Raw genomic sequence first — 288,358 nt, 5'->3', positions numbered from 1 at the left:
GGAGCAGCGCTTTTGCTTTTAAGTCGTTGCCGACTATTGATTGATATTTGTAGGTAGCATTCGATTAAGCTAGGACCTTCAACATTGAATTAGTTAATATATCTGGACACCCAGGGGCATTATACTGTGTGGGGGCAGCTATGGGGGCATTATACTGTGTGGGGGCAGCTATGGGGGGCATTTTACTGTGTGGGGGCAGCTATGGGGGCATTATACTGTGTGGGGGCAGCTATGGGGGCATTATACTGTGTGGGGGCAGCTATGGGGGCATTATACTGTGTGGGGGCAGCTATGGGGGCATTATACTGTGTGGGGGCAGCTATGAGGGGCATTATAATGTGGGGGCAGCTATGAGGGACATTATACTGTGTGGAGGCAGTTATGGGGGCATTATACTGTGTGGGGGCAGCTATGGGGGGCATTTTACTGTGTGGGCGCAGCTATGGGGAGCATTATACTGTGTGGGGGCAGCTGTGCGGGGCATTATACTGTGGGGGGGCAGCTGTGAGGGGCATTATACTGTGGGGGCAGCTATGAGGGACATTATACTGTGGGCGGCAGCTATGAGGGAGCATTATACTGTGTGGGGGCAGCTATGGGGGCATTATACTGTGGGGGGCAGCTATGGGGGCATTATACTGTGGGGGGCAGCTATGAGGGGCATTATACTGTGTGGGGGCAGCTATGAGGGACATTATACTGTGTGGGGGCAGCTATGGGGGGCATTTTACTGTGTGGGGGCAGCTGTGGGGGCAGCTGTGAGGGGCATTATACTGTGTGGGGGCAGCTGTGAGGGGCATTATACTGTGTGGGGGCAGCTGTGAGGGGCATTATACTGTGGGGGGAATTATACTGTGTGGGGGCAGCTATGTGGAGCATTATGCTGTGTGGGGGCAGCTATGGGGGACATTATACTGTGTGGGGGCAGCTATGGGGAGCATTCTACTGTGTGGGGGCAGCTATGGGGAGCATTCTACTGTGTGGGGGCAGCTATGAGGGGCATTATACTGTGTGGGGGCAGCTATGGGGAGCATTCTACTGTGTGGGGGCAGCTATGGGGAGCATTCTACTGTGTGGGGGGCAGCTATGAGGGGCATTATACTGTGTGGGGGCAGCTATGAGGGGCATTATACTGTGTGGGGGCAGCTATGAGGGACATTATACGGTGTGGGGGCAGCTGTGGGGAGCATTATACTGTGTGGGGGCAGCTGTGGGGGGCATTATACTGTGTGGGCAGCTATGGGGGCATTATACTGTGTGGGGGCATTATACTGTGTGGGGGCAGCTATGGGGGGCATTATACTGTGTGGGGGCAGCTATGGGGGGCATTATACTGTGTGGGGGCAGCTATGGGGGCATTATACTGTGTGGGGGCAGCTGTGAGGGGCATTATACTGTGTGGGGGCAGCTATGAGGGGCATTATACTGTATGGGGCAGCTATGAGGGGCATTATACTGTGTGGGGGCAGCTATGGGGGGGCATTATACTGTATGGGGGCAGCTATGAGGGGCATTATACTGTATGGGGCAGCTATGAGGGGCATTATACTGTGTGGGCAGCTATGAGGGGCATTATACTGTGTGGGCAGCTATGAGGGGCATTATACTGTGTGGGGCAGCTATGGGGGGCATTATACTGTGTGGGGCAGCTATGGGGGCATTATACTGTATGGGGCAGCTATGAGGGGCATTATACTGTATGGGGCAACTATGAGGGGCATTATACTGTGTGGGGGCAGCTATGAGGGGCATTATACTGTGTGGGGGCAGCTATGAGGGGCATTATACTGTGGGGGCAGCTATGAGGGGCATTATACTGTGGGGGGCAGCTATGAGGGCAGCTATGAGGGGCATTATACTGTGGGGGGCAGCTATGAGGGACATTATACTGTGGGGGGCAGCTATGAGGGAGCATTATACTGTGTGGGGCAGCTATGGGGGCATTATACTGTGGGGGGCAGCTATGGGGGCATTATACTGTGGGGGGCAGCTATGGGGGCATTATACTGTGGGGGCAGCTATGGGGGCATTATACTGTGGGGGGCATTATACTGTGGGGGGGCAGCTATGAGGGACATTATACTGTGTGGGGGCAGCTATGGGGGGCATTTTACTGTGTGGGGGCAGCTATGGGGAGCATTATACTGTGTGGGGGCAGCTGTGAGGGGCATTATACTGTATGGGGCAGCTATGAGGGGCATTATACTGTGTGGGGGCAGCTGTGAGGGGCATTATACTGTGTGGGGGCAGCTATGAGGGGCATTATACTGTGTGGGGGCAGCTATGAGGGGAATTATACTGTGTGGGGGCAGCTGTGAGGGGCATTATACTGTGGGGGGGCAGCTGTGAGGGGCATTATACTGTGGGGGGAATTATACTGTTTGGGGGCAGCTATGGGGGACATTATACTGTGTGGGGGCAGCTATGGGGGACATTATACTGTGTGGGGGCAGCTATGGGGGACATTATACTGTGTGGGGGCAGCTATGGGGAGCATTATACTGTGTGGGCAGCTATGGGGGCATTATACTGTGTGGGGGCAGCTATGGGGGGCATTATACTGTGTGGGGGCAGCTATGGGGGGCATTATACTGTGTGGGGGCAGCTATGGGGGGCATTATACTGTGTGGGGGCATTATACTGTGTGGGGGCAGCTATGAGGGGCATTATACTGTGTGGGGGCAGCTATGAGGGGCATTATACTGTGTGGGGGCAGCTATGAGGGGCATTATACTGTGTGGGCAGCTATGAGGGGCATTATACTGTGTGGGGCAGCTATGGGGGGCATTATACTGTGTGGGGCAGCTATGGGGGGCATTATACTGTGTGGGGCAGCTATGGGGGGCATTATACTGTGTGGGCAGCTATGGGGGTATTATACTGTGTGGGCAGCTATGAGGGGCATTATACTGTGTGGGCAGCTATGGGGGGCATTATACTGTATGGGGCAGCTATGAGGGGCATTCTACTGTATGGGGCAGCTATGAGGGGCATTATACTGTGTGGGCAGCTATGGGGACATTATACTGTGTGGGGGCAGCTATGGGGGGCATTTTACTGTGTGGGGGCAGCTGTGAGGGGCATTATACTGAGTGGGGGCATTATACTGTATGGGGCAGCTATGAGGGGCATTATACTGTATGGGGCAGCTATGAGGGGCATTATACTGTGTGGGGGCAGCTATGAGGAGCATTCTACTGTGTGGGGGCAGATATGAGGGGCATTATACTGTGTGGGGGCAGCTATGAGGGACATTATACTGTGTGGGGGCAGCTATGGGGGGCATTATACTGTGTGGGGGCAGCTATGGGAGCATTATACTGTGTGGGGGCAGCTATGGGGAGCATTATACTGTGTGGGGGGCAGCTGTGCGGGGCATTATACTGTGTGGGGGCAGCTGTGAGGGGCATTATACTGTGTGGGGGCAGCTATGAGGGGCATTATACTGTGTGGGGGCAGCTATGAGGGGCATTATACTGTGTGGGGGCATTATACTGTGGGGGGGCAGCTGTGAGGGGCTTTATACTGTGGGGGGCAGCTGTGGGGGGAATTATACTGTGTGGGGGCAGCTATGAGGGACATTATACTGTGTGTGGGCAGTTATGGTGGACATTATACTGTGTGGGGGCAGCTATGGGGAGCATTCTACTGTGTGGGGGCAGCTATGGGGAGCATTCTACTGTGTGGGGGCAGCTATGGGGAGCATCCTACTGTGTGGGGGGCAGCTATGAGGGGAATTATACTGTGTGGGGGCAGCTATGAGGGGCATTATACTGTGTGGGAGCAGCTATGGGGGGCATTATACTGTGTGGGCAGCTATGGGGGCATTATACTGTATGGGGCAGCTGTGAGGGGCATTATACTGTGTGGGCAGCTGTGAGGGGCATTATACTGTGTGGGGCAGCTATGGGGGGCATTATACTGTGTGGGGCAGCTATGGGGGGCATTATACTGTGTGGGCAGCTATGGGGGGCATTATACTGTGTGGGCAGCTATGGGGGCATTATACTGTATGGGGCAGCTATGAGGGGCATTATACTGTATGGGGCAGCTATGAGGGGCATTATACTGTATGGGGGCAGCTATGAGGGGCATTATACTGTGTGGGGGCAGCTATGAGGGGCATTATACTGTGGGGGGCAGCTATGAGGGAGCATTATACTGTGTGGGGCAGCTATGAGGGAGCATTATACTGTGTGGGGCAGCTATGGGGGCATTATACTGTGGGGGGCAGCTATGGGGGCATTATACTGTGGGGGGCAGCTATGGGGGCATTATACTGTGGGGGGCAGCTATGGGGGCATTATACTGTGGGGGGCAGCTATGGGGGCATTATACTGTGGGGGGCAGCTATGGGGGCATTATACTGTGGGGGGCAGCTATGGGGGCATTATACTGTGGGGGGGGCAGCTATGAGGGACATTATACTGTGTGGGGGCAGCTATGGGGGGCATTTTACTGTGTGGGGGCAGCTATGGGGAGCATTATACTGTGTGGGGGCAGCTGTGAGGGGCATTATACTGTATGGGGCAGCTATGAGGGGCATTATACTGTGTGGGGGCAGCTGTGAGGGGCATTATACTGTGTGGGGCAGCTATGAGGGGCATTATACTGTGTGGGGGCAGCTATGAGGGGCATTATACTGTGTGGGGGCAGCTATGAGGGGCATTATACTGTGTGGGGGCAGCTGTGAGGGGCATTATACTGTGGGGGGCAGCTGTGAGGGGCATTATACTGTGGAGGGAATTATACTGTTTGGGGGCAGCTATGGGGGACATTATACTGTGTGGGGGCAGCTATGGGGGACATTATACGGTGTGGGGGCAGCTATGGGGAGCATTATACTGTGTGGGGGCAGCTGTGAGGGGCATTATACTGTGTGGGGGCAGCTATGGGGGCATTATACTGTGTGGGGGCAGCTATGGGGGGCATTATACTGTGTGGTGGCAGCTATGAGGGACATTATACTGTGTGGGGGCAGCTATGGGGGGCATTTTACTGTGTGGGGGCAGCTATGGGGAGCATTATACTGTGTGGGGGCAGCTATGAGGGGCATTATACTATGTGGGGGCAGCTGTGAGGGGCATTATACTGTGTGGGGGCAGCTATGAGGGGCATTATACTGTGTGGGGGCAGCTATGAGGGGCATTATACTGTGTGGGGGCAGCTATGAGGGGCATTATACTGTGTGGGGGCAGCTATGAGGGGTATTATACTGTGTGGGGGCAGCTGTGAGGGGCATTATACTGTGGGGGGGCAGCTGTGAGGGGCATTATACTGTGGGGGGAATTATACTGTTTGGGGGCAGCTATGGGGGACATTATACTGTGTGGGGGCAGCTATGGGGAGCATTATACTGTGTGGGGGCAGCTGTGAGGGGCATTATACTGTGTGGGGGCATTATACTGTGTGGGGGCAGCTGTGAGGGGCATTATACTGTGTGGGGCAGCTGTGAGGGGCATTATACTGTGTGGGGGCAGCTATGAGGGGCATTATACTGTGTGGGCAGCTATGAGGGGCATTATACTGTGTGGGGCAGCTATGGGGGGCATTATACTGTGTGGGGCAGCTATGGGGGGCATTATACTGTGTGGGCAGCTATGGGGGTATTATACTGTGTGGGCAGCTATGTGGGGCATTATACTGTGTGGGGGCATTATACTGTGTGGGGGCAGCTGTGAGGGGCATTATACTGTGTGGGGGCATTATACTGTGTGGGGGCAGCTGTGAGGGGCATTATACTGTGTGGGGCAGCTGTGAGGGGCATTATACTGTGTGGGGGCAGCTATGAGGGGCATTATACTGTGTGGGCAGCTATGGGGGGCATTATACTGTATGGGGCAGCTATGAGGGGCATTATACTGTATGGGGCAGCTATGAGGGGCATTATACTGTGTGGGCAGCTATGGGGAGCGTTATACTGTGTGGGGGCAGCTGTGAGGGGCATTATACTGTGTGGGCAGCTATGGGGACATTATACTGTGTGGGGGCAGCTATGGGGGCATTATACTGTGTGGGGGCAGCTATGGGGGGCATTTTACTGTGTGGGGGCAGCTGTGAGGGGCATTATACTGAGTGGGGGCATTATACTGTATGGGGCAGCTATGAGGGGCATTATACTGTGTGGGGGCAGCTATGGGGGGCATTATACTGTATGGGGCAGCTATGAGGGGCATTATACTGTGTGGGGGCAGCTATGAGGGGCATTATACTGTGTGGGGCAGCTATGAGGGGCATTATACTGTGTGGGGCAGCTATGAGGGGCATTATACTGTGTGGGGCAGCTATGAGGGGCATTATACTGTGTGGGGCAGCTATGAGGGGCATTATACTGTATGGGGCAGCTATGAGGGGCATTATACTGTATGGGGCAGCTATGAGGGGCATTATACTGTATGGGGCAGCTATGAGGGGCATTATACTGTGTGGGGCAGCTATGAGGGGCATTATACTGTGTGGGGGCAGCTGTGAGGGGCATTATACTGTGTGGGCAGCTATGGGGACATTATACTGTGTGGGGGCAGCTATGGGGGCATTATACTGTGTGGGGGCAGCTATGGGGGGCATTTTACTGTGTGGGCGCAGCTATGGGGAGCATTATACTGTGTGGGGGCAGCTGTGAGGGGCATTATACTGTGTGGGGGCAGCTGTGAGGGGCATTATACTGAGTGGGGGCATTATACTGTATGGGTCTGCTATGAGGGGCATTATACTGTGTGGGGGCAGCTATGAGGGGCATTATACTGTGTGGGGGCAGCTATGAGGGGCATTATACTGAGTGGGGGCATTATACTGTGGGGGGGCAGCTGTGAGGGGCATTATACTGTGGGGGGGCAGCTATGGGGAGCATTCTACTGTGTGGGGGCAGATATGAGGGGCATTATACTGTGTGGGGGCAGCTATGAGGGACATTATACTGTGTGGGGGCAGCTATGGGGGGCATTATACTGTGTGGGGGCAGCTATGGGGAGCATTATACTGTGTGGGGGGCAGCTGTGCGGGGCATTATACTGTGTGGGGGCAGCTGTGAGGGGCATTATACTGTGTGGGGGCAGCTATGAGGGGCATTATACTGTGGGGGGGCAGCTGTGAGGGGCTTTATACTGTGGGGGGCAGCTGTGGGGGGAATTATACTGTGTGGGGGCAGCTATGAGGGACATTATACTGTGTGTGGGCAGTTATGGGGGACATTATACTGTGTGGGGGCAGCTATGGGGAGCATTCTACTGTGTGGGGGCAGCTATGGGGAGCATTCTACTGTGTGGGGGCAGCTATGGGGAGCATTCTACTGTGTGGGGGGCAGCTATGAGGGGCATTATACTGTGTGGGGGCAGCTATGAGGGGCATTATACTGTGTGGGCAGCTATGGGGGCATTATACTGTATGGGGCAGCTATGAGGGGCATTATACTGTGTGGGCAGCTGTGAGGGGCATTATACTGTGTGGGGCAGCTATGGGGGGCATTATACTGTGTGGGCAGCTATGGGGGGCATTATACTGTGTGGGCAGCTATGGGGGCATTATACTGTATGGGGCAGCTATGAGGGGCATTATACTGTGTGGGCAGCTGTGAGGGCATTATACTGTGTGGGGCAGCTATGGGGGGCATTATACTGTGTGGGCAGCTATGGGGGGCATTATACTGTGTGGGCAGCTATGGGGGCATTATACTGTATGGGGCAGCTATGAGGGGCATTATACTGTATGGGGCAGCTATGAGGGGCATTATACTGTGTGGGGACAGCTATGAGGGGCATTATACTGTGTGGGGGCAGCTATGAGGGGCATTATACTGTGTGGGGGCAGCTATGAGGGGCATTATACTGTGTGGGGGCAGCTATGAGGGGCATTATACTGTGGGGGGCAGCTATGAGGGACATTATACTGTGGGGGGCAGCTATGAGGGAGCATTATACTGTGTGGGGCAGCTATGGGGGCATTATACTGTGGGGGGCAGCTATGGGGGGCATTATACTGTGTGAGGCTGCTATGGGGGGCATTATACTGTGTGGGCAGCTATGGGGGCATTATACTGTATGGGGCAGCTATGAGGGGCATTATACTGTGTAGGCAGCTATGGGGGGCATTATACTGTATGGGGCAGCTATGAGGGGCATTATACTGTATGGGGCAGCTATGGGGGGCATTATACTGTATGGGGCAGCTATGGGGGGCATTATACTGTATGGGGCAGCTATGGGGGGCATTATACTGTATGGGGCAGCTATGGGGGGCATTATACTGTATTGGGCAGCTATGAGGGGCATTATACTGTGTGGGCAGCCATGGGGGACATTATACTGTATGGGGCAGCTATGAGGGGCATTATACTGTGTGGGCAGCTATGAGGGGCATTATACTGTGTGGGCAGCCATGGGGGGCATTATACTGTGTGGGCAGCTATGGGGGGCATTATACTGTATGGGGCAGCTATGAGGGGCATTATACTGTGGGGGGCAGCTATGAGGGGCATTATACTGTATGGGGCAGCTATTGGGGGCATTATACTGTGTGGGGGCAGCTATGAGGGGCATTATACTGTGTGGGCAGCCATGGGGGGCATTATACTGTATGGGGCAGCTATGAGGGGCATTATACTGTATGGGGCAGCTATGAGGGGCATTATACTGTGTGGGCAGCTATGGGGGGCATTATACTGTATGGGGCAGCTATGAGGGGCATTATACTGTGTGGGCAGCTATGACGGGCATTTATATATATATATTATCAGACCTCTGCATTCCTTTTGCTACCCGTGTAACTGGTTTCCTATACTGGTATGTTATATACAAGGTGTTTTCTGGTCTAGTCACGTGATTGTCAGCAGCCCTAGCCGTCCCGATCCTGACCTTTATTACACTCCCTGCAGCGTCTCCGCATATCCCAGTATAAACGCCGCAGGTCACGTGATGATTTCCAATGTTAACACCTCAATGATCTTGTCTGAGGGCCCCACAGATATCAGACCAGACTGAAGCTCTAAAATGTGCACGAATCCAGGCAGGAGCGAAGGAGGCAGAGGAGCGCAGGAGGCAGAGGAGCGCAGGAGGCAGAGGAGCGCAGGAGGCAGAGGAGCGCAGGAGGCAGGACATTCATGGACAGGTTGGTGCAGGGATCGTCACAGACCCGAGAATCTCAGTTATGAGGAAAGATTAAAATAACCTATTTAGCCTTGAGAAAAGACGACTAAGGGGGGACATGATTAACTTATATAAATATATGAATGGCACATACAAAAAATATGGCAAAATCCTGTTCCATGTAAAACCCCTTCAAAAAACAAGGGGGCGCTCCCTCGTTTCTCGCGGTTTCACTGCATATTTTCCGCAGCAAAACACGCGACATGTGCAGGTAGACTAAGGGCTTATTCACACGTCAGTTATTGCCAAAAGAAAAAAACCACATTAGGCCAAAACGGAGCTGCCGGCAGAGATTATAGTTTCTACATTGTAGCAGCCTGTGGCCACGTCTCAGCATTACCCGGTGTCCGGCTCCACACTCCTTGTTATTAGGTGTCGGCTGTCATATTCTTTTAACAGAATTATTGATAAGGCCCCATGCACACGACCGTGCCCGCAATCACAGCCCGCGATTGCGGGCACGGCCGGCCGCCGACTGACAGCCGCATTTTCGGGCCGTGCTCACATACAAGTATGGGAGCACGGCCCGCAAAATGCAAAAGAACGGATAGGTTCCATAATTCCCGGAACACTTCCGCGGCACGGACACCCTTCCGTAGTGCTACGGAAAGGTGTCCACGTTCAATGAAAGTGAATGGGTCCGTTTTCTGAGAGTCTGTAACATTTCTATTCCAAAATAACTGGAGTTTACAGTCTGTGGCCACATACGAGTTATCATTTCTCTGACACCGCACGGATCTACCCAGGGGAGTAATCACTATTTCCTCCACCCAGGGGAGTAATCACTATTTCCTCCTCCCAGGGGAGTAATCACCATTTCCTCCACCCAGGGGAGTAATCACCATTTCCTCCACCCAGGAGAGTAATCACTATTTCCTCCTCCCAGGAGAGTAATCACTATTTCCTCCTCCCAGGAGAGTAATCACTATTTCCTCCTCCCGGGGGAGTAATCACTATTTCCTCCTCCCGGGGGAGTAATCACTATTTCCTCCTCCCAGGAGAGTAATCACTATTTCCTCCACCCAGGGGAGTAATCACTATTTCCTCCACCCAGGGGAGTAATCACTATTTCCTCCACCCAGGGGAGTAATCACTATTTCCTCCACCCGGGGGAGTAATCACTATTTCCTCCACCCGGGGGAGTAATCACTATTTCCTCCACCCGGGGGAGTAATCACTATTTCCTCCACCCGGGGGAGTAATCACTATTTCCTCCACCCGGGGGAGTAATCACTATTTCCTCCTCCCGGGGGAGTAATCACTATTTCCTCCTCCCGGGGGAGTAATCACTATTTCCTCCTCCCGGGGGAGTAATCACTATTTCCTCCACCCGGGGGAGTAATCACTATTTCCTCCACCCGGGGGAGTAATCACTATTTCCTCCACCCGGGGGAGTAATCACTATTTCCTCCACCCGGGGGAGTAATCACTATTTCCTCCACCCGGGGGAGTAATCACTATTTCCTCCACCCGGGGCAGTAATCACTATTTCCTCCACCCGGGGCAGTAATCACTATTTCCTCCACCCGGGGGAGTAATCACTATTTCCTCCTCCCGGGGGAGTAATCACTATTTCCTCCTCCCGGGGGAGTAATCACTATTTCCTCCTCCCGGGGGAGTAATCACTATTTCCTCCTCCCGGGGGAGTAATCACTATTTCCTCCTCCCGGGGGAGTAATCACTATTTCCTCCTCCCGGGGGAGTAATCACTATTTCCTCCTCCCGGGGGAGTAATCACTATTTCCTCCTCCCGGGGGAGTAATCACTATTTCCTCCTCCCGGGGGAGTAATCACTATTTCCTCCACCCGGGGGAGTAATCACTATTTCCTCCACCCGGGGGAGTAATCACTATTTCCTCCACCCGGGGGAGTAATCACTATTTCCTCCACCCGGGGGAGTAATCACTATTTCCTCCACCCGGGGGAGTAATCACTATTTCCTCCACCCGGGGGAGTAATCACTATTTCCTCCACCCGGGGGAGTAATCACTATTTCCTCCACCCGGGGGAGTAATCACTATTTCCTCCACCCGGGGGAGTAATCACTATTTCCTCCACCCGGGGGAGTAATCACTATTTCCTCCACCCGGGGGAGTAATCACTATTTCCTCCACCCGGGGGAGTAATCACTATTTCCTCCACCCGGGGGAGTAATCACTATTTCCTCCACCCGGGGGAGTAATCACTATTTCCTCCACCCGGGGGAGTAATCACTATTTCCTCCACCCGGGGGAGTAATCACTATTTCCTCCACCCGGGGGAGTAATCACTATTTCCTCCACCCGGGGGAGTAATCACTATTTCCTCCACCCGGGGGAGTAATCACTATTTCCTCCACCCGGGGGAGTAATCACTATGTCCGCTGCACCGGTGTTATAGGGACCATTCGAACATTATACCAGGTCTCCTCATAGATCCACTAGTACCATCAACATGTCAGAAGGACCCCCCCCCCCTAAGATGGGACACATGATAGACTCCCTGCCTCACATAGTGGTGGGGGGGGGGGGGGATATAGGTCGTGTGATTTAGCAGCCCCTGACTGAGACTGTTCATGGCAGCGCATTAGGTTAGTGTAATAAGACTTAGAGGGAGTTCACACGGAGTTTGACACGGAAACTGCATCAGAAAACACACCAAAAAACCGCCGAAAACGCCTCCCATCGATTTCAACGGGAGGCGTTTTGTTCCCGCAAGTGGAAAAACCATCTCACTGGAGAAAGGAGACACATGCCCTATCTACGAGCGTTTATGTCTCTGACCTCCCATTGACATCGATGGGAGGCAGAGAAAGCGTATTTCGCTGCGTTTTTTTTACCGCGGTGCTCAATGCTCGCGGGCGAAAAACACAGCGAAAATCGGCGTGCAGGGAGAGGAAAAGCTGCCTCAAAATTCCAAACGGAATTTTGAGGCAGATTTTCCGCCTGCAAAAAACTGTGTGAACCCGGCCTTAAAGGGCCCCCCACCAGCATCCACTTATTAACACCCAACATGGAGCGTCCCATCCAATGTCCCTCTGCGGCTGCGGTCTGCGCTGCACCATCACCGGTTATAGGACCCGCCAAGAACAATAGTCCTAGTCCTGAGGAGCGGATCCTTTCCAATAACATTTCTTGCGATTAACTACTCAACTGTATGACGGAGGCAGAAATGTGCAAACACCATGGGACGGATCTATTCTGCCGGGGGCAAATAATTAAACCGTCAACACAAAATGCCTTCTGTAAGCAAACTTTACTGAATAGATTTACAAAAATTCCAGCAAAAATAGTCCTCCATTTATCTGCGCCCCCTCAGGTTTCCCCAGGACGGGAGGTATTGGTGCTCTCCCGGCCCCCGTGATGTCACTTCCTTCAATAAATCCACCACGATCTGCCGAGAACTTCCTTCAAATTATGTTCTGTAGGGGAGAGGCATCCAGCCCAAAGCAAAGTTCTGGAAGACTGAGGAGCAATAGACTGTAAATTTATATCCAGTTGGAAGCATTTGATTGGCTGGAAGTAGTGCAGTGGTTTGTGCTGAGACATCCCGCTGGGAGAGAGGTAGAAGGGGTTGCTTTAAAGTGCTGATGACATTCTTTTTTTGCAGAAACACCACGTTGTTAAATACTGCATCGGTTGCTTGGCACTGTACAGACGAGTCACCCTGCAGCGATCATATCTGGTCACCGTATGAACTGGTCACCCTGCAGCGATCACACCCGGTCACTGTACGAACTGGTCACCCTGCAGCGATCACACCCGGTCACTGTACGGACAGGTCACCCTGCAGCGATCACACCCGGTCACTGTACGGACAGGTCACCCTGCAGCGATCACACCCGGTCACTGTACGGACAGGTCACCCTGCAGCGATCACACCCGGTCACTGTACGGACAGGTCACCCTGCAGCGATCACACCCGGTCACTGTACGGACAGGTCACCCTGCAGCGATCACACCCGGTCACTGTACGGACAGGTCACCCTGCAGCGATCACACCCGGTCACTGTACGGACAGGTCACCCTGCAGCGATCACACCCGGTCACTGTACGGACAGGTCACCCTGCAGCGATCACACCCGGTCACTGTACGGACAGGTCACCCTGCAGCGATCACACCCGGTCACTGTACGGACAGGTCACCCTGCAGCGATCACACCGGGTCATACTGCAATGATTATGGCGGTCACTATTTACAGTAAAGCAGAGAATACGGAGAGGTGCTTGTCGCATTATCCATCCCCGCGCAGAGACTTCACACATATCCAGCGTCTAGAAGTTGAACAATCTAGAGCCCGATATTTCCCGGAATCAACAAAACTGCAATTCATCTGGGGGGCATCGGACCTACAAGACAGAGAAGACGTGATCATTAGCACAACATATTCCATCACACCGCACCACAGGGGAGACGACAGTCCAGACAGCTGGAAACAAGCGCTATGGTAGCGGCGGCCGGATTACCCCGATATAAACAGAAGTACATTCCTTATAGACATCTCACCCCACAATACACAGCAGCATTATACTATATTGTTACTCACTCTATGGGTCCGGTCCACACTGAACCATCCAGCTGCCTCCACTCCCCGGACCCTGCGTCCTTCCTCAGGCCCACCCAGTAGTCACCGGACAGATCATGGAGCGATTTTAGCTCATTCTGCAACGTGAAGAAAAAGAAGCTTTTTATACAGAGTTGGTGTAACCCTGACGGAGGCCGGATTCACACGAGCGTGTGTGTTTTGTGCACGCAAAAGGTACTTAACAGCTCCGTGTGTCAGCCGCGTATGATGTGTGGCTGCGTGCTTTTCGCGCAGCCGCCATCATTATGACACTGTTTGTAGGTTTGTAGCACGTGGTGTTTTTTATTTTTTAAGGTTTTCATTCATACTTTTTACTGCTGTTGTGCGAATCACGCGCATCACACGGAAGTGCTTCCGTGTGCCATGCGTGGTTTTCACGCACCCATTGACTTCAGTGGGTGCGTGATGCGCGAGAAACGCACAAATATCAGACATGTTGTGAGTTTTACATAGCGAACACAAACTGCGTGAAACTCACGGGACAGTCTGCACGGCCCCATAGACTAATATAGGTCCGTGCGAGGCAACATCTACGGGGAAGGGGGCACAGTGCATGCGTGCGGGGCACATCTACAGAAGGGATTGTGTATTTGTGTTTCCATCGTCGCACGCACCCCCATGTTTTCCGGTTACCTGCGTCTCCTCGTCCACAGTCAGCAGCGTTCCTCCTCCTCCTTCTGTTTGGCAGAATTCCAGGCTGGATTTCCAGTCATTCGTGTCTCTTGATATGAAGAAACATTTATCATCGGACCTCATCCACTTATTGGGGCAGGAGGGGCAGTCACAGGCTAGAATGAGGGAGAAAAATATCAATGTTACTCTCCACCGGCGGCGTCTTCACTGCGGCGCCGCAACCACCTGCTCCAGCGCCGCATCCACCTCCTCCAGCGCCGCAACCACCTGCTCCAGCGCCGCAACCACCTGCTCCAGCGCCGCAACCACCTGCTCCAGCGCCGCAACCACCTGCTCCAGCGCCGCAACCACCTGCTCCAGCGCCGCAACCACCTGCTCCAGCGCCGCTTAATCTGGGCCATATATATATATATAAAAAAAATAAAAAAATTAACCCCTTCTCGCCGCAGCCCTTTCAGATTTTCATTTTTCCTCCCCACCTTCCAAAAGCCATAACGTCTTTCTTTTTCCGTTAATATAGTCCTATAGGGTATTTTTTTTTGCGGGACGAGATGTAGTTTTTCGTAGCGCCATTTATTGTCCCATATAATGTACTAGGAAACGGGGAAAAAATTATTTGTGTGGTAGAAAATGAAAAAAAAAACAGAGATTCCTCCATTGTTTTTTGCGCTTTGCTTTTACGGAATTCACTGCGCAATTAAAACAACATGTTACCTTCATTCTGCGGGTCAATACGATTACGGCGATACCAAATATATGGAGTTTTTTCGATATTTTACTACTTTTACAAGTAAAAACCGAAGTGTTAAATGAAAATTTATTTTGTGTCGCCAAATTGTGATCGCCAGAACTTTATTTTTCCGTAGATGAAGCCGTCATACCGCGTATTTTTAGCGGTATAATCTGTCGTTTTTAATAATACCATTTTGTGGTACATGTGACGGTTCGATCACTTTCTATTTCATTTTTTTGTGGGGGATGAGGCGACCAAAAAATTTATTCTGGCGTTTACAATTTCTATTTTTTTTTCCGGCGTTCACCGTGCGGGTTAATAATGATATATTGTGATAGTTCAGACTTTTACGGACGCGGCGATACCCATTATGTTTATTTATTTACTTTTTTACTATTCTCTAGGGGGAAATGGGAAAAGGTTTGTTTTTTTAATAAATATATAAATAAAAACAACAAAACTTTATATTTTACAAATTAATACTTTTTTTTATTCAAAACTTCGTTCATTCGCTTGCACGATATACTGCAATACTAATGTATGTCAGTATATGGCGATTCTGACAGGCCGGAGGCAGCGCTTAAGAGGTGCACAACGATGGCGGACCAGGGGGCCTTCATTAGGCCCCCACGCAGCCATAGCAATCACCGCCCCCCGCGATTGCGTTAAACTAGAAGTGCGCGTGGCCCCTTAGAAACAAATGCGTCAGGGCGCTATCCGTTCAAAAAAAAAAAAAACGGGTAGCACCCTGACGAAGAGAACTGAAGTGCGCACGCGGCCTAGGGCGGTGTTCACACCACCGTTGTCCTTCCGTTGAGGGGTTCCGTCTGAGCTTTCCGTCGGGTTAACTCTTCATCGCAAAAAAACAAACTGAAACCTCCGCTCCCTCGCATCACCATCGATCTCAATGGTGACGGAAACTTTGCTAATCGCGAGAGATCACAGTCTTATCCGCCAAGAACTGAAGAGTGAGAGCGCGCACGCGCACAGCTCCGATGCCGCTGCTGAATATACTCCCGCCGCCACGGAAGAGGAGAAGAAAAATCACATTCTTCTCTTCTGTTCCGTGGTGGCGGCGGTGGAGCTGCGCGCGCACGCTCTCCTCTCTCGCGGTGTCACTGCCGGTAGCTGACGGTTCAGGGGGTTATTAAAAAAATATACAACATGCACGTCGTCACGTATAGAAAGTCTCTCACCGGGACCACGAAAAGCCACAAATCCAAGGACTCCGCCCAGTATCAGCGTGCCGGTCAGCACCAGGGGTTTTTGTAGTAGACGTCCCACAAGCCGCGACCTCCAACACCGACCCTGAAAGAGACGCAATTATATCCGGCCCCACCTGCCGCCTCACCCGTTCTGTTACCCTTAAGGCCCTGTTCACACTGCGTGTATAAACCTCATTTTATACTCCAAACACACCAAAAAAAAAACCACCATGCTTCCAATTGACTTGAAAGGTAAAGTACGTTATTCGTGCTGCCGTGCACATGACAAAACTTTGTTGAAAAAAACAGTGGAAAAAAATAAGTCCGGTCAATTGTACGGCACGTAAAAAACGTACTACATTCCCTTAGTAAATGGGAGTCACAATCACGGCAAAAACAGCTGCATTTATAAAGTGCTTTACAATAACGCTAGCGTTTTACATTGTTTTTTAGCACCGTGTGAACAGAGCCTTATAATATTATAGACCCGGCACATTCTGCAGTAGTAGGTGACAAGCATGGGAACTACAACCCCCAGCATGCCATGCAGCAGTCCAGCAACAACTCACCTTATTGGAGCGGCTCCGCCCGGTCTCCTCTATGGGGGCCGATGAGCTGTCAGGGGGCGCAGGTGAGGGATCAGCCTCCGTGTCATGTGTCGCCCTCTGCTGGGGGAAGAGGTTGTCCGGTGGCAGTAGCGGGGAGTGTGGGGTGGTCGGCGGCTCATCCGGAAGATCCTCCATTGCTAACACTACAGCCGGCGGTGCGCAATCCCTCCTAGGAGCCATCGCCGTGTGAGCGGAGCCCCGCCCGACTACAACTTATATACTACTAGATCCCTCCGCGGTCATACGTCTTGATATCCCGCCGCGCTGCAGATAGTTCTTGCAGGTAGAACTACGGGGCGTCGCCGGGACATGTGGACGGAGTGACCGGGGGCGGGAGGAGGGAGATGGTGTAATAAATGTACAAAATGCAGGAACCGGATCAGAAATAATATCAGTTCTGTGTCCTGATGTATCCTCCAATAATGATTTACTACGGGACATATCCTTCATGTTATACATTAATAGAGGATATAATCTGTCAGTAAATGAGTAATAGAGGATATAATCTGTCAGTAAAGGGGTAATATAGGATATAATCTGTCAGTAAATAAGTAATAGAGGATATATCCTGTCAGTAAATGAGTAATAGAGGATATATCCTGTCAGTAAAGGGGTAATAGAGGATATATCCTGTCAGTAAAGGGGTAATAGAGGATATATCCTGTCAGTAAAGGGGTAATAGAGGATATAATCTGTCAGTAAAGGAGTAATAGAGGATATATCCTGTCAGTAAAGGGGTAATAGAGGATATAATCTGTCAGTAAAGGGGTAATAGAGGATATATCCTGTCAGTAAAGGGGTAATAGAGGATATAATCTGTCAGTAAAGGAGCAATAGAGGATATATTCTGTCAGTAAAGGAGTAATAGAGGATATATTCTGTCAGTAAAGGAGTAATATAGGATATAATCTGTCAGTAAATGAGTAATAGAGGATATAATCTGTCAGTAAAGGGGTAATAGAGGATATATTCTGTCAGTAAAGGAGTAATAGAGGATATAATCTGTCAGTAAATGAGTAATAGAGGATATAATCTGTCAGTAAAGGGGTAATAGAGGATATAACCTGTCAGTAAATGAGTAATAGAGGATATAATCTGTCAGTAAAGGGGTAATAGAGGATATAATCTGTCAGTAAAGGGGTAATAGAGGATATAATCTGTCAGTAAAGGAGTAATAGAGGATATAATCTGTCAGTAAATGAGTAATAGAGGATATATCCTGTCAGTAAAGGAGTAATAGAGGATATATCCTGTCAGTAAAGGGTAATAGAGGATATAATCTGTCAGTAAATTAGTAATAGAGGATATAATCTGTCAGTAAAGGGGTAATAGAGGATATAATCTGTCAGTAAAGGGGTAATAGAGGATATATTCTGTCAGTAAAGGGGTAATAGAGGATATATCCTGTCAGTAAAGGGTAATAGAGGATATATTCTGTCAGTAAAGGAGTAATAGAGGATATAATCTGTCAGTAAAGGGGTAATAGAGGATATATTCTGTCAGTAAAGGGGTAATAGAGGATATATTCTGTCAGTAAAGGGGTAATAGAGGATATATCCTGTCAGTAAAGGGTAATAGAGGATATATCCTGTCAGTAAAGGAGTAATAGAGGATATAATCTGTCAGTAAAGGGGTAATAGAGGATGTAATCTGTCAGTAAATGAGGAATAGAGGATATATTCTGTCAGTAAAGGAGTAATAGAGGATATAATCTGTCAGTAAAGGAGTAATAGAGGATATAATCTGTCAGTAAAGGAGTAATAGAGGATATAATCTGTCAGTAAAGGAGTAATAGAGGATATAATCTGTCAGTAAAGGAGTAATAGAGGATATATTCTGTCAGTAAATGAGTAATAGAGGATATATTCTGTCAGTAAAGGGGTAATAGAGGATATAATCTGTCAGTAAAGGAGTAATAGAGGATATAATCTGTCAGTAAATTAGTAATAGAGGATATAATCTGTCAGTAAAGGGTAATAGAGGATATAATCTGTCAGTAAAGGGTAATAGAGGATATAATCTGTCAGTAAAGGAGTAATAGAGGATATAATCTGTCAGTAAATGAGTAATAGAGGATATATTCTGTCAGTAAATGAGTAATAGAGGATATAATCTGTCAGTAAAGGGTAATAGAGGATATAATCTGTCAGTAAAGGAGTAATAGAGGATATAATCTGTCAGTAAATTAGTAATAGAGGATATAATCTGTCAGTAAAGGAGTAATAGAGGATATATCCTGTCAGTAAAGGGGTAATAGAGGATATAATATGTCAGTAAAGGAGTAATAGAGGATATAATCTGTCAGTAAAGGAGTAATAGAGGATATAATCTGTCAGTAAAGGGGTAATAGAGGATATATTCTGTCAGTAAATGAGTAATACAGGATATAATCTGTCAGTAAATGAGTAATATAGGATATATCCTGTCAGTAAAGGAGTAATAGAGGATATATTCTGTCAGTAAAGGAGTAATAGAGGATATATTCTGTCAGTAAAGGAGTAATAGAGGATATATTCTGTCAGTAAAGGAGTAATAGAGGATATATCCTGTTAGTAAAGGAGTAATAGAGGATATATCCTGTCAGTAAATGAGTAATAGAGGATATAATCTGTCAGTAAAGGAGTAATAGAGGATATAATCTGTCAGTAAATGAGTAATAGAGGATATAATCTGTCAGTAAATTAGTAATAGAGGATATAATCTGTCAGTAAAGGGGTAATAGAGGATATATCCTGTCAGTAAATGAGTAATAGAGGATATAATCTGTCAGTAAAGGGGTAATAGAGGATATATCCTGTCAGTAAATGAGTAATAGAGGATATAATCTGTCAGTAAAGGGGTAATAGAGGATGTAATCTGTCAGTAAATGAGTAATAGAGGATATAATCTGTCAGTAAAGGGGTAATAGAGGATGTAATCTGTCAGTAAAGGGGTAATAGAGGATATAATCTGTCAGTAAAGGGGTAATAGAGGATGTAATCTGTCAGTAAATGAGTAATAGAGGATATAATCTGTCAGTAAAGGGGTAATAGAGGATGTAATCTGTCAGTAAAGGAGTAATAGAGGATATAATCTGTCAGTAAAGGGGTAATAGAGGATATAATATGTCAGTAAAGAAGTAATAGAGGATATATCCTGTCAGTAAAGGAGTAATAGAGGATATATTCTGTCAGTAAATGAGTAATAGAGGATATAATCTGTCAGTAAAGGAGTAATAGAGGATATATCCTGTCAGTAAATGAGTAATAGAGGATATATCCTGTCAGTAAAGGGGTAATAGAGGATATATCCTGTCAGTAAATGAGTAATAGAGGATATAATCTGTCAGTAAAGGAGTAATAGAGGATATATCCTGTCAGTAAATGAGTAATAGAGGATATAATCTGTCAGTAAAGGAGTAATAGAGGATATATCCTGTCAGTAAAGGAGTAATAGAGGATATATTCTGTCAGTAAATGAGTAATAGAGGATATAATCTGTCAGTAAAGGAGTAATAGAGGATATATCCTGTCAGTAAATGAGTAATAGAGGATATATCCTGTCAGTAAAGGGGTAATAGAGGATATATCCTGTCAGTAAATGAGTAATAGAGGATATATTCTGTCAGTAAATGAGTAATAGAGGATATATCCTGTCAGTAAATGAGTAATAGAGGATATATCCTGTCAGTAAAGGGGTAATAGAGGATATATCCTGTCAGTAAATGAGTAATAGAGGATATATTCTGTCAGTAAATGAGTAATAGAGGATATAATCTGTCAGTAAAGGAGTAATAGAGGATATAATCTGTCAGTAAAGAAGTAATAGAGGATATATTCTGTCAGTAAAGGAGTAATAGAGGATATAATCTGTCAGTAAAGGGGTAATAGAGGATATATCCTGTCAGTAAAGGGGTAATAGAGGATATATCCTGTCAGTAAAGGATTAATAGAGGATATATCCTGTCAGTAAAGGGGTAATAGAGGATATATCCTGTCAGTAAAGGAGTAATATAGGATATATTCTGTCAGTAAAGGAGTAATAGAGAATATAATCTGTCAGTAAATGAGTAATAGAGGATATAACCCGTCAGTAAAGGGGTAATAGAGGATATATCCTGTCAGTAAATGAGGAATAGAGGATATATTCTGTCAGTAAAGGGGTAATAGAGGATATATCCTGTCAGTAAAGGGTAATAGAGGATATATTCTGTCAGTAAAGGGGTAATAGAGGATATAACCTGTCAGTAAAGGGGTAATAGAGGATATATCCTGTCAGTAAAGGGGTAATAGAGGATATATCCTGTCAGTAAATGAGTAATAGAGGATATATCCTGTCAGTAAATGAGTAATAGAGGATATATTCTGTCAGTAAAGGGGTAATAGAGGATATATCCTGTCAGTAAAGGGGTAATAGAGGATATATTCTGTCAGTAAAGGAGTAATAGAGGATATAATCTGTCAGTAAAGGAGTAATAGAGGATATATCCTGTCAGTAAAGGGGTAATAGAGGATATATTCTGTCAGTAAAGGAGTAATAGAGGATATATTCTGTCAGTAAAGGGTAATAGAGGATATATCCTGTCAGTAAAGGGTAATAGAGGATATATTCTGTCAGTAAATGAGTAATAGAGGATATATCCTGTCAGTAAATGAGTAATAGAGGCTATATTCTGTCAGTAAAGGGGTAATAGAGGATATATTCTGTCAGTAAAGAGTAATAGAGGATATATCCTGTCAGTAAAGGGTAATAGAGGATATAATCTGTCAGTAAAGGGGTAAGGGCATGACCACACATGGCGGAATTCCTCCGCAACTGTCCGCATCGATGCCGCACAGAATCTGCGTTGCAGATTCTGCAGCGGATCTGCACAAAATGTGCAGTACATTGATGCGGACTAGCTGCTGCAGACTGCGGGAAAAGTGCTTCCCTTCTCCCTATCAGTGCAGGATAGAGAGAAGGGACAGCACTTTCCCTAGTGAAAGGAAACGATTTTCATACTTACCGGCCCTTGTCTTGGTGACGCGTCCCTCTTTCGGCATCCAGCCCGACCTCCCTGGATGACGCGCCAGTCCATGTGACCGCTGCAGCCTGTGCTTTGCCTGTGATTGGCTGCAGCCGTCACTTACACTGAAACGTCATCCTGGGAGGCCGGACTGGAGACAGACGCAGGGAGTTCTCGGTAAGTATGAACTTATATGTTTTTTTACAGATACATGTATATTGGGATCGGTAGTCACTGTCCCGGGTGCAGAAACAGTTACTGCCGATCGCTTAACTCTTTCAGCACCCTGGACAGTGACTATTTACAGACGTCTCCTAGCAACGCTCCCGTCATTACGGGAGCCCCATTGACTTCCTCAGTCTGGCTGTAGACCTAGAAATACATAGGTCCAGCCAGAATGAAGAAATGTCAAGTTAAAAAAGCAAGACGTATCCGCAGCACACATGACATGTGCATGACAGCTGCGGACTTCATTGCGGAACTTTGAATCTCCATTGAAGTCAATGGAGAAATTCCGCCATGAGTCCGCCACTGCTCCGCAACAGACAGAGCATGCTGCGGACACCAAATTCCGCTCCGCAGCCTATGCTCCGCAGCGGAATTGTACGCATCGTGTAAACGAACACTGCTAATTTAAAGTGAAAGTCAATGGAGAAACGGCTCCGCTGCGGATTAACGCTGCGGAGTGTCCGCAGCGGAATTTAAGTGGAATTCCGCCATGTGTGAACCCGCCCTAATAGAGGATGTAATCTGTCAGTAAATGAGTAATAGAGGATATAATCTGTCAGTAAAGGGGTAATAGAGGATGTAATCTGTCAGTAAAGGAGTAATAGAGGATATAATCTGTCAGTAAATGGGGTAATAGAGGATATAATATGTCAGTAAAGAAGTAATAGAGGATATATCCTGTCAGTAAAGGAGTAATAGAGGATATATTCTGTCAGTAAATGAGTAATAGAGGATATAATCTGTCAGTAAAGGAGTAATAGAGGATATATCCTGTCAGTAAATGAGTAATAGAGGATATATCCTGTCAGTAAAGGGGTAATAGAGGATATATCCTGTCAGTAAATGAGTAATAGAGGATATATTCTGTCAGTAAATGAGTAATAGAGGATATAATCTCTCAGTAAAGGAGTAATAGAGGATATAATCTGTCAGTAAAGAAGTAATAGAGGATATATTCTGTCAGTAAAGGAGTAATAGAGGATATAATCTGTCAGTAAAGGGGTAATAGAGGATATATCCTGTCAGTAAAGGGGTAATAGAGGATATATCCTGTCAGTAAAGGATTAATAGAGGATATATCCTGTCAGTAAAGGGGTAATAGAGGATATATCCTGTCAGTAAAGGAGTAATAGAGGATATATTCTGTCAGTAAAGGAGTAATAGAGAATATAATCTGTCAGTAAATGAGTAATAGAGGATATAACCCGTCAGTAAAGGGGTAATAGAGGATATATCCTGTCAGTAAATGAGGAATAGAGGATATATTCTGTCAGTAAAGGGGTAATAGAGGATATATCCTGTCAGTAAAGGGTAATAGAGGATATATTCTGTCAGTAAAGGGGTAATAGAGGATATAACCTGTCAGTAAAGGGGTAATAGAGGATATATCCTGTCAGTAAAGGGGTAATAGAGGATATATCCTGTCAGTAAATGAGTAATAGAGGATATATCCTGTCAGTAAATGAGTAATAGAGGATATATTCTGTCAGTAAAGGGGTAATAGAGGATATATCCTGTCAGCAAAGGGGTAATAGAGGATATATTCTGTCAGTAAAGGAGTAATAGAGGATATAATCTGTCAGTAAAGGAGTAATAGAGGATATATCCTGTCAGTAAAGGGGTAATAGAGGATATATTCTGTCAGTAAAGGAGTAATAGAGGATATATTCTGTCAGTAAAGGGTAATAGAGGATATATCCTGTCAGTAAAGGGTAATAGAGGATATATTCTGTCAGTAAATGAGTAATAGAGGATATATTCTGTCAGTAAATGAATAATAGAGGATATATCCTGTCAGTAAATGAGTAATAGAGGATATATCCTGTCAGTAAAGGGGTAATAGAGGATATATCCTGTCAGTAAAGGGTAATAGAGGATATAATCTGTCAGTAAATGAGTAATAGAGGATATAATCTGTCAGTAAATGAGTAATAGAGGATATATCCTGTCAGTAAAGGGGTAATAGAGGATATATCCTGTCAGTAAAGGGGTAATAGAGGATATATCCTGTCAGTAAAGGATTAAGGCTGGGTTCACACGTGGCGGAATTTCACTTAAATTCCGCTGCGGACACTCCGCAGCGTTAATCCGCAGCGGAGCCGTTTGTCCATTGACTTACACTTTAATTTAGCAGTGTTCGTTTAGACGAGGCGTAAAATTCCGCTGCGGAGCATAGGCTGCGGAGCGGAATTTGGTGTCCGCAGCATGCTCTGTCTGTTGCGGAGCAGTGGCGGACTCATGGCGGAATTTCTCCATTGACTTCAATGGAGATTCTAAGTTCCGCAATGAAGTCCGCAGCTGTCATGCACATGTCATGTGTGCTGCGGATCCGTCTTGCTTTTTTAACTTGACATTTCTTCATTCTGGCTGGACCTATGTATTTCTAGGTCTACAGCCAGACTGAGGAAGTCAATGGGGCTCCCGTAATGACGGGAGCGTTGCTAGGAGACGTCAGTAAATAGTCACTGTCCAGGGTGCTGAAAGAGTTAAGCGATCGGCAGTAACTGTTTCTGCACCCGGGACAGTGACTACCGATCCCAATATACATGTATCTGTAAAAAAAAATGAAGTTCATACTTACCGAGAACTCCCTGCTTCTGTCTCCAGTCCAGCCTCCCAGGATGACGTTTCAGTCTAAGTGACGGCTGCAGCCAATCACAGGCTAATAACAGGCTGCAGCGGTCACATGGACTGCCGCGTCATCCAGGGAGATCGGGCTGGATGCCGAAGGAGGGACGCGTCACCAAGACAACGAGCGGTAAGTATGAATTTCTTTGACTTTCACTAGGGAAAGTGCTGTCCCTTCTCTCTATCCTGCACTGAATAGGGAGAAGGGAAGCACTTTTCCCGCAGTCCGCAGCAGCCAGTCCGCATCAATTTACTGCACATTTTGTGCAGATCCGCAGCAGAATCTGCAACGCAGATTCTGTGCGGCATTGATGCGGACAGTTGCGGAGGAAATCCGCCACGTGTGGTCATGCCCTAATAGAGGATATATCCTGTCAGTAAAGGGGTAATAGAGGATATATTCTGTCAGTAAATGAGTAATAGAGGATATATTCTGTCAGTAAAGGGGTAATAGAGGATATATTCTGTCAGTAAATGAGTAATAGAGGATATATTCTGTCAGTAAATGAGTAATAGAGGATATAATCTGTCAGTAAAGGAATAATAGAGGATATATCCTGTCAGTAAAGGGGTAATAGAGGATATATCCTGTCAGTAAAGGGGTAATAGAGGATATATCCTGTCAGTAAAGGATTAATAGAGGATATATCCTGTCAGTAAAGGGGTAATAGAGGATATATCCTGTCAGTAAATGAGTTATAGAGGATATAATCTGTCAGTAAATGAGTAATAGAGGATATATCCTGTCAGTAAAGGAGTAATAGAGGATATATTCTGTCAGTAAAGGAGTAATAGAGAATATAATCTGTCAGTAAATGAGTAATAGAGGATATAACCCGTCAGTAAAGGGGTAATAGAGGATATATCCTTCAGTAAATGAGGAATAGAGGATATATTCTGTCAGTAAAGGGGTAATAGAGGATATATCCTGTCAGTAAAGGGTAATAGAGGATATATTCTGTCAGTAAAGGGGTAATAGAGGATATAACCTGTCAGTAAAGGGGTAATAGAGGATATATCCTGTCAGTAAAGGGGTAATAGAGGATATATCCTGTCAGTAAAAGGGTAATAGAGGATATATCCTGTCAGTAAAGGGGTAATAGAGGATATATCCTGTCAGTAAATGAGTTAGGGCATGACCACACATGGCGGAATTCCTCCGCAACTGTCCGCATCAATGCCGCACCTAATCCGGGTTGCGGATTACGGCTGCGGATCTGCACAAAATGTGCAGAAAATTGATGCGGACTAGCTGCTGCGGACTGCGGGAAAAGTGCTTCCCTTCTCCCTATCAGTGCAGGATAGAGAGAAGGGACAGCACTTTCCCTAGTGAAAGTAAAAGAAATTCATACTTACCGCCCGTTGTCTTTATGACGCGTCCCTCCTTCGGCATCCAGCCCGACCTCCCTGGATGACGCGCCAGTCCATGTGACCGCTGCAGCCTGTGCTTGGCCTGTGATTGGCTGCAGCCGTCACTTACACTGAAACGTCATCCTGGGAGGCCGGACTGGAGACAGAAACAGGGAGTTCTCGGTAAGTACGAACTTCATTTTTTTTTACAGATACATGTATATTGGGATCGGTAGTCACTGTCCCGGGTGCAGAAACAGTTACTGCCGATCGCTTAACTCTTTCAGCACCCTGGACAGTGACTATTTACTGACGTCTCCTAGCAACGCTCCCGTCATTACGGGAGCCCCATTGACTTCCTCAGTCTGGCTGTAGACCTAGAAATACATAGGTCCAGCCAGAATGAAGAAATGTCAAGTAAAAAAAGCAAGACGCATCCGCAGCACACATGACATGTGCATGACAGCTGCGGACTTCATTGCGGAACTTTGAATCTCCATTGAAGTCAATGGAGAAATTCCGCCATGAGTCCGCCACTGCTCCGCAACAGACAGAGCATGCTGCGGACACCAAATTCCGCTCCGCAGCCTATGCTCCGCAGCGGAATTGTACGCATCGTGTAAACGAACACTGCTAAATTAAAGTGAAAGTCAATGTAGAAACGGCTCCGCTGCGGATTAACGCTGCGGAGTGTCCGCAGCGGAATTTAAGTGCAATTCCGCCATGTGTGAACCCGCCCTAATAGAGGATATATCCTGTCAGTAAATGAGTAATAGAGGATATATTCTGTCAGTAAAGCGGTAATAGTGGATATATCCTGTCAGTAAAGGGGTAATAGAGGATATATTCTGTCAGTAAAGGAGTAATAGAGGATATATTCTGTCAGTAAAGGGTAATAGAGGATATATCCTGTCAGTAAAGAGTAATAGAGGATATATTCTGTCAGTAAATGAGTAATAGAGGATATATCCTGTCAGTAAATGAGTAATAGAGGCTATATTCTGTCAGTAAAGGGGTAATAGAGGATATATTCTGTCAGTAAAGAGTAATAGAGGATATATCCTGTCAGTAAAGGGTAATAGAGGATATAATCTGTCAGTAAATGAGTAATAGAGGATATATCCTGTCAGTAAATGAGTAATAGAGGATATATTCTGTCAGTAAAGGGGTAATAGAGGATATATTCTGTCAGTAAATGAGTAATAGAGGATATATTCTGTCAGTAAATGAGTAATAGAGGATATAATCTGTCAGTAAAGGGGTAATAGAGGATATATTCTGTCAGTAAATGAGTAATAGAGGATATATTCTGTCAGTAAAGGGGTAATAGAGGATATATCCTGTCGGTAAAGGGGTAATAGAGGATATAATCTGTCAGTAAAGGGGTAATAGAGGATATATCCTGCCAGTAAATGAGTAATAGAGGATATATTCTGTCAGTAAATGAGTAATAGAGGATATAATCTGTCAGTAAAGGAGTAATAGAGGATATATCCTGTCAGTAAAGGAGTAATAGAGGATATATCCTGTCAGTAAAGGGGTAATAGAGGATATATCCTGTCAGTAAAGGGTAATAGAGGATATAATCTGTCAGTAAATGAGCAATAGAGGATATATTCTGTCAGTAAAGGAGTAATAGAGGATATATTCTGTCAGTAAATGAGCAATAGAGGATATATTCTGTCAGTAAAGGAGTAATAGAGGATATATTCTGTCAGTAAAGGAGTAATAGAGGATATATCCTGTCAGTAATTGAGTAATAGAGGATATATCCTGTCAGTAAAGGAGTAATAGAGGATATATCCTGTCAGTAAAGGAGTAATAGAGGATATACAGTGGAGGAAATAAGTATTTGATCCCTTGCTGATTTTGTAAGTTTGCCCACTGTCAAAGTCATGAACAGTCTAGAATTTTTAGGCTAGGTTAATTTTACCAGTGAGAGATAGATTATATAAAAAAAAAAAATCACATTGTCAAAATTATATATATTTATTTGCATTGTGCACAGAGAAATAAGTATTTGATCCCTTTGGCAAACAAGACTTAATACTTGGTGGCAAAACCCTTGTTGGCAAGCACAGCAGTCAGACGTTTTTTGTAGTTGATGATGAGGTTTGCACACATGTTAGATGGAATTTTGTCCCACTCCTCTTTGCAGATCATCTGTAAATCATTAATATTTCGAGGCTGTCGCTTCCCAACTCGGATCTTCAGCTCCCTCCATAAGTTTTCGATGGGATTAAGGTCTGGAGACTGGCTAGGCCACTCCATGACCTTAATGTGCTTCTTTTTGAGCCACTCCTTTGTTGCCTTGGCTGTATGTTTCGGGTCATTGTCGTGCTGGAAGACCCAGCCACGAGCCATTTTTAATGTCCTGGTGGAGGGAAGGAGGTTGTCACTCAGGATTTGACGGTACATGGCTCCATCCATTCTCCCATTGATGCGGTGAAGTAGTCCTGTGCCCTTAGTAGAGAAACACCCCCAAAACATAATGTTTCCACCTCCATGCTTGACAGTGGGGACGGTGTTCTTTGGGTCATAGGCAGCATTTCTCTTCCTCCAAACACGGCGAGTTGAGTTAATGCCAAAGAGCTCAATTTTAGTCTCATCTGACCACAGCACCTTCTCCCAATCACTCTCAGAATCATCCAGATGTTCATTTGCAAACTTCAGACGGGCCTGTACATGTGCCTTCTTGAGCAGGGGGACCTTGCGGGCACTGCAGGATTTTAATCCATTACGGCGTAATTTGTTACCAATGGTTTTCTTGGTGACTGTGGTCCCAGCTGCCTTGAGATCATTAACAAGTTCCCCCCGTGTAGTTTTCGGCTGAGCTCTCACCTTCCTCAGGATCAAGGATACCCCACGAGGTGAGATTTTGCATGGAGCCCCAGATCGATGTCGATTGACAGTCATTTTGTATGTCTTCCATTTTCTTACTATTGCACCAACAGTTGTCTCCTTCTCACCCAGCGTCTTACTTATGGTTTTGTAGCCCATTCCAGCCTTGTGCAGGTCTATGATCTTGTCCCTGACATCCTTAGAAAGCTCTTTGGTCTTGCCCATGTTGTAGAGGTTAGAGTCAGACTGATTCATTGAGTCTGTGGACAGGAGTCTTTTATACAGGTGACCATGTAAGAGCTGTCTATAATGCAGGCACCAAGTTGATTTGGAGCGTGTAACTGGTCTGGAGGAGGCTGAACTCTTAATGGTTGGTAGGGGGTCACATACTTATTTCTCTGTGCACAATGCAAATAAATATATATAATTTTGACTATGTGATTTTCTGTTTTTTTTAAATATAATCTATCTCTCACTGGTAAAATTAACCTAGCCTAAAAATTCTAGACTGTTCATGACTTTGACAGTGGGCAAACTTACAAAATCAGCAAGGGATCAAATACTTATTTCCTCCACTGTACATACCTCCCAACTTTTAAGTATCACAAAGAGGGACAATTTTTTTCTTTTAAGCCACGCCTCTAATCCCACCAAATCCCCGCCCATACATACCGGATTCCACTCACACTGTATCATGCTCCCATAGTGCCTCCCACACAGTATAATACCAAATAGCTGCCCCATACAGTAAAATGCCCATACAGATGCCCCCATAAAGTATAATGCCCCATACAGTATAATGCCCCATAACTGCCCCATACAGCTTAATGCCTCAATAGCCTCCCCATACAGTAAATGCCCCCATAGCTGTTCCATACAGTAAATGCCCCCTAGCTGCCCTTATACAGTATAATACCCCCAAAGCTGCCCCTAGTGCCAGTGCCCATATATAAAGTGCCAGTGCCCTCTCGATAGTGCCACAGTGCCCATGTAGATAGTGCCCCTATATAGTGCCACAGTTTCCCTGTAGATAGTGCTACCCCCACCCTGTAGATAGTGCTACCCCCACACTGTAGATAGTGCTACCCCCACCCTGTAGATAGTGCTACCCCCACCCTGTAGATAGTGCTACCCCCACACTGTAGATAGTGCTACCCCCACCCTGTAGATAGTGTTACCCCCACCCTGTAGATAGTGCTACCCCCACCCTGTAGATAGTGCTACCCCCACCCTGTAGATAGTGCTACCCCCATCCTGTAGATAGTGCTACCCCCACCCTGTAGATAGTGCTACACCCACCCTGTAGATAGTGCTACCCCCACCCTGTAGATAGTGCTACCCCCACCCTGTAGATAGTGCTACCCCCACCCTGTAGATAGTGCCACAGTGCCCATGTAAATAGTGCCACCACCCTGTAGACCGCGCCATTGAGACTCCCACTAGAAGCGGAATCCCCAGCCAGAGCATAGGTCGGGGATTCTGCTCCTAGAGGGAAGCCCTGATGTTACTGTCCATATATGGACAGTGACGTCAGTGGATACTCCTTGAGCGAATCCCTGTTGCCGACTCTGGCCGGGGATTCCGCTCCAGGAGGAGCCACTAACGTCAATGTCCAGATCATCGGCAACGGGGATTCCGCTCAAGGAGTAGCCACTAATTCTGAAACAGGAAACTATCAGCTCCCTGCTTCAGAATTAGTTCTCCTCCGCTCGCCGAAGGCTCCCCGGCATCGTTGCCAACCTCCACTTCAGAAATTTCTGGACAACTGAGCTAAAAATCACGGACATACCAAAAGTTTTACGGGCACATTACAAAATCACGAGTAAGGCCCCGTGCACACGACCGAAAATTTCGTCCGTAATTACGGACCCATTCATTTCTATGGCCGTAGAAACCTTCCGTAAAAAATAGGACATGTCCAATTTTTTTATTTTATGGGCCATGGTCCTATACTTTATAATGGGAACACGGTCCGCAAATGCGGATGACTGTCCGCGGCCGGCCGTGCCCGTGATCACAGATTGTAATTAGGGGCACGGTCGTGTGCACGGGCCCTCAGTGATAATAAAGAGAATAACTAACACCTTTTATAAGTGATCACACGAGAGGGAGAAGAAGAAGACGAGTGCGGGCACAACTGAAGTGAAATTAAAAAACGATTAAAGCAAGGCTTCATTCACACTGGCGTTTCTATACGTTTATCTCCCTCCCGTCAGAGGAAGAGAGGATCGATACGTTACACGGAAAGCAACGGTTCCGTTAGAATTACCATTGACTTCAAAGGTGATTCTTTTGTATCAGTTGCTTTCCGTTTGTCTCCGTTCGCTAAGTTTCCGTTTTTTTTAAAGGAAACAAAAGTGCCATCTGCAGAAGTTTTATTTCCGTTCAAGAGAACAAAAACCTAGCGAACGGAGACAAACGGAAAGCAACTGATACAAAAGAGTTACCATTATATTCAATGGTAATTCTAATGGAACCGTTGCTTTCCGTGTAATGTATCGATCCCCTTTACCCTGATGGAAGAGAGATAAACGTATATTAATGCCAGTGTGAACTTAGACTAATACGACTAAGATATTAATAATATTAAAAAAATTTAAACCGGGTTTTGAACTACCGACCTTTCAGCTGTAAGGCAGACAAGCTGACCACTGCACTATAGAAGCCGTCTTATCCAATAGCTGGGGGTTAATTCAATAACAGCGGGGGGTTAATTCAATAACAGCGGGCACTGTCTCAGTCTTTCCTGCCGGCAACATCTGTCTGCTGCGCGCGGGTGGTGACTGGTCAGAGACTCACAGTCAGACTGGCAGCTGCCACATGCAGTGTGCACTGGGAGTGACTGGGAGACTCAACAGTCACAGCCCCGCTTGTAGCTTTCCCACGATAATTAAGCAGAGGAAAGCTACAAGCGCGGCTGTGACTAGTGAGTCGGACACTCAATCCACCCGCACCCCTCTGCCTGGTCTCTAGACATGAGGTCAGGTCCAAGTGACTCACGTTACTGGTCCCGGCACCGACCCAATGACGGTCCGTGTGTCTCTGACTGAGGTCACCCCAGTCAGAGACAGTTGGCAGCCCTGCTCCCCGGACACAATGCTACTTTAAGCCCTGTGCTCGGGGAAGCCATTGACAGTACTGTCCATATATGGACAGTGACATCAGTGGCTAATCCTTGAATGGAATTCCCGCCGTTGCCGACTCTGGCCGGGGATTCCGCTCATAAATGGACAGTACTGTCAAGGGCTTGCCCGAGCACAGTGCTTACAATAGCACTGTGCCCGGGGAGCCCTCGGCGAGCGGAGGAGCTCCCTCTGCTCGTCCGCTATGAACTAATTCTGAAGCAGGGAGCTGATGGTTCCCTTCTTCAGAATTAGTTTGACAGCGGGACATACCCCCGTCCGCCCGGAATCCGGGACTGTACCATTGAATCTGGGACGGTTGGGAGGTATGTGCATATCCTGTATGGAAATGACCATCCTCGAAGTACCTTGAACCATCCACAAAGAGAATAATGTCAGGGTTATGTAATGGTGAATCCTTGACAGTCTCCTGGGCCATAAGGGCCATGCAATTGTCAAAAATATTTGAATATCTTTATATGTGTGAACCGAAAGGTTCTTAATATTTACTACTATGGACAGGTGTAACTGGAGCTTACAGAACTGCTGAAACAACAGCCTACAGGGGGACGGCTATTCTATTCTAAGGGCATGTTCACACGGCCCGAAAAACTGCAGAAAAATCGGAAGCAGCACGGCTCCAAACATCTGCCCATTGATTTCAATGGGAAAAACGGCGTTCTGTTCCGATGGAGCATTTTTTGCGGCGTTTTTTTACGCGTGCAGGACACTTCTTGGGACGTTTTTGGATAGACTCTATTGAAAAAAGCTCCAAAAACGGCCGAAAAACACACGTTTTTTTCAGGCGCAATTTCTGCCTCAAAATTCCCTTTGGAAGTTTGAGGCAGATTTTCCTCTCCCTATACGCCGATTTTTGCTGTGTTTTTCGCTGAGTTTTTCATGGTGTTTTTCGCCCTTGGCAATTGAGCGCCGCAGACATAAAATGCCGCGAAATACGCTTTCTCTGCCTCCCATTGATGTCAATGGGAGGTCAGAGGCGTAAACGCCCGAAGGTAGGGCATGTCCCTTCTTTCTCCCGCGAGACGGAAATCAATGGGAGACATTTTTGGGCCGTTTTTGATGAGTTTTGCGGCGCGGTTTCCGCGTCAAAAAACTCGTCAAAAAACTCAGTGTGAACCCAGCCGTAGAAAAGTTTTACATTTAGGCTGGATTCACACGAGCGTTGCGCAAACACCATTTGACAGCTGCGTGTGTCATCCGTGTCTGATGCGCGGCTGCGTGATTTTCACGCAGCCGCCATCATAGAGATGAGGCTAGTCGACGCCCGTCACTGTCCAAGGTGCTGAAAGAGCTAACTCTTTCAGCACCCTCGACAGTGAATGCCGTGAAAAAAAGAAAAAGTTCGTACTTACCGAGAACTTCCCGGCCGTTGCCTTGGTGACGCGTCCTTGGTGACGCGCCTCTCGACATCGGGCCCCACCTCCCTGGATGACGCGCCAGTCCATGTGACCGCTGCAGGCTGTGCTTGGCCTGTGATTGGCTGGAGCTGTCACTTGGCCTGAATTGTCATCCCGGGAGGTCAGACTGGAGGAAGACGCCGGGAGTTATCGGTAAGTCAGAACTTCGTTTTTTTTCTACAGGTTTTCATGTATATTGGGATCGGTAGTCACTGTCCATGGTGCTGAAACAGTTTAACTCTTTCTGCACCATGGACAGTGACTATCTCCTGATGTCGCGTACCGATAATTTTTTTGCCGGGTTCGGCCAAATCGAGTTCGGCCGAACCCGGTGAAGTTCGGTTCGCTTGTCCGGCTTCGCTAATCGCAAAGACACTCCGTTTGGATGTTCGGAAACAGAAAAGCACGTGGTGCTTTTCGGTTTACATTCATCCTTTTGACAGCTGTTGCCCAAACACGCAGTTCGCACGGAAGTGCTTCCGTGCGACATGCGTGGTTTTCACGCACCCATTGACTTCAATGGGTGCGTGATGCGTTGAAAACGCTGAATCAACGGACATGTCGTGAGTTTTTTGCAACGGAGCAACGCTGCGCAAAAAACGCTGCCATGTCTGCACGGCCCCATTGACTAATATAGCTACGGGCAACGCACGTGAAAATCACGCGCGTTGCACGCGCGTATTTTACGTTCATCTGAATAAGCCCTTATGATTACTTTATCTAATGAAGACTAAAACTGTGTATCTATAAAGCCTTGACTAACAAAATGTCTAATATGTTTTATTACTAAGATAACTGACATTATATATGAGGAGGGGGTTGCGGAATTCCAGAAAAAACGGAGATTAGAATTTCCAGACAGAGGTTTAACTTCTAATTAGTTGTCAATTGTGATATATGAAGCAAAATGTAACAAGAACTAGTCCAGACATGTTATTCTCAGACTATGTATAAAAACTCTGTCATTCAGGATGGAGGGAGACATTTCGCCATAATGTCTCCTTATCGATAAGAATAAGGGGATGTTCACACGACATATTTTCGGCCGTTGTTCGGGCCGTAAACGCTCGAAAACGGCCGAAAAATCGCAAGCAGAACGCCTCCAAACATCTGACCATTGATTTCAATGGGAAAACGGCGTTCTCTACCCACAAAGCGTTTTTACACATAAAAAAAACGGCCACAAAAAAGAAGTGCAGGACACTTCTTGGGAAGTTTTTGGAGCCGTTTTCCATAGACTCTATTGAGAAAAGGTCCAAAAACAGCCGTAAAAAACGCAGCGAAAATCGCGAGTGGCACAAAAAACTTCTGAAAATCAGGAGCTGTTTTCTGTTGAAAACAGTTCCGTATTTTGAGAAGTTTTTGACTCTGCGTGTGAACATGGCCTAAAGACGCGCATCATCTCTATTCAGATGACTCCTTGAAAATCCAATTGCATCCCCTCCCCCTCGTACTGCAGGAAACTCATCCAATGCTTCCAGTGACCAGGGATAGACCATGCGTCGGGACGGAGATAGACCATGCGAAGGGACGAAGTCAGAAATAGTTGAACTTGATAGACAGAAACGGTGGAACTTGTCAAACCAGGTTAAAGGTAAAGTTACTAACCATAAATTCTTGGGCAAAAAATGAAAGGTGTAGCCGGCGTGTAACTGCTGCCTGAAAATCATAACTGCATGGAACAGTCACACTTGCTAAAGCAAATGAAGGTCGTCCTTCAGAAATGTTAGAAAGATCTTGGAGATGTCTGTCTGTAAGGTCCTGTTCACACCTGCATCAGGGCATTCTGTTGTTCTGCTCTGTCAGAGGAGCAGAAAAAGGGACTGCCGGAGGAGAGGAGCAGAACAAGGGACTTCCGGAGGAGAGGAGCAGAACATGGGACTGCCGGAGGAGAGGAGCAGAACAAGGGACTGCCGGAGGAGAAGAGCAGAACAAGGGACTGCCGGAGGAGAGGAGCAGAACAAGGGACTGCCGGAGGAGAGGAGCAGAACAAGGGACTGCCGAAGGAGAGGAGCAGAACAAGGGACTGCCGGAGGAGAGGAGCAGAACAAGGGACTGCCGAAGGAGAGGAGCAGAACAAGGGACTGCTGGAGGAGAGGAGCAGAACAAGTGACTTCCGGAGGAGAGGAGCAGAACATGGGACTGCCGGAGGAGAGGAGCAGAACAAGGGACTGCCGGAGGAGAGGAGCAGAACAAGGGACTGCCGGAGGAGAGGAGCAGAACAAGGGACTGCCGGAGTCGAGGAGCAGAACAAGGGACTGCCGGAGGAGAGGAGCAGAACAAGGGACTGCCGGAGGAGAGGAGCAGAACAAGGGACTGCCGGAGGAGAGGAGCAGAACAAGGGAGCCGGGCTCCTAGCAACATGGTTATATACGACGCTAGGAGTCTCTGCCTCTCCGTGGAACTACTGTCCCGTACTAAAAACATGATTACAGTTCGGGACAGTTGTCCGGCAGGGACTCCTAGCGTCGTACATAAGTATGATGCTAGGAGCCCGGCTCCCTGCAGTGTGTTCGTTCCGGGACTTGTGGCTAAAACGCCTCCATTACGTCTGAAAAGAGGTTGTGTGCACATACCCTTAGACGCACCCAGGTTTTAGACACCAGGAAATAGCAAAAAATTATTTCATATTTTACTACTTTAAGGCCATGTTCACACGCTAAACCAAAAACGTCTGAAAATACGGAGCAGGTTTCAAGGGAAAACAGCTCCTGATTTTCAGATGTTTTTGAAGCCACTCGCTTTTTTTGCGCCGTTTTTTATGGTCGTTTTGGAGCGGTTTTTCTATAGAGTCTATGAAAAACGGCTCCAAAAACATCTCAAGAAGTGACATGCACTTCTTTTTTGTGGGCGTTTTTTTACACGGTTGTAAAAAAACGGCCCGTCGGAACAGAACGCTGTTTTTCACATTGAACTCAATGGGCAGATGTTTGGAGGCGTTCTGCTTCCGATTTTTCCCCGAAAAATGGCCGAAAATAAGCCGTGTGAACATCCCCTTACAAAGAAAAAACTATTTGTTAAAAAAAACTTGTTCTGCTTGACGACATTTTGAGGGTCATAACTTATGTTTTTTCATCGATTTGAGCGGTGTGATGGATTATTTTTTGCGGGACGAGCTGCAGTTTTTATTGCCACAATTTTTTGGTACAAACGATTTTTTGATCACATTTTATTTCCTTTTTTTTTACGCTATTCACCCTGCAAGTCAGGCCTTATTCACACGAACGTATATATATTACGTCCGTGCTACGCGCGTCGCACGGACCTATGTAAGTGAATGGGGCCGTTCAGACAGTCCGTGATTTTCACGCAGCGTGTGTCCGCTGCGTAAAATTTATGACATGTCCTATACTTGCCCGTTTTTCGCGCATCACGCATGACGCACGGAAGCACTTCCAGGTGCCGTGCGTGATTCGCACTACAGTAGTAAAATAAATGAAAATGAAACAAGAAAAGCAACTCCTGCTTTTATGTTTGTAAACATATGCGCGGAAATCACGCAGGCACGCACCACATACTGATGCCACACAGAACTTTTGCGCGGTGTTTTTTGCGCACGCAAAACGGACACGCTCATGTGAATAAGGCCTTGTGAAGGATGGTTTATTTGCTTATATTCTCTGTATGAAATTACATTGTGAATTATCACGCAGGAGGCCGAATTACTAAGATATGTATTATGTGAAAGTGATTATAATAATGTTTAAATGATTTAGTTTCGTGCAGCAGCCATCTTGTCTGGAGTTCCCATCTTGTCTGGAGTTCCCATCTTGTCTGGAGTTCCCATCTTGTCTGGAGTTCCCATCTTGTCTGGAGTTCCCATCTTGTCTGGAGTTCCCATCTTGGTTCTTTTGTAGTGAATAGGAAAGTCATTGTTCCTTTAATACAAGTAATGTTGATTTTGTATGTTTTATCTTTGACCTTGGTTCCCGTGCGAAGTTGGACAGGGAGTGAGATGGGAGTGAGATGGGAGTGAGAAGGGAGGGTGGCAAGTATGCGTGAGGGAAGGTCTCCCCCATCTCCACGAGGACATTCTGTCCAAGAGAGATAAGGCCACCTGCAAACCTAATGTGTGAAGAATTATAATGATGTATCTGGGATGTATTTTATTGTATGTTTTTTACTGAATAACAAATATTGTTACATTGTCTCTGATTGGTTAACCTCAAGCCGACACCCCTTCTGAATTTCAGTATTACAGTTTGAGTTTGGTAATAAATCCTTCAGAGCAGTATTTTTGAACATATCAGCGTGTCTGTGTGTTTTCTTCTCCTCTCTCGATATATATCGGTGAAATATCCTAATTAGGATACTGAATATTGGGGTCTGGCCTTGAGAGTCTGTTGGGACTCGTATAAATTTTAGTCTAATATATTTTGAGCCATTGATTTCCACGACAGTAATGGTGCCGATAATACCGGGGAGATTGCTTGTCTGATAAGCTGTCACTGGAGAGGTCTGGCTTTGCATCTGTGAATTACAAAAAAACCGCGGTGAGCAGTGGGTTGAAAGATGGATCCAAAAAGGTATGTTGAAGCTTTTTGTGTGATGAAGGATTGCAGGTGTGTACCAGTTGTATGCATTGCCAGACTGGCATAAGGTGGGAATCAGTACAGACTGATTTCTAGCACATGATAATCCGGCATATACACTTTGATGTAAAATAACATCCAAGTAATTAAGTCTGTAGTAGTATAACATCAGACCGCTGGATTGAATACCGTTGTAATATAACATCCTGTATTCAATGAATGACCCTGACACTTATCCCAGGTGCCACCTGTGTCGTAGTAGTAATTACAGTGAAGGACATTGGTATTGGCTCAGACCCTGAGCCCCTAAAGAAATCATCACCAACATACATAACAGCCCCCTAAACTACAACCCACAGAGTGAACGGCTGAGCGGGGAGGATAATATATATGTTACCAAATATAATTTGAATGTGAAACCATTGCAAAGTGCTAGAGGAAAGAGTTTGGGATATATGCTACATCACGGGCTGTATGAACCAAAAGACACACCCCGGCAGCAAGTGTTCTGCATAAGTGAATGTGACCAACTCCTGCTTCAATCAATGGAGGTTCATGAATGTTGATTGTGTTGAAGAATTTGCTCTTGCAATTGTTGATTGGCAGCATTTTGTCTGTTCTTGATGTTCAATACAGTGAGGGATCAGAGGAAAGGGGATCCTACTGCTAGAATGTCTGGAGGAATGACTTTTGATATCGTATTGGTAAGACAGTCTAGGAGATAGACTGGTCTGAGATATCTGTCGGCAAACGTGGCCTGTTTGCCTGGAGGTGGATGATAGAATGGTTTGTGGAAAGTTGAGAAGTTAAAAGGACAAAGCAGGTGATTACAGGTGGTTACAAGTAAGATGATGTGAGAGAACAATTTGAATACAGGTGTAAATTTTCATTGGAAGAGTGAAGAAAACGGAGCAGCCGGGTACATTGCAGTGACTAATGTGTGTCAGAACGGGGGAGTGTAATGTGAACGGGTGCGATGTGACATCTGTGTGATGTGTGTAATGTGATGTGACATCTGTGTGATGTGTGCAATGTAACATGTGTGATGTGATGAGACATCTGTGTGATGTGTGTAATGTAGCATGTGTGATGTGATGAGACATCTGTGTGATGTGTGATACATATGTGATGTGATGAGACATCTGTGTGATGTGTGCAATGTAACATGTGTGATGTGTGATACATATGTGATGTGATGAGACATCTGTGTGATGTGTGTAATGTAACATGTCTGAGGTTTGAAACTAGTGGCCACAATAAAGCAGATCTATATTGTATGTTCTTATCTTTAACAGCAGTAATGTCTAACATTTTTAGTGTTTTGTGTATGGGGTTAAAATCAGTTCCTCTCCGTAATGGAATGTTTCTTATCTTTGCGCACGCGCTGTCGTCTGTAACTACACCAAGCGAGAAAAATATTACAGCCGGCTGGATCTGTCTGTAAAAAGATAAAAGTTACGCTGCATATTTATGTGTTATGATGTGATAAGATTTAATGTTGTAATGTTTTGATGTTGATTCAAGTGAATTAAAATACAGATATTGTGAGACACGGGGTCTTGATGATGTATGTGCCCCCTCTGTTCCCTATTTTTATGTATAGTTTATTGGTTTGCAGTAATTAATATTACCAGATATATTATTTTCCGTTTTATTGAATAACTAATTACATATTTTTTGTTTTCACACATGAGGCACGTGCTATAGTGCTGCCTAAATGTTATTTTTGAAAATGTGAGATGTTAAACTAGTGCCCCCCCCCCCCCCCCCCCGATAGAGTGCCCAATCTCATTATGTTGACCTGTAATTTTGAACCCTGCTACATTACTTTCGCAGAGTCCAAATAAGAGGGAGTAGTGAAGGGACTGATCAGGTAGTTTTTGTTTTGAATTAATGAATTTGGTTCTAGGAGGTCTACAAAATGTGTATGAGACCCCAATGAGTAATCCAGATTAAATGTGTATGAGACCCCAATGAGTAATCCAGATTAAATGTGTATGACAGTAACGTACATTTTGAGGTTTTTCTGTGTAGATGGTTCCAGATCCTTCCAGAACGGTGAATATGGCACTGGGTAAGCTGTGCTGTAGTCTCCACCCAATATGAGGTTTTGTGTAAGAGACCATCCCCCTCCAGCAAATTTACACAGGCGGCCGAGGTGACGTCACTCACAGATGAGTCTTTACAGATTTAGATGGGGAGAAGGCAAAACAAAAAAATTGTCTGAACATTGTTCATTTCATGCCAGATTTCAGTAACATATTTTGTTTGTTTTTGTATTAATCAGGTATTTACAGGACCTGGTGGGTGGGATTTACAAGTGTTCTGGATCATCAGATGAATGTGGAACAATAAAACTCCACCCTTTTGAAATGTTCTATCTATATGTGACATGGGTTTCCAATGTAAATTTGTAATGAAGAGATATTTTATCATACAGTATGTACAAGACAGGATACGAGGCACCAGGTAAATCATCCAGAAACCACTCTCACCTTCTTGTTCATCTCAAGGAGCGGAGCTGAAGGTGTTCGCTGAGGCTGTAACCTGGCAGAAGGTAAGACGGCCGACATTTACACTGACTCTAGGTACGCTTTTGGCATCGCCCACAATTATGGGTCCATTGGTAGTAGGAACTTTATTGGATCATCGGGTAAGCCAATTGAGAGAGCGAGAGAAGACAGACCTGACAACAAGGATATGTGCAGTCAGGTGTCAGTAAATTGGCTTGTCCCTGGATACAATAATGCCACCACTAGGTTTGTAGCAGCCGGCATGATGTGCGCACGGCATGACATAGGTAAAACAGCAAAGGTACCTGTGAAAAGTGCAGCCCGGCCAGATTACCCATCCCAGCGACTGCAGAACATACAACTACCCGAGGTAGAAGTGTATGACAATGTGCTCGTGTGTGTAGACCTGTTCTAAGGGGGGCCTGAAGCCCTGCCAGTATCTTCAGTGGAATAGTTTTTACCCCAAGTATTGACCTGGTGTTTGTACAATGATAAGATGTCAGCAGTTCTCCAGATGTTGTCCTAAAGTTAGTTTGTTTAATAACTGTATTTAAGAAGTGTTGTGGGAATATTAAATACTGAAGTTAAGTTTTATGTAAAGTTCTGGATCAGCCTTAGCATTGGACTATTGGAGGCGTCAGATAAAGGTACAGAAGTGGAATATTCCCATTAGAAAAATTTTTTAGTTATTTGTTTTTTGTTGTTGTTATTGTGAAAGGAAAATTTGGTGCAGTGTACGTGTGTGTGTGTGTGTGTATATATATATATATATATATATATATATATATATATATATAAGAAAAATGAGTTTGCATGTATCATTTCTAGTTATTGCTCAATGTGAACGTTTGATGTAAAGATGTTATTTGTTAATATTTTTTTTCAAAATAATTATTTGATTAAGATCAATTAATGATTATACAATGAAAAAGATTGTTCTCCAAAGGAAGAGTCCAACTGGGAGCGGAAGGCGTGAGAACCAGATTCTAACAGATTGTGGACGGATAAAGGCAGGTAAACAGGTAACACCCAAGGCATTCTTGATGGCACTTGTATTGATGGTGTATGACCTCACATATGCCCCAAGACTGCAAGGATCGACATGGTAAGATCTAATTGGTATGTCCCAGGCTTTACAGCTGTTGCTGCTAAATTCTGTTAGACCTGTTTGATTTGCCTACAGAACAGTCCTGGCAGACCGGTGCCAACCTTATCATACCCGCCTCCCGCGAAGAGAAGAGACCTTGAGAGGCCTTCCCATGCAATACAAATTAGAGTAAGACAACTTGGTTTGCGACATTTGTCAGATAAACATGTGGAATCTGTGTATATTTTTGTGAGTTGGAGATGTTCCAGGTAATCAGCTTTGATCAAGGTACAAATCCTGCTGGAAAGTGTGACAACAAGTGCAAATGAAATGTACCCAGTAACTACACATCTTCTAGGTGCTTTGTCCATTAGAACAGAGAAGTTTTTCTTACATAAAGGTGTTTGTTTGATTTAGTTTAAGGGCCTGACATTGTTATTGTATGTACTTAGAACAACTTTTATAGTACGTAGATGTTATCACCAGATTAGTATTTATTTTAACAATTGACAAGGGTTGGGGGTCCCCGGCAAGTGCCGGTAAATATGATCTAAAAGACTTTTAATACGATGAACTCCATCACTGAGGTGCAGCAGGCGCAGCCGGAGCCAATACAACGCGTTTGTCATGAACTGACGGCAGTGTCACAATTCTAAGCAGCCGCCCAGACAAGTAAATTACCGGAGGAAGAGGAGAGATGTGGAGGGTTTGTGGTAGTCACAATAAAACTCCACTAATCCGTCTACGTGGGATCTCACCCCAGGCTCACAGTATGAGGAGCTATGTACAGCCCGGTGACGTATACTAAAAGAGACGGTGTCTGACAGATGAGAAGGACCAAACCAAGTCCTGATGACATCAGCAAAGTTCAAAGTAAAGACCAAAGACCTGAGTGAATCCATCAGCAGTATCAAGTGTTCTAATCAGAAGACAGGAGAAGAAGAGGACGATGATGTACAGGACTTGTCAATGCACTGGTGGGACCCTATACCAAAACCGGACATTGGTGATGGCATCATATTAGTTGTGGCCCTATTGATATATTGTTTGAGTTTTATAATCATAATATATAATTTCTGTAATTTAATATGAGAAAAAGGGGGGTTTGTGAAGGATGGTTTATTTGCTTATATTCTCTGTATGAAATTACATTATGAATTATCAAGCAGGATGCCGAATTACTAAGATATGTATTATGTGAAAGTGATGATAATGATGTTTAAATGATTTAGCATGATGTAACAAATATTGTTACATTGTCTCTGATTGGTTAACCTCAAGCCGACACCCCTTCTGAATTTCAGTTTAACAGTTTGAGTTTGGTAATAAATCCTTCAGAGGAGCATTTTGAACATATAAGCAGAGTCTGTGTGTTTTCTTCTCCTCTCTCGATATATATCGGTGAAATATCCTAATTAGGATACTGAATATTGGGGTCTGGCCTGAGAGTCTGTTGGGACTCGTATAAATTTCAGTCTAATGTATTTTGAGCCATTGATTTCCACGACAGCCTTAAATAATGGTATATTGTAATAGCTCGGACTTTTACGGACGCAGCGATTCCAATTTTTTACATTATGCTTAGAATAAAACGTTGTTTTTTTAACTATTAATATATTTTTTTTACAGTCCTGAAAATGTATGTAACCTGTTTTTTTTTTTACACATTTGACCGCGGCATTTAACTAGTTAAACGGCCAGGAACAGCACGACCGCTGTTCTTGACCGTTAGACCAGCGTGTCAGCTGTAGAACACAGCTGACACCTGCATCTCCAAACTTCACCCCCCCCCCCGCATCTGTCAGGAAGGTGTTAATTAAGGAAGCGGTCAGGGGGGTCTGCTGACTGATGACTATAAGACGCAGGGACTATTTAGCAGGATTTATTCTTGCTAAAAACGGCGTCTTATAGTCCGAAAAATACGGTAAATAAGCTGCAATACCAGACACAACCATGGACAAGAGTGGCGCTGTTTCTAGGGGAAGAGAATAAACTCTTTTTTCTAATCCCAGAGAACCCCATTAATACCCAAGAGCGCCGCCGCCCTACTGTTACGTGTTAGAGATGTGTTATACAGTGATATTTGCTGATACTCTATTGTAAACATTACTGCATGGCTTAATTTACGATCCGAATCCATGTCACTCTGCTGTTGATTGCTTTAGCCTTGTTTTGTCAGTGACTATTTTCTGCTCCAGTAAATACACAATAATAAACCTTAATAAAAATATTAGTCACCCCAACATATTGTGGGCGGGGGGCTCAAATGTGGCCCTTGACTCCATCAAAGGGCCACACATCACAATATGCCGGAGGATTTATTCACTTGCACCCTAATATATCCCCCCCTAATATATCTCACCCCTGGTCAGACGCCATTGTTACCAGATCATAAATGTTATTCATCTTACCGGTCACTAGTTTTAGGCCTCATGCACACGACCGTAGCCATGTGCACGCGGCCATTATTTTCAATCAGCCCGGAAAGAAAGAACGGACATGCCTTATTACGGCCGTGTTCTGCGGTGCGGGCTCCCGGGCCATGCATGGACCGTAAAAACTACGGTCGTGTGCATGGCCCCATAGAAATGAATGGGGCCGCAATTCTCCCGTGGATTTTCGGGGGAATTGCGGCCGCAAAAGCACGTTCGTGTGCATGGGGCCTAAGGGTATGTTCACACGGCCTATTTACGGACGTAAATCGGGCGTTTTTGCCCCGAATTACGCCCGAAAATAGCGCCTCAATAGCGCTGACAAACATCTGCCCATTGAAAGCAATGGGCAGACGTTTGTCTGTTCACACGAGGCGTATATTTACGCGCCGCTGTCAAAAGACGGCGCGTAAATAGACGCCCGCGTCAAAGAAGTGACCTGTCACTTCTTTGGCCGTAATTGGAGCCGTTATTCATTGACTCCAATGAATAGCAGCGCTAATTACGCCCGTAATTGACGCGGCGTTCAAGCGCCTGCACATGCCGGTACGGCTGAAATTACGGGGATGTTTTCAGGCTGAAACATCCCCGTAATTTCAGCCGTTACGGACCCCCGCCGTGTGAACATACCCTAACTGTTATAGCTGATCAGTATTTATCTAGTAACCTAAGGCCCTGTTCACACAGAGTTTTTTTGTAGGCAGAAAATTCTGCCTCAAAATTCCGTTTGGAATTTTGAGGCAGATTTTGATCTGCCTGCATGCCGTTTGCCGCGAATTTCGCTGCATTTTTGCCCGCTGCGCTCAATGGCCGTGGGTGAAAAACGCCACAGGCAAAAACGCAGCGAAATACACTTTCTCTGCCTCCCATTGATGTCAGTGGGAGGTCAAAGGCGTAAACGCCCGAAGATAGGGCATGTCGCTTCTTTTTTCCTCGAGCGTTTTTACCGCTTGCAGGAAAAAAACGCCTCTGCCTTCTATTGAAATCAATGGGAGGCATTTTCGGACGTTTTTTGGCGCGTTTTCCAACTTTTGAGGCAGATTTTGATCTGCCTGCACGTCGTTTGCCACGAATTTGGCTGCATTTTTGCCCGCTGCGCTCAATGGCCGTGGGTGAAAAACGTCGCAAAAAAACTAAGCGAAATACGATTTCTCTGCCTCCTATTGATGTCAATGGGAGGTCAGAGACGTAAACGGCCCAAGATAGGGCATGTCGCTTCTTTTTCTTTTAAAATCAATGGGAGGTGTTTTCAAACTTTTTTGGCGCGTGTCTTGTATTAGGCTGGATTCACACGAGCATGTTCGGTCCGTAAAGGACGGAACGTATTTCGGCCGCAAGTCCCGGACCGAACACAGTGCAGGGAGCCGGGCTCCTATGATCATAGTTATGTACGACGCTAGGAGTCCCTGCCTCGCTGCGGGACAACTGTCTCGTACTGTAATCATGATTACAGTACGGGACAGTTGTCCCGCAGCGAGGCAGGGACTCCTAGCGTCGTACATAACTATGATGCTAGGATCCCGGCTCCCTGCACTGTGTTCGGTCCGGGACTTGCGGCCGAAATACGTTACGTCCTTTATGGACCGAACATGCTGGTGTGAACCCAGCCTTACTAGGATAAAACTGGAAAAATAAAAAAGGGGTTTTCTGTAAATGAAGCGAAATCAGTGTATAAATAATTAGTTCTACAACTTTCTAATAGACTTTGGGGGGGAAATTATTAAACAATCCACCAATTTTCTGGTGTAGAAAAGTCACAATTAGATTTTTACAACGCCTCTCGCACGTTTAAAAAAAGTGGGCGGAGCTCAGTGAGAGGGGCAGGGCCACCCGCAACCTGTCAAATTTAGGCCTCATTTACACGAGCGTATTATACGCGCGTGCGACGCGCGTGCTTTTCACGCGTGTCGTACGCACCTATAATAGTCTATGGGGCTGTTTAGACGATGCGTGAATTTTGCGCTGCGTGAGTGCGTTGCGTAAAACTCACGACATGTTCTATATTCTTGCGTTTTTCATGCAACACGCACCCATTGACTTCAATGGGTGCGTGAAAACAACGCATGCCACACGGACGTTCCTGCGTTGCATGCGCGAAAATCACGCAAGAGCTGTCAAACTCCTGAATGTAAACAGAAAAGCACCACGTGCTTTTCTGTTTACAAACATCCAAACGGAGTGTCAAATTCGAGATGAGCGCACCGAACTTCACCGGGTTCGGCCAAACTCGTTTTGACCGAAACCGGTAAAAAATGTTCGGGTACGCGACGTCAGGAGACAGTCACTGTCCACGGTGCTGAAAGCGTTAAACTGGTTCAGCACCATGGACAGTGACTTCCGCTCCGAAAATCCATGAACCTGTAAAAAAAAAAAGACGTTCTGACTTACCGATAACTCCGGTCCGACCTCCCGGGATGACAGTTAAGTCCAAGTGACAGCTGCAGCCAATCACAGGCCAAGCACAGGCTGCAGCCAATCACAGGCCAAGCACAGGCTGCAGCCAATCACAGGCTGCAGCGGTCTCATGGACTGCGGCGTCATCCTGGGAGGTGGGGCCGGATGACAAGAGAGGGACGCGTCACCAAGGCAACGGCCGGGAGCCCGGACTGGGGGAAGCAGGAAGTTCTTGGTAAGTATGAAATTTTTTTTTTATTCACAGGTTGGTGTATATTGTGATCGGCATTCACTGTCGAGGGTGCTGAAAGAGTTACTGCCGATCAGTTAGCTCTTTCAGCACCTTGGACAGTGACGGGCGTCGACTAGCCTCATCTCTATGATGGCGGCTGCGTGAAAATCACGCAGCCGCGCATCATACACGGATGACACACGGAGCTGTCAAGTGCCTTTTGCGCGCGCAAAACGCAGCGTTTTTTGCGCGCGCAAAACGCACACGCTCGTGTAAATGAGGCCTTACTATCATTTATGCCAGAAAGTGCGTAAAGTACAGCACAATTCTCACCATCTCAGCGCTGACATCGAATTTTACTTTCTGGCGCCTGCACAAAGAAACGGCTAATTTATAAAGAAGCGTGCGCCTTTTAATAAATCAGGTGGATCTTATTCCAGATGAAGTATCAAAGGAAGAACCCGCTCTCCAGACTACCCTACAATACACCCTAAAGTATATGTTATATACAAGATGTCAGTATTACACGCCGTAAAAAATAGATGACACTAAAATGTTTGTATCAATTGTTTAAATCACATTAAAATATGAGATACATTTTGCCAAGAAAATGAATGAAGGGAATGTAAAAAATAAATGTAATAAAAATAAATGTAATAAAAATAAATGTAATAAAAAAAAATAAAAAATGTAATAAATAAAGAAATAAAAATAAATGTAATAAATAAATAAAAATAAATGTAATAAATAAAATAAATAAATGTAATAAATAAATAAAAATAAATGTAATAAATAAAAAAAAATGTAATAAAAAAAATGATCATGAAAATAAAATACAAGTCAATACACATGTGGTCACAGCAGAATAATATAAAATATAAAAATGCAAGTATGTTTTACTTTCAAACTCATTTCCACGACTAAATGTAGCTATAGTGCGTATTCTATGATATTCCGTCTAGTTGTGACTTATAATCGATGTGTGCCAGGTCATCAACACAAAATCACATGTCAAGCGGAATGGCGGCTACCACACAAAAAAGACACAAATGATACATGTAAAAAAATATAAAATGAGTCCGCGCAGTGTTATCTAATGTCCGAGAAACCGCCAATACTATGTAGTGAATGGCGCTGTATCTTTTGTAGATGTATAGGACCATAAACACAACTTAGTCTCTTTTGATTGGTTAATTATATATCGTTTAACCCCTTAACGACCGGCGTATAGTGTTTTAACGTCGGCCGTTTGGGGTAGTTGTTCTGAAGCGCCGCCTTTTCACGTCGGCACTTCAGAAGAACTTTCCCCACATCGTGCGGGGATCTCCTGAAGCCCGGGCTGTTAGTAACAGCCTCGGGCTTCAGGGCAACGATCGGAGGCCACTAGCAGTTGTCTCCGATCATATTTAACCCCTCAGATGTAGCGCTCAATTGCGAGCGCCCCCGCGTGCATTGCGGGGTGCCGATGGTTTCTATGGCAGCCTGGGGGCCTAACAAAAGCACCCAGGTCTGCCTTTAGTAATTGCGTGTTAGGCCGTGCCAGAGGCATGACCAAACAGGTGCCTGTCAGTTTTTCACTGACCGGCAATAATACACTGCAATACCGAAGTATTGCAGTGTATTATAATAGCGATCAAATGATCACACAGTAAAGTCCCCCAGTGGGACTAAAAATAAAGTTAAAAAAATGTTAAATAAAGTTTGAAATAAATAAATGTCCCAACTAAAAAAAAAATAAAAACCCACTTTTTCCCCTTAAATTATACTTTATTATGAAAAAAAGTCCAAACTTACTCATATGTGGTATCGCCGCGTCCGGAACGACCCCAACTATAAAACTATTACATTATCTAATCCGCACGGTGTACGCCGTAAAAAATAGAATAGAGAACAACGCCGGAATTGCTGTTTTCGGTTCATTTTACCTTAAAAAAAATGCGATCAAACCGTGATCAAAAAGTTGCATCTACTCCAAAATGGTACCTATAAAACCTAGAAGTCATCCCGCAAAAAAAGCCCTCACACAGCTGCATTGGTGGAAAAATAAAAAAGTTATAGCTCTTTGAATGCGACGATGGAAAAACCTAAAAAATTGCTCGGTCATTAAGGTTTAAAATACCTTCGGTATTAAGGGGTTAAACCCTGCGTGGGCCTCGCAGTTGTAATCATTTTAGATATTATCTCACCCGGTTTTCTTCGCACAGACGCAGCACTGCCACACAGGATGAGACGTTCACCGTGGTTTTAATTGGATCGAAGAAACCGCTCCCCGAAAATTAATTAATTAAAAAAATCCTGTAATAAATAGTTTGTATTCCCAGCTCGTGGTCACAGACCCATTTTTGCAACATACACCACTAGTGTTCACCCCCTGGCGAGGCCCGCCACGAACAGCGCCGATAAAGGATCACTTTTTTTGCCTCGAATTCTATTCATTTTGCCAAAACGGAACAGATTTGCTGCCAGCACGACACCCTCAGGTGATTCGATCTCTCCTGCTGCATCACTTCCAGACCCTCTAGGCGGATGCACCAGGTGCGCCGTGTACTTTTTATCTTTTCCTAAACAGAATGCATTTATTAAACACACAGAAGCGCGCTCGCAAGTGATATCAGCGGTCCGCTTCACTGAGGACTCGTAGTATATATAACTTAAACCCCGCCCCCCTCGATGAGACCGAGCCTCCCTGCCGGCCAATCAGTGCCGCGAATATCATTGATGACGTGCGGTCAGTTATGGCTGGGCGTGTCATGTGACACACAGCCGCCGCTCAATCAGTGCGCATACGCCGAGAGGACGAGGGTTACACCTACTACAGACTGCAACCCTTCCTTAACCAGGGGGAGGAGTATCCCGTCGCTATGGAAAGACAAGACTCTGCGTCCCGGCAACCTAAATATTACATGATAAATATCGCACTGATTGAGTACTAATACGGGTGGAATAATAAAATCAGTTCATGTAAAAGTTCTAGCGGGGGAATACCCAGGGTAGATATTCTGCATACCCCATTATTCTCCATACAGTAGCTACATGTTCTTACCACAAGAAAAATAATAATAATAAAAAGGTCATTGTTTATAGATGACGTCCTATAGCATCTCCCTGAGCTCGGATGGCTGCACGATACAGGTACGGGAGTCCCAGGGGACATTGGGGCAAGATCTCAAAAGAATGTAGATATAGAGAGCTTAACCTCAAAAGTAGGGCACGTATAAGGGCCTGTTCACATCACCGTTCGCTTTCCGTTCCGTCTGAGATATGGAAGGATAAGTGGAAAAAGGAGGATCCTGTAAGGCGCTGCTGCGTGGCTGTTTGAAAGATATTGACAGTGGTAGATGGAGTGATATGAAAAAATATCTGTTTATTGTAAAACAATGGTGGCTACGCGTTTCAACGCTGTACCAGCGTCTTCCTCAGGCCGTTAAAATTACATCCAAAAAAAGGTTCTTATATATCATCGGGAATTTGAGTTCACAGGAAGAAGAAAAGCCGTCTGAGGATTCCGTCGGGTGAACCCCGGCAGGTTTCCGTTTTTACGGAATCAATAGCGCAGTCGACTCCGCTATTGATTCCGGTGATAAAACGGAAACCTGCCGGAATGGTGACGAACGGAAACCATTAGCAATGTTTCCGTCACCATTGATATCGATGGTGACGGAAACGGAAGCTGTGGTTTCAGTTTCACTTTCCGTTGCGGGGTTCACCCGACGGAAACCTCCGGCGGAACCCCGGAACGGAAAGCGAACGATGATGTGAACAGGCCCTAAGCTATATCATGCATAGATTTAGATAAAGCATGTGTAGTTCAGTTGTTCATTTAATCCATCCTATAGATCCACTCGATCTCTTTTCTCAAGATCAAATGATCCCAGTCTCCGCCCCTTTTTGGTGGGCGTACTCATTCAATCGCCTGAAACCGTAAACCTTCTGCTGATGCTTCTCATGTACATGTTTCGAAATGGGGGTGTCCCTTTCATTCACCACATCTGGCATGATTTCTAATATGGCGACAAAATTGCTGAATAGTCTTACCCACATAATTCAGTGGGCATGGGCAGGTGATTAAATAATCGACACCCATAGTTGTGCAATTCACAAAATCCTGAATGTCATATTCAATCTGGGTGGTGACGCTTCGAATCTTCTGCCCAGTCCGGCTAAAGTTACAGGCTCTGCAACTTCCACATCTGTATGTGCCCGGGATCTTTCGATCTAGCCATGTTCCCTTCCGCGGTATGGGGACGAAACAGCTACAAATCACTCTGTCCCTGATATTCCTTCCTCTTCAGAATGTCACAGAAGGTTTACTAGTAATTATGTCTGCTATGTCCCTATCCGAGCTAAGGATACTCCACTCTCACAATCACAGGGTATGTGGACCCACTAGGCCGCTCCGCCGTAGCGGAAAGGCAGCTGGCCTAGTCACAGTCTATACAAAAGTCTATAGAGTTCGTAACACTCGGGTACCTGAACTAGTCCAGACAGTGGCTGAGGCTTCAGCATGGATGGAGGTGGGTGCAGCAGGTTGCGCCAGACGAAGCGGACATTACAAGACGGGGCAGAAGACACTGGACGTGGCAAACGACAGCAGGTGCAGTAGGACACGACTCCAACACTAAGAAGCTAAGATACGAGAACACAGCACGGGATATAGGAACAGGTAACAGGGCACGGATAACAACTGGAACGGGAAAACACTAAGGGACCATTTGCAAGACAGACTTGGGATACACTAACAACGCTAATGCGGACTTCCGGTTCCGGCGCTGGCGATGCAGGACGCGTGTGACTGAGCTCCCGCTCCCGACTAGCCTGCTCACCTGCAAAAGTCACTTTGGTGGCGAAAAACAGCTCAGTGACACCGGCCCTGCACACAGGAACGTACCCGGGGGTATATGGAACGATACCTCCTCAGGAGCGCACACAAGCCAGCCATGGAGGATCGAGCCGCGGGCGTGGACAGGGGAGGTAAGATGGCGGCGTTTCCCGCCACTGCTCCCCCGCTGTATTCACAGGATGAGGAACTGCTGCAGCCCCAGCTCCTGTCCCCGATTTCAAGCCAGGCAGAGCCCATAGCCTCTTTGCAACCAGTACCTGTGGATTATATAGCACTGGCCCATGAAGTGGCTAAGCGGATAGCTCCTGACCTGCAAAAAGCGCTGGAAAAAACGGTGCAAGCGTCTCTTACCCGCATGCATGCGGATCTGGCACAAGTAACGTCCAGGACTAATGAATTAGAGCAACGGGTAACGCTGCTAGAGGATGAAAATGAGCGCCTGCAATCCAAACTTAAAGCGGTGTTGTCTAATACCACGCAGTTGGGAGACAAAGTGGAGGATCTGGAGAATCGCTCCAGGAGGAGCAACCTGCGAATTGTGGGTCTGAAAGAAGCGGCGGTCCCTTCTGAGTTGCAGCGTCTATGTGAGAGATCATTGCCAGCAGCATTGGGCCTCCAGCGTCCATGTCGGGTGGAAAGGGCGCACAGGGTGGGGCCAGACCCTAGAAATCTTCCAGCAGCGGACACCAGCAGCAGCTCGTATCGCCCCAGACAAGTCATCTTTAAACTGTTGGATTACAATGACAAGGTGGCACTGATGAAGGCATATCGCAGCAGATCTCGACCCTTGGAGATAATGGGCATGAAAGTGCTACTTTTCGAGGACTATTCTACGGATGTCGCGAAGCGCTTGCGTTCCTTCAGCAAGATTTGTACCGAGCTGTTCCAAGCGAAAGTACGTTTTAACCTGCAATATCCAGCCATTTTGCGGGTGTTTCAAGCGAACGGCCGGACCACGACATTCACCACAGCGAAAGAGGCGGAGGACGCGCGGGCAGAGCTATGTGGAAGCCGCTCCCCGCACGAGGAGCAACGCAATCCAGAACACAGCCCACGTCGCAAGCCAAGAGAAGTCGGAAGGAGTCGCTTGGATATGGAGCGAACTTGGGCAGAAGCTTTACTACCCACGCCCGGAAGAGAACGCGGAGGAAGATCCAGGAGGGGATTCTCCGAAGCCGCAGAGACGGCCACGGGACCGCACCAGGTTCACGTCTCCTGATTGAAGAGCGAAGTTTTCAGGACCTTTATGTCTTAGAGAGAGGGTTCTGAGGACGCTGTAGACCACTTGCAGGTTCCGATCCGATCTTGAGCAGATAAGTTGCCAGTTATTGCAGATAATGCTTGATGATTGCATATGTCTGTCTTTTACTACAGCATTTTAGTCTGTCGTCAAATGTCCTCAGGTCAAAATGTATGCATTCTGATATAATGCTGTATTCACATTGCAGGGGGTTGGAATCAGAGTTAGGGCCTGTTCTAAGTTCTAAGTACGCTCACTTGTGGGCTACTCTGAGAGTTTCACAAGGCCGGTTTTCTCCTGAAGGGGTTTATTTGGGTAGCTGTTTGGGGCAACGTTGAAGTGAAGCAGTGTTCAGGTCGATATGGCGCGTGGTAATCTGAGTGGCAGCTGAAGGGTTTGACCCTTTGATAGAAGACCAGGTATCGGCTGCAAGAGATGGTTGGTCGGTGAAGGGCTGGTGCAGCTTTGTCACGATAAGTGATTTGTAATCTCGGCTACGCAGGTCTGGGAGGGAGGGGGAGGGAGGGACGTGTTAGTGCACAACAGAAAAAAGTGAAGTCTCCTATGCCAATGTGTACTAGGGGGGTGACTGCCCTTGGCACAGGCGTTTTTTATATTCCTTTTCAACAAGGTCTGATTGGCTTTGAGTTGGAGTTTAGCTTTGTTTGCTAGTCCGGGTTTTGGCAATGTTTTCAATGTCTATACATGGCGATTAGGGAAAGATGGATCCGACTCCCCGAACCGATCACGGCTTTTCGACACCTTAGCTCATCTTAGACATAGTCCAATAACATGAAAATAGTCTCATGGAATGTTAAGGGGCTCAGATCCCCACAGAAACGGACCAAACTCTTGCGACATATGAAGAGATTGCATCCAGATGTAGCCCTGTTACATGACCTGCCTAAGTAGAGTCGTGTGTTAGTGCACCTTCCCTTATCCCTACCAATCCCTTCACCCCCACCTTTAGGAAAAAGACACGTGACACCGAGGTTGGATGTGAAATGGCCACAGCAGCCGTTTTATTAATTTCACAGTTTAAAACAAATTAAATCCGAAACATTCGGATAACTAATTAGGAATCCACCAGAGAATTCCTCCTAATAATTCACATGACCCAACATGGGTCAGAATCATAAATAACAATTTAACGTTAACATTAGACCGAGCAGGGGCAGTCCTTGAAGCCATTTTAGATATTCCTTTTTTACACACCTCGAGTTAGCCATCTGCAAACCACTAATTACCTCCAGCCGTAAACCAGCTCGGAGGCACCGCTCACCTCTGCAGATGGCTCCAACCACCAGAAGTCCACTTCAAGGGGATAACACCCGATGAAGCCTTCAAGTGCTATACCGACCACTAGAAGTCCACTTCAAAGGGATAACACCCGATGAAGCCTTCGAGTGATATACCTTCCACCAGAAGACCACTTCAAAGGGATAACACCCGATGAAGTCTTCAACCATGTACCTTTTTTGGGGGACGCATACCCCCGATGCGACCCCCCCACCAACTTTGTACTGACTGGCCTCAAGGACTCCCCCCGCCACAGCGAAACAGGCCTTGACCACCTTAAGCCTGTGAGTTCCGCCACACCACCACCGCCCTTTCAATTCCTTCTGCTATTGCCAAGCTCCACAGATCAATCCCAACCTCGGTCAAATGAACCCCATCGCTCCTCCAGTAGTTCCCCACTCCTGACTCCAAGTCCCTGTGCCGAACGCAAATGCCCCCGTTTTTGGCTACAAATCGGGACACCGCGCGATTAACCTTAATGCGAGCCTTATTGACTCTTTCCACTGACCTAGCCAGCCGCCAATGTTTTCTTGGGACAATGTCCGACCACACAATTACCAACCTGGGATAAGAAACCCACAAACACAACATATCGTGTTTAATATCCCGCACCAACTCACGAAAAGGGCGGACACCCAAATCGTTCCCACCCACGTGCAAGACCAAGATCTCCGGGACCCTATCAAGCCGGGCATATGTCTGGAATTCTGCTAACACCCTACTCCACGACATACCTCTAAATCCCAGCCAATGCAAAACCGCATCCTGTCGCGGAATGCGCAACTGGCGACCGTCCGGGCGGACGTCCGCCCTCAAAGCCCCCCAATGCACGTAAGAGTGGCCCAGCAACCACACCAAACACGGAGGCGGATCTGAAACGGAAAAGCAAGTTAAATACCACCACACAAAACATTCTTATAAGTGCAAACAGCAAAACTCATAACAGATGGGGGCGGACATAAGACCTAAATCTGTTGGACTCCCAACGACCGATGCGCCGCACCCCCTCATCATCCAACCCCCAGCGCCCTGCTTCCGTTGCTGCGCCGATCCTGAAGGAATGAGATGAGTACGCGTCCGCCGCGACACCGACCGCCGCCAAACATTTTTTGAATACAGCTCTAAATTGAAATCTAGACAAAAATAACCCGTCCTCGTGACATAGCAATGGCAACTCCGGAGACCCCACCTGTGGCTTAAAACCCTGCCTGCACGCCACCGGGCACATAGCCGAACCCGGGAGAGCGAACAACACTATCAGCTTCCCCTTTCCTAATTGGTCAGTTTTTGACCGACGCAACCATACCTCCAGCCGATCTGTATATATGCTCACGTCTCTCAGTCTCAACCCCCCAGCTTGCTTGGTACTCGGCGAAACCAACTCGCCGATTCTAAATGCCCCAAAGAACGCCAAAGAAAAAGCTAACCGAAACAACCTCATCTCGGCCGAAGAACGACAGACCGATGCTAATGATCCGCCCAAAGAGCTCAACAGAGAAAACGACACAGGCCTTCTACGATCCGCCTCGACCCTACCTCGGCGCAAACCCTTCAAAGCCTGCCCCACTAAGAATTCCTTAGACACATCCCTAAAGCCCCGTAACTTGAAACCAAACGCCACCGCCGACATGAAACGGTTAACCTTTGCCAATGAAAACCCCGCCTCCCAGGCGTCCCCTAACCAGTACAAAAGTGGCACCAACCTGTCTCTATCCGTGTTGACGTCACCCAACTCTCTTACCCACTCCTCCCACTGCCTCCAACAAGCAGAATAAGCACTCCACGTTGAGCGCGCCAACGACCTTTCCACCAATCGTTCTACGGGACCGAGACCAGATCCCAAAGATGTTCCGGGCAGACCACGCCGAGACGTTCCGCTCCCGGTGCCAATTGCCGAAACCGGTCCCACTGCGAGCGAGAAAGAGCATCAGCGATACAATTCCGTACCCCCGGCACGTGCACCGCCACCACCCACGCGTTCAATGACAAGCACACCAACACTAAATGTCGCAACAACTGAATTACCGGAGGAGAGGACGCCGTGATGTTGTTAATGGCCAGCACCACCCCCATGTTGTCGCAGTAAAAACGAACCTTCTTATCCCTGAGCCTGTCCCCCCAGATGGTCGCCGCAACCACGATGGGGAACAGCTCGAGCAGGGCCAGATTCCGCGTGAGTCCACTGGACACCCAGCTAGCCGGCCATTGACCCGCGCACCACGGACCCCCCCCATAAGCTCCAAAACCGCCCGCTCCAGCTGCATCCGTAAAAATATTCAAATCACTCGTATCCTGCGCTGGAGCCATCCATAGCGACCGACCGTTATACTGGCCCAAGAAGTCATCCCATACCTGCAAATCAGCCCGATGCTCCTCCTTGAGCCGTACAAAGTGATGTGCCGCACGCACTCCCGCCGTAGCCGCCGCCAACCGTCTACCAAACACCCTCCCCATTGGCATAATCCGGCAGGCGAAATTCAACTTCCCCAGCAACGACTGAATCTCCCGCAGCGTAATTTTCTTTAACTTGCAAGCCCGACGTACCTCCTGACTCAAAGCCCCCAACTTATCCATCGGAAGACGACACTCCATAGCCACCGAATCTATCTCAATTCCCAAAAAACAAATCGTCGTTACCGGGCCCTCAGTCTTTTCTGGCGCCAAAGGGATCCCAAAATCCCTCGCAACCTTCTGCAGTGCATGAAGCAAATTACCGCAAACCGGCAAACCCCCCGGGCCGACGCACAAGAAATCGTCTAAGTAATGTATTAACGAATCGACCCCGGCTACACCCTTCGTCACCCACTCCACGAAGCTACTAAAAGCCTCGAAGTACGCGCAAGAAAGGGAACACCCCATCGGAAGGCACCGATCCACGTAAAAAGCCCCATTCCAAAAACAACCCAACAGCCGTTGGCTTTCTGGATGAACTGGCAACAACCTGAACGCCGCCTCGATGTCGGTTTTTGCGAGCAGCGCGCCTGGACCCGCAGCACGAACTAACCCAACCGCTTTATCGAATGAGGTATACACTACGGAGCACAACTCATGATCAATCCCGTCATTTACCGACGAACCCTTGGGAAACGATAAGTGCTGAATCAACCGGAATTTTTGGGGCTCGCGCTTTGGAACAATACCCAATGGGGACACAACTAAATCCTTTATTGGCGGATCAATAAAAGGCCCCGCCATACGGCCTAACGAAACTTCTTTAAACAACTTTTCCGACACGACCTCAGCATGCAAGTAGGCCGATTTAAGGTTCCTCCGCGTAACCGGGACCTCATAAGGAGGTGGAGGAATAATAAAACCAACACTAAACCCTTCGTAAAGCAACTTCGCCGCAGCCCTATCCGGATACTCATTTAGATAGGGGGCCATCCTTTCCACCCTCACCGGTGACAACCCCTTGACCAGCCGAGGAGGACTGGTTCCCTGACCTCTTTTTCCGCATACATTTTGCCGCCCCATGGGATGCACCATTACACTCCGAACACACGTGCTTGAACTTGCACGTGGCCCCGAACTTACACTGGCCATCGTTGAATTGCCAGCAGAATCCCAACTTCGCCCCACCGCCCTGTCCGACCTGACTGGACTGGCCCCCTTGGCCAACGCTCCCGGGAAAGGGCTGCCTAACCGGAGCCGTGACCCTTAACCAGAGAGCAATATCCTTCTGGTCCCATTGAATCGCCGGCCGAACCGCTTTACGCTGACGGAATTGCTCATCGTATCTGAGCCAAGCCTGCCCCCCGTACACCCGATGAGCCTCCCCAATGGCGTCAAAATAACAAAACAACGCCGAACAATTTTCCGGCGCCTTTTCCCCTATTACACTGGCTAAGATGGCGAACGCCTGCGACCAATTTACGAACGTCTGCGGGATAAGCCTATACCGCCGACGCTCCTCCTCGTCCTTCTTGCTCTCATCCCGCTTGCTCCTATCCAAGTTGAATTTAGCAAGCGGCAGAAGAGAAAAAATCTCAACGTATTCGTCCTTCCAAATACGCTCACGCACCTCCTGCTTTAAGTGCGCCCCCAACGGACCTTCAAAGCAAACATATACCTCCCCGCGAGCACGATCATCAATACGCACCCGATCGCCGTCTTTTTGGGCCTCGGTCTGTACCGACACCGCGACCGCCTCCGTAGCCGCCATTACGGGGCGCGCCTGTAACAATCCCACTTCCCTGGGGCCCTCCCAAACTACCGCCGGGGACACCTCCGTAACTACTGGCGCCGCCGCCCTATCGAGACGCCCGACCAGCTCCCGCAAGCAACCCACCAAGTCCGCTAGACCCGCGCCGTCGCGCCCGCCCACGCCACTACCGGCCACCGATCCGACGCTAGCAGCCCCCCTGCCGACACCCGACATAAAAATCGCTGGATACGACAAAGATGGAGTTATGCACTCACCGGGCTGCACAGGCGCTGTGTTCCCGTCAGCCGGACCATCCTGCCCTCGCCGATACACGTCCAGTTCACCGTCTTCCAGCTCCTCTCTCGCCGACGACTGGCCATCCCACCGACATCTCCGAACCGGGGATGATGACGCGCTGGCAGATGGGCCGGCAACCTGCCGCCCGACCGCTGGGATCCAAACTTCCGACCGGACCTGTTGCCTCGACGTCGCTGCAGGTCTAGGCGTCCGTCTCGACGATCCTGATGAAGCCTGCCCCCTGGCCGGAGCATCACCAGGCGGGGCGGCCGTAGCTAGTCTTCCCGATCTTGCATCTGATGGGGGGGGGGGTGACAGGGAGCCCGGCCTGCGACTCCCTGAGAACCGCCGGACCCCGTCGCGGCCTGGGATTCCTGCCAGGACGCAGGGCCTGGGAAGGGGCGGTCCCCCCAGCTGCCTGGCCTGCAGCGTCCATATTAGGGCTCCCCCTGCGACGCCGTGTCCGCGGGACCACCTCAGGGCTGAGGCGTTCTGGAGGTCGGGACCGCCGGGAGCGACGGGCAGACCCGGCCTGAGTCACCGTCACCCCCGGCGACGCTCTCTGCCTCCTCTGAGCAGGAGCGGGTGTTGTAAACTCCCCCCCCGCCGCCATATTACTGCCAGGAAGGGGGCCGGGGGAGGGGAGCCTGTCCCCCACTTCAACAGACCTCATATGCCGTGCCTGACGTGGCGAATCGGCGTCGGGGATCATTGTAAGTGCAGCCACGGTCTCCTCCAACCAACCGGGACCGTGGTGCACAGCAGCGGCACGCAGCCGCGCAAGCATATCAGCCTCAGACATGACGGAACAGAGCGGGGCAACGGGAGCTTACTGGGTGAGTGGTTACTTCTCCCGCTGCTTCCGGCTCACTGCCGAAAAACAGCGGGAAGCTCCGTAACGGCCCCCTAACTCCTCCCTGTCCCTCCTCCACCTCTAACTTTCCCTACAAAGTTAACCCTTTCCCTCCTAGGGCTGTCATGGAGGCTTCCCCCCTAAGCCCTGCAGGCTGCGTCCAGCCTCGTCTGGAAACTCACCTTACCGAGTTAGAATTTAAATATCTACAAAAATTCTGGGTGGGCCACGTTTTTGGCTCGCCGGCAAGAGATGGCAAGGCGGGAGTTATAATATTGATACATAAAAATTTTGCTTTCACATTGGTGTCCCAGGAACGTGATGATGAGTGTCATTGGGTCCATCTAGTGGTGGAACATGCAGGGGAAACTATTAGTATCCATAATGTCTATGGGCCAAATGCGGCCAGCACAGGATTTTTTGACCAATTGGAAGCCCAACTCCAGCAGGATCGCACTAAGTTATTGATACTAGGGGGAGACCTTAATACTGTAAGGTCCTCTAGGGAAGATAGAAGTGTAGGGGCCGCTTCGCATAAACAGAGGGATAGGATCTTGCCAGATTTTTTGAGACACACTGCCCTTGCAGATGCTTGGAGGAGTTTACATCCTGATGCTAGGGAGTATGCTCACTTTTCGCACGTGCATCAATCGTGGTCGCGTATTGATTACTTACTGGTGAACTAAGCTTTTTCCCGCAGATTACGCGACGCGACGATAGAAGATCTTGTCATCTCTGACCACTCCCCGATTACCATTACTCTGGCTGACACAGTAGCTAAGGGAATGGATTTTATATGGAAGTTTCCCTCCTTTCTGGCGACGGATGAGGACTTTTTACAAAAACTAAGGGGATGGTGGATGGAATTTGACGGGGATAATGCGTCACATCGTACGGACCCGTTGTTGTATTGGCGTACAGCCAAAGCGGTAATTCGCGGGAAAATTATACAATTTATGGCCAATCTGAAACGTAAGACCACTGAGGGGTACAAGACGGCAAGCGAGCGATTAAGGTGCGCATATACGCCATTTTTACAACATCCGTCGGCGTCTCTGGGGGAGGCATGGAGTGAAGCCAAGCGACAGTTTGATGAGTGGCTAGATAAAAGAGAAAGAATCTATCGGTCTCAATTTGATGCTGGCCTTATGCACTTTGGCAACAAAGCGGGCAAATTATTAGCACGCCTGGCGAAGGGGAGGTATTCACCGTCGCACATTGTATCCCTTAGAGACACCGACGGAATCCCTACAGCGGATCCGAAAAAAATTAACACTATTCTTCGTACGTATTATCAAGCCCTTTATTCAGACACGCACATTGACCCCCAAAAAGGTAGGGAATTCTTGGAGAAGGTAAAGTTACCTGCGCTCACGCAGGAGCAGAACGATCTGCTGAGCGCAGAAATCACGGTGGAGGAACTCACGAGTACAATTAGGACCTTACATAACGGAAAGGCCCCGGGGCCGGATGGGTTTCTCGGGAGAATTTTATAATTCACTAAGAGAGGAAGTCAGCCCCACTTTGGTGGAGTATTATAATATTTTACTAAAGACCGGTACTTTCCCAGCGGAGGCCAAAATAGCGCATATAAAGGTGCTGCCCAAGAAGGGGAAAGATCCTCTTGACCCGGGGTCGTATCGCCCGATCTCATTGATAGATCAAGACCAGAAACTACTCACAAAAATCTTAGCTAACCGCTTGGCCATATATTTGCCAACATTGGTGGGGAAATCTCAAGTGGGGTTTGTAAAGGGTAGGGCGGCAGTGACTAATCTGCGTAAGGTGTTGACGGTCCTAGAAACAGTCAGGCACGATCCCCAGCCAGGGGCCCGACCGGCACTCTTGGCGCTAGACGCAGAGAAAGCTTTTGATAACATACAGTGGGAATGGCTGGGGATGGTGCTGGATAAGATGAATGTCCAGGGAGCCTTTCGGATCTTTTTGAAAGGGGTCTATAATAATCCCCAAGCCCGCGTCTACTCCTCAGGGTTTTTATCGGCTCCCTTCCAATTGCATAAAGGGACCCGGCAGGGATGCCCACTGTCGCCACTTTTATTTAATCTAGCACTGGAACCTATGGCTAGATTTCTGGAATAGTCCGCAGTATTCAAAGGTATCCAGGTGGGGTCTCGGGCAGTTAAGTTAGCCTTCTTTGCTGACGATGTTATACTGTTTATGTCAAATCCCCAAGAACACTTAATGCCGGTCTTTCATTTTTTGCAGGACTTTGGGCAATGCTCGGGATACAAAGTCAATATGGCTAAAAGCGAACTGCTGGAGTTGGGCAAACCGTTACCCGGGGCCTTTTGGCAGTCCTTGGGATGCGGGATATCCCCGGTGAAACAATGCATAACTTATCTAGGCATTAAGATAGGGAAGGGGCCTGAAACCCTGTATGGCCTGAATTATCCACCGCTGTTTAAAAAAATACAGGCAGAACTCACCAGATGGTGCCAGTTACCTCTATCCCTTCTGGGGAGATGTCACCTAATTAAGATGGTCAGTTTCCCCAGACTGTTATATCCCTTTCAAACACTCCCGCTCTTGCTGAAACATGGGGATGTCTCCAAACTGAACTCCGCATTCACAAAATTTGTATGGGCAGGAAAGAGGCCTCGTATTGCACTTACTAATATTAGGGGATACAATATTAGGGGATACAATGTGGTATGCCTCTTTCGTCATGCAGTGGATTGGCTTCATGAAACGAGCCATTATTCCAACTTAGAGCTGGAAGGGGAGTACGCCTCACCCTGGAACTTAAAAGCGTTATTGCATTGTAGAGTGGCCTCCCTTCCGTGCCGTCTCAAAACCTCCATTGTCCTGAGAGATACAGTCCTAGCCTGGAAAGCGGTTCGTAAATGTTTTGACTTGCCTCACCTGCTCTCCAAGCACATGCCGATGTGGGGACACCCGGAATTCCTGCCGGGAGTAGACAGTAGGAGTAGATTTGCCTCTTGGGGGGAAGCAGGTATTAGTAACGCAGGGGATCTTATGCATAAAGAGGAAAGGAGATGGTTAACAGGGTCAGAAATCAGAGCTAAACTCAATCCCTTGGAGGGCAATGTTAATGTTGATTTTCTACAAGTTTTCTAGGTGCGGTCATTCTGTACTTCTAGGCTCAGAGATTTGAATAAGGAAGCCACCACTCATACTCTGGATGAGGTCATAGGCCCAACGGTTCTTAGGGCGACTATCTCAAGGTTGTATAGTGCACTCGGGGATTATTTTGTCCGCCCGCACCCACGGGCTATGTTCAAAATATGGGAACGATGGACGCAAGATCCGGCGATAGGAGAGACCATATTGGAGGGTTGGGAGACGGTACGGAAGGTGATAGTGAACGAGAGCTGGAGGGAAACCTATTTTAAACTAATACATTCGGCCATATATGGCTTTAATATTTTACCTTCGCAGTCCTTCCCCGATCGCATTACGAGCTGTCCCAAATGCAACACCCCCCTGACAAATTTGTGGCACGGAGTATGGGGCTGTGCTCATATTGAACGATACTGGGAGATGGTACGCAGATATATTGTGGATCATTGGAAGGCGAAACTTCCGATGACGCCTCAAGCGCTGCTGTTCCATCAGGCGCGACCACCAGAGGAAGAGGGGGCTCGAGGGACGAGATCTCCTCCCCCCTTGGTGCACACAATTTTGCTGGTGGCCTTGAGGTGCCTTCTATGTAAATGGCTGGAAGCTGATACACCGGGTCTCGACATGATCGTGTCTCGCTTGACACAATTACTGGCTCTCGAACGGGTGGAGGTAGAAAGAAGGAAAGAAACGGGAACCAAGAAGTTATTTGCTAAATGGCAAATATTTATAGAAACGCAATGCACAGCGGCTTAGGTGGTGGAAATTGTTACGCCCTTTAGACACACAGCATGGTATCATACGCAATTTCTGGCGGGCACATTAGGAGGCTTACAACTGGAGTCTAGATAATAGAAGGGGAATGGATGGGACGGAGATATTATCTGATGGCCTAAGTCATGTTCAGGGATAGGGGAAGTCATGTTTTTAGCTTTTTAGTTGCTAAGCAGATGCAAAGAAATATGCCATGAGTATATGTTATGTAATTCTATTTTGTTTTAGTTATATTCGCAAGTACACGATATTCAAATTGTGACGCAATTTTTCTGTGAAATGTTTGTAAAAAATGTGAAAAATGTTAATAAAAAATGATGTTTTAAAAAAAAAACAACGCTAATGCAAGGATCAGAAGGGCAGGGCCCTTCTTATAGTCCAGGAAATCATGTGTAATTGAGGATGATGATTGTTCACATGTGCGCGCGCTGGCCCTTTCAGACCGGGCACGAGCATGCGTTCGCACCCTACGGGACACAGCGGACCGGAGCGGAAGTGAGCTCTGGCATCTCCTAGGAAGGAGATGCGAGCCAGCACTCACTGATCCATGGCTGCGGGCATCGGGAGGTGAGTAAACCCGACGGCCCGCACCCATGGACGCTACAGCCAATACCTCGTAAGAATTTCCATGACCTCTGATTGTTTTGAGTCAAAAGTGCCTATTAACCTAGTGATGTTGGCTTCTGTTCTCTCCCTTTTAACCAGAAGATTAGAGCTCTCTGAATATCTCGCCGCCTCGTAGGCCCTCTTCACCTTCTTGGAGAAACCTCTCTCCCGTAATCTATTTCCCCAGATCATGAGATTGTACTTCAAAGTCTTCTAGGGAACTACAATTGTGACGAACCCTAAGGAACTGACCCTGAGGGATTACTCGTTTGAGAGGATAAAGGTGACAACTGTCCCACTGGAGGAAGCTATGAGTAGCCGTGTCTTTTCGATGAAGTTTAGTCCGAATACTACCGTTCCTTGTTTTCATGATCTTCAGATCTAGAAATAATAGTGAATGTTCAGTGATTTCACTCGTGAACCTCAGTCCCAGGTCATTTTTATTTAAGGCTAATACAAAGGCATGATTGGATTGACAAATTCCAAATCAACAGCACATCATCAATATATTTATAGAAAAAAGATGTGGTTATTCAAAACCATACCTTAACATACCCAAAATTGCAATATAATATAGCACGGTGCCATTCCTGATAAAGAATATTGAAAAAGAAAAAGAGAAAATTTTTTCCAGGGATATAGCTAGGCACTCTTGGGTTGGATAAAATTGAACAAAATATTTTATTTATGAATCCAGATAATACCGGCAATATAAATTTATACAACAACAGTTTAAAATATTTTTCTCCTGGCCAGGAAAAGAGACATATAATAGCACCTCTATGCGTCTATAATATCACCTCATAAGTATGTAAACATCATATATGCATGGAACAAATTTGAGAAGATAACAATTTTCAAAAAAACGCTGGGTTATGTTCACACTTGCGATTTTCAACCATATATGTTGTTTTTATCACAAAGTGGCCAGAGTTCCTATATAGAGTGGTTGGTAATGGTGTTTTAAAGACATTCTTTTTATAAGAAATATAAATCTCAAAATAGGAAGACAGTCCCGTATGTTAAGGGGATATAATTTGCAGCGTATCTTTTTCCCTCATAAGCGGATCCTTGATTTTTATGTAAATCTTATGGTGATAGAGAGTCCTTTCACAGACCTGTTAAGGTCAATATGTAACATATAAATCTTATGGTGATAGGTAGTCTTTTCACCGACCTTTAGGGTCAATATGTAGCCCTCAATCTTGAGCTTTAGAGGTTTTTACCTTGAACAGCCAGCGAAATAATAAGGTTTAAATAATAGCAATTTTGGCTAATTATATTCTTGGATAAATTAATATTGATAATTAAACATAGGTAATATTAATATTCTTATGGAGGATTCATACTCAATTTGTATTATTGTTAAAACAAATGGATGCTTTAAGGTGTTGTCCCGGATTATAAAAAAAACATGGCTACTTTCTTCCAGAAACAGCGCCACAGCTGTCCAAACATCGTGTCTGGTTTTGCAGCTCAGCCCTATTCACTTCAATGGAGTCGAGCTGCAATACCAGACACAACCCAAGGACAGGTGTGGCGCTGTTTCCTTCCTAGCTTCTCTGCACATATGTTAGTCGGGGGTTCCCTATAAAATGATTCTGAGGGTCCACCCTTCATCTATACAGAACATCTGCACATCCACTTTTCGTTGTATCATACACTTTGTTGCTATAATTGTACACACGGGACAGATCTAATACAGATCTGAACTCTTCCATAGAAAATAGGCCCTAGTGGCAAATGACTGACCCCAAAGTCACCTCTAAATGAGTTTTTCGATTGTTAAAACTTTTAGGCCTTTATTGTTTTAGAGCTTGTTCTGATGCTTAGGAATAAAGACGATTGTGACATCATCAAAATAGAACACAGCCTATAAATACAGGCAGAGGCGGACAGAAGGTCAGGGGCCGCTGTCACCTCCTTTAGTCTGTTAGTTTGCATGTAAATGCCTGAGATGATGAATTTTATGGTTAACAATTACTGATGGATTATTAGAGAGACGTAAGAGGACGATCTGTGATGAGATATTGGGGAGCAACGGGCCGATATGCGGTTCTTGCACAGGGGCCCTCCGCTGCTGAATACAGGTATGTTCAGTGTGCGAGGTTGCTATCTCTAGAGCTTGCACACATCTCGCAGTAGCAAACAACTTTTCTACTGCGATCCCTGGAAAAAGTTTTGAAATCAGTCATAAGATGAACTTTCTCACGTCACACATCGATATTGTTTACACCTCAAAACTGAAGTCATCTATTGTTATTCAAACATCCTGTGACAATTGACATTCAACATAGAACGCAGCATAAAAATAAACAGAACTGAGAAATAAAGACACAACTATTGTGATGTCATCAATATAACACAACCTAGGAACAAGGACAAACACTGTCATGACATCATCACCACAGAACACAGTCTAGGAAAAAAAAGACATAAACTATTGAGACATCATCACAATATGACACAACTTAGGGAAAAAGAAAGAAGCTTTTGTGTCATCATCACGATAAAACAGAGCCTAGGAACAAGGACATCTGCTATCATGACATCATCACAACAAAATAAAGCCGAAGTACAAAAAACAATCATTATTGAAATATACTGTTGGCTGATCTGTGTATCTAATCCTCCCATGTGTGATACTGTCTGTTGAGCCGTGTATCTAATCCTATCATGTGTGATACTGCCTGTTGAGCCGTGTATCTAATCCTATCATGTGTGATACTGTTGGCTGATCTGTGTATCTAATCCTCCCATGTGTGATACTGTCTGTTGAGCCATGTATCTAATCCTATCATGTGTGATACTGTCTGTTGAGCCGTGTATCTAATCCTATCATGTGTGATACTGTTGGCTGATCTGTGTATCTAATCCTCCCATGTGTGATACTGTCTGTTGAGCCGTGTATCTAATCCTATCATGTGTGATACTGTCTGTTGAGCCGTGTATCTAATCCTATCATGTGTGATACTGTTGGCTGATCTGTGTATCTAATCCTCCCATGTGTGATACTGTCTGTTGAGCCGTGTATCTAATCCTATCATGTGTGATACTGTCTGTTGAGCCGTGTATCTAATCCTATCATGTGTGATACTGTCTGCTGAGCTGTGTATCTAATCCTATCATGTGTGATACTGCCTGCTGAGCTGTGTATCTAATCTTATCATGGGTGATACCGTCTGCTGATCCTCTGTATCTAATCCTATCATGTGTGATACTGTCTACTGAGCTGCTGTATCTAATCCTATCATATGTGATACTGTCTGCTGAGTGGTGTATCTAATCCCATCATGTATGATACTCTCTGCTGAGCTGTGTATCTAATTCTATCATGTGTGATACTGTCTGCTGAGCTGTGTATCTAATCCTATCATGTGTGATACTGTCTGCTGAGCTGTGTATCTAATCCTATCATGTGTGATACTGTCTGCTGAGCTGTGTATCTAATCCTATCATGTGTGATACTGTCTACTGAGCTGCTGTATCTAATCCTATCATATGTGATACTGTCTGCTGAGTGGTGTATCTAATCCCATCATGTATGATACTGTCTGCTGAGCTGTGTATCTAATCCTATCATGTGTGATACTGTCTGCTGAACTGTGTATCTAATTCTATAATGTGTAATACTGTCTGCTGAGCTGTGTATCTAATCCTATCATGTGTGATACTGTCTGCTGAGCTGCTGTATCTAATCCTATCATGTGTGATACTGTCTGCTGAGCTGTGTATCTAATCCTATCATGTGTGATACTGTCTGCTGAGCTGTGTATCTAATCCTATCATGTGTGATACTGTCTGCTGAGCCGTGTATCTAATCCTATCATGTGTGATACTGTCTGCTGAGCTGCTGTATCTAGTCCTATCATGTGTGATACTGTCTGCTGAGCTGTATCTAATCCTATCATGTGTGATACTGTCTGCTGAGCTGTGTATCTAATCCCATCATGTGTGATACTGCCTGCTGAGCTGTGTATCTAATCCTATCATGTGTGATACTGTCTGCTGAGCTGCTGTATCTAATCCTATCATGTGTGATACTGTCTGCTGAGCTGCTGTATCTAATCCTATCATGTGTGATACTGTCTGCTGAGCTGTGTATCTAATCCTATCATGTGAGATACTGTCTGCTGAGCTGTGTATCTAATCCTATCATGTGTGATACTGTCTGCTGAGCCCCTGTATCTAATCCTATCATGTGTGATACTGTCTACTGAGCTGCTGTATCTAATCCTATCATATGTGATACTGTCTGCTGAGTGGTGTATCTAATCCCATCATGTATGATACTGTCTGCTGAGCTGTGTATCTAATCCTATCATGTGTGATACTGTCTGCTGAACTGTGTATCTAATTCTATAATGTGTGATACTGTCTGCTGAGCTGTGTATCTAATCCTATCATGTGTGATACTGTCTGCTGACCTGCTGTATCTAATCCTATCATGTGTGATACTGTCTGTTGAGCCGTGTATCTAATCCTATCATGTGTGATACTGTCTGCTGAGCCGTGTATCTAATCCTATCATGTGTGATACTGTCTGCTGAGCTGTGTATCTAATCCTATCATGTGTGATACTGTCTGCTGAGCCCTGTATCTAATCCTGTCGTGTGGTACTGTCTGCTGAGCTGTGTATCTAATCCTATCATATGTGATACTGTCTGCTGAGCCACTGTATCTAATCCTAGTATGTGTGATACTGTCTGCTGAGCCACTGTATCTAATCCTATCATGTGTGATACTGTCTGCTGAGCCACTGTATCTAATCCTATCATGTGTGATACTGTCTGCTGAGCCACTGTATCTAATCCTATCATGTGTGATACTGTCTGCTGAGCTGTGTATCTAATCCTATCATATGTGATACTGTCTGCTGAGCCACTGTATCTAATCCTAGTATGTGTGATACTGTCTGCTGAGCTGTGTATCTAATCCTATCATGTGTGATACTGTCTGCTGAGCTGTGTATCTAATCCTATCATGTGTGATACTGTCTACTGAGCTGCTGTATCTAATCCTATCATATGTGATACTGTCTGCTGAGTGGTGTATCTAATCCCATCATGTATGATACTGTCTGCTGAGCTGTGTATCTAATCCTATCATGTGTGATACTGTCTGCTGAACTGTGTATCTAATTCTATAATGTGTGATACTGTCTGCTGAGCTGTGTATCTAATCCTATCATGTGTGATACTGTCTGCTGAGCTGCTGTATCTAATCCTATCATGTGTGATACTGTCTGCTGAGCTGTGTATCTAATCCTATCATGTGAGATACTGTCTGCTGAGCTGTGTATCTAATCCTATCATGTGTGATACTGTCTGCTGAGCTGTGTATCTAATCCTATCATGTGTGATAGTCTGCTGAGCTGTGTATCTAATCCTATCATGTGTGATACTGTCTACTGAGCTGCTGTATCTAATCCTATCATATGTGATACTGTCTGCTGAGTGGTGTATCTAATCCCATCATGTATGATACTGTCTGCTGAGCTGTGTATCTAATCCTATCATGTGTGATACTGTCTGCTGAACTGTGTATCTAATTCTATAATGTGTAATACTGTCTGCTGAGCTGTGTATCTAATCCTATCATGTGTGATACTGTCTGCTGAGCTGCTGTATCTAATCCTATCATGTGTGATACTGTCTGCTGAGCTGTGTATCTAATCCTATCATGTGTGATACTGTCTGCTGAGCTGTGTATCTAATCCTATCATGTGTGATACTGTCTGCTGAGCCGTGTATCTAATCCTATCATGTGTGATACTGTCTGCTGAGCTGCTGTATCTAGTCCTATCATGTGTGATACTGTCTGCTGAGCTGTATCTAATCCTATCATGTGTGATACTGTCTGCTGAGCTGTGTATCTAATCCCATCATGTGTGATACTGCCTGCTGAGCTGTGTATCTAATCCTATCATGTGTGATACTGTCTGCTGAGCTGCTGTATCTAATCCTATCATGTGTGATACTGTCTGCTGAGCTGCTGTATCTAATCCTATCATGTGTGATACTGTCTGCTGAGCTGTGTATCTAATCCTATCATGTGAGATACTGTCTGCTGAGCTGTGTATCTAATCCTATCATGTGTGATACTGTCTGCTGAGCCCCTGTATCTAATCCTATCATGTGTGATACTGTCTACTGAGCTGCTGTATCTAATCCTATCATATGTGATACTGTCTGCTGAGTGGTGTATCTAATCCCATCATGTATGATACTGTCTGCTGAGCTGTGTATCTAATCCTATCATGTGTGATACTGTCTGCTGAACTGTGTATCTAATTCTATAATGTGTGATACTGTCTGCTGAGCTGTGTATCTAATCCTATCATGTGTGATACTGTCTGCTGAGCTGCTGTATCTAATCCTATCATGTGTGATACTGTCTGTTGAGCCGTGTATCTAATCCTATCATGTGTGATACTGTCTGCTGAGCCGTGTATCTAATCCTATCATGTGTGATACTGTCTGCTGAGCTGTGTATCTAATCCTATCATGTGTGATACTGTCTGCTGAGCCCTGTATCTAATCCTGTCGTGTGGTACTGTCTGCTGAGCTGTGTATCTAATCCTATCATATGTGATACTGTCTGCTGAGCCACTGTATCTAATCCTAGTATGTGTGATACTGTCTGCTGAGCCACTGTATCTAATCCTATCATGTGTGATACTGTCTGCTGAGCCACTGTATCTAATCCTATCATGTGTGATACTGTCTGCTGAGCTGTGTATCTAATCCTATCATATGTGATACTGTCTGCTGAGCCACTGTATCTAATCCTAGTATGTGTGATACTGTCTGCTGAGCTGTGTATCTAATCCTATCATGTGTGATACTGTCTGCTGAGCTGTGTATCTAATCCTATCATGTGTGATACTGTCTACTGAGCTGCTGTATCTAATCCTATCATATGTGATACTGTCTGCTGAGTGGTGTATCTAATCCCATCATGTATGATACTGTCTGCTGAGCTGTGTATCTAATCCTATCATGTGTGATACTGTCTGCTGAACTGTGTATCTAATTCTATAATGTGTGATACTGTCTGCTGAGCTGTGTATCTAATCCTATCATGTGTGATACTGTCTGCTGAGCTGCTGTATCTAATCCTATCATGTGTGATACTGTCTGCTGAGCTGTGTATCTAATCCTATCATGTGAGATACTGTCTGCTGAGCTGTGTATCTAATCCTATCATGTGTGATACTGTCTGCTGAGCTGTGTATCTAATCCTATCATGTGTGATAGTCTGCTGAGCTGTGTATCTAATCCTATCATGTGTGATACTGTCTACTGAGCTGCTGTATCTAATCCTATCATATGTGATACTGTCTGCTGAGTGGTGTATCTAATCCCATCATGTATGATACTGTCTGCTGAGCTGTGTATCTAATCCTATCATGTGTGATACTGTCTGCTGAACTGTGTATCTAATTCTATAATGTGTGATACTGTCTGCTGAGCTGTGTATCTAATCCTATCATGTGTGATACTGTCTGCTGAGCTGCTGTATCTAATCCTATCATGTGTGATACTGTCTGTTGAGCCGTGTATCTAATCCTATCATGTGTGATACTGTCTGCTGAGCCGTGTATCTAATCCTATCATGTGTGATACTGTCTGCTGAGCTGTGTATCTAATCCTATCATGTGTGATACTGTCTGCTGAGCCCTGTATCTAATCCTGTCGTGTGGTACTGTCTGCTGAGCTGTGTATCTAATCCTATCATATGTGATACTGTCTGCTGAGCCACTGTATCTAATCCTAGTATGTGTGATACTGTCTGCTGAGCCACTGTATCTAATCCTATCATGTGTGATACTGTCTGCTGAGCCACTGTATCTAATCCTATCATGTGTGATACTGTCTGCTGAGCTGTGTATCTAATCCTATCATATGTGATACTGTCTGCTGAGCCACTGTATCTAATCCTAGTATGTGTGATACTGTCTGCTGAGCTGTGTATCTAATCCTATCATGTGTGATACTGTCTGCTGAGCTGTGTATCTAATCCTATCATGTGTGATACTGTCTACTGAGCTGCTGTATCTAATCCTATCATATGTGATACTGTCTGCTGAGTGGTGTATCTAATCCCATCATGTATGATACTGTCTGCTGAGCTGTGTATCTAATCCTATCATGTGTGATACTGTCTGCTGAACTGTGTATCTAATTCTATAATGTGTGATACTGTCTGCTGAGCTGTGTATCTAATCCTATCATGTGTGATACTGTCTGCTGAGCTGCTGTATCTAATCCTATCATGTGTGATACTGTCTGTTGAGCCGTGTATCTAATCCTATCATGTGTGATACTGTCTGCTGAGCTGTGTATCTAATCCTATCATGTGTGATAATGTCTGCTGAGCTGTGTATCTAATCCTATCATGTGTGATACTGCCTGCTGAGCTGTGTATCTAATCCTATCATGTGTGATACTGTCTCCTGAGCCGTGTATCTAATCTTATCATGGGTGATACTGTCTGCTGAGCCACTGTATCTAATTCTATAATGTGTGATACTGTCTGCTGAGCTGTGTATCTAGTCCTATAATGTGTGATACTGTCTGCTGAGCTGTGTATCTAATCCTATCTTGTGTGATACTGTCTGCTGAGCTGTGTATCTAATCCCATCATGTGTGATACTGCCTGCTGAGCTGTGTATCTAATCCTATCATGTATGATATGGTCTGCTGAGCTGTGTATCTAATCCTATCATGTGTGATACTGTCTGCTGAGCTGCTGTATCTAATCCTATCATGTGTGATACTGTCTGCTGAGCTGCTGTATCTAATCCTATCATGTGTGATACTGTCTACTGAGCTGCTGTATCTAATCCTATCATATGTGATACTGTCTGCTGAGTGGTGTATCTAATCCTATCATGTGTGATACTGTCTGCTGAAGTGTGTATCTAATTCTATAATGTGTGATACTGTCTGCTGAGCTGTGTATCTAATCCTATCATGTGTGATACTGCCTGCTGAGCTGCTGTATCTAATCCTATCATGTGTGATACTGTCTGCTGAGCTGTGTATCTAATCCTATCATGTGTGATACTGTCTGCTGAGCTGTGTATCTAATCCTATCATGTGTGATACTGTCTGCTGAGCTGCTGTATCTAATCCTATCATATGTGATACTGTCTGCTGAGTGGTGTATCTAATCCCATCATGTATGATACTGTCTGCTGAGCCGTGTATCTAATCCTATCATGTGTGATACTGTCTGCTGAACTCTGTATCTAATTCTATAATGTGTGATACTGTCTGCTGAGCTGTGTATCTAATCCTATCATGTGTGATACTGTCTGCTGAACTCTGTATCTAATTCTATAATGTGTGATACTGTCTGCTGAGCTGTGTATCTAATCCTATCATGTGTGATACTGTCTGCTGAGCTGCTGTATCTAATCCTATCATATGTGATAGTCTCTGCTGAGCTGTGTATCTAATCCTATCATGTGTGATACTGTCTGCTGAGCTGCTGTATCTAATCTTATCATGTGTGATACTGTCTGTTGAGCTGTGTATCTAATCCTATCATGTGTGATACTGTCTGCTGAGCTGTATCTAATCCTATCATATGTGATACTGTCTGCTGAGCTGTGTATCTAATCCTATCATGTGTGATACTGTCTGCTGAGCTGTGTATCTAATCCTATCATGTGTGATACTGTCTGCTGAGCTGTGTATCTAATCCTATCATGTGTGATACTGTCTGCTGAGCTGTGTATCTAATCCTATCATGTGTGATACTGTATGCTGAGCTGTGTATCTAATCCTATCATGTGTGATACTGTCTGCTGAGCTGTATCTAATCCTATCATGTGTGATACTGACTGCTGAGCTGTGTATCTAATCCTATCATGTGTGATACTGTCTGCTGAGCTGTGTATCTAATCCTATCATGTGTGATACTGTCTGCTGAGCCGTTGTTTCTAATCCTATCATGTGTGATACTGTCTGCTGAGCTGTGTATCTAATCCTATCATGTGTGATACTGTCTGCTGATCTGTGTATCTAATCCTATCATGTGTGATACTGCCTGCTGAGCTGTGTATCTAATCCTCCCATGTGTGATACTGTCTGCTGAGCTGTGTATCTAATCCCATCATGTGTGATACTGCCTGCTGAGCTGTGTATCTAATCCTATCATGTGTGATACTGTCTGCTGAGCTGTGTATCTAATCCTATCATGTGTGATACTGTCTTCTGAGCTGTGTATCTAATCCTATCATGTGTGATACTGTCTGCTGAGCTGTATCTAATCCTATCATGTGTGATACTGTCTGCTGAGCTGTATCTAATCCTATCATGTGTGATACTGTCTGCTGAGCTGTATCTAATCCTATCATCTGTGATACTGTCTGCTGAGCTGTGTATCTAATCCCATCATGTGTGATACTGCCTGCTGAGCTGTGTATCTAATCCTATCATGTGAGATACTGTCTGCTGAGCTGTGTATCTAATCCTATCATGTGTGATAGTCTGCTGAGCTGTGTATCTAATCCTATCATGTGTGATACTGTCTGCTGAGCTGTGTATCTAATCCTATCATGTGTGATACTGTCTGCTGAGCTGTGTATCTAATCCTATCATGTGTGATACTGTCTGCTGAGCCGTGTATCTAATCCTATCATGTGTGATACTGTCTGCTGATCCACTGTATCTAATCCTATCATGTGTGATACTGTCTGCTGAGCTGTGTATCTAATCCTATCATGTGTGATACTGTCTGCTGAGCCAATGTATCTAATCCTATCATGTGTGATACTCTCTGCTGAGCTGTGTATCTAATCCTATCATGTGTGATACTGTCTGCTGAGCTGTGTATCTAATCCTATCATGTGTGATACTGTCTGCTTAGCTGTGTATCTAATCCTATCATGTGTGATACTGTCTGCTGAGCTGTGTATCTAATCCTATCATGTGTGATACTGTCTGCTGATCCACTGTATCTAATCCTATCATGTGTGATACTGTCTGCTGAGCTGTGTATCTAATCCTATCATGTGTGATACTGTCTGCTGAGCCAATGTATCTAATCCTATCATGTGTGATACTCTCTGCTGAGCTGTGTATCTAATCCTATCATGTGTGATACTGTCTGCTGAGCTGTGTATCTAATCCTATCATGTGTGATACTGTCTGCTGAGCTGTGTATCTAATCCTATCATGTGTGATACTGTCTGCTGAGCTGTGTATCTAATCCTATCATGTGTGATACTGTCTGCTGAGCTGTGTATCTAATCCTATCATGTGTGATACTGTCTGCTGAGCCGTGTATCTAATCCTATCATGTGTGATACTGTCTGCTGATCCACTGTATCTAATCCTATCATGTGTGATACTGTCTGCTGAGCTGTGTATCTAATCCTATCATGTGTGATACTGTCTGCTGAGCCAATGTATCTAATCCTATCATGTGTGATACTGTCTGCTGAGCTGTGTATCTAATCCTATCATGTGTGATACTGTCTGCTGATCCACTGTATCTAATCCTATCATGTGTGATACTGTCTGCTGAGCTGTGTATCTAATCCTATCATGTGTGATACTGTCTGCTGAGCCAATGTATCTAATCCTATCATGTGTGATACTCTCTGCTGAGCTGTGTATCTAATCCTATCATGTGTGATACTGTCTGCTGATCCACTGTATCTAATCCTATCATGTGTGATACTGTCTGCTGAGCTGTGTATCTAATCCTATCATGTGTGATACTGTCTGCTGAGCCAATGTATCTAATCCTATCATGTGTGATACTCTCTGCTGAGCTGTGTATCTAATCCTATCATGTGTGATACTGTCTGCTGAGCTGTGTATCTAATCCTATCATGTGTGATACTGTCTGCTGAGCCGTGTATCTAATCCTATCATGTGTGTTACTGTCTGCTAAGCTGTGTATCTAATCCTATCATGTGTGATACTGCCTGCGCTGAGCTGTGTATCTAATCCTATCATGTGTGATTCTGTCTGCTGAGCTGCTGTATCTAATCCTGTCCTGTGTGATACACTTGCAGTAGAATGGGGCCGCTATATAATATAATGTGGATATCGATCGTCTGATATCCGTTATTTACAGTCGCCGCGTTTCTATGACTACCAGGTTGATGGGTCAGAACAATTATTTCCCCTCTGTCAGGTCGATGATTTTCTCGCCTGGTTCATTTCAGAGCGATCGATCCTGCACTTCATTCTCCACACATTCTGCTCTTCCCGGGGGAGTGATGTAGCAGCGCTGTGCGCTGGGGGTCATTCACAATGCGGGCGACACTGCAACCAAAAGACTGGGTGACTGTACCATGATGATAGCTCTAACACAATGAAGCGAAAAAGCTGCTGACACTGAAGAAAATAAATAGCAGCGATTGCAGCTTTATATGTGACTAGAGTATAGCTCAAGAGAAGTAAATCAGAGGATCTGCAAAGCTACTCCACATCATATGTAGGTGCAATCTGTGGAGCTGGAGGCGTTTCCTTTTTTTACCAGGCGGGGAGGGTCTCCCCGTTTTTCAGTGATTTTTGTGACTGTTTAGCCACGCCCCCTTGAAAAACCTTGTCACAATAATAATAATCCGATACATTGACAATTATTTTGATGGTAGAAGCAATATTACTGTGTCTCGAGATCCCGAGGGATGGAAATCTCCCAGCAGATCGGATTGCATGTTTGATAAAATAAGTGTCATTTCCCCTTTAAGAGCGATCTAAGATGAATGATATTTTGCATAATAATAATAATCAGTGATTAGCAGCAGCGGAGGTTTCAGGATCCACACCCCATGTGTGCTCTATAATCCCAGCCCGGGGCGCAGGGTGCGGGCACGTCTCACACATCATTAATCTTCCGGTGTCTGTAAAGAAAGTCCCACATTATACAGGACCCCGGGCACTGCCAGGCACAGGGCACCTGGATCATGTCCCCTACACATAGGACCCACAAGAGGTCGCCAGGCGCATTGATTCATAGAGCAGCGGGTTCTGAAGTTCACCTACACATTCATGGCCTGTGTGAGCTGATTATGTTTAGACCCTCTGACCTCAGCTATATCTGCTTATTTTCCCTGCAGCTCCCCCGCAGGCAGACCAGGGTATTACATCTTGATTCTGGTTAATCAGCAGAAATTGATCATCAATCAGCCATACACATGAGATTACCCCCAACCGCCTTATTATACATGTGTAACGATGGGGTTGTTCAGTTTGGGGTTCCCCCATCGCTAATCGTATTTCTGGGGTCCCAGCTGCAGATTGGTTATTTCCAGGTCAACCCAAGGCTATAGAAGTGACACTGCAGGGGAAATGTAGCATTACTTGCCGTTCAGTGAAGTCCATGTAACCACCAGGTCCATTAAGGTGAAGGTCTCTCTTTGCAATGGTGGATAATGGGGTGGTGGTCCCAATTGCAAAGAGAGACCCATTCCGGAGAATGTCTGGTGATCCCACATTATATAATGGGGAGGGGGACCATTATATAAACACTATATGAGCCGCTCCTCTTGTTTTATCCTAAACTTGCAGATTCTCCAGAAGAAAGTGCTTATTACAGAGCGGCTACACGGAGAGCTGCTGATCCGGCAGCCGAGGGGGGACCGTCAGCACAAATGCCATCATTATCTGGATGTGTACTTTATGGATTGTCATATTGTGTGCTCAGCGCGTGCCGGGGCGACGTCTCCACCCCAGGTAATAACGGAGGAAACGTGACCGCACTCTCCTGACCGCACGCTCATAACCGCACTCTCCTAAACCGCACTCTCATAACCGCACTCTTCTGACCGCACACTCATAACCGCACTCTCCTGACCGCACGCTCATAACCGCACGCTCATAACCGCACTCTCCTAAACCGCACACTCATACCCGCACTCTCCTGACCGCACGCTCATAACCGCACTCTCCTGACCGCACGCTCATAACCGCACTCTCCTAAACCGCACTGTCATAACCGCACTCTCCTATACCGCACACTCCTAACCGCACACTCCTAACCGCACACTCCTAACCGCACACTCCTAACCGCACTCTCCTATACCGCACTCTCCTAACCGCACTCTCCTATACCGCACACTCATAACCGCACTCTCATAACCGCACTCTCCTAACCGCACTCTCCTATACCGCACACTCATAACCGCACTCTCATAAACCGCACTCTCATAAACCGCACTCTCATAAACCGCACTCTCCTAAACCGCACTGTCATAAACCGCACTCTCATAAACCGCACTGTCATAACCGCACTCTCCTAAACCGCACTCTCCTAAACCGCACTCTCATAACCGCACTCTCCTAAACCGCACTCTCATAACCGCACTCTCATAACCGCACTCTCCTAAACCGCACTCTCCTAACCGAGCGCACAAGAGTAGCAGAGCACACGTGCCGCACTATAGAGATACCAAGTGTGATCCCAGGAGGAACAAGGAGCCAATGTATCTAATCCTATCATGTGTGATACTATCTGCTGAGTTGTGTATCTAATCCTATCATGTGTGATACTGTCTGCTGAGCTGTGTATCTAATCCTATCATGTGTGATACTGTCTGCTGAGCTGTGTATCTAATCCTATCATGTGTGATACTGTCTGCTGAGCTGCTGTATCTAATCCTATCATGTGTGATACTGTCTACTGAGCTGTGTATCTAATCCTATCATGTGTGATACTGTCTGCTGAGCTGTATCTAATCCTATCATGTGTGATACTGTCTGCTCAGCCACTGTATCTAATCCTATCAAGTGTGATACTGTCTGCTGAGCTGTGTATCTAATCCTATCATGTGTGATACTGTCTGCTGAGCCGTGTATCTAATCCTATCATGTGTGATACTGTCTGCTGAGCTGTGTATCTAATCCTATCATGTGTGATACTGTCTGCTGAGCCGTGTATCTAATCCTATCATGTGTGATACTGTCTGCTGAGCCACTGTATCTAATCCTATCATGTGTGATACTGTCTGCTGAGCTGCTGTATCTAATCCTATCATGTGTGATACTGCCTGCGCTGAGCTGTGTATCTAATCCTATAATGTGTGATACTGTCTGCTCAGCTGTGTATCTAATCCTATCATGTGTGATACTGTCTGCTAAGCTGTGTATCTAATCCTATCATGTGTGATACTGTCTGCTGAGCTGTGTATCTAATCCTATCATGTGTGATACTGTTGGCTGAGCCACTGTATCTAATCCTATCATGTGTGATACTGTCTGCTGAGCTGTGTATCTAATCCGATCATGTGTGATACTGTCTGCTGAGCTGTGTATCTAATCCTATCATGTGTGATACTGCCTACTGAGCCGTCTATCTAATCCTATCATGTGTGATACTGTCTGCTGAGCTCTGTGTATCTAATCCTATCATGTGTGATACTGTCTTCTGAGCCACTGTATCTAATCCTATCATGTGTGATACTGTCTGCTGAGCCGTGTATCTAATCCTATCATGTGTGATACTGTCTGCTGAGCTGTGTATCTAATCCTATCATGTGTGATACTGTCTGCTGAGCTCTGTGTATCTAATCCTATCATGTGTGATACTGTCTTCTGAGCCACTGTATCTAATCCTATCATGTGTGATACTGTCTGCTGAGCCGTGTATCTAATCCTATCATGTGTGATACTGTCTGCTGAGCTGTGTATATAATCCTATCATGTGTGATACTGTCTGCTGAGCTGTGTATCTAATCCTATCATGTGTGATACTGTCTGCTGAGCTGTATCTAATCCTATCATGTGTGATACTGTCTTCTGAGCTGTGTATCTAATCCAATCATGTGTGATACTGTCTGCTGAGCTGTGTATCTAATCCTATCATGTGTGATACTGTCTGCTGAGCCGTGTATCTAATCCTATCATGTGTGATACTGTCTGCTGAGCCAAAACTCTCATTGTTGCTCTGATTCACTCTCGTCTTGACTACTGTAACTCATTACTAGTCGGTCTTCCCCTCACTAAACTCTCCCCTCTCCAATCTATCCTCAATGCAGCAGCCAGGCTCATCTTTATGACCAACCGCTACACCAACGCCTCTAATCTGTGCCAGTCACTGCACTGGTTGCCCATCCCCTTCCGAATAAAATTCAAACTTCTTCCTCTCCCCCACGACGCTCTCCCCAGTGCTGCACCTCCTTACATCTCCTCCCTCATCTCTGTCTACCACCCTACTCGCGCTCTACGATCTGAAACGACCTTAGATTAAAATCCTCCATAATCCGAACCTCCCACTACCGTCTCCAGGATTTCTCTCGTGCTGCTCCGTCCTCTGGAATGCGCTACCCCAGACAATCAGATTAATTCCCAATATCCACAGTTTTAAACGTGCCCTGAAAACACATCTTTTTAGACCGGCCTATAACATTCCCTAATCTGACTCCTTTCCATGGCCCCCCTTATAGACTAGTCATCAGAATAAGATTCCCTCACACTCCTTCTCTTCATGTCCGTCATACACGGATACCGGCTGGTGACCGGCTCATGCAGCTTTATGTCACCACCGCATGTGTATAAAAATGGCCGGACCATTGTACAGAACAAACACTATTACACTTTGTGTCTCCCTTATGTCCTCATAGATTGTAAGCTCTTGTGATCAGGGTCCTCACTCCTCCTCTCCTCATAGATTGTAAGCTCTTGTGATCAGCGTCCTCACTCCTCTCCTCATAGATTGTAAGCTCTTGTGATCAGGGTCCTCACTCCTCCTCTCCTCATAGATTGTAAGCTCTTGTGATCAGCGTCCTCTCTCCTCATAGATTGTAAGCTCTTGTGATCAGCGTCCTCCTCTCCTCATAGATTGTAAGCTCTTGTGATCAGCGTCCTCACTCCTCTCCTCCTCATAGATTGTAAGCTCTTGTGATCAGCGTCCTCACTCCTCCTCTCCTCATAGATTGTAAGCTCTTGTGATCAGCGTCCTCACTCCTCCTCTCCTCATAGATTGTAAGCTCTTGTGATCAGCGTCCTCACTCCTCTCCTCATAGATTGTAAGCTCTTGTGATCAGCGTCCTCACTCCTCTCCTCCTCATAGATTGTAAGCTCTTGTGATCAGCGTCCTCACTCCTCTCCTCCTCATAGATTGTAAGCTCTTGTGATCAGTGTCCTCACTCCTCCTCTCCTCATAGATTGTAAGCTCTTGTGATCAGCGTCCTCACTCCTCCCCTCCTCATAGATTGTAAGCTCTTGTGATCAGCGTCCTCACTCCTCCTCTCCTCATAGATTGTAAGCTCTTGTGATCAGCGTCCTCCTCTCCTCATAGATTGTAAGCTCTTGTGATCAGTGTCCTCACTCCTCTCCTCCTCATAGATTGTAAGCTCTTGTGATCAGCGTCCTCACTCCTCTCCTTCTCATAGATTGTAAGCTCTTGTGATCAGCGTCCTCACTCCTCTCCTCATAGATTGTAAGCTCTTGTGATCAGCGTCCTCACTCCTCCTCTCCTCATAGATTGTAAGCTCTTGTGATCAGTGTCCTCACTTCTCCTCTCCTCATAGATTGTAAGCTCTTGTGATCAGCGTCCTCACTCCTCCTCTCCTCATAGATTGTAAGCTCTTGTGATCAGCGTCCTCACTCCTCTCCTCCTCATAGATTGTAAGCTCTTGTGATCAGCGTCCTCACTCCTCTCCTCATAGATTGTAAGCTCTTGTGATCAGCGTCCTCCTCTCCTCATAGATTGTAAGCTCTTGTGATCAGCGTCCTCACTCCTCCTCTCCTCATAGATTGTAAGCTCTTGTGATCAGCGTCCTCACTCCTCCTCTCCTCATAGATTGTAAGCTCTTGTGATCAGCGTCCTCCTCTCCTCATAGATTGTAAGCTCTTGTGATCAGTGTCCTCACTCCTCTCCTCCTCATAGATTGTAAGCTCTTGTGATCAGCGTCCTCACTCCTCCTCTCCTCATAGATTGTAAGCTCTTGTGATCAGTGTCCTCACTTCTCCTCTCCTCATAGATTGTAAGCTCTTGTGATCAGCGTCCTCACTCCCCAGGTTTGAATTGTAAATGAACTTTGTCACTATGTAATGTCCGATATTGTTTGTTTCATGTTCCCTCTACATTGTAAAGTGCTGCGTAATATGTTGGCGCTATATAAAGATTATTATTATTATTATTATTTATCTAATCCTATCATGTGTGATACTGTCTGCTGAGCTGTGTATCTAATCCTATCATGTGTGATACTGTCTGCTGAGCTGTGTGTCTAATCCTATCATGTGTGATACTGTCTGCTGAGCTGTGTATCTAATCCTATCATGTGTGATACTGTCTGCTGAGCTGTGTATCTAATCCTATCATGTGTGATACTGTCTGCTGAGCTGTGTGTCTAATCCTATCATGTGTGATACTGTCTGCTGAGCTGTGTATCTAATCCTATCATGTGTGATACTGTCTGCTGAGCTGTGTATCTAATCCTATCATGTGTGATACTGTCTGCTGAGCTGTGTATCTAATCCTATCATGTGTGATACTGTCTGCTGTACTGTGTATCTAATTCTATCATGTGTGATACTGTCTGCTGAGCTGTGTATCTAATCCTATCATGTGTGATACGGTCCGCTGAGCTGTGTATCTAATCCTATCATGTGTGATACTGTCTACTGAGCTGTGTATCTAATCCTATCATGTGTGATACTGTCTGCTGAGCTGTGTATCTAATCCTATCATGTGTGATACTGTCTGCTGAGCTGTGTATCTAATCCTATCATGTGTGATACTGTCTGCTGAGCTGTGTGTCTAATCCTATCATGTGTGATACTGTCTGCTGAGCTGTGTATCTAATCCTATCATGTGTGATACTGTCTGCTGAGCTGTGTATCTAATCCTATCATGTGTGATACTGTCTGCTGAGCTGTGTGTCTAATCCTATCATGTGTGATACTGTCTGCTGAGCTGTGTATCTAATCCTATCATGTGTGATACTGTCTGCTGAGCTGTGTATCTAATCCTATCATGTGTGATACTGTCTGCTGAGCTGTGTATCTAATCCTATCATGTGTGATACTGTCTGCTGTACTGTGTATCTAATTCTATCATGTGTGATACTGTCTGCTGAGCTGTGTATCTAATCCTATCATGTGTGATACGGTCCGCTGAGCTGTGTATCTAATCCTATCATGTGTGATACTGTCTACTGAGCTGTGTATCTAATCCTATCATGTGTGATACTGTCTGCTGAGCTGTGTATCTAATCCTATCATGTGTGATACTGTCTGCTGAGCTGTGTATCTAATCCTATCATGTGTGATACTGTCTGCTGAGCTGTGTATCTAATCCTATCATGTGTGATACTGTCTACTGAGCTGTGTATCTAATCCTATCATGTGTGATACTGTCTGCTGAGAGCTGTATCTAATCCTATCATGTATGATACTGTCTGCTGAGCTGTGTATCTAATCCTATCATGTGTGATATTGTCTGCTGAGCTGTGTATCTAATCCTATCATGTGTGATACTGTCTGCTGAGCTGTGTATCTAATCCTATCATGTGTGATACTGTCTGCTGAGCTGTGTATCTAATCCTATCATGTGTGATACTGTCTGCTGTACTGTGTATCTAATTCTATCATGTGTGATACTGTCTGCTGAGCTGTGTATCTAATCCTATCATGTGTGATACGGTCCGCTGAGCTGTGTATCTAATCCTATCATGTGTGATACTGTCTACTGAGCTGTGTATCTAATCCTATCATGTGTGATACTGTCTGCTGAGCTGTGTATCTAATCCTATCATGTGTGATACTGTCTGCTGTACTGTGTATCTAATTCTATCATGTGTGATACTGTCTGCTGAGCTGTGTATCTAATCCTATCATGTGTGATACGGTCCGCTGAGCTGTGTATCTAATCCTATCATGTGTGATACTGTCTGCTGAGCCATGTATCTAATCCTATCATGTGTGATACTGTCTGCTGAGCTATGTATCTAATCCTATCATGTGTGATACTGTCTGCTGAGCTGTATCTAATCCTATCATGTGTGATACTGTCTTCTGAGCTGTGTATCTAATCCAATCATGTGTGATACTGTCTTCTGAGCTGTGTATCTAATCCAATCATGTGTGATACTGTCTGCTGAGCTGTGTATCTAATCCTATCATGTGTGATACTGTCTGCTGAGCTGTGTATCTAATCCTATCATGTGTGATACTGTCTGCTGAGCTGTGTATCTAATCCTATCATGTGTGATACTGTCTGCTGAGCCGTGTATCTAATCCTATCATGTGTGATACTGTCTGCTGAGCTGTGTATCTAATCCTATCATGTGTGATACTGTCTGCTGAGCTGTGTATCTAATCCTATCATGTGTGATACTGTCTGCTGAGCCGTGTATCTAATCCTATCATGTGTGATACTGTCTGCTGAGCCATGTATCTAATCCTATCATGTGTGATACTGTCTGCTGAGCTATGTATCTAATCCTATCATGTGTGATACTGTCTGCTGAGCTGTATCTAATCCTATCATGTGTGATACTGTCTTCTGAGCTGTGTATCTAATCCAATCATGTGTGATACTGTCTGCTGAGCTGTGTATCTAATCCTATCATGTGTGATACTGTCTGCTGAGCTGTGTATCTAATCCTATCATGTGTGATACTGTCTGCTGAGCCGTGTATCTAATCCTATCATGTGTGATACTGTCTGCTGAGCTGTGTATCTAATCCTATCATGTGTGATACTGTCTTCTGAGCTGTGTATCTAATCCAATCATGTGTGATACTGTCTGCTGAGCTGTGTATCTAATCCTATCATGTGTGATACTGTCTGCTGAGCCATGTATCTAATCCTATCATGTGTGATACTGTCTGCTGAGCTGTGTATCTAATCCTATCATGTGTGATACTGTCTGCTGAGCTGTGTATCTAATCCTATCATGTGTGATACTGTCTGCTGAGCTGTGTATCTAATCCTATCATGTGTGATACTGTCTGCTGAGCTGTGTATCTAATCCTATCATGTGTGATACTGTCTGCTGAGCTATGTATCTAATCCTATCATGTGTGATACTGTCTGCTGAGCTGTGTATCTAATCCTATCTTGTGTGATACTGTCTGCTGAGCTGTGTATCTAATCCCATCATGTGTGATACTGTCTGCTGAGCTGTGTATCTAATCCTATCATGTGTGATACTGTCTGCTGAGCTATGTATCTAATCCTATCATGTGTGATACTGTCTGCTGAGCCGTGTATCTAATCCTATCATGTGTGATACTGTCTGCTGATCCACTGTATCTAATCCTATCATGTGTGATACTGGCTCGGAGAAGTATATATCACTTTATTCCACATCATATAATGTTTCGGCGTTCTATAGAGCGTTTTTCCTCCGTGACCATATAAATGCGTCATGTTTATTCGCTGAATTACAATGAACGTGATCCATGTGCGCATTTCCTGCAGCAGAAATGCGAGTTTCTTGCACGGATTATTTTTATATACACATGTTGGATTTTCTTCTGGTAAATGTGCTGTGTGAACATGACCATAGATTCTCTCCAGCACGGCGGCTCTTCTGTAGGCTCCTCCGGCGTCACAATCTCTGTGATTGTCTCTATTTTGCTGCTGATCATTGTCTTCCCATTCTCTTAGCTTTTCCAGTCACGATGGAATGATCTAAATCTTCTTATAACACGTCCAGAATGGGATTACACCTCAGTCTGATCATCTGGGCTTTATCTGGTAGGTTCAGCTTCACTTGTTTTTCGAGCCAACCACATCTTCTCAAATGTCTTCACCAACAACTAAGTTCTAAGGCTTCGTTCACATCTGCGTCAGGGCTCCTTCCAACGTTCCGATAGAGCTTTCCGTCGGAACGGAGCCCTGACTGACACAAACTGAAACCAAAGGTTTCCTTTTCCATCACCGTTGATTTCAATGGTGACGGATTCGGTGCCAATGGTTTCAGTTTGTCTCCGTTGTGCGATGGATTACGCTATTCATCCTGTCAAAACGACGGAACCCTTCCACAACGGAGACAAACTGAAACCATTGGCACCGAATCCGTCACCATTGAAATCAACGGTGATGGAAAAGGAAACCTTTGGTTTCAGTTTGTGTCAGTCAGGACTCCGTTCCGACGGAAAGCTCTATCGGAACGGAGCCCTGACGCAGATGTGAACGAAGCCTAAGGCATCATTACTTTCTCTGTCCTTTCCCGTTCAGTTTTAACACCCATAGAGTCGGGGACTCGGAAAAAAAACACCACCGGGCGATGCTCAACTTTGTAGTTATACACCAGACATTCTCCAAGATGGCCTCCTATGTTCTTCTGGAGTGTGGTCCAAAACTGGCAAAAGGAGCCGGTGCCTTCCCTCTACTGTATGATGGGGCAGGACCGCTGATGCTCTCCAAGTGTCCGGCTGGACAAGAGAACTGTGTGCTGACCAAATCTTGGCTGCACGTGTCTCACTTTCCCTGCACCAGGGATATAAATAATAATCACTAGACACCAGGGATATAAATAATAATCATCTACTAGACACCAGGGATATAAATAATCATCTACTAGACACCAGGGATATAAATAATCATCACTAGACACCAGGGATATAAATAATAATCATCACTAGACACCAGGGATATAAATAATAATCACTAGACACCAGGGATATAAATAATAATGTACTAGACACCAGGGATATAAATAATAATCACTAGACACCAGGGATATAAATAATAATCACTAGACACCAGGGATATAAATAATAATCACTAGACACCAGGGATATAAATAATAATCACTAGACACCAGGGATATAAATAATAATCACTAGACACCAGGGATATAAATAATAATCACTAGACACCAGGGATATAAATAATAATCACTAGACACCAGGGATATAAATAATAATCACTAGACACCAGGGATATAAATAATAATCACTAGACACCAGGGATATAAATAATAATCACTAGACACCAGGGATATAAATAATAATCACTAGACACCAGGGATATAAATAATAATCACTAGACACCAGGGATATAAGTAATAATCATCTACTAGACACCAGGGATATAAATAATCATCACTAGACACCAGGGATATAAATAATAATCATCTACTAGACACCAGGGATATAAATAATCATCACTAGATACCAGGGATATAAATAATCATCACTAGACACCAGGGATATAAATAATCATCACTAGACACCAGGGATATAAATAATAATCACTAGACACCAGGGATATAAATAATAATAATCTACTAGACACCAGGGATATAAATAATCATCTACTAGACACCAGGGATATAAATAATCATCACTAGACACCAGGGATATAAATAATCATCACTAGACGCCAGGGATATAAATAATAATCACTAGACACCAGGGATATAAATAATCATCTACTAGACATCAGGGATATAAATAATCATCACTAGACACCAGGGATATAAATAATCATCTACTAGACACCAGGGATATAAATAATAATCACTAGAAACCAGGGATATAAATAATAATCACTAGACACCAGGGATATAAATAATCATCTACTAGACACCAGGGATATAAATAATAATCTACTAGACACCAGGGATATAAATAATCATCTACTAGACACCAGGGATATAAATAATAATCACTAGACACCAGGGATATAAATAATAATCACTAGACACCAGGGATATAAATAATCATCTACTAGACACCAGGGATATAAATAATAATCACTTGACACCAGGGATATAAATAATCATCTACTAGACACCGGGGATATAAATAATCATCTACTAGACACCAGGGATATAAATAATAATCACTAGACACCAGGGATATAAATAATCACCTACTAGACACCAGGGATATAAATAATCACCTACTAGACACCAGGAATATAAATAATCATCACTAGACACCAGGGATATAAATAATCATCACTAGACACCAGGGATATAAATAATAATCACTAGACACCAGGGATATAAATAATAATCACTAGACACCAGGGATATAAATAATAATCACTAGACACCAGGGATATAAATAATAATGTACTAGACACCAGGGATATAAATACTAGACACCAGGGATATAAATAATAATCACTAGACACCAGGGATATAAATAATAATCACTAGACACCAGGGATATAAATAATAATCACTAGACACCAGGGATATAAATAATTATCTACTAGACACCAGGGATATAAATAATCATCACTAGACACCAGGGATATAAATAATAATCACTAGACACCAGGGATATAAATAATCATCACTAGACACCAGGGATATAAATAATAATCACTAGACACCAGGGATATAAATAATAATCACTAGACACCAGGGATATAAATAATAATCATCTACTAGACACCAGGGATATAAATAATAATCTACTAGACACCAGGGATATAAATAATCATCTACTAGACACCAGGGATATAAATAATCATCTACTAGACACCAGGGATATAAATAATAATCACTAGACACCAGGGATATAAATAATAATCACTAGACACCAGGGATATAAATAATCATCTACTAGACACCAGGGATATAAATAATAATCACTAGACACCAGGGATATAAATAATAATCACTAGACACCAGGGATATAAATAATAATCACTAGACACCAGGGATATAAATAATAACCTACTAGACATCAGGAATATAAATAATAATCACTAGACACCAGGGATATAAATAATAATCACTAGACGCCAGGGATATAAATAATCATCACTAGACACCAGGGATATAAATAATAATCACTAGACACCAGGGATATAAATAATCATCTACTAGACACCAGTGATATAAATAATCATCTACTAGACACCAGGGATATAAATAATCATCTACTAGACACCAGGGATATAAATAATCATCTACTAGACACCAGGGATATAAATAATAATCTACTAGACACCAGGGATATAAATAATCATCTACTAGACACCAGGTATATAAATAATCATCTACTAGACACCAGGGATATAAATAATCATCACTAGACACCAGGGATATAAATAATAATCACTAGACGCCAGGGATATAAATAATCATCTACTAGACATCAGGGATATAAATAATCATCACTAGACACCAGGGATATAAATAATCATCTACTAGACACCAGGGATATAAATAATAATCACTAGAAACCAGGGATATAAATAATAATCACTAGACACCAGGGATATAAATAATAATCTACTAGACACCAGGGATATAAATAATCATCTACTAGACACCAGGGATATAAATAATCATCACTAGACACCAGGGATATAAATAATAATCACTAGACACCAGGGATATAAATAATCATCTACTAGACACCAGGGATATAAATAATAATCACTTGACACGAGGGATATAAATAATAATCTACTAGACACCGGGGATATAAATAATCATCTACTAGACACCAGGGATATAAATAATAATCACTAGACACCAGGGATATAAATAATCACCTACTAGACACCAGGGATATAAATAATCACCTACTAGACACCAGGGATATAAATAATCACCTACTAGACACCAGGAATATAAATAATCATCACTAGACACCAGGGATATAAATAATCATCACTAGACACCAGGGATATAAATAATAATCACTAGACACCAGGGATATAAATAATAATCACTAGACACCAGGGATATAAATAATAATCACTAGACACCAGGGATATAAATAATAATGTACTAGACACCAGGGATATAAATACTAGACACCAGGGATATAAATAATAATCACTAGACACCAGGGATATAAATAATAATCACTAGACACCAGGGATATAAATAATAATCACTAGACACCAGGGATATAAATAATTATCTACTAGACACCAGGGATATAAATAATCATCACTAGACACCAGGGATATAAATAATAATCACTAGACACCAGGGATATAAATAATCATCACTAGACACCAGGGATATAAATAATAATCACTAGACACCAGGGATATAAATAATAATCACTAGACACCAGGGATATAAATAATAATCATCTACTAGACACCAGGGATATAAATAATAATCTACTAGACACCAGGGATATAAATAATCATCTACTAGACACCAGGGATATAAATAATCATCTACTAGACACCAGGGATATAAATAATAATCACTAGACACCAGGGATATAAATAATAATCACTAGACACCAGGGATATAAATAATCATCTACTAGACACCAGGGATATAAATAATCATCACTAGACACCAGGGATATAAATAATAATCACTAGACACCAGGGATATAAATAATAACCTACTAGACATCAGGAATATAAATAATAATCACTAGACACCAGGGATATAAATAATAATCACTAGACACCAGGGATATAAATAATAATCACTAGACGCCAGGGATATAAATAATCATCACTAGACACCAGGGATATAAATAATAATCACTAGACACCAGGGATATAAATAATCATCTACTAGACACCAGTGATATAAATAATCATCTACTAGACACCAGGGATATAAATAATCATCTACTAGACACCAGGGATATAAATAATCATCTACTAGACACCAGGGATATAAATAATAATCTACTAGACACCAGGGATATAAATAATCATCTACTAGACACCAGGTATATAAATAATCATCTACTAGACACCAGGGATATAAATAATCATCTACTAGACACCAGGGATATAAATAATCATCTACTAGACACCAGGGATATAAATAATCATCTACTAGACACCAGGGATATAAATCATCATCTACTAGACACCAGGGATATAAATAATCATCTACTAGACACCAGGGATATAAATAATAATCACTAGACACCAGGGATATAAATAATAATCACTAGACACCAGGGATATAAGTAATAACCACTAGACACCAGGGATATAAATAATCATCTACTAGACACCGGGGATATAAATAATAATCACTAGACACCAGGGATATAAATAATAATCTACTAGACACCAGGGATATAAAAAATAATCTACTAGACACCAGGGATATAAATAATCATCACTAGACACCAGGGATATAAATAATCATCTACTAGACACCTGGGATATAAATAATCATCTACTAGACACCAGGGATATAAATAATCATCTACTAGACACCAGGGATATAAATAATCATCTACTAGACACCAGGGATATAAATAATAATCACTAGACACCAGGGATATAAATAATCATCTACTAGACACCGGGGATATAAATAATCATCTACTAGACACCAGGGATATAAATAATAATCACTAGACACCAGGGATATAAATAATCACCTACTAGACACCAGGGATATAAATAATCACCTACTAGACACCAGGAATATAAATAATCATCACTAGACACCAGGGATATAAATAATCATCACTAGACACCAGGGATATAAATAATAATCACTAGACACCAGGGATATAAATAATAATCACTAGACACCAGGGATATAAATAATAATGTACTAGACACCAGGGATATAAATACTAGACACCAGGGATATAAATAATAATCACTAGACACCAGGGATATAAATAATAATCACTAGACACCAGGGATATAAATAATAATGTACTAGACACCAGGGATATAAATAATTATCTACTAGACACCAGGGATATAAATAATCATCACTAGACACCAGGGATATAAATAATAATCACTAGACACCAGGGATATAAATAATCATCACTAGACACCAGGGATATAAATAATAATCACTAGACACCAGGGATATAAATAATAATCACTAGACACCAGGGATATAAATAATAATCACTAGACACCAGGGATATAAATAATAATCACTAGACACCAGGGATATAAATAATCATCTACTAGACACCGGGGATATAAATAATCATCACTAGACACCAGGGATATAAATAATAATCACTAGACACCAGGGATATAAATAATAATCACTAGACACCAGGGATATAAATAATCATCACTAGACACCAGGGATATAAATAATCATCACTAGACACCAGGGATATAAATAATAATCACTAGACACCAGGGATATAAATAATAATCACTAGACACCAGGGATATAAATAATAATCACTAGACACCAGGGATATAAATAATCATCTACTAGACACCAGGGATATAAATAATAATCATCACTAGACACCAGGGATATAAATAATCATCTACTAGACACCAGGGATATAAATAATCATCTACTAGACACCAGGGATATAAATAATCATCACAAGACACCAGGGATATAAATAATAATCACTAGACACCAGGGATATAAATAATAACCACTAGACACCAGGGATATAAATAATAATGTACTAGACACCAGGGATATAAATAATCATCACTAGACACCAGGGATATAAATAATCATCTACTAGACACCAGGGATATAAATAATAATCACTAGACACCAGGGATATAAATAATCATTACTAGACACCAGGGATATAAATAATAATCACTAGACACCAGGGATATAAATAATAATCACTAGACACCAGGGATATAAATAATAATCACTAGACACCAGGGATATAAATAATCATCACTAGACACCAGGGATATAAATAATCATCACTAGACACCAGGGATATAAATAATAATCACTAGACACCAGGGATATAAATAATAATCACTAGACACCAGGGATATAAATAATAATCACTAGACACCAGGGATATAAATAATAATCACTAGACACCAGGGATATAAATAATAATCCACTAGACACCAGGGATATAAATAATAATCTACTAGACACCAGGGATATAAATAATCATCTACTAGACACCGGGGATATAAATAATCATCTACTAGACACCAGGGATATAAATAATCATCACTAGACACCAGGGATATAAATAATAATCACTAGACACCAGGGATATAAATAATAATGTACTAGACACCAGGGATATAAATACTAGACACCAGGGATATAAATAATAATCACTAGACACCAGGGATATAAATAATAATGTACTAGACACCAGGGATATAAATAATTATCTACTAGACACCAGGGATATAAATAATCATCACTAGACACCAGGGATATAAATAATAATCACTAGACACCAGGGATATAAATAATCATCACTAGACACCAGGGATATAAATAATCATCACTAGACACCAGGGATATAAATAATAATCACTAGACACCAGGGATATAAATAATAATCACTAGACACCAGGGATATAAATAATAATCACTAGACACCAGGGATATAAATAATCATCACTAGACACCAGGGATATAAATAATAATCACTAGACACCAGGGATATAAATAATAATCACTAGACACCAGGGATATAAATAATAATCACTAGACACCAGGGATATAAATAATAATCACTAGACACCAGGGATATAAATAATCATCTACTAGACACCGGGGATATAAATAATCATCACTAGACACCAGGGATATAAATAATAATCACTAGACACCAGGGATATAAATAATCATCACTAGACACCAGGGATATAAATAATCATCACTAGACACCAGGGATATAAATAATCATCACTAGACACCAGGGATATAAATAATAATCACTAGACACCAGGGATATAAATAATAATCACTAGACACCAGGGATATAAATAATAATCACTAGACACCAGGGATATAAATAATCATCTACTAGACACCAGGGATATAAATAATAATCATCACTAGACACCAGGGATATAAATAATCATCTACTAGACACCAGGGATATAAATAATAATCACTAGACACCAGGGATATAAATAATAATCACTAGACACCAGGGATATAAATAATAACCACTAGACACCAGGGATATAAATAATAATGTACTAGACACCAGGGATATAAATAATCATCACTAGACACCAGGGATACAAATAATCATCTACTAGACACAAGGGATATAAATAATATTCACTAGATGCCAGGGATATAAATAATAATCTACTAGACACCAGGGATATAAATAATAATCACTAGACACCAGGGATATAAATAATCATCTACTAGACACCAGGGATATAAATAATCATCTACTAGACACCAGGGATATAAATAATATTCACTAGACGCCAGGGATATAAATAATAATCTACTAGACACCAGGTATATAAATAATCATCTACTAGACACCAGGGATATAAATAATATTCACTAGACGCCAGGGATATGAATAATAATCTACTAGACACCAGGGATATAAATAATCATCTACTAGACACCAGGGATATAAATAATCATCTACTAAACACCAGGGATATAAATAATAATCACTAGACACCAGGGATATAAATAATCATCTACTAGACACCAGGGATATAAATAATCATCTACTAGACACCAGGGATATAAATAATCACCTACTAGACACCAGGAATATAAATAATCATCACTAGACACCAGGGATATAAATAATCATCACTAGACACCAGGGATATAAATAATAATCACTAGACACCAGGGATATAAATAATCATCACTAGACACCAGGGATATAAATAATAACCACTAGACACCAGGGATATAAATAATCATCACTAGACACCGGGGATATAAATAATAATCACTAGACACCAGGGATATAAATAATCATCTACTAGACACCAGGGATATAAATAATCATCTACTAGATACCAGGGATATAAATAATCATCTACTAGACACCAGGGATATAATTAATAATCACTAGACACCAGGGATATAAATAATCATCTACTAGACACCAGGGATATAAATAATAATCATCACTAGACACCAGGGATAGAAATAATAATCATCACTAGACACCAGGGATATAAATAATAATCACTAGACACCAGGGATATAAATAATCATCTACTAGACACCAGGGATATAAGTAATAATCACTAGACACCAGGGATATAAATAATCATCTACCAGACACCGGGGATATAAATAATAATCACTAGACACCAGGAATATAAATAATAATCACTAGACACCAGGGATATAAATAATAATCACTAGACACCAGGGATATAAATAATCATCTACCAGACACCGGGGATATAAATAATAATCACTAGACACCAGGGATATAAATAATCATCTACTAGACACCAGGGATATAAATAATAATCACTAGACACCAGGGATATAAATAATCATCACTAGACACCAGGGATATAAATAATAACCACTAGACACCAGGGATATAAATAATCATCACTAGACACTGGGGATATAAATAATAATCACTAGACACCAGGGATATAAATAATCATCTACTAGACACCAGGGATATAAATAATCATCTACTAGACACCAGGGATATAAATAATCATCTACTAGACACCAGGGATATAAATAATAATCACTAGACACCAGGGATATAAATAATCATCACTAGACACCAGGGATATAAATAATAATCACTAGACACCAGGGATATAAATAATCATCTAGTAGACACCAGGGATATAAATAATCATCTACTAGACACCAGGGATATAAATAATAATCACTAGACACCAGGGATATAAATAATAATCTACTAGACACCAGGGATATAAATAATCATCTACTAGACACCAGGGATATAAATAATCATCACTAGACACCAGGGATATAAATAATAATCACTAGACACCAGGGATATAAATAATTATCACTAGACACCAGGGATATAAATAATCATCTACTAGACACCAGGGATATAAATAATCATCTACTAGACACCAGGGATATAAATAATAATCTACTAGACACCAGGGATATAAATAATAATCACTAGACACCAGGGATATAAATAATAATCACTAGACACCAGGGATATAAATAATCATCACTAGACACCAGGGATATAAATAATAATCTACTAGACACCAGGGATATAAATAATCATCACTAGACACCAGGGATATAAATAATCATCTACTAGACACCAGGGATATAAATAATAATCACTAGACACCAGGGTTATAAATAATCATCACTAGACACCAGGGATATAAATAATCATCACTAGACACCAGGGATATAAATAATCATCACTAGACGCCAGGGATATAAATAATAATCACTAGACGCCAGGGATATAAATAATCATCACTAGACACCAGGGATATAAATAATCATCTACTAGACACCAGGGATATAAATAATAATCACTAGACACCAGGGATATAAATAATCATCACTAGACGCCAGGGATATAAATAATAATCACTAGACGCCAGGGATATAAATAATCATCACTAGACACCAGGGATATAAATAATCATCTACTAGACACCAGGGATATAAATAATAATCACTAGACACCAGGGATATAAATAATAATCTACTAGACACCAGGGATATAAATAATCATCACTAGACACCAGGGATATAAATAATAATCACTAGACACCAGGGATATAAATAATAATCACTAGACACCAGGGATATAAATAATCATCTACTAGACACCAGGGATAAAAATAATAATCACTAGACACCAGGGATATAAATAATAATCACTAGACACCAGGGATATAAATAATCATCTACTAGACACCAGGGATATAAATAATAATCTACTAGACACCAGGGATATAAATAATAATCACTAGACACCAGGGATATAAATAATCATCACTAGACACCAGGGATATAAATAATAATCACTAGACACCAGGGATATAAATAATCATCACTAGACACCAGGGATATAAATAATTATCACTAGACACCAGGGATATAAATAATAATCACTAGACACCAGGGATATAAATAATAATCCACTAGACACCAGGGATATAAATAATAATCACTAGACACCAGGGATATAAATAATAATCACTAGACACCAGGGATATAAATAATCATCACTAGACACCAGGGATATAAATAATAATCACTAGACACCAGGGATATAAATAATAATCAGTAGGCACCAGGGATATAAATAATAATCAGTAGGCACCAGGGATAGCTGGGGCCGGTAAGAGTTATGCAGCAGAGCCAGGTAGGCAGGACATTAGCAGATGCTTCAGAGGAATAGTCAGAAGACCCAATGTTCAGTACTGGAGATGTAGCAGAGCCGAGTATGCAAGTAAAAGAGGAGTCAGAACAAGTCAAGTCACATAGAGAATCAAATACTTAACACGGCCCCATGCACACGAACGTACAAATGCCCGTTAGCACGGGCCGTAATTACGGGCCCATAGACTTCTATTGGCCACGGGTACCTCCCCGTATGCTTACGGGAATGTGCCCGGGCCGTTAAAAAATAAAGAACATGTCCTATTTTAGGCCGTAATTACGGAACGGGCAGGCCCATAGAAGTCTATGGGGCTCCCGTAATGACGGGAGCGTTGCTAGGAGACGTCAGTAAATAGTCACTGTCCAGGGTGCTGAAAGAGTTAAGCGATCGGCAGTAACTGTTTCTGCACCCTGGACAGTGACTACCGATCACAATATACAGCAACCTGTAAAAAAATAGAATTTCATACTTACCGAGAACTCCCTGCTTCTGTCTCCAGTCCGGCCTCCCAGGATGACGTTTCAGTCTAAGTGACGGCTGCAGCCAATCACAGGCCAATCACAGGCTGCAGCCAATCACAGGCCAATCACAGGCTGCAGCTGTCACATGGACTGCCGCGTCATCCAGGGAGGTCGGGCTGGATGTCAAGAGAGGGACGCGTCACCAAGACAACGGCCGGTAAGTATGAAATTCTTTTACTTTTACTACGGAAAGTGCTGTCCCTTCTCTCTATCCTGCACTGATACAGAGAAGGGGCTGCCGATTAGTGCAGTGCAATTTTGCAGCGAAGACGTGCCCGTAAATACCGGTGGAATACGGGTGACAACGGACCCGTCTTTACGCCAGTATTTACGGGAGGAAAAAAATACATAAAATATAAGCCTATCTAGGATCACCCAATGACTGGCGCTGAAACCAGCGTGTTACCATTTTAAATACGACGCCTAGTTCTCTGGTCGATCGTGCGATCTGCATTATGATATATATACAGTATATATTTGCCTTGAATATATGCTGTCAGCAGTCAGTGGAGAAAAATGCTCCATGGTTGTCGCCCATAGACATAATGACAGTCAAGATAACGCAACACAAGGAGGTACACATTCACCTACAGCAAACAGAGTGCTTGAAATAGTGAAGAATGGAAACACAAAGTCTATTAGACAGTTGTAGAACTTTTACGCCGAGCGCGGTTCATGACACTACAAAGGGGGTGGTGTTAAGTGAGGCGCAAACGCAAACCACCATGTAGATGTAAAACGTAAGTCATGTGACATAAAATAAACGTGACACAAACAGCAGGAAAATAGCTTCATGTGCCACCCTATAATTGGCATGACCAGCGTCACATGTGGCATGGGAGTGAACGTCTACATAAAACCGATATACACTATAAGGTTATATGAAGTACAGAGAAAATAAGCAGGGGCCGGGCTGGGCGTGGTCAGCTTACTCAGGGGCGGAGCTTATGACTAAAACATAGACGTTTCTGTTCTTGAACAGCTGTCCCACTCCCGTGCTGCACATGCGCTGTATGGTATATACTATTACTGGTGTTACAGGCAGGGGCAGCAGTGCGGAGACTGGAGGATCAGCTACATCACAACCTGGCAAAATCCGCCAGTGAAAAAGATGGCGGCGGCCGCCGCGACGCACGCACAGCGTACAGGCGGCGGGGGCGGGGTTTTATGGGCACGCGCATCAAGGACGCGCCTCCGGGGATGTCAGAAGAACGGAGCGCGCTCCCGGCCGGTGCCGAACGGTTGTGAGCGCGCCGCGGTGAACGGGAGCGGACACCGGAGAAAGGTAGAAGCCAGCCCCATGTATATATGTGTGTGTAACTATATACTCCACTACATCCTGTGTGTAACTCCCCCCATCCTGCCCGCTTAATGGTACGTCCCGTTATATGTGTTTATAGACTCCCACATCACTATGTATCCCTGTGTATACACATACAGTATACCCGCGCAACATGATAATGGTACATTCCACGTATACATCACTTACACTGTTTATATCTGCTGTCCATATGTCATATTCTGTATAACCCTGTATATATATGTGACCTCCTGCATATAACACTGTATGTATGTATCCTGTATATATGTGCCCTCCTGTATATAACACTATGTATCCTGTATATATGTGACCTCCTGTATATAACACTGTATGTATGTATCCTGTATATATGTGACCTCCAGTATACAACACCATATGTATGTATCCTGTATATATGTGACCTCCTGTATATAACACTGTATGTATCCTGTATATATGTGCTCTCCTGTATATAACACTGTATGTATCCTGTATATATGTGACCTCCTGTATATAACACTGTATGTATCCTGTATATATGTGACCTCCTGTATATAACACTGTATGTATCCTGTATATATGTGACCTCCTGTATATAACACTGTATGTATCCTGTATATATGTGACCTCCTGTATATAACACTGCATGTATGTATCCTGTATATATGTGACCTCCTGTATACAACACTGTATATATGTGACCACCTGTATATAACACTGTATGTATGTATCCTGTATATATGTGACCTCCTGTATATAACACTGTATGTATCCTGTATATATGTGACCTCCTGTATATAACACTGTATGTATGTGACCTCCTGTATATAACACTGTATGTATCCTGTATATATGTGACCTCCTGTATATAACACTGTATGTATCCTGTATATATGTGACCTCCTGTATATAACACTGTATGTATCCTGTATATATGTGACCTCCTGTATATAACACTGTATGTATCCTGTATATATGTGACCTCCTGTATATAACACTGTATGTATCCTGTATATATGTGACCTCCTGTATATAACACTGTATGTATCCTGTATATACACGTGACCTCCTGCATATAACACTATATGTATGTATCCTGTATATATGTGACCTCCTGTATATAACACTGTATGTATCCTGTATATACGTGACCTCCTGCATATAACACTGTATGTATGTATCCTGTATATATGTGACCTCCTGTATATAACACTGTATGTATCCTGTATATATGTGACCTCCTGTATGTATCCTGTATATATGTGCCCTCCTGTATATAACACTGTATGTATCCTGTATATATGTGACCTCCTGTATATAACACTGTATGTATCCTGTATATATGTGACCTCCAGTATACAACACTATATGTATGTATCCTGTATATATGTAACCTCCTGTATACAAAACTGTATGTATGCATCCTGTCTATATGTGACCTCCAGTATACAACACTATATGTATGTATCCTGTATATATGTAACCTCCTGTATACAAAACTGTATGTATGTATCCTGTATATATGTGACCTCCTGTATATAACACTGTATATATGTGACCTCCTGCATATAACACTGTATGTATGCTGTATATATGTGCCCTGTATATAACACTGTATGTATGCTGTATATATGTGACCTCCTGTATATAACACTGTATGTATCCTGTATATATGTAACCTCCTGTATACAACACTGTATGTATGCATCCTGTATATATGTGCCCTCCTGTATATAACACTGTATCTATCCTGTATATATGTGACCTCCTGTATATAACACTGTATGTATCCTGTATATATGTGACCTGTATATAACACTGTATGTATCCTGTATATATGTGACCTCCTGTATATAACACTGTATGTATGCTGTATATGTGTGACCTGTATATAACACTGTATGTATCCTGTATATATGTAACCTCCTGTATACAACACTGTATGTATGTATGTATCCTGTATATATGTGCCCTCCTGTATATAACACTGTATCTATCCTGTATATATGTGACCTCCTGTATATAACACTGTATGTATGTGACCTCCTGTATATAACACTGTATGTATGCTGTATATATGTGCCCTCCTGTATATAGCACTGTATATATGTGACCTCCTGCATATAACACTGTATGTATGTATCCTGTATATATGTGACCTCCTGCATATAACACTGTATGTATGTATCCTGTATATATGTGACCTCCTGTATACAACACTGTATGTATGTATCCTGTATATAACACTGTATGTATGCTGTATATATGTGACCTCCTGCATATAACACTGTATGTATGTATCCTGTATATATGTGACCTCCTGTATATAACACTGTATGTATCCTGTATATATGTGACCACCTGTATATAACACTGTATGTATCCTGCATATATGTGACCTCCTGTATATAACACTGTATGTATCCTGTATATATGTGACCTCCTGTATATAACACTGTATGTATCCTGTATATATGTGACCTCCTGTATATAACACTGTATGTATCCTGTATATATGTGACCTCCTGTATATAACACTGTATGTATCCTGTATATATGTGACCTCCTGCATATAACACTGTATGTATGTATCCTGCATATATGTGACCTCCTGTATATAACACTGTATGTATCCTGTATATATGTGACCTCCTGTATATAACACTGTATGTATCCTGTATATATGTGACCTCCTGCATATAACACTGTATGTATGTATCCTGTATATATGTGACCTCCTGTATATAACACTATGTATGCTGTATATATGTGACCTCCTGTATATAACACTGTATATATGTGACCTCCTGTATATAACACTGTATGTATCCTGTATATATGTGACCTCCTGTATATAACACTGTATGTATCCTGTATATATGTGACCTCCTGTATATAACACTGTATGTATCCTGTATATATGTGACCTCCTGTATATAACACTGTATGTATCCTGTATATATGTGACCTCCTGCATATAACACTGTATGTATGTATCCTGTATATATGTGACCTCCTGTATATAACACTGTATGTATCCTGTATATATGTGACCTCCTGTATATAACACTGTATGTATCCTGTATATATGTGACCTGTATATAACGCTGTATGTATCCTGTATATATGTGCCCTGTATATAACACGGTATGTATCCTGTATATATGTGACCTGCTGTATATAACACTGTATGTATCCTGTATATATGTGACCTCCTGTATATAACACTGCATGTATGTATCCTGTATATATGTGACCTCCTGTATACAACACTGTACGTATGTATCCTGTATATATGTGACCTGTATATAACACGGTATGTATCCTGTATATATGTGACCTGCTGTATATAACACTGTATGTATCCTGTATATATGTGACCTCCTGTATATAACACTGTATGCATGTATCCTGTATATATGTGACCTCCTGCATATAACACTGTATGTATCCTGTATATATGTGACCTACTGTATATAACACTGTGTATGTATCCTGTATATATGTGACCTCCTGTATACAACACTGTATATATGTGACCTCCTGTATACAACACTGTATGTATCCTGTATATATGTGCCCTCCTGTATATAACACTGTATCTATCCTGTATATATGTGACCTCCTTTATATAACACACTATGTATGTATCCTGTATATATGTGACCTCCTGTATACAACACTGTATGTATGTATGTATGTATGTATGTATCATGTATATAACACTGTATGTATGTATGTATCCTGTATATATGTGACCTCCTGTATATAACACTGTATGTATCCTGTATATATGTGACCTCCTGTATACAACACTGTATGTATGTATCCTGTATATATGTGCCCTCCTGTATATAACACTGTATCTATCCTGTATATATGTGACCTCCTTTATATAACACTGTATGTATGTATCCTGTATATATGTGACCCCCTGTATACAAAACTGTATGTATGTATGTATGTATCCTGTATATAACACTGTATGTATGTATCCTGTATATATGTGACCTCCTGCATATAACACTGTATGTATCCTGTATATATGTGACCTCCTGTATATAACACTGTATGTATGTATCCTGTATATATGTGCCCTCCTGTATACAACACTGTATGTATGTATCCTGTATATAGCACTGTATGTATGTATCCTGTATATATGTGACCTGTATATAACACTGTATGTATCCTGTATATATGTGACCTCCTGTATATAACACTGTATGTATCCTGTATATATGTGACCTTCTGTATATAACACTGTATGTATCCTGTATATACGTGACCTCCTGCATATAACACTGTATGTATGTATCCTGTATATATGTGACCTCCTGTATATAACACTATGTATGCTGTATATATGTGACCTCCTGTATATAACACTGTATATATGTGACCTCCTGTATATAACACTGTAAGTATGTATGTATTCTGTATATATGTGACCTGTATATAACACTGTATGTATCCTGTATATATGTGACCTCCTGTATATAACACTGTATGTATGTATCTATCCTGTATATATGTGATCTCCTGTATATAACACTGTATGTATGTATGTATGTATCCTGTATATAACACTGTATGTATGTATGTATCCTGTATATATGTGACCTGTATGTATCCTGTATATATGTGACCTGTACATAACAATGTATGTATCCTGTATATATGTGACCTGTATATAACAATGTATGTATCCTGTATGCTGTCCCGTACTGAAAACATGATTATGGGACAGTATTCCACGGGGAGGCAGGGACTCCGAGCATCATATATAAGTATAATGCTAGGAGTCCGGCTCCCTGAACTGTGGTCAGTCCTAGAAATGCTGCCGACATACAGTCTGTATATCAGGGACCGAACACGGGCGTCTAAGTGAGGCATTTAGGGCACATTCACATGTGGCGGAATTGCGGTTGCGTATCGCTGCGGATTTCAGCATTTGCAATGCAAAAACTGAAATCCGTGGCAAGTCCGCTGTGTTTTCTGCAACATCTGAATTACCTGTCAAATATGCGAATGTTGCTGCAGATTCATTGCGGAATTGCCCCAAATCTGCATCAACATTTGCAGCGGAAAAATTCCGCCACGTCTGAACACGGCCTTATGGTCATTGGCTTTTTGTCAGGGGGTCGCAGACTGCAGCGATATTATTTATATAAGGAATAACGGACCACAATAAAACCTGACGGACGTATCATCAACCAGTGGGATCTGTCTGTCGCGTGATGCGAGGGTGCAGCGTCTGCGTCTTATGTTCACTCGCGGCGGATACACTGCAGATTGTCCACCATGGATTTCATTTCGGATCATCCGCAGCGTATTACAGCAGCAGCACAATCTATACACCCTGTGTGCACTTGGGATATGTTCACACGACCTTTGCTTCAGCCGTTTTTCGGGCCGTAAACACCCCAAAAAACGGCTAAAAAATGCGGGGGCTGAACGCCTCCAAACATCTGCCCATTGATTTCAATGGGAAAAACGGCGTTCCATTCCCATGGGGCGTTCTTTGCGCAGCTGTTTTTAAAAACGGCCACGTAAAAAAAACGCCTCGTAAAAAGGAGCATGTCACTTCTTGAGCCGTTTTTCATTGACTCAATAGAAAGACCGCTCCAAAAACGGCCGTAAAAAATGCCGCAAAAACGCAAGTTGCTTAAAAAACGGCTGAAAATCAGAGATCGGTATTTTCAGGCGTTTTTTGTTTAGCGTGTGAACAGAGCCTGACCCTAAAGAGTAGGTTCAGGGATCCGGTGAAACCGTGGACGACGTCTCTGGCAGCCATATTGGTTTTCACCCGACTTTTTTTCAAAAACGGATATAACTAACGGAAAGGAGGAGGAGGAGGAGGGGTTGCTCCAGGACAGGGGTGCACATACTTTCCTACTTTGACTGGTGTTATTAGTACAGCCCTGTAATTGGTGACGCTCCACTAATCACACGGTCTGGGGTCTTCATCAGGACTCACAGCGTCTTCCTCTTAGGAATGGGGGGAATATCTCCGCTCACACACCCCTCCCCCCCACTTACGTTATCCTGTGCAGTCCCCCTTTAAGCAGTGACTGGCTGTGTGAGATACCAATGTGCTGGGGGTCAGAGTTCCCCCTTAGTCGGAGGGGGGAGGAGGTTTCCTGTGTGAAGGTAACGGTCTGAGGTTCGCGCTGCGGTTATTACTCTATAACTTCCGCTGTGTCTTCTATCAGAATGTATAAACCTCGTCACCGGTGCAGGAATTATCAGCGAAGAAGTGAATGTGCAGAAGAGGAAGCGTCTCACTCCATAGATCACCCCACCGAGACGTAGCCCACCTCAACATCTACTGCCCGTCACTATACAACAATCACCGGTACTGTGCTCCAGTCACATCCAGAGCTGCACTCACAATTCTTCTAGTTTCTGTTATTCTATCCGGCTTTGTGGTCTCATATCTCCCCTGCTCTGCTGTCCTGCACTGTGGAAAATGTAGTGTTTTATCATCAACAATGGACAAAGTGTAATGTATATTGCGATATTATAGTAGTTATATTCTTGTATATAGGGGGCAGTATTATAGTAGTTATATTCTTGTATATAGGAGCAGTATTATAGTAGTTATATTCTTGTATATAGGAGCAGTATTATAGTAGTTATATTCTTGTATATAGGAGCAGTATTATAGTAGTTATATTCTTGTATACAGGGAGCAGTATTATAGTAGTTATATTCTTGTATATAGGGAGCAGTATTATAGTAGTTATATTCTTGTATATAGGGGCAGTATTATAGTAGTTATATTCTTGTATATAGGAGCAGTATTATAGTAGTTATATTCTTGTATATAGGGGCAGTATTATAGTAGTTATATTCTTGTACATAGGGGCAGTATTATAGTAGTTATATTCTTGTATATAGGGGCAGTATTATAGTAGTTATATTCTTGTATATAGGGAGCAGTATTATAGTAGTTATATTCTTGTATATAGGAGCAGTATTATAGTAGTTATATTCTTGTATATAGGAGCAGTATTATAGTAGTTATATTCTTGTATATAGGGGCAGTATTATAGTAGTTATATTCTTGTACATAGGGGCAGTATTATAGTAGTTATATTCTTGTATATAGGGGCAGTATTATAGTAGTTATATTCTTGTATACAGGGGGCAGTATTATAGTAGTTATATTCTTGTATATAGGAGCAGTATTATAGTAGTTATATTCTTGTATATAGGAGCAGTATTATAGTAGTTATATTCTTGTATATAGGCGCAGTATTATAGTAGTTATATTCTTGTATATAGGGAGCAGTATTATAGTAGTTATATTCTTGTATATAGGGAGCAGTATTATAGTAGTTATATTCTTGTATATAGGAGGCAGTATTATAGTAGTTATATTCTTGTATATAGACGGCAGTATTATAGTAGTTATATTCTTGTATATAGGAGCAGTATTATAGTAGATATATTCTTGTATATAGGGGCAGTATTATAGTAGTTATATTCTTGTATATAGACGGCAGTATTATAGTAGTTATATTCTTGTATATAGGGAGCAGTATTATAGTAGTTATATTCTTGTATATAGGGAGCAGTATTATAGTAGTTATATTCTTGTATATAGGGGCAGTGTTATAGTAGTTATATTCTTGTATATAGGAGGCAGTATTATAGTAGTTATATTCTTGTATATAGACGGCAGTATTATAGTAGTTATATTCTTGTACATAGGGGCAGTATTATAGTAGTTATATTCTTGTATATAGGGAGCAGTATTATAGTAGTTATATTCTTGTATATAGGAGGCAGTATTATAGTAGTTATATTCTTGTATATAGACGGCAGTATTATAGTAGTTATATTCTTGTACATAGGGGCAGTATTATAGTAGTTATATTCTTGTATATAGGGGGCAGTATTATAGTAGTTATATTCTTGTATATAGGAGGCAGTATTATAGTAGTTATATTCTTGTATATAGGAGCAGTATTATAGTAGTTATATTCTTGTACATAGGGGCAGTATTATAGTAGTTATATTCTTGTATATAGGAGCAGTATTATAGTAGTTATATTCTTGTATATAGGGGGCAGTATTATAGTAGTTATATTCTTGTATATAGGAGCAGTATTATAGTAGTTATATTCTTGTATATAGGAGCAGTATTATAGTAGTTATATTCTTGTATATAGAGGCAGTATTATAGTAGTTATATTCTTGTATATAGGGGCAGTATTATAGTAGTTATATTCTTGTATATAGGGGGCAGTATTATAGTAGTTATATTCTTGTATATAGGGCAGTATTATAGTAGTTATATTCCTGTATATAGGGGCAGTATTATAGTAGTTATATTCTTGTATATAGGGGCAGTATTATAGTAGTTATATTCTTGTATATAGGGGCAGTATTATAGTAGTTATATTCCTGTATATAGGGGCAGTATTATAGTAGTTATATTCTTGTATATAGGGGGCAGTATTATAGTAGTTATATTCTTGTATATAGGGGGCAGTATTATAGTAGTTATATTCTTGTATATAGGAGGCAGTATTATAGTAGTTATATTCTTGTATATAGGGGGCAGTATTATAGTAGTTATATTCTTGTATATAGGAGCAGTATTATAGTAGTTATATTCTTGTATATAGGAGCAGTATTATAGTAGTTATATTCTTGTATATAGGGGCAGTATTATAGTAGTTATATTCTTGTATATAGGGGGCAGTATTATAGTAGTTATGTTCTTGTATATAGGAAGCAGTATTATAGTAGTTATATTCTTGTATATAGGGGCAGTATTATAGTAGTTATATTCTTGTATATAGGAGGCAGTATTATAGTAGTTATATTCTTGTATATAGGGGCAGTATTATAATAGTTATATTCTTGTATATAGGAGCAGTATTATAGTAGTTATATTCTTGTATATAGGAGGCAGTATTATAGTAGTTATATTCTTGTATATAGGGGCAGTATTATAGTAGTTATATTCTTGTATATAGGGGGGCAGTATTATAGTAGTTATATTCTTGTATATAGGAGCAGTATTATAGTAGTTATATTCTTGTATATAGGGGCAGTATTATAGTAGTTATATTCTTGTATATAGGGGGGCAGTATTATAGTAGTTATATTCTTGTATATAGGAGCAGTATTATAGTAGTTATATTCTTGTATATAGGAGCAGTATTATAGTAGTTATATTCTTGTATATAGGGGGCAGTATTATAGTAGTTATATTCTTGTATATAGGGGCAGTATTATAGTAGTTATATTCTTGTATATAGGGGGCAGTATTATAGTAGTTATATTCTTGTATATAGGAGGCAGTATTAGAGTAGTTATATTCTTGTATATAGGAGGCAGTATTATAGTAGTTATATTCTTGTATATAGGGGGCAGTATTATAGTAGTTATATTCTTGTACATAGGGGGCAGTATTATAGTAGTTATATTCTTGTATATCGGGGGAAGTATTATAGTAGTTATATTCTTGTATATAGGGGCAGTATTATTGTAGTTATATTCTTGTATATAGGGGCAGTATTATAGTAGTTATATTCTTGTATATAGGGGCAGTATCATAGTAGTTATATTCTTGTATATAGGAGCAGTATTATAGTAGTTATATTCTTGTATATAGGGGGCAGTATTATAGTAGTTATATTCTTCTACATAGGGGGCAGTATTATAGTAGTTATATTCTTGTATATAGGGGCAGTATTATAGTAGTTATATTCTTGTATATAGGAGCAGTATTATAGTAGTTATATTCTTGTATATAGAGGCAGTATTATAGTAGTTATATTCTTGTATATAGGGGCAGTATTATAGTAGTTATATTCTTGTATATAGGGGCAGTATTATAGTAGTTATATTCTTGTATATAGGAGCAGTATTATAGTAGTTATATTCTTGTATATAGGGGCAGTATTATAGTAGTTATATTCTTGTATATAGGAGCAGTATTATAGTAGTTATAGTCTTGTATATAGGGGCAGTATTATAGTATATATTCTTGTATATAGGAGGCAGTATTATAGTAGTTATATTCTTGTATAGGCGGCAGTATTATGGTAGTTATATTCTTGTATATAGGGGGCAGTATTATAGTAGATATATTCTTGTATATAGGAGCAGTATTATAGTAGATATATTCTTGTATATAGGGGGCAGTATTATAGTAGTTATATTCCTGTATATAGGGTGCAGTATTATAGTAGTTATATTCTTGTATATAGGGGCAGTATTATAGTAGTTATATTCTTGTATATAGGGGGCAGTATTATAGCCGTTATATTCTTGTATATAGGGGCAGTATTATAGTAGTTATATTCCTGTATATAGGGGCAGTATTATAGTAGTTATATTCTTGTATATAGGGGCAGTATTATAGTAGTTATATTCTTGTATATAGGAGGCAGTATTATAGTAGTTATATTCTTGTATATAGGAGCAGTATTATAGTAGTTATATTCTTGTATACAGGGGGCAGTATTATAGTAGTTATATTCTTGTATATAGGGGCAGTATTATAGTAGTTATATTCTTGTATATAGGAGCAGTATTATAGTAGTTATATTCTTGTATATAGGAGACAGTATTATAGTAGTTATATTCTTGTATATAGGAGCAGTATTATAGTAGTTATAGTCTTGTATAGGCGGCAGTATTATGGTAGTTATATTCTTGTATATAGGGGGCAGTATTATAGTAGTTATATTCCTGTATAGGCGGCAGTATTATGGTAGTTATATTCTTGTATATAGGGGGCAGTATTATAGTAGTTATATTCCTGTATATAGGAGCAGTATTATAGTAGTTATATTCTTGTATATAGGAGCAGTATTATAGTAGTTATATTCTTGTATATAGGAGCAGTATTATAGTAGTTATATTCTTGTATATAGGGGCAGTATTATAGTAGTTATATTCTTGTATGTAGGGGGCAGTATTATAGTAGTTATATTCTTGTATATAGGGGGCAGTATTATAGTAGTTATATTCTTGTATATAGGAGTAGTATTAGGGCATGACCACACGTGCGTTGCAGATTCTGCTGTGGATCTGCACAAAATGTGCAGTAAATTGATGCGGACTAGCTGCTGCGGACTGCGGTAAAAGTACTTCCCTTCTCCCTATCAGTGCAGGATAGAGAGAAGGGACAGCACTTTCCCTTGTGAAAGTCAAAGAAATTCATACTTACCGCCCGTTGTCTTGGTGACGCGTCCCTCCTTCGGCATCCAGCCCGACCTCCCTGGATGACGCGGCAGTCCATGTGACCGCTGCAGCCTGTTATTAGCCTGTGATTGGCTGCAGCCGTCACTTAGACTGAAACGTCATCCTGGGAGGCCGGACTGGAGACAGAAGCAGGGAGTTCTCAGTAAGTATGAACTTCATTTTTTTTTACAGATAGATGTATATTGGGATCGGTAGTCGCTGTCCCGGGTGCAGAAACAGTTACTGCCGATCGCTTAACTCTTTCAGCACCCTGGACAGTGACTATTTACAGACGTCTCCTAGCAACGCTCCCGTAATTACGGGAGCCCCATTGACTTCCTCAGTCTGGCTGTAGACCTAGAAATACATAGGTCCAGCCAGAATGAAGAAATGTCAAGTTAAAAAAGCAAGACGGATCCGCAGCACACATAACATGTGCATGACAGCTGCGGACTTCATTGCGGAAATTAGAATCTCCATTGAAGTCAATGGAGAAATTCCGCCATGAGTCCGCCACTGCTCCGCAACAGACAGAGCATGCTGCGGACACCAAATTCCGCTCCGCAGCCTATGCTCCGCAGCGGAATTTTACGCATCGTCTAAACTAACACTGCTAAATTAAAGTGTAAGTCAATGGACAAACGGCTCCGCTGCGGATTAACTCTGCGGAGTGGCCGCAGCGGAATTTAAGTGAAATTCCGCCACGTGTGAACCCAGCCTAATAGTAGTTATATTCTTGTATATAGGGGCAGTATTATAGTAGTTATATTCCTGTATATAGTGAGCAGTATTATAGTAGTTATATTCTTGTATATAGGAGCAGTATTATAGTAGTTATATTCTTGTATATAGGGGCAGTATTATAGTAGTTATATTCTTGTATATAGGAGCAGTATTATAGTAGTTATATTCTTGTATATAGGAGCAGTATTATAGTAGTTATATTCTTGCATATAGGAGCAGTATTATAGTAGTTATATTCTTGTATATAGGGGCAGTATTATAGTAGTTATATTCTTGTATATAGGGGGAGTATTATAGTAGTTATATTCTTGTACATAAGGGCAGTATTATAGTAGTTATATTCTTGTATATAGGGGCAGTATTATAGTAGTTATATTCTTGTATAAGGGGCAGTATTATAGTAGTTATATTCTTGTATATAGGGGCAGTATTATAGTAGTTATATTCTTGTATATAGGGGGCAGTATTATAGTAGTTATATTCTTGTATATAGGGAGCAGTATTATAGTAGTTATATTCTTGTATATAGGAGCAGTATTATAGTAGTTATATTCTTGTATATAGGGGGCAGTATTATAGTAGTTATATTCTTGTATATAGGGGGCAGTATTATAGTAGTTATATTCTTGTATATAGGGGGGCAGTATTATAGTAGTTATATTCTTGTATATAGGGGCAGTATTATAGTAGTTATATTCTTGTATATAGGGGCAGTATTATAGTAGTTATATTCTTGTATATAGGGGCAGTATTATAGTAGTTATATTCTTGTATATAGGAGCAGTATTATAGTAGTTATATTCTTGTATATAGGGGCAGTATTATAGTAGTTATATTCTTGTATATAGGGGCAGTATTATAGTAGTTATATTCTTGTATATAGGAAGCAGTATTATAGTAGTTATATTCTTGTATATAGGGGCAGTATTATAGTAGTTATATTCTTGTATATAGGGGGCAGTAGTATAGTAGTTATATTCTTGTGTATAGGGGCAGTATTATAGTAGTTATATACTTGTATATAGGGGCAGTATTATAGTAGTTATATTCTTGTATATAGGGGACAGTATTATAGTAGTTATATTCTTGTATATAGGGGACAGTATTATAGTAGTTATATTCCTGTATATAGGAGCAGTATTATAGTAGTTATATTCTTGTATATAGGGGTAGTATTATGGTAGTTATATTCTTGTATATAGGGGCAGTATTATAGTAGTTATATTCTTGTACATAGGGGGCAGTATTATAGTAGTTATATTCTTGTATATAGGAGCAGTATTATAGTAGTTATATTCTTGTATATAGGGGTAGTATTATGGTAGTTATATTCTTGTGTATATAGGGGCAGTATTATAGTAGTTATATTCTTGTATATAGGGGCAGTATTATAGTAGTTATATTCTTGTATATAGGGGGCAGTATTATAGTAGTTATATTCTTGTATATAGGGGTAGTATTATGGTAGTTATATTCTTGTATATAGGGGCAGTATTATAGTAGTTATATTCTTGTATATAGGGGCAGTATTATAGTTGTTATATTCTTGTATATAGGGGGCAGTATTATAGTAGTTATATTCTTGTATATAGGGGCAGTATTATAGTAGTTATATTCTTGTATATAGGGGGCAGTATTATAGTAGTTATATTCTTGTATATAGGGGACAGTATTATAGTAGTTATATTCTTGTATATAGGGACAGTATTATAGTAGTTATATTCTTGTATATAGGGGCAGTATTATAGTAGTTATATTCTTGTATATAGGAGCAGTATTATAGTAGTTATAGTCTTGTATATAGGGGTAGTATTATGGTAGTTATATTCTTGTATATAGGGGCAGTATTATAGTAGTTATATTCTTGTACATAGGGGGCAGTATTATAGTAGTTATATTCTTGTATATAGGAGCAGTATTATAGTAGTTATATTCTTGTATATAGGAGCAGTATTATAGTAGTTATATTCTTGTATATAGGGAGCAGTATTATAGTAGTTATATTCTTGTATATAGGGGCAGTATTATAGTAGTTATATTCTTGTATATAGGGGCAGTATTATAGTAGTTATATTCTTGTATATAGGGGGCAGTATTATAGTAGTTATATTCTTGTATATAGGGGGCAGTATTATAGTAGTTATATTCTTGTATATAGGGGGCAGTATTATAGTAGTTATATTCTTGTATATAAGGGGCAGTATTATAGTAGTTATATTCTTGTATATAGGGGCAGTATTATAGTAGTTATATTCTTGTATATAGGGAGCAGTATTATAGTAGTTATATTCTTGTATATAGGGGCAGTATTATAGTAGTTATATTCTTGTATATAGGGAGCAGTATTATAGTAGTTATATTCTTGTATATAGGGGCAGTATTATAGTAGTTATATTCTTGTATATAGGGGCAGTATTATAGTAGTTATAGTCTTGTATATAGGGGGCAGTATTATAGTAGTTATATTCTTGTATATAGGAGCAGTATATAGTGTGTGTGTGTGTATGTATATATATACGAGGATAGCGGCTGTGCGAGGGTAACGGCTGTGCGAGGGTAGCGGCTGTGCGATGGTAGCGGCTGTGCGAGGGTAGCGGCTGTGCGAGGGTAGCGGCTGTGCGAGGGTAGCGGCTGTGCGAGGATAGCGGCTGTGCGAGGATAGCGGCTGTGCGAGGATAGCGGCTGCGCGAGGATAGCGGCTGTGCGAGGATAGCCTCTGTGCCTTTGTCCCTAGGGGACAAGTGTTGCCATAACGCCACAACGTTATGATTTGGACATTGGGCTTCTTAGCAACCAATCCGATCTTACCATTCATACTTTTAAAAAAGCCTCTTTCATGTTGTTTTTCATGTCCTTATGATGTCACCGGTGATGTGGTAGGATGTGGTCTTACTGGTGTCGCTGGTATAAGGATAGTCTTATTTTACCTATGTAATGATAGGTAACTTGACTGGTGATGGAATCGTTTATGTTGGTTATATTCCTGCTAATGTAATGGGTGTTTATGATACCTATGATAACTTGCTCATTAGTTGTGCTCTCTGTGATGTCACTGGTGGATAGATCGTTTACTTGCTCCGTGATGTCACTAGGGAAGAGAGATCTCTGTGATGTCACTGGTGGATAGATCGTTTACTTGCTCCGTGATGTCACTAGGGAAGAGAGATCTCTGTGATGTCACTGGCGTATGGATAGTTTACTTGCTCTGTGATGTCACTGGCGTATGGATAGTTTACTTGCTCTGTGATGTCACTGGTGTATGGATAGTTTACTTGCTTTGTAATGTCAGTGGAGTATAGATAGTTTACTTGCTCTGTGATGTCACTGGTGTATGAATTGTTTATTTGCTCTGTGATGTCACTAGCGAAGAGAGAGGTTGTTCTCCCTGTGATATCACAGAGCAAGTAAACTATCCATACACCAGTGACATCACAGAGCAAGTAAACTATCCATACACCAGTCACATCACAGAGATCTCTCTCTTCCCTAGTGACATTACAGAGCAAGTAAACTATCCACCAGTGACATCATGAACAGTGCAACCTGCACCACCGACATCACAGAGCAAGTAAACTATCTAGCTACCAGTGACATCACAGGGAGAACAACCTCTCTCTTTGCTAGTGACGTCACTGGTAGAAAGATAGTTTACTTGCTCTGTGATGTCACTGGTGTATGGATAGTTTACTTGCTCTGTGATGTCACTGGTATATGGATAGTTTACTTCCTCTGTGATGTCACTGGTGTATGGATAGTTTACTTGCTCTGTGATGTCACTGATGTATGGATAGTTTACTTGCTCTGTGATGTCACTGGTGTATGGATAGTTGACTTGCTCTGTGATGTCACTGGTGTATGGATATTGATAGTTTACTTGCTCTGATGTCACTGGTGTATGGATAGTTTTCTTGCTCTGATGTCACTGGTGTATGGATAGTTTTCTTGCTCTGTGATGTCACTGGTGTATGGATAGTTTTCTTGCTCTGTGATGTCACTGGTGTATGGATAGTTTTCTTGCTCTGTGATGTCACTGGTGTATGGATAGTTTACTAGGTCTGTGATGTCACTAGGGAAGAGAGAGATCTCGGTGATGTCACTGGTGTATGGATAGTTTACTTGCTCTGTGATGTCACTGGTGTATGGATAGTTTTCTTGCTCTGTGATGTCACTGGTGTATGGATAGTTTACTTGCTCTGTGATGTCACTGGTGTATGGATAGTTTACTTGCTCTGTGATGTCACTGGTGTATGGATAGTTTACGTGCTCTGTGATGTCACTGGTGTATGGATAGTTTACTTGCTCTGTGATGTCACTGGTGTATGGATAGTTTACTTGCTCTGTGATGTCACTGGTGCATGGATAGTTTACTTGCTCTGAGATGTCACTGATGTATGGATAGTTTACTTGCTCTGAGATGTCACTGGTGTATGGATAGTTTCCTTGCTTTGTGATGTCACTAGGAAAGAGAGAGATCTCAGTGATGTCACTGGTGTATGGATAGTTTACTTGCTCTGTGATGTCACTGATGTATGGATAGTTTACTTGCTCTGTGATGTCACTTTTGTATGGATAGTTTACTTGCTCTGTGATGTCACTGGTGTATGGATAGTTTTCTTGCTCTGTGATGTCACTGGTGTATGGATAGTTTACTTGCTCTGTGATGTCACTGGTGTATGGATAGTTTACTTGCTCTGTGATGTCACTGGTGTATGGATAGTTTACTTGCTCTGTGATGTCACTGGTGTATGGATAGTTTTCTTGCTCTGTGATGTCACTGGTGTATGGATAGTTTACTTGCTCTGTGATGTCACTGGTGTATGGATAGTTTTCTTGCTCTGTGATGTCACTGGTGTATGGATAGTTTACTTGCTCTGTGATGTCACTGGTGTATGGATAGTTTACTTGCTCTGTGATGTCACTGGTGTATGGATAGTTTACTTGCTCTGTGATGTCACTGGTGTATGGATAGTTTACTTGCTCTGTGATGTCACTGGTGTATGGATAGTTTACTTGCTCTGTGATGTCACTGGTGTATGGATAGTTTACTTGCTCTGTGATGTCACTGGTGTATGGATAGTTTACTTGCTCTGTGATGTCACTGGTGTATGGATAGTTTACTTGCTCTGTGATGTCACTGGTGTATGGATAGTTTACTTGCTCTGTGATGTCACTAGGGAAGAGAGAGATCTCGGTGATGTCACTGGTGTATGGATAGTTTACTTGCTCTGTGATGTCACTGGTGTATGGATAGTTTACTTGCTCTGTGATGTCACTGGTGTATGGATTGTTTTCTTGCTCTGTGATGTCACTGGTGTATGGATAGTTTACTTGCTCTGTGATGTCACTGGTGTATGGATTGTTTTCTTGCTCTGTGATGTCACTGGTGTATGGATAGTTTACTTGCTCTGTGATGTCACTAGGGAAGAGAGAGATCTCGGTGATGTCACTGGTGTATGGATAGTTTACTTGGTCTGTGATGTCACTGGTGTATGGATAGTTTACTTGCTCCGTGATGTCACTAGGGAAGAGAGATCTCTGTGATGTCACTGGTGTATGGATAGTTTACTTGCTCTGTGATGTCACTGGTGTATGGATAGTTTACTTGCTCTGTGATGTCACTGGTGTATGGATAGTTTACTTGCTCCGTGATGTCACTAGGGAAGAGAGATCTCTGTGATGTCACTGGTGTATGGATAGTTTACTTGCTCAGGACTAGTCTGGTTATTAATTTAGGTGGATTTCCCATTTCCTGGCATCTCCCCATCAGATGCCCTCATCTTGTCTTGGGTTATAAGAGTTCTGAACTTCACACTGCGTCCAGTTGCAAAGTATTGAGTCAACTTTCTATATTTACCATGCAGACTGATTGCCCCCATAGCGAGCTGGAGCTGCACCATCATGAAGCCCTAATCACTTGTTTTTCTCTAGGGGAAATCAAAGGAGTCAAAGAAAGTGGAAAACTTGTGCATCTGGAGCAGCAGTTGTGTATTGCATCTCTGTAGATGTAGTGTTCAGAGTTGCTGTGTCAGTGGCTGCTGTATTGACATTCGTGCGATGTCCTCCCGTCCTCAGTAGTTCTCCCTTATCTGTCGCTCTTTCCATCCGGTCTACAATGAAGCACCAGGGAATTGTCACATTACAAACAGTGTAGAAAGTTTTGCTGCATTGCAGAGCTGGAGGTGCGGAGCTGCTCGGTGCCCCTGGATCCGTGTGAAAGTGTGAGGCCCCCGGCCTGTTATCACTAGACAAACACCAGTGGAAAGTACAACACGGCTGACACTTATTTTCCATTACACCTTTCTCCCATCAGCAGTGTTACTGGTGTCCTGGCAGAGCACTGGGACGGTCTGTGGGGGGGGGGGGGGGGGGGGTCATTCACTGAGGTTGGCCGGGATGTTGTGTGCCGCACAGTTCTCCTTACCGCATGTTGAGCCGCACCAACAGGTAAATGCAGACGGTCAGCGGAGCTTCAGTGTGGGCAAGCTTCATCGTCATAGGATGTAACCGCACACAAACGTGTCACCAGGAGAAATGCTGTGTAACCGCCGTGACAATGTCACTGGTGGACGGGTAGGCTGTGCTCTCAGTATTATCCGTGTAGGGGTAGGCTGTGCTCTCAGTGTCATCAGTGTAGGGGTAGGTTGTGCTCCTAGTGTCATCAGTGTAGGGGTAGGCTGTGCTCTCAGTGTCATCAGTGTAGGGGTAGGCTGTGCTCTCAGTATTATCAGTGTAGGGGTACGCTGTGCTCTCAGTGTCATCAGTGTAGGGGTAGGTTGTGCTCCTAGTGTCATCAGTGTAGGGGTAGGCTGTACTCTCAGTGTAGGGGTACGCTGTGCTCTCATTGTTATCAGTGTAGGGGTAGGCTGTGCTCTCAGTGTTATCAGTGTAGGGGTAGGCTGTGCTCTCAGTATTATCAGCGTAGGGGTAGGCTGTGCTCTCAGTATTATCAGTGTAGGGGTAGGCTGTGCTCTCAGTATTATCAGTGTCGGGGTAGGCTGTGCTCTCAGTATTATCAGTGTAGGGGTAGGCTGTGCTCTCAGTATTATCAGCGTAGGGGTAGGCTGTGCTCTCAGTATTATCAGTGTAGGGGTAGGCTGTGCTCTCAGTATTATCAGTGTCGGGGTAGGCTGTGCTCTCAGTATTATCAGTGTAGGGGTAGGCTGTGCTCTCAGTATTATCAGTGTAGGGGTAGGCTGTGCTCTCAGTATTATCAGTGTAGGGGTAGGCTGTGCTCACATTAGTGTCAGCAGTGTAGGGGTAGGTTGTGCTCTCATCAGTGTAGGGGTAGGCTGTGCTCACATTAGTGTCATCAGTGTAGGGGTAGGTTGTGCTCACATTAGTGTCATCAGTGTAGGGGTAGGTTGTGCTCACATTAGTGTCATCAGTGTAGGGGTAGGTTGTGCTCACATTAGTGTCATCAGTGTAGGGGTAGGTTGTTCTCACTTTAGTGTCATCAGTGTAGGGGTAGGTTGTTCTCACATTAGTGTCATCAGCGTAGGGGTAGGTTGTGCTCACATTAGTGTCATCAGCGTAGGGGTAGGTTGTGCTCACATTAGTGTCATCATTGTAGGGGTAGGTTGTGCTCTCAGTGTTGGGGTAGGTTGTACCCTCAGTGTCATCAGTGAAGGGGTAGGTTGTGCTTTTATCAATGTCACCGGTGTAGGGGTAAGTTGCTTATTTATTGATGTCACCGATGTAGGAGTAGGTTGTGCTCTTATTGATGTCACCGGTGTAGGGCTAAGTTGCTTGTTTACTAATGTCACCAGTGTAGGGGTAGGTTGCTTGTTCATTGATGTCATCGGTGTAGGGGTAGGTTGTGCTCACATTGATGTCACCGGGGTAGGGGTAAGTTGCTTATTTATTGATGTCACCGGTGTAGCGCTAAGTTGCTTGTTTACTAATGTCACTAGTGTAGGGGTAGGTTGCTTGTTCATTGATGTCACCGGTGTAGGGGTAGGTTGCTTGTTCATTGATGTCACCGGTGTAGGGGTAGGTTGCTTGTTCATTGATGTCACCGGTGTAGGGGTAGGTTGTCTTCTTATTGATGTCACCAGTGTAGGGGTAGGTTGCTTGTTCACCGGTGTAGGGGTAGGTTGCTTGTTCATTGATGTCACCAGTGTAGGGGTAGGTTGCTTGTTAATTGATGTCACCGGTATAGGGGTCGGTTGCTTGTTCATTGATGCCACCCGTGTAGGGGTAGGTTGTCTTCTTATTGATGTCACCAGTGTAGGGGTAGGTTGCTTGTTCATTGATGTCACCAGTGTAGGGGTAGGTTGCTTGTTAATTGATGTCACCGTTATTGGGGTCGGTTGCTTGTTCATTGATGTCACCCGTGTAGGGGTAGGTTGTCTTCTTATTGATGTCACCGGTGTAGGGGTAGGTTGCTTGTTCATTGATGTCACCGGTGTAGGGGTAGGTTGCTTGTTCATTGATGTCACCGGTGTAGGGGTAGGTTGTCTTCTTATTGATGTCACCAGTGTAGGGGTAGGTTGCTTGTTCACCGGTATAGGGGTAGGTTGCTTGTTCATTGATGTCACCCGTGTAGGGGTAGGTTGTCTTCTTATTGATGTCACCAGTGTAGGGGTAGGTTGCTTGTTCACCGGTGTAGGGGTAGGTTGCTTGTTAATTGATGTCACCGGTATAGGGGTCGGTTGCTTGTTCATTGATGCCACCCGTGTAGGGGTAGGTTGTCTTCTTATTGATGTCACCAGTGTAGGGGTAGGTTGCTTGTTCATTGATGTCACCCGTGTAGGGGTAGGTTGTCTTCTTATTGATGTCACCGGTGTAGGGGTAGGTTGCTTGTTCATTGATGTCACCGGTGTAGGGGTAGGTTGCTTGTTAATTGATGTCACCGGTATAGGGGTCGGTTGCTTGTTCATTGATGTCACCAGTGTAGGGGTAGGTTGCTTGTTCATTGATGTCACCAGTGTAGGGGTAGGTTGCTTGTTAATTGATGTCACCGGTATAGGGGTCGGTTGCTTGTTCATTGATGTCACCCGTGTAGGGGTAGGTTGTCTTCTTATTGATGTCACCAGTGTAGGGGTAGGTTGCTTGTTCATTGATGTCACCAGTGTAGGGGTAGGTTGCTTGTTAATTGATGTCACCGGTATAGGGGTCGGTTGCTTGTTCATTGATGTCACCCGTGTAGGGGTAGGTTGTCTTCTTATTGATGTCACCGGTGTAGGGGTAGGTTGCTTGTTCATTGATGTCACCAGTGTAGGAGTAGGTTGTGCTCACATTGATGTCACCGGGGTAGGTTGGGCTCTTATTAATGTCACTGGTATAGGGGTACGTTGTGCTCTTACTGATGTCACCGGTGTAGGGGTAGGTTGGGCTCTTATTAATGTCACCGGTGTAGGAGTAAGTTGTGCTCTTACTGATGTCATCGGTAGAAAACCTATAAACTGTAGGGTCAATTAACACATTGTGATTTTAGAGAAACATATATAAATTTTATTGAATATAACAACATTAAAAGATGAATCATGCTGAGCATGAATAAAAACGTCTGTCAATTACAGAGGACATACAAATGACAAGACATAGCAATACAATGAGTATATTCGATGTACTTTAAGCCCAATAGGTCTAACCAGAAAAATAGTTGCAGCTTCTATGTAAATAGTAACGTGCAAAAATGCATCGTATGTATCAAAGCAACAGTGGGGACTCTGCTGAAACTGACTGCAAATAGCTGGGATACGATATCAAAACACCAGCCTATTGCTGGAGATCAACATGTGGTAGCTTGCTAGTAAATACAAGTGCGGTCAGTGATGATACAGGCAGTTTAAGCAGAGTAGTACACAGAGAATAGAACATGTAACATACCCATAGTAGCCCTCTGCAAGGAGAGAACGTCAGTCCCGACGCGCGTTTCAGCGAAATGCCTTCGTCTGGGGGTGGCGTCTCTCCAGCAGGGGCCTCCCCTTTAAATGAATCACCGGTGTAGGGGTACGTTGGGCTGTTATTGATGTCACCGGTGTAGGGGTAGGTTGCTTGTTCATTGATGTCACCTGTATAGGGGCAGGTTGCTTGTTCATTGCTGTCACCGGTGTAGGGGTAGGTTGCTTGTTCATTGATGTCACCGGTGTAGGGTTAGGTTGCTTGTTCATTGTCACCGGTAGAGGTGTAGGTTGCTTGTTCATTGATGTCACCGGTATAGGGGTAGGTTGCTTGTTTATTGCTGTCACCGGTGTAGGGGTAGGTTGCTTGTTCATTGTCACCGGTAGAGGTGTAGGTTGCTTGTTCACTGATGTCACCGGTGTAGGGGTAGGTGGCTTGTTCATTGATGTCACCGGTATAGGGGTAGGTTGCTTGTTCATTGATGTCACCGGTGTAGGGGTAGGTTGTGCTCACATTGATGTCACCGGTGTAGGGGTAGGTTGTGCTCACATTGATGTCACCGGTGTAGGGGTAGGTTGTGCTCACATTGATGTCACCGGTGTAGGGGTAGGTTGCTTGTTCATTGATGTCACCGGTGTAGGGGTAGGTTGCTTGTTCATTGATGTCACCGGTGTAGGGGTAGGTTGCTTGTTCATTGATGTCACCGGTGTAGAGGTAGGTTGTGCTCACATTGATGTCACCGGTATAGGGGTAGGTTGCTTGTTCATTGATGTCACCGGTGTAGAGGTAGGTTGTGCTCACATTGATGTCACCGGTGTAGGGGTAGGTTGTGCTCACATTGATGTCACCGGTATAGGGGTAGGTTGCTTGTTCATTGATGTCACCGGTGTAGGGGTAGGTTGTGCTCACATTGATGTCACCGGTGTAGGGGTAGGTTGTGCTCCCATTGATGTCACCGGTGTAGGGGTAGGTTGTGCTCACATTGATGTCACCGGTATAGGGGTAGGTTGCTTGTTTATTGCTGTCACCGGTGTAGGGGTAGGTTGCTTGTTCATTGTCACCGGTAGAGGTGTAGGTTGCTTGTTCACTGATGTCACCGGTGTAGGGGTAGGTGGCTTGTTCATTGATGTCACCGGTATAGGGGTAGGTTGCTTGTTCATTGATGTCACCGGTGTAGGGGTAGGTTGTGCTCACATTGATGTCACCGGTGTAGGGGTAGGTTGTGCTCACATTGATGTCACCGGTGTAGGGGTAGGTTGTGCTCACATTGATGTCACCGGTGTAGGGGTAGGTTGCTTGTTCATTGATGTCACCGGTGTAGGGGTAGGTTGCTTGTTCATTGATGTCACCGGTGTAGGGGTAGGTTGCTTGTTCATTGATGTCACCGGTGTAGAGGTAGGTTGTGCTCACATTGATGTCACCGGTATAGGGGTAGGTTGCTTGTTCATTGATGTCACCGGTGTAGAGGTAGGTTGTGCTCACATTGATGTCACCGGTGTAGGGGTAGGTTGTGCTCACATTGATGTCACCGGTATAGGGGTAGGTTGCTTGTTCATTGATGTCACCGGTATAGGGGTAGGTTGCTTGTTCATTGATGTCACCGGTGTAGGGGTAGGTTGTGCTCACATTGATGTCACCGGTGTAGGGGTAGGTTGTGCTCACATTGATGTCACCGGTGTAGGGGTAGGTTGTGCTCACATTGATGTCACCGGTGTAGGGGTAGGTTGCTTGTTCATTGATGTCACCAGTGTAGGAGTAGGTTGTGCTCACATTGATGTCACCGGGGTAGGGGTAGGTTGTGCTCACATTGATGTCACCGGTGTAGGGGTCAGTGGCTTTCCCGTTCACAGGATGTTTATCCTGCCAGGAGTCGGCGTTTAGTGTATGATGACTTGTGTGCAGGTTGATAAATACTCGTACTCGGTACACAGGGAGTCTGCAGATAATGAAGAGTTCTGGATCTCGCTCGCAGCTACTAATTATATGAAGGTTATACGACAAGGTGAAGAGAATAAAGGGGGATGAGCGGGGGCAGGTGTACTCATCATCAGTATTCCACCCGCATCCTGTGATGTCGCCCTCCGCTGCCTGGTCCTGTAATGTACAGATAAAGCTGCGGGGTGATAATCGCTGCGTGTCATACGATTGTTTTCTGACCAATCCCAATGAGTGATCTGCACATCAACAGATCCAATCCAGAGCCACAGTAAAGTCCTATAATCCGGTATTCAGTAGAAGGACAGAGAACATCTGGACTCTCACAAGACCCGAAGACTTCATGTAACCGCACACATCTCCCTGTGACGCCTGATAATACAGAATACTCGATATTCCGGCACCTGTCACGTCCTGATGACAGAATTGTACTACAGTATAGAGCGCGTTCTGGTGAATTAACCCTTTTATGATAGGCCATTAATATCTGATCGGTGGGGGTCTGACTCCCAGCACCCTCGCCGATCAGCTGCATGAAGGGGCCGTGGTGTTCAGCGCTGCTTCCCCTTCATTACAGTATTACAGTATTCACTTCAATGGGGGAGGCTGTAATACTGTGAACTGCTGCTACAAGTGTGTCGGTGATTCAGAATACAAGCAGCCACGGCCCCTTCATGCAGCTGATTAAAGTGTACCAGATGATGTCGGGGGTGGGGGTATCACAGTTTAGCGGGTGATGTAAGCGGTGGGGGTATCGCTGTTTAGCGGGTGACGTCGGGGGTGGAGGTATCGCTGTTTAGCGGGTGATGGGGGTTGGGGTATCGCAGTTTAGCGGATTATGTAGAGGGTGGGGGTATCGCAGTTTAGCGGGTGATGTCGGGGGTATCTCCATGTGCCTGCACGTAGACTTTTTCCTGTATTGAGGGTTCAGTGTTTGCCACTCCTGCGCAGTGTACTTCCAGGTTGTCTTTGTGGTGTCGGTTTGGGGTGATTCCCCTCGTTGTGTACGGGTTATGTACAGGTGTAGGGTACGGGTTATGTACAGGTATAGGGTACGGGTTATGCACAGGTATAGGGTACGGGTTATGTACGGGTTATTCACAGGTATAGGGTACGGGTTATGTACGGGTTATATACAGGTATAGGGTACGGGTTATGTACAGGTGTAGGGTACGGGTTATGTACAGGTATAAGGTACGGGTTATTCACAGGTATAGGGTACGGGTTATGTACGGGTTATATACAGGTATAGGGTACGGGTTATGTACAGGTGTAGGGTACGGGTTATGCGCAGGTGTAGGGTACGGGTTATATACAGGTATAGGGTACGGGTTATGTACAGGTGTAGGGTACTGGTTATGCGCAGGTGTAGGGTACGGGTTATATACAGGTATAGGGTACGGGTTATGTACAGGTATAGGGTACTGGTTATGCGCAGGTGTAGGGTACGGGTTATATACAGGTATAGGGTACGGGTTATATACAGGTATAGGGTACGGGTTATGTACAGGTGTAGGGTACGGGTTATGCGCGGGTGTAGGGTACGGGTTATGCACAGGTGTAGGGTACGGGTTATGTACAGGTATAGGGTACGGGTTATGTACAGGTATAGGGTACGGGTTATGTACAGGTGTAGGGTACGGGTTATGCACAGGTATAGGGTACGGGTCATGCGCAGGTGTAGGGTACGGGTTATGCACGGGTGTAGGGTATGGGTTATGTGCAGGTGTAGAGTACGGGTTATTCACAGGTATAGGGTACGGGTTATGTACAGGTGTAGGGTACGGGTTATATACAGGTATAGGGTACGGGTTATGCACGGGTGTAGGGTACGGGTTATGCACGGGTGTAGGGTACGGGTTATGTACGGGTGTAGGGTACGGGTTATGCACAGGTGTAGGGTACGGGTTATGTACAGGTGTAGGGTACGGGTTATGCGCAGGTGTAGGGTACGGGTTATGTACAGGTGTAGGGTACGGGTTATATACAGGTATAGGGTACGGGTTATGCACAGGTGTAGGGTACGGGTTATGTACAGGTGTAGGGTACGGGTTATGTGCAGGTGTAGGGTACGGGTTATGCGCAGGTGTAGGGTACGGGTTATGTACAGGTGTAGGGTACGGGTTATGCGCAGGTGTAGGGTACGGGTTATGCGCAGGTGTAGGGTACGGGTTATGTACAGGTATAGGGTACGGGTTATGCGCAGGTGTAGGGTACGGGTTATTCGCAGGTGTAGGGTACGGGTTATGCGCAGGTGTAGGGTACGGGTTATGCGCAGGTGTAGGGTACGGGTTATGCACAGGTGTAGGGTACGGGTTATGTACAGGTGTAGAGTACGGGTTATGCGCAGGTGTAGGGTACGGGTTATGCGCAGGTGTAGGGTACGGGTTATGTACAGGTGTAGGGTACGGGTTATGTACAGGTGTAGAGTACGGGTTATGCGCAGGTGTAGGGTACGGGTTATGTACAGGTGTAGGGTACGGGTTATGTACAGGTGTAGAGTACGGGTTATGTACAGGTGTAGGGTACGGGTTATGTACAGGTGTAGGGTACGGGTTATGTACAGGTGTAGGGTACGGGTTATGTACAGGTATAGGGTACGGGTTATGTACAGGTGTAGGGTACGGGTTATGTACAGGTGTAGGGTACGGGTTATGTACAGGTGTAGGGTACGGGTTATGCACAGGTGTAGAGTACGGGTTATGCACAGGTGTAGAGTACGGGTTATGCACAGGTGTAGAGTACGGGTTATGCACAGGTGTAGAGTACGGGTTATGCACAGGTATAGGGTACGGGTCATGCACGGGTATAGGGTATGAGTACACCAGCACGTTTATCATGGCGCGTGCAGCACCTCGTTGTAATACAGGTAAGAAGGTGACCTCTATAGCTCCTCCTGGCACCAGTAGGAATGCTCCACAGCCCGGCAGCGCCCCCTGTCGTGTATAATGTGGGTGGATGTGTAATTGCTGTGCCGCGGTCTGACGCGTGACTCTGATTATCTCCACAGGATGATTGAAGAGGGCGGCAGACGCAGGAGGTCGATGGCTGAGAAGCGCCAGCTCTTCATGGAGATGAGTAAGATTCAGCGCAGCGCTGGGAGATGAACTCACCCCGTCCCATCCAACAGACTGCTCTGCAGGGGCGGTCTATAATATCGCAGAATCCTCATCTGAACCGCGCACCTGCCTCGAGGGAGGGGGGCTCCGGGTTGGAGGGGGGTCCGGGTTGGAGGGGGGTGCTCCGGGGGAGGGGGCTCCTAGTTGGAGGGGGGTGCTCCGGGGGAGGGGGCTCCGGGTTGGAGGGGGGTGCTCCGGGGGAGGGGGCTCCGGGTTGGAGGGGGGTGCTCCGGGGGAGGGGGCTCCGGGTTGGAGGGGGGTGCTCCGGGGGAGGGGGCTCCGGGTTGGTGGGGGGAGCTTTGGGTTGGTGGGGGGAGCTCCGGGTTGGTGGGGGGAGCTCCGGTGGGGGCTGTAATGGTGGCCATGCTTGTTACCACCAGACTCTCCTAGGAACTGATAGAACTACAACATGTCTGAGCAGCTGATGACGTCATGGGGTCGGCAGAGGGACGTATCTGGGTGTCGCTGACATCTCCGTCCTGTTTTGTATTGTTAGGGGCGCAGAACTTTGACGTGATCCGACTGTCGACCTACCGGACGGCGTGCAAGCTGAGATTTGTTCAGAAGAGATGTAACCGTGAGTGCTATTTACTATTATACACTGTGTTGCAATTCCTCACCATTTTTAGGATCTCTGCTTGCTGTCAGTGAACAAGAACATTCTATTTAGTATTTGTGTCATGATCCTATGACTATTCCTATTTCACCTCTGTCTAATTCCCTTGTCTCGCACTCTCATTCCAGTCTCTCTCTTGTCTTGCAGCCTCGTCTCTCGCAGTCTCATATCCGTCTCTCCCGTGTGTAACGGTCAAATTTAAGTTTCTTCCTTCTGCCACCGTCTCACTCCCGTAAGATGCGGTTTCATTCCCGTCTATCTTGTCACGTAGTCTCATTCTTATCTTGCGGTTTAGTTTCCATATTCTGGTCTCCTTCCCGTCTCTCTCATCACTCATCTCGCAGTCTCATTCCCGTCTTTGTCTCGTCTCGCAGTCTCTCTCTGGTCTCGCGGTCTCATTCCCATCTCTGTCTCATCTCACAGTCTCTCTGGTCTCGCGGTCTCATTCCTGTCTTGTCTCGCAGTCTCTCTCTCATCTCGCGGTCTCATTCCCATCTCTCTCATCTCGCAGTCTTATTCCCGTCTCCCTCTTGTCTCGCAGTCTCTCTTTGGTCTCATTCCCGTCTCTGTCTCGTCTCGCAGTCTCTTTCTAGTCTCGCGGTCTCATTCCCGTCTGTCTCATCTCGTAGTCTCTCTCTGGTCTCGCAGTCTCATTCCCATCTATGGCTCATCTCGCAGTCTCATTCCCGTCTCCCTCTTGTCTCGCAGTCTCTTTCTGGTCTCGCGGTCTCATTCCCGTCTCTGTCTCGTCTCACGGTCTCATTCTAGTCTCTGTCTCGTCTCGCGGTCTCATTCCCATCTCTCTCATCTCGCGGTCTCATTCCCGTCTGTCTCGTCTCGCGGTCTCATTCCTGTCTCTGTCTCGTCTCACGGTCTCATTCCCGTCTCTGTCTCGTCTCGCAGTCTCTCTCTGGTCTTGCGGTCTCATTCCCCTCTCACAGTCTCTCTGGTCTCGCAGTCTCTCTCTGGTCTCACAGTCTCATTCTAGTCTCTGTCTCGTCTCGCGGTCTCATTCCCATCTCTCTCATCTCGCGGTCTCATTCCCGTCTGTCTCGTCTCGCGGTCTCATTCCTGTCTCTGTCTCATCTCGCAGTCTCTCTCTGGTCTCGCAGTCTCATTCCCGTCTCCCTCTCATCTTACAGTCTCTCTCGTCTCGCGGTCTCATTCCCGTCTCGCGGTCTCATTCCAGTCTCCCTCTCGTCTCGCGGTCTCATTCTCGTCTCTGTCTCGTCTCGCGGTCTCATTCCTGTCTGTCTCGTCTCACGGTCTCATTCCCGTCTCTGTCTCGTCTCGCAGTCTCTCTCTGGTCTTGCGGTCTCATTCCCCTCTCACAGTCTCTCTGGTCTCGCAGTCTCTCTCTGGTCTCACAGTCTCATTCTCGTCTCTGTCTCGTCTCGCGGTCTCATTCCCATCTCTCTCATCTCGCGGTCTCATTCCCATCTCTCTCATCTCGCGGTCTCATTCCCGTCTGTCTCGTGGTCTCATTCCCGTCTGTCTCGTCTCACGGTCTCATTCCCGTCTCTGTCTCGTCTCGCAGTCTCTCTCTGGTCTTGCGGTCTCATTCCCCTCTCACAGTCTCTCTGGTCTCGCAGTCTCTCTCTGGTCTCACAGTCTCATTCTCGTCTCTGTCTCGTCTCGCGGTCTCATTCCCATCTCTCTCATCTCGCGGTCTCATTCCCATCTCTCTCATCTCGCGGTCTCATTCCCGTCTGTCTCGTCTCGCGGTCTCATTCCTGTCTCTGTCTCGTCTCACGGTCTCATTCCCGTCTCTGTCTCGTCTCGCAGTCTCTCTCTGGTCTTGCGGTCTCATTCCCCTCTCACAGTCTCTCTGGTCTCGCAGTCTCTCTCTGGTCTCACAGTCTCATTCTAGTCTCTGTCTCGTCTCGCGGTCTCATTCCCATCTCTCTCATCTCGCGGTCTCATTCCCGTCTGTCTCGTCTCGCGGTCTCATTCCTGTCTCTGTCTCATCTCGCAGTCTCTCTCTGGTCTCGCAGTCTCATTCCCGTCTCCCTCTCATCTTACAGTCTCTCTCTCTCTCTCGTCTCGCGGTCTCATTCCCGTCTCGCGGTCTCATTCCAGTCTCCCTCTCGTCTCGCGGTCTCATTCTCGTCTCTGTCTCGTCTCGCGGTCTCATTCCCGTCTGTCTCGTCTCACGGTCTCATTCCCGTCTCTGTCTCGTCTCGCAGTCTCTCTCTGGTCTTGCGGTCTCATTCCCCTCTCACAGTCTCTCTGGTCTCGCAGTCTCTCTCTGGTCTCACAGTCTCATTCTCGTCTCTGTCTCGTCTCGCGGTCTCATTCCCATCTCTCTCATCTCGCGGTCTCATTCCCATCTCTCTCATCTCGCGGTCTCATTCCCGTCTGTCTCGTCTCGCGGTCTCATTCCCGTCTGTCTCGTCTCACGGTCTCATTCCCGTCTCTGTCTCGTCTCGCAGTCTCTCTCTGGTCTTGCGGTCTCATTCCCCTCTCACAGTCTCTCTGGTCTCGCAGTCTCTCTCTGGTCTCACAGTCTCATTCTCGTCTCTGTCTCGTCTCGCGGTCTCATTCCCATCTCTCTCATCTCGCGGTCTCATTCCCATCTCTCTCATCTCGCGGTCTCATTCCCGTCTGTCTCGTCTCGCGGTCTCATTCCTGTCTCTGTCTCGTCTCACGGTCTCATTCCCGTCTCTGTCTCGTCTCGCAGTCTCTCTCTGGTCTTGCGGTCTCATTCCCCTCTCACAGTCTCTCTGGTCTCGCAGTCTCTCTCTGGTCTCGCAGTCTCATTCTCGTCTCTGTCTCGTCTCGCGGTCTCATTCCCATCTCTCTCATCTCGCGGTCTCATTCCCGTCTGTCTCGTCTCACGGTCTCATTCCCGTCTCTGTCTCGTCTCGCAGTCTCTCTCTGGTCTTGCGGGCTCATTCCCCTCTCACAGTCACTCTGGTCTCGCAGTCTCATTCTCGTCTCTGTCTCGTCTCGCGGTCTCATTCCCATCTCTCTCATCTCGCGGTCTCATTCCCGTCTGTCTCGTCTCGCGGTCTCATTCCTGTCTCTGTCTCGTCTCGCAGTCTCTCTGGTCTCGCAGTCTCATTCCCGTCTCCCTCTCATCTTACAGTCTCTCTCTCTCGTCTCGCGGTCTCATTCCCGTCTCGCGGTCTCATTCCAGTCTCCCTCTCGTCTCGCGGTCTCATTCTCGTCTCTGTCTCGTCTCGCAGTCTCATTCCTGTCTCTGTCTCGTCTTGCAGTCTCTCTGGTCTCGCAGTCTCATTCCCGTCTCCCTCTCATCTTACAGTCTCTCTCGTCTCGCGGTCTCATTCCCGTCTCGCGGTCTCATTCCCGGCTCCCTCTCGTCTCGCGGCCTCATTCCCGGCTCCCTCTCGTCTCGCGGTCTCATTCCCGTCTCCCTCTCGTCTCGCGGTCTCATTCCCGTCTCCCTCTCGTCTCGCGGTCTCATTCCCGTTTCCCTCTCGTCTCGCGGTCTCATTCCCGTCTCCCTCTCGTCTCGCGGTCTCATTCCCGTCTCCCTTTGGTCTCGCGGTCTCATTCCCGTCTCCCTCTCGTCTCGCGGTCTCATTCCCGTCTCCCTCTCGTCTCGCGGTCTCATTACCGTCTCCCTCTCGTCTCGCGGTCTCATTCCCGTCTCCCTCTCGTCTCGCTGTCTCATTCCCGTCTCCCTCTCGTCTCGCGGTCTCATTCCTGTCTCCCTCTCGTCTCGCGGTCTCATTCCCGTCTCCCTCTCGTCTCGCGGTTTCATTCCCGTCTCCCTCTCGTCTCGCGGTCTCATTCCTGTCTCCCGTCTCCCTCTCGTCTCGCGGTCTCATTCCCGTCTCCCTCTCGTCTCGCGGTCTCATTCCCGTCTCCCTCTCGTCTCGCGGTCTCATTCCCGCCTCCCTCTCGTCTCATTCCCGCCTCCCTCTCGTCTCATTCCCGTCTCCCTCTCGTCTCGCGGTCTCATTCCCGTCTCCCTCTCGTCTCGCTGTCTCAATCCCGTCTCCCTCTCGTCTCGCGGTCTCATTCCTGTCTCCCTCTCGTCTCGCGGTCTCATTCCCGTCTCCCTCTCGTCTCGCGGTTTCATTCCCGTCTCCCTCTCGTCTCGCGGTCTCATTCCTGTCTCCCGTCTCCCTCTCGTCTCGCGGTCTCATTCCCGTCTCCCTCTCGTCTCGCGGTCTCATTCCCGTCTCCCTCTCGTCTCGCGGTTTCATTCCCGTCTCCCTCTCGTCTCGCGGTTTCATTTCCGTCTCCCTCTCGTCTCGCGGTCTCATTCCCGTCTCCCTCTCGTCTCGCTGTCTCATTCCCGTCTCCCTCTCGTCTCGCTGTCTCATTCCCGTCTCCCTCTCGTCTCGCGGTCTCATTCCTGTCTCCCTCTCGTCTCGCGGTCTCATTCCCGTCTCCCTCTCGTCTCGCGGTTTCATTCCCGTCTCCCTCTCGTCTCGCGGTCTCATTCCTGTCTCCCGTCTCCCTCTCGTCTCGCGGTCTCATTCCCGTCTCCCTCTCGTCTCGCGGTCTCATTCCCGCCTCCCTCTCGTCTCATTCCCGCCTCCCTCTCGTCTCATTCCCGCCTCCCTCTCGTCTCGTGGTTTCATTCCCGTCTCGCGGTCTCATTCCCGTCTCGCAGTCTCATTCCCGTCTCTATCTCGTCTCGCAGTGCACCTGGTTGACATCTGGAACATGATTGAGGCGTTCCGGGATAACGGACTGAACACGCTGGATCACAACACGGAGATTAACGTGTCGCGGCTGGAAACCATCATCTCCTCCATCTACTTCCAGCTGAACAAGCGGCTCCCGTCCACCCACCAGATCAGCGTGGACCAGTCCATCAGCCTCCTGCTCAACTTCATGATCGCTGCGTACGACAGGTGAGTCCCCGCCTCCTGGACACGAGGGGCAGAGCTACTGAGCTGGAATCACATTATAGTCCTGAACGTCCAATAATCCGGCATCACACGGTCCATAGACGCTGGACTATCCGGAGCTTCCTGTCCCACCGTTGCGTTCTCATTCTCTGTGATGTCATTCTGCGCAGTCGTGTGATAGCGTCCGACGTTCGCTCTTGTGACGTTGTTCTCCTCTGTTGCAGTGAAGGACACGGGAAGCTCACGGTGTTCTCGGTGAAGGCGATCCTGGCGACCATGTGCGGCGGCAAGATCCTGGACAAGTTAAGATGTAAGTGTGTGAGAACGGCACGGGTGGAGGAGGGAGGAGTCAGTGGTGTCAGATCACACAGGTGCCCTCTAGTGGCAGACTTGGGTATGAACACAAAGCTCACTATGTATACGGCAGCGGCGCAGAAGTCCTGACCGGCCACCGCTGTATTCTTCGCGGTCCACCCTGAATCACCGCTCCACTGTCCTGAGCTACGTCTAGTTATATACTCCAGTCATAGCTAAAGCTGCAGTCACCATGCATTATAGCACAGTATGTTGTATACACACAGTGAGAATGATGTGAGGTCCCTCAGCCTGATATATACAGGACACTAGCAAAACTGTGAGTGCAGCTCTGGCTGTGACTGCAGGAGAATACATGGTGTAATTGCAGCACTATGAGTGCAGCTCTGGCTGTGACTGCAGTAGAATACATGATGTCATTGTAGCACTATGAGTGCCGCTCTGGCTGCGACTGCAGTAGATTACATGATGTAATTGTAGCACTATGAGTGCAGCTCTGGCTGTGACTGCAGTAGAATACATGATGTAATTGTAGCACTATGAGTGCAGCTCTGGCTGTGACTGCAGTAGAATACATGGTGTAATTGTAGCACTATGAGTGCAGCTCTGGCTGTGACTTCAGTAGAATCCATGATGTAACACAAGATCAGTACATAATAAGTAATAATAACTTATATTCCCCTGTGCAATGACCCGGTCCGGGATGTTCGGCTGCTGTGCTGTTGGACTACAACTCCAAGCATATCCTGGCAGCCACAGTCCCTGTTCACATTGCCTCTACTCGTGATAGCAGCCTGACAGCACTTGCTGACACTTGTAGTTCCACGTCTCTGTTCCGTGTTGCCGACCCCTGACGTGGTATTTTATTTCCCATTAGACTCCAGAGCGTTGTCAGGCGCCCCCTGCTGGACACAGCGCGGTCAGGTTGGTGCGTAGCGTTGGTAATAACCCGTCACTAACATCACTCCGCCGCCCGCACATAACTCTCTTCGTCTTCCTCATCACCGCTCCTTAACAACGTAACCCGTGTAGCGATCCGGCCTGTGCGGGGGAGGGGAGCGCCAATGTCAGTGCCACCTCACCACATCCTCCGTCCCGGGGAGTAAGAGACCACCGAACCCTAATAATGTAACATTCCGATAATCCGGCATCCCCAGCGCTGCCGGATTGTCAGTTATTCTCAGATACATACACATAGTCCGGTGGCGGTGCTGGCGTTGACGTCCGGGACGGTGATTGTGGTGGGGACGTCATTGGCTGTGTCCCTCCCCCCTTTACATGGGCCGGACTAAGGGGTTAATACCCATTAATGATGTATAGCACTACTTAGGTCTCTTCTTAGAATTTCCGGACCATGTCGTGCCAGACTAACAGAATTTTACTATAACAACCACCTATTAGCGGCGTGTCTAGATTACAGCTCTGTGTGACTTGCGGCTGGCGCGGTCCTAGTCGCTCTTGTATACGGCGCAGGGTCAGTCGTCTTGTATTGATCGGGTTGTGTCCTCGGTGTAGTGCCGCACCCAGGGGCGCTGGTGGTAATGCCAGGGTAGCGCAATGACTCCCTCTATAGGTGGGTTGTGGCACTATGAGGTTTTCGTGCCATTTGAGTCGCGCACGTTTTTAGAGAACAGCGAATGTCCAGCCGCAATCGTAAGAAGCAAAGAAAAAAAACTGCAATCGGCTAGATAATCCGTGCGAGGCTCCTAATGGTCTGGAAATCCTGATTTTGCTCTGATAATCCGGCACTTGGTGGCCCCATGGAGGCTCCAAAAGATCACGATGACGTCCCGGACCAGGATGTGCGTTAATGTTCGTGGCAGCGTTTGTGCCGAGGATTTTGGTGTGATCCTCAGGAGATGACGGGGATCGGGTAAGTATATGTATGTATGTATGTGTGTATAAATGTCCTATGGTTTGTAATATCTAATAGTCCAGCATGATGGCAGTACTGGGGATGCTGGATTATTGGAATTGTAAACATCCCTAGAAGATTCGTTTGGGAAGACCCCCCCCCCCCCCCTCCCCATCCAGAATGAATATTTCTGTAACCGCTTTTTCCCACTATTAAAGTCTATGGAAGCTGCCCCTCTGTAATCACACCATCCCCTAATCCATCCCCTAATCCGACCAAAAACCACTTTTTTTGAGAAAATTTTTCAGTCGTAACCCCTTTCAAAAGACCTTAAATTGGACACGTGTGCTGTAAATAGCCCGCAGGATTGCTGAGCAAGGGAGCCTGTAAAGAATACGAGGGGGAGCCCTAATGGAGATCAAGAATGAAAGGGGGAGCCATGCCGGGGACTAGAAATGAGGGGGAGCCATGCCGGGGACCGGGAATGAGAAGGGGAGCCATACTGAGGACTAGGAATGAGAGGGGGAGCCATGTTGGGGACCAGGAATGAGGGGGAGCCATGCCGGGGACCAGGAATGAGAGGGGGAGCCATGCCGAGGACCAGGAATGAGAGGGGGAGCCATGCCGGGGACCAGGAATGAAAAGGGGAGCGAATTGCTGAGCAAGGGAGCCCGTAAACGTCCACTGTGGTATCAAGGTAAGCAGTGAGGGGTGATAGAAAGAGCGGAGAATGACTATGGTCTAAGAATGAGGGCAGCCATGCTGCTGTTCTGTACTGTATAAGAATAAGAGGGGGAGCCCTAATTGGGATCAAGAATGAGAGGGGGAGCCATGCTGGGGACTAGGAATGAGAAGAGGAGCCATGCTGGGGACTAGGAATGAAAAGGGGAGCCATGCTGGGGACTAGGAATGAGAAGGTAGGCCATGCCGGGGACCAGGAATGAGAGAGAGAGAGCCATGCCGGGGACTAGAAATGAGGGGGAGCCATGCCGGGGACCGGGAATGAGAAGGGGAGCCATACTGAGGACTAGGAATGAGAGGGGGAGCCATGTTGGGGACCAGGAATGAGAGGGGGAGCCATGCCGGGGACCAGGAATGAGAGGGGGAGCCATGCCGGGGACCAGGAATGAGAGGGGGAGCCATGCCGGGGACCAGGAATGAGAGGGGGAGCCATGCCGGAGACCAGGAATGAGAGGGGGAGCCATGCCGGGGACCAGGAATGAGAGGGGGAGCCATGCCGGGGACCAGGAATGAGAGGGGGAGCCATGCCGGGGACCAGGAATGAGAGGGGGAGCCATGCCGGGGACCAGGAATGAGAGGGGGAGCCATGCCGGGGACCAGGAATGAGAGGGGGAGCCATGCCGGGGACCAGGAATGAGAGGGGGAGCCATGCCGGGGACCAGGAATGAGAGGGGGAGCCATGCCGGGGACCAGGAATGAGAGGGGGAGCCATGCCGGGGACCAGGAATGAGAGGGGGAGCCATGCCGGGGACCAGGAATGAGAGGGGGAGCCATGCCGGGGACCAGGAATGAGAGGGGGAGCCATGCCGGGGACCAGGAATGAGAGGGGGAGCCATGCCGGGGACCAGGAATGAGAGGGGGAGCCATGCCGGGGACCAGGAATGAGAGGGGGAGCCATGCCGGGGACCAGGAATGAGAGGGAGCCATGCCGGGGACCAGGAATGAGAGGGGGAGCCATGCCGGGGACCGGGATTGAGAGGGGGAGCCATGCCGGGGACCGGGAATGAGGGGGGGAGCCATGCCGGGGACCGGGAATGAGAGGGGGAGCCATGCCGGGGACCGGGAATGAGAGGGGGAGCCATGCCGGGGACCAGAAATGAGAGGGGGAGCCATGCCGGGGACCGGAAATGAGAGGGGGAGCCATACCGAGGACTAAGAATGAGAGGAGGAGACATGCTGGGGACTAGGAATGAGACGGGGAGTGATGCTGGGGACCAGGAATGAGAGAGAGAGCCATCCCAGGGACTAGGAATGAGAGGGGGAGCCATGCTGAGGACTAGGAATGAGAGGGGGAGCAATGCTGGGGACTAGGAATTAGAGGGGGAGCCAAGCTGGGGACCAGGAATGAGAGGGGGAGCCAAGCTGGGGACTAGGAATGAGAGGTGGAGCCATTCTGGGGACCAGGAATGAGAGGGATATTTATTTGTGAGCTGTATATATTTGCTTGCTGTGTTACACGCTTTACCTGCATTGTGTGTACTTTTTTCTTTGAGACCCCCCCCCCCCCCCATAAATGATTATTTTTCTGTGCAGTTTTGGGTGGTCGGCTCAGAGGTTTCACTATATTCATCATGTCGAGTTCTCCGGTTTCTAATAAATAAAGTTTTACAGACGGCGATTCTCACCCCGAACCTCAGAAGTCCTGGTTACCCATAGCAACCAATCACAGCGCAGCTTTCATTTTTAAGCAGGTAAAGAAGCCGAGCATTGATTGGTTGCTGCGGGTAACAAGGTCCGGCCTTTTGTTAGACCGTTCTTAGAAATGAGGCTCAATGTGGGGTCCAGATCCACAGCGTTAACGCACAATAACCTCCGGTATCCGAGGGAGACGTCCGCGGACAGAGGGGGAGGGGGGAGATTATACTATACGTCTCCTCGCTAAACACCAATCACAGCGCACCGATATATATATATTATATACACACACTGGTAACAACACGAAGACACAGCGCTCCAGGTTAGAAATACGTATACACAAACATTAACCCATTAATGGCTGCCAATACGTGTCTTTACGGGGGTGTCCCGTTCCGGCTAGATGGGTGTCGGGCACCTGCAGTAGCGGGCGGAATCGAAATTCGCATCAAATTCGCATCAAACCCGCCTGTTAAACCCCTGAAATGCTGCTGTCAATAGGGACCGCGGCATTTGGTGGTTTAAATGGGAGGGGGCTCCCCCTCTCACCCCGTTGGCAAACCCCCGATGCGATCGCAGGGTGACGATGGTTTTATGGCAGGCGTGATATGTGGACAGGTGTAATACAGAAGTATCGACTTGTTCACACAATGTTTTAAAGTGGTCCATATGGCCTATTACAGCCCGTGGACGTGCTAGCGGGTGATCCCCCTCCATGACCCGCTCCAGTGAGCCGCTATGCGGGTATCGGCCGTCACCGCGTTACATGTACGGACAATCGTTTGAGCGGCCGCCAATAACCGCTGATCAGCACACGACTTTGTTTTCAGTAGGGGTTGTCATAGTGAGACCGTGTGCGCGGTGATGTCAGAGCAGAGCAGCCAATCACACTGCAGTCCTGACCACATTCAGCTGCTTATACTGTAAACATTGGGGGACTTGACCACTTTCACAAACCGCCATGATCACGCCAATCACCGGATAAATATAAACACGGACATTTTTTTCTACAATTGGACTACAGCCGTCGTAAGCCTCACATGCTGACGTGTCGCTGCTGTCGCCGGCGCTGCGCGCCATGCTGATCGGAGTCGATCTCTGCGAGTGACAGCGGCTCAGACTGTTGTCGCGGTGTTGAATTATTGGGGCGTCCTTATGTTTGGGGCCGCGATGTATAACGGGATGAGACGTGCGCGGCTTGGACATCGATGACCATGAAATCTCCGTGAGGCGGCTCATTCACTCAATTGGACCCACCAAACATTACCCGAAATAATCTGCACCCCGCGTTATAAGACCACTCACCGGCCCCCTCAGTCCCAGCCGCACTTCTTATAAGTCTACTGGGGGGGGCGCTCTCAACCACTCAACTTAGGGGGGCAGTGGGTGCCAATAGATGCTCTGTCTCTTTAAGTGACGCCGTTACAGCAGGTCCTATACTCCAGTCACATCCAGAGCAGAGCTCCTCTTTTATTTAAGATTTCATATCTAAATATAATCACAACATAGAAAACTGAAACTTTTGTGAATCTTTGACTTCCATTGTATTTTACTGATTCCGCGTTACATCATATACTCCAGTCACATCCAGAGCTGCGTTAAGGCACGTCTTTGTCTAAATCTTTTATGCTGTTTCTGAATGACATCATGTCTTATACTCCAGTTCTCTGCATTCTGCTGGTTGCCACTTGGAATCCGTCAGCACAGCGCTGACAGACACACCCGTACTTGGCTCAGCCGAGATCCCATAATGCACTGCACGAGGCTACATTGCGTTGTGGGAGACCTATTTGTTTTAAACATAGGATCATTGTCATAAATAATTGTTCAGTGTCTGGTGTAAACACCCACCGTACATCACAGCGGATCATCCCTGACCGAACATGAGTTTTTGGGGCCTGAGAGATGGAAGGAAATCAACATAATTGTGAATGCAGCTCTGGATGTGACTGGAGTATAGGACTTGATGTAAATCTGGATCAGTTAAGCCAAGAATTCACAAAGTTACTCTATATATATATATATATATATATATATATATATACACAGTGGAGTCACGTTATTATGACCACCTCTTACGTCCGATGTCGGCAGCGTGTAGCCCATGAAGTGATGTATGGTGGGTATATAAGGGGTGCGGTGGGCTTGGTGGGTATATAAGGGGTGCGGTGGGCTTGGTGGGTATATAAGGGGTGCGGTGGGCTTGGTGGGTATATAAGGGGTGCGGCGGGCTTGGTGGGTATATAAGGGGTGCGGCGGGCTTGGTGGGTATATAAGGGGTGCGGTGGGTATATAAGGGGTGCGGTGGGCTTCGTGGGTATATAAGGGGTGCGGTGGGTATATAAGGGGTGCGGCGGGCTTGGTGGGTATATAAGGGGTGCGGCGGGCTTGGTGGGTATATAAGGGGTGCGGCAGGCTTGGTGGGTATATAAGGGGTGCGGCGGGCTTGGTGGGTATATAAGGGGTGCGGTGGGCTTGGTGGGTATATAAGGGGTGCGGTGGGCTTGGTGGGTATATAAGGGGTGCGGCAGGCTTGGTGGGTATATAAGGGGTGCGGCGGCATGGTGGGTATATAAGGGGTGCGGCGGGCTTGGTGGATATATAAGGGGTGCGGTGGGCTTGGTGGGTATATAAGGGGTGCGGTGGGCTTGGTGGGTATATAAGGGGTGCGGTGGCCTTGGTGGGTATATAAGGGGTGCGGCGGGCTTGGTGGGTATATAAGGGGTGCGGTGGGCTTGGTGGGTATATAAGGGGTGCGGCGGCGTGGTGGGTATATAAGGGGTGCGGCGGGCTTGGTGGATATATAAGGGGTGCGGTGGGCTTGGTGGGTATATAAGGGGTGCGATGGGTATATAAGGGGTGCGGTGGGTATATAAGGGGTGCGGTGGGCTTGGTGGGTATATAAGGGGTGCGGCAGGCTTGGTGGGTATATAAGGGGTGCGGCGGGCTTGGTGGATATATAAGGGGTGCGGTGGGCTTGGTGGGTATATAAGGGGTGCGATGGGTATATAAGGGGTGCGGTGGGTATATAAGGGGTGCGGCGGGCTTGGTGGGTATATAAGGGGTACGGCGGGCTTGGTGGGTATATAAGGGGTGCGGCGGGCTTGGTGGGTATATAAGGGGTGCGGCAGGCTTGGTGGGTATATAAGGGGTGCGGCGGGCTTGGTGGGTATATAAGGGGTGCGGCAGGCTTGGTGGGTATATAAGGGGTGCGGCGGCGTGGTGGGTATATAAGGGGTGCGGCGGGCTTGGTGGATATATAAGGGGTGCGGTGGGCTTGGTGGGTATATAAGGGGTGCGATGGGTATATAAGGGGTGCGGTGGGTATATAAGGGGTGCGGTGGGCTTGGTGGGTATATAAGGGGTGCGGTGGGCTTGGTGGGTATATAAGGGGTGCGGTGGGTATATAAGGGGTGCGGTGGGCTTGGTGGGTATATAAGGGGTGCGGTGGGCTTGGTGGGTATATTAGGGGTGCGGTGGGCTTGGTGGGTATATAAGGGGTGCGGTGGGTATATAAGGGGTGCGGTGGGTATATAAGGGGTGCGGTGGGCTTGGTGGGTATATAAGGGGTGCGGTGGGTATATAAGGGGTGCGGTGGGCTTGGTGGGTATATAAGGGGTGCGGTGGGCTTGGTGGGTATATTAGGGGTGCGGTGGGCTTGGTGGGTATATAAGGGGTGCGGTGGGTATATAAGGGGTGCGGTGGGCTCGGTGGGTCTACAAGGGGTGCGGTGGGCTCGGTGGGTATATCAGGGGTGGGATCGGCCGTCTGATCACATATCACTCGTTGTCATGGGTAACGGGTGATTTATCAGAGTTGGGCTGATTATCGGCTTCCGGCCCGGGGTGTCGGTATTTCTCACAGAGCGCAGTGTGTGAACTGTTCTCGTGCTGCTGTGGTGACCGTGTATCGTGAGTGGAGAGATGGCGCCGATTGGAATAACCAACGTGGAAACTGCGGGGCGCCACTGATGTGAGAGGTGAACGCCGGCTAGGAAGATGCGCGAGGAACGAGACGCTACAGAGGAGAAGCTCACCGAGAAAATCACCCAGGGGGGCGATCAGACGTGCGTCCAATACAACAGCGAACCCGACTGCGTGTGGGGGTCCGGAGGAGACGGGCGGTCACCGCTCCTATGTAACAAAGGGCAGCGGAAATAAAGGCTTCACTTTGCGCGGCAGGATCGGGCCACCGATGATTGGTAAAGGGTCGTCTTCTCCGATGAGTCACATTTCCTGCTTCATGGAACGGATGGACGTTGGCGCCTCAGGAGAGAAACATCAGAGAACAAACACCCGGCAGCCATTGCTGGAGGAACACGAGCCGGGGGCGGCGACGTTATGGGCGGGGGATGTTCTCATGGCGTCTGGGGTCACTCATCCATGTGGACGGCTCTGATCTGATTTGGGTGTGAATCCATCGTTGCAGATCACGTCCCCCCCTACATGCTGATTGTCTTACACGGGGCAGATGGAATCTTCCAGCGAGACAATGCGACAAGTCACACGGCTATAAATGTCCGACAGGAAGACTCCGACCAAGACCCCCAAGTACCTCCCCGGCCCCTAATTCTCCAGACTGGAACCCAACTGCGCGTCTGCGGGACCTCAATTGTCCTGTTCGCTCTATGGACCCCCACCCCCTCCAGGAAATGTGCGATGTTCTGCAGTCAGCGGCGCCACATACCGGAGACCACCGAGCAAAACCTTATTGATCACCCCCCGCCCGTCTAGCGCTGTCCGGGCTGCACACGGCGGTCACTCTGGATATTTCCTGCTGGTCATAATAATGGGACTCCACTGTGTATTTAGATATAAACTGGATGCTCACAGTAGGAGCTCTGCTTAAATGCAGCTTTATATGTGACTGGAGTAGACAATCTGATTTGTATAGACAGTAGAGTGTTGTTATTGACACCCGGTTACCAGGAGGGGGCGTACTAACATCACTGTGTACTGTAGGTGGTTGGGGAGGTTCTGGTACGTTACGGTCACAGATCGCCACTGATCCCGGTTCCCCCGCTCTTGTGTCCTCCAGATATCTTCTCCCAGGTGTCTGACTGCAGTGGTTTCATGGTCTTCATGAAGTTTGACCAGTTCCTGAGGGAAGTGTTGAAGCTTCCGACCACAGTGTTCGAGGGCCCGTCCTTCGGCTATACGGAGCACTCAGCGCGGTCCTGCTTCCCACCGCAGGTAATGGGACTGGGAGCGTTATAATATTATTAATGACGGGACAATAGAAACATTTCATTGTCAGCAGTTACCAATCCCCCCCCCCCCCTAGTAAGTACAAGTCACTGAGTCCGGCTCTTCAATCTCCCATGTGTCTGGAGAAGCTGGGTGACGGGCAGTACAGCAACCCCAGAGGTTGTCACCCAGCTTCTCCAGACACATGGAAGGTGAACCCACTTACTAATGTCACGATATACCCCCAGCCTTCATATTACTAATATCACGATACAGCCCCAGCCTTCATATTACTAATATCACGATACACCCCCAGCCTTCATATTACTAATGTCACAATACACCCCCAGCCTTCATATTACTAATGTCACGATACACCCCCAGCCTTCATATTACTAATGTCATGATATACCCCCAGCCTTCATATTACTAATGTCATGATATACCCCCAGCCTTCATATTACTAATATCACGATACACCCCCAGCCTTCATATTACTAATATCACGATATACCCCAGCCTTCATATTACTAATATCACGATACACCCCAGCCTTCATATTACTAATGTGACGATACACCCCCAGCCATTATATTGCTAATGTCATGATATATCCCCAGCCTTCATATTACTAATGTCACGATACACCCCCAGCCTTCATATTACTAATGTCACGATACACACCCAGCCATTATATTGCTAATGTCATGATATATCCCCAGCCTTCATATTACTAATGTCACGATACACCCCCAGCCTTCATATTACTAATGTCACGATACACCCCCAGCCTTCATATTACTAATGTCACGATACACCCCCAGCCTTCATATTACTAATGTCACGATACACCCCCAGCCTTCATATTACTAATGTCACGATACACCCGCAGCCTTCATATTACTAATGTCACGATACACTCCCACCCTTCATATTACTAATGTCACGATACACCCCCAGCCTTCATATTACTAATGTCACGATACACCCCAGCCTTCATATTACTAATGTCACGATATACCCCCAGCCTTCATATTACTAATATCACAATACACCCCAGCCTTCATATTACTAATATCACGATATACCCCCAGCCTCCATATTACTAATATCACGATACACCCCCATCCTTCATATTACTAATGTCACGATACACCCCCATCCTTCATATTACTAATGTCACGATACACTCCCAACCTTCATATTACTAATGTCACGATACACCCCAGCCTTCATATTACTAATGTCACGATATACCCCCAGCCTTCATATTACTAATATCACGATACACCCCCAGCCTTCATATTACTAATATCGTGATACACTCCCAGCCTTCATATTACTAATGTCACGATACACCCCAGCCTTCATATTACTAATTTCACGATATACCCCCAGCCTTCATATTACTAATATTACGATACACCCCCAGCCTTCATATTACTAATATCACGATATACCCCCAGCCTCCATATTACTAATATCACGATACACCCCCAGCCTGAATATTACTAATGTGACGATACACCCCCAGCCATTATATTGCTAATGTCATGATATATCCCCAGCCTTCATATTACTAATGTCACGATACACCCCCAGCCTTCATATTACTAATGTCACGATACACCCCCAGCCTTCATATTACTAATGTCACGATACACCCCCATCCTTCATATTACTAATGTCACGATACACCCCCAGCCTTCATATTACTAATGTCACGATACACCCCAGCCTTCATATTACTAATGTCACGATATACCCACAGCCTTCATATTACTAATATCACGATACACCCCCAGCCTTCATATTACTAATATCGTGATACACCCCAGCCTTCATATTACTAATATCACGATACACCCCCCGCCTTCATATTACTAATGTCACGATACACCCCCAGCCTTCCTATTACTAATATCACGATACACCCCCAGCCTTCATATTACTAATGTCACGATACACCCCCAGCCTTCCTATTACTAATGTCACGATACACCCCCAGCCTTCATATTACTAATATCACGATACACCCCCAGCCTTCATATTACTAATGTCACGATACACCCCCAGCCTTCATATTATTAATGTCACGATACACCCCCAGCCTTCATATTATTAATGTCACGATACACCCCCAGCCTTCATATTACTAATGTCACGATACACCCCCAGCCTTCCTATTACTAATGTCACGATACACCCCCAGCCTTCATATTACTAATATCACGATACACCCCCAGCCTTCATATTACTAATGTCACGATACACCCCCAGCCTTCATATTACTAATGTCACGATACACCCCCAGCCTTCATATTATTAATATCACGATACACCCCCAGCCTTCATATTATTAATATCACGATACACCCCCAGCCTTCATATTACTAATGTCACGATACACCCGCAGCCTTCATATTACTAATGTCACGATACACCCCCAGCCTTCATATTACTAATGTCACGATACACCCCCACCCTTCATATTACTAATGTCACGATACACCCCCAGCCTTCATATTACTAATGTCACGATACACCCCAGCCTTCATATTACTAATGTCACGATATACCCCCAGCCTTCATATTACTAATATCACAATACACCCCAGCCTTCATATTACTAATATCACGATATACCCCCAGCCTCCATATTACTAATATCACGATACACCCCCATCCTTCATATTACTAATGTCACGATACACCCCCAGCCTTCATATTACTAATATCACAATACACCCCAGCCTTCATATTACTAATATCACGATATACCCCCAGCCTCCATATTACTAATATCACGATACACCCCCATCCTTCATATTACTAATGTCACGATACACCCCCAGCCTTCATATTACTAATGTCACGATACACTCCCAACCTTCATATTACTAATGTCACGATATACCCCCAGCCTTCATATTACTAATATCACGATACACCCCCAGCCTTCATATTACTAATATCGTGATACACTCCCAGCCTTCATATTACTAATGTCACGATACACCCCAGCCTTCATATTACTAATTTCACGATATACCCCCAGCCTTCATATTACTAATATTACGATACACCCCCAGCCTTCATATTACTAATATCACGATATACCCCCAGCCTCCATATTACTAATATCACGATACACCCCCAGCCTGAATATTACTAATGTGACGATACACCCACAGCCATTATATTGCTAATGTCATGATATATCCCCAGCCTTCATATTACTAATGTCACGATACACCCCCAGCCTTCATATTACTCATGTCACGATACACCCCCAGCCTTCATATTACTAATGTCACGATACACCCCCATCCTTCATATTACTAATGTCACGATACACCCCCAGCCTTCATATTACTAATGTCACGATACACCCCAGCCTTCATATTACTAATGTCACGATATACCCGCAGCCTTCATATTACTAATATCACGATACACCCCCAGCCTTCATATTACTAATATCGTGATACACCCCAGCCTTCATATTACTAATATCACGATACACCCCCCGCCTTCATATTACTAATGTCACGATACACCCCCAGCCTTCCTATTACTAATGTCACGATACACCCCCAGCCTTCATATTACTAATATCACGATACACCCCCAGCCTTCATATTACTAATGTCACGATACACCCCCAGCCTTCATATTATTAATATCACGATACACCCCCAGCCTTCATATTACTAATGTCACGATACACCCCCAGCCTTCATATTACTAATGTCACGATACACCCCCATCCTTCATATTACTAATGTCACGATATACCCCCAGCCTTCATATTACTAATATCACCCCAGCCTTCATATTACTAATATCACGATACACCCCCAGCCTTCATATTACTAATGTCACGATACACCCCTATCCTTCATATTACTAATGTCACGATACACCCCCAGCCTTCATATTACTAATGTCATGATATATCCCCAGCCTTCATATTACTAATATCACGATATACCCCCAGCCTTCATATTACTAATATCACGATACACCCCCAGCCTTCATATTACTAATGTCACGATACACCCCCAGCCTTCATATTACTAATGTCACGATACACCCCCAGCCTTCATATTACTAATGTCACGATACACCCCCAGCCTTCATATTACTAATGTCACGATAAACCCCCAGCCTTCATATTACTAATGTCACGATACAGCCCCAGCCTTCATATTACTAATGTCACGATACACCCCCAGCCTTCATATTACTAATGTCACGATACACTCCCAGCCTTCATATTACTAATGTCATGATATGCCCCCAGCCTTCATATTACTAATATCACGATTTACCCCCAGCCTTCATATTACTAATGTCACGATATACCCCCAGCCTTCATATTACTAATGTCACGATAAACCCCCAGCCTTCATATTACTAATGTCACGATACACCCCCAGCCTTCATATTACTAATGTCACGATACACCCCCAGCCTTCATATTACTAATGTCACGATACACCCCCAGCCTTCATATTACTAATGTCACGATACACCCCCAGCCATCATATTACTAATGTCACGATACACTCCCAGCCTTCATATTACTAATGTCACGATACACCCCCAGCCTTCATATTACTAATGTCACGATATACCCCCAGCCTTCATATTACTAATGTCATGATATACCCCCAGCCTTCATATTACTAATGTCATGATACACCCCCAGCCTTCATATTACTAATGTCATGATATACCCCCAGCCTTCATATTACTAATGTCATGATATACCCCCAGCCTTCATGTTACTAATGTCATGATACACCCCAGCCTTCATATTACTAATGTCATGATACACCCCAGCCTTCATATTACTAATGTCATGATACACCCCAGCCTTCATATTACTAATGTCATGATATACCCCCAGCCTTCATGTTACTAATGTCATGATACACCCCAGCCTTCATATTACTAATGTCATGATACACCCCAGCCTTCATATTACTAATGTCATGATATACCCCCAGCTAAGTTTAATGATAAGATCCTGAGTTGTGTATTTTGCTGCATGTCCAGTATGCTTTCCAGGGCTGAGACTTATTACTGGTATATATTTATTTCCGCTCCCGTTTATCGGCACCGCAGCAGCCGCCGCCACTCTAGACCAGGGGCTTAACTAGGAAAGACTGGGCCCCATAGCAAACTTTAGACTGGGCCCCCCTCCCCTGGGTGCCATTCACAGCCCCCCCTTGTATATAGTGCCCCCCTGTAGATTGTGCCATACAGCCTCCCTGTAGATAGTGTCTCACCCCCTTGTAGAGAGTGCCCTCTCTTGTAGAAAATGCTATACAACCCCGCTGTAGCTAGTGCCCCTCCCCCGTGTAGATAGCACCATACAGCCCCCCCCCCCAAACAAATAAAACAAAAAAACTTTATCCTCACCTAGGCCCCGTTCCCGCGAAAAATGGAGCTGTTCCAAACAATCAACGCTGACGGGATCCTTGCGTAGGCCGGTGTGACCCAGTGACGTCATCGCGCCATCCTGCACAGGGATCCTGACCCTTCACCTGATAGGCTGCAGGCTGAACGTGGCTTGTAGCCTAGCAAACGTCAGATTAGGGAACAAATGTGACGTCGCTACCGCTTTAGCAGCCATATCGGATGCTAGCGGTAGCGACGGCGGGCATGAGGGGGCCCATGCTGGCGGGCGGCACAGGCTCCCTCATGCCGCGGGCCCCGTATCAGCCGCTTTGGCTGCTATAGCCTGACATCGTCTTCTGCTCTGGCTCTCCTTATTCACTGTTGGGATTGATCGCCATCTGCTGGCCATAGGAGGGATGACACCAGAAATAAAACTTTGTGTATTAAAGGGCTAGTCCCTTCTAATATGTTATGACATATAACGAGGATATTACGATCGGCGATGGTCCAATCACTAGAACTGCCACTGACCACAAGAACGAGGCCCGATTGGCTCCTTCTTTTCACGGATGGCGCTCCCAGGTGGCTCGGGATCGGTGATGGCCTCGACAGGCAGACCCCCACCGATCAGTAACTGAGAGTATTACTTTGCATCACCATCATGGGAATACCCCTTTAATAAACAGGGGTCTTATGTACACTACATGCTTATGTGGTCCTTGAGTGCAGATGTGGGGGCCCCAAGCTGTACAGGGGTCTTATGTACACTAGTCCATGAACACAGTGGGGGGAGGTTTAGTGCAGCAGTTGCTCATAGCAAATAATGTTCCAAGGGAAACTGCTACAATGTATCGGTGCAGGTAAAATGTATCAGTCTGAATCCAGTGTAGACGGGATACATTGTAACAAGCCCAGAAAGGTTAGGTCAAGGTGTGTTTTCAACCTCTGCCGTTTCAATTCACTGACTGCAAGCAAAGGTCTTGAAAACAGGTGTTATTACATGCTGATTAATGGTTTATTTACAGGGGACTGGACGGGACCTTTATTATCGTGACCCTGATAGACAGGAAGGTCCATATCGATAATGACATGAGGGGGGGGGGGGGCTGGGGGTGTGGCCCTGTGATTATTCCCGGGGGCGGGGCTGCTGCTCGGTAGAGGGGGCGTCACTTTCCGGCGCTGTAATTCCATCTCGTGTCTTGTAGAAGAAGATCGCCCTGAACATGTTTCTAGACACCATCATGGCCGACCCCCCTCCGCAGTGCCTCGTCTGGTTACCCCTCATGCATCGTCTCGCCCATGTAGAAAATGGTGAGTAGTGTGTGTGCTGGAACTGATCATTGCTGACAATACTCTGTGCTGCTGTGGTGCTCCTACTGTATTCAAATAATATATTTTCTTTTATGGGGAAACTAACCCAATATCATCAGTTCATTCTCTGTCTTTTCCATACTACATGGGGCCCCTCGCTCTTCTTCCATACTACATGGGGCCCTTTGCTCTTCCATACGCCATGTGACCCCTCGCACTTCTTCCATACTCCATGTGACCCCTCGCCCTTCTTCCATACTGCATGTGGCCCCTCGCTCTTCTTCCATACTCCATGTGGCCCCTCGCCCTTCTTCCATACTCCATGTGGCCCCTCGCTCTTCTTCCATACTCCATGTGGCCCCTCGCTCTTCTTCCATACTCCATGTGGCCCCTCGCCCTTCTTCCATACTCCATGTGGCCCCTCACTACTGGGTGTGGCTCCTCACCCTGCCTCGGCTCCTCCCCTGATCACTGATGGGTGTGGCTCCTCACCCTGCCTCCGCTCCTCCCCTGATCACTACTGGGTGTGGCTCCTCACCCTGCCTCGGCTCCTCCCCTGATCACTGATGGGTGTGGCTCCTCACCCTGCCTCGGCTCCTCCCCTGATCACTGTAACCCCTTCTCTCCCTGTCCACAGTCTTCCACCCTGTGGAGTGTTCCTTCTGCCGCTGTGAGAGTATGATGGGTTTCCGCTATCGCTGCCAGCAGTGCCACAATTACCAGCTGTGCCAGAACTGCTTCTGGAGAGGTCAGGCCAACGGGCCCCACAGCAACCAGCATCAGATGAAGGAGCACTCCTCCTGGGTGAGTACTCCGCCGCTGCGCCCCTCCCCCTCACACACCAAACAAGCGGGTGGGGGGGGGGCATCAGCCGTTTATTGTTTTATTAGTGCATCCAGCATTGGGGGCCACATGAGACTCTGGGCCCCGTGCATGTGGCTCCCTCGCTGTTATCAGCTGCGGATACTGTGTGTTAACGACATATCAGGAGGCGGAGACTCAGACGTCAAATCCGCAGAAAGAGTTAATAAGACCCCGGGAGTCGTATAATATAACAGTCACATGTCACCGGGGCACACATTATATCATTTATATTTTATCTGCAGCAACTGAGGTGTGGATGATGTTCTGCAGCAGCTGAGGTGTGAATGATGATATTCTGCAGCAGCTGAGGTGTATGATGATGTTCTGCAGCAGCTGTGGTGTGAATGATGATGTTCTGCAGCAGCTGTAGTGTGTATGATGAGGTTCTGCAGCAGCTATGGTGTGTATGATGAGGTTCTGCAGCAGCTGTGGTGTGTATGATGAGGTTCTGCAGCAGCTGTGGTGTGTATGATGAGGTTCTGCAGCAGCTGAGGTGTGGATGATGGGTTATGTGGCAGCTGTGGTGTTTAATGATCTGCGGCAGCTGAGGTGTGTATGATGATCTGCGGCAGCTGAGGTGTGTATGATGATCTGCAGCAGCTGTGGTGTGTATGATGAGGTTCTGCAGCAGCTGTGGTGTGGATGATGTTCTGCAGCAGCTGAGGTGTGGATGATGTTCTGCAGCAGCTGAGGTGTGTATGATGATCTGCAGCAGCTGAGGTGTGTATGATGATCTGCAGCAGCTGTGGTGTGTATGATGAGGTTCTGCAGCAGCTGAGGTGTGGATGATGATCTGCAGCAGCTGTGGTGTGTATGATGAGGTTCTGCAGCAGCTGAGGTGTGGATGATGATCTGCAGCAGCTGTGGTGTGTATGATCTGCGGCAGCTGAGGTGTGGATGATGATGTTCTGCAGCAGCTGTGGTGTGGATGATGTTCTGCAGCAGCTGAGGTGTGTATGATGAGGTTCTGCAGCAGCTGTGGTGTGGATGATGTTCTGCAGCAGCTGAGGTGTGGATGATGTTCTGCAGCAGCTGAGGTGTGTATGATGTAGCGGCTGAAGAACCTCTTTACAGAGAGATGCAGCACTTCAGTCAGTAAGTTGACACAGGAGAACTGATCTGTGAGAGGCAAGTAATAATCAGTGTCAGCGTGTATGTAGCGCCGCTTATCTCTGTATAATGATCAGGTTTTGACATCCGCATGTGATGAGATATATATATACTGTATATTTTACAGAACCTTTTCATTGGTGTGTATTATAATCCTGATAATCTAGTGCTCAGTGTGCGGGGTCAGGACCAGGATGGTGTAGTGTTATCCAGTGATACATAATAAAATTCTCCACTAGGGGGAGCTCACTGAAGATTTATTGCTGAGATCAGTGGGAGTTGCAGTATGCAGTGAGCGCCCTCTAGTGGTTGCTTATCATGTAACGCTATGCAGGGGCTTTGGAGCTGTGTATCAGACATTGCTGCGAGTATAAAGATATATATAATGATAGTGATGAGCTCCGGATGATGGAGCTGTATACATAGACATGAAGCCCGGGTGGTTGTGCACATTACAGGATGTCGTGTTCTTGTATAATCCTCCGCTTCTCTCTATTATTAACGTTCTCCAGATTCATCTTTTGTATCCGAGGAACATTTCATGTGAATATTGTGTGGAGAACAACATGCTGTGCGAGCGGCTCGCAGGGTCAGGGACACTTGTCACAGGAGAGATCATAGACGAGCAGGCGCCGCTGCTCAACATGCCGCCACTGTCTCTGCTTACACAAATTGTCTACACCATGCAGCCATGGTTAACCCTGCGTGGTGCAGCCATATATAGTTATAGTCGTCCCTCCCAATCAGCTGCTTGACAATCTTCTCTGTGGTCGCTCAATCTTCCCCTTCTCTGCGGTGGGTCGTGCTTTCCCAACTCTGTGGTTGCTCATTCTTTCCCTTCTCCGTGGTTGGTCATCCTTTCCCTTCTTCATGGTCACTCCTCCTTTCCCTTCTACACGGTTGCTCGTCCTTCCCCCTTCTCCGTGGTGGTTCATCCTTTCCCTTCGAGGCCACATGTCCTTCCCGTTCTCAGAGGTCGCTCGTCCTTTCCCTTCTCCGAGGCAGCGTGTCCTTTCCCTTCTCTGCGGTCGCTCGTCCTTTCCCTTCTCCGAGGCAGCGTGTCCTTTCCCTTCTCTGCGGTCGCTCGTCCTTTCCCTTCTCTGCGGTCGCTCGTCCTTTCCCTTCTCTGCGGTCGCTCGTCCTTTGCCTTCCCTGCGGTCGCTCGTCCTTTCCCTTCTCTGCGGTCGCTCGTCCTTTCCCTTCCCTGCGGTCGCTCGTCCTTTCCCTTCCCTGCGGTCGCTCGTCCTTTCCCTTCTCTGCGGTCGCTCGTCCTTTCCCTTCTCTGCCGTCGCTCGTCCTTTCCCTTCCCTGCGGTCGCTCGTCCTTTCCCTTCTCTGCGGTCGCTCGTCCTTTCCCTTCTCTGCCGTCGCTCGTCCTTTCCCTTCCCTGCCGTCGCTCGTCCTTTCCCTTCCCAGCCGTCGCTCGTCCTTTCCCTTCTCTGCGTTCGCTCGTCCTTTCCCTTCTCTGCGGTCGCTCGTCCTTTCCCTTCCCTGCGGTCGCTCGTCCTTTCCCTTCTCTGCGGTCGCTCGTCCTTTCCCTTCTCTGCGGTCGCTCGTCCTTTCCCTTCCCTGCGGTCGCTCGTCCTTTCCCTACTCTGCGGTCGCTCGTCCTTTCCCTTCTCTGCCGTCGCTCGTCCTTTCCCTTCCCTGCCGTCGCTCGTCCTTTCCCTTCCCTGCCGTCGCTCGTCCTTTCCCTTCCCTGCCGTCGCTCGTCCTTTCCCTTCCCAGCCGTCGCTCGTCCTTTCCCTTCTCTGCGGTCGCTCGTCCTTTGCCTTCCCTGCGGTCGCTCGTCCTTTCCCTTCTCTGCCGTCGCTCGTCCTTTCCCTTCTCTGCCGTCGCTCGTCCTTTCCCTTCTCTGCCGTCGCTCGTCCCTTCTCTGCCGTCGCTCGTCCTTTCCCTTCTCTGCCGTCGCTCGTCCTTTCCCTTCTCTGCCGTCGCTCGTCCTTTCCCTTCTCTGCCGTCGCTCGTCCTTTCCCTTCTCTGCCGTCGCTCGTCCTTTCCCTTCTCCGCCGTCGCTCGTCCTTTCCCTTCTCCGCCGTCGCTCGTCCTTTCCCTTCTCCGCCGTCGCTCGTCCTTTCCCTTCTCCGCCGTCGCTCGTCCTTTCCCTTCTCCGCCGTCGCTCGTCCTTTCCCTTCTCCGCCGTCGCTCGTCCTTTCCCTTCTCTGCCGTCGCTCGTCCTTTCCCTTCTCTGCCGTCGCTCGTCCTTTCCCTTCTCCGCCGTCGCTCGTCCTTTCCCTTCTCTGCGTTCGCTCCTTTCCCTTCTCTTTAGTTTCCCATCCTTCCCTTTCTTGGCCGCCTTTCCTCGGGGATTGGGCACCCACCTGGCTGCCATTATATAGTACTAGATGCATTGTTGTGGCATGTTGTGGGTTCCTGAGTTGCGCCACGTTTCCCGGCGCTGGCTTGTAGGAGGTAATAGTTGCTGTACATATAGAGGCTCCTGTGTGACATTTCCTTTCTGTCTTTCTGTCTTCAGAAGTCGCCGGCGAAGAAGTTGAGTCACGCGATCAGTAAATCTCTTGGCTGCGTTCCTAGCAGAGAGCTGCCGCATCCGGTATTTCCAGAGCCCCCAGAGAAGCCGATGGACCTCTCCCATATAGTGTGAGTACAGGACGAGTCTGGGTGCTGATACAAGGGGAAGGGGCCGATCTATGCTGACCCTTCTGCATGGTTACATCTATAGATATCTGCACAGCGGAATACCTCGATCATGTTGACCATATGCTTCCTAGCTTCTGAATAGAATACCAGAACTGCAGTGAAGACTGACACACAGGCAGGGATGAAGGAACGGGCAGGGAGGGGTTGTTTTACACATTTCTGATTTATATGTCATTCAGGTTCTGTGGAAAGTTGAGTAACACCCGTTCATGGGCAATATAATGGTTGCCATTAGTTGTGGTTGTCATCAGGCTTTTCCTTCCCCAGTCCCAGGGGCCACACACACAGGGACTCCATACACCAGATGAGCCTTGTTAGGAACGCTGGGCAAAAAAACGCAGACATTTAAAGGAACAGTCCAGTCTGGACAGAATATTGTACAGCGTTAGAGACCGTGGACGATCCGCTCTAAAAAAATGGTAATAATCTCCCATAATGCATCGTTTCCGGTTGACAAAACTTGATTTCCCAGACTTGTTGGGATGTGGCGTGATACAATGTGTGGCGTGGACAAGTCGCTACAATGTAGAAACCATCCTGTACCTATAGAAAGCCATTACACTGCGCAGCCGGACGCGGCTATGAGCGGGACGCGGCTGTGAGCGGGACGCGGCCGTGAGCGGGACGCGGCCGTGAGCGGGACGCGGCCGTGAGCGGGACGCGGCCGTGAGCGGGACAGGCATCGATGTTTGACTGCATTTATTATGTCAGTGCCTTGTGAAAGTATTCACCCCCCTCCTCCCGTCTGTGTTTTCCCTGTATTGTTTCTCTACATCCCGTATTTAAAATAACATTTCCATTCTGTTTTATGTAACGGACGTGAAAAAATAATCCAAATTGTTACAGTGGACAGAAAAAACCAACTAAAAACGGATACGTTGTGGGTAAATAAATGTGTATTCACCGCCTAAGTCTGGTCAAATGAATAACCCTCAGAAGTCACATGATTAGTGTAAGAAGGTCGCCCTGCGTGTGATCAACGTGTCACATGACGTCAGTGTAAATAATCCTGTCCTGAAAGAGTCCACAGCGCTAAGAAACACGAAGACCGAGGAGACAGGTCAGAGACAAAGTGCTGGAAAGGAGAGATCAGGGTTATAAAAAAAATATCCCAAACTGTGAACAGTGCAGCTCTGGAGTATAATACAGGATATAATTCAGGATCAGTACAGGATAAGTAATGTAATGTATGTACACCGTGACTCAACCAGCAGAATAGTGAGTGCAGCTCTGGAGTATAATACAGGATATAATTCAGGATCAGTACAGGATAAGTAATGTAATGTATGTACACAGTGACTCCACCAGCAGAATAGTGAGTGCAGCTCTGGAGTATAATACAGGATGTAACTCAGGATCAGTACAGGATAAGTAATGTAATGTATGTACACAGTGACTCCACCAGCAGAATAGTGAGTGCAGCTCTGGAGTATAATACAGGATATAATTCAGGATCAGTACAGGATAAGTAATGTAATGTATGTACACAGTGACTCCACCAGCAGAATAGTGAGTGCAGCTCTGGAGTATAATACAGGACATAACTCAGGATCAGTACAGGATAAGTAATGTATGTACACAGTGACTCCACCAGCAGAATAGTGAGTGCAGCTCTGGAGTATAATACAGGATATAATTCAGGATCAGTACAGGATAAGTAATGTAATGTATGTACACAGTGACTCCACCAGCAGAATAGTGAGTGCAGCTCTGGAGCATAATACAGGATGTAACTCAGGATCAGTACAGGATAAGTAATGTAATGTATGTACACAGTGACTCCACCAGCAGAATAGTGAGTGCAGCTCTGGAGTATAATACAGGATATAACTCAGGATCAGTACAGGATAAGTAATGTAATGTATGTACACAGTGACTACACCAGCAGAATAGTGAGTGCAGCTCTGGAGCATAATACAGGATGTAACTCAGGATCTGTACAGGATAAGTAATGTAATGTATGTACACAGTGACTCCACCAGCAGAATAGTGAGTGCAGCTCTGGAGTATAATACAGGATGTAACTCAGGATCAGTACAGGATAAGTAATGTAATGTATGTACACAGTGACTCCACCAGCAGAATAGTGAGTGCAGCTCTGGAGTATAATACAGGATATATCTCAGGATAAGTACAGGATAAGTAATGTAATGTATGTACACAGTGACACCACCAGCAGAATAGTGAGTGCAGCTCTGGAGTATAATACAGGATGTAACTCAGGATCTGTACAGGATAAGTAATGTAATGTATGTACACAGTGACCCCACCAGCAGAATAGTGAGTGCAGCTCTGGAGTATAATACAGGATGTAACTCCGGATCAGTACAGGATAAGTAATGTAATGTATGTACACAGTGACTCCACCAGCAGAATAGTGAGTGCAGCTCTGGAGTATAATACAGGATATAATTCAGGATCAGTACAGGATAAGTAATGTAATGTATGTACACAGTGACTCCACCAGCAGAATAGTGAGTGCAGCTCTGGAGTATAATACAGGATGTAACTCCGGATCAGTACAGGATAAGTAATGTAATGTATGTACACAGTGACTTCACCAGCAGAATAGTGAGTGCAGCTCTGGAGTATAATACAGGATGTAACTCAGGATCAGTACAAGATAAGTAATGTAATGTATGTACAGTGACTCCACCAGCAGAATAGTGAGTGCAGCTCTGGAGTATAATATAGGATATAACTCAGGATCAGTACAGGATAAGTAATGTAATGTATGTACACAGTGACTCCACCAGCAGAATAGTGAGTGCAGCTCTGGAGTATAATACAGGATGTAACTCCGGATCAGTACAGGATAAGTAATGTAATATATGTACACAGTGACTCCACCAGCAGAATAGTGAGTGCAGCTCTGGAGTATAATATAGGATGTAACTCAGGATCAGTACAAGATAAGTAATGTATTGTATGTACACAGTGACTCCACCAGCAGAATAGTGAGTGCAGCTCTGGAGTATAATACAGGATGTAACTCAGGATCAGTACAGGATAAGTAATGTAATGTATGTACACAGTGACTCCACCAGCAGAATAGTGAGTGCAGCTCTGGAGTATAATACAGGATGTAACTCAGGATCAGTACAGGATAAGTAATGTATGTACACAGTGACTCCACCAGCAGAATAGTGAGTGCAGCTCTGGAGTATAATACAGGATGTAACTCAGGATCAGTACAGGATAAGTAATGTAATGTACACAGTGACTTCACCAGCAGAATAGTGAGTGCAGCTCTGGAGTATAATACAGGATATAACTCAGGATCAGTACAGGATAAGTAATGTAATGTATGTACACAGTGACTCCACCAGCAGAATAGTGAGTGCAGCTCTGGAGTATAATACAGGATGTAACTCAGGATCAGTACAGGATAAGTAATGTAATGTATGTACACAGTGACTCCACCAGCAGAATAGTGAGTGCAGCTCTGGAGTATAATACAGGATATAACTCAGGATCAGTACAGGATAAGTAATGTAATGTATGTACACAGTGACTCCACCAGCAGAATAGTGAGTGCAGCTCTGGAGTATAATACAGGATATAACTCAGGATCAGTACAGGATAAGTAATGTATGGACACAGTGACTCCACCAGCAGAATAGTGAGTGCAGCTCTGGAGTATAATACAGGATGTATCTCAGGATCAGTACAGGATAAGTAATGTAATGTATGTACACAGTGACTCCACCAGCAGAATAGTGAGTGCAGCTCTGGAGTATAATACAGGATATAACTCAGGATCAGTACAGGATAAGTAATGTAATGTATGTACACAGTGACTCCACCAGCAGAATAGTGAGTGCAGCTCTGGAGTATAATACAGGATGTAACTCAGGATCAGTACAGGATAAGTAATGTATGTACACAGTGACTCCACCAGCAGAATAGTGAGTGCAGCTCTGGAGTATAATACAGGCTATAACTCAGGATCAGTACAGGATATGTAATGTATGTACACAGTGACTCCACCAGCAGAATAGTGAGTGCAGCTCTGGAGTATAATACAGGATGTAACTCAGGATCAGTACAGGATATGTAATGTATGTACACAGTGACTCCACCAGCAGAATAGTGAGTGCAGCTCTGGAGTATAATACAGGATGTAACTCAGGATCAGTACAGGATAAGTAATGTAATGTATGTACACAGTGACTCCACCAGCAGAATAGTGAGTGCAGCTCTGGAGTATAATACAGGATATAACTCAGGATCAGTACAGGATAAGTAATGTATGGACACAGTGACTCCACCAGCAGAATAGTGAGTGCAGCTCTGGAGTATAATACAGGATGTAACTCAGGATCAGTACAGGATAAGTAATGTAATGTATGTACACAGTGACTCCACCAGCAGAATAGTGAGTGCAGCTCTGGAGTATAATACAGGATATAACTCAGGATCAGTACAGGATAAGTAATGTAATGTATGTACACAGTGACTCCACCAGCAGAATAGTGAGTGCAGCTCTGGAGTATAATACAGGATGTAACTCAGGATCAGTACAGGATAAGTAATGTATGTACACAGTGACTCCACCAGCAGAATAGTGAGTGCAGCTCTGGAGTATAATACAGGCTATAACTCAGGATCAGTACAGGATATGTAATGTATGTACACAGTGACTCCACCAGCAGAATAGTGAGTGCAGCTCTGGAGTATAATACAGGATGTAACTCAGGATCAGTACAGGATATGTAATGTATGTACACAGTGACTCCACCAGCAGAATAGTGAGTGCAGCTCTGGAGTATAATACAGGCTATAACTCAGGATCAGTACAGGATATGTAATGTATGTACACAGTGACTCCACCAGCAGAATAGTGAGTGCAGCTCTGGAGTATAATACAGGCTATAACTCAGGATCAGTACAGGATAAGTAATGTAATGTATGTACACAGTGACTCCACCAGCAGAATAGTGAGTGCAGCTCTGGAGTATAATACAGGATGTAACTCAGGATCAGTACAGGATAAGTAATGTATGTACACAGTGACTCCACCAGCAGAATAGTGAGTGCAGCTCTGGAGTATAATACAGGCTATAACTCAGGATCAGTACAGGATATGTAATGTATGTACACAGTGACTCCACCAGCAGAATAGTGAGTGCAGCTCTGGAGTATAATACAGGATGTAACTCAGGATCAGTACAGGATATGTAATGTATGTACACAGTGACTCCACCAGCAGAATAGTGAGTGCAGCTCTGGAGTATAATACAGGCTATAACTCAGGATCAGTACAGGATATGTAATGTATGTACACAGTGACTCCACCAGCAGAATAGTGAGTGCAGCTCTGGAGTATAATACAGGCTATAACTCAGGATCAGTACAGGATAAGTAATGTAATGTATGTACACAGTGACTCCACCAGCAGAATAGTGAGTGCAGCTCTGGAGTATAATACAGGATATAACTCAGGATCAGTACAGGATAAGTAATGTAATGTATGTACACCGTGACTCAACCAGCAGAATAGTGAGTGCAGCTCTGGAGTATAATACAGGATGTAACTCAGGATCAGTACAGGATAAGTAATGTAATGTATGTACACAGTGACTCCACCAGCAGAATAGTGAGTGCAGCTCTGGAGTATAATACAGGATATAACTCAGGATCAGTACAGGATTAGTAATGTAATGTATGTACACAGTGACTCCTCCAGCAGAATAGTGAGTGCAGCTCTGGAGTATAATACAGGATGTAACTCAGGATCAGTACAGGATAAGTAATGTAATGTATGTACACAGTGACTCCACCAGCAGAATAGTGAGTACAGCTCTGGAGTATAATACAGGATATAACTCAGGATCAGTACAGGATAAGTAATGTAATGTATGTAAACAGTGACTCCACCAGCAGAATAGTGAGTGCAGCTCTGGAGTATAATACAGGATATAACTCAGGACCAGTACAGGATAAGTAATGTAATGTATGTGCACAGTGACTCCACCAGCAGAATAGTGAGTGCAGCTCTGGAGTATAATACAGGATGTAACTCAGGATCAGTACAGGATAAGTAATGTAATATATGTACACAGTGACTCCACCAGCAGAATAGTGAGTGCAGCTCTGGAGTATAATACAGGATATAACTCAGGATCAGTACAGGATAAGTAATGTATGTACACAGTGACTCCACCAGCAGAATAGTGAGTGCAGCTCTGGAGAATAATACAGGATGTAACTCAGGATCAGTACAGGATATGTAATGTATGTACACAGTGACTCCACCAGCAGAATAGTGAGTGCAGCTCTGGAGTATAATACAGGATGTAACTCAGGATCAGTACAGGATATGTAATGTATGTACACAGTGACTCCACCAGCAGAATAGTGAGTGCAGCTCTGGAGTATAATACAGGATATAACTCAGGATCAGTACAGGACAAGTAATGTATGTACACAGTGACTCCACCAGCAGAATAGTGAGTGCAGCTCTGGAGTATAATACAGGATATAACTCAGGATCAGTACAGGATAAGTAATGTAATGTATGTACACAGTGACTCCACCAGCAGAATAGTGAGTGCAGCTCTGGAGTAAAATACAGGATAAGTAATGTAATGTATGTACACAGTGACTCCACCAGCAGAATAGTGAGTGCAGCTCTGGAGTATAATACAGGATGTAACTCAGGATCAGTACAGGATAAATAATGTAATGTATGTACACAGTGACTCCACCAGCAGAATAGTGAGTGCAGCTCTGGAGTATAATACAGGATGTAACTCAGGATCAGTACAGGATAAGTAATGTAATGTATGTACACAGTGACTCCACCAGCAGAATAGTGAGTACAGCTCTGGAGTATAATACAGGATATAACTCAGGATCAGTACAGGATAAGTAATGTAATGTATGTAAACAGGGACTCCACCAGCAGAATAGTGAGTGCAGCTCTGGAGTATAATACAGGATATAACTCAGGACCAGTACAGGATAAGTAATGTAATGTATGTGCACAGTGACTCCACCAGCAGAATAGTGAGTGCAGCTCTGGAGTATAATACAGGATGTAACTCAGGATCAGTACAGGAGAAGTAATGTAATGTATGTACACAGTGACTCCACCAGCAGAATAGTGAGTGCAGCTCTGGAGTATAATACAGGATATAACTCAGGATCAGTACAGGATAAGTAATGTATGTACACAGTGACTCCACCAGCAGAATAGTGAGTGCAGCTCTGGAGAATAATACAGGATGTAACTCAGGATCAGTACAGGATAAGTAATGTAATGTATGTACACAGTGACTCCACCAGCAGAATAGTGAGTGCAGCTCTGGAGTATAATACAGGATATAACTCAGGATCAGTACAGGATAAGTAATGTAATGTATGTACACAGTGACTCCACCAGCAGAATAGTGAGTGCAGCTCTGGAGTATAATACAGGATATAACTCAGGATCAGTACAGGATAAGTAATGTAATGTATATACACAGTGACTCCACCAGCAGAATAGTGAGTGCAGCTCTGTAGTATAATACAGGATGTAACTCAGGATCAGTACAGGATAAGTAATGTAATGTATATACACAGTGACTCCACCAGCAGAATAGTGAGTGCAGCTCTGGAGTATAATACAGGATGTAACTCAGGATCAGTACAGGATAAGTAATGTAATGTATGTACACAGTGACTCCACCAGCAGAATAGTGAGTGCAGCTCTGGAGTATAATACAGGATATAACTCAGGATCAGTACAGGATAAGTAATGTAATGTATGTACACAGTGACTCCACCAGCAGAATAGTGAGTGCAGCTCTGGAGTATAATATAGGATATAACTCAGGATCAGTACAGGATAAGTAATGTAATGTATGTACACAGTGACTCCACCAGCAGAATAGTGAGTGCAGCTCTGGAGTATAATACAGGATGTAACTCAGGATCAGTACAGGATAAGTAATGTAATGTATATACACAGTGACTCCACCAGCAGAATAGTGAGTGCAGCACTGGAGTATAATACAGGATGTAACCCAGGATCAGTACAGGATAAGTAATGTAATGTATGTACACAGTGACTCCACCAGCAGAATAGTGAGTGCAGCTCTGGAGTATAATACAGGATGTAACCCAGGATCAGTACAGGATAAGTAATGTAATGTATGTACACAGTGACTCCACCAGCAGAATAGTGAGTGCAGCTCTGGAGTATAATACAGGATGTAACTCGGGATCAGTACAGGATATGTAATGTATATACACAGTGACTCCACCAGCAGAATAGTGAGTGCAGCACTGGAGTATAATACAGGATGTAACCCAGGATCAGTACAGGATAAGTAATGTAATATATGTACACAGTGACTCCACCAGCAGAATAGTGAGTGCAGCTCTGGAGTATAATACAGGATATAACTCAGGATCAGTACAGGATAAGTAATGTAATGTATGTACACAGTGACTACACCAGCAGAATAGTGAGTGCAGCTCTGGAGTATAATACAGGATATAACTCAGGATCAGTACAGGATAAGTAATGTAATATATGTACACAGTGACTCCACCGTTTATTCAGGTTATTATATATGTGACCTGGTGTTCAGTGCTGGATGTATTTTAAGCCTCTTTACATTAGACCTCCTGGATGTGATGACTGTTTCCTGAAGTTCAGGGTCACTCCGCTCTCATCCCTATTCTCCCCCTGGGGCAGAACTATCAGCACTGTCTCTTTTTGAATGTTTGGAATTAATGAATGAAATTAAATTTTAATAAAAATTTTTTATTTTTATTTAACTGTTATGTTGTTTGCTGGCAGAGAGCAGGTATAATGTGCGGGAGAGGGGGAGTGATTTATAATAAACAGTGCTCATGTTATCCACCAGTTTTATGATTAGTGTCATCGCTCATTATGTGTAATTACCATAGAACATCTGCGGCACTTCTGCTAACGAGAGTCTATCAGATCACGGCTCTTATGAAAGAAGGTTATTGCTTCTCCAGACCTCACTCATCATCCAGAAAGACTCCCCGCTAATCTGGGACTACATCTATAGGCTCAGGAAATAACCGCCTATACATTATATCCTACACTAGCAGGAAAAGGATTTGTGAGGACAAATTTTAATCATAATACTTAAAGCAAACTTCCATTTTTATCGATGGTTTATCATTATGGGATTTATGAAATGGAATCTCTGAACTTTTGTTGACAGAGCTGCCATAGCAATGGGACTGTAATGGGGTCTGTAATGAGCATAGGAATGGGACTGTAATGGGGTCTGTAATGAGCATAGGAATGGGACTGTAATGGGGTCTGTAATGAGAATAGGAATGGGACTGTAATGGGGTCTGTAATGAGCATAAGAATGGGACTGTAATGGGGTCTGTAATGGGAATAGGAATGGGACTGTAATGGGGTCTGTAATGGGAATAGGAATGGGACTGTAATGGGGTCTGTAATGAGAATGGGACTGTAATGGGGTCTGTAATGGGCATAAGAATGGGACTGTAATGGGGTCTGTAATGGGAATAGGAATGGGACTGTAATGGGGTCTGTAATGAGCATAGGAATGGGACTGTAATGTGTTCTGTAAGGGTATGTTCACACGAGGGCGTCCGTTACGGCTGAAATTACGGGGATGTTTCAGCCTGAAAACATCCCCGTAATTTCAGCCGTACTGGCATGTGCAGGCGCTTGAACGCCTCGTCAATTACGGGCGTAATTAGCGCTGCTATTCATTGGAGTCAATGAATAACGGCTCTAATTACGGCCAAAGAAGTGACAGGTCACTTCTTTGACGCGGGCGTCTATTTACGCGCCGTCTTTTGACAGCAGCGCGTAAATATACGCCTCGTGTGAACAGACAAACGTCTGCCCATTGCTTTCAATGGGCAGATGTTTGTCAGCGCTATTGAGGCGCTATTTTCGGGCGTAATTCGGGGCAAAAACGCCCGATTTACGTCCGTAAATAGGCCGTGTGAACATACCCTTATAGGCATAAGAATGGGACTGTAATGGGTTCTGCAATGGGCATAAGAATGGGACTGTAATGGGGTCTGTAATGAGAATAGGAATGGGACTGTAATGGGGTCTGTAATGAGCATAGGATTGGGACTGTAATGGGTTCTTTAATGAGCATAGGAATGGGACTGTAATGGGTTCTGTAATGAGCATAGGAATGGGACTGTAATGTGTTCTGTAATGGGCATAGGAATGGGACTGTAATGGGGTCTGTAATGAGCATAGGAATGGGACTGTAATGTGTTCTGTAATGGGCATAGGAATGGGACTGTAATGGGTTCTGCAATGGGCATAAGAATGGGACTGTAATGGGGTCTGTAATGAGAATAGGAATGGGACTGTAATGGGTTCTGTAATGAGCATAGGAATGGGACTGTAATGGGGTCTGTAATGAGCATAGGATTGGGACTGTAATGGGTTCTTTAATGAGCATAGGAATGGGACTGTAATGGGTTCTGTAATGAGCATAGGAATGGGACTGTAATGTGTTCTGTAATGGGCATAAGAATGGGACTGTAATGGGGTCTGTAATAAGCATAGGAATGGGACTGTAATGGGTTCTGTAATAGGCATAAGAATGGGACTGTAATGGGTTCTGCAATGGGCATAAGAATGGGACTGTAATTGGTTCTGTAATGGGCATAAGAATGGGACTGTAATGGGGTCTGTAATGAGAATAGGAATGGGACTGTAATGAGAATAGGAATGGGACTGTAATGGGGTCTGTAATGAGCATAGGATTGGGACTGTAATGGGTTCTTTAATGAGCATAAGAATGGGACTGTAATGTTTTCTTTAATGAGCATAGGAATGGGACTGTAATGGGATCTGTAATGAGCATAGGAATGGGACTGTAATGTGTTCTGTAATGGGCATAAGAATGGGACTGTAATGTGTTCTGTAATGAGCATAGGAATGGGACTGTAATGGGGTCTGTAATGAGCATAGGAATGGGACTGTAATGTGTTCTGTAAGGGTATGTTCACACGTAGTCAACCAAAACGTCTGAAAATCCAGAGCTGTTTTCAAGGGAAAACAGACCCTGCTTTTCAGACGTTTTTTTACCAACTCGCATTTTTCGCGGCGTTTTTCGCGCCGTTTTCGCGGCGTTTTTTACGTCCGTTTTTGGAGCTGTTTTCATTGGAGTCTATGAGAAAACAGCTCCAAAAACGTCTGAAAGAAGTGTCCTGCACTTCTTTTGACGAGGCTGTATTTTTACGAGTCGTCGTTTGACAGCTGTCAAACGACGACGCGTAAATAACAGGTCGTCTGCACAGTACGTCGGCAAACCCATTCAAATGAATGGGCAGATGTTTGCCGACGTATTGGAGCCCTATTTTCAGACGTAAAACGAGGCATAATACGCCTCGTATACGTCTGAAATTTGGCCGTGTGAACATACCCTAATGGGAATGGGACTGTAATGGGGTCTGTAATGAGCATAAGAATGGGACTGTAATGTGTTCTATCAGGGTATGTTCACACGAGGGCGTCCGTAACGGCTGAAATTACGGGGATGTTTCCGCCTGAAAACATCCCCGTAATTTCAGCCGTAACGGCATGTGCAGGCGCTTGAACGCCGCGTCCATTACAGGCGTAATTGGCGCTGCTATTCATTGGAGTCAATGAATAACGGCTCCAATTACGCCCAAAGAAGTGACAGGTCACTTCTTTGACGCGGGCGTCTATTTACGCGCCGTAATTTGACAGCGGCCCGTAAATATACGCCTCGTGTGAACAGACAAACGTCCCATTGTTTGTCAGCGCTATTGAGGCGCTATTTTCGGACGTAATTCGGGGCAAACACGCCCGAATTACGTCCGTAATTAGTGCGTGTGAACATACCCTAATAGGCATAAGAATGGGACTGTAATGGGTTCTGTAATGAGAATAGGAATGGGACTGTAAGGCTGGGTTCACACGACCTATTTTCAGACGTAAACGAGGCGCATTATGCCTCGATTTACACCTGAAAATAGGGCTCCAATACGTCGGCAAACATCTGCCCATTCATTTGAATGGGTTTGCCGACGTACTGTGCCGACGACCTGTTATTTACGAGTCATCGTTTGACAGCTGTCAAACAACGACACGTAAATGGACTGCCTCGGCAAAGAAGTGCAGGACAATTATATACATTATATGCAGGACACTTCTATACATTATATGCAGGACACTTATATACATTATATGCAGGACACTTATATACATTATATGCGGGACACTTATATACATCATATGCAGGACACTTATATACATTATATGCGGGACACTTATATACATTATATGCGGGACACTTATATACATTACATGCGGGACACTTATATACATTACATGCGGGACACTTATATACATTATATGCGGGACACATATACATTATATGCGGGACACTTATATACATTATATGCGGGACACTTATATACATTATATGCGGGACACTTATATACATTATATGCGGGACACTTATATACATCATATGCAGGACACTTATATACATTATATGCGGGACACTTATATACATCATATGCAGGACACTTATATACATTATATGCGGGACACTTATATACATTATATGCGGGACACTTATATACATTACATGCGGGACACTTATATACATTATATGCGGGACACATATACATTATATGCGGGACACTTATATACATTATATGCGGGACACTTATATACATTATATGCGGGACACTTATATGCATTATATGCGGGACACTTATATGCATTATATGCGGGACACTTATATACATTATATGCGGGACACTTATATACATTATATGCGGGACACTTATATACATTATATGCGGGACACTTATATACATTATATGCGGGACACTTATATACATTATATGCGGGACACTTATATACATTATATGCGGGACACTTATATACATTATATGCGGGACACTTATATACATTATATGCGGGACACTTATATACATTATATGCGGGACACTTATATACATTATATGCGGGACACTTATATACATTATGTGCGGGACACTTATATACATTATGTGCGGGACACTTATATACATTATGTGCGGGACACTTATATACATTATATGCGGGACACTTGTATACATTATATGCGGGACACTTGTATACATTATATGCGGGACACTTATATACATTATATGCGGGACACTTATATACATTATATGCGGGACACTTATATACATTATATGCGGGACACTTATATACATTATATGCGGGACACTTATATACATTATATGCGGGACACTTATATACATTATATGCGGGACACTTATATACATTATATGCGGGACACTTATATACATTATATGCGGGACACTTATATACATTATATGCGGGACACTTATATACATTATATGCGGGACACTTATATACATTATATGCGGGACACTTATATACATTATATGCGGGACACTTATACACATTATATGCGGGACACTTATATACATTATATGCGGGACACTTATATACATTATATGCGGGGCACTTATATACATTATATGCGGGACACTTATATACATTATATGCGGGACACTTATATACATTATATGCGGGACACTTATATACATTATATGCGGGACACTTATATACATTATATGCGGGACACTTATATACATTATATGCGGGACACTTATATACATTATATGCGGGACACTTATATACATTATATGCGGGACACATATATACATTATATGCGGGACACTTATACACATTATATGCGGGACACTTATATACATTATATGCGGGACACTTATATACATTATATGCGGGACACTTATATACATTATATGCGGGACACTTATATACATTATATGCGGGACACTTATATACATTATATGCGGGACACTTATATACATTATATGCGGGACACTTATATACATTATATGCGGGACACTTATATACATTATATGCGGGACACTTATATACATTATATGCGGGACACTTATATACATTATATGCGGGACACTTATATACATTATGTGCGGGACACTTATATACATTATGTGCGGGACACTTATATACATTATGTGCGGGACACTTGTATACATTATATGCAGGACACTTATATACATTCTATGCGGGACACTTATATACATTATATGCGGGACACTTATATACATTATATGCGGGACACATATATACATTATATGCAGGACACTTATATACATTATATGCGGGACACTTATATACATTATATGCGGGACACATATATACATTATGTGCGGGACACTTGTATACATTATATGCGGGACACTTGTATACATTATATGCGGGACACTTATATACATTATATGCGGGACACTTATATACATTATATGCGGGACACTTATATACATTATATGCGGGACACTTATATACATTATATGCGGGACACTTATATACATTATATGCGGGACACTTATATACATTATATGCGGGACACTTATATACATTATATGCGGGACACTTATATACATTATATGCGGGACACTTATATACATTATATGCGGGACACTTATATACATTATATGCGGGACACTTATATACATTATATGCGGGACACTTATATACATTATATGCGGGACACTTATACACATTATATGCGGGACACTTATATACATTATATGCGGGGCACTTATATACATTATATGCGGGGCACTTATATACATTATATGCGGGACACTTATATACATTATATGCGGGACACTTATATACATTATATGCGGGACACTTATATACATTATATGCGGGACACTTATATACATTATATGCGGGACACTTATATACATTATATGCGGGACACTTATATACATTATATGCGGGACACTTATATACATTATATGCGGGACACATATATACATTATATGCGGGACACTTATACACATTATATGCGGGACACTTATATACATTATATGCGGGACACTTATATACATTATATGCGGGACACTTATATACATTATATGCGGGACACTTATATACATTATATGCGGGACACTTATATACATTATATGCGGGACACTTATATACATTATATGCGGGACACTTATATACATTATATGCGGGACACTTATATACATTATATGCGGGACACTTATATACATTATATGCGGGACACTTATATACATTATATGCGGGACACTTATATACATTATATGCGGGACACTTATATACATTATATGCGGGGCACTTATATACATTATATGCGGGGCACTTATATACATTATATGCGGGACACTTATATACATTATATGCAGGACACTTATATACATTATATGCGGGACACTTATATACATTATATGCGGGACACTTATATACATTATATGCGGGACACTTATATACATTATATGCGGGACACTTCTATACATTATATGCGGGACACTTCTATACATTATATGCGGGACACTTCTATACATTATATGCGGGACACTTATATACATTATATGCGGGACACTTATATACATTATATGCGGGGCACTTATATACATTATATGCGGGACACTTATATACATTATATGCGGGACACTTATATACATTATATGCGGGGCACTTATATACATTATATGCGGGGCACTTATATACATTATATGCGGGACACTTCTATACATTATATGCGGGACACTTCTATACATTATATGCGGGACACTTATATACATTATATGCGGGACACTTATATACATTATATGCGGGACACTTATATACATTATATGCGGGACACTTATATACATTATATGCGGGACACTTATATACATTATATGCGGGGCACTTATATACATTATATGCGGGACGCTTCTATACATTATATGCGGGACGCTTATATACATTATATGCGGGACGCTTATATACATTATATGCGGGACACTTATATACATTATATGCGGGACACTTATATACATTATATGCAGGACACATATATACATTATATGCAGGACACTTATACACATTATATGCGGGACACTTATATACATTATATGCGGGACACTTATATACATTATATGCGGGACACTTATATACATTATATGCAGGGCACTTCTTTGCCACGTAATTTGAGCTGTTCTTCATTGAACTCAATGAAGCACAGGTCAAGATTTACGAGCGTCTCAGACGCCTCGCAAAATGCGAGGAGGAGCATTTACGTGTGAAACGAGGCAGCTGTTTTCTCTTGAAAACAGTCTGTCTTTTCACACGTAAATGACAGCTAGCGTGTGCACATACCCTTATGGGTTCTGTAATGAGCATAGGAATGGGACTGTAATGGGGTCTGTAATGAGCATAGAAATGGGACTGTGTAATGTCCATGTCTGGGGGCTGTCAGCTACAACCTCCCCCTGACAGCCGCAGCCACGAGTCGGCAAGCGCTGGCCCCAGCCTCCTCCTCAGGAGATGCCAGCGCTCGCGTCCACTCACCTCAGCTGGATCCCGTAGGGTACGCGCGCACGCTCGTGCTCGCTCTTAAAGGGGCATCGCGTACCGGACATTCTTGTTGAACTTTGACCCGTGAGTACCCTGGACAATAAGAGGGGTCCAGCCCCCTAGTTCTATGCCTGAGCGTTGTTGTGTTCCCTAGTTTGTCTATGTGATGGCCTCCTAGTGTGTTTCCTGTTCCAGTCCCTGTCCCTGTACCTCCAGTTCCTGTTCCTAGCAAACCATACATCCCTGGTCTAGCACTGAGCTGTGCCAAAGTCGTGTTGTGCTGCATCCACGTCTGACCTCCACCTCGCCTGACGTCTGCTTCCTCCCTAGTCCCAGCCGAGCCTGACCTGCTGCTGTCTGAGCTGCCACAGGTACCCTATACGAACTATTGAAATTGCCCTGCACCCTGTTGGCCAGCTGCCTTACCGCCAAGGCGGTACGGCACAGTGGGTACACAGACCCTTCGTGACAGTACGCTCAGGCAATGGACCCCGCTGGTCGATTCAAGACTATGACAACGTCTCAAGAGATTTGGGCGGATATGCTTGACCTCCGGTCTCGACAGGACCAACTCCTCCAGGCGTTGAACATTCTTGCACGTCGGCAGGAGGCACAAGCTGCTGTTCCTCCTACTACACCTCCTCGCGATATTGTTCCTCCTACTACACCTCCTGGCAATATTGATCCTCAGACTACACCTCTTGACGGTATTGACCCACGTGTTTCTTTGCCACTTCCTGACCGCTATGATGGAGAAGCAAGTACCTGTCGTGGTTTTCTTAATCAATGACCGATCCACTTCAGCCTCTATAATAGGACATTTTCGTCTGATGGCGCCAGGGTCGCTTTTATCATCTCTCTCCTCACTGGCAAGGCTCTTGCATGGGCGAACCCTATCTGGGAGAGACAAGGACCAGAGACCAGTGACCCTGCCTTCCTCCGGATTTTTCGCATGGTGTTTGAGGAGCCTGGACGTGTCTCATCTGCAGCGGCTTCTTTGATTAACCTACGCCAAGGAGACACCTCCGTGAGTGAGTACGCCATCCACTTCCCCACCCTGGAGGGAGAGCTGTTATGGAACAATGAGGCTCTGGTGGCTGCATTCTGGCATGGACTATCTTCCAGAATTAAGGACTAACTTGCCGCCCAGGATCTGCCGTCTACCCTGGATGACCTCATCCTTCTGTCTTCCCGGATTGATATACGGATCCGTGAACGCCTCTAAGAGGTTCGACGGGAGGGAGCCCTTCCTACTCTGGCCCCTACTTTGCAGCAACCCCTGCTGTCCTCAAATGTCCATCCTCCCAAGAAGTCGGTACTAACGGACCATTGTAAGTTATCCACCCAGGAGAGACAACGCAGACGCACATCTGGACTCTGTCTTTATTGCGGTCTCGATGGCCATTTTGTGCGCCTGTGCCCCCAAAAATCCCAAAAACCAGGGTTGCTTGGAGTGACAACCTTGGGTAAAGATGGACTTCCGTTTAAATTGTCCATACCTGTGACCATAGTGTCCGGCGAGAGAACGCATCAGGTCTCTGCGTATCTGGACTCAGGATACGCTGCTAATTTCATCCGCAGAGACCTGGTGGACCTTCTGCAATTGCCCACCACCCCTCTGGAGAGCCCGTTGACAGTTTCCTCAGTCAATGGATTACCCCTGCCAGACACTGTTATCGCTGTGACCAAGCCGCTGAGGCTCCAAACTTTTGTATTTCTTTGTCCTGTCGAAAGCTGTTAACCCTGTGTTGCTGGGCCTGCCTTGGCTCCGACTGCATGCCCCAGTTCTGGACTGGAATTCTGGAGAGGTTCTCCAGTGGGGTCCTGAGTGTCAAGGTCGTTGCCTGGTGCAGATTCGGTCGGCTCAGCCTTCGCTGCCTCGGTCATTGGCAGGATTGCCGAGTCATTATGCTGCATTTTCGGACGACTTCAGCAAGAGGGAGGCGGAGACATTGCCTCCACATCGGGCATATGACTGTCCAATAGAGCTGATTCCTGGTGTATCCCTTCCCCGTGGTAGGGTATATCCTCTCTCCTTGCCAGAGACTCTGTCCATGTCTGCCTATGTGAATGAGAACTTGGAGAGGGGCTTCATACGGAAGTCTTCCTCCCCGGCAGGAGCCGGGTTCTTCTTTGTCAAAAAGAAAGATGGCTCTCTTCGTCCTTGCATCGACTACCGAGGTCTCAACCAGATTACGGTGAAGAATAAATATCCGTTGCCACTGATCTCTGAACTGTTTGATCGTATACGTGGTGCAATTTTTTTTTCTAAACTAGACCTGCGTGGAGCTTACAACCTAGTCCGGATTCGCCAGGGTGATGAATGGAAGACTGCATTTAACACCCGTGATGGACACTATGAGTATCTAGTAATTCCCTTCGGCCTGTGTAATGCTCCCGCGGTCTTCCAGGAGTTTGTGAATGACATTTTCTGTGACGTCCTCTATGTTTGTGTTGTAGTCTACCTTGATGACATCTTGATTTTCTCCCCAGATCCTATGACGCATCAGAGACATGTCCGTCAGGTTCTGCTACGGTTAAGGGAGAATCGTCTGTACGCCAAGTTGGAGAAGTGCGTATTTGACTAGGGTGCTCTACCCTTCCTGGGCTACATTGTCTCGAATCGAGGTCTCGATATGGACCCTGAAAAGGTAAAGTCTGTTCTGGAACGTCCACATCCTCAAGGCTTGAGGGCCATACAGCGCTTTTTCGGATTTGCAAATTTTTACAGGCAGTTTATTCCGAACTTCTCCTCCCTAACTTCTCCCATCTCTAACCTCACTAAGAAGGGTATGGACGCCAAGGTGTGGATTCCCGAGGCAGAGTCCGCATTCCATAGCCTGAAGAGTGCCTTCACGTCAGCCTCTATCCTCCATCATCCGGATGTCTCTCTGCAGTTCTCGTTGGAGGTGGACGCATCCTCTGTCAGTGCTGGTGCACTCCTGTTCCAGAGAGGTCCCAAGGGCAAGTCAATGGTATGTGGATACTTTTCCAAGCTCTTCTCTTCCGCAGAACACAACTACTCGATTAGGGATCGGGAGTTACTGGCCATCAAATTGGCTCTGGAGGAGTGGAGACATCTATTAGAGGGCGCAGCCCATCCGATCCTGATTTTTACAGACCACAAGAATCTGACCTACCTCCAGACGGCCCAACGGCTGAACCCTTATCAGGCCAGGTGGTCGCTGTTCTTTTCAAGGTTCCAGTTTGAGCTTTATTATCGCCCGGCCGACAAGAATGTGAGGGCCGATGCCTTGTCCAGGTCTTTCGAGACAGAAGACACCATGGAATCTCCACAGAACATTATCGATCCATCTTGCATTGTCTTGGTCAATCCCCTGCAAATTGGGGACATTCCTCCAGGGAGGACTTTCGTGCGCCTGACTGATCGTGGAAGAATCTTCCGCTGGGGTCACTCCTCTGGACTGGCAGATCACGCAGGGTTACGTAAGACCCGGGATTTGATTGCTCGTCATTTCTGGTGGCCCACGCTGCCCAAGGACATTATGGACTTTGTTTCTTCCTGTTCTGTATGTGCAGCCAACAAGGCCACCCACTCTAGACCTGCTGGTCTGCTCCAGCCATTGCCTGCGCCCAATGCTCCCTGGCAGCATATAGCAATGGACATTATCACGGACCTGCCTCTCTCTGCTGGTTGCAGTACTGTCTGGGTGGTGGTGGACCGATTTTCGAAGATGGCCCACTTCGTTCCTCTGACCGGTCTTCCTTCCGCTCCTCAGTTGGCCAAGTTATTTATCCAACACATCTTCCGCCTGCACGGCTTGCCGCAGCATATTGTGTCTGATCGGGGCGTTCAGTTCACCTCGATGTTCTGCAGAGCCCTCTGCGGACTTCTTGGCGTGAAGTTGGACTTTTCTTCTGCCTACCATCCTTAGTCTAATGGTCAGGTCGAGAGGATCAACCAGATTTTGGAGAACTACCTACGCCAATTAATCTCCAAACAGCATGATGACTGGTTGCAGCTGCTCCCATGGGCGGAGTTCTCCTACAATAATCACATCAGCGAGTCTACTAGGAATACACCGTTCTGCATTGTCTATGGCCAGCACCCACGATTTCCTCTCCCGCTGCCTGATACTTCCGAGGTACCTGCAGCTGACTCCACGTTTAGAGACTTTTTGCAGATCTGGCAGCAGACTCGATCCTCCATCCTAATGGCAGTCGACCGCATGAAACGGAAGGCTGACACAAGGAGAAGAGAGCCTCCTCGGTTTCTTCCTGGCACTAAGGTCTGGCTGTCGTCCAGGAATATCCGACTGATGGTGCCGTCATGTAAATTTGCCCCCAGGTTCCTCGGAGCATTCGAGGTTCTGCAGCAGATCAATCCTGTCGCCTACAAACTTCGGCTGCCTTCTACCCTCAGGATTACCAACTCCCTCCATGTCTCCCTCCTGAAACCTGTGATCCTGAACCGCTATACCAAGACTCCCACCCCTGCGGTTGCCTCCAGCGGCCCCTCGGACATCTTTAAGGTCAAGTAGATCTTGGACACCAAGAGAGTGAGAGGAAAGACTTTTTTTATTTGGTGGATTGGAGGGGGTTTGGTCCTGAAGAGAGGTCCTGGGAGCCAGAGGAGAACCTCAATGCCCCTACTCTTCTGAAGAAGTTTCTCTCTCTCTCTGGTCCTAAGAAGAGGCGGTGTAAGAGGTGGGATACCGTGGCTGCGGGCTGTCAGCTCCAACCTCCCCCTGACAGCCCCAACCACGAGTCGGCAAGCGCTGGCCCCAGCCTCCTCCTCAGGAGACGCCAGCGCTCGCGTCCACTCACCTCTGCTGGATTCCGTAGGGTGCGCGCACGCACTCGTGCCTGCTCTTAAAGGTCTCTCTATAAAGACGATGGGATGGATGGAAACCATGGACCTTGTATTGGATCTCTCTATAAAGACGATGGGATGGATGGAAACCATGGACCTTGTAGAGGATCTCTCTATAAAGATGATGGGATGGATGGAAACAATGGACCTTGTATTGGATCTCTCTATAAAGACGATGGGATGGATGGAAACAATGGACCTTGTATTGGATCTCTCTATAAAGACGATGGGATGGATGGAAACAATGGACCTTGTAGAGGATCTCTCTATAAAGACGATGGGATGGATGGAAACAATGGACCTTGTATTGGATCTCTCTATAAAGATGATGGGATGGATGGAAACAATGGACCTTGTAGAGGATCTCTCTATAAAGATGATGGGATGGATGGAAACAATGGACCTTGTAGAGGATCTCTCTATAAAGACGATGGAATGGATGGAAACAATGGACCTTGTATTGGATCTCTCTATAAAGATGATGGGATGGATGGAAACAATGGACCTTGTAGAGGATCTCTCTATAAAGATGATGGGATGGAAGCAAACAATGGACCTTGTATTGGATCTCTCTATAAAGACGATGGAATGGATGGAAACAATGGACCTTGTAGAGGATCTTTCTCTTTCTGTTTTTCTCACTCTCTCGTCCATTGACTGTAAATATAACATCGGCTTCTTCTATCTATAGACAGCCGTAGAGTGAATTATTTTTTGACCCATCAGATCGCCAAATATACAGTAAGAAGACACGAAACATGACCGAAGAAACATTCAAAACGAAAACCGACCTTCATTCTGAAGATTTTTATTGTATTGATACTGTCGGCGTGTGGATCATGGATATGGGCGGCCGCCAATGGCTGTATCTGCATTCTCCAGCATCTTACCTGCGTACTGTGGGATTGCTCTGGGAACCTCTGCAGTTGGGCAGGGGATGTCCGTCATATAGAGAAGCGTCACTCCACAGTACACGTCACATAGAGAAGCGTCACTCCACAGAACACGTCATATAGAGAAGCGTCACTCCACAGAACACGTCACATAGAGAAGCGTCACTCCACAGAACACGTCATATAGAGAAGCGTCACTCCACAGAACACGTCACATAGAGAAGCGTCACTCCACAGAACACGTCACATAGAGAAGCGTCACTCCACAGAACATGTCATATAGAGAAGCGTCACTCCACAGAACACGCCACATAGAGAAGCGTCACTCCACAGAACACGTCACATAGAGAAGCGTCACTCCACAGAACACGTCACATAGAGAAGCGTCACTCCACAGAACACGTCACATAGAGAAGCGTCACTCCACAGAACACGTCACATAGAGAAGCGTCACTCCACAGAACACGTCACATAGAGAAGCGTCACTCCACAGAACACGTCACATAGAGAAGCGTCACTCCACAGAACACGCCACATAGAGAAGCGTCACTCCACAGAACACGTCACATAGAGAAGCGTCACTCCACAGAACACGTCACATAGAGAAGCGTCACTCCACAGAACACGTCACATAGAGAAGCGTCACTCCACAGAACACGTCACATAGAGAAGCGTCACTCCACAGAACACGTCACATAGAGAAGCGTCACTCCACAGTACACGTCACATAGAGAAGCGTCACTCCACAGAACACGCCACATAGAGAAGCGTCACTCCACAGAACACGCCACATAGAGAAGCGTCACTCCACAGAACACGTCACATAGAGAAGCGTCACTCCACAGAACACGTCACATAGAGAAGCGTCACTCCACAGAACACGTCACATAGAGAAGCGTCACTCCACAGAACACGTCACATAGAGAAGCGTCACTCCACAGAACACGTCACATAGAGAAGCGTCACTCCACAGAACACGTCACATAGAGAAGCGTCACTCCACAGAACACGTCACATAGAGAAGCGTCACTCCACAGTACACGTCACATAGAGAAGCGTCACTCCACAGTACACGTCACATAGAGAAGCGTCACTCCACAGAACACGTCACATAGAGAAGCGTCACTCCACAGAACACGTCACATAGAGAAGCGTCACTCCACAGAACACGTCACAGAGAAGAGTCACTCCACAGAACACGTCACATAGAGAAGCGTCACTCCACAGAACACGTCATATAGAGAAGCATCACTCCACAGACCACGTCACATAGAGAAGCGTCACTCCACAGAACACGTCACATAGAGAAGCGTCACTCCACAGAACACGTCACATAGAGAAGCGTCACTCCACAGAACACGTCACATAGAGAAGCGTCACTCCACAGAACACGTCATATAGAGAAGCGTCACTCCACAGAACACGTCACATAGAGAAGCGTCACTCCGCAGAACACGTCACATAGAGAAGCGTCACTCCACAGAACACGTCATATAGAGAAGCGTCACTCCACAGAACACGTCACATAGAGAAGCGTCACTCCACAGAACACGTCACATAGAGAAGCGTCACTCCACAGTACACGTCACATAGAGAAGCGTCACTCCACAGAACACGTCATATAGAGAAGCGTCACTCCACAGAACACGTCACATAGAGAAGCATCACTCCACAGAACACGTCACATAGAGAAGCATCACTCCACAGAACACGTCACATAGAGAAGCGTCACTCCACAGAACACGCCACATAGAGAAGCGTCACTCCACAGAACACGCCACATAGAGAAGCGTCACTCCACAGAACACGTCACATAGAGAAGCGTCACTCCACAGAACACGTCACATAGAGAAGCGTCACTCCACAGAACACGTCACATAGAGAAGCGTCACTCCACAGAACACGTCACATAGAGAAGCGTCACTCCACAGAACACGTCACATAGAGAAGCGTCACTCCACAGTACACGTCACATAGAGAAGCGTCACTCCACAGAACACGCCACATAGAGAAGCGTCACTCCACAGAACACGCCACATAGAGAAGCGTCACTCCACAGAACACGCCACATAGAGAAGCGTCACTCCACAGAACACGTCACATAGAGAAGCGTCACTCCACAGAACACATCACATAGAGAAGCGTCACTCCACAGAACACGTCACATAGAGAAGCGTCACTCCACAGAACACGTCACATAGAGAAGCGTCACTCCACAGAACACGTCACATAGAGAAGCGTCACTCCACAGAACACGTCACATAGAGAAGCGTCACTCCACAGTACACGTCACATAGAGAAGCGTCACTCCACAGAACACGTCACATAGAGAAGCGTCACTCCACAGAACACGTCACATAGAGAAGCGTCACTCCACAGAACACGTCACATAGAGAAGCGTCACTCCACAGAACACGTCACAGAGAAGAGTCACTCCACAGAACACGTCACATAGAGAAGCGTCACTCCACAGACCACGTCACATAGAGAAGCGTCACTCCACAGTACACGTCACATAGAGAAGCGTCACTCCACAGAACACGCCACATAGAGAAGCGTCACTCCACAGAACACGCCACATAGAGAAGCGTCACTCCACAGAACACGCCACATAGAGAAGCGTCACTCCACAGAACACGTCACATAGAGAAGCGTCACTCCACAGAAAACGTCACATAGAGAAGCGTCACTCCACAGAACACGTCACATAGAGAAGCGTCACTCCACAGAACACGTCACATAGAGAAGCGTCACTCCACAGTACACGTCACATAGAGAAGCGTCACTCCACAGTACACGTCACATAGAGAAGCGTCACTCCACAGAACACGTCACATAGAGAAGCGTCACTCCACAGAACACGTCACATAGAGAAGCGTCACTCCACAGAACACGTCACATAGAGAAGCGTCACTCCACAGAACACGTCACAGAGAAGAGTCACTCCACAGAACACGTCACATAGAGAAGCGTCACTCCACAGACCACGTCACATAGAGAAGCGTCACTCCACAGACCACGTCACATAGAGAAGCGTCACTCCACAGACCACGTCACATAGAGAAGCGTCACTCCACAGAACACGTCACATAGAGAAGCGTCACTCCACAGTGCACGTCACATAGAGAAGCGTCACTCCACAGTACACGCCACATAGAGAAGCGTCACTCCACAGAACACGCCACATAGAGAAGCGTCACTCCACAGAACACGCCACATAGAGAAGCGTCACTCCACAGTACACGTCACATAGAGAAGCGTCACTCCACAGAACACGTCATATAGAGAAGCGTCACTCCACAGAACACGTCACATAGAGAAGCGTCACTCCACAGAACACGTCACATAGAGAAGCGTCACTCCACAGTACACGTCACATAGAGAAGCGTCACTCCACAGAACACGTCATAGAGAAGCGTCACTCCACAGAACACGTCACATAGAGAAGCGTCACTCCGCAGAACACGTCACATAGAGAAGCGTCACTCCGCAGAACGTCATATAGAGAAGCGTCACTCCACAGAACACATCACATAGAGAAGCGTCACTCCACAGAACACGTCATATAGAGAAGCGTCACTCCACAGAACACGTCATATAGAGAAGCGTCACTCCACAGAACACGTCACATAGAGAAGCGTCACTCCACAGAACACGTCACATAGAGAAGCGTCACTCCACAGAACACGTCACATAGAGAAGCGTCACTCCACAGTACACGTCACATAGAGAAGCGTCACTCCACAGAACACGTCATAGAGAAGCGTCACTCCACAGAACACGTCACATAGAGAAGCGTCACTCCACAGAACATGTCACATAGAGAAGCGTCACCGCACAGAACACGTCACATAGAGAAGCGTCACTCCACAGAACACATCATATAGAGAAGCGTCACTCCACAGAACACGTCATATAGAGAAGCGTCACTCCACAGAACACGTCACATAGAGAAGCGTCACTCCACAGAACACGTCATATAGAGAAGCGTCACTCCACAGAACACGTCACATAGAGAAGCGTCACTCCACAGAACACGTCATATAGAGAAGCGTCACTCCACAGAACACGTCACATAGAGAAGCGTCACTCCACAGAACACGTCACATAGAGAAGAGTCACTCCACAGAATACGTCACATAGAGAAGCGTCACTCCACAGAATACGTCACATAGAGAAGCGTCACTCCACAGAACACGTCATATAGAGAAGCGTCACTCCACAGAACACGTCATATAGAGAAGCGTCACTCCACAGAACACGTCATATAGAGAAGCGTCACTCCACAGAACACGTCACATAGAGAAGCGTCACTCCACAGAATACGTCACATAGAGAAGCGTCACTCCACAGAACACGTCATATAGAGAAGCGTCACTCCACAGAACACGTCATATAGAGAAGCGTCACTCCACAGAACACGTCATATAGAGAAGCGTCACTCCACAGAACACGTCATATAGAGAAGCGTCACTCCACAGAACACGTCATATAGAGAAGCGTCACTCCACAGAACACGTCATATAGAGAAGCGTCACTCCACAGAACACGTCATATAGAGAAGCGTCACTCCACAGAACACGTCACATAGAGAAGCGTCACTCCACAGAATACGTCACATAGAGAAGCGTCACTCTACAGAATACGTCACATAGAGAAGCGTCACTCTACAGAATACGTCACATAGAGAAGCGTCACTCTACAGAATACGTCACATAGAGAAGCGTCACTCCACAGAACACGTCATATAGAGAAGCGTCACTCCACAGAACACGTCATATAGAGAAGCGTCACTCCACAGAACACGTCACATAGAGAAGCGTCACTCCACAGAATACGTCACATAGAGAAGCGTCACTCTACAGAATACGTCACATAGAGAAGCGTCACTCCACAGAACACGTCATATAGAGAAGCGTCACTCCACAGAACACGTCATATAGAGAAGCGTCACTCCACAGAACACGTCACATAGAGAAGCGTCACTCCACAGAATACGTCACATAGAGAAGCGTCACTCTACAGAATACGTCACATAGAGAAGCGTCACTCCACAGAACACGTCATATAGAGAAGCGTCACTCCACAGAACACGTCACATAGAGAAGCGTCACTCCACAGAATACGTCACATAGAGAAGCGTCACTCTACAGAATACGTCACATAGAGAAGCGTCACTCCACAGAATACGTCATATAGAGAAGCGTCACTCCACAGAACACGTCACATAGAGAAGCGTCACTCCACAGAACACGTCATATAGAGAAGCGTCACTCCACAGAACACGTCATATAGAGAAGCGTCACTCCACAGAACACGTCACATAGAGAAGCGTCACTCCACAGAATACGTCACATAGAGAAGCGTCACTCTACAGAATACGTCACATAGAGAAGCGTCACTCTACAGAATACGTCACATAGAGAAGCGTCACTCCACAGAACACGTCACATAGAGAAGCGTCACTCCACAGAACACGTCACATAGAGAAGCGTCACTCCACAGAACACGTCACATAGAGAAGCGTCACTCCACAGAACACGTCATATAGAGAAGCGTCACTCCACAGAGCACGTCACATAGAGAAGCGTCACTCCACAGAACACGTCACATAGAGAAGCGTCACTCTACAGAACACGTCACATAGAGAAGCGTCACTCCACAGAACACGTCACATAGAGAAGCGTCACTCCACAGAACACGTCATATAGAGAAGCGTCACTCCACAATGAACCGCTGTACGAAACCAGCCTCCCCCACAATGTAATACTGCAGTGTATTATGGGAGCTCTCGTGTCTCTCATCTCCGGTGGTAGAATTATGATTGCAGCTTTGGATGTTACATCCTGCACATCATTGTAATGGTGCCCGCTCATGCCCTGGGGTTCAGTGACCCGCAGGAAGATAAGACCATCCCTGTATATGGCGCACACATCACACCTCGGCGGGAAACGCAACTGAGGTTCCTTGTACATTGACTCTTGTATTTATGATGATACCCCTTTAAGACTCATAACTGAATCGCCGTCCACTGTCAATCAAATCCACAACTTCCCCTCTAAACACAGAAGTGGGTCACCACAGAGGAAGTTTTCACAGCTTCAGACTCCTAAAGGGACAGGGTTTGGCTGCAGCGTTGTAAATGGATGGATGCAATTTGGGGGTGACATGGTACTGGGACTTCTTGCTGTGATAGGGGGAGAGAGAGCTGCTACATTCACAAGCTGCAGCACAGAGCACTCCACAACTGCAAAATGTTGGTAAAATAAAAATGTGATGATTTTCTGCGGGTTGAGAGCATTACATGTCTGTTCAGGGGGGAAGTGGTTGTTATTAGTGTTTATAAGGACATTCCTTGTTAATTCATTGCACAAATCAGTCGTCGTCGTCCCCTCTCACCAGACTGCTGTTTGCCACCTCCCATGAGCCTTTATGAAGTGCAGTGTTCTGTTATAAGGAGGGCAAGTGTCTGTCAAATATTACCTGAGCAGGTAGACTTTACTCCCGGCGTCTGTCTGATTGTGGAGAAAGCACCAAGACGTGACCGTGTGAGGAGAGCGCGAGGTCTGCTGATGAGAAAGAGACATCTCTGACAGGTCTCACTCGTAGGATAATGTACAGGAGGAGGAGCGTCTGGTGTAATGTATATAATGTACAGGAGGAGGAGCGTCTGGTGTAATGTGTATAATGTACAGGAGGAGGAGCGTCTGGTGTAATGTATATAATGTACAGGAGGAGGAGCGTCTGGTGTAATGTGTATAATGTACAGGAGGAGGAGCGTCTGGTGTAATGTGTATAATGTACAGGAGGAGGAGCGTCTGGTGTAATGTGTATAATGTACAGGAGGAGGAGCGTCTGGTGTAATGTGTATAATGTACAGGAGGAGGAGCGTCTGGTGTAATGTGTATAATGTACAGGAGGAGGAGCGTCTGGTGTAATGTGTATAATGTACAGGAGGAGGAGCGTCTGGTGTAATGTGTATAATGTACAGGAGGAGGAGCGTCTGGTGTAATGTGTATAATGTACAGGAGGAGGAGCGTCTGGTGTAATGTGTATAATGTACAGGAGGAGGGGCGTCTGGTGTAATGTGTATAATGTACAGGAGGAGGAGCGTCTGGTGTAATGTATATAATGTACAGGAGGAGGGGCGTCTGGTGTAATGTGTATAATGTACGGGAGGAGGAGCGTCTGGTGTAATGTGTATAATGTACGGGAGGAGGAGCGTCTGGTGTAATGTGTATAATGTACGGGAGGAGGAGCGTCTGGTGTAATGTGTATAATGTACGGGAGGAGGAGCGTCTGGTGTAATGTATATAATGTACAGGAGGAGGAGCGTCTGGTGTAATGTATATAATGTACAGGAGGAGGAGCGTCTGGTGTAATGTATATAATGTACAGGAGGAGGAGCGTCTGGTGTAATGTATATAATGTACAGGAGGAGGGGCGTCTGGTGTAATGTATATAATGTACAGGAGGAGGAGCGTCTGGTGTAATGTGTATAATGTACAGGAGGAGGAGCGTCTGGTGTAATGTGTATAATGTACAGGAGGAGGAGCGTCTGGTGTAATGTGTATAATGTACAGGAGGAGGAGCGTCTGGTGTAATGTGTATAATGTACAGGAGGAGGAGCGTCTGGTGTAATGTGTATAATGTACAGGAGGAGGAGCGTCTGGTGTAATGTGTATAATGTACAGGAGGAGGAGCGTCTGGTGTAATGTGTATAATGTACAGGAGGAGGCGCGTCTGGTGTAATGTGTATAATGTACAGGAGGAGGAGCGTCTGGTGTAATGTGTATAATGTACAGGAGGAGGAGCGTCTGGTGTAATGTGTATAATGTACAGGAGGAGGAGCGTCTGGTGTAATGTGTATAATGTACAGGAGGAGGAGCGTCTGGTGTAATGTGTATAATGTACAGGAGGAGGAGCGTCTGGTGTAATGTGTATAATGTACAGGAGGAGGAGCGTCTGGTGTAATGTGTATAATGTACAGGAGGAGGAGCGTCTGGTGTAATGTGTATAATGTACAGGAGGAGGAGCGTCTGGTGTAATGTGTATAATGTACAGGAGGAGGAGCGTCTGGTGTAATGTGTATAATGTACAGGAGGAGGCGCGTCTGGTGTAATGTGTATAATGTACAGGAGGAGGAGCGTCTGGTGTAATGTGTATAATGTACAGGAGGAGGAGCGTCTGGTGTAATGTGTATAATGTACAGGAGGAGGAGCGTCTGGTGTAATGTGTATAATGTACAGGAGGAGGAGCGTCTGGTTTAATGTGTATAATGTACAGGAGGAGGAGCGTCTGGTGTAATGTGTATAATGTACAGGAGGAGGAGCGTCTGGTGTAATGTGTATAATGTACAGGAGGAGGAGCGTCTGGTGTAATGTGTATAATGTACAGGAGGAGGAGCGTCTGGTGTAATGTGTATAATGTACAGGAGGAGGAGCGTCTGGTGTAATGTATATAATGTACAGGATGAGGGGCGTCTGGTGTAATGTGTATAATGTACAGGAGGAGGAGCGTCTGGTGTAATGTGTATAATGTACAGGAGGAGGAGCGTCTGGTGTAATGTGTATAATGTACGGGAGGAGGAGCGTCTGGTGTAATGTGTATAATGTACGGGAGGAGGAGCGTCTGGTGTAATGTGTATAATGTACGGGAGGAGGAGCGTCTGGTGTAATGTATATAATGTACAGGAGGAGGAGCGTCTGGTGTAATGTATATAATGTACAGGAGGAGGAGCGTCTGGTATAATGTACAGGAGGAGGAGCGTCTGGTGTAATGTATATAATGTACAGGAGGAGGGGCGTCTGGTGTAATGTATATAATGTACAGGAGGAGGAGCGTCTGGTGTAATGTGTATAATGTACAGGAGGAGGAGCGTCTGGTGTAATGTGTATAATGTACAGGAGGAGGAGCGTCTGGTGTAATGTGTATAATGTACAGGAGGAGGAGCGTCTGGTGTAATGTGTATAATGTACAGGAGGAGGAGCGTCTGGTGTAATGTGTATAATGTACAGGAGGAGGAGCGTCTGGTGTAATGTGTATAATGTACAGGAGGAGGAGCGTCTGGTGTAATGTGTATAATGTACAGGAGGAGGCGCGTCTGGTGTAATGTGTATAATGTACAGGAGGAGGAGCGTCTGGTGTAATGTGTATAATGTACAGGAGGAGGAGCGTCTGGTGTAATGTGTATAATGTACAGGAGGAGGAGCGTCTGGTGTAATGTGTATAATGTACAGGAGGAGGAGCGTCTGGTTTAATGTGTATAATGTACAGGAGGAGGAGCGTCTGGTGTAATGTGTATAATGTACAGGAGGAGGAGCGTCTGGTGTAATGTGTATAATGTACAGGAGGAGGAGCGTCTGGTGTAATGTGTATAATGTACAGGAGGAGGAGCGTCTGGTGTAATGTATATAATGTACAGGAGGAGGAGCGTCTGGTGTAATGTGTATAATGTACAGGAGGAGGAGCGTCTGGTGTAATGTATATAATGTACAGGATGAGGGGCGTCTGGTGTAATGTGTATAATGTACAGGAGGAGGAGCGTCTGGTGTAATGTATATAATGTACGGGAGGAGAAGCGTCTGGTGTAATGTGTATAATGTACAGGAGGAGGCGCGTCTGGTGTAATGTGTATAATGTACGGGAGGAGGAGCGTCTGGTGTAATGTGTATAATGTACGGGAGGAGGAGCGTCTGGTGTAATGTGTATAATGTACAGGAGGAGGAGCGTCTGGTGTAATGTGTATAATGTACAGGAGGAGGAGCGTCTGGTGTAATGTGTATAATGTACAGGAGGAGGGGCGTCTGGTGTAATGTATATAATGTACAGGAGGAGGAGCGTCTGGTGTAATGTGTATAATGTACGGGAGGAGGAGCGTCTGGTGTAATGTATATAATGTACGGGAGGAGGAGCGTCTGGTGTAATGTATATAATGTACGGGAGGAGGAGCGTCTGGTGTAATGTGTATAATGTACGGGAGGAGGAGCGTCTGGTGTAATGTGTATAATGTACGGGAGGAGGAGCGTCTGGTGTAATGTATATAATGTACAGGAGGAGGAGCGTCTGGTGTAATGTGTATAATGTACAGGAGGAGGAGCGTCTGGTGTAATGTATATAATGTACAGGAGGAGGAGCGTCTGGTGTAATGTATATAATGTACAGGAGGAGGAGCGTCTGGTGTAATGTGTATAATGTACAGGAGGTGGAGCGTCTGGTGTAATGTATATAATGTACAGGAGGAGGAGCGTCTGGTGTAATGTATATAATGTACGGGAGGAGGAGCGTCTGGTGTAATGTGTATAATGTACAGGAGGAGGAGCGTCTGGTGTAATGTGTATAATGTACAGGAGGAGGGGCGTCTGGTGTAATGTATATAATGTACAGGAGGAGGAGCGTCTGGTGTAATGTGTATAATGTACGGGAGGAGGAGCGTCTGGTGTAATGTATATAATGTACAGGAGGAGGGGCGTCTGGTGTAATGTATATAATGTACAGGAGGAGGAGCGTCTGGTGTAATGTATATAATGTACAGGAGGAGGAGCGTCTGGTGTAATGTATATAATGTACGGGAGGAGGAGCGTCTGGTGTAATGTATATAATGTACGGGAGGAGGAGCGTCTGGTGTAATGTATATAATGTACAGGAGGAGGAGCGTCTGGTGTAATGTGTATAATGTACAGGAGGAGGATCGTCTGGTGTAATGTATATAATGTACAGGAGGAGGAGCGTCTGGTGTAATGTGTATAATGTACAGGAGGAGGAGCGTCTGGTGTAATGTGTATAATGTACAGGAGGAGGAGCGTCTGGTGTAATGTGTATAATGTACGGGAGGAGGAGCGTCTGGTGTAATGTGTATAATGTACGGGAGGAGGAGCTTCTGGCGTAATGTATATAATGTACGGGAGGAGGAGCGTCTGGCGTAATGTATATAATGTACAGGAGGAGGAGCGTCTGGTGTAATGTATATAATGTACAGGAGGAGGAGCGTCTGGTGTAATGTGTATAATGTACAGGAGGAGGAGCGTCTGGTGTAATGTATATAATGTACAGGAGGAGGAGCGTCTGGTGTAATGTGTATAATGTACAGGAGGAGGAGCGTCTGGTGTAATGTATATAATGTACAGGAGGAGGAGCGTCTGGTGTAATGTATATAATGTACGGGAGGAGGAGCGTCTGGCGTAATGTGTATAATGTACGGGAGGAGGAGCGTCTGGCGTAATGTGTATAATGTACGGGAGGAGGAGCGTCTGGCGTAATGTGTATAATGTACAGGAGGAGGAGCGTCTGGCGTAATGTATATAATGTACAGGAGGAGGAGCGTCTGGCGTAATGTATATAATGTACAGGAGGAGGAGCGTCTGGCGTAATGTGTATAATGTACAGGAGGAGAAGCGTCTGGCGTAATGTGTATAATGTACAGGAGGAGGAGCGTCTGGCGTAATGTGTATAATGTACAGGAGGAGGAGCGTCTGGTGTAATGTGTATAATGTACAGGAGGAGGAGCGTCTGGTGTAATGTGTATAATGTACAGGAGGAGGAGCGTCTGGTGTAATGTGTATAATGTACGGGAGGAGGAGCGTCTGGCGTAATGTGTATAATGTACGGGAGGAGGAGCGTCTGGCGTAATGTGTATAATGTACAGGAGGAGCGTCTGGCGTAATGTGTATAATGTACGGGAGGAGGAGCGTCTGGCGTAATGTATATAATGTACGGGAGGAGGAGCGTCTGGTGTAATGTGTATAATGTACGGGAGGAGGAGCGTCTGGTATAATGTGTATAATGTACAGGAGGAGCGTCTGGCGTAATGTGTATAATGTACAGGAGGAGGAGCGTCTGGCGTAATGTATATAATGTACAGGAGGAGGAGCGTCTGGCGTAATGTGTATAATGTACAGGAGGAGGAGCGTCTGGTGTAATGTATATAATGTACAGGAGGAGGAGCGTCTGGTGTAATGTATATAATGTACAGGAGGAGGAGCGTCTGGTGTAATGTGTATAATGTACAGGAGGAGGAGCGTCTGGCGTAATGTGTATAATGTACAGGAGGAGAAGCGTCTGGCGTAATGTGTATAATGTACAGGAGGAGGAGCGTCTGGTGTAATGTGTATAATGTACAGGAGGAGGAGCGTCTGGTGTAATGTGTATAATGTACAGGAGGAGGAGCGTCTGGTGTAATGTATATAATGTACGGGAGGAGGGGCGTCTGGTGTAATGTGTATAATGTACAGGAGGAGGAGGAGCGTCTGGTGTAATGTGTATAATGTACGGGAGGAGGAGCGTCTGGTGTAATGTATATAATGTACAGGAGGAGGAGCGTCTGGTGTAATGTGTATAATGTACAGGAGGAGGGGCGTCTGGTGTAATGTATATAATGTACAGGAGGAGGAGCGTCTGGTGTAATGTGTATAATGTACAGGAGGAGGAGCGTCTGGTGTAATGTATATAATGTACAGGAGGAGGAGCGTCTGGTGTAATGTATATAATGTACAGGAGGAGGAGCGTCTGGTGTAATGTGTATAATGTACAGGAGGAGGAGCGTCTGGTGTAATGTGTATAATGTACAGGAGGAGGAGCGTCTGGTGTAATGTGTATAATGTACAGGAGGAGGAGCGTCTGGTGTAATGTATATAATGTACGGGAGGAGGAGCGTCTGGTGTAATGTGTATAATGTACAGGAGGAGGAGCGTCTGGTGTAATGTATATAATGTACGGGAGGAGGAGCGTCTGGTGTAATGTATATAATGTACAGGAGGAGGAGCGTCTGGTGTAATGTATATAATGTACAGGAGGAGGAGCGTCTGGTGTAATGTATATAATGTACAGGAGGAGGAGCGTCTGGTGTAATGTATATAATGTACAGGAGGAGGAGCGTCTGGTGTAATGTGTATAATGTACAGGAGGAGGAGCGTCTGGTGTAATGTATATAATGTACGGGAGGAGGAGCGTCTGGTGTAATGTATATAATGTACAGGAGGAGGAGCGTCTGGTGTAATGTATATAATGTACAGGAGGAGGGGCGTCTGGTGTAATGTGTATAATGTACGGGAGGAGGAGCGTCTGGTGTAATGTGTATAATGTACAGGAGGAGGAGCGTCTGGTGTAATGTGTATAATGTACGGGAGGAGGAGCGTCTGGTGTAATGTATATAATGTACAGGAGGAGAAGCGTCTGGTGTAATGTATATAATGTACAGGAGGAGGAGCGTCTGGTGTAATGTGTATAATGTACAGGAGGAGGAGCGTCTGGTGTAATGTGTATAATGTACAGGAGGAGAAGCGTCTGGTGTAATGTATATAATGTACAGGAGGAGGAGCGTCTGGTGTAATGTATATAATGTACAGGAGGAGAAGCGTCTGGTGTAATGTATATAATGTACGGGAGGAGGAGCGTCTGGTGTAATGTATATAATGTACAGGAGGAGGAGCGTCTGGTGTAATGTGTATAATGTACAGGAGGAGGAGCGTCTGGTGTAATGTATATAATGTACAGGAGGAGGAGCGTCTGGTGTAATGTATATAATGTACAGGAGGAGGGGCGTCTGGTGTAATGTGTATAATGTACAGGAGGAGGAGCGTCTGGTGTAATGTATATAATGTACAGGAGGAGGAGCGTCTGGTGTAATGTATATAATGTACAGGAGGAGAAGCGTCTGGTGTAATGTATATAATGTACAGGAGGAGGAGCGTCTGGTGTAATGTATATAATGTACAGGAGGAGGGGCGTCTGGTGTAATGTGTATAATGTACGGGAGGAGGAGCGTCTGGTGTAATGTGTATAATGTACAGGAGGAGGAGCGTCTGGTGTAATGTGTATAATGTACGGGAGGAGGAGCGTCTGGTGTAATGTATATAATGTACAGGAGGAGAAGCGTCTGGTGTAATGTATATAATGTACAGGAGGAGGAGCGTCTGGTGTAATGTGTATAATGTACAGGAGGAGGAGCGTCTGGTGTAATGTGTATAATGTACAGGAGGAGAAGCGTCTGGTGTAATGTATATAATGTACAGGAGGAGGAGCGTCTGGTGTAATGTATATAATGTACAGGAGGAGAAGCGTCTGGTGTAATGTATATAATGTACGGGAGGAGGAGCGTCTGGTGTAATGTATATAATGTACAGGAGGAGGAGCGTCTGGTGTAATGTGTATAATGTACAGGAGGAGGAGCGTCTGGTGTAATGTATATAATGTACAGGAGGAGGAGCGTCTGGTGTAATGTATATAATGTACAGGAGGAGGGGCGTCTGGTGTAATGTGTATAATGTACAGGAGGAGGAGCGTCTGGTGTAATGTATATAATGTACAGGAGGAGGAGCGTCTGGTGTAATGTGTATAATGTACAGGAGGAGGAGCGTCTGGTGTAATGTATATAATGTACAGGAGGAGGAGCGTCTGGTGTAATGTGTATAATGTACGGGAGGAGGAGCGTCTGGTGTAATGTATATAATGTACAGGAGGAGGAGCGTCTGGTGTAATGTATATAATGTACAGGAGGAGGAGCGTCTGGTGTAATGTGTATAATGTACGGGAGGAGGAGCGTCTGGTGTAATGTATATAATGTACAGGAGGAGGGGCGTCTGGTGTAATGTATATAATGCGCTATTGTTACTGGTAATGTCCGACGGATTTGTGACGGAGGCCCCTATCTCAGATGTGAACAGGCCCTTATAATGTTGTTTTTTTTACTACCAGTCAGAAATTTGGGTGACGGCCCCTATGGGCAATATATCTCCTGACATGCCCCATTGATAGAGTCGGGCTTGGCATAGTGTCACGGCTTAGGCATATGTGGACCCAGTGGGGTGCTCCACCGTAGCGGAGCTGCAGCTGGTCAAAAAAAATGTCAATGACAGTCACTATGGCGAGAGTACCTGGATGGCTGGCTTGTGCCGGATAATCAGAAGCAAGCTGGTGCCGGACTATCAGAACTTGTCTCGGATACTGGACTCAGATACAGGATACAGCCAGGGAACCATTTTCATGACCAACATTGCTCAGGCACTGAGGAAAGGAGCGGATTCCTTTTAAAAGTCTGGGTGCTCAGGGATAGTTTGGGGATAAATTTACTGGTGCGCGCGCTGGCCATTTAAGGCTTGGTACGAGCGCGCGCACCCTATAAGTGAGCTGGGGAGAGAAAGCAGAGAAAACAGGGTGGTGGCGTCCCTGGGAAGGGGGACGTCGGTGAAGCGACACAGTCTTGTGGTTGCGGCCGCTGGTAAGAGGGGAATGCCGGCATTACTCATAGATTGCAGCACCATGTCCGCTGTGGCTCCCTGAAGATATAGATGTCACACATGTTACATTGTAACGGGGTCTCAGCTGTATTTCGTGGGGAGATTATTTCCCCTTGAAGTTCCGGAGTTCTCTGCGACGTCTCATTTATTATTGTGGTGATTTGATCGGTGTGGTTGGCGTAAAGACTCTGTTTAATGTCAGGCTTACTGTAAAGCTGGCACTGCTACCTTCATGACTGGCATCGGCGTGTAATAAGATGCCACCCCCCCCCCCCCCCCCCCCCTTCTGATTAACATAGGTCTGAACTAAACCGTATAGATCCATCTCACCCGGTGCCTGGTATTCCGGCTGCAGGCACAGGCTGGGCATGTTCCTCCGCACTCTGCAGTGATAAGAATACTAGTCCCAGCGCGATCACAGTTCACCGATCATGATCAGTCAATCTCTGGAATCTAATGTCTTTTCCGAAATACAGATTATAAACCACTTCCATGAAATGCCGCATTACCAGAATGACCAGTCTACTGGATGCCGAGTTAAAGGAATTGTACTGAGCACGACATATTCTAGTAGCCCCTTTCCCGCATGTTGTTTTGGTGTTATGAGCAGCAGGTCTGTTCCTGCAGGATCGTCATATTCTGGCTATGAATCAGCAGCGGGTCAAGTTGCTGCACAGCGGATTCATGATTGCAGGTCAGGTGACCTCACTGATGGGAGACACTGAGGCTTGTTGGAGAGAGAGCAACCTGTTTGGTCTGCCTCTCTTCAGACTGTGAGCTTTGGTTGTGTTTTTATTTCGTTTTATTTTTTTTGTTTCCTACTTTTCTCATCAACCAAAACAAAAAAACGCATGTTAAAAACAGAAGAAATACGCACGGTGTGATCCCTGGCCTCAGCATTATGGTGTCGGTTTGGTTTGGTTTGGTTATGGTTATGGTGTCGGTTTGGGTATGACGTGTGTCTGCTTTGTGATTCTCTGTTTTTAGTACACGATAGTGTGTTACCAGTCTAGTGTTGTTTATTTCCAGCTCTGCCTTGTATTTCCTCAGTCCGTGTTTGCTTTAGTGTTTGGTCTTGTTTAGTTGTTCAGTTTCATCCTGTCTCAATTGTCCTATTTTCTTGTTTTGTTTTAGGTTTTTGAATCGGTTTAGTTTTGTTCTAATTTTCCTCTAATTCCTAGTGTTTTGCTGGTGTTGTGTTAGGGATAGAATGGGAATTTATCAACATTTCCTACACCAGTTTTCAAATATTGCGACTTTTGGGCCGCTTCCTCAGCTCACAACACTTTTCTAAAATACTCATGATGCCTCCCGCTGTCTCTGTGCTCCTGAGGGGGCCCCTCTGCTGTATCTTTGCTTATAATGAGGCCCCTCAGCTGTCTCTGTGCTACTAATAGCCCCCCTCCGCTCTGTATATAGATGGACATACATGGTGGAGAGATCCGGGCACAGCTCTGTATATAGATGGACATACATGATGGAGGGAGCTGGGTACAGCTCTGTATATAGATGGATATACATGGTGGAGGGAGCTGGGCGCGGCTCTGTATATAGATGGATATACATGGTGGAGGGAGCTGAGCACGGCTCTGTATATAGATGGACATACATGATGGAGGGAGCTGGGTACAGCTCTGTATATAGATGGATATACATGGTGGAGGGAGCTGGGCGTGGCTCTGTATATAGATGGATATACATGGTGGAGGGAGCTGGGTACAGCTCTGTATATAGATGGACATACATGGTGGAGGGAGCTGGGTACAGCTCTGTATATAGATGGACATACATGGTGGAGGGAGCTGGGCGCGACTCTGTATATAGATGGACATACATGATGGAGGGAGCTGGGTACAGCTCTGTATATAGATGGACATACATGATGGAGGGAGCTGGGCACGGCTCTGTATATAGATGGACATACATGTGGAGAGATCCGGCACAGCTCTGTATATAGATGGACATACATGATGGAGGGAGCTGGGTACAGCTCTGTATATAGATGGACATACATGGTGGAGGGAGCTGGGTACAGCTCTGTATATAGATGGACATACATGGTGGAGGGAGCTGGGCGCGGCTCTGTATTTAGATGGACATATATGATGGAGGGAGCAGGGAACGGCACTGTATATAGATGGACGTACCTGATGGAGGGAGCTGGGCGGGGCTCTGTATATAGATGGACATATATGATGGAGGGAGCTGGGCACGGCTCTGTATATAGATGGACATACATGATGGAGGGAGCTGGGCACGGGTCTGTATATAGATGGATATACATGGTGGAGGGAGCTGGGCGCAGCTTCGTATATAGATGGACATACATGGTGGAGGGAGCTGGGCACGGCTCTGTATATAGATGGATATACATGGTGGAGGGAGCTGGGCGCGACTCTGTATATAGATGGACATACATGGTGGAGGGAGCTGGGTACAGCTCTGTATATAGATGGACATACATGATGGAGGGAGCTGGGTACAGCTCTGTATATAGATGGACATACATGGTGGAGGGAGCTGGGTACAGCTCTGTATATAGATGGACATACATGATGGAGGGAGCTGGGTACAGCTCTGTATATAGATCGACATACATGGTGGAGGGAGCTGGGTACAGCTCTGTATATAGATGGACATACATGGTGGAGGGAGCTGGGCGCGGCTCTGTATTTAGATGGACATATATGATGGAGGGAGCAGGGAACGGCACTGTATATAGATGGACGTACCTGATGGAGGGAGCTGGGCGGGGCTCTGTATATAGATGGACATATATGATGGAGGGAGCTGGGCACGGCTCTGTATATAGATGGACATACATGATGGAGGGAGCTGGGCACGGGTCTGTATATAGATGGATATACATGGTGGAGGGAGCTGGGCGCAGCTTCGTATATAGATGGACATACATGGTGGAGGGAGCTGGGCACGGCTCTGTATATAGATGGATATACATGGTGGAGGGAGCTGGGCACGGCTCTGTATATAGATGGACATATATGATGGAGAGAGCTGGGCACGGCTCTGTATATAGATGGACATACATGGTGGAGGGAGCTGGGCGCGACTCTGTATATAGATGGACATACATGAAGGGAGGTGGGCGCGGCTTCGTATATAGATGGACATACATGGTGGAGGGAGCTGGGCACGGCTCTATATAGATGGACATACATGGTGGAGGGAGCTGGGCACGGCTCTGTATATAGATGGACATACATGGTGGAGGGAGCTGGGCGCGGCTCTGTATATAGATGGATATACATGGTGGAGGGAGCTGAGTACGGCTCTGTATATAGATGGACATACATGATGGAGGGAGCTGGGCGCGGCTCTGTATATAGATGGATATACATGGTGGAGGGAGCTGGACACGGCTCTGTGTATAGATGGACATTTATGGTGGAGGGAGCTGGGCGCGGCTCTGTGTATAGATGGACATACATGGTGGAGGGAGCTGGGCTCGGCTCTGTGTATAGATGGACATACATGGTGGAGGGAGCTGGGCGCGGCTCTGTATATAGATGGACATACATGGTGGAGGGAGCTGGGCGCGGCTTCGTATATAGATGGACATACATGGTGGAGGGAGCTGGGCACGGCTCTGTATATAGATGGACATACATGGTGGAGGGAGCTGGGCGCGGCTCTGTATATAGATAGATTGTAATGACCGGGGGGTAGGGAAACGGACAAGTGAGCCCTAATCTACCCGCCACTCTGTCCCTGCCTACTTGCAATGACCCGCCCTAGGCGACGGGGTACAACTGGGCGGCGGTCCCTACACTCAGTAAGTGCACGACAAACACAACAAACATACAATGGAATACAAGCAAGGGAAAGGGGCAGTTGCCCACGGCAACACCGTGAGCAACCAGAGTGGTGAACGAGCCGAGTCAAGCCAGGAGTGTGCGAGGTACCAAACGAAGAGCAGAAGAGTAGTCAGTAAGCCAGGGTCTGTATGGAGCAGGAACAAAATAGGAGCTGTAGCTGGGCCAGGAAAGCACACGAAAAAGAATAACAAGCAAGGAGGAACAGGAAATGCAGGTATAAATAGACAGAGGGCGGGGGCTAGCTGAGTCTGGCCAGGCTGCGATAGGCTCTCCCACTCCTAAGCCTGCCAGCCTGAGTGGTGGAAGCTGGAGTCAGTCTCAGGGATGTAGATTCAGGTGCTGACTGATTAATTAAGGGAGTTAACCCCGAAGCTGTGCCTGGCAGATCCTTTACAGTACCCCCCCTTTTATGAGGGGCCACCGGACCCTTTCTAAGTGGACCTGGCTTACTGGGGAAACGCAGGTGGAACCTCCTGACCAATACCCCAGCGTGAACATCCCGGGCGGGTACCCAAGTCCTCTCCTCGGGCCCGTAACCTCTCCAATGGACCAGGTACTGGAGGGAGCCTTGGACCATCTTGCTGTCCACAATCCTGGCCACCTCGAATTCCAGCCCCTCAGGGGTGAGGACGGGAACAGGAGGTCTCCTCGAGGGAGCCAAGGACGGGGAGCAGCGTTTAAGGAGGGAGGCATGAAACACGTCGTGTATACGAAAAGACTGGGGTAACTCCAGCCGGAAGGAGACAGGATTGAGGACCTCAATGACCTTATACGGCCCAATAAACCGGGGAGCAAACTTCTTGGACGGAACCTTGAGACGCAAGTTCCTAGACGACAACCACACCAGATCCCCGACCATAAACAAGGGGTTAGCAGAACGTTTTCTATCAGCCTGAGTTTTTTGTACGCTCTGGGACGCCTCTAGGTTCTTCTGAACCTGGGCCCAGACTGTGCACAGTTCCCGATGAACGACCTCTACCTCGGGATTGTTGGAACTACCAGGTGAAACGGAGGAGAACCGTGGATTAAACCCAAAATTACAGAAAAAGGGGGAGACCCCTGACGAGTTACTGACCCGGTTATTAAGGGAAAATTCGGCGAGGGGAATGAATGAGACCCAATCATATTGACAGTCAGAGACAAAACACCTTAAGTATTGTTCTAGAGATTGATTAGTCCTCTCCGTTTGACCATTGGTTTCAGGATGGAAGGCAGAGGAGAAGGACAGATCAATCCCCAACTTCATACAGAAGGCTCTCCAAAACAATGAAACAAATTGTACCCCTCTGTCCGAAACAATATTGACAGGGACCCCATGGAGACGCAGGATGTGTTTGACAAACAAGGTAGCCAACGTCTTGGCGTTGGGTAGTTTCTTGAGGGGCACAATGTGGCACATCTTACTGAAGCGGTCTACCACCACCCACACCACCGACTTGCCTTGGGATGGAGGCAAATCGGTGATAAAATCCATGGAGATATGTGTCCAAGGTCTCTGGGGAATGGGCAACGAACGCAGTAAGCCCGCTGGTCGGGACCTGGGAGTCTTGGACCTAGCACAAACCTCACAAGCGGCGACGTAGGCCTTAACGTCTTTAGGCAACCCAGGCCACCAATAATTTCTGGTAATGAGGTGTTTGGTACCCCGGATGACCAGATAGTGCGGAGTCATGATTTTCCCTAAGTACCCTTAGCCGGAATTGCAGGGGAACAAACAGCTTGTTCTCAGGAAGGTTCCCGGGAGCTGAACCTTGATCAGCAGCAATTTCAGAGACTAAATCAGAATCGATCGAGGAAATGATTATACCTGGAGGCAAAATACAAGCAGGATCTTCCTCCGAAGGAGGGCTGGCCATGAAGCTACGTGACAGTGCATCAGCCTTAATATTTTTAGACCCAGCCCTATAGGTAACCAAAAAATTGAATCTGGTAAAAAATAACGCCCATCGAGCTTGTCTCGGGTTTAGCCTCCGGGCAGATTCTAGGAAAACCAGATTCTTGTGGTCGGTAAGGACAGTTACCTGGTGTCTAGCCCCCTCCAGGAAGTGGCGCCACTCTTCAAATGCCCATTTAATGGCTAAGAGTTCGCGGTTGCCAATATCATAGTTACTCTCAGTTGGCGAAAACTTCCTGGAGAAGTAGGCACAGGGGCGGAGATGGGTGAGGGACCTGGTACCCTGGGACAAGACAGCCCCCACTCCCACCTCAGATGCGTCAACTTCCACGATAAATGGCTCCATTTGGTTGGGCTGAACCAGCACCGGGGCCGAGATAAAGCACTTCTTAAGGACCTCAAAAGCCTGGACAGCATCAGGAGGCCAGTGGAGGAGATCAGCACCTTTGCGAGTGAGGTCCGTAAGAGGCTTAGCGATGACCGAGAAGTTAGCAATAAATCTCCTGTAATAATTAGCGAACCCCAAAAAACACTGTAACGCCTTCAGGGAGGCAGGTTGGACCCATTCTGCCACAGCCTGAACCTTGGCGGGGTCCATGCGGAATTCATGAGGAGTGAGGATTTGACCCAAAAATGGTATCTCCTGTACCCCAAACACACATTTTTCGGTTTTGGCAAACAGTTTGTTTTCCCGAAGGACCTGGAGCACCTTCCTGACATGCTCCACGTGGGAGGACCAGTCCTTGGAAAACACCAGTATGTCATCAAGGTACACTACAAGAAATATCCCCAGGTAATTTCTCAAAATCTCATTTATGAAATTCTGGAAGACCGCAGGGGCATTACACAACCCAAAGGGCATGACGAGGTATTCAAAATGGCCTTCGGGCGTGTTAAACGCAGTCTTCCACTCATCTCCCTCTTTGATGCGAATAAGGTTATACGCCCCCCGTAGATCCAATTTAGAGAACCATTGGGCCCCCTGAACCTGATTAAAGAGATCAGGAATCAAAGGAAGTGGATACTGGTTCTTTACCGTGACCTTATTCAGGCTACGGTAGTCAATGCATGGCCTAAGACCACCATCCTTCTTCCCCACGAAGAAGAAGCCAGCACCTACCGGAGAAGAAGAGGGACGAATGTAACCCTTGGCCAGGGATTCCTGGATATACTCTCTCATGGCTTCACGTTCGGGACAAGAAAGATTAAATATCCTACCCTTAGGAAGCTTAGCTCCTGGTACCAATTCGATAGCGCAATCGTATTCTCTATGAGGAGGTAACACTTCGGAGGCCTCCCTAGAGATAACATCAGCGAAGTCCTGAACAAACTCGGGTAGCGTATTCGCCTCCTCAGGGGGAGAAATAGAATTAACAGAAAAACATGACGTACAACATTCATTACCCCATTTGGTTAGCGCCCCAGTATTCCAGTCAAATGTGGGATTATGCAACTGCAACCAGGGAAGGCCTAGAACCAAATCGTACGATAATCCCTGCATCAACAGTACAGAGCATTGCTCCAAATGCATGGAGCCAACAAGGAGTTCAAAAACAGGGGTATGCTGTGTAAAATAACCATTAGCAAGAGGAGTGGAGTCGATACCCACTACCGGGACAAGTTTAGGCAAATCAATCAGAGGCATAGCAAGAGACATAGCAAATTCCACAGACATAATATTAGTAGAGGACCCTGAATCCACGAAGGCACTGCCGGTAGCAGACCTACCACCAAAAGAGACCTGAAAGGGAAGCAAGATCTTAGTACGTTTCCTATTTACTGGAAATACCTGTGCGCCCAAGTGACCTCCCCGATGATCACTTAGGCGCGGAAGTTCTCTGGCTGCATTCTTACGCTTAGGACAGTTGTTCACTTGATGCTTGTCATCCCCACAGTAGAAGCAGAGACCATTCTTCCTGCGGAATTCTCTATGTTGTTGGGGGGACACGGAGGCCCCGAGTTGCATAGGTATCTCTGAGTCTTTCCTGGAGGAACGAAGCAACGGAACTTCGGGAGGCATCATGGGGGAGTCGGAGGAGAAAACACATAAACGTTCATGTTGTCGTTCCCTGAGACGTCGGTCAAGTCGTACCGCTAAAGCCATAGCCTGGTCTAGGGAGTCAGAAGAGGGATAGCTAACTAGCAGGTCTTTCAGGGCATTCGACAGACCCAACCTAAACTGGCACCTTAAGGCAGGGTCATTCCAGCGAGAAGCTACGCACCACTTCCTGCCTACTTGCAACGACCCGCCCTAGGCGACAGGGTACAACTGGGCGGCGGTCCCTACACTCAGTAAGTGCACGACAAACACAACAAACATACAAGGGAATACAAGCAAGGGAAAGGGGCAGTTGCCCACGGCAACACCGTGAGCAACCAGAGTGGTGAACGAGCCGAGTCAAGCCAGGAGTGTGCGAGGTACCAAACGAAGAGCAGAAGAGTAGTCAGTAAGCCAGGGTCTGTATGGAGCAGGAACAAAATAGAAGGAGCTGTAGCTGGGCCAGGAAACCACACGTAAAAGAATAACAAGCAAGGAGGAACAGGAAATGCAGGTATAAATAGACAGAGGGCGGGAGCTAGCTGAGTCTGGCCAGGCTGCGATAGGCTCTCCCACTCCTAAGCCTGCCAGCCTGAGTGGTGGAAGCTGGAGTCAGTCTCAGGGATGTAGATTCAGGTGCTGACTGATTAATTAAGGGAGTTAACCCCGAAGCTGTGCCTGGCAGATCCTTTACATAGATATAAATGGTGGAGGGAGCTGAGCACGGCTCTGTATATAGATGGACATACATGATGGAGGGAGCTGGGCGCGGATCTGTATATAGATGGACATACATGGTGGAGGGAGCTGGGCGCGGATCTGTATATAGATGGACATACATGGTGGAGGGAGCTGGGCTCGGATCTGTATATAGATGGACATACATGGTGGAGGGAGCTGAGCGCGGATCTGTATATAGATGGACATACATGGTGGAGGGTGCTGGACACGGCTCTGTATATAGATGGACATACATGGTGGAGGGAGCTGAGCACGGCTCTGTATATAGATGGATATACATGGTGGAGGGAGCTGGGCGCTGCTCTGTATATAGATGGACATACATGGTGGAGGGAGCTGGGCGCGGCTCTGTATATAGATGGATATACATGGTGGAGGGAGCTGGGCGCGGCTCTGTATATATATGGACATACATGGTGGAGGGAGCAGGGCACAGCTCTGTATATAGATGGATATACATGGTGGAGGGAGCTGGGAGCGGCTCTGTATATAGATGGATATACATGGTGGAGGGAGCTTGGCACGGCACTATATAGATGGATATACATGATGGAGGGAGCTGGGTACGGCTCTGTATATAGATGGACATACACGGTGGAGGGAGCTGAGTACGGCTCTGTATATAGATGGATATACATGGTGGAGGGAGCTGAGTACGGCTCTGTATATAGATGGACATACACGGTGGAGGGAGCTGGGCGCGGCTCTGTATATACATGGTGGAGGGAGCTGGGCGCGGCTCTGTATATACATGGTGGAGGGAGCTGGGCACGGCTCTGTATATAGATGGATATACATGGTGGAGGGAGCTGAGTACGGCTCTGTATATAGATGGACATACACGGTGGAGGGAGCTGGGCGCGGCTCTGTATATACATGGTGGAGGGAGCTGGGCGCGGCTCTATATAGGTGGATATACATGGTGGAGGGAGCTGGGCACGGCTCTGTATATAGATGGATATACATGGTGGAGGGAGCTGGGCGCGGCTCTGTATATAGATGTATATACATGGTGGAGGGAGCTGGGCGCGGCTCTGTATATACATGGTGGAGGGAGCTGGGCGCGGCTCTGTATATAGATGGATATACATGGTGGAGGGAGCTGGGCGCGGCTCTGTATATAGATGGATATACATGGTGCAGGGAGCTGGGCACGGCTCTGTATATACATGGTGGAGGGAGCTGGGCTCTGCAGTCAGTCTATATGTGATGGAGATTTTCTCTCCGCCTCGTTCCTCGGAGCCGCACCTGTTCTTCCTGCTCTGATGGAGGCGCCGTGGTCACATGAGCGGTGGTTTCCTTGGAGACGCAGCACCGGGTAGTGTATTATAGGATGCTGACAGCAGGCGAGCGACGTCTCCTCACTGCTGCAAGGTCTGTGCTTCTCCGGGATGACCACTTTGTGTGCTGCTTGTATGTGCTCCCTGAATGTCGTGTTATTTGTACGCGTGCCTCTTCATGTTCCTCCTGTCATTAACCCTGTATATCCCCAGGACTATGTGCTGTGCACCGTCTTACTTCATGCATGGGGGGGGGGGGTTTGTGTACCCGAGTAAACAAGTGCCCCCCATCTTCTCACATTTGCCGGGGTGAGGTCCTGTGGTTACAAGTCACATCATATCGTAGCTTCTGTGTCACCATCATTACTGTCCCCTCATCTCCTCATGATTCCGAGGTGACCGGACGCAGGATTCTACTCAGAGTTAATAGGGGAATCCATCATTTCTAGATGCGAATGTTTATTTTGAGTACGTGGAGGATCCCGGGACTTATTGTGGTCAGGGAATTCGGGCCCGAAGTGGAGCTTCTTTTCCGTATCGCTCCTCACCACCCTTTCCTTTTATTGCCCCTTCCGTTCTTCAAGGATATTTCTTCTGCTTCTCGTAAACACTTGTAGGGTGGAGTCTCAGAACTTATGGAGCGTTTTCTGCTTCTCACCATCCAGACGATCAGTGATGTTGAGGTCTCTGCTCCGGGGTGGCCGTTTACTGTTCTGAGGAGCTTCTTGGTTTGATAAGTGCGTCTTCATTTTCCCGGCAGTTTCTCGGGTTGTTATCAAACGTCTCCATTACATGATGTAATAACATCTATTTGATGCCTTCAAATATAGACAAATCGCCTCATCCAGATGTTTTACATCCCCCACAAACCTGCCATGATCCTCCAACCTGCTGGACCCACGCTTGTAGACCTGGTGTCAAGAGGTTTCCATTGCTGCAGTGATGGACCTCCTGACTTCCGCTGCTTCCAATGATCTCATGTTTAGATCCACCTCACCCATGGATTGAGCTTTCTGGAAGTAAGGATTCAAACAACTGAAGTCCAGGACTTGCTTGGTTCTTTAGCTGGCCAGACACCACACGGCCGTGATTACGGGCACAGCCGGCCGCGGACAGCCACACACTTTTTCAGCCCGTGCTCCCATATAAAGTGTGGGAGCACGGTCTGTAAAAAGCAAAAGATAGGACATGTCCTATCTTTTCGGGGGGCTTTCTACGGCCCGGGCACCTTCTCGTAAATGTATGGGAAGGTGTCAGTGGTCAATAGAAATAAATGGTTCCGTCATTGCGGAAATCTACGGTCGTGTGCATGGGGTCTAAGATAGTGATCGACCGCAATGTGTCCGATAAATCGTCCATGGGATCGTTCATATGAGTGATCCAACCGGGTCCGAAAAAAAAATTGGGGTAAAAAATTGACTCTCTTTTGCACAATCGCAAATGATCGGTGGAATACGGCTGGTATGCTATACACCAGGAATTTTGGTGGCCACAGTCTACATTTTCCAATCTGGCAGACCACGTTTTCGGCAAACAGTAGTCTGCCGTCAGCCGCTGCGGAGATCGCTCATTTTAATTTTACAAATGGAGGTCGACCGAAATGGCGAAGATCGGCCATTTCGGCTGACTTTTCTCTTATGTGTATGGCCAGATTTAGGAGGACTTTTTCCCGAAGACTACCCTCATTGGCCATTTTAGATGAGAGAAGTTTGTGCAGTAGCTATGGCGTGGTTGGGTAGTGGTTTGTGTGAAATCATTGACGCTCGTTGGAAAACCAACAAAAAGGTTTCAAGACTGAATAGATGGAAGAGTTAGGCTGGATTCAGACCAGCGAATTAAGGCCACTGATCTCCCGCCAGCTGCGGGTCTGTTGTCCTGAAGTAACCAGTGATGCTGTTAGATGGGGTGCAATGGTCGACCAGGGTGCCGCAGTCGTAATACGGGCACAAAAATAAACCCATATTTCACTCGTGTGCAATCGGCCTTCGGGTGAGACCACACGTAGTGGCCGTGCTACGATTGATGCACTTTTACCACAAATCACCGTGTTTTTTTTTAAGAAACAAAAACTGAACCATATAAAAGTTGTCCTACTTGAGTCGTGACCCTATTGCAACGGGCATTGCTGTCACATGTTGCCGATTAGACCCAGACTAAGGCAGTGTTCACACTGCATGACCGTCACATACTCCAGAAAATGCTTCCGACGTGTCCTTTTCCATACATGTGGTCGGTATACTGTATTTAAACACAGAGGTATGCCACAAAAATATATGTTCTGCAGGATGTGCGTCTTTTTACAACTGGAGTCAATGGGCAACGCATGCAAATATTCATCCCGTACGTTTGGCGTCTGCATCGGGAGATTCAGTATATACAACAAACATGCAGTGTGAATAGAGCCTTACAGTGCGTCGGAAGCATAACTGCTCATTCTGTTGATAAATACGGCGCGCGTTCGTATATCGGGGCGCTGTGACGTACAATAGCACAACGGTAAACCTAGCGAGGATCTTCATCCATGGTGCCGGATACAAACGACGTTCTGTTCAAAACGAAGAACGGAGGTAATTTCTGCGATAAATTTTGAACAACGCGTTTAGGCCCCATTCTACTCCATTGTTTCCTCACGCTCCGTTGAGCAAAAAGCATTCTGATAATGAATAAATCTCTGCCGGCTGACGCGCCTCATCATCCGAGGATGATGGGTCTCGGCTCGCGACAGGAGGACACGTCTGCACACAGATCATGGCGGCGGCCGCGTAACATGATGACATCTCCAGGGTTCAGCATTATCCGCTCGGTACTTGTTGCTCCCTCGGCTGGACGTATGAGAGCAGGACCGGGTGGGGGCCTGGAGATTATAACATTCCCCGTGCTGCGTGAGAAGTGGAGAACAGCGTATTACTGTGATACGACTTCTAACGCCAGGACGGTGCCAGGACGAGCAGGATGTGTCTCATCACATTGTATTACACCCGGGGCACTGCTGGCACAGGATTGCGGGTAGACCTCCATTAATGTACTCCGGTCTGTACTCTCCCTTTACATTGTGAAGACTGTGTTCCGGGTCACAGTATGGTTTCTACATTGTAGCAGCTCTTAACTATTATCTCCATGACACATTTTTTCCCGCAACAGAAAAAGACTCCACCCCCTTATATAGTTTTCCTGCCTGTCCATAATCATGTGACTACTAAGCCCCTCCCCAGGGCCGGCAAGACTTAAAGAAATAGACATCGTGGGGACAGAAATAAAGAAGAGGGGATTTGTACGTCTCCTTTCTACAATGTTTATATCATTTATATTTAGTTGTTTCCTCCCACAATTCCGGGTGAGACTTATACTTCTGTTCATCCTGAGCCACCTGGTTCATGATGGAACGCCAGAACTGCAGTAAAGACTGCCACAGGGGTTTTGCTTGACATGATGCAGATCTATATTTCGGGCACTCTCATGGCCGCCTTTAGTGGCTGGTGCTTTCTTTTACTTGGGTATAATTTAGATCTCTCGCTTTGGGGTGACGTGATCGCGTGACGCCGTTGCGTGGGATCTGCCGGTAGCCGTGGTGATGTGGTACAATTGTACTGGATTCTGGCTGAACGCTGTGTTTTTATATTTGTGTTTGTTTTGTTCATTAAATTTTATTTTATTTTTGTCCTATTCAGTTCGGCTCGCCCTTTATCCAACATGAATGATGCTATGGTCACTCACATCTCATCCGGTGCCCTGACGCCAACTAAAAGGTACATAGCTGCCTGTATGAGTCCGTGATGTGTGCAAGCAGGATATCGATGGTGCAAATATGGATATATAAATAATAAATATATATAACAGGGTGTGAATATTCTGAATATATCATTACTATAGGACCTGCCTCCATATATAACAGGGTGTGAATATTCTGAATATATCATTACTATAGGACCTGCCCCCATATATAACAGGGTGTGAATATTCTGAATATATCACTACTATAGGACCTGCCCCCATATATAACAGGGTGTGAATATTCTGAATATATCATTACTATAGGACCTGCCTCCATATATAACAGGGTGTGAATATTCTGAATATATCATTACTATAGGACCTGCCCCCATATATAACAGGGTGTGAATATTCTGGATATATCACTACTATAGGACCTGCCACCATATATAACAGGGTGTGAATATTCTGAATATATCACTACTATAGGACCTGCCACCATATATAACAGGGTGTGAATATTCTGAATATATCACTACTATAGGACCTGCCCCCACATATAACAGGGTGTGAATATTCTGAATATATCACTACTATAGGACCTGCCACCATATATAACAGGGTGTGAATATTCTGGATATATCATTACTATAGGACCTGCCACCATATATAACAGGGTGTGAATATTCTAAATATATCACTACTATAGGACCTGCCCCATATATAACAGGGTGTGAATATTCTGGATATATCATTACTATAGGACCTCCACCATATATAACAGGGTGTGAATGTTCTGAATATATCATTACTATAGGACCTCCCCCATATATAACAGGGTGTGAATATTCTGAATATATCATTACTATAGGACCTGCCCCATATATAACAGGGTGTGAATATTCTGAATATATCATTACTATAGGACCTCCACCATATATAACAGGGTGTGAATATTCTGAATATATCACTACTATAGGACCTGCCCCCATATATAACAGGGTGTGAATATTCTGAATATATCATTACTATAGGACCTGCCACCATATATAACAGGGTGTGAATATTCTGGATATATCATTACTATAGGACCTGCCACCATATATAACAGGGTGTGAATATTCTGAATATATCATTACTATAGGACCTGCCACCATATATAACAGGGTGTGAATATTCTGAATATATCATTACTATAGGACCTGCCACCATATATAACAGGGTGTGAATATTCTAAATATATCACTACTATAGGACCTGCCCCATATATAACAGGGTGTGAATATTCTGAATATATCACTACTATAGGACCTTCCCCCATATATAACAGGGTGTGAATATTCTGGATATATAATTACTATAGGACCTGCCCCCATATATAACAGGGTGTGAATATTCTGAATATATCACTACTATAGGACCTGCCCCCATATATAACAGGGTGTGAATATTCTGAATATATCATTACTATAGTTCCTACCTCCATATATAACAGGGTGTGAATATTCTGAATATATCATTACTATAGGACCTGTCCCCATATATAACAGGGTGTGAATATTCCGAATATGTCATTACTATAGGACCTGCCCCCATATATAACAGGGTGTGAATATTCTGAATATATCATTACTATAGTTCCTGCCTCCATATATAACAGGGTGTGAATATTCTGAATATATCATTACTATAGGACCTGCCCCCATATATAACAGGGTGTGAATATTCTGAATATATCATTACTATAGGACCTGCCCCATATATAACAGGGTGTGAATATTCTGAATATATCACTACTATAGGACCTGCCCCCATATATAACAGGGTGTGAATATTCTGAATATATCACTACTATAGGACCTGCCCCCATATATAACAGGGTGTGAATATTCTGAATATATCACTACTATAGGACCTGCCCCCATATATAACAGGGTGTGAATATTCTGAATATATCATTACTATAGGACCTGCCCCCATATATAACAGGGTGTGAATATTCTAAATATATCACTACTATAGGACCTGCCTCCATATATAACAGGGTGTGAATATTCTGAATATATCATTACTATAGGACCTGCCACCATATATAACAGGGTGTGAATATTCTGAATATATCATTACTATAGGACCTGCCCCCATATATAACAGGGTGTGAATATTCTGAATATATCATTACTATAGGACCTCCCCCATATATAACAGGGTATGAATATTCTGAATATATCACTACTATAGGACCTGCCCCCATATATAACGGGGAGTGAATATTCTGAATATATCACTACTATAGGACCTGTCCCAATATATAACAGGGTGTGAATATTCTGGATATATCATTACTATAGGACCTGCCCCATATATAACAGGGTGTGAATATTCTGAATATATCATTACTATAGGACCTCCCCCATATATAACAGGGTGTGAATGTTCTGAATATATCATTACTATAGGACCTGCCTCCATATATAACAGGGTGTGAATATTCTGAATATATCATTACTATAGTACCTGTCCCATATATAACGGGGTGTGAATATTCTGAATATATCATTACTATAGGACCTGCCCCCATATATAACAGTGTGAATATTCTGAATATATCATTACTATAGGACCTTCCCCCATATATAACAGGGTGTGAATATTCTGAATATATCATTACTATAGGACCTGCCCCCATATATAACAGGGTGTGAATATTCTGAATATATCACTACTATAGGACCTGCCCCCATATATAACAGGGTGTGAATGTTCTGGATATATCATTATTATAGGACCTGCCCCCATATATAACAGGGTGTGAATATTCTGAATATATCACTACTATAGGGCCTCCCCGTATATAACAGGGTGTGAATATTCTGAATATATCACTACTATAGGACCTGCCCCCATATATAACAGGGTGTGAATATTCTGAATATATCACTACTATAGGACCTGCCCCCATATATAACAGGGTGTGAATATTCTGAATATATCACTACTATAGGACCTGCCCCCATATATAACAGGGTGTGAATATTCTGAATATATCATTACTATAGGATCTGCCACCATATATAACAGGGTGTGAATATTCTGAATATATCTTTACTATAGGACCTGCCCCCATATATAACAGGGTGTGAATATTCTGAATATATCATTACTAAGGACCTGCCCCCATATATAACAGGGTGTGAATATTCTGAATATATCATTACTAAGGACCTGCCCCATATATAACAGGGTGTGAATATTCTGAATATATCACTACTATAGGACCTGTCTCCATATATAACAGGGTGTGAATATTCTGAATATATCATTACTATAGGATCTGCCACCATATATAACAGGGTGTGAATATTCTGAATATATCATTACTATAGGACCTGTCCCCATATATAACAGGGTGTGAATATTCTGGATATATCATTACTATAGGACCTGCCTCCATATATAACAGGGTGTGAATATTCTGAATATATCATTACTATAGGACCTGCCACCATATATAACAGGGTGTGAATATTCTGAATATATCATTACTATAGGACCTCCCCCATATATAACAGGGTGTGAATATTCTGAATATATCACTACTATAGGACCTGCCCCATATATAACAGGGTGTGAATATTCTGAATATATCATTACTATAGGACCTGTCCCCATATATAACAGGGTGTGAATATTCTGTATATATCATTACTATAGGACCTGCCCCATATATAACAGGGTGTGAATATTCTGGATATATCATTACTATAGGACCTGCCCCCATATATAACAGGGTGTGAATATTCTGAATATATCACTACTATAGGACCTCCCCCCCATATATAACAGGGTGTGAATATTCTGAATATATCACTACCATAGGACCTGCCCCCATATATAACAGGGTGTGAATATTCTGAATATATCATTACTATAGGACCTGCCCCCATATATAACAGGGTGTGAATATTCTGAATATATCATTACTATAGGACCTGCCCCCATATATAACAGGGTGTGAATATTCTGAATATATCACTACTATAGGACCTGCCCCCATATATAACAGGGTGTGAATATTCTGAATATATCATTACTATAGGACCTCCCACATATATAACAGGGTGTGAATGTTCTAAATATATCATTACTATAGGACCTGCCCCCATATATAACAGGGTGTGAATATTCTGAATATATCACTACTATAGGACCTCCCCCATATATAACAGGGTGTGAATATTCTGAATATATCATTACTATAGGACCTCCCCCATATATAACAGGGTGTGAATATTCTGAATATATCACTACTATAGGACCTGCCCCCATATATAACAGGGTGTGAATATTCTGAATATATCATTACTATAGGACCTGCCCCATATATAACAGGGTGTGAATATTCTGAATATATCATTACTATAGGATCTGCCCCCATATATAACAGGGTGTGAATATTTTGAATATATCATTACTATAGGACCTGCCACCATATATAACAGGGTGTGAATATTCTGAATATATCATTACTATAGGACCTGCCACCATATATAACAGGGTGTGAATATTCTGAATATATCATTACTATAGGACCTCCACCATATATAACAGGGTGTGAATATTCTGAATATATCATTACTATAGGACCTGCCCCCATATATAACAGGGTGTGAATATTCTGAATATATCACTACTATAGGACCTGCCCCCATATATAACAGGGTGTGAATATTCTGAATATATCACTACTATAGGACCTGCCCCCATATATAACAGGGTGTGAATATTCTGAATATATCATTACTATAGGACCTGCCCCCATATATAACAGGGTGTGAATATTCTGAATATATCACTACTATAGGACCTGCCCCCATATATAACAGGGTGTGAATATTCTGAATATATCACTACTATAGGACCTGCCCCCATATATAACAGGGTGTGAATATTCAGAATATATCATTACTATAGGACCTGTCCCCATATATAACAGGGTGTGAATATTCTGAATATATCACTACTATAGGACCTCCCCCATATATAACAGGGTGTGAATATTCTGAATATATCATTACTATAGGACCTGCCCCATATATAACAGGGTGTGAATATTCTGAATATATCACTACTATAGGACCTGTCCCCATATATAACAGGGTGTGAATATTCTGAATATATCACTACTATAGGACCTGCCACCATATATAACAGGGTGTGAATATTCTGAATATATCATTACTATCGGACCTTTACCATATATAACAGGGTGTGAATATTCTGAATATATCATTACTATAGGACCTGCCCCCATATATAACAGGGTGTGAATATTCTGAATATATCACTACTATAGGACCTGCCCCCATATATAACAGGTTGTGAATATTCTGAATATATCACTACTATAGGACCTGCCCCCATATATAACAGGGTGTGAATATTCTGAATATATCATTACTATAGGACCTGCCCCCATTTATAACAGGGTGTGAATATTCTGAATATATCACTACTATAGGACCTGCCTCCATATATAACAGGGTGTGAATATTCTGAATATATCATTACTATAGGACCTGCCACCATATATAACAGGGTGTGAATATTCTGAATATATCATTACTATAGGACCTGCCCCCATATATAACAGGGTGTGAATATTCTGAATATATCATTACTATAGGACCTCCCCCATATATAACAGGGTGTGAATATTCTGAATATATCACTACTATAGGACCTGCCCCCATATATAACAGGGTGTGAATATTCTGAATATATCACTACTATAGGACCTGCCCCCATATATAACAGGGTGTGAATATTCTGAATATATCACTACTATAGGACCTGTCCCCATATATAACAGGGTGTGAATATTATGAATATATCATTACTATAGGACCTCCCCCATATATAACAGGGTGTGAATATTCTGAATATATCACTACTATAGGACCTGCCCCCATATATAACAGGGTGTGAATATTCTGAATATATCATTACTATAGGACCTCCCCCATATATAGCAGGGTGTGAATATTCTGAATATATCACTACTATAGGACCTGCCCCCATATATAACGGGGTGTGAATATTCTGAATATATCACTACTATAGGACCTGCCCCAATATATAACAGGGTGTGAATATTCTGAATATATCATTACTATAGGACCTGCCCCCATATATAACAGGGTGTGAATATTCTGGATATATCACTACTATAGGACCTCCACCATATATAACAGGGTGTGAATATTCTGAATATATCATTACTATAGGACCTGCCCCCATATATAACAGGGTGTGAATATTCTGAATATATCATTACTATAGGACCTGCCCCAATATATAACAGGGTGTGAATATTCTGGATATATCATTACTATAGGACCTGCCTCCATATATAACAGGGTGTGAATATTCAGAATATATCATTACTATAGGACCTCCCCCATATATAACAGGGTGTGAATATTCTGAATATATCATTACTATAGGACCTGCCCCCATATATAAAAGGGTGTGAATGTTCTGAATATATCATTACTATAGGACCTGCCTCCATATATAACAGGGTGTGAATATTCTGAATATATCATTACTATAGGGCCTCCCCCATATATAACAGGGTGTGAATATTCTGAATATATCATTACTATAGGACCTGCCCCCATATATAACAGGGTGTGAATATTCTGAATATATCATTACTATAGGACCTGTCCCATATATAACGGGGTGTGAATATTCTGAATATATCATTACTGTAGGACCTGCCCCCATATATAACAGTGTGAATATTCTGAATATATCATTACTATAGGACCTGCCCCCATATATAACAGGGTGGGAATGTTCTGGATATATCATTATTATAGGACCTGCCCCCATATATAACAGGGTGTGAATATTCTGAATATATCACTACTATAGGGCTTCCCCGTATATAACAGGGTGTGAATATTCTGAATATATCACTACTATAGGACCTGCCCCCATATATAACAGGGTGTGAATATTCTGAATATATCACTACTATAGGACCTGCCCCCATATATAACAGGGTGTGAATGTTCTGAATATATCATTACTATAGGACCTGCCCCCATATAATAACAGGGTGTGAATATTCTGAATATATGACTACTATAGGACCTGCCCCCATATATAACCGTGTAAAGGATCTGCCAGGCACTACATCTGGGTATACTCCCAGGATTAATCAGTCGACACCTGAGGCCAGACCTCTGAGACTGACACCTGCTCCCACCAATCAGGGTGGCAGAGCCTATCGCGGCCTGGTCAGTCAGAGTTAGCTCCGCCCCCTGTCCATTTATACCTGCCGTTTTCTCTTCCTCCTTGCTTGTTATTCTTTTTGGATTCCTGGCCCCACTGCTGCCTTGCTCCAGCCTGCTTCTGCCGTGCTTCTGCCTTGCTTCAGTTCCGTTTATCCAGCGTTGCTCTGCCCCTGGCTTGCATCTGCTCCGTGCTCCCGTTTGTATACTCCACTACTTCCTGATCCTGACGGGATCATTCACCGCTCCGTTTCCTCGCGGCGTTCCGTGGGCTACTGTATTCCCTTGCGTGTTCCCTGTTTGTCTCCCTTGCACTTAGACAGCGTAGGGACCGCCGCCAAGTTGTACCCCGTCGCCTAGGGCGGGTCAATGCAAGTAGGCAGGGACAGGGCGGTGGGTAGATTAGGGCTCACTTGTTCCCTTCACCTCCTTCCTGCCATTACAAACAGGGTGTGAATATTCTGAATATATCACTACTATAGGACCTGCCCCCATATATAACAGGGTGTGAATATTCTGAATATATCATTACTATAGGATCTGCCACCATATATAACAGGGTGTGAATATTCTGAATATATCTTTACTATAGGACCTGCCCCCATATATAACAGGGTGTGAATATTCTGAATATATCATTACTAAGGACCTGCCCCCATATATAACAGGGTGTGAATATTCTGAATATATCATTACTAAGGACCTGCCCCCATATATAAAAGGGTGTGAATATTCTGGATATATCATTACTATAGGACCTGCCTCCATATATAACAGGGTGTGAATATTCTGAATATATCATTACTATAGGACCTGCCACCATATATAACAGGGTGTGAATATTCTGAATATATCATTACTATAGGACCTCCCCCATATATAACCGGGTGTGAATATTCCGAATATATCATTACTATAGGACCTGTCCCATATATAACAGGGTGTGAATAGTTCGAATATATCATTACTATAGGACCTGTCCCCATATATAACAGGGTGTGAATATTCTGAATATATCACTACTATAGGACCTCCCCCATATATAACAGGGTGTGAATATTCTGAATATATCATTACTATAGGACCTCCACCATATATAACAGGGTGTGAATATTCTGAATATATCATTACTATAGGACCTGCCCCCATATATAACAGGGTGTGAATATTCTGAATATATCATTACTATAGGACCTGCCCCCATATATAACAGGGTGTGAATATTCTGAATATATCATTACTATAGGACCTGCCCCCATATATAACAGGGTGTGAATATTCTGAATATATCATTACTATAGGACCTGCCCCCATATATAACAGGGTGTGAATATTCTGAATATATCACTACTATAGGACCTCTCCCATATATAACAGGGTGTGAATATTCTGAATATATCATTACTATAGGACCTGCCCCATATATAACAGGGTGTGAATATTCTGAATATATCACTACTATAGGACCTGTCCCCATATATAACAGGGTGTGAATATTCTGAATATATCATTACTATAGGACCTGTCTCCATATATAACAGGGTGTGAATATTCTGAATATATCATTACTATAGGACCTGCCACCATATATAACAGGGTGTGAATATTCTGGATATATCATTACTATAGGACCTCCACCATATATAACAGGGTGTGAATATTCTGGATATATCACTACTATAGGACCTGCCTCCATATATAACAGGGTATGAATATTCTATATATATCACTACTATAGGACCTGCCTCCATGTATAACAGGGTGTGAATATTCTGAATATATCATTACTAAGGACCTGCCCCCATATATAACAGGGTGTGAATATTCTGAATATATCATTACTATAGGACCTCCCCCATATATAACAGGGTGTGAATATTCTGAATATATCATTACTATAGGACCTGCCCCCATATATAACGGGGTGTGAATATTCTGAATATATCATTACTATAGGACCTCCCCCATATATAACAGGGTGTGAATATTCTGAATATATCATTACTATAGGACCTCCCCCATATATAACAGGGTGTGAATATTCTGAATATATCATTACTAAAGGACCTGCCACCATATATAACAGGGTGTGAATATTCTGAATATATCATTACTATAGGACCTGCCCCATATATAACAGGGTGTGAATATTCTGAATATATCACTACTATAGGACCTGCCCCATATATAACAGGGTGTGAATATTCTGAATATATCACTACTATAGGACCTGCCCCCATATATAACGGGGTGTGAATATTCTGAATATATCATTACTATAGGACCTGCCTCCATATATAACAGGGTATGAATATTCTGAATATATCACTACTATAGGACCTGCCTCCATATATAACAGGGTATGAATATTCTGAATATATCATTACTATAGGACCTGCCCCATATATAACAGGGTGTGAATATTCTGAATATATCATTACTATAGGACCTCCCCCATATATAACGGGGTGTGAATATTCTGAATATATCATTACTATAGGACCTCCCCCATATATAACAGGGTGTGAATATTCTGAATATATCATTACTATAGGACCTCCCCCATATATAACAGGGTGTGAATATTCTGAATATATCATTACTATAGGACCTGCCACCATATATAACAGGGTGTGAATATTCTGAATATATCATTACTATAGGACCTGCCCCATATATAACAGGGTGTGAATATTCTGAATATATCACTACTATAGGACCTGCCCCATATATAACAGGGTGTGAATATTCTGAATATATCACTACTATAGGACCTGCCCCCATATATAACGGGGTGTGAATATTCTGAATATATCATTACTATAGGACCTGCCTCCATATATAACAGGGTGTGAATATTCTGAATATATCATTACTATAGGACCTGCCCCCATATATAACGGGGTGTGAATATTCTGAATATATCATTACTATAGGACCTCCCCCATATATAACAGGGTGTGAATATTCTGAATATATCATTACTATAGGACCTCCCCCATATATAACAGGGTGTGAATATTCTGAATATATCATTACTATAGGACCTGCCACCATATATAACAGGGTGTGAATATTCTGAATATATCATTACTATAGGACCTGCCCCATATATAACAGGGTGTGAATATTCTGAATATATCACTACTATAGGACCTGCCCCCATATATAACGGGGTGTGAATATTCTGAATATATCATTACTATAGGACCTGCCTCCATATATAACAGGGTGTGAATATTCTGAATATATCACTACTATAGGACCTGCCCCCATATATAACGGGGTGTGAATATTCTGAATATATCATTACTATAGGACCTGCCTCCATATATAACAGGGTGTGAATATTCTGAATATATCATTACTATAGGACCTGCCTCCATATATAACAGGGTGTGAATATTCTGAATATATCATTACTTTAGGACCTCCCCCATATATAACAGGGTGTGAATATTCTGAATATATCATTACTATAGGACCTTCCCCATATATAACAGGGTGTGAATATTCTGAATATATCACTACTATAGGACCTGCCCCATATATAACAGGGTGTGAATATTCTGAATATATCACTACTATAGGACCTGCCTCCATATATAACAGGGTGTGAATATTCTGAATATATCATTACTATAGGACCTGCCTCCATATATAACAGGGTGTGAATATTCTGAATATATCATTACTATAGGACCTGTCCCATATATAACGGGGTGTGAATATTCTGGATATATCATTACTATAGGACCTGTCCCCATATATAACAGGGTGTGAATATTCTGAATATATCATTACTATAGGACCTGCCCCATATATAACCGGGTGTGAATATTCTGAATATATCATTACTATAGGACCTGCCCCCATATATAACAGGGTGTGAATATTCTGAATATATCATTACTATAGGACCGCCCCCATATATAACAGGGTGTGAATATTCTGAATATATCATTACTATAGGACCTGCCCCATATATAACAGGGTGTGAATATTCTGAATATATCATTACTATAGGACCTGCCTCCATATATAACAGGGTGTGAATATTCTGAATATATCATTACTATAGGACCTCCCCCATATATAACAGGGTGTGAATATTCTGAATATATCATTACTATAGGACCTCCCCCATATATAACAGGGTGTGAATATTCTGAATATATCATTACTATAGGACCTGCCCCCATATATAACAGGGTGTGAATATTCTGAATATATCATTACTATAGGACCTCCCCCATATATAACAGGGTGTGAATGTTCTGAATATATCATTACTATAGGACCTGCCCCCATATATAACAGGGTGTGAATATTCTGAATATATCACTACTATAGGACCTCCCCCATATATAACAGGGTGTGAATATTCTGAATATATCATTACTATAGGACCTGCCCCAATATATAACAGGGTGTGAATATTCTGAATATATCACTACTATAGGACCTGCCCCCATATATAACAGGGTGTGAATATTCTGAATATATCACTACTATAGGACCTGCCCCCATATATAACAGGGTGTGAATAGTCCGAATATATCATTACTATAGGACCTGCCCCCATATATAACAGGGTGTGAATAGTCAGAATATATCATTACTATAGGACCTGTCCCCATATATAACAGGGTGTGAATATTCTGAATATATCATTACTATAGGACCTGCCCCATATATAACAGGGTGTGAATATTCTGAATATATCACTACTATAGGACCTGTCCCCATATATAACAGGGTGTGAATATTCTGAATATATCACTACTATAGGACCTGCCACCATATATAACAGGGTGTGAATATTCTGAATATATCATTACTATAGGACCTCCACCATATATAACAGGGTGTGAATATTCTGAATATATCACTACTATAGGACCTGCCCCCATATATAACAGGGTGTGAATATTCTGAATATATCACTACTATAGGACCTGCCCCCATATATAACAGGGTGTGAATATTCTGAATATATCATTACTATAGGACCTGCCCCCATATATAACAGGGTGTGAATATTCTGAATATATCACTACTATAGGACCTCCCCCATATATAACAGGGTGTGAATATTCTGAATATATCATTACTATAGGACCTGCCCCATATATAACAGGGTGTGAATATTCTGAATATATCACTACTATAGGACCTGTCCCCATATATAACAGGGTGTGAATATTCTGAATATATCATTACTATAGGACCTGTCTCCATATATAACAGGGTGTGAATATTCTGAATATATCATTACTATAGGACCTGCCACCATATATAACAGGGTGTGAATATTCTGGATATATCATTACTATAGGACCTCCACCATATATAACAGGGTATGAATATTCTGGATATATCACTACTATAGGACCTGCCTCCATGTATAACAGGGTGTGAATATTCTGAATATATCATTACTAAGGACCTGCCCCCATATATAACAGGGTGTGAATATTCTGAATATATCATTACTATAGGACCTCCCCCATATATAACAGGGTGTGAATATTCTGAATATATCATTACTATAGGACCTGCCCCCATATATAACGGGGTGTGAATATTCTGAATATATCATTACTATAGGACCTCCCCCATATATAACAGGGTGTGAATATTCTGAATATATCATTACTATAGGACCTCCCCCATATATAACAAGGTGTGAATATTCTGAATATATCATTACTATAGGACCTGCCACCATATATAACAGGGTGTGAATATTCTGAATATATCATTACTATAGGACCTGCCCCATATATAACAGGGTGTGAATATTCTGAATATATCACTACTATAGGACCTGCCCCCATATATAACGGGGTGTGAATATTCTGAATATATCATTACTATAGGACCTGCCTCCATATATAACAGGGTGTGAATATTCTGAATATATCATTACTATAGGACCTGCCTCCATATATAACAGGGTGTGAATATTCTGAATATATCACTACTATAGGACCTGCCCCCATATATAACGGGGTGTGAATATTCTGAATATATCATTACTATAGGACCTGCCTCCATATATAACAGGGTGTGAATATTCTGAATATATCATTACTATAGGACCTGCCTCCATATATAACAGGGTGTGAATATTCTGAATATATCATTACTATAGGACCTCCCCCATATATAACAGGGTGTGAATATTCTGAATATATCATTACTATAGGACCTTCCCCATATATAACAGGGTGTGAATATTCTGAATATATCACTACTATAGGACCTGCCACCATATATAACAGGGTGTGAATATTCTGAATATATCATTACTATAGGACCTCCACCATATATAACAGGGTGTGAATATTCTGAATATATCACTACTATAGGACCTGCCCCCATATATAACAGGGTGTGAATATTCTGAATATATCACTACTATAGGACCTGCCCCCATATATAACAGGGTGTGAATATTCTGAATATATCATTACTATAGGACCTGCCCCCATATATAACAGGGTGTGAATATTCTGAATATATCACTACTATAGGACCTCCCCCATATATAACAGGGTGTGAATATTCTGAATATATCATTACTATAGGACCTGCCCCATATATAACAGGGTGTGAATATTCTGAATATATCACTACTATAGGACCTGTCCCCATATATAACAGGGTGTGAATATTCTGAATATATCATTACTATAGGACCTGTCTCCATATATAACAGGGTGTGAATATTCTGAATATATCATTACTATAGGACCTGCCACCATATATAACAGGGTGTGAATATTCTGGATATATCATTACTATAGGACCTCCACCATATATAACAGGGTGTGAATATTCTGGATATATCACTACTATAGGACCTGCCTCCATATATAACAGGGTATGAATATTCTGGATATATCACTACTATAGGACCTGCCTCCATGTATAACAGGGTGTGAATATTCTGAATATATCATTACTAAGGACCTGCCCCCATATATAACAGGGTGTGAATATTCTGAATATATCCTTACTATAGGACCTCCCCCATATATAACAGGGTGTGAATATTCTGAATATATCATTACTATAGGACCTGCCCCTATATATAACGGGGTGTGAATATTCTGAATATATCATTACTATAGGACCTCCCCCATATATAACAGGGTGTGAATATTCTGAATATATCATTACTATAGGACCTCCCCCATATATAACAAGGTGTGAATATTCTGAATATATCATTACTATAGGACCTGCCACCATATATAACAGGGTGTGAATATTCTGAATATATCATTACTATAGGACCTGCCCCATATATAACAGGGTGTGAATATTCTGAATATATCACTACTATAGGACCTGCCCCCATATATAATGGGGTGTGAATATTCTGAATATATCATTACTATAGGACCTGCCTCCATATATAACAGGGTGTGAATATTCTGAATATATCATTACTATAGGACCTGCCTCCATATATAACAGGGTGTGAATATTCTGAATATATCACTACTATAGGACCTGCCCCCATATATAACGGGGTGTGAATATTCTGAATATATCATTACTATAGGACCTGCCTCCATATATAACAGGGTGTGAATATTCTGAATATATCATTACTATAGGACCTGCCTCCATATATAACAGGGTGTGAATATTCTGAATATATCATTACTATAGGACCTCCCCCATATATAACAGGGTGTGAATATTCTGAATATATCATTACTATAGGACCTTCCCCATATATAACAGGGTGTGAATATTCTGAATATATCACTACTATAGGACCTGCCCCATATATAACAGGGTGTGAATATTCTGAATATATCATTACTATAGGACCTGCCCCCATATATAACAGGGTGTGAATATTCTGAATATATCATTACTATAGGACCTGCCCCCATATATAACAGGGTGTGAATATTCTGAATATATCACTACTATAGGACCTGCCTCCATATATAACAGGGTGTGAATATTCTGAATATATCATTACTATAGGACCTGTCCCCATATATAACAGGGTGTGAATATTTTGAATATATCACTACTATAGGACCTGCCTCCATATATAACAGGGTGTGAATATTCTGAATATATCATTACTATAGGACCTGCCTCCATATATAACAGGGTGTGAATATTCTGAATATATCATTACTATAGGACCTGTCCCATATATAACGGGGTGTGAATATTCTGGATATATCATTACTATAGGACCTGTCTCCATATATAACAGGTTGTGAATATTCTGAATATATCATTACTATAGGACCTGCCCCATATATAACAGGGTGTGAATATTCTGGATATATCATTACTATAGGACCTGCCCCCATATATAACAGGGTGTGAATATTCTGAATATATCATTACTATAGGACCTGCCCCCATATATAACAGGGTGTGAATATTCTGAATATATCATTACTGTAGGACCTGCCCCCATATATAACAGTGTGAATATTCTGAATATATCATTACTATAGGACCTGCCCCCATATATAACAGGGTGTGAATGTTCTGGATATATCATTATTATAGGACCTGCCCCCATATATAACAGGGTGTGAATATTCTGAATATATCACTACTATAGGGCCTCCCCGTATATAACAGGGTGTGAATATTCTGAATATATCACTACTATAGGACCTGCCCCCATATATAACAGGGTGTGAATATTCTGAATATATCACTACTATAGGACCTGCCCCCATATATAACAGGGTGTGAATGTTCTGAATATATCATTACTATAGGACCTGCCCCCATATAATAACAGGGTGTGAATATTCTGAATATATGACTACTATAGGACCTGCCCCCATATATAACAGTGTAAAGGATCTGCCAGGCACTACATCTGGGTATACTCCCAGGATTAATCAGTCGACACCTGAGGCCAGATCTCTGAGACTGACACCTGCTCCCACCAATCAGGGTGGCAGGCTCAGGAGTGGGAGAGCCTATCGCGGCCTGGTCAGTCAGAGTTAGCTCCGCCCCCTGTCCATTTATACCTGCCGTTTTCTCTTCCTCCTTGCTTGTTATTCTTCTTGGATTCCTGGCCCCACTGCTGCCTTGCTCCAGCCTGCTTCTGCCGTGCTTCTGCCTTGCTTCAGTTCCGTTTATCCAGCGTTGCTCTGCCCCTGGCTTGCATCTGCTCCGTGCTCCCGTTTGTATACTCCACTACTTCCTGATCCTGACGGGATCATTCACCGCTCCGTTTCCTCGCGGCGTTCCGTGGGCTACTGTATTCCCTTGCGTGTTCCCTGTTTGTCTCCCTTGCACTTAGACAGCGTAGGGACCGCCGCCAAGTTGTACCCCGTCGCCTAGGGCGGGTCAATGCAAGTAGGCAGGGACAGGGCGGTGGGTAGATTAGGGCTCACTTGTTCCCTTCACCTCCTTCCTGCCATTACAAACAGGGTGTGAATATTCTGAATATATCACTACTATAGGACCTGCCCCCATATATAACAGGGTGTGAATATTCTGAATATATCATTACTATAGGATCTGCCACCATATATAACGGTGTGAATATTCTGAATATATCTTTACTATAGGACCTGCCCCCATATATAACAGGGTGTGAATATTCTGAATATATCATTACTAAGGACCTGCCCCCATATATAACAGGGTGTGAATATTCTGAATATATCATTACTAAGGACCTGCCCCCATATATAACAGGGTGTGAATATTCTGAATATATCACTACTATAGGACCTGCCTCCATATATAACAGGGTGTGAATATTCTGAATATATCATTACTATAGGACCTGCCACCATATATAACAGGGTGTGAATATTCTGAATATATCATTACTATAGGACCTCCCCCATATATAACAGGGTGTGAATATTCTGAATATATCACTACTATAGGACCTGCCCCATATATAACAGGGTGTGAATATTCTGAATATATCATTACTATAGGACCTGTCCCCATATATAACAGGGTGTGAATATTCTGAATATATCATTACTATAGGACCTGCCCCATATATAACAGGGTGTGAATATTCTGGATATATCATTACTATAGGACCTGCCCCATATATAACAGGGTATGAATATTCTGAATATATCATTACTATAGGACCTGTCCCCATATATAACAGGGTGTGAATATTCTGGATATATCATTACTATAGGACCTGCCTCCATATATAACAGGGTGTGAATATTCTGAATATATCATTACTATAGGACCTGCCACCATATATAACAGGGTGTGAATATTCTGAATATATCATTACTATAGGACCTCCCCCATATATAACAGGGTGTGAATATTCTGAATATATCACTACTATAGGACCTGCCCCATATATAACAGGGTGTGAATATTCTGAATATATCATTACTATAGGACCTGTCCCCATATATAACAGGGTGTGAATATTCTGAATATATCATTACTATAGGACCTGCCCCATATATAACAGGGTGTGAATATTCTGGATATATCATTACTATAGGACCTGCCCCCATATATAACAGGGTGTGAATATTCTGAATATATCACTACTATAGGACCTCCCCCCCATATATAATAGGGTGTGAATATTCTGAATATATCACTACCATAGGACCTGCCCCCATATATAACAGGGTGTGAATATTCTGAATATATCATTACTATAGGACCTGCCCCCATATATAACAGGGTGTGAATATTCTGAATATATCATTACTATAGGACCTGCCCCCATATATAACAGGGTGTGAATATTCTGAATATATCATTACTATAGGACCTGTCTCCATATATAACAGGGTGTGAATATTCTGAATATATCATTACTATAGGACCTGTCTCCATATATAACAGGGTGTGAATATTCCGAATATATCATTACTATAGGACCTGTCCCATATATAACAGGGTGTGAATAGTCCGAATATATCATTACTATAGGACCTGTCCCCATATATAACAGGGTGTGAATATTCTGAATATATCACTACTATAGGACCTCCCCCATATATAACAGGGTGTGAATATTCTGAATATATCATTACTATAGGACCTGCCCCATATATAACAGGGTGTGAATATTCTGAATATATCACTACTATAGGACCTGTCCCCATATATAACAGGGTGTGAATATTCTGAATATATCACTACTATAGGACCTCCCCCATATATAACAGGGTGTGAATATTCTGAATATATCATTACTATAGGACCTCCACCATATATAACAGGGTGTGAATATTCTGAATATATCATTACTATAGGACCTGCCCCCATATATAACAGGGTGTGAATATTCTGAATATATCATTACTATAGGACCTGCCCCCATATATAACAGGGTGTGAATATTCTGAATATATCACTACTATAGGACCTCTCCCATATATAACAGGGTGTGAATATTCTGAATATATCATTACTATAGGACCTGCCCCATATATAACAGGGTGTGAATATTCTGAATATATCACTACTATAGGACCTGTCCCCATATATAACAGGGTGTGAATATTCTGAATATATCATTACTATAGGACCTGTCTCCATATATAACAGGGTGTGAATATTCTGAATATATCATTACTATAGGACCTGCCACCATATATAACAGGGTGTGAATATTCTGGATATATCATTACTATAGGACCTCCACCATATATAACAGGGTGTGAATATTCTGGATATATCACTACTATAGGACCTGCCTCCATATATAACAGGGTATGAATATTCTGGATATATCACTACTATAGGACCTGCCTCCATGTATAACAGGGTGTGAATATTCTGAATATATCATTACTAAGGACCTGCCCCCATATATAACAGGGTGTGAATATTCTGAATATATCATTACTATAGGACCTCCCCCATATATAACAGGGTGTGAATATTCTGAATATATCATTACTATAGGACCTGCCCCCATATATAACGGGGTGTGAATATTCTGAATATATCATTACTATAGGACCTCCCCCATATATAACAGGGTGTGAATATTCTGAATATATCATTACTATAGGACCTCCCCAATATATAACAGGGTGTGAATATTCTGAATATATCATTACTATAGGACCTGCCACCATATATAACAGGGTGTGAATATTCTGAATATATCATTACTATAGGACCTGCCCCATATATAACAGGGTGTGAATATTCTGAATATATCACTACTATAGGACCTGCCCCCATATATAACGGGGTGTGAATATTCTGAATATATCATTACTATAGGACCTGACTCCATATATAACAGGGTGTGAATATTCTGAATATATCATTACTATAGGACCTGCCTCCATATATAACAGGGTGTGAATATTCTGAATATATCACTACTATAGGACCTGCCCCATATATAACAGGGTGTGAATATTCTGAATATATCATTACTATAGGACCTGCCTCCATATATAACAGGGTGTGAATATTCTGAATATATCATTACTTTAGGACCTCCCCCATATATAACAGGGTGTGAATATTCTGAATATTTCATTACTATAGGACCTTCCCCATATATAACAGGGTGTGAATATTCTGAATATATCACTACTATAGGACCTGCCCCATATATAACAGGGTGTGAATATTCTGAATATATCATTACTATAGGACCTGCCCCCATATATAACAGGGTGTGAATATTCTGAATATATCATTACTATAGGACCTCCCCCATATATAACAGGGTGTGAATATTCTGAATATATCACTACTATAGGACCTGCCTCCATATATAACAGGGTGTGAATATTCTGAATATATCATTACTATAGGACCTGTCCCCATATATAACAGGTTGTGAATATTCAGAATATATCACTACTATAGGACCTGCCTCCATATATAACAGGGTGTGAATATTCTGAATATATCATTACTATAGGACCTGCCTCCATATATAACAGGGTGTGAATATTCTGAATATATCATTACTATAGAACCTGTCCCATATATAACGGGGTGTGAATATTCTGGATATATCATTACTATAGGACCTGTCCCCATAAATAACAGGGTGTGAATATTCTGAATATATCATTACTATAGGACCTGCCCCCATATATAACAGGGTGTGAATATTCTGAATATATCATTACTATAGGACCTGCCCCCATATATAACAGGGTGTGAATATTCTCAATATATCATTACTATAGGACCTGCCTCCATATATAACCGGGTGTGAATATTCTCAATATATCATTACTATAGGACCTGCCCCCATATATAACAGGGTGTGAATATTCTGAATATATCATTACTATAGGACCTGCCCCCATATATAACAGGGTGTGAATATTCTGAATATATCATTACTATAGGACAGCCCCCATATATAACAGGGTGTGAATATTCTGAATATATCATTACTATAGGACCTGCCCCATATATAACAGGGTGTGAATATTCTGAATATATCATTACTATAGGACCTGCCTCCATATATAACAGGGTGTGAATATTCTGAATATATCATTACTATAGGACCTGCCCCATATATAACAGGGTGTGAATATTCTGAATATATCACTACTATAGGACCTGCCCCCATATATAACGGGGTGTGAATATTCTGAATATATCATTACTATAGGACCTGACTCCATATATAACAGGGTGTGAATATTCTGAATATATCATTACTATAGGACCTGCCTCCATATATAACAGGGTGTGAATATTCTAAATATATCACTACTATAGGACCTGCCCCATATATAACAGGGTGTGAATATTCTGAATATATCATTACTATAGGACCTGCCTCCATATATAACAGGGTGTGAATATTCTGAATATATCATTACTTTAGGACCTCCCCCATATATAACAGGGTGTGAATATTCTGAATATTTCATTACTATAGGACCTTCCCCATATATAACAGGGTGTGAATATTCTGAATATATCACTACTATAGGACCTGCCCCATATATAACAGGGTGTGAATATTCTGAATATATCATTACTATAGGACCTGCCCCCATATATAACAGGGTGTGAATATTCTGAATATATCATTACTATAGGACCTCCCCCATATATAACAGGGTGTGAATATTCTGAATATATCACTACTATAGGACCTGCCTCCATATATAACAGGGTGTGAATATTCTGAATATATCATTACTATAGGACCTGTCCCCATATATAACAGGTTGTGAATATTCAGAATATATCACTACTATAGGACCTGCCTCCATATATAACAGGGTGTGAATATTCTGAATATATCATTACTATAGGACCTGCCTCCATATATAACAGGGTGTGAATATTCTGAATATATCATTACTATAGAACCTGTCCCATATATAACGGGGTGTGAATATTCTGGATATATCATTACTATAGGACCTGTCCCCATATATAACAGGGTGTGAATATTCTGAATATATCATTACTATAGGACCTGCCCCCATATATAACAGGGTGTGAATATTCTGAATATATCATTACTATAGGACCTGCCCCCATATATAACAGGGTGTGAATATTCTCAATATATCATTACTATAGGACCTGCCTCCATATATAACCGGGTGTGAATATTCTCAATATATCATTACTATAGGACCTGCCCCCATATATAACAGGGTGTGAATATTCTGAATATATCATTACTATAGGACCTGCCCCCATATATAACAGGGTGTGAATATTCTGAATATATCATTACTATAGGACAGCCCCCATATATAACAGGGTGTGAATATTCTGAATATATCATTACTATAGGACCTGCCCCATATATAACAGGGTGTGAATATTCTGAATATATCATTACTATAGGACCTGCCTCCATATATAACAGGGTGTGAATATTCTGAATATATCATTACTATAGGACCTCCCCCATATATAACAGGGTGTGAATATTCTGAATATATCATTACTATAGGACCTCCCCCATATATAACAGGGTGTGAATATTCTGAATATATCATTACTATAGGACCTGCCTCCATATATAACAGGGTGTGAATATTCTGAATATATCACTACTATAGGACCTGCCCCCATATATAACGGGGTGTGAATATTCTGAATATATCATTACTATAGGACCTGCCTCCATATATAACAGGGTGTGAATATTCTGAATATATCATTACTATAGGACCTGCCTCCATATATAACAGGGTGTGAATATTCTGAATATATCATTACTATAGGACCTCCCCCATATATAACAGGGTGTGAATATTCTGAATATATCATTACTATAGGACCTTCCCCATATATAACAGGGTGTGAATATTCTGAATATATCACTACTATAGGACCTGCCCCATATATAACAGGGTGTGAATATTCTGAATATATCATTACTATAGGACCTGCCCCCATATATAACAGGGTGTGAATATTCTGAATATATCATTACTATAGGACCTGTCCCCATATATAACAGGGTGTGAATATTTTGAATATATCACTACTATAGGACCTGCCTCCATATATAACAGGGTGTGAATATTCTGAATATATCATTACTATAGGACCTGCCTCCATATATAACAGGGTGTGAATATTCTGAATATATCATTACTATAGGACCTGTCCCATATATAACGGGGTGTGAATATTCTGGATATATCATTACTATAGGACCTGTCTCCATATATAACAGGTTGTGAATATTCTGAATATATCATTACTATAGGACCTGCCCCATATATAACAGGGTGTGAATATTCTGGATATATCATTACTATAGGACCTGCCCCCATATATAACAGGGTGTGAATATTCTGAATATATCATTACTATAGGACCTGCCCCCATATATAACGGTGTGAATATTCTGAATATATCATTACTGTAGGACCTGCCCCCATATATAACAGTGTGAATATTCTGAATATATCATTACTATAGGACCTGTCCCCATATATAACAGGGTGTGAATATTCTGAATATATCATTACTATAGGACCTGCCCCCATATATAACAGGGTGTGAATGTTCTGGATATATCATTATTATAGGACCTGCCCCCATATATAACAGGGTGTGAATATTCTGAATATATCACTACTATAGGGCCTCCCCGTATATAACAGGGTGTGAATATTCTGAATATATCACTACTATAGGACCTGCCCCCATATATAACAGGGTGTGAATATTCTGAATATATCACTACTATAGGACCTGCCCCCATATATAACAGGGTGTGAATGTTCTGAATATATCATTACTATAGGACCTGCCCCCATATAATAACAGGGTGTGAATATTCTGAATATATGACTACTATAGGACCTGCCCCCATATATAACAGTGTAAAGGATCTGCCAGGCACTACATCTGGGTATACTCCCAGGATTAATCAGTCGACACCTGAGGCCAGATCTCTGAGACTGACACCTGCTCCCACCAATCAGGGTGGCAGGCTCAGGAGTGGGAGAGCCTATCGCGGCCTGGTCAGTCAGAGTTAGCTCCGCCCCCTGTCCATTTATACCTGCCGTTTTCTCTTCCTCCTTGCTTGTTATTCTTCTTGGATTCCTGGCCCCACTGCTGCCTTGCTCCAGCCTGCTTCTGCCGTGCTTCTGCCTTGCTTCAGTTCCGTTTATCCAGCGTTGCTCTGCCCCTGGCTTGCATCTGCTCCGTGCTCCCGTTTGTATACTCCACTACTTCCTGATCCTGACGGGATCATTCACCGCTCCGTTTCCTCGCGGCGTTCCGTGGGCTACTGTATTCCCTTGCGTGTTCCCTGTTTGTCTCCCTTGCACTTAGACAGCGTAGGGACCGCCGCCAAGTTGTACCCCGTCGCCTAGGGCGGGTCAATGCAAGTAGGCAGGGACAGGGCGGTGGGTAGATTAGGGCTCACTTGTTCCCTTCACCTCCTTCCTGCCATTACAAACAGGGTGTGAATATTCTGAATATATCACTACTATAGGACCTGCCCCCATATATAACAGGGTGTGAATATTCTGAATATATCATTACTATAGGATCTGCCACCATATATAACGGTGTGAATATTCTGAATATATCTTTACTATAGGACCTGCCCCCATATATAACAGGGTGTGAATATTCTGAATATATCATTACTAAGGACCTGCCCCCATATATAACAGGGTGTGAATATTCTGAATATATCATTACTAAGGACCTGCCCCCATATATAACAGGGTGTGAATATTCTGAATATATCACTACTATAGGACCTGCCTCCATATATAACAGGGTGTGAATATTCTGAATATATCATTACTATAGGACCTGTCCCCATATATAACAGGGTGTGAATATTCTGGATATATCATTACTATAGGACCTGCCTCCATATATAACAGGGTGTGAATATTCTGAATATATCATTACTATAGGACCTGCCACCATATATAACAGGGTGTGAATATTCTGAATATATCATTACTATAGGACCTCCCCCATATATAACAGGGTGTGAATATTCTGAATATATCACTACTATAGGACCTGCCCCATATATAACAGGGTGTGAATATTCTGAATATATCATTACTATAGGACCTGTCCCCATATATAACAGGGTGTGAATATTCTGAATATATCATTACTATAGGACCTGCCCCATATATAACAGGGTGTGAATATTCTGGATATATCATTACTATAGGACCTGCCCCCATATATAACAGGGTGTGAATATTCTGAATATATCACTACTATAGGACCTCCCCCCCATATATAATAGGGTGTGAATATTCTGAATATATCATTACTATAGGACCTGCCCCATATATAACAGGGTGTGAATATTCTGAATATATCATTACTATAGGACCTGCCCCCATATATAACAGGGTGTGAATATTCTGAATATATCATTACTATAGGACCTGCCCCCATATATAACAGGGTGTGAATATTCTGAATATATCATTACTATAGGACCTGCCCCCATATATAACAGGGTGTGAATATTCTGAATATATCATTACTATAGGACCTGTCTCCATATATAACAGGGTGTGAATATTCCGAATATATCATTACTATAGGACCTGTCCCATATATAACAGGGTGTGAATAGTCCGAATATATCATTACTATAGGACCTGTCCCCATATATAACAGGGTGTGAATATTCTGAATATATCACTACTATAGGACCTCCCCCATATATAACAGGGTGTGAATATTCTGAATATATCATTACTATAGGACCTGCCCCATATATAACAGGGTGTGAATATTCTGAATATATCACTACTATAGGACCTGTCCCCATATATAACAGGGTGTGAATATTCTGAATATATCACTACTATAGGACCTCCCCCATATATAACAGGGTGTGAATATTCTGAATATATCATTACTATAGGACCTCCACCATATATAACAGGGTGTGAATATTCTGAATATATCATTACTATAGGACCTGCCCCCATATATAACAGGGTGTGAATATTCTGAATATATCATTACTATAGGACCTGCCCCCATATATAACAGGGTGTGAATATTCTGAATATATCACTACTATAGGACCTCTCCCATATATAACAGGGTGTGAATATTCTGAATATATCATTACTATAGGACCTGCCCCATATATAACAGGGTGTGAATATTCTGAATATATCACTACTATAGGACCTGTCCCCATATATAACAGGGTGTGAATATTCTGAATATATCATTACTATAGGACCTGTCTCCATATATAACAGGGTGTGAATATTCTGAATATATCATTACTATAGGACCTGCCACCATATATAACAGGGTGTGAATATTCTGGATATATCATTACTATAGGACCTCCACCATATATAACAGGGTGTGAATATTCTGGATATATCACTACTATAGGACCTGCCTCCATATATAACAGGGTATGAATATTCTGGATATATCACTACTATAGGACCTGCCTCCATGTATAACAGGGTGTGAATATTCTGAATATATCATTACTAAGGACCTGCCCCCATATATAACAGGGTGTGAATATTCTGAATATATCATTACTATAGGACCTCCCCCATATATAACAGGGTGTGAATATTCTGAATATATCATTACTATAGGACCTGCCCCCATATATAACGGGGTGTGAATATTCTGAATATATCATTACTATAGGACCTCCCCCATATATAACAGGGTGTGAATATTCTGAATATATCATTACTATAGGACCTCCCCCATATATAACAGGGTGTGAATATTCTGAATATATCATTACTATAGGACCTGCCACCATATATAACAGGGTGTGAATATTCTGAATATATCATTACTATAGGACCTGCCCCATATATAACAGGGTGTGAATATTCTGAATATATCACTACTATAGGACCTGCCCCCATATATAACGGGGTGTGAATATTCTGAATATATCATTACTATAGGACCTGACTCCATATATAACAGGGTGTGAATATTCTGAATATATCATTACTATAGGACCTGCCTCCATATATAACAGGGTGTGAATATTCTGAATATATCACTACTATAGGACCTGCCCCATATATAACAGGGTGTGAATATTCTGAATATATCATTACTATAGGACCTGCCTCCATATATAACAGGGTGTGAATATTCTGAATATATCATTACTTTAGGACCTCCCCCATATATAACAGGGTGTGAATATTCTGAATATTTCATTACTATAGGACCTTCCCCATATATAACAGGGTGTGAATATTCTGAATATATCACTACTATAGGACCTGCCCCATATATAACAGGGTGTGAATATTCTGAATATATCATTACTATAGGACCTGCCCCCATATATAACAGGGTGTGAATATTCTGAATATATCATTACTATAGGACCTCCCCCATATATAACAGGGTGTGAATATTCTGAATATATCACTACTATAGGACCTGCCTCCATATATAACAGGGTGTGAATATTCTGAATATATCATTACTATAGGACCTGTCCCCATATATAACAGGTTGTGAATATTCAGAATATATCACTACTATAGGACCTGCCTCCATATATAACAGGGTGTGAATATTCTGAATATATCATTACTATAGGACCTGCCTCCATATATAACAGGGTGTGAATATTCTGAATATATCATTACTATAGAACCTGTCCCATATATAACGGGGTGTGAATATTCTGGATATATCATTACTATAGGACCTGTCCCCATATATAACAGGGTGTGAATATTCTGAATATATCATTACTATAGGACCTGCCCCCATATATAACAGGGTGTGAATATTCTGAATATATCATTACTATAGGACCTGCCCCCATATATAACAGGGTGTGAATATTCTCAATATATCATTACTATAGGACCTGCCTCCATATATAACCGGGTGTGAATATTCTCAATATATCATTACTATAGGACCTGCCCCCATATATAACAGGGTGTGAATATTCTGAATATATCATTACTATAGGACCTGCCCCCATATATAACAGGGTGTGAATATTCTGAATATATCATTACTATAGGACAGCCCCCATATATAACAGGGTGTGAATATTCTGAATATATCATTACTATAGGACCTGCCCCATATATAACAGGGTGTGAATATTCTGAATATATCATTACTATAGGACCTGCCTCCATATATAACAGGGTGTGAATATTCTGAATATATCATTACTATAGGACCTCCCCCATATATAACAGGGTGTGAATATTCTGAATATATCATTACTATAGGACCTCCCCCATATATAACAGGGTGTGAATATTCTGAATATATCATTACTATAGGACCTGCCCCCATATATAACAGGGTATGAATATTCTGGATATATCACTACTATAGGACCTGCCTCCATGTATAACAGGGTGTGAATATTCTGAATATATCATTACTATAGGACCTGCCTCCATATATAACAGGGTGTGAATATTCTGAATATATCATTACTATAGGACCTGCATCCATATATAACAGGGTGTGAATATTCTGAATATATCATTACTATAGGACCTGCCTCCATATATAACAGGGTGTGAATATTCTGAATATATCATTACTATAGGACCTGCCACCATATATAACAGGGTGTGAATATTCTGAATATATCATTACTATAGGACCTGCCCCATATATAACAGGGTGTGAATATTCTGAATATATCATTACTATAGGACCTGCCCCCATATATAACAGGGTGTGAATATTCTGAATATATCATTACTATAGGACCTCCCCCATATATAACAGGGTGTGAATATTCTGAATATATCATTACTATAGGACCTTCCCCATATATAACAGGGTGTGAATATTCTGAATATATCACTACTATAGGACCTGCCCCATATATAACAGGGTGTGAATATTCTGAATATATCATTACTATAGGACCTTCCCCATATATAACAGGGTGTGAATATTCTGAATATATCATTACTATTGGACCTGCCCCCATATATAACAGGGTGTGAATATTCTGAATATATCATTACTATAGGACCTGCCCCCATATATAACAGGGTGTGAATATTCTGAATATATCACTACTATAGGACCTGCCTCCATATATAACAGGGTGTGAATATTCTGAATATATCATTACTATAGGACCTGTCCCCATATATAACAGGGTGTGAATATTTTGAATATATCACTACTATAGGACCTACCCCATATATAACAGGGTGTGAATATTCTGGATATATCATTACTATAGGACCTGCCCCCATATATAACAGGGTGTGAATATTCTGAATATATCACTACTATAGGACCTGCCGCCATATATAACAGGGTGTGAATATTCTGAATATATCATTACTATAGGACCTGCCCCCATATATAACAGGGTGTGAATATTCTGAATATATCATTACTATAGGACCTGCCCCCATATATAACAGGGTGTGAATATTCTGAATATATCATTACTATAGGACCTGCCCCCATATATAACAGGGTGTGAATATTCTGAATATATCATTACTATAGGACCTGCCTCCATATATAACAGGGTGTGAATATTCTGGATATATCATTACTATAGGACCTCCCCCATATATAACAGGGTGTGAATATTCTGAATATATCATTACTATAGGACCTCCCCCATATATAACAGGGTGTGAATATTCTGAATATATCATTACTATAGGACCTGCCTCCATATATAACAGGGTGTGAATATTCTGAATATATCACTACTATAGGACCTGCCTCCATGTATAACAGGGTGTGAATATTCTGAATATATCATTACTATAGGACCTGCCCCCATATATAACAGGGTGTGAATATTCTGAATATATCATTACTATAGGACCTGTCCCATATATAACGGGGTGTGAATATTCTGAATATATCATTACTATAGGACCTGCCTCCATATATAACAGGGTGTGAATATTCTGAATATATCATTACTATAGGACCTGCCTCCATATATAACAGTGTGTGAATATTCTGAATATATCACTACTATAGGACCTGCCTCCATATATAACAGGGTGTGAATATTCTGAATATATCATTACTATAGGACCTGCCCCCATATATAACAGGGTGTGAATATTCTGAATATATCACTACTATAGGACGTCCCCCATATATAACAGGGTGTGAATATTCTGAATATATCATTACTATAGGACCTGCCCCCATATATAACAGGGTGTGAATATTCTGAATATATCACTACTATAGGACCTGCCCCCATATATAACAGGGTGTGAATATTCTGAATATATTATTACTATAGGACCTGCCACCATATATAACAGGGTGTGAATATTCTGAATATATCATTACTATAGGACCTCCCCCATATATAACAGGGTGTGAATATTCTGAATATATCACTACTATAGGACCTGCCCCCATATATAACAGGGTGTGAATATTCTGAATATATCATTACTATAGGACCTGCCCCCATATATAACAGGGTGTGAATATTCTGAATATATCATTACTATAGGACCTGCCCCGATATATAACAGGGTGTGAATATTCTGAATATATCACTACTATAGGACCTGCCCCCATATATAACAGGGTGTGAATATTCTGAATATATCATTACTATAGGACCTGCCCCCATATATAACAGGGTGTGAATATTCTGAATATATCATTACTATAGGACCTGCCCCATATATAACAGGGTGTGAATATTCTGAATATATCATTACTATAGGACCTGCCACCATATATAACAGGGTTTGAATATTCTGAATATATCACTACTATAGGACCTGCCCCCATATATAACAGGGTGTGAATATTCTGAATATATCATTACTATAGGACCTGCCCCCATATATAACAGGGTGTGAATATTCTGAATATATCACTACTATAGGACCTGCCTCCATATATAACAGGGTGTGAATATTCTGAATATATCATTACTATAGGACCTGTCCCCATATATAACAGGGTGTGAATATTCTGAATATATCATTACTATAGGACCTGTCCCATATATAACAGGGTGTGAATATTCTGAATATATCACTACTATAGGACCTGCCCCCATATATAACAGGGTGTGAATATTCTGAATATATCATTACTATAAGACCTGCCCCCATATATAACAGGGTGTGAATATTCTGAATATATCACTACTATAGGACCTGCCCCCATATATAACAGGGTGTGAATATTCTGAATATATCATTACTATAGGACCTGCCCCCATATATAACAGGGTGTGAATATTCTAAATATATCATTACTATAGGACCTCCCCCATATATAACAGGGTGTGAATATTCTGAATATATCATTACTATAGGACCTGCCCCCATATATAACAGGGTGTGAATATTCTGAATATATCATTACTATAGGACCTCCCCCATATATAACAGGGTGTGAATATTCTGAATATATCATTACTATAGGACCTGCCACCATATATAACAGGGTGTGAATATTCTGAATATATCACTACTATAGGACCTGCCCCCATATATAACAGGGTGTGAATATTCTGAATATATCACTACTATAGGACCTGCCCCCATATATAACAGGGTGTGAATATTCTGAATATATCATTACTATAGGACCTCCCCCATATATAACAGGGTGTGAATATTCTGAATATATCATTACTATAGGACCTGCCTCCATATATAACAGGGTGTGAATATTCTGAATATATCATTACTATAGGACCTGCCCCCATATATAACAGGGTGTGAATATTCTGAATATATCATTACTATAGGATCTGCCTCCATATATAACAGGGTGTGAATATTCTGAATATATCATTACTATAGGACCTCCCCCATATATAACAGGGTGTGAATATTCTGAATATATCATTACTATAGGACCTGCCCCATATATAACAGGGTGTGAATATTCTGAATATATCACTACTATAGGACCTGCCCCATATATAACAGGGTGTGAATATTCTGAATATATCACTACTATAGGACCTGCCTCCATATATAACAGGGTGTGAATATTCTGAATATATCATTACTATAGGACCTGCCCCCATATATAACAGGGTGTGAATATTCCGGATATATCATTACTATAGGACCTGCCTCCATATATAACGGGGTGTGAATATTCTGAATATATCACTACTATAGGACCTGCCCCATATATAACAGGGTATGAATATTCTGAATATATCATTACTATAGGACCTGCCCCCATATATAACAGGGTGTGAATATTCTGAATATATCATTACTATAGGACCTTCCCCATATATAACAGGGTGTGAATATTCTGAATATATCACTACTATAGGACCTGCCCCCATATATAACAGGGTGTGAATATTCCGGATATATCATTACTATAGGACCTGCCCCCATATATAACAGGATGTGAATATTCTGAATATATCATTACTATAGGACCTGCCCCCATATATAACAGGGTGTGAATATTCTGAATATATCATTACTATAGGACCTGCCCCATATATAACAGGGTGTGAATATTCTGAATATATCATTACTATAGGACCTGCCCCCATATATAACAGGGTGTGAATATTCTGAATATATCACTACTATAGGACCTCCCCCATATATAACAGGGTGTGAATATTCTGAATATATCATTACTACAGGACCTGCCTCCATATATAACAGGGTGTGAATATTCTAAATATATCATTACTATAGGACCTCCCCCATATATAACAGGGTGTGAATATTCTGAATATATCATTACTATAGGACCTGCCCCCATATATAACAGGGTGTGAATATTCTGAATATATCACTACTATAGGACCTCCACCATATATAACAGGGTGTGAATATTCTGAATATATCATTACTATAGGACCTCCACCATATATAACAGGGTGTGAATATTCTGAATATATCATTACTATAGGACCTGCCCCCATATATAACAGGGTGTGAATATTCTGAATATATCACTACTATAGGACCTGCCCCCATATATAACAGGGTGTGAATATTCTGAATATATCATTACTATAGGACCTGCCCCCATATATAACAGGGTGTGAATATTCTGAATATATCATTACTATAGGACCTGCCCCATATATAACAGGGTGTGAATATTCTGAATATATCATTACTATAGGACCTGCCCCCATATATAACAGGGTGTGAATATTCTGAATATATCATTACTATAGGACCTGTCCCCATATATAACAGGGTGTGAATATTCTGAATATATCATTACTATAGGACCTGCCCCCATATATAACAGGGTGTGAATATTCTGAATATATCATTACTATAGGACCTGCCCCCATATATAACAGGGTGTGAATACTATCACTACTAAAGGACCAGATGATTGTAGGACAAGTTTATACAACCTACTGTTCTCTGTTATCAGCCATTTGAGATTTGTTCTGTTACAGTGTTAGTGTCAACAATCCTTTGTGAGATAAATACATTGTAACAAACCCTCCGCTGTGAGAAGTATTTCAGTCTGTACAGGTTCTCATCCTATGGATGTAAATTAAAATGTTTCTTTTCACTGACGGCAAGCGGAGATTTTAAAAATGGTGAGAGAGTGACAGACCTTTGTATTGTGACTAAGAGTCCACCCGCATCTCCTGGTCTAATTCCCTCTTCTCTTGTTACTGTCTTAACGAACCCTCAGCTGTGAGAAGGTCAGGGCAAGGTCTTCATTCTCTGGATGTAAACAAGAAGCTGTAATAACCTCCTGGCCTGCAGGGGGGGCTATGCTGAAATTCTGTCTATTACTCCATTCGCTCTCAGAGCTGCACTCTGCTGCTTTCCTTTTAGCTCTCAGGTTGCATGACTCCACATCTTTCCTCTGCGCTCTTCCGCAGACTCTGCTGTGTTGCATTGTGGGAGATGTAATGTTTTTAATGCTGATTTAGAAAATGACTGCCCTCACACTGCATTGTGGGAGCCCGGCTGTCTCCTATATCAGATGGTTGGGTCCCATGACCTCCATCCTCTATGATACAGTCCGGGCAGGGCTCTCTGTATGGAGGGGAGTCACCCGGTGCCGGCAGTAGTCCTCCGCCTGGCTGGCGTGTGTGTGCTGCCCCCTGTGGTCCTCCCCGTCACATCAGTGATTGCTGCGGTTCGTCTCCTTGTGGCTCTGGCTGTGTAATGGGCTGATGCGGGGGGTTTAGATTGTGGGTACATTGCATGTCCTCGTGTTATCAGGGTTCTCATGTGGCCCCCGGGGGCCCCTCATCTCATTCATCCTGTTAACGTTTCTCTCATCGGTTGTCACCAGGTCGCAGCACAACATGGACGCTGGCAGCCGCCTACCGGACGAGCATGCCCTGATAGCGGATTATGTGGCCCGGCTCCGCAATGGCACACGGTTAGTGATAGGGGGCGCCGGCCGCTGATCCATTGTTATATGTATCACTCCTATACAACATTGTAACAAAGTGTGACGTTTATTTAAAGGGCCGGTGACTATTTTTAGTTTTTCCTGTCTGATCCACATGATACAGTGAAATTTCCCGTTACCTGGCGGCGCCCACGTCTGTCACACAAAGGCTTCTCCACCTGCGCCATGTCTCACCCTCATCTTATCATAAGGACCAGCCAGGAGGATTTTTTGTCATGTGTAGAGTCCTTCATTTCATGAGCGGATAGAATACCCCCATCATTTGCCTGGATATAAAGCGGGGGAACTCTGCATTACTTCTCTTGTACTGATCTTACTCTAGTCACATCCAGAGCTGCATTCACCTGTCTGCGGACATGCTGTTAGCTCCCAGGCGCCACATGCACCATCTGCCACCTGCTGGTGTATTCATTTGTACAGATCGTGCTCTGCCGTGCTGCATTCTGGAAGATGTAGTGTATTTACCAGGCTTATGTGAGGTGAAATGCATTGTGGTAATGGCGGCCATTTTGCTTGTCACCGAATATAAATAAGAAACCGTTGAATAGAATTTGGGAGAAGAGGATAGATAAAATGCTACCGTCTATCCTTTCTGTATGGAGCATGCTCCGCTGTGTTGCATTGTGGAACATGTAGGGTAACCAGCAGAACTGTGAATGCAGCTCTAGCTGTGACTGGAGTATAAGTACACAGTACTCCCTGGGGATGCAGCTACTCGGGGTCTGGGGCTCGAGGGCTGGCATTGCAGTCAGTAGTCCCGGTGCCACCTTACTCCATGGCAGCAGTGCAGCTCTGACCATCGGGGGGCGCTCTCATGTCCACCGGAATCTTTTTCATTCTATGAATTGTACAAATGACAAAAATAAAAATCCGCTGCTGCGAAGCCGCATTGTGTAGGACGAGGCGCTCCCTGTACCTCTATATTCTCATGCAGCCCCCCCCCCTCCTCAGTATATATAATGCAAAGCCTGTATCTGAGCCTGGATGGGCCCTACTGGGGGAAATAGATTGTAAGTTCCTGGGGACAAGGATGATGGGAGTTTTACATTGTGTGTGATCTCTGGACAGGGATGATGGGAGTGATACATTGTGTGTGATATCTGGGCAGGGATGATGGGGGTGATACATTGTGTGTGATATCTGGACAGGGATGATGGGGGTGATACATTGTGTGTGATCTCTGGACAGGGATGATGGGGGTGATACATTGTGTGTGATATCTGGGCAGGGATGATGGGAGTGATACATTGTGTGTGATATCTGGGCAGGGATGATGGGGGTGATACATTGTGTGTGATATCTGGACAGGGATGATGGGGGTGATACATTGTGTGTGATATCTGGGCAGGGATGATGGGGGTGATACATTGTGTGTGATCTCTGGACAGGGATGATGGGAGTGATACATTGTGTGTGATATCTGGGCAGGGATGATGGGGGTGATACATTGTGTGTGATATCTGGGCAGGGATGATGGGAGTGATACATTGTGTGTGATATCTGGACAGGGATGATGGGGGTGATACATTGTGTGTGTGATATCTGGACAGGGATGATGGGGGTGATACATTGTGTGTGATATCTGGACAGGGATGATGGGAGTGATACATTGTGTGTGATATCCGGACAGGGATGATGGGAGTGATACATTGTGTGTGATATCTGGACAGGGATGATGGGGGTGATACATTGTGTGTGATATCTGGACAGGGATGATGGGAGTGATACATTGTGTGTGATATCTGGGCAGGGATGATGGGGGTGATACATTGTGTGTGATATCTGGACAGGGATGATGGGGGTGATACATTGTGTGTGTGATATCTGGACAGGGATGATGGGAGTGATACATTGTGTGTGATATCTGGGCAGGGATGATGGGAGTGATACATTGTGTGTGATATCTGGACAGGGATGATGGGGGTGATACATTGTGTGTGATATCTGGACAGGGATGATGGGAGTGATACATTGTGTGTGATCTCTGGACAGGGATGATGGGGGTGATACATTGTGTGTGATATCTGGACAGGGATGATGGGGGTGATACATTGTGTGTGATATCTGGGCAGGGATGATGGGGGTGATACATTGTGTGTGATATCTGGGCAGGGATGATGGGGGTGATACATTGTGTGTGATATCTGGGCAGGGATGATGGGGGTGATACATTGTGTGTGATATCTGGGCAGGGATGATGGGGGTGATACATTGTGTGTGATATCTGGACAGGGATGATGGGGGTGATACATTGTGTGTGTGATATCTGGACAGGGATGATGGGGGTGATACATTGTGTGTGTGATATCTGGACAGGGATGATGGGAGTGATACATTGTGTGTGATATCCGGACAGGGATGATGGGAGTGATACATTGTGTGTGATATCTGGACAGGGATGATGGGGGTGATACATTGTGTGTGATATCTGGACAGGGATGATGGGAGTGATACATTGTGTGTGATATCTGGGCAGGGATGATGGGGGTGATACATTGTGTGTGATATCTGGGCAGGGATGATGGGAGTGATACATTGTGTGTGATATCTGGGCAGGGATGATGGGGGTGATACATTGTGTGTGATATCTGGACAGGGATGATGGGAGTGATACATTGTGTGTGATATCTGGGCAGGGATGATGGGAGTGATACATTGTGTGTGATATCTGGGCAGGGATGATGGGGGTGATACATTGTGTGTGATATCTGGACAGGGATGATGGGAGTTTTACATTGTGTGTGATCTCTGGACAGGGATGATGGGAGTGATACATTGTGTGTGATATCTGGACAGGGATGATGGGGGTGATACATTGTGTGTGATATCTGGACAGGGATGATGGGAGTGATACATTGTGTGTGATATCTGGGCAGGGATGATGGGGGTGATACATTGTGTGTGATATCTGGACAGGGATGATGGGGGTGATACATTGTGTGTGTGTGATATCTGGACAGGGATGATGGGGGTGATACATTGTGTGTGATCTCTGGACAGGGATGATGGGAGTGATACATTGTGTGTGATATCTGGACAGGGATGATGGGGGTGATACATTGTGTGTGATATCTGGACAGGGATGATGGGAGTGATACATTGTGTGTGATATCTGGACAGGGATGATGGGAGTGATACATTGTGTGTGATATCTGGGCAGGGATGATGGGGGTGATACATTGTGTGTGATATCTGGGCAGGGATGATGGGGGTGATACATTGTGTGTGATATCTGGACAGGGATGATGGGAGTGATACTTTGTGTGTGATATCCGGACAGGGATGATGGGGGTGATACATTGTGTGTGATATCTGGGCAGGGATGATGGGGGTGATACTATGTGTGTGATATCTGGACAGGGATGATGGGAGTGATACTTTGTGTGTGATATCTGGACAGGGATGATGGGGGTGATACATTGTGTGTGTGATCTCTGGACAGGGATGATGGGGGTGATACTTTGTGTGTGATCTCCGGACAGGGATGATGGGGGTGATACATTGTGTGTGATATCCGGACAGGGATGATGAGAGTGATACATTGTGTGTGATATCCGGACAGGGATGATGAGAGTGATACATTGTGTGTGATATCCGGACAGGGATGATGGGGGTGATACTTTGTGTGTGATATCCGGACAGGGATGATGAGAGTGATACATTGTGTGTGATATCCGGACAGGGATGATGAGAGTGATACATTGTGTGTGATATCCGGACAGGGATGATGAGAGTGATACATTGTGTGTGATATCCGGACAGGGATGATGGGGGTGATACATTGTGTGTGTGATCTCTGGACAGGGATGATGGGGGTGATACATTGTGTGTGATATCCGGACAGGGATGATGAGAGTGATACATTGTGTGTGATATCCGGACAGGGATGATGGGGGTGATACATTGTGTGTGTGATCTCTGGACAGGGATGATGGGGGTGATACTTTGTGTGTGATCTCCGGACAGGGATGATGGGGGTGATACATTGTGTGTGATATCCGGACAGGGATGATGAGAGTGATACATTGTGTGTGATATCCGGACAGGGATGATGGGGGTGATACATTGTGTGTGTGATCTCTGGACAGGGATGATGGGGGTTATACATTGTGTGTGTGATCTCTGGACAGGGATGATGGGGGTTATACATTGTGTGTGTGATCTCTGGACAGGGATGATGGGGGTGATACATTGTGTGTGATCTCTGGACAGGGATGATGGGGGTGATACATTGTGTGTGTGATCTCTGGACAGGGATGATGGGGGTGATACATTGTGTGTGTGATATCTGGACAGGGATGATGGGGGTGATACATTGTGTGTGTGATATCTGGACAGGGATGATGGGGGTGATACATTGTGTGTGATCTCTGGACAGGGATGATGGGAGTGATACATTGTGTGTGATATCTGGACAGGGATGATGGGGGTGATACATTGTGTGTGATATCTGGGCAGGGATGATGGGGGTGATACATTGTGTGTGATATCTGGACAGGGATGATGGGAGTGATACATTGTGTGTGATATCTGGGCAGGGATGATGGGGGTGATACATTGTGTGTGATCTCTGGACAGGGATGATGGGAGTGATACATTGTGTGTGATCTCTGGGCAGGGATGATGGGGGTGATACATTGTGTGTGTGATCTCTGGACAGGGATGATGGGGGTGATACATTGTGTGTGTGATATCTGGACAGGGATGATGGGGGTGATACATTGTGTGTGTGATCTCTGGGCAGGGATGATGGGGGTGATACATTGTGTGTGTGATATCTGGGCAGGGATGATGGGGGTGATACATTGTGTGTGATATCTGGGCAGGGATGATGGGGGTGATACATTGTGTGTGATATCTGGGCAGGGATGATGGGGGTGATACATTGTGTGTGATATCTGGGCAGGGATGATGGGGGTGATACATTGTGTGTGATATCTGGGCAGGGATGATGGGGGTGATACAATCTGTGTACGCAGCTCATGTTGTGCTTCCATTGTCAGTGTGTTGGACAGTCCGAGCCGGCTGGATGAAGAACATCGTCTGATCGCTCGTTACGCCGCCAGACTCGCCGCTGAGGCCGGGAACTCGGTGAGTAAATGACTAATGAGGGTGAGAAGTTTTATCTCCACATCGAGGGAATCCCAGAAGCCGGGAGCGGACGATGTACGTGGTGGCAAATAATCATCAATGTTCAGTCACCACCTCATATTATACTCCAGTCACATCCAGAGCTGCTCCTAATAGTCTCCATATAACATCTCTCTTCTACCTATCCTCATATCACATTTTATACTCCAGCCACCTCCAGAGCTGCTCCTAATCATCTCCATATAACACCTCTTCTCTCATCTTCCACTTTTTCTCACATCACATTTTATACTCCAGTCACATCCAGAGCTGCATTTACATTTCTTCCTGTAAACCAGCTGCCTGCTGGGAGACGTAGTTTGTTTTCTACTGTCTGGTGTAAACACTACATGTTCTACAATGCTACGTAGCAGAGCGAGTTCTGCGCAGACCCTGAACCAGCAGGTGGCGCCAGAAAAATTTGAGATCCTGGGAGCTAACAGGAAAGCAGTAGAATTGTGAATGCAGCTCTGGATGTGTCTGGAGACCAGGCTTTACAGGGTTCCTCAGCATGATGTGGAGATGTGTCATGTGATGTGCGCAGTGTCCGTGTCCCACGTCCGCCATGACCTTGTCCTCTGCAGCCTCGAGCGCCCACTGAACTCAGCTTTAACTTTGACGCCAACAAGCAGCAGCGACAGCTGATCGCCGAGCTGGAGAATAAGAACCGGTAAGAACGAGTGTCATGTAACATGTACAGCAGCATGGGGTGTGAGTGGAGTACAGGGAAGGGTCGTATTATGAATAGCTGCAGGGGGTCATGTATTCCTCATTTTCTGTGTTCACCCACAATTCCCTGCTCTGCAGCGCCCCCTATCTTGTCAGGGCCTACTACTCTATGTATCCAAAGCTTCCTTGTTCATGAATAGAATGCTAGAAGTTCAGTGAAGACTGACACACATGTAGAGCAGTAGGAGGGGAGTATGGGGATGTAACATTACATAACTATGCAGATTTATATGTCACTCAGAGTGTGTGGAAAGCTGGGTGACCACTAATATGGGCACCGTAATGGAGACACCCAGCGTGGGATACCTCATATATGTCAGGGATGCATCATTAAAACGGGAGACTGGTAGGAGGGGGCAGGGCGCGATCGTGTGTACGGCTGCAGGAGCGCCACGATGAGGGAATGGGGGGGGCTCAGGGAAATAAATACTAATGGCGGGGGAGGAGCCCCAACACTCTGTCGTGTCCCATACAGCATAGAGGCGATCGCACGGGCTGTTCTATGAGGAGCGCAGGGGGCGGAGCTTCACTCACCGGTCAGTGACGTCTCATTTGTCGTCATTACAGAGAAATCCTACAGGAGATTCAGCGGCTGCGTCTGGAGCACGAGCAGGCGTCCCAGCCCACCCCCGAGAAAGCGCAGCACAACCCCACCCTGCTGGCCGAGCTCCGGCTGCTACGGTAAGGGGGAGGGTGTGAAGGTGCGGGGGATGTATCGGGTGTGAAGGTGCGGAGGGTGTATCGGGTGTGAGGGTGTGGGGGGTGTATCGGTGTGATGGTGCGGGCGGTGTGAGGGTGCGGGGGGTGTTATGGTGCGGGCGGTGTATCGGGTGTGAGGGTGCGGGGGGTGTTATGGTGCAGGGGGTGTTATGGTGCGGGCGGTGTATCGGTGTGATGGTGCGGGCGGTGTGAGGGTGCGGGGGGTGTTATGGTGCGGGCGGTGTATCGGGTGTGAGGGTGCGGGGGGTGTTATGGTGCAGGGGGTGTTATGGTGCGGGCGGTGTTATGGTGCGGGCGGTGTATCGGGTGTGAGGGTGCGGGGGGTGTTATGGTGCGGGCGGTGTATCGGGTGTGAGGGTGCGGGGGGTGTTATGGTGCAGGGGGTGTTATGGTGCGGGCGGTGTATCGGGTGTGATGGTGCGGGTCGTGTATCGGGTGTGATGGTGCGGGGGGTGTGATGGTGCGGGCGGTGTATCGGGTGTGATGGTGCGGGTCGTGTATCGGGTGTGATGGTGCGGGTGGTGTATCGGGTGTGATGGTGCGGGTGGGTGTATCGGGTGTGATGGTGCGGGTGGGTGTATCGGGTGTGATGGTGCGGGTGGTGTATCGGGTGTGATGGTGCGGGTGGGTGTATCGGGTGTGATGGTGCGGGTGGGTGTATCGGGTGTGATGGTGCAGGGGGATTATACTTCTCCCAGGGAGCATTGCTCTTTATACTCAGTACAGTTGGGTCTCCACAATGAGAATCATCACCTTCCTCTAAGGAGAAAACCCACAGGACACTGATAGAAATGGCGCTCAACCTCGCCCTCCGCCCGTCACTTCTCTCCTCGCCCTCCGCCCGTCGCTTCTCTCCTCGCCCTCCGCCCGTCGCTTCTCTCCTCGCCCTCCGCCCGTCGCTTCTCTCCTCGCCCTCCGCCCGTCGCTTCTCTCCTCGCCCTCCGCCCGTCGCTTCTCTCCTCGCCCTCCGCCCGTCGCTTCTCTCCTCGCCCTCCGCCCGTCGCTTCTCTCCTCGCCCTCCGCCCGTCGCTTCTCTCCTCGCCCTCCGCCCGTCGCTTCTCTCCTCGCCCTCCGCCCGTCGCTTCTCTCCTCGCCCTCCGCCCGTCTCTTCTCTCCTCGCTCTCCGCCCGTCTCTTCTCTCCTCGCCCTCCGCCCGTCGCTTCTCTCCTCGCCCTCCGCCCGTCTCTTCTCTCCTCGCCCTCCGCCCGTCTCTTCTCTCCTCGCCCTCCGCCCGTCTCTTCTCTCCTCGCCCTCCGACCGTCGCTTCTCTCCTCGCCCTCCGCCCGTCGCTTCTCTCCTCGCCCCTCACTTCTTTCCATTACTTCTTTAGTGTTTAGTAACGTATACGCCCGGCGGACAGCACAAGCGCTGTGTGAATGGGGCCTAACATGCAAGACATTAACCCCTTCATTACCGCTCCAGAGAAGACGCGCTCAGCTTAACCCCTTCATTACTGCTCCAGAGAGGACGCGCTCACCTTAACCCCTTCTTATAATATTAGTGGGAGCACAGTACTGTATTAACCCCTTCATTACTGCTCCAGGGAGTCTCATATCTTTTTTTCCTTACATCATTAGACTGTGAGAGATAAGTTCATGTTAACCCTTTTCTTACTGACATCTAGTGGCTCACATTAACCCTCTATTTACCTTGTTCACCATCACTTTATGGGGCACCCGTTACACCCGGCTGCCCGCCCCTCGCTGGCGATCAGTTCTAGCCCGGTAATCTATTAACCCTTTTGTTGCGCCACCACCGTTACCACCTGTAGCGGAGGTCTCCAGCAGTGACGTGTCCCGTTCTGTCCACAGGCAGAGGAAGGATGAGCTGGAGCAGAGAATGTCAGCTCTTCAGGAGAGTCGGAGGGAGCTGATGGTGCAGCTGGAAGGGCTGATGAAGCTTCTGAAGGTGAGAACCTCGTGTCTGCTCATATTAAGGCTCCATCCAAGCTCACAGCGCCGTGTCACATGACCGGCGGGAGGCAAAATGCAGGAGCGACCCTCTTGTATGCGCATAACACGAGTCTCCGCTCACTGAGCCCCCTGTATGGTGCCCCCTATACTCCGTGTATCACTTCTAATGGGAGCGGGAGCCGCCTTGCCCCTATAGAATGGGGGAGACGACCCGGTGAAAGCTCTCCTTACATCTGTATGTATATATATATATTCTCTTTGAGGGAGCATTTAATTGGCGCCCCCAGTACCCCCTTTATTTGGGCTCCATTGTGGTTACAGATGGTGACTCCTCTTTATAGAGTTGACGCGGCGGTCCGGTGGGGACACAGGCGGCTCTTAGTTACCCCCCCTTTTATATCAGATCCACAGATTTGTGCCCATTTATAAAGTATTTATGTTTTTTTGTAAACGACGGCCGAACTGTAAAGTGGAACTCCGCCCTAACGAACATGAGAGAAGGACAATCTGCACCGGCTGGGCTCAAAGTGGTCGCCCTTCCCCCACCCGTCCGCCGCAGTGACCACGGTCCAGAGTGCATTGATATATACCTGTATGTTATGTGGAAATGTCCTGATAAGGAGTTGTGTATGAAGGGTAAATACTGTTCAGCTGCCCATATTCTGCCCTCCCCTCGTTGTGGGCTGCGAGCATCTCCGGGGTCCATGAGAGGAGCGGGGGCTGTAATATAGTAGTGTCCGCTCCGTCCTCACCCCCCCCCACGTGTCCTGTAGCTGCTCACAGCGCATCAATTACGACAGGATATATTATATAGTGGGGGGTGCTGTAGGGATCAGCTGTTACAATATATACAATCCTATATAAATACATTAATAGATTGCCGTCTGCCATGGTATACAGGTCTTGGACGTCTGAGCTGGGTTTTCTTTAGATATATATATATACAGTGAAGGAAATAAGTATTTGATCCCTTGCTGATTTTGTAAGTTTGCCCACTGTCAAAGACATGAACAGTCTAGAATTTTTAGGCTAGGTTAATTTTACCAGTGAGAGATAGATTATATAAAAAAAAAAAAAAGGAATCACATAGTCACAATTATATATATTTATTTGCATTGTGCACAGAGAAATAAGTATTTGATGGCAAACAACACTTAATACTTGGTGGCAAAACCCTTGTTGGCAAGCACAGCAGTCAGACGTTTTTTGTAGTTGATGATGAGGTTTGCACACATGTTAGATGGAATTTTGGCCCACTCCTCTTTGCAGATCATCTGTAAATCATTAAGATTTCGAGGCTGTCGCTTGGCAACTCGGATCTTCAGCTCCCTCCATAAGTTTTCGATGGGATTAAGGTCTGGAGACTGGCTAGGCCACTCCATGACCTTAATGTGCTTCTTTTTGAGCCACTCCTTTGTTGCCATGGCTGTATGTTTCGGGTCATTGTCGTGCTGGAAGACCCAGCCACGAGCCATTTTTAATGTCCTGGTGGGTGGAGGGAATGAGGTTGTCACTCAGGATTTGACGGTACATGGCTCCATCCATTCTCCCATTGATGCGGTGAAGTAGTCCTGTGCCCTTAGCAGAGAAACACCCCCAAAACATAATGTTTCCACCTCCATGCTTGACAGGGAGGACGGTGTTCTTTGGGTCATAGGCAGCATTTCTCTTCCTCCAAAAACGGCGAGTTGAGTTAATGCCAAAGAGCTCAATTTTAGTCTCATCTGACCACAGCACCTTCTCCCAATCACTCTCAGAATCATCCAGATGTTCATTTGCAAACTTCAGACGGGCCTGTACATGTGCCTTCTTGAGCAGGTGGACCTTGCGGGCACTGCAGGATTTTAATCCATTATGGCGTAATGTGTTACCAATGGTTTTCTTGGTGACTGTGGTCCCAGCTGCCTTGAGATCATTAACAAGTTCCCCCCGTGTAGTTTTCGGCTGAGCTCTCACCTTCCTCAGGATCAAGGATACCCCACGAGGTGAGATTTTGCATGGAGCCCCAGATCGATGTCGATTGACAGTCATTTTGTATGTCTTCCATTTTCTTACTATTGCACCAACAGTTGTCTCCTTCTCACCCAGCGTCTTACTTATGGTTTTGTAGCCCATTCCAGCCTTGTGCAGGTCTATGATCTTGTCCCTGACATCCTTAGAAAGCTCTTTGGTCTTGCCCATGTTGTAGAGGTTAGAGTCAGACTGATTCATTGAGTCTGTGGACAGGAGTCTTTTATACAGGTGACCATGTAAGAGCTGTCTATAATGCAGGCACCAAGTGGATTTGGAGCAGTAACTGGTCTGGAGGAGGCTGAACTCTTAATGGTTGGTAGGGGGTCACATACTTATTTCTCTGTGCACAATGCAAATAAATATATATCATTTTGACTATGTGATTTTCAGTTTTTTTTTTATATAATCTATCTCTCACTGGTAACATTAACCTAGCCTAAAAATTCTAGACTGTTCATGTCTTTGACAGTGGGCAAACTTACAGAATCAGCAAGGGATCAAATACTTATTTCCTTCACTGTACTTACCCTTGGGTCATCGTTCGAGGCAGCGACAGATCACCATGTTGTATACAGGATTTTCTTGAGATTGAAGCCGTCAGGTGGAGCCTTTAGGGTATGTGCACACACACTAATTACGTCCGTAATTGACGGACGTATTTCGGCCGCAAGTCCCGGACCGAACACAGTGCAGGGAGCCGGGCTCCTAGCATCATAGTTATGTACGATGCTAGGAGTCCCTGCCTCGCTGCAGGACAACTGTCCCGTACTGAAAACATGATTACAGTACGGGACAGTAGTTCCACGGAGAGGCAGGGACTCCTAGCATCGTACATAAGTATGATGCGAGGAGCCCGGCTCCTTGCACTGTGTTCGGTCCGGTACTTGCGGCCGAAATACGTCCGTCAATTACGGACGTAATTAGTGTGTGTGCACATACCCATAGATTCTCCGCTAAAAAGTACCAGACAAGCTTCACTATATCTGCGTATGTTCTGCAGAGATCTACTCCAGAGCTGATCCCCTCATTATACGAATCATCATGTACATCCTCGATCATGTGATCTACTCCAGAGCTGATCCCCTCATTATACGAATCATCATGTACATCCTCGAACATGTGATCTACTCCAGAGCTGATCCCCTCATTATACGAATCATCATGTACATCCTGGATCATGTGATCTACTCCAGAGCTAATCCCCTCATTATACGAATCATCATGTACATCCTGGATCATGTGATCTACTCCAGAGTTGATCCCCTCATTATACCAATCATCATGTACATCCTGGATCATGTGATCTACTCCAGAGATGATCCCCTCATTATACGAATCATCATGTACATCCTGGATCATGTCATCTACTCCAGAGCTGATTCCCCTCCATTATACCGATCATTATCTACATCCTGGATCATGTGATCTACTCCAGAGCTGATCCCCTCATTATACCGATCATTATCTACATCCTGGATCATGTGATCTACTCCAGAGCTGATCCCCTCATTATACCGATCATTATCTACATCCTGGATCATGTGATCTACTCCAGAGCTGATCCCCTCATTATACCGATCATTATGTATATCCTGGATCATGTGATCTACTCCAGAGCTGATTCCCTTCCATTATACCGATCATTATCTACATCCTGGATCATGTGATCTACTCCAGAGCTGATCCCCTCATTATACCGATCATTATGTACATCCTGGATCATGTGATCTACTCCAGAGCTGATTCCCTTCCATTATACCGATCATTATCTACATCCTGGATCATGTGATCTACTCCAGAGCTGATCCCCTCATTATACCGATCATCATGTACATCCTGGATCATGTGATCTACTCCAGAGCTGATCCCCTCATTATACCGATCATTATGTACATCCTGGATCACGTGATCTACTCCAGCACTGATCCCCTCATTATACCGATCATTATGTACATCCTGGATCACGTGATCTACTCCAGCACTGATCCCCTCATTATACCTGCCATTATCTACATCCTGGATCATGTGATTTACTCCAGCACTGATCCCCTCATTATTCTAATCATTGAATACATCCTGGATCATGTGATCTACTCCAGAGCTGATCCCCTCATTATACCGATCATTATGTACATCCTGGATCATGTGATCTACTCCAGAGCTGATCCCCCTCATTATACCGATCATTATCTACATCCTGGATCATGTGATCTACTCCAGAGCTGATCCCCTCATTATACCGATCATTATCTACATCCTGGATCATGTGATCTACTCCAGAGCTGATCCCCTCATTATACCGATCATTATGTACATCCTGGATCATGTGATCTACTTCCGAGCTGATCCCCTCATTATACCAATCATTATGTACATCCTGGATCATGTGATCTACTCCAGAGCTGATCCCCTCATTATACCGATCATCATGTACATCCTGGATCATGTGATCTACTTCCGAGCTGATCCCCTCATTATACCGATCATTATGTACATCCTGGATCATGTGATCTACTCCAGAGCTGATCCCCTCATTATACCGATCATCATGTACATCCTGGATCATGTGATCTACTCCAGAGCTGATCCCCTCATTATACCGATCATTATGTACATCCTGGATCATATGATCTACTCCAGAGCTGATCCCCTCATTATACCGATCATTATGTACATCCTGGATCATATGATCTACTCCAGAGCTGATCCCCCTCATTATACCGATCATTATGTACATCCTGGATCATGTGATCTACTCCAGAGCTGATCCTCTCATTATACCGATCATTATGTACATCCTGGATCATGTGATCTACTCCAGAGCTGATCCCCTCATTATACCGATCATTATCTACATCTTGGATCATGTGATCTACTCCAGAGCTGATCCCCTCATTATACCGATCATCATGTACATCCTTGATCATGTGATCTACTCCAGAGTTGATCCCCCTCATTATACTGATCATTATCCACATCCTGGATCATGTGATCTACTCCAGAGCTGATCCCCTCATTATACCGAACATTATGTACATCCTGGATCATATGATCTACTCCAGAGCTGATCCCCTCATAACAATCATCATGTACATCCTAGATCATGTGATCTACTCCAGAGCTGATCCCCTCATTATACCGATCATTATCCACATCCTGGATCATGTGATCTACTCCAGAGCTGATCCCCTCATTATAATAATAATAATAATCTTTATATAGCGCCAACATATTACGCAGCACTTTACAATTTAGAGGGGACATGAAACAAACAATATCAGACATTACATAGTGACAAAGCTGATTTACAATTCAAACCTGAGGAGAGAGGACCCTGCTCGCAAGAGCTTACAATCTATGAGGAGGAGAGGAGGCGAGGACACTGATCACAAGAGCTTACAATCTATGAGGAGGAGAGGAGTAAGGATCCTGCTCGCAAGAGCTTACAATCTATGAGGACATAAGGGAGACACAAAGTGTAATAGTGTTTGTTCTGTACAATGGTCCGGCCATTTTTATACACATGCGGTGGTAACATAAAGCTGCATGAGCCGGTCACCAGCCGGTATCCGTGTATGACGGACATGAAGAGAAGGAGTGTGAGGGAATCTTATTCTGATGACTAATCTATAAGGGGGGCCATGGAAAGGAGTCAGATTAGGGAATGTTATAGGCCGGTCTAAATAGATGTGTTTTCAGGGCACGTTTAAAACTGTGGATATTGGGAATTAATCGGATTGTCTGGGGTAGCGCATTCCAGAGGACGGGTGCAGCACGAGAGAAATCCTGGAGACGGTAGTGGGAGGTTCGGATTATGGAGGATTTTAATCTAAGGTCGTTGGCAGAACGTAGAGCCCGAGTAGGGTGGTGGACAGAGATGAGGGAGGAGATGTAAGGAGGTGCAGCACTGGGGAGAGCGTCGTGGGGGAGAGGAATAAGTTTGAATTTTATTCTGAAGGGGATGGGCAACCAGTGCAGTGACTGGCACAGGGTAGAGGCGTTTGTGTAGCGGTCCAGTGCAGTGACTGGCACAGATTAGAGGCGTTGGTGTAGCGGTGCAGTGCAGTGACTGGCACAGATTAGAGGCGTTGGTGTAGCGGTGCAGTGCAGTGACTGGCACAGGGTAGAGGCATTGGTGTAGCAGTGCAGTGACTGGCACAGGGTAGAGGAGTTGGTGTAGCGGTCCAGTGTAGTGACTGGCACAGGGTAGAGGCGTTGATGTAGAGGTGTAGTGACTGGCACAGGCATTGGTGTAGCGGTCCAGTGTAGTGACTGGCACAGGGTAGAGGCGTTGGTGTAGCGGTGCAGTGACTGGCACAGGGTAGAGGCATTGGTGTAGCAGTGCAGTGACTGGCACAGGGTAGAGGAGTTTGTGTAGCGGTCCAGTGTAGTGACTGGCACAGGGTAGAGGCGTTGATGTAGAGGTGTAGTGACTGGCACAGGCATTGGTGTAGCGGTCCAGTGTAGTGACTGGCACAGGGTAGAGTCGTTGATGTAGAGGTGCAGTGACTGGCACAGGCATTGGTGTAGCGGTCCAGTGTAGTGACTGGCACAGGGTAGAGTCGTTGATGTAGAGGTGTAGTGACTGGCACAGGCATTGGTGTAGCGGTCCAGTGTAGTGACTGGCACAGGGTAGAGTCGTTGATGTAGAGGTGTAGTGACTGGCACAGGCATTGGTGTAGCGGTTGGTCATAAATATGAGCCTGGCTGCTGCATTGAGGATAGATTTGGGAGGGGAGAGTTTGGTGAGGGGAAGACCGACCATTTAATGAGTTACAGGAGTCAAGACGAGAGAATCAGAGAGACAATGAGAGTTTTGGCTGTTTCATGTGATCTACTCCAGAGCTGATCCCCCCCCCCTCCATTATACCGGCCATTATCTGCATCCTGAATCATGTGATCTACTCCAGTCTTGATCCCCCTCATTATACCGATCATTATGTACATCCTGGATCATGTGATCTACTCCAGAGCTGATCCCCTCATTATACCGATCATCATGTACATCCTGGATCATGTGATCTACTCCAGTGCTGATCCCCCTCATTATACCGATCATTATCTACATACTTATCATACGATCTATTTCACTACTTCTCTCCATATTACAACGGTCCGTGTCTACATCCTGGATCATGTGATCTACTCCAGAGCTGATTCCCCTCATTATACCGATCATTATGTACATCCTGGATCATGTGATCTACTCCAGAGCTGATCCCCTCATTATACCGATCATTATGTACATCCTGGATCATGTGATCTACTCCAGTGCTGATCCCCCTCATTATACCGATCATTATGTACATCCTGGATCATGTGATCTACTCCAGTGCTGATCCCCCTCATTATACCGATCATTATGTACATCCTGGATCATGTGATCTACTCCAGTGCTGATCCCCCTCATTATACCGATCATTATGTACATCCTGGATCATGTGATCTACTCCAGAGCTGATCCCCCTCATTATACCGATCATTATGTACATCCTGGATCATGTGATCTACTCCAGAGCTGATCCCCTCATTATACCGATCATTATGTACATCCTGGATCATGTGATCTACTCCAGAGCTGATCCCCTCATTATACCAATCATTATGTACATACTTATCATACGATCTATTTCACTACTTATCTCCATATTACAACGGTCCGTGTCTACATCCTGGATCATGTGATCTACTCCAGAGCTGATCCCCTCATTATACCGATCATTATGTACATCCTGGATCATGTGATCTACTCCAGTGCTGATCCCCTCATTATACCGATCATTATGTACATACTTATCATACGATCTATTTCACTACTTATCTCCATATTACAGCGGTCCGTGTCTACATCCTGGATCATGTGATCTACTCCAGAGCTGATCCCCTCATTATACCAATCATTATGTACATACTTATCATACGATCTATTTCACTACTTATCTCCATATTACAACGGTCCGTGTCTACATCCTGGATCATGTGATCTACTCCAGAGCTGATCCCCTCATTATACCGATCATTATGTACAGCCTAGATCATTTGATCTCCTCATTATATCAGTCAATATGTACATACTCCTCATTATAAGGGCTGATTCAGACGTGCGTGGCGTTTTTGCGCACGCAAAACACACGGCGTTTTGCCTGCGCAAAAGCCACTTACCAGCTCCGTGAGGCGATGGTGCTATATGATGCGCGGCTGTGTGATTTTCGCGCAGCCGCCATCATTATGACACGCCATTTGGATGTTTGTAAACAGAAAAGCACGTGGTGTTTTTCTGTTTACATTCATCTTTTTGACAGCTGGTGCGCGAATCACGCAGTTCGCACGTGCAACCTGCGTGGTTTTCACGCACCCATTGACTTCAAAATATGCCGAGATATTGACCATGTCGCGCTTTTTGCGCAGCGGACAAACGCTGCGCAAAAAGCACGGACTGTCTGTACTGCCCCATAGACTTGTATTGGTCCATGCGAGCCGCGTGAAAACCACGCGGCCCGCATGGACGCAATACACGTTCGTGTGAATCCAGCCTAACGGTAACTGTCTACACCCTGGATCGTGTGATTTCTTCCAGAGCTGATCACCCTCATTATACCGGCCATTATCTACATCCTGGATCATGTGATCTACTCCAGAGCCGATCCCCTCATTATACCGATCCCCTCATTATACCGATTATGTACATCCTGGATCATGTGATCTACTCCAGAGCCGATCCCCTCATTATACCGGCCATTATCTACATCCTGGCTCATGTGATCTACTCCAGAGCCGATCCCCTCATTATACCGGCCATTATCTACATCCTGGATCATGTGATCTACTCCAGAGCCGATCCCCTCATTATACCGATTCCCTCATTATACCGATTATGTACATCCTGGATCATGTGATCTACTCCAGAGCTGATCCCCTCATTATACCGGCCATTATCTACATCCTGGATCATGTGATCTACTCCAGAGCTAATCCTCTCATACCGATCATTATCCACATCCTGGATCATGTGATTTACTCCAGCACTGATCCCCTCATTATACCGATCATTATCTACATCCTGGATCATGTGATCTACTCCAGAGCCGATTCCCTCATTATACCGATCATTATCTACATCCTGGATCATGTGATCTACTCCAGAGCTGATCCCCTCATTATACCAATCATCATGTACATTCTGGATCACGTGATCTACTCCAGAGCTCATCCCCTCATTATACGAATCATCATGTACATCCTGGATCATGTGATCTACTCCAGCACTGATCCCCTCATTATACCGATCATTGCATACATCCTGGATCATGTGATCTAGTTCTGAGCTAATTGACCTCTTTAACCAGTCACTGTCCATTGTGGGTCTTGTGATCTATTCGGCAACTGATCCTTTGGTTATATTGGTCATTGCGTTGCACGAGTTCTAATCCAAAGCTGATCTGGTCTGATCTCGGCTCTGTGGGCACTAAGATATATGCAACGTTTTCTTATTTTACATCTCATTACTGCTATGTTTGCTATACTTATAAATACGAGGCTCTTAGCGCACGTTCTGATCACATTGTGTGTGTCCACGTGCCACGACCAGGAGACCTCATACTCCAGACTCACCGCTCTCTCTCGGGCCTAGGCCTACAAATTGTGTTCAGGGTAGATAGCAGTGAAATAAATGTGCAAATCGGCTGTGGCAGCAATACCATAGGAAACACAAAGATGCGGCAGCACCCTGCGAGCGCTCAGGACTATGCAAACACTGAATATATGGACTCGCCCGCCTCGTCGTGGCACGTGAGCTTACATAATGTGGTCAGAATCAGCGCCAAGAACCTCCCATATATAAGTAAATACAGCAGTAATGCATTGCATGGAATCCATATATCCAATGTTTGCATATATCTTAGCGCCCTCCTGCATCTTTGTTTTCTGCTCCTCTTTATAGCAGTCACTGTCTCGCGCATTACGTATGTCATCCAATCTGGAAATAATCTCCTTTTATACTGATTATCACGTGTATATACCGGATCATGTCAGCTGTCCCACAACTGATCTCATAATGTCCGTCACTGTGTACATCCCACATCAGTAATACCGTTTTAATTTGGGTCATGTGATCTGTTCCAGAACTAATTCCTTCATGACAGCGATCATTACCTTCCTTCCCGGATCATGTGATCTATCCCAGAACTGATCCCTTCATGACACCGATCATTGCATTCTTCCCGGATCATGTGATCTATCCCAGAACTGTTCCCATCATGACACCGATTATTGCCTTCTACCCGGATCATGTGAGCTATCCCAGAACTGATCCCTTCTATGACACCGATCATTGCCTTCTCCCTGATCATGTGATCTATCCCAGAGCTGATCCCTTCCATGACACCGATCATTGCCTTCTCCCTGATCATGTGATCTATCCCAGAACTGATCCCTTCATGACACCGATCATTGCCTTCTTCCCAGATGATGTGAGCTATCCCAGAACTGATCCCTTCATGACACCGATCATTGCCTTCTTCCCGGATCATGTGAGCTATCCCAAAACTGATCCCTTCATGACACCGATCATTGCCTTCTTCCCGGATCATGTCAGCTATCCCAGAACTGATCCCTTCATGACACCGATCATTGCCTTCTACCCGGATCATGTGAGCTATCCCAGAACTGATCCCTTCATGACAGCGATCATTGCCTTCTTCCCGGATCATGTGAGCTATCCCAGAACTGATCCCTTCATGACACCGATCATTGCCTTCTTCCCGGATCATGTGAGCTATCCCAGAACTGATTCCTTCATGACACCGATCATTGCCTTCTTCCCGGATCATGTGAGCTATCCCAGAACTGATCCCTTCATGACACCGATCATTGCCTTCTACCCGGATCATGTGAGCTATCCCAGAGCTGATCCCTTCATGACACCGATCATTGCCTTCTTCCCGGATCATGTGAGCTATCCCAGAACTGATCCCTTCATGACACCGATGATTGCCTTCTTCCCGGATCATGTCAGCTATCCCAGAACTGATCCCTTCATGACACCGATCATTGCCTTCTACCCGGATCATGTGAGCTATCCCAGAACTGATCCCTTCATGACAGCGATCATTGCCTTCTTCCCGGATCATGTGAGCTATCCCAGAACTGATCCCTTCATGACACTGATCATTGCATTCTTCCCGGATCATGTGATCTATCCCAGAACTGTTCCCATCATGACAACGATTATTGCCTTCTATCCGGATCATGTGAGCTATCCCAAAACTGATCCCTTCATGACACCGATCATTGCCTTCTCCCTGATCATGTGATCTATCCCAGAGCTGATCCCTTCCATGACACCGATCATTGCCTTCTCCCTGATCATGTGATCTATCCCAGAGCTGATCCCTTCCATGACACCGATCATTGCCTTCTCCCTGATCATGTGATCTATCCCAGAGCTGATCCCTTCATGACACCGATCATTGCCTTCTTCCCGGATCATGTGAGCTATCCCAGAACTGATCCCTTCATGACACCGATCATTGCCTTCTTCCCGGATCATGTGAGCTATCCCAGAACTGATCCCTTCATGACACCGATAATTGCCTTCTTCCCGGATCATGTGAGCTATCCCAGAACTGATCCCTTCATGACACCGATCATTGCCTTCTTCCCGGATCATGTGAGCTATCCCAGAATTGATCCCTTCATGACACCGATCATTGCCTTCTTCCCGGATCATGTGAGCTATCCCAGAACTGATCCCTTCATGACACCGATCATTGCCATCTACCTGGATCATGTGATCTATCCCAGAACTGATCCCTTCATGACACCGATCATTGCCTTCTTCCCGGATCATGTGATCTATCCCAAAACTGATCCCTTCATGACACCGATCATTGCCTTCTTCCCGGATCATGTCAGCTATCCCAGAACTGATCCCTTCATGACACCGATCATTGCCTTCTACCCGGATCATGTGAGCTATCCCAGAACTGATCCCTTCATGACAGCGATCATTGCCTTCTTCCCGGATCATGTGAGCTATCCCAGAACTGATCCCTTCATGACACCGATCATTGCCTTCTTCCCGGATCATGTGAGCTATCCCAGAACTGATTCCTTCATGACACCGATCATTGCCTTCTTCCCGGATCATGTGAGCTATCCCAGAACTGATCCCTTCATGACACCGATCATTGCCTTCTACCCGGATCATGTGATCTATCCCAGAACTGATCCCTTCATGACTCCGATCATTGCCTTCTTCCCAGATCATGTGAGCTATCCCAGAACTGATCCCTTCATGACACCGATCATTGCATCTACCTGGATCATGTGAGCGATCCCAGAACTGATCCCTTCATGACACCGATCATTGCTTTCTTCCCGGATCATGTGAGCTATCCCAGAACTGATCCCTTCATGACACCGATGATTGCCTTCTTCCCGGATCATGTGATCTATCCCAGAACTGATCCCTTCATGACACCGATCATTGCCTTCTACCCGGATCATGTGATCTATCCCAGAACGGATCCCTTCATGACTCCGATCATTGCCTTCTTCCCAGATCATGTGAGCTATCCCAGAACTGATCCCTTCATGACACCGATCATTGCATCTACCTGGATCATGTGAGCGATCCCAGAACTGATCCCTTCATGACACCGATCATTGCTTTCTTCCCGGATCATGTGAGCTATCCCAGAACTGATCCCTTCATGACACCGATGATTGCCTTCTTCCCGGATCATGTGATCTATCCCAGAACTGATCCCTTCATGACACCGATCATTGCCTTCTACCCGGATCATGTGATCTATCCCAGAACGGATCCCTTCATGACACCGATGATTGATTGCCTTCTTCCCGGATCATGTGATCTATCCCAGAACTGATCCCTTCATGACACCGATCATTGCCTTCTACCCGGATCATGTGATCTATCCCAGAACTGATCCCTTCATGACTCCGATCATTGCCTTCTTCCCAGATCATGTGAGCTATCCCAGAACTGATCCCTTCATGACACCGATCATTGCCATCTACCTGGATCATGTCAGCTATCCCAGAACTGATCCCTTCATGACACCGATCATTGCCTTCTACCCGGATCATGTGAGCTATCCCAGAGCTGATCCCTTCATGACACCGATCATTGCCTTCTACCCGGATCATGTGAGCTATCCCAGAACTGATCCCTTCATGACAGCGATCATTGCCTTCTTCCCGGATCATGTGAGCTATCCCAGAACTGATTCCTTCATGACACCGATCATTGCCTTCTTCCCGGATCATGTGAGCTATCCCAGAACTGATCCCTTCATGACACCGATCATTGCCTTCTTCCCGGATCATGTGAGCTATCCCAGAACTGATCCCTTCATGACACCGATCATTGCCTTCTACCCGGATCATGTGAGCTATCCCAGAACTGATCCCTTCATGACACCGATCATTGCCTTCTACCCGGATCATGTGAGCTATCCCAGAGCTGATCCCTTCATGACACCGATCATTGCCTTCTTCCCGGATCATGTGAGGTATCCCAGAGCTGATCCCTTCATGACACCGATCATTGCCTTCTACCCGGATCATGTGAGCTATCCCAGAACTGATCCCTTCATGACTCCGATCATTGCCTTCTTCCCAGATCATGTGAGCTATCCACACACGATCCCCTGCTCACACCTGTATCCTTCGTTATGCTCCGCCTTCTTTATCACGACGATCTCCACTCTGCACCCTGCGCTTTGCACCTTTCACCCCCCTCACTTCGACTGAGGTGTACAATTTGAGCATTTTCACCCCGTTCGCCGCTTTTCTGTGAAACTGATTCTGTTTCTTCTCTTTATGTCGCCGCAGGAGGAGGAGCAGAAGCAGGCAGTAAGTTAATGCATGATCCCCGCACAGGACATGTCACAGCTTCATATCAGCTCTGCATGTTACTGTGAGTCGTTAGGGACCGGACCGTCTCTGTGATGTCTAAATCTTACCATGTGTCTACTGACCTACAGCATGCGTACAATCCCAATATCATTTCTGACATCATACTGTAGTTTCATCTAGAACTTGCCCTGCTGTAGTGCATTGTGGGAGATGTAGTGTTTGCACCAAGCAGCGTAGTCTCATATGGAAAATGCTACATCTCCCCACAAAACATGCACAAGAGTGGGTTCTCAGTTGTTAGTATTGATAGGAGAAACCAGCAGAGCTGAGAATGCAGCTCTGGCTGTGACTAGAGTATGATATATACATTTCCGTTTTAAGAAGAATTTCTCATTTATTTCCTCCAAGATACCAGATTGGGAACTAGAAATTAGTATTAGGGCTTTGCTTGGTTCTAATCTGATGGCCAGGAGTTCTTCTGCTGGGGGTTTGCTCTTAACGGCTTCGGCAGAACGCGGCTCAATATATGCCGTTTTTCTCAGATGAGCGCGCTTTCTGTCTATATTTGACTCTGTAATTCTGCACACTTGGTATTTTGCATGATTTTCTAGCCCTCTCCATGCAGCCAGCAGTGTAAAGAATGGAGGTTTTCACTCTGGTTGCCGTGGCTACGTCCAGGAACATCTGTTTTCATTGTAATTGTTTCTTTTATTTATATACATAGATGGATGCATGACCCTGGACGTAGCCATGGCAACCACAGAGAAAACCTCCATTCTTTACACTGCAGGCTGCATCTCCAGAACTGGAAAACGCTGCAAAATAGAAACCAGGTTTATATTCCATTCACTGCCTGATAATCCAGAAATATAGTAAGAGCAGAAGACGAAGCTTCCAACTGAAAAACGGTGTTGCATATTGTAGATCCATCCCAAAATCCAGTTTTATTCTTTCTAGGCTGAACAAATTCCACAGATACAATAAAATTCCGATAATCCGGCATCCTTGAGACCACCGAGGTTCCCCAAGTACACAATGTTGATATTTGTATGGTTCTAGTTCAGCATTATTGAGTGCATGCCGCAGGGTTCGCATCGACACATGCGAGATTGCAGCGTTTCCAGACCATCGAGTGCCGGATTAAAGGAATTCTTATGTAGTTGTGCGTTTCATTGAGTGATGGGTAATATATGTACATGTAGGAGTTCTCAATACAGTCCCACCTGAAATATAGGGTTATAGCCATGATTGCTAATCTCCCTGGTCCGGCCTCCTCTAGTCGATACTACGTCTACGAATATACAGAATTGTAATACAGATTAAACCGGACCCTGAACCTCCATGCTTTACACTGCTGGCTGCATTCACACAGCTGGAGAACAGAGTAAATGACATGTTTGATAAAGGCTTCGGGCCCTTCAAGCAGAGTCCGACATGCGGCCGGTCTGCAGCCCGGTTGTCGTATTGACCCCTGTGTGCAAATATTTTTTCCATATGAGCTACACATATGGAATCACTAAACTTTATCCGAGGAAGAAGCAGCTGGGACCGGTCAGAGCGGTGCGAGAGACAACGTGACATGAGGTCCTCTCTTATGTACCGCCAACATCTCCTGAGAAGCGGCGTCAGGAGTCCGGCTAATGATCAGTTACAGTGATCGCTTCTCATTTATCTGCTCAGTGATTGTGAGGGCCAGACCTGCAGTTTTCCACAGTGACCACTAGGTGGTGGTCCTCCACATCAGATCTTTATCTCATTCCAAAGTGGAACATTCATCGTATTGAAAAGTGTTCATTTATACTTCTCTGTGAAATAACTGGGGTCATGTGTATGTGGCTCTTCATGATCCTTATACCATAGAGTGGAGGATTCTCCTGCTGATCCTTCTACTTGTCCATATACCATAGAGTGGAGGATTCTCCAGCCGATCCTTATACCGTAGAGTGGAGGATTGTCCGTCCTTTCCTTCTACCTGTCCTTATACCATAGAGTGGAGGATTCTCCTGCCGATCCTTCTACCGGCCCTTATACCATAGAGTGGAGGATTCTCCTGCCGGTCCTTCTACTTGTCCTTATACCATAGAGTGGAGGATTCCCCTGCCGATCCTTATACCGTAGAGTGGAGGATTGTCCGTCCTTTCCTTCTACCTGTCCTTATACCATAGAGTGGAGGATTCTCCTGTAATCCTTCTACCTGTCCATATACCATAGAGTGGAGGATTCTCCTGCCGATCCTTCTACCTGTCTTATACCATAGAGTGGAGGATTCCCCTGCCGATCCTTCTACCCGTCCTACCATAGAGTGGAGGATTCTCCAGCCGATCCATCTACATATACCATAGAGTGGAGAATTCTCCATCCGATCCATCTACTTATACCATAGAGTGGAGGAGTCTCCTGTGATCCTTCTACCCGTCCTTATACCATAGAGTGGAGGATTCCCCTGTGATCCTTTTACTTTTCCTTATACCATAGAGTGGAGGATTCTCCTGTGATCCTTTTACTTGTCCTTATACCATAGAGTGGAGGATTCTCCTGTGATCCTTCTACTTGTCCTTATACCATAGAGTGGAGGATTCTCCGGCCGATCCTTCTACCTGTCCTTATACCATAGGGTGGAGGATTCTCCTGTGATCCTTCTACCTATCCTTATACCATAGAGTGGAGGATTCTCCTGCCGATCCTTCTACTTGTCCTTATACCATACAGTGGAGGATTCCCCTGCCGATCCTTCTACCCGTCCTTCTACCATAGAGTGGAGGATTCTCCAGCCGATCCATCTACTTATACCATAGAGTGGAGGAGTCTCCTGTGATCCTTCTACCCGTCCTTATACCATAGAGTGGAGGATTCCCCTGCCGATCCTTCTACCTGTGATTATACCGTAGAGTGGAGGATTCTCCTGTGATCCTTCTACTTGTCCTTATACCATAGAGTGGAGGATTCTCCTGCCGATCCTTCTACCTGTCCTTATACCATAGAGTGGAGGATTCCCCTGTGATCCTTCTACTTGTCCTTATACCATAGAGTGGAGGATTCTCCTGTGATCCTTCTACCTTTCCTTATACCATAGAGTGGAGGATTCTCCTGCCGATCCTTCTACCTTTCCTTATACCATAGAGTGGAGGATTCTCCTGTGATCCTTCTACTTGTCCTTATACCATAGAGTGGAGGATTCTCCTGTGATCCTTCTACCTTTCCTTATACCATAGAGTGGAGGATTCTCCTGTGATCCTTCTACTTGTCCTTATACCATAGAGTGGAGGATTCTTCTGTGATCCTTCTACTTGTCCTTATACCATAGAGTGGAGAATTCTACGGCCGATCCGTCTACCTGTCCTTATACCATAGAGTGGAGAATTCTCCATCCGATCCATCTACTTATACCATAGAGTGGAGGATTCTCCTGTGATCCTCCTACCGGTCCTTATACCATAGAGTGGAGGATTCCCCTGCCGATCCTTCTACCTGTCCTTATACCATAGAGTGGAGGATTCTCCATCCGATCCATCTACTTATACCATAGAGTGGAGGTTTCCCCTTTGATCCTTCTACTTGTCCTTATACCATAGAGTGGAGGATTCTCCTGCCGATCCCTCTACTTGTCCTTATACCATAGAGTGGAGGATTCTCCTGCCGATCCTTCTACTTGTCCTTATACCATAGAGTGGAGGATTCTCCTGCCGATCCTTCTACCTGTCCTTATACCATAGAGTGGAGAATTCTCCATCTGATCCATCTACTTATACCATAGAGTGGAGGATTCCCCTGTGATCCTTCTACTTGTCCTTATACCATAGAGTGGAGGATTCTCCTGTGATCCTTCTACTTGTCCTTATACCATAGAGTGGAGGATTCTCCTGTGATCCTTCTACTTGTCCTTATACCATAGAGTGGAGGATTCTCCTGCCGATCCTTCTACTTGTCCTTATACCATAGATGGAGGATTCTCCTGCCGATCCTTCTACTTGTCCTTATACCATAGAGTGGAGGATTCTCCTGCCGATCCTTCTACTTGTCCTTATACCATAGATGGAGGATTCTCCTGCCGATCCTTCTACTTGTCCTTATACCATAGAGTGGAGGATTCTCCTGCCGATCCTTCTACTTGTCCTTATACCATAGATGGAGGATTCTCCTGTGATCCTTCTACCTGTCCTTATACCATAGATGGAGGATTCTCCTGTGATCCTTCTACCTGTCCTTATACCATAGAGTGGAGGATTCTCCTGTGATCCTTCTATCCGTCATTATACCGTAGAGTGGAGGAATCTCCAGCCGATCCTTCTACCGGTCCTTACACCATAGAGTGGAGGATTCTCCTGTGATCCTTCTACCGGTCCTTATACCATAGAGTGGAGGATTCTCCTGTGATCCTTCTACCTGTCCTTATACCATAGAGTGGAGGATTCTCCTGCCGATCCTTCTACTTGTCCTTATACCATAGATGGAGGATTCTCCTGCCGATCCTTCTACTTGTCCTTATACCATAGATGGAGGATTCTCCTGTGATCCTTCTACCTGTCCTTATACCATAGAGTGGAGGATTCTCCTGCCGATCCTTCTACTTGTCCTTATACCATAGAGTGGAGGATTCTCCTGCCGATCCTTCTACTTGTCTTTATTCTATAGCCTGACGTTTTCTTCCCCGGGGCTGGTTGCTGGGGCCTCCGCCTGTCTCTGCAGTGAATGGGAAGGTTTCCATATCTCCTCACCATCTGTGTGTTGTGTATTATCGGCGTGTGGTGTTGCTGTTATCACAGATCTGTTTATAATAACAATTCTCGGCGTCTGTCTATGAAGCGCAGGTCATGTGATGTGTGATGAGCCCCATGGTCTGCGGTTATTGATCGCTGAGTGTTGAGGGTTCACCTGTGTGATCTTCCGCTCCATTATTTGGTGTGTGTGCGCTTCATAATATTTTTGTTCCATGATCTGCTCTTCACATGACTGGACATCTTCTGATGGTTGATTGTCCTTTTATCTTATTCTGCGCATTAGGCATGAGTATAATAGTCCTGTAGATGACTCGGAATAGGACAACTTCTGATGTGTTACTGAATATTTAGGAGTTCGATTTCTATTTGTCTCCACTGTGAATAAGCAGTTCTTCTCCTGTGATCCTTCTATCCGTCCTTATACCATAGAGTGGAGGATTCTCCTGTGATCCTTCTATCCGTCCTTATACCATAGAGTGGCGGATTCTCCTGTGATCCTTCTATCCGTCCTTATACCATAGAGTGGAGGATTCTCCTGTGATCCTTCTATCCGTCCTTATACCATAGAGTGGCGGATTCTCCTGTGATCCTTCTATCCGTCCTTATACCATAGAGTGGAGGATTCTCCTGTGATCCTTCTATCCGTCCTTATACCATAGAGTGGAGGATTCTCCTGTGATCCTTCTACTTGTCCTTATACCATAGAGTGGAGGATTCTCCTGTGATCCTTCTATCCGTCCTTATACCATAGAGTGGAGGAGTCTCCTGTGATCCTTCTACTTGTCCTTATACCATAGAGTGGAGGAATCTCCTGTGATCCTTCTACCTGTCCTTATACCATAGAGTGGAGGATTCTCCTGTGATCCTTCTACTTGTCCTTATACCATAGAGTGGAGGATTCCCCTGCCGATCCTTCTACCTGTCCTTATACCATAGAGTGGAGGAATCTCCTGTGATCCTTCTACCTGTCCTTATACCATAGAGTGGAGGATTCTCCTGTGATCCTTCTACCTTTCCTTATACCATAGAGTGGAGGATTCTCCTGTGATCCTTCTACCTGTCCTTATACCATAGAGTGGAGGATTCTCCTGTGATCCTTCTACCTGTCCTTATACCATAGAGTGGAGGATTCTCCTGTGATCCTTCTACCTGTCCTTATACCATAGAGTGGAGGATTCTCCTGTGATCCTTCTACCTGTCCTTATACCATAGAGTGGAGGATTCTCCTGTGATCCTTCTACTTGTCCTTATACCATAGAGTGGAGGATTCTCCTGTGATCCTTCTACTTGTCCTTATACCATAGAGTGGAGGATTCTCCTGTGATCCTTCTACCTGTCCTTATACCATAGAGTGGAGGATTCTCCTGTGATCCTTCTACTTGTCCTTATACCATAGAGTGGAGGATTCTCCTGTGATTCTTCTATCCGTCCTTATACCATAGAGTTGAGGATTCTCCTGTGATCCTTCTACCTGTCCTTATACCATAGAGTGGAGGAGTCTCCTGTGATCCTTCTACTTGTTCTTATACCATAGAGTGGAGGATTCTCCTGTGATCCTTCTACCGGTCCTTATACCATAGAGTGGAGGATTCTCCTGTGATCCTTCTACCTGTCCTTATACCATAGAGTGGAGGATTCTCCTGTGATCCTTCTACCTGTCCTTATACCATACAGTGGAGGATTGTCCGTCCTTTCCTTCTACTTGTCCTTATACCATAGAGTGGAGGATTCCCCTGTGATCCTTCTACTTGTCCTTATACCATAGAGTGGAGGATTCTCCTGCCGATCCTTCTACTTGTCCTTATACCATAGATGGAGGATTCTCCTGCCGATCCTTCTACTTGTCCTTATACCATAGAGTGGAGGATTCTCCTGCCGATCCTTCTACTTGTCTTTATTCTATAGCCTGACGTTTTCTTCCCCGGGGCTGGTTGCTGGGGCCTCCGCCTGTCTCTGCAGTGAATGGGAAGGTTTCCATATCTCCTCACCATCTGTGTGTTGTGTATTATCGGCGTGTGGTGTTGCTGTTATCACAGATCTGTTTATAATAACAATTCTCGGCGTCTGTCTATGAAGCGCAGGTCATGTGATGTGTGATGAGCCCCATGGTCTGCGGTTATTGATCGCTGAGTGTTGAGGGTTCACCTGTGTGATCTTCCGCTCCATTATTTGGTGTGTGTTCGCTTCATAATATTTTTGTTCCATGATCTGCTCTTCACATGACTGGACATCTTCTGATGGTTGATTGTCCTTTTATCTTATTCTGCGCATTGGGCATGAGTATAAAGTCCTGTAGATGACTCGGAATAGGACAACTTCTGATGTGTTACTGAATATTTAGGAGTTCGATTTCTATTTGTCTCCACTGTGAATAAGCAGTTCTTCTCCTGTGATCCTTCTATCCGTCCTTATACCATAGAGTGGAGGATTCTCCTGTGATCCTTCTATCCGTCCTTATACCATAGAGTGGAGGATTCTCCTGTGATCCTTCTATCCGTCCTTATACCATAGAGTGGAGGATTCTCCTGTGATCCTTCTACTTGTCCTTATACCATAGAGTGGAGGATTCTCCTGTGATCCTTCTATCCGTCCTTATACCATAGAGTGGAGGATTCTCCTGTGATCCTTCTATCCGTCCTTATACCATAGAGTGGAGGATTCTCCTGTGATCCTTCTATCCGTCCTTATACCATAGAGTGGAGGAGTCTCCTGTGATCCTTCTACTTGTCCTTATACCATAGAGTGGAGGAATCTCCTGTGATCCTTCTACCTGTCCTTATACCATAGAGTGGAGGATTCTCCTGTGATCCTTCTACCTGTCCTTATACCATAGAGTGGAGGATTCTCCTGTGATCCTTCTACCTGTCCTTATACCATAGAGTGGAGGATTCTCCTGTGATCCTTCTACTTGTCCTTATACCATAGAGTGGAGGATTCTCCTGTGATCCTTCTACCGGTCCTTATACCATAGAGTGGAGGATTCTCCTGTGATCCTTCTACCTTTCCTTATACCATAGAGTGGAGGATTCTCCTGTGATCCTTCTACCTGTCCTTATACCATAGAGTGGAGGATTCTCCTGTGATCCTTCTACCTGTCCTTATACCATAGAGTGGAGGATTCTCCTGTGATCCTTCTACCTGTCCTTATACCATAGAGTGGAGGATTCTCCTGTGATCCTTCTACTTGTCCTTATACCATAGAGTGGAGGATTCTCCTGTGATCCTTCTACCGGTCCTTATACCATAGAGTGGAGGATTCTCCTGTGATGCTTCTACTTGTCCTTATACCATAGAGTGGAGGATTCTCCTGTGATCCTTCTACCTGTCCTTATACCATAGAGTGGAGGAGTCTCCTGTGATCCTTCTACTTGTTCTTATACCATAGAGTGGAGGATTCTCCTGTGATCCTTCTATCCGTCATTATACCGTAGAGTGGAGGAATCTCCAGCCGATCCTTCTACCGGTCCTTACACCATAGAGTGGAGGATTCTCCTGTGATCCTTCTACCGGTCCTTATACCATAGAGTGGAGGATTCTCCTGTGATCCTTCTACCTGTCCTTATACCATACAGTGGAGGATTGTCCGTCCTTTCCTTCTACTTGTCCTTATACCATAGAGTGGAGGATTCCCCTGTGATCCTTCTACTTGTCCTTATACCATAGAGTGGAGGATTCTCCTGCCGATCCTTCTACTTGTCCTTATACCATAGAGTGGAGGATTCTCCTGCCGATCCTTCTACTTGTCCTTATACCATAGAGTGGAGGATTCTCCTGCCGATCCTTCTACTTGTCTTTATTCTATAGCCTGACGTTTTCTTCCCCGGGGCTGGTTGCTGGGGCCTCCGCCTGTCTCTGCAGTGAATGGGAAGGTTTCCATATCTCCTCACCATCTGTGTGTTGTGTATTATCGGCGTGTGGTGTTGCTGTTATCACAGATCTGTTTATAATAACAATTCTCGGCGTCTGTCTATGAAGCGCAGGTCATGTGATGTGTGATGAGCCCCATGGTCTGCGGTTATTGATCGCTGAGTGTTGAGGGTTCACCTGTGTGATCTTCCGCTCCATTATTTGGTGTGTGTGCGCTTCATAATATTTTTGTTCCATGATCTGCTCTTCACATGACTGGACATCTTCTGATGGTTGATTGTCCTTTTATCTTATTCTGCGCATTGGGCATGAGTATAAAGTCCTGTAGATGACTCGGAATAGGACAACTTCTGATGTGTTACTGAATATTTAGGAGTTCGATTTCTATTTGTCTCCACTGTGAATAAGCAGTTCTTCTCCTGTGATCCTTCTATCCGTCCTTATACCATAGAGTGGAGGATTCTCCTGTGATCCTTCTATCCGTCCTTATACCATAGAGTGGAGGATTCTCCTGTGATCCTTCTATCCGTCCTTATACCATAGAGTGGAGGATTCTCCTGTGATCCTTCTACTTGTCCTTATACCATAGAGTGGAGGATTCTCCTGTGATCCTTCTATCCGTCCTTATACCATAGAGTGGAGGATTCTCCTGTGATCCTTCTATCCGTCCTTATACCATAGAGTGGAGGAGTCTCCTGTGATCCTTCTACTTGTCCTTATACCATAGAGTGGAGGAATCTCGTGTGATCCTTCTACCTGTCCTTATACCATAGAGTGGAGGATTCTCCTGTGATCCTTCTACCTGTCCTTATACCATAGAGTGGAGGATTCTCCTGTGATCCTTCTACCTGTCCTTATACCATAGAGTGGAGGATTCTCCTGTGATCCTTCTACCTGTCCTTATACCATAGAGTGGAGGATTCTCCTGTGATCCTTCTACTTGTCCTTATACCATAGAGTGGAGGATTCTCCTGTGATCCTTCTACCGGTCCTTATACCATAGAGTGGAGGATTCTCCTGTGATCCTTCTACCTTTCCTTATACCATAGAGTGGAGGATTCTCCTGTGATCCTTCTACCTGTCCTTATACCATAGAGTGGAGGATTCTCCTGTGATCCTTCTACCTGTCCTTATACCATAGAGTGGAGGATTCTCCTGTGATCCTTCTACCTGTCCTTATACCATAGAGTGGAGGATTCTCCTGTGATCCTTCTACTTGTCCTTATACCATAGAGTGGAGGATTCTCCTGTGATCCTTCTACCGGTCCTTATACCATAGAGTGGAGGATTCTCCTGTGATGCTTCTACTTGTCCTTATACCATAGAGTGGAGGATTCTCCTGTGATCCTTCTACCTGTCCTTATACCATAGAGTGGAGGAGTCTCCTGTGATCCTTCTACTTGTTCTTATACCATAGAGTGGAGGATTCTCCTGTGATCCTTCTATCCGTCATTATACCGTAGAGTGGAGGAATCTCCAGCCGATCCTTCTACCGGTCCTTACACCATAGAGTGGAGGATTCTCCTGTGATCCTTCTACCGGTCCTTATACCATAGAGTGGAGGATTCTCCTGTGATCCTTCTACCTGTCCTTATACCATAGAGTGGAGGATTCTCCTGCCGATCCTTCTACTTGTCCTTATACCATAGAGTGGAGGATTCTCCTGCCGATCCTTCTACTTGTCCTTATACCATAGAGTGGAGGATTCTCCTGCCGATCCTTCTACTTGTCCTTATACCATAGAGTGGAGGATTCTCCTGCCGATCCTTCTACCTGTCCTTATACCATAGAGTGGAGGAGTCTCCTGTGATCCTTCTACCTGTCCTTATACCATAGAGTGGAGGAGTCTCCTGTGATCCTTCTACCTGTCCTTATACCATAGAGTGGAGGATTCTCCTGTGATCCTTCTACCTGTCCTTATACCATAGAGTGGAGGATTCTCCTGTGATCCTTCTACCTGTCCTTATACCATAGAGTGGAGGAATCTCCAGCCGATCCGTATCCCTGTCCTTCTACCATAGAGTGGCGGATTCTCCTGTGATCCTTCTACCTGTCCTTATACCATAGAGTGGAGGAGTCTCCTGTGATCCTTCTACCTGTCCTTATACCATAGAGTGGAGGAGTCTCCTGTGATCCTTCTACCTGTCCTTATACCATAGAGTGGAGGATTCTCCTGTGATCCTTCTACCTGTCCTTATACCATAGAGTTGAGGATTCTCCTGTGATCCTTCTACCTGTCCTTATACCATAGAGTGGAGGATTCTCCTGTGATCCTTCTACCTGTCCTTATACCATAGAGTGGAGGAATCTCCAGCCGATCCGTATCCCTGTCCTTCTACCATAGAGTGGCGGATTCTCCTGTGATCCTTCTACCTGTCCTTATACCATAGAGTGGAGGAGTCTCCTGTGATCCTTCTACCTGTCCTTATACCATAGAGTGGAGGAGTCTCCTGTGATCCTTCTACCTGTCCTTATACCATAGAGTGGAGGATTCTCCTGTGATCCTTCTACCTGTCCTTATACCATAGAGTTGAGGATTCTCCTGTGATCCTTCTACCTGTCCTTATACCATAGAGTGGAGGATTCTCCTGTGATCCTTCTACCTGTCCTTATACCATAGAGTGGAGGAATCTCCAGCCGATCCGTATCCCTGTCCTTCTACCATAGAGTCGCGGATTCTCCTGTGATCCTTCTACCATAGAGTGGAGGATTGTCGGGCTGATCCTTGTACCTGTCCTTGCATAATGGTGTGTAGGTTTCTTCGCATGCTCTTTCTGCCTTGTCTTTATACTATAGAGTGGAGGTTTCTCCAGTAGATCCTTCTTCGTGATGAGACATTGTATATTTTCACTGCAGATCCTGATCCTTGTAAGACATGAGGTTTAATACCAGCGCTCCTACAGGTCACCTCTTTTCTCTTTTGCATTCACAATAAAAGAAAGGATTCTTTACAGTTCGAGCAGTCACACTGTAGAATGCACTGCCCCTAGAGGTAGTGACGGCAGATACTTATAATTAATCAAGCAATAAATGGTGTGTAGTTCATGGAGAGAGGTTGGACTTGATAGACCTGCGTCTATGTAACTGTTAAAGAAGAATGTGTCCAATTCTTCAGCCATGATTTCTCCTGCGCATCACATCATTGACTCTGTAGTAGTAGACCTTAGTTTTCTTCTCCTCCGTCCATCTGTCCCCATAAGTGTAGGGACATCTCTGGTGTGCGATCTAGAAATGTGTTCCCGATTCACTCTGTGAGACTTAGTCCCAGTGGGGAGATCACATGAACCCTCTGACCAGGTCTACCATGATGTTCTTGATCACTAATGGAGGTTCCAGGTTCCTCTGTTGTCTTTTTGTACCAAGAAACTCTAGAACACCTGATAGATTGACACTGTTAGTTACCATTGGTTATGCCATGGAGGTCGGGCGGGGGGTGTACACTATTTTACATTATTATATCCCTAATGCCTGTATTGGTTTGTGTCTTGTAGGCACAAGCGGCCGGGTCTCCTCATTCCTCACCAAGCCATGGTGCTAATCGCTCCATGCCTATGCCCGTGCGCTCCACGTCGGCCGGCTCGACCCCCACTCACGTACCTCAGGACTCTATAGCTGGACTTGGAGATGTACAAGAAGCCTTTGCACACGGTAAGTGGCTATGGAAAATAACGGGCTGCTCAGGCCAAGCTTACTAGACATGAGACCTGAGAACCTTCCATTCATCTCATGGAAGTAGAAGATGATTCCACCTCATGAGACGGGGGCGGCTACAAGAGTACAGGGGACCTGTCATGGACACTTACCCTATAGACATGGCAGAGATGTTGGTGATTGTACAGAAGGCTGACGTGTGCCGTCTCCTCTCAGGTACCAGAAGGAATCTGCGGAGCGATCTCCTGGTGGCTGCAGACTCGATCACTAACACCATGTCCTCCCTGGTGAAGGAGCTGCACTCGGGTAAGTGGACGTCTGTCTGGATGTACAGCACAATGTGACCGTCCCACACACCGTATGGATGTCTGTGGCTTTTATCAAGTGTCCTGGATCAATGAATGTATGAAGAGCAAACGTCAATACTGCCCCCCTCCCTTACAGCGGAAGACCGAGCCGATGAGGAAGAGGAGAAGATAAAGAATGGGAAGGACAGAGGTAACTTTCGTGTCTGTGTGATTGGGTCGTAGTTTGTTCTTAGGTTCATAGTGCATGACAGCACCTCCCTATGTCCTGTATGTGCAGCACCTCCTCTCCTGTCCTGTATGTGCGGCACCTCCCTATGTCCTGTATGTGCAGCACCTCCTCTCCTGTCCTCTATGTGCGGCACCTCCTCTCTTGTCCTGTATGTGCGGCACCTCCTCTCTTGTCCTGTATGTGCGGCACCTCCTCCCTTGTCCTGTATGTGCGGCACCTCCTCTCTTGTCCTGTATGTGCGGCACCTCCTCTCTTGTCCTGTATGTGCGGCACCTCCTCTCTTGTCCTTTATGTGCGGCACCTCCTCTCTTGTCCTGTATGTGCGGCACCTCCCTATGTCCTGTATGTGCAGCACCTCCTCTCCTGTCCTCTATGTGCGGCACCTCCTCTCTTGTCCTGTATGTGCGGCACCTCCTCTCTTGTCCTGTATGTGCGGCACCTCCTCCCTTGTCCTGTATGTGCGGCACCTCCTCTCTTGTCCTGTATGTGCGGCACCTCCTCTCTTGTCCTGTATGTGCGGCACCTCCTCTCTTGTCCTGTATGTGCGGCACCTCCTCCCTTGTCCTGTATGTGCGGCACCTCCTCTCTTGTCCTGTATGTGCGGCACCTCCTCTCTTGTCCTGTATGTGCGGCACCTCCTCTCTTGTCCTGTATGCGCGGCACCTCCTCTCTTGTCCTGTATGCGCGGCACCTCCTCTCTTGTCCTGTATGCGCGGCACCTCCTCTCTTGTCCTGTATGCGCGGCACCTCCTCTCTTGTCCTGTATGCGCGGCACCTCCTCCCTATGTCCTGTATGCGCGGCACCTCCTCTCTTGTCCTGTATGCGCGGCACCTCCTCTCTTGTCCTGTATGCGCGGCACCTCCTCTCTTGTCCTGTATGCGCGGCACCTCCTCTCTTGTCCTGTATGAGCGGCACCTCCTCTCTTGTCCTGTATGCGCGGCACCTCCTCTCTTGTCCTGTATGCGAGGCACCTCCTCTCTTGTCCTGTATGCGCGGCACCTCCTCTCTTGTCCTGTATGCGCGGCACCTCCTCTCTTGTCCTGTATGCGCGGCACCTCCTCTCTTGTCCTGTATGCGCGGCACCTCCTCTCTTGTCCTGTATGCGCGGCACCTCCTCCCTATGTCCTGTATGCGCGGCACCTCCTCTCTTGTCCTGTATGCGCGGCACCTCCTCTCTTGTCCTGTATGCGCGGCACCTCCTCTCTTGTCCTGTATGCGCGGCACCTCCTCTCTTGTCCTGTATGAGCGGCACCTCCTCTCTTGTCCTGTATGCGCGGCACCTCCTCTCTTGTCCTGTATGCGCGGCACCTCCTCTCTTGTCCTGTATGCGAGGCACCTCCTCTCTTGTCCTGTATGCGCGGCACCTCCTCTCTTGTCCTGTATGCGCGGCACCTCCTCTCTTGTCCTGTATGCGCGGCACCTCCTCTCTTGTCCTGTATGCGCGGCACCTCCTCTCTTGTCCTGTATGCGCGGCACCTCCTCTCTTGTCCTGTATGCGCGGCACCTCCTCTCTTGTCCTGTATGGGCGGCACCTCCTCTCTTGTCCTGTATGCGCGGCACCTCCTCTCTTGTCCTGTATGCGCGGCACCTCCTCTCTTGTCCTGTATGCGCGGCACCTCCTCTCTTGTCCTGTATGCGCGGCACCTCCTCTCTTGTCCTGTATGCGCGGCACCTCCTCTCTTGTCCTGTATGCGCGGCACCTCCTCTCTTGTCCTGTATGCGCGGCACCTCCTCTCTTGTCCTGTATGCGCGGCACCTCCTCCCTATGTCCTGTATGCGCGGCACCTCCTCTCTTGTCCTGTATGCGCGGCACCTCCTCTCTTGTCCTGTATGCGCGGCACCTCCTCTCTTGTCCTGTATGCGCGGCACCTCCTCTCTTGTCCTGTATGAGCGGCACCTCCTCTCTTGTCCTGTATGCGCGGCACCTCCTCTCTTGTCCTGTATGCGAGGCACCTCCTCTCTTGTCCTGTATGCGCGGCACCTCCTCTCTTGTCCTGTATGCGCGGCACCTCCTCTCTTGTCCTGTATGCGCGGCACCTCCTCTCTTGTCCTGTATGCGCGGCACCTCCTCTCTTGTCCTGTATGCGCGGCACCTCCTCCCTATGTCCTGTATGCGCGGCACCTCCTCTCTTGTCCTGTATGCGCGGCACCTCCTCTCTTGTCCTGTATGCGCGGCACCTCCTCTCTTGTCCTGTATGCGCGGCACCTCCTCTCTTGTCCTGTATGAGCGGCACCTCCTCTCTTGTCCTGTATGCGCGGCACCTCCTCTCTTGTCCTGTATGCGAGGCACCTCCTCTCTTGTCCTGTATGCGCGGCACCTCCTCTCTTGTCCTGTATGCGCGGCACCTCCTCTCTTGTCCTGTATGCGCGGCACCTCCTCTCTTGTCCTGTATGCGCGGCACCTCCTCTCTTGTCCTGTATGCGCGGCACCTCCTCTCTTGTCCTGTATGCGCGGCACCTCCTCTCTTGTCCTGTATGGGCGGCACCTCCTCTCTTGTCCTGTATGCGCGGCACCTCCTCTCTTGTCCTGTATGCGCGGCACCTCCTCTCTTGTCCTGTATGCGCGGCACCTCCTCTCTTGTCCTGTATGCGCGGCACCTCCTCTCTTGTCCTGTATGCGCGGCACCTCCTCTCTTGTCCTGTATGCGCGGCACCTCCTCTCTTGTCCTGTATGCGCGGCACCTCCTCTCTTGTCCTGTATGCGCGGCACCTCCTCTCTTGTCCTGTATGCGCGGCACCTCCTCTCTTGTCCTGTATGCGCGGCACCTCCTCTCTTGTCCTGTATGCGCGGCACCTCCTCTCTTGTCCTGTATGCGCGGCACCTCCTCTCTTGTCCTGTATGCGCGGCACCTCCTCTCTTGTCCTGTATGCGCGGCACCTCCTCTCTTGTCCTGTATGCGCGGCACCTCCTCTCTTGTCCTGTATGCGCGGCACCTCCTCTCTTGTCCTGTATGCGCGGCACCTCCTCTCTTGTCCTGTATGCGCGGCACCTCCTCTCTTGTCCTGTATGCGCGGCACCTCCTCTCTTGTCCTGAATGCGCGGCACCTCCTCTCTTGTCCTGAATGCGCGGCACCTCCTCTCTTGTCCTGTATGCGCGGCACCTCCTCTCTTGTCCTGTATGCGCGGCACCTCCTCTCTTGTCCTGTATGCGCGGCACCTCCTCTCTTGTCCTGTATGCGCGGCACCTCCTCTCTTGTCCTGTATGCGCGGCACCTCCTCTCTTGTCCTGTATGCGCGGCACCTCCTCTCTTGTCCTGTATGCGCGGCACCTCCTCTCTTGTCCTGTATGCGCGGCACCTCCTCTCTTGTCCTGTATGCGCGGCACCTCCTCTCTTGTCCTGTATGCGCGGCACCTCCTCTCTTGTCCTGTATGCGCGGCACCTCCTCTCTTGTCCTGTATGCGCGGCACCTCCTCTCTTGTCCTGAATGCGCGGCACCTCCTCTCTTGTCCTGAATGCGCGGCACCTCCTCTCTTGTCCTGTATGCGCGGCACCTCCTCTCTTGTCCTGAATGCGCGGCACCTCCTCTCTTGTCCTGTATGCGCGGCACCTCCTCTCTTGTCCTGTATGCGCGGCACCTCCTCTCTTGTCCTGTATGCGCGGCACCTCCTCTCTTGTCCTGTATGCGCGGCACCTCCTCTCTTGTCCTGAATGCGCGGCACCTCCTCTCTTGTCCTGAATGCGCGGCACCTCCTCTCTTGTCCTGAATGCGCGGCACCTCCTCTCTTGTCCTGAATGCGCGGCACCTCCTCTCTTGTCCTGTATGCGCGGCACCTCCTCTCTTGCCCTGTATGCGCGGCACCTCCTCTCTTGCCCTGTATGCGCGGCACCTCCTCTCTTGCCCTGTATGTGCGGCACCTCCTCTCTTGTCCTGTATGCGCGGCACCTCCTCTCTTGTCCTGTATGCGCGGCACCTCCTCTCTTGTCCTGTATGTGCGGCACCTCCTCTCTTGTTAGCACTTCCTCACTTTTCTTTCTCTTACAGGCTAAGTAACCAGCATAGAAGAACGAGGTGATTCAAGTAAGTATACTCTCCACATCCCAGTCAAACTGATGCTCCTCGTCTTTGGATGGCGCAAGTAACTTCAGTTCTTTCCCTGTTCCAGGCACAGAGCGCCCCCTATATCCATGTACTTTATGAAAAAACAAAAGCCGCATCTCAACAGTCACAGCCAGCACAGACGTGACCGGCCAGGGGAGCCCTGTTACTGTATGCTCGGTTCCGGATGTAACATACGACATGCGCGCTACTGGGCAATGTACCATCATGTCAGATGCTGGGAGCGGTGCGCGTGCGTATGCTTGTCATGGGTGAAGAGGCTGAGACACTGTGACTGCACGTGGCTGCAGCTCCCTCTAGCACTGGACACGTGACCGACCCCCCTGCCATTTGGTGTTCTTCATATGGACTGAGCACACTTGGGAGGAGCCATGTTCTATGATGTCATGTGGTGCGTCTGCTCCACACAGAGACGGTACATTTCATGTTCCAATGTTTACAAATAATAAATGTACGTCACGTCTCTTTGTGGGCGCTCATAACACCCATCATCCATCATGTCCGATGACTCATTCTTAGTTTTATGATGTCATCACATGGCAGCAGTCAGGTGGAATATCTAGTGATGTCAAAGTAGGAGTCACATGACATTTTATGATGTCATCATGAAGTAGCAGTCTTCTCTGGTCACTTGGTGACATTAGGACGTCACATGATATGTTATTGTGCCTGTTATTAAATGGTGACGATTTATATATATTTATATCACCAAAAAATAGCCACAAAATCGTAGGGGGTCATGTGACATATTCAGTGATGTCATCAGTCACGTCATGTGGCATATCAAGCCATAGGGATCATGTGACGTCATCAGGCAAGCATGGAGCACAACTGATAAGTCGTCTGATGACATCACTAGCAGTCTTGTGTCACGTGACTGGTGCGTTTGGAACCGGCCTGTAGTATTTTGTAAGCCGCAATGCATAGGGGGTCCTCTCTAGTCTGTGACCCCTGACATGAGAGCTTTCATTTGTACAGATGGAGCAGCCTTTTCTGTAGACGGACCAGTCAGGTCGAGATAACCTGCAGCTCAGCTTTTCTCCATCTCTGTTGAGTCAGCTCTAGATGTGACTAGAGCATTAGATATGATGACACGGTACAAGAGAAGTCAAACTAAGGACTGGTGACGTTCCCCTGTATTATATGGGGATATAACCTGTAAATGAGGTTTAATATTGGGGCTGTATGTTATAGAATCCCCCTGCAGAGCGGCGGAGCTTTTCCCATGCTGTCTCACAGCTGCAGAGCGCGGCGCATTGTGATGTCACAGCATCTTCTCTTACAGATGCTGGACCTCTGCTGCACCCTGTGCCGTAACACAACCTCCCTGTGAAGTCCCGGGCCGGGTCCTGTGCCAGCGTGTCTGGTGTCCTGGCATTGTGCCCTCCAGACGGTTTGTACACTTCCCCCCCTGGATTCCCCCCCCCCCCCCCCCCAGTAACGGACGACTCCGACATATTTACCTCCTTTCACTGGTTAAATGTAACACGGAGAAACCATCCGAATCGTCGGCTTTACTTCTCCGGAACTGATTTTGTGTTAAATGAATTCTTATACTCCAGTCACATTTAAAGCTGCATCAACATGTCTGTTACCAGAGAGCAGTGCAGTGTGTGCGCTCTGATAACCGTTACACAGAGCAAAGAATTTCTGATGGTCAAGTGTGGATTAACGTTTGCAGCCAGGAGAAGATTGAAAGCAGCTCTGGATGTGAGTGGAGTATGAGACCTAATTATAGAATTTTCCTGTATATTTGTAGGATCTTCCATGAATCCTCGTCCGGCCCCGGCTCCTCTCCTCTAGTCTTGATTTCCAAGAGCAGTTTAACCCACGATATGATGGAAGGTTGTGAAAAGTAGTTTTCAAGATCTCTGCTTGCTGTCATTGAATAAAAATGTCCAGAGCTGAGGGAGGTTGTTTGTGAGCTAAACACAAATATCTGTCCTGGACCCCATGCTGATGGTCCTCACCTAAACGGATACATTGTAACAATCCTTCAGCTGTGTGAGCAGGACTAGGTCAGCACAGGTTTTCAGCCTCTGGATCTAATTCTATTCACTAACAACTCACAGAGCGAGCTTTGTAAAAACGCTAAACCAACAAGAGGGGTGCGGCCCTGCAGCCTGAGAACAGAAAAGAAGCTTAATTGTGAATGCAGCTCTGGTTGTGACAGGAGTATAAAATGCACCTCAGCCAAAGATTAATGAAACAGATAATAGTTTATTACACATCAGAGGGAGATGGAAAGATCTTTAAAAGGGAACTGATAAAAAAAAAAAGAAGCGGACTCCAAAGCTTGTTGATATATTTTACTATGAAGCGATCCCAGTAAAGGGGGAGGGGCTGTGACAACCTCTCAATTCACAATCGAAAAGAGGCCGGTTGTCACCATTGTTAAATAAATGCCATAAATGCCCAATGAAGCGTAAAGACAACCCCTTGCGGCATTTTGGGTGATAAAGTGGGGACCCCTGATCCAGATCCCCCTTTACTAACCAGCACAGGGTTGGGGGGCATTACAAGGACCTGGAGTCGTGGTGGGGTATTGGTGGCACCTGTTTATAGACCTATGGGCACTCTGCTATAGGGGAACGTGTTATCAGCTATGTCCTTTTCAGGGCCGGGGTGCACCACTGTCTGATGGAACAACCACCACCATCATCCATCATCGCTATATTTACACTTGTACGAATGTGTGTCACTGGCACTCATCATTTAAAGGGCATCTCCAGTCCCTGAGCATTAAAGACCTGCAGCGAGGGGTTGAACTGTGGCCACCCCTAATGAGAAGCAGAATTGATCTCGGAGCAGTTGTCACTTCCCTTCCCCCACTCTTCTTGGCAGCTCATATAAAGTGCATCACTCAACAATGGGCAGCAAGTCCAGGTGAAACTGAGAATATGAAATCTGAGCTCTACCCAGAGGAGTTATGGGAGGGACAGAGTCAGAACAAAGGCAAAGCCTACTTCATAAAATGTCTCCGTCATGTGCTGGTCAACCATTCCTGCCCCTGTCGGCTATGGGCAGCGGCCGTCAGGACAATGACTGCAGGAGACGGACAACCCGATCTCAGAGGTCTCTGTATGTAGAATTGTTTTTGATGAATGTCGGCTGTGGATACCCGGCGCCCGGCCTGTGTCCTGCTCTGTGTCCTGCCCTGTGTCCTGGAGGCCGTGTCATCTGCCAAATAATAAACTATCGGCATGTGACCAAACAAGGAAAAGTTCTGGGATTATTTGAACACAAAGGGATCCTGTCATTATACCAAACACTATCTGACCAAAAATGTGTACCCCTCTGATCATCACACCTATAGGAGCATGCTGAACATCCCAAGATCTGCCCCGGTCACCTGTGATATTATCTGTTAGGTCTCCCGAGTCACCTATAAGTGTTATTATTATCTGCTAGATCTGCTCCAGTCACCTGTAAGTGTTGTTATCTGCTGGATCTGCCATGATCACCTGTAAGTGTTAATATTATCTGCTAGATCTGCCCCGGTCACCTGTAAGTGCTATAATTATCTGCTAAATCTGCCCCGGTCACCTGTAAGTGTTACTATTATTTGCTAGATCTGCCCCGGTCACCTGTAAGTGTTTTTATGATCTGCTAAATCTGCCCCGGTCACCTGTAAGTGCTATAATTATCTGATAGATCTTCCCTGGTCACCTATGTTATTATCTGCTAGATCTGCCACGGTCACCTGTGTTATTATCTGCTAGATCTGCCACGGTCACCTGTAAGTGTTTTTATGATCTGCTAGATCGGCCCCGGTCACCTGTAAGTGCTATAATTTTCTGATAGATCTTCCCTGGTCACCTGTGTTATTATCTGCTAGATCTGCCCCGGTCACCTGTAAATGTTTTTATGAGCAGCTAGATCTTCCCCGGTCACCTGTAAGTGCTATTATGACCTGCTAGATCTGCCCAAGGGAATTTGTGATTGACAGGAGGCTGGAGCTTGATGTCCCCTTTAGAATATAGGGTATATGGCAATTACATCACACAAAGCGTTAGTATTTTCGACCTGATGGACGTCTGACGTCCGTGGTTGAGTGTATTCAGTTTACCCCTTATGGTGTCTCTTCTCTGGGACAGACGTTCTGTGATAAACAAGAGTAACTTTAAGAAAAGCCTGAGCGGAGATAATCTTGTAGACATGACTCCCACCCGGGGCGGACGTGAAGGCCTCGTCCGTACCGAGAGTCAGGAGCTCCATGACTGCCCCGATGATGAACCCTGAACCGTGCCCAACCTTCAAAGACCCAACTCGGGTTCCCAGGTTGAGTTCTTCTAAGGTTGGACGTTGATAAGAGAAGAAGGAATTATACAGTAAACCGTTCCCATCCAGCTCCGGCACATTCTATTACCCACAAATCCTTTACTGCTGTTCCAAGTAGGTAATAGATCAGGGAAGCCAAACATCTCCCATGAAGCTCCTCCTGGAAGACTCCTCTCCGTTGTGTTGCCGTCGCCCCTCCTGGCTCCCGACCAGCAATGATACGGTTACAGGAGAATGGAATTCACCATGAATTCTTGCTGAATGGAGACGTCTAACCCACAACCGATCCTCAACCGTTCCGAGTCGTCATCTCTTCTTACTGTTTCTTGCTGATCGCTGCGTGGTTTGTGGTGGTAATGTATGGTGGCCGGTGGCGATGACCATTTCACGCCCCTCATTGACTGCACAGATCCGAACTAGACCTAGCGGCAACATAGATGATACCCATGTTCAATCTGCCAAGGCGTCTGCAAGTTTCTGATACAAGCGGTGGAAATCTGGAGTCAGGAGTCTCTCGGACCTTGTCTTCTCCATGTTTTGTTGTGTCAGAGAGGGGCAGGCTATTGTCTGTATTTGATTATGGGACGAGCCATTTTGCCTGATATGTGAACAGCAGTTCATGGAAATGGTTTACAGCAGCCTCATGGACATAAGAAACCTCAGCCAGAGAATGACTCATTGACTTCTATGGTAGAGTGTAGTGGGCATGCTCTGTGACATGTCCAAAGGTGACGGTGCAGGAGGGGGAGGAGGTAAACTTCCCCTCTCCCCTATTCTTATTGATGGTACCCTGTGCTCTCTGCCGACATCTTTATATTAGAGGTGTACCCCGCCTTCATATGATAACCACTGACTCTGCCTCCAGTGTACGCAGCACAAGATGAAAACAAGTGTTAGACTATTGTGAAGGCTCATTGGCCAGACTGCAATATTTCATATAGTGACATGGAAAAATTTAAAAAAAAAACATCACTTAGGCCTCATTCACATTGGGTTTGGATCCGTATACTGAAGCCAAAACCCAAAGTGGAGCCTAAATAGGGAAAAAGTATGATGGAAGATCCGCACCTCTTCCATGTCATGGACCCACTCCTGGTTTAGGCCGACAAATTCTGAAGTAAAATACTGACCACTATACTGCCGTGCGAAAGAAACCTAAAATGGATAAAGAAATCTGATTGGCTGAAATAAGCTCCACCCTCTTCAGACAGAATCGGCGATGATTTCACCCTGACCTGGGATCTCTGGATAAATCGTGTAACTGACCCTATTACCTCGTGTTCTGGTACTGATTGTGGTGATCTGGAGGTTCCTGGGATCACTGCCCGCTGTGTTTTCGGGTCTCTGAGGACGGGCAGACGTCTTCTCACCCACTCCTCAGTGGGACATCTGGATTCCTCTGATTAGCGTGGGTCTCACGGCCTGGGCATGAACATTACACCCTTCCTGGGAACGGTCCAGATCCACGTCTGTCATCGCGGCGGCCGTGGTCTGTGGAACAGCTGTGGGTTTGCACATTCTCACCGGCCTCATGTTTGACATGCCACGTTCTCGGTGCCGGCTCTTCACAGCTGTTACACTGAGCTCTGCCTGGATTCAGTTTCCTGACTCGTAAAATGCAGAGAAGTAGCGGGATGTGGGGAGAATTCACCGTGTAAATGGCAGCGAGGACCATAAAATGGAGGTATTTGGTGTCTACGCTACAGCGGGTCCCACGCCTACAGCCAGGGGCTGCCGCCTGCGCTCTTTACTGAGGTCCCTGCGGCCACACCTGCTTCAGTCACCGCTCGACCTGCAACGCAACACAAAATCACTAGACAATGCAGAGAAACTTATATACAATATATTTCACAATGTAATACACCACATATCATACAATGCAATACAACATAATACACAACACTTCATACAATGTAATATACAACACATCATACACTGTAATACACTGTAATATACAACACATCATACACTGTAATACAATGTAATATACAACACATCATACACTGTAATACAATGTAATATACAACACATCATACACTGTAATACACTGTAATATACAACACATCATACACTGTAATACAATGGAATATACAACACATCATACACTGTAATACAATGTAATATACAACACATCATACACTGTAATATACAACACATCATACACTGTAATACAATGTAATATACAACACATCATACACTGTAATACAATGTAATATACAACACATCATACACTGTAATACAATGTAATATACAACACATCATACACTGTAATACAATGTAATATACAACACATCATACACTGTAATACAATGTCATATACAACACATCATACACTGTAATACAATGTAATGTACAACACATCATACACTGTAATACAATGTAATATACAACACATCATATACTGTAATACAATGTAATATACAACACATCATACACTGTAATACAATGTAATATACAACACATCATACACTGTAATACAATGTAATATACAACACATCATACACTGTAATACAATGCAATATACAACACATCATACACTGTAATACAATGTAATATACAACACATCATACACTGTAATACAATGTAATATACAACACATCATACACTGTAATACAATGTAATATACAACACATCATACACTGTAATACAATGTAATATACAACACATCATACACTGTAATACAATGTAATATACAACACATCATACACTGTAATACAATGTAATATACAACACATCATACACTGTAATACAATGTAATATACAACACATCATACACTGTAATACAATGTAATATACAACACATCATACACTAATACAATGTAATATACAACGCATCATACACTGTAATACAATGTAATATACAACACTTCATACACTGTAATACAATGTAATATACAACACATCATACACTGTAATATAATGTAATATACAACACATCATACACTGTAATACAATGTAATATACAACACATCATACACTAATACAATGTAATATACAACACATCATACACTGTAATACAATGTAATATACAACACATCATACACTGTAACACAATGTAATATACAACACATCATACACTGTAACACAATGTAATATACAACACATCATACACTGTAATACAATGTAATATACAACACATCATACACTGTAATACAATGTAATATACAACACATCATACACTGTAATACAATGTAATATACAACACATCATACACTGTAATATACAACACATCATACACTGTAATACAATGTAATATACAACACATCATACACTGTAATACAATGTAATATACAACACATCATACACTGTAATACAATGTAATATACAACACATCATACACTGTAATACAATGTAATATACAACACATCATACACTGTAATACAATGTAATATACAACACATCATACACTGTAATACAATGTAATATACAACACATCATACACTGTCATATACAACACATCATACATTGTAATACAATGTAATATACAACACATACACTTCATACAATGTAATATACAACACTTCATACACTAATACACTGTAATATACAACACATCATACACTGTAATACAATGTAATATACAACACATCATACACTGTAATACAATGTAATATACAACACATCATACACTGTAATACAATGTAATATACAACACATCATACACTGTAATACAATGTAATATACAACACATCATACACTGTAATACAATGTAATATACAACACATACACTTCATACAATGTAATATACAACACATCATGCACTGTAATACACTGTAATATACAACACATCATACACTGTAATACAATGTAATATACAACACATCATACACTGTAATATACAACACATACACTTCATACAATGTAATATACAACACTTCATACACTGTAATACAATGTAATATACAACACATAATACACTGTAATACAATGTAATATACAACACGTCATACACTAATACAATGTAATATACAACACATCATACACTGTAATACAATGTAATATACAACACATAATACACTGTAATACAATGTAATATACAACACGTCATACACTAATACAATGTAATATACAACACATCATACACTGTAATACAATGTAATATACAACACATCATACACTGTAATACAATGTAATATACAACACCTCATACACTGTAATACAATGTAATATACAACACGTCATACACTAATACAATGTAATATACAACACATCATACACTAATACAATGTAATATACAACACGTCATACACTAATACAATGTAATATACAACACATCATACACTGTAATACAATGTAATATACAACACATCATACACTGTAATACAATGTAATATACAACACGTCATACACTAATACAATGTAATATACAACACATCATACACTGTAATACAATGTAATATACAACACATCATACACTGTAATACAATGTAATATAAAACACATCATACACTGTAATATACAACACATCATACACTGTAATACAATGTAATATACAACACATCATACACTGTAATACAATGTAATATACAACACATCATACACTGTAATACAATGTAATATACAACACATCATACACTAATACAATGTAATATACAACACATCATACACTGTAATACAATGTAATATACAACACATCATGCACTGTAATACAATGTAATATACAACACATCATACACTGTAATACAATGTAATATACAACACATCATACACTAATACAATGTAATATACAACACATCATACACTGTAATACAATGTAATATATAACACATCATACACTGTAATACAATGTAATATACAACACATCATACACTAATACAATGTAATATACAACACATCATACACTGTAATACAATGTAATATACAACACGTCATACACTAATACAATGTAATATACAACACATCATACACTGTAATACAATGTAATATACAACACATCATACACTGTAATACAATGTAATATACAACACATCATACACTGTAATACAATGTCATATACAACACATCATACACTGTAATACAATGTAATATACAACACATCATACACTGTAATACAATGTAATATACAACACATCATGCACTGTAATACAATGTAATATACAACACATCATACACTGTTATACAATGTAATATACAACACATCATACACTGTAATACAATGTAATATACAACACATCATGCACTGTAATACACAACACATCATACACTGTAATACAATGTAATATACAACACATCATACACTGTAATACAATGTAATATACAACACATCATACACTGTAATACAATGTAATATACAACACATCATACACTGTAATACAATGTAATATACAACACATCATACACTGTAATACAATGTAATATACAACACATCATACACTGTAATACAATGTAATATACAACACTTCATACACTAATACAATGTAATATACAACACATCATACACTGTAATACAATGTAATATACAACACATCATACACTGTAATACAATGTAATATACAACACATCATACACTGTAATATACAACACATCATACACTGTAATACAATGTAATATACAACACATCATACACTGTAATACAATGTAATATACAACACATCATACACTGTAATACAATGTAATATACAACACATCATACACTAATACAATGTAATATACAACACATCATACACTGTAATACAATGTAATATACAACACATCATACACTGTAATACAATGTAATATACAACACGTCATACACTGTAATACAATGTAATATACAACACATCATACACTGTAATACAATGTAATATACAACACATCATACACTGTAATACAATGTCATATACAACACATCATACACTGTAATACAATGTCATATACAACACATCATACACTGTAATACAATGTAATATACAACACATCATACACTGTAATACAATGTAATATACAACACATCATACACTGTAATACAATGTAATATACAACACATCATACACTGTAATACAATGTAATATACAACACATCATACACTGTAATACAATGTAATATACAACACGTCATACACTAATACAATGTAATATACAACACGTCATACACTGTAATACAATGTAATATACAACACGTCATACACTGTAATACAATGTAATATACAACACATGATACACTGTAATACAATGTAATATACAACACATCATACACTGTAATACAATGTCATATACAACACATCATACACTGTAATACAATGTCATATACAACACATCATACACTATAATACAATGTAATATACAACACATCATACATTGTAATACAATGTAATATACAACACATCATACACTGTAATACAATGTAATATACAACACATCATACACTGTAATACACTGTAATATACAACACGTCATACACTGTAATATACAACACATCATACACTGTAATATACAACACATCATACACTGTAATACAATGTAATATACAACACATCATGCACTGTAATACAATGTAATATACAACACATCATACACTAATACAATGTAATATACAACACATCATACACTAATACAATGTAATATACAACACATCATACACTGTAATACAATGTAATATACAACACGTCATACACTGTAATATACAACACATCATACACTGTAATACAATGTAATATACAACACTTCATACACTGTAATACAATGTAATATACAACACATCATACACTGTAATACAATGTAATATACAACACATCATGCACTGTAATACAATGTAATATACAACACATCATACACTGTAATACAATGTAATATACAACACATCATACACTGTAATACAATGTAATATACAACACATCATACATTGTAATACAATGTAATATACAACACATCATACATTGTAATACAATGTAATATACAACACATCATACACTGTAATACAATGTAATATACAACACATCATACACTGTAATACAATGTAATATACAACACATCATACACTGTAATACAATGTAATATACAACACGTCATACACTGTAATATACAACACATCATACACTGTAATACAATGTAATATACAACACATCATACACTGTAATACAATGTTATATACAACACATCATACACTGTAATACAATGTTATATACAACACATCATACACTGTAATACAATGTTATATACAACACATCATACACTGTAATACAATGTAATATACAACACATCATACACTGTAATACAATGTAATATACAACACATCATACACTGTAATACAATGTAATATACAACACATCATACACTGTAATACAATGTCATATACAACACATCGTACACTGTAATACAATGTAATATACAACACATCATACACTGTAATACAATGTAATATACAACACATCATGCACTGTAATACAATGTAATATACAACACATCATACACTAATACAATGTAATATACAACACAACATACACTGTAATACAATGTAATATACAACACATCATACACTGTAATACAATGTAATATACAACACATCATACACTGTAATACAATGTAATATACAACACATCATACACTGTAATACAATGTAATATACAACACATCATACATTGTAATACAATGTAATATACAACACATCATACATTGTAATACAATGTAATATACAACACATCATACACTGTAATACAATGTAATATACAACACATAATACACTGTAATACAATGTAATATACAACACATCATACACTGTAATACAATGTAATATACAACACATCATACACTGTAATACAATGTAATATACAACACTTCATACACTGTAATACAATGGAATATACAACACATCATACACTGTAATACAATGTAATATACAACACATCATACACTGTAATACAATGTAATATACAACACGTCATACACTGTAATACAATGTAATATACAACA

At 44.7% G+C, this 288,358-nt stretch overlaps 2 protein-coding genes across 7 annotated transcripts; one reads left to right on the top strand and one right to left on the bottom strand.

Moving 5' to 3' along the window:
• Positions 1 to 12,359: 12,359 nt before the first annotated feature.
• LOC142759002 (C-type lectin domain family 2 member B-like) lies at positions 12,360 to 17,084 on the bottom strand. The gene is made up of 5 exons (XM_075860784.1): positions 16,845 to 17,084; positions 16,267 to 16,378; positions 14,338 to 14,492; positions 13,666 to 13,781; positions 12,360 to 13,468 (listed from the first exon to the last, which is right to left on the bottom strand). The coding sequence occupies exons 1-5, from the start codon at positions 17,061 to 17,063 to the stop codon at positions 13,354 to 13,356; spliced, it is 717 nt and encodes a 238-aa protein (XP_075716899.1). The 5' UTR covers positions 17,064 to 17,084; the 3' UTR covers positions 12,360 to 13,353.
• Positions 17,085 to 98,460: 81,376 nt separating this feature from the next.
• LOC142759001 (dystrobrevin beta-like) lies at positions 98,461 to 279,414 on the top strand. 6 transcript variants are annotated; one of them, XR_012883036.1, is made up of 23 exons: positions 98,461 to 98,573; positions 125,335 to 125,402; positions 125,940 to 126,020; positions 130,678 to 130,891; positions 131,113 to 131,198; positions 132,081 to 132,131; positions 140,472 to 140,626; positions 147,235 to 147,340; positions 147,978 to 148,144; positions 151,790 to 151,914; positions 202,788 to 202,865; positions 236,850 to 236,939; positions 241,976 to 242,063; positions 242,687 to 242,772; positions 243,399 to 243,512; positions 245,363 to 245,459; positions 259,334 to 259,354; positions 271,434 to 271,590; positions 271,810 to 271,899; positions 272,038 to 272,091; positions 276,117 to 276,152; positions 276,238 to 276,606; positions 277,951 to 279,414. XR_012883036.1 is itself a non-coding variant. In XM_075860782.1 (22 exons), exons 2-21 carry the CDS (start codon positions 125,336 to 125,338, stop codon positions 276,119 to 276,121), a joined length of 1,932 nt encoding a protein of 643 aa, XP_075716897.1. In that variant the 5' UTR covers positions 98,461 to 98,573; position 125,335; the 3' UTR covers positions 276,122 to 276,143; positions 277,951 to 279,414. The 6 variants fall into 6 exon arrangements, 1 of the variants encoding a protein (XP_075716897.1); XR_012883037.1 differs by lacking the exon at positions 259,334 to 259,354 and having other exon boundaries at positions 276,238 to 277,584; XM_075860782.1 differs by lacking the exon at positions 276,238 to 276,606 and having other exon boundaries at positions 276,117 to 276,143.
• The last annotated feature ends 8,944 nt before the right edge of the window (positions 279,415 to 288,358 follow it).

The sequence above is a fragment of the Rhinoderma darwinii genome, chromosome 4, assembly GCF_050947455.1.
Source record: "Rhinoderma darwinii isolate aRhiDar2 chromosome 4, aRhiDar2.hap1, whole genome shotgun sequence".
Classification (NCBI taxonomy): domain Eukaryota; kingdom Metazoa; phylum Chordata; class Amphibia; order Anura; family Rhinodermatidae; genus Rhinoderma; species Rhinoderma darwinii.
Note: the sequence above shows the minus strand (reverse complement) of the source record. Positions and strands in the feature narration are given on the sequence as shown.

Excerpts from the sequence above, each read along its gene's own strand:
- LOC142759002 (XM_075860784.1), bottom strand. The coding sequence starts at position 17,063 with ATGGCTCCTAGGAGGGATTGCGCACCGCCGGCTGTAGTGTTAGCAATG. Across the intron at positions 16,379-16,844 it reads GGCGGAGCCGCTCCAATAAG|GGTCGGTGTTGGAGGTCGCG; the intron begins GTGAGTTGTTGC and ends CGTCTCTTTCAG. Across the intron at positions 14,493-16,266 it reads TGTGGCTTTTCGTGGTCCCG|CCTGTGACTGCCCCTCCTGC; the intron begins GTGAGAGACTTT and ends CCCTCATTCTAG.
- LOC142759001 (XM_075860782.1), top strand. The coding sequence starts at position 125,336 with ATGATTGAAGAGGGCGGCAGACGCAGGAGGTCGATGGCTGAGAAGCGC. Across the intron at positions 125,403-125,939 it reads CCAGCTCTTCATGGAGATGA|GGGCGCAGAACTTTGACGTG; the intron begins GTAAGATTCAGC and ends TTGTATTGTTAG. Across the intron at positions 130,892-131,112 it reads ATGATCGCTGCGTACGACAG|TGAAGGACACGGGAAGCTCA; the intron begins GTGAGTCCCCGC and ends CCTCTGTTGCAG.